The following is a 288358-nucleotide window of genomic DNA, read 5'->3' as shown; positions in this document are numbered from 1 at the left end:
TTAGGAATCAGACCCCAAATCTTTCCCCTCAGATGGCCAGAGACAGTTTCCCACCTAAGTTTTCAGGTCTCATTGTATTTTTGTTCCCTGTGGTTTTCCTTACTTTCTTGTGGGCTCAACTATGAATTCAAAGTGATGTTTCTCCAGCTTGTCAATATGTTTTATATTGGAGGGCTGTTCCTCCCCCCAAGATAACTGCTCTGTTGCATCTCTAGAAACAGCAGTTGCAATATATCTGTAAGACAAGAGAAGACAGGAGAAATGAGGACAAAGATGGGAAGATGTTGAAGTTAGTAGATTGGATGAGGTCCGGATTATAGGTTGTTTTAGAAGGAAGAAAATGATGGATGCTTAGAAAACATAAGACAAATATAAATTGAAATATTTCCTACAAAATAGCTAGCCTATACCCTTGCAAAATATTCAGGTCAAGAGATACAAAGTAAGACTGAAGAACTATACTAGAAAAAAGAAACTGAGAGACATGATGGCTAAATGGAGATCATGACATATATTGGGATTCTATACTGGAAAAAACAGCTATAAAGGACATTGTGAAAACAATTGAGGACACTTGGATATGGACATGGATTAGATAATACTGTCATATTAATATTGAATGTCTTACCTTTGATAACTATGGTGTGGTTACATAAGAGAAGGTACTTATTCTTAGAAGACACACATTGAAGTTTGTAGGAATCAAGGGGCACAATGTCTTCAACTACTAAATGGTTCAGAAAAGAATATGCACACACATAACTATATATTTTTATATATGGAGAGAGATTTATAAAGCAAATGAAGCAAAGTTAAACAATTGTGAATCTAGAAAAAGGGAGTACCGAAATTCCTTGTACTCTTCTTGCAACATTTCTCTAAGTTTGAGATTATATCAAAATTTTTAAGTGAGGAAGTGCTGAGAAACCAGTTTAGGGAATACTTACTTTTAGGAAAAGAGAGAAGGAAGATAAGCAGATGAAGGACAGCAAAGCGGAACACGTTAGTGATATAGGAGGATAACTAACTAAGCATAGAAGACCAAAGTCAAGAGGATATTTCACTTTGTTCAGGATGTCTCCTCCCTATGTTACCCACACTTGAGTTCACAGAGACATCAAAAAATATTTCAGAACAATGGGATTCTTCATGTTCTTGCAAACAAATCATGCAGTCACTTTGTGAATTACCTAAACTAAGTGGTGTTATGATTCATTGATTCATTCAGCAAATATAACACACTCACATTTTAAAATAACTTATGCTTTTGCCATATTAAATTAATATCTTTGGAGTAGCTATAGTCTGAACAGCAAGATCTGACATTTCTTCTTTCGAAAGCACTGAATAGAACTATGCTTTTCACCCAGAATAGTTTGTGATTATTGTGGAAATTTTATAATTACATTCTATTAATGAGAATTATCCTTTCCCTTATAAGATTTGGGGTTTTCAAATTTAAGACATAGTTTCCATATCAAACTTTAGGTTGAGTTTTGCTAAATTTGTGAAATATATAATTTAATTTGATGATATCATGCACCAGCTATTTTATATCACATTGTAGCTATTACTTTAGTATCCTTGTTGAAAAGGCAATGATTTTCCTGAACAATTGGGGGAGAAATGATTGTGCTTTCTTTCTTTAGTACTATAATTAAGATGTTTAAATAACCAGTGCTCCCTGCTGCTTTAGAGATGTAGAAAAAGTTGGGGGAGGAAAGACTTGATTGAATTCTGCCTTTGAAGGAAAAACGCTCACTTTGATTTTTTAAAATCTTCACAAATAGCTTTAAGAATTTAAATATATAGTTAACTATCATGGTTATATGTGCTATATGTTAATTGCAACATGTAAAATGATCATATATATTTAAAGTCAGTTAACTCTTTAGCTTGCTGCTGCTGCTGCTAAGTCGCTTCAGTCGTGTCCGACTTGGTGCAACCCCATAGATGGCAGTCCACCAGGCTCCCCCATCCCTGGGGTTCTCCAGGCAAGAACACTGGAGTGGGTTGCCATTGCCTTCTCTGACTCTTTAGCTTAGGTGTTGGCAAACTTTTTGTGTAAAGTCGTATAGTAAATATTTTTGGCTTTGCAAGCCATGAAGTATTTGTTGCAACTAGTCAGTTCTGCTTTTGTAGTTTATGCAAGTGAGTCGGAGTGGCCATATTCCAAACAACTTTATTTACAAAACAGGCAGTGGGCTAGATTTGTCCCTTGAGCCATAGTTTGCCATTCCCTGCTTTAATTTGCAGTTATTTCATGTTGGAATGTGCCAGCCTTATCTTAAGGGAAATTCAAATCATGAAAGGGAATAATTTTTCATTTTAGAGAAAATTTCACTGGTTACTCATGTTCTCCCAGCACTCTGTGTCAAGGGTAGAAGTCAGGAGAACCAACTGTCAAAGCTCAAGCAATAAAAACCAACATATCTGTGTACCTGTGATAATTAAGAAAACCAAGACAAAATAAACTCCAAAATAAAGGAAAACAAAAAATCTAGTTTCTGTTAAAAAAAAACAAAAGAAAATGGTTTTATTTTGCTGTATCTTCCAACTGCCCTCCAGTTTCCATTCCTTTCTTTTACCTGTTGTTAGGGATGAAGAATTAAGTCAGTCAGTCCTTGGACTCCAACTTATTTTGGATTCAGAAGGTTTGTTATTGAATGAAGTGCAAAGAAATAGAGGAAAACAATAGAATGGGAAAGACTAGAGATAGCTTCAAGAAAATTAGAGATACCAAGGGAACATTTCATGCAAAGATGAGCACAGTAACAGACAGAAATGGTATGGACCTAACAGAAGCAGAAGATATTAAGAAGAGGTGGCAAGAATACACAGAAGAACTATACAAAAAAGATCTTCATGACCCAGATAACCATGATGGTGTGCTCACTCACCTAAAGCCAAACATCCTGGAATGTGAAGTCAAGTGGGCCTTAAGAAGCATCACTATCAACAAGGCTAGTGGCGGTGATGGAATTCCAGTTGAGCTATTTTAAATCCTAAAAGATGGTGCTGTGAAAGTGCTATACTCAGTATGCCAGCAAATTTGAAAAACTCAGCAGTGGCTACAGGCCTGGAACAGATCAGTTTCCATTCCAATCCCAATGAAGGGCAATGCCAAAGAATGTTCAAACTACCACACAATTGCACTCATTTCATACACTAGCAAAGTAATGCTGAAAATTCTCCAAGCCAGGCTTCAACCGTATGTGAACTGAGAACTTCCAGATGTTCCAGCTGGATTTAGAAAAGGCAGAGGAACCAGAGATCAAATTGCCAACATCTGTTGGATCATCAAAAAAGCAAGAGAATTCCAGGAAAACATCTACTTCTGCTTTATTGACTACACCAAAGCCTTTGACTGTGTGGATCACAACAAACTGTGGGAAATTCTTCAAGAATGGGAATACTAGACCAACTTACCTGCCCCCTGACAAACCTGTATGCAGATCAAGAAGCAACAGTTAGAACTGGACATGGGACTGGTTCCAATTGGACTGGTTCCAACTGCTTCCAATTGGACTGGTTCCAAATTGGGAAAGGAGTACATCAAGGCTGTATATTGTCATCCTGTTTATCTAACTTGTATGCAAAGTATATCATGCAAAATGCTGGACTGGATGAAGCACAAGCTGGAATCAAGCATGCTGGGAGAAATATCAATAACCTCAGATATGCAGATGATACCACCCTTATGGCAGAAAGTGAGGAGGGACTAAACAGCCTCTGGATGAAAGTGAAAGAGGAGAGTGAAAAAGTTAACTTAAAGCTCAACATTCAAAAAATGAAGATCATGACATCCAGTCCACCCTACATGGCAAATAGATGGGGAAACAGTGGAAACGGTGACAGACTTTATTTTCTTGGGCTCCAAGATCACTGCAGATGGTGACTGCAGCCATGAAATTAAAAGACGCTTGTTCCTTGGAAGAAAAGCTATGACCAACCTCAACAGCATATTAAAAGGCAGAGATATTACTTTGCCAACAAATGTCCGTCTAGTCAAAGCTATGTTTTTTCCAGTAGTCATGTATGGATGTGAGAGTTAGACCATAAAGAAAGCTGAACGCCAAAGAATTGATGCTTTTGAACTGTGGTATTAAGGAAGACTCTTGAGAGTCCCTTGGACTGCAAAGAGATCCAACCAGTCCATCCTAAAGGAAATCAGTCCTGAATATTCATTGGAAGGACTGATGCTGAAGCTGAAGGTCCAATCCTTTGGCCACCTGATGCGAAGAACTGACTCATTTGAAAAGACCCTGATACTGGGAAAGATTGAAGGCAGAAGGAGAAGGGGACAACAGAGGATGAGATGGTTGGATGGCATCACCAACTTGATGGACATGAGTTTGAGCATTGGTGATGGATAGAGAAGCCTGGCATGCTGCAGTCATGGGGTCGCAAAGATTTGGACATGACTGAATGAATGAACTGAACTGTTATTGAATGAATGAATGAATGAATATATTTGGTAGTACGTCTTCCAACTTAAAAGTTCCTTTCACAAGAGTTTGTCATGGAGCATTATTAGCTCTCCTTGAATAAAATGCTTTCAGCCAAATTATACATAAACTTCTTCATTTGGAAAATATCTTTAAATAGCAATTAGGTCCAATTTGTTTTGTAAAGGAGGACCACTGTGTTAACATCATTCCCCACATTGTACTCTTACTAAGAGGCAGCCTTTGATGAGTATTAGGTATATTTCAATTATCCTGGCAATAGTTTGAAGTTCAAGTTAATGAAGTTATAAATGCATTCTTTTAGAGTTTAATCTAAAAGTTCACCTGAAAGTATGTTTTGTCATAAAACATTTGTTGACTTACTATTAAGATCATTTTGAAGCAAAGTATATTTATATCCTTTTATCATTCATGAAGTACTTTTCATGTACATTGTCTCAATTGATTCCAGTAACAACTTTGTTAGATATGCCACTTTAAAGTATTTTTATGTTTTTGAACAAGTGTTGGAAAAAAATAGAAGCTTACATTTCTATATACATCATGTTTAGGAAATTAAACTGTAAGCTCTGTTTAGGTGGAACAATGTCTTATTCACTGTTGTATCCACAGCAGCTAGTAGAACTACTGCCATATAATAGGCACTCTGTACATATTGTTGCATCAATAAATTAGTAGGTGAGAAGTAAGACATTTATGAAAGTTCCTACTATAAAGATGAGAAAACAAAAATTCAGAGATTTTCAATGATGTACTTAATTGTGAATGGCTGGTAAGTTGAAATAGAACTGGAGTACAGAAAATATTAATAAAATAATGCATATAAATTGCTTAGCACAATGCCTAAGGCATAACAGATGATCAATGTGTACTTATTTTACATTATATGCATGCATACCTGTGTGCTCAGTCGCTTCAGTAGGGTCTGACCCCATGGACCGAAGCCTGCCAGGCTCTTTTGTACATGGAATTTCCCAGGCAAGAATACTGGAGTGTGTTGCCATTTCCTTCTCCAGCAGATCGTCCCAACCCAGGGGTGAAACCCGTGTCTCCTGAATTGCAGGTGCATTCTTTACCCTTTGAGCCACCTGGGAAGCCCATATTCTATGCATGTATTCACTTAATTTAGTGATCTTTCCACCATACTGCACCACAGTAACAGTACATATGATAGAAAATAATCCAGTATTTCAAATAGCATCTACTAAAATGTAAATATATCCTCAAAGACTAATTAATTTCTCTTTTCTTCATTTTCACATATTATCAATGAGTTGATTTAAAACCCAAAGACAATTAAATTGAATTTTATACAAGAGCATAAAAATAAAGCTATCTTCTATTCATCATACACCAATTTGCCTGTGTCAAAGAGGAAAACTTCCATTTAGCCCCCTGAAATGTATACAAGCTGTTGTTCCCGTTTGCAAATCCAGAGCCATTTACTTTGTAAATTACCATTAATTACAAACAAAAGCCCAGAAATAGGTCTGTGCAGATTCACGCCAGTTAGGCAGCTCTGTAAATAGTGAGCTTTGCCTGAGTCCTATTTTAAATACCTTCATTACTAACAATGTCATGTCATCCTTAGAATTGAATACCATGCAGTAAACCCCTAAAATAAAATTTTGAACTTTTCAAAATAGTCAAGGCAGCCTTTACAGAAAGTATTTTGCCACATAGCTGCTAAACCAAGTCATCTATTGATACAAATGTATATTTTTCTTTCATAAGTCTGCTTTTTGGAGGGTGTCACATTTGGCAGAGAACTGTCAGTTTTTCAAATAAGGCTCATATTTATTTATTTAAACACAGATGAAATTTTCTTATTTTATCTTCCTTAAAGAAATCATAGGGGAAGTCTTTAGAAGTGTTTACTGATGATTGGTTTAGTGTTACTGATGATTGGTTTAGTAAAATACTTTTAAAGAGTGATGTCTAGGTTCACAGAATGAGCTTTTCTGACATCCTCGTTATTCTAAAGTCTTTTCTCCAGAATTTTATTTTTGCAACAAATATCAATGTCATACTTGAAAAGGCAACTCTAGTTTGTCTGCTTTAAGTAAGAGATTGATGTTTTAGAGAGTAGTTTGAGAAAGACATTTATGATGCCAAAGGTCACTTGATCCAAATTTGAATTCACGTTCCTCTGCCTCCAGTGCCTGTGCTCTATTCACTATAGCAGGCTGGGAAAGATTAACAATTTGCCTTTCCAAAAATCCAAGAAGAAAGACTAGGAGCTAATGGAGACCATTAAAAAATCCAAAAATGTGTATATTTACATCCTCAAAGAATGGGCAGCTCTAAAGTCCAGTAAACCTTCTTGAATAAAGTATGCATTATAACCAACAAATGTGAAAAATATGTGCAACTAAAAGGTAAGGAAATACCAAAAGCTACAGAAACTTACTTTTTTCTCATCTGATTTACAAAAAGATTACATATCCAAATAATTAAAGATTGTCATTTGGAGAGAGTTTTGAAAAGTAAGCTTAGCATTCTAAGTTTTCTAGGCTTCTGGAATTATCCCTCTCTTGACTATCTGAGTAAGATTTCTTCCTGAAGTCTATTTCTCTTCCAGTTGCTTCTGAGGACTTCCTAAAAGACAACAGTACTTACTGGTTGTTACTTGTCAGCTGTTTCTTAGAATACAGCTGCAACTTTGTCTTCAATCATGTGTAGACATTTTGATGACATTTCCCCAAATGTTTCTGTCTTCTTTTAACACACACAGAGAGAATTTCTTACAAGGACACTATTCTATCAGGGTCCTATCCTTATGGACTCATTTAAACTTCCTTCCTTAAAGGTCCTTTCTTCAAATACAGTTAGAGGTTAGGGGTTAGGGCTTCAGCATATGCATTCTGGGCGAAGAGAGCATTAAGTTCATAACAACATTAGACTGTGGTTTTAGATGGATGGATGGATGGAGAGAGAGAAGTATCTAAACCAGCTAGTGAAAGGCTATACAAAGAGATACACTAAAAACATAATACATAGGAACAAATGGATTTTTAAAAAAATATTCATATAATCCACAGAAGATCAACAAAAAGAAAACAGAAATTTAAAATGAGAACAAATAAACAAAAACTAAATATTATAAAATAGCAGACTTGGGCTCTAACATAGGCTTCCTTGATGGCTTATTGAGTAAAGAATCTGCCTACAATGCAGGAGACACAGGAAACACAGGTTTGATCTGTAAGTGATTCAAATATATCAATAAAAAACAGAGATTGACATGATGGTTTTTTTTAAAAAATGACCCAATAATATGTCATCTACAGGAAACTCACTTCCAATAAAATGATATAGGTAGGTTGAAAGTAAAATGATGAAAAAAATATAGAATGAAAATAATAATTAAGAAAAAGGACAACCGGCTGTTAATATCAGTTAAATCAGACTTCAGAGCAAAAAAGTGTTACTAGGGACAAAAAAGTATATTGCATAATGATAATGAGTCAATCCACCAAAACATAATAATCCTAAATATAAATATGCAAATAACAGAACATCAAAATATGTGAAGCAAATAATTAAAGAATTGAAGGGAGAAATAGACAAATTCATAATAGTAATTGAATAGTTTTAACACTGCTCTCTCAACAACTGGTAAAAACAACTAGAGAGAAAAGTCAAGGTGGTTCTAGAAGAACACAAGAACACCCTTAACCAACAGAATCTCACTGGCATTTATGGAACACTCCATCCAACTGAATGCATATTCTTTTCTAGAGCTATGAAACATACACCAAGATGTCATATATCCAGGCATAAAATAAACCTCAAAACATTTAAAATAATTTAACCATACAGAGTGCATCTTTGAACACAATAGAAGCAAACTAGAAATCAGAAAGAAGAGGAAAATCTCCAAATATCTGCAAACAAAATAGCACACTTCTAAATAAGCCAAAAATAAAAAACAAAATCTTAAAGGAAAAAAATTTTAAATATATTGAAGTAAGGGAAAATAAAAATATATATCAAAATTTGTGAAATACAACTATAGTAGCATTGACAGGAACATTTATAGTGCTAAATATTTAAATTAAAAAAGAGGAAATGTCTGAAATCAATAACTTAAGTTACCAACTCAACAAACTAGAAAAAACAAGTAGAAGGAAAGAGTTAATAAACAGTAGGAATTAATGAAATTAGAAACATAAAAATAATAAAGAAATATAATGAAACAAAAAGCTACTTATTTGAAAAGTTCAATAAAATTGACAAACCTCTAGAGAAGCTGACAAGAAGAGAAGATACAAGTTAATAATATCAGAAATACATTATGACAGGAACTGTTATGTAAAGCACTATCCATATAAATTTGACAATTTAGGTAAACTGGACCAATGCTTTGAATAATTCAAGCTATCACAATTCACCCCGTATGAAACAAATTTTTTGATTAAAACTATTGAGTAAATGAAATTCATAGTTGAAAATTCCCCAAGAAGAAATCTCCAGAGGACAATTCTAAATTTATTTTATTAATCCAGTAATAGCTAGATGCTAAAATCAGAAAAAAAGACAGTACTCTGCCCCTCACCCAAAACTACTACAAACCAATATCTCTCATGAATATAGATGCAAATATTCTTGACAAACTATTAAGATGTAGTATTTATCAACACATAAAAATAATTATCTACCATGACCAGGAAGAGTTTGTCCCAAGGAAGCAAGGCTGATTCAGTAGTCAAAAATGCATCAGTGGAATTCACCATACCAACAGGCTAGTGAAGGAAAAAAATTACATGACCATTTTAACTGTAGAAAAGGCATTTGATGAAGTTCAACACCCCTTTGAAATAAAACCTCTCAGGAAACTAGTTATAGAAGAGAATTTTCTCAACTTGATAAAGAACATCTAAAACAAAATGATAACAAATAACTTACAGCTAACATTATACTAAATTTTGAAAGGCTGAATAATTTTGTTCTAAGATGAGGAATAAGGCAAGTATGTCTTCTCTCACCACTGCTATTTAACATGGTCTTAGAAGTTCTAGCCAGAACAATAAAGCAAGAAAAGGAAAGAAATGTCATAAAGATCTGAAAGAAAGAAATAAAACTGTACCTATTTATAGATGACATGATAGTCTGCACAGAAAATCCCAAGGAATCAACAGATATGCACCCTTTTCACAGGATATAAGATCGAGACTTCTCTGGTGGCTCAGATGGTAAAGCGTCTGTCTACAATGCAGGAGACCTGGGTTCAATCCCCGGGTTGGGAAGATCTGCTGGAGAAGGAAATGGCAACCCATTCCAGTATTCTTGCCTGGGAAATCCCATGGACGGAGGAGCCTGGTAGGGTACAGTCCATGGGGTTACAAATTGTGCAAACACAGTTAACATACACTGATCTCATATCACAATGTCTGATTCTTTGCGATATAAGATCAGTGTATGTTAATTGTGTTTCTGTAGACTAGGAATGAACTGTGAAAACCAAAATAAAAACCACAACACTGTTTATAATTTCTCTAAAGGAAGGGAAATATGTGGATAATAAATCTAACAAAATATGTACAGAACTTGTATGCTGAACTATAAAATGCTGATAAAAGAAATGAGATATGTAAATAAATGGAGAAGCATATCATTTTCATGACTTGGAAGACTCATAATAGAAAGAAAAAAAAATCAGTTCATCCCAGATCTATGTACAGATGTATCACACTATCAAAATCTCAGCATGACATTTGTTGTAGATACAGACAAGAATATTCTAAAATTCATATGGAAAGATTAAGGTACAGATTAAAGGCCAATTTTTTTGAGAAAGAAGAATGGAGTGCAAGGAGTCAATCTATCCTATTCCAAGAATTATAACCTGATAACAGTCATCAAGACTCTGTTGGTGCTGGTGAAGGGATAGACACATTGAGCAATGAAACAGAATATTAAAACCAGAAATAGTGTCACACAATTACAGAAAATGGATTTTTTGCAAAATCGTAAAGAAATTCAATAAAGGAAGGATAGTCTTGTCAACGAAAGGTGCTGAAATAATTGAATATTTGTAGGCAAAAAAGGTGAACCTCAATCTAAACCTCATACCCTATACAAAAATTATCTCAAAATGTCCCATAGATTTAAATATAAAGCCTAAAGCTATAAAACCTCAAATGTAACATAGGAGAAAAATCTTTGAGACTTGAACTTTTGTGAAAAGTTTTCAGACATGACACCAAAAACATAATTCATAAAAGAATAAAATCAGTATTAGACTTAATAAGTTAAAACTTTTGTTCTGTGAAAGACCTTCTTAAGAGAGTAACAAGATGAACTACAGACTGGAAAAAAATTTGCAAACCACATGCCCTTTATCAGTAAAGGACTCATGTAGAATATATAAAGAACTCTCAAAAGTCAACAGTAAAAATCAAGCAAGTAAATTAGAAAATGGGCAAAAGACATGAGAGATAGTTTACCACTGGGGATAAAAGGACAGCAAATAAACATAAAAATATATTCAACATCACTAGCCATTGAGGAAATGCAAATTAAGACCATGATCAACTATTGCTGTAAGAATGGCAAAAATATGGCACCAATTGTTTGCAAGGATACAGAGAAACTGGATCTCTCCTAGATTGCTTGTTAGAGTGTAAAATGGTTCATCAACACTGGAAAATAGTTTTACAATTTCTTTAAAAATTTAAATACGCATTTACCACATAACCCAGGAATTGAACTCTTAGGCATTCATCCCCCCAAAAATGAAAATTTATGTCCACATAGCTTTATTTTGGACTTCCCAGGTGGCACTAGTGGTAAAGAACCTGCCTCCCAATGCAGGAGACACAAGAGATGTGGGTTTGATCCCTGGGTTGGGAAGATCCCCTGGAGGAGGGCTTGGCAACCCACTCCAGTATTCTTGCCTGGAGAATCCCATGGACAGAGGAGCCTGGTGGGCTACAGTCCAGAGGGTTGCAAAGAGTCAGACATGACTGAAGCAACTGATCATGCATGCACAGTTTTATTTTCAGTAGTCAACAACTGGTAACAACCTAACGATCCCTCAATGGTTAAGTAAAGTGTGGTACACATGTAAGATGGCATGTTACTCAGTAATAAAAAGGAGCAAACTATTGATATATGCAGGAACTTAATGGATCTCAAGGAAATTGTCCTGAATGAGAAAATAAAGCCAATCTCTAAAGGTTATACATTATATGATCCTATTTACGTAACATTCTTGAAATGTCAGAACTATAGAGATAGAAAATTAGATTAGTGGTCAGGAGTTAGAGATGAGGGGAGAAGGTAGAGAGGTAGATGTGATTATAAAGGAATAGCATGAGAGAGATCTTTGTGATGATGGAATAATTCTTTATCTTATTGTAGGTGGTTGTTACATGAAAATACATACACATTGTACCTCTAAATGGAGAAGGAAATGGCAACTCACTCCAGTAATACTTGCTTGGAAAATTCCATGGACAGAGAAGCCTGGTGGGCTATAGTCCATGGGGTCGCAAAGAGTCAGATACAACTGAGGATGCATGTACACACTTACCTTTAAGAAAGAAAAAGAACTTTAAAAGACTCTAAACTATCTGAGACTTATTTTAAAGTGACAGTAATTAAGACAGTGTGGTATTGATATAGAAGTAGACAAATTACTGAAACTACATAGGAGATTTGGAATGAAATCATGCTTATACAGTCAACTGATTTTCAACAAAAGTGTAATGGTAACTTGGGGATAGAGAGAGACATTTAAATAAATGTTCCTGGTTCAATTTAATGTCTCTATATAAAAAATGAAAATTGGCTCATATCTCACACCATATACAAATGTTAGTGTAAAATGGATCTTAGATCTAAAGCTAAAACTATGAAAGTTCTGGAAGAAAGCATAAGAGAATTTTTGTGACTTTGTTAAAGATTTCTTAGGAATGATACCAAAAACATGATCTATACAAGAAAAAAAAAAGTTGAACTCCATCAGAACTAGGAACTGCTCTTCAAAGTTCTGTTAAAAGGGTGCAAAAACAAGCAACTGACTGGAAGAAAACATTTGCAATTCACCTATCTGATGAATTTGTATCCACAATGTATAAAGTACTCTCAATACTCAATAGTAAGAAATTACGCATTCCACTAAAAATAGAATATATACTTGAAAATATTTCACAAACAAAGGTACATACATGGCTAATAACCACATGAAAAGATGTCAAAAATCATAATTAGAGAAATACAAACAAAAACCACAATGAGATAACCCGGTTGTTGCTTTTGTTCAGTCACTTAAGTCATGTCCAACTCTTTGTGACCCCATGGACTGCTGCATGCCAGGCTTCTCTGTCCTCCACTATCTCCTGGAGGTTGCTGAGATTCATGTCCAATTGAGTTGGTGATACCATTCAACCATCTCATCCTTTGCTGCCACCTTCTCCTCCTAGTTACTGAAGAATAGCCCCAGTTTTTTAATTAAAACTATCAAAGAAATACAAACAATAATTAACTATTAAGATGCTATCATTTCAGTACAGTTCAGTCGTTCAGTCGTGTCTGACTCTTTGCGATCCCATGGACCACAGCACACCAGGCCTCCCTGTCTATCACCAACTCTTGGAGTTTACTCAAACTCATCTGCATTGAGTCACTGATGCCATCCAACCATCTCATCCCCTGTCGTTCCCTTCTCCTCCTGCCCTCAATCTTTCCCAGCATCAGGGTCTTTTCCAATGAGTCAGTTCTTCATATCAGCTGGCCAAAGTATTGGGGTTTCAGCTTCAACATCAGTCCTTCCAATGAACACCCAGGACTGATCTCATTTAGGATGGACTGGTTGGATCTCTTTGCAATCCAAGGGACTCTCAAGAGTCTTCTCCAACACAACAGTTCAAAAGCATCAATTCTTCGGCACTCAGCTTTCTATATAGTCCAACTCTCACATCCATACATGACCACTGGAAAAACCATAGCCTTGATGAGACAGACCTTTGTTGACAAAGTAATGTCTCTGCTTTTTAATATGCTGTCTAGTTTGGTCATGACTTTCCTTCCAAGGAGCAAGCATCTTTTAATTTCATGCCTGCAGTCACCATCTGCAGTGATTTTGGAGCCCAGAAAAATAGTCAGCCACTGTTTCCCCATCTATTTGCCATGAAGTGATGGGACCATATGCCATGATCTTAGTTTTCTGAATGTTAAGCTTTAAGCCATCTTTTTCACTCTCCTCTTTCACTTTCATCAAGAGGCTCTTTAGTTCTTCACTTTCTGCCATAAGGGTGGTGTCATATGCATATTTGAGGTTATTGATATTTCTCCTGTCAATCTTGATTCCAGCTTGTGCTTCCTCCAGCCCAGCGTTTCTCATGATGTACTCTGCATATAAGTTAAATCAGCAGGGTGACAATATACAACCTTGATGTACTCCTTTTCCTATTTGGAACCAGTCTGTTGTTCCATGTCCAGTTCTAACTGTTGCTTCCTGACCTACATACAGGTTTCTCAAGAGGCAGGTCAAGTGGCTGGTATTCCCATCTCTTTCAGAATTTCCCACAGTTTATTGTAATCCACACAGTCAAAGGCTTTAGCATAGTCAATAGAGCAGAAATAGATGTTTTTCTGGAACTCTCTTGCTTTTTCAATGATCCAGCGGATGTTGGCAACTTGATCTCTGGTTCCTCTGCCTTTTCTAAAACCAGGTTGAACATCTGGAAGTTCATGGTTCATGTATTACTGAAGCCTGGCTTGGAGAATTTTGAGCATTACTTTACTAGTGTGTGAGATGAGTGCAATTGTGTGGTAGTTTGAGCATTCTTTGGCATTGCCTTTCTTTGGGATTGGAATGAAAACTGACATTTTCCAGTCCTGTGGCCACTGCTGAGTTTTCCAAATTTGCTGGCATATTGAGTGCAGCACTCTCTGAGCATCATCTTTTAGGATTTCAAATAACCCAACTGGAATTCCATCACCTCCACTAGCTTTGTTCATAGTGATGCTTCCTAAAGCCCACTTGACTTCACATTCCAGAATGTCTGGCTCTAGGTGAGTGATCATGATTATCTGGGTCATGAAGATCTTTTTTGTATAGTTCTTCTGTGTGTTCTTGCCACCTCCTCTTAATGTTTTCTGCTTCTGTTAGATCCATACCATTTCTGTCCTTTATTGAGCCCATCTTTGCATGAAATATTCCCTTGGTATCTCTAATTTTCTTGAAGAGATCTCTAGTCTTTCCCATTCTATTGTTTTCCTCTATTTCTTTCCACTGATCACTAAGGAAGGCTTTTTTATAGAAAATATTTATAGTTCCCAAAACAACTTCAAAAGTCATATATATATATATATATGTAAATACATGAAGCATTATATATTTGGGGGAAAGGAAAAATGCTTCTGAAGTAATTGAGCACCACTTCATCTTCCATGTGTTTAGCATTCTATATTTTATCTTTTAAAGTTCTCTCATTTTACACATCAGAAAATTTTACATGAGTATGATTGTCTTGTAGACCAATCTTGGCATTTGCATTTAACACTAATGTTTCTTGGCTTAACAAATGCAGGCTTTATTTTCAGAGCTGGCTTCTTAGGCCATCAAGGAGATGCTTTGACTAGCATATGGTGTTTCTTGCAAGGAATTTAAACATTAATTTACAAGGTGATTGAAAAAAATGTGTCTTCATAAACAACTGCTTTTAATGTGAATACATGTCTGTGAGCATCTCTTTACCAGAAATTTTGACTGTTCTTCCTTCAATGGATGCTTGGGCTCATGTTTCCTGTTTATAACTGTTTCACTCAAGGGAAAGCTCCTGGAAATAAGACTTGGTTTATCTCTTTACTATAATATGAAAGGCAGAATAGTATTTATTTTCTTGTTTTATTGAAATGTACTTGATTTAAAATGTCATGTTGGTTTCAGGTGTACAGCACAGTGTTTCAGATATATATATTTGTGTATGTGTGTATAATTGCACACACACATATATATAATTTTCAGATTCTTTTCCCTTATAGTTTATTACAAAATAATGAGCATAGTTCCTTTTGATATACAGTGAGTCCTTGATAATCTATTTTATATGTAGTGGTGTGTATATATTAATCCCCTTGTCTTCATTTATCCCTCTCCCCATTCCCCTTTGGTAACCATAAATTTGTTTTCTATGTCTGTGGGTCTATTTCTATGTCTGTGGGTCTATTTGTGTTTTGTAAATAAATTCATTTGTATCATTTTTTTCAAATTCCACATGTAAAAGCAGTATCATATGGTATTTGTCTTTCTCTGTCTGGCTTATTTCACTTGGTATGATAATCTCTAGGTCCTCCCGTGTTGCTGCAAATGACATAATTTTATTCTTTCTTTGGCTGAGTAATATTCCATTGTGTGTGTGTGTGTGTGTGTGTGTGTGTGTATCTTCTTTATCCAATCATCTGTTGATGGACATTTAAGTTGCTTCCATGTCTTGGCTATTGTAAATAGTGCTGCAATGAACATTGGGGTGCATGTATCTTTTCAAATTTGTTTTCGTCTTTTCTGGATGAAACCCAGGAGCACAATTGCAGAATCATATTGTAGCCCTATTTTTAATTTTTTAAGGAACGTCTATATTGTTTTCCATAGTCAGTGTACCAATTTACATTCCCACCAACAGTGTAAGAGAGTTCCTTTTTCTCCACACCCTCTCCAGCATTTGTTATTTGTCGACTTTTTGATGATGACCATTCTGACTGGTATGAGTTAATACCTCATTACAGCTTTGATTTGCATTTGCCTGATAATTAGTGATGACCCTAAAAACTTATGCTTGTCTGTGCTAGAAGAGTGAACACTATCTCAATTAGCTTTGCATGGTTTATTCTTGGAAATTAAGGGACAACATTAATTGATTTGAAGACAAAAGTCTCAGAGCTCTTCTTAATGAATATTGCCCAAATCTGGAAATACAGATTTAATAATGCAGTTCTAAAAAGTAGCTTCATTTAGACAGAAAATAACACTTCATATCCTCAATGTGGAGCCAGGCCACTAAAACTCAGATATAGTCCAAACCAAAAGCATTAAAATATTAGGCCCTCTGAGAAGATGGATTGCAGATATGCCTTTGAGAATGCAATCTAATACTCCTTATTTTCCCTCAAAGAAATGTAGTCAAAATGTTTTCCCTTTCCATGTGCTATGCCAGGCGCATGCTGTGTAGATGCTGTCAAAAGTGGATGTTACTGTAGCTAAACTCATTTCCTGCCTAAATCAGTCCTAAGTTCCTAGTACCTTTCTTCCTAATGTTTACCTTTCCTGCCAATGCTTTGTAGTGACCTCACCCTTCATCTTTCAGAGAAAAGAAAACACTCCATCCCATTTATCAATTATTAAGTAGTAACCAATACTGCCAGCCATTGTTTGCCCTCCTGTGACCATCCATTCACTATTTTGGTGACATAGTCATACCTCATTTGCCTCGGACTGCACATCAGGGGCCTTCAGAAGGTGATTAATCATTACTCTGAAGCAACAGACTGTGTACAGCAGCCTGAAGAAGTGAAGACAGAAGGATTCAAGATGAAATTCAGTTTCACAAGGCCAGCTCCACATAACTAAATTGATGACTGAGTTCTCCCTCCTTCTCCTTTGTCTGCAAGTTGTCTCAGATTTTAAAGTTAAAGTCTATTGAGACCTAAGTGAATAATAGCTACTGCAGATAGCCCAGAACTTTGGGGGAAAGTGCTGATCGGAGCACTCTGATTTAGAGATATAAACTACTAGAATATGTCAAAACACACAAATACTCATAGTGGATCATCAACAGTGGAATATCAACAACTGTTAACATCCTTGGGAAAATACGTTGAATTTCTATAGATAATCAATTTGTATTTACTCCTGGTTGTTTATGCAGTCAGTTGGCAAGGATTTATTGATTGTCTATGTGTCCAGTATGTCAGCAGTTTCAGCAAGAGGGAAAGCAAAAGTAACTCTAGTATTATAGCAAGTCAACAAGCTACATGAAAATCCAAAGTTTCTTTTGAAGGGGGTTTCAAATAGAACTCTAAGCCAAAGAGCAATTTTTTCTTAAGTTATAGTTTATATAGGTAATAATGATAATAATAACTAACACAACTGACAAAAATTAAAGCATTTTGAGGTTTAATAAGTTTCTTAAAGTCACAAAAAGAGCATAACAAAGAAAAAAACAGTTTAGGGGTTTTAAAGGACTAGAATATTTGTTTTCTCTGAAATCTGGATAAAAAGTTTCCAGGAAATTGAATTTCCTACCTTTGTTTCTTCATATGTGAAACAGAACTAAATGAGAAAATGTATAAGTAGTGCTTATAGCATAAATACCACACAGTAAGCTCAGATGGTAAAGAATCTACCTGCAATGCAGGAGACCCAGGTTCATTCCCTGGGTCAGGAAGATCCTCTGGAGAAGGGAATAGCTACCCACTCCATTATTGTTGCCTGGAGAATTCCATAGACAGAGAAGCCTGGCAGGCTACAGTCCATAGGGTCACAAAGAGTCAGACACTACTGAGCAACTAACACACTTCACATATATAAGCCTGCGTAAGTAGATGGTCTCTACCCCAGATGAACAGTTTGCTACAAACATAGAATAGCTCCTGTACTCTTAGTAAGAGAGAATGATCACACATTACAGGTTAAATTGAGCAAATCAAAGCTTCCACCTTTAAAAATGTAAAACTGTGCCAAGGAATAGCCTGATTGGTATAGATAAGTCAGTAGTTATCAGTTAGGGGCAATATTTCCCCCCAAGGCATTTGGAGACATTTTTGGTTGCCACAACTTGGGGGAGATCATGCTGGCATCTAATGGGTAGAGGCCTAAGATGCTGCTGAACATTCTATGAGGCATAGGTCAGCCCTCACAGCAAAGTATTATTTGACTTAAAAAGTCACTGAGGCTGAGAAAGCCTAGTCTAAGCTGATGAACATAAATTAGGACATCAATTTTGTGTATGCTATAATAGAAGCATTGAGGGTGTTAGATGTAGAAGTGGATTTTCCCTAACATAGATTTGTTTGATAGAAAAAAAATGGAGCGGAATAACATAACATGTTTCTATGATGCAGTATCTCCTTAGAAATTTAAAGAAACATCAAAAGCTAGGAATGATTTTAGAGCAACAGCTTAAAGGGGGATAAAAATGGAAGGATTTTATCAAACAGAGAATGAGGACTCCATAATGTAACACTAAAATTTTTCCTAAGCCTGAATGCAAGACTATGGAGTCATACTGGGATTGGCACTTTTAAGAGGACTAAATTTAAAATATGTTTCCACAGAGGTATCTCTTGGTCATTTAAAATTTAAGAGACAAGAAAATATTGACTTAAAAATCAATACATTTGACTGGAGTGAGATTTTAATTAAAAGACAAAAGCAACAAAAAATGGCTTTAATTAGGGAATGGTGGCTCTTTTGCATTGTGAAGCTTTTGCTTATTTATAGACGTGCACCCATACAAAGAGACTAAATACAAGACAGAAGTGTTGTGACCCAAAGAGTAAATATGACAACTTCAGTGTTTTAATTAAAGATGACATTTAGGGACATCACACTGGTGGTGAAAACTAGAGTTAGCTAATAGTCATGTATGAACAAAGAGTTTGTTAATTTTACCATTCTGAACAGCAACAATAAAAGATAAAAAATAAAAAGAGAGTTGTAACATGCTTTTGTAAAGTGTTTTATGATGTACAAAGTACTCTGACATTATCTCATTTATTTATACAGTAATATGGGGAAAATTGCACTCTTGCACTCATCTCACACTCTAGTAATGCTCAAAATTCTCCAAGCCAGGCTTCAGCAATACATGAACTATGAACTTCCAGATATTCAAGCTGGTTTTAGAAAAGGCAGAGGAACCAGAGATCAAGTTGCCAACATAACACTGGATCATTGAAAAAGCAAGAGAGTTCCAGAAAAACATCTATTATTTCTGCTTTATTGACTATGCTAAAGCTTTTGACTGTGTGAATCACAATTAACTGTGGAAAATTCTGAAGGAGATGGAATACCAGACCACTTGACCTGCCTCTTGAGAAACCTGTATGTAGGTCAGGAAGCAACAGTTAGAACTGGACATGGAACAACAGACTGGTTCCAAATAGGAAAAGGAGTACATCAAGGCTATATATTGTCACCCTGCTGATTTAACTTAAATGCAGAGTGCATCATAAGAAACACTGGGCTGGAGGAAGCACAAGCTGGAATCAAGATTGACAGGAGAAATATCAATAACCTCAGATATGCAGATGACACCACCCTTATGGCAGAAAGTGAAGAAGAACTAAAGAACTTCTTTGATGAAAGTGAAAGAGGAGAGTGAAAAAGATGGCTTAAAGCTTAACATTCAGAAAATTAAGATCATGGCATCTGGTCCCATCACCTCAAGGCAAATAGATGGGGAAACAGTGGAAACAGTGACTGACTTTATTTTTCTGGGCTCCAAAATCACTGCAGATGGTGACTGCTGCCATGAAATTAAAAGACGCTTACTCCTTGGAAGGAACGTTATGACCAACCTAGGCAGCATATTAAAAAGCAGAAACATTACTTTGCCAACAAAGGTCCATCTGGTCAAGGCTATGGTTTTTCCAGTGGTCATGTATGGATGTGAGAGTTGGACTGTATAGAAAGCTGAGCACCGAAGAATTGATGCTTTTGAACTGTGGTGTTGGAGAAGACTCTTGAGAGTCCCTTGGACTGCAAGGAGAGCCAACCAGTCCATCCTAAAGGAGATCAGTCCTGGGTGTTCATTGGAAGGACTGATGCTGAAGCTGAAACTCCAATACTTAGGCCACCCAATGCAAAGAGCTGACTCATTGGAAAAGACCCTGATGCTGGGAAAGATTGAGGGCAGGAGGAGAAGGGAATGACAGGGGATGAGATGGTCGGATGGCATCACTGACTCAATGGACATGGATTTGGGTGGATTCCGGGAGTTGGTGATGGACAGGGAGGCCTGGTGTGCTGTGGTTCATGGGGTCACAAAGAGTTGGACATGACTGAGTGACTGAACTGATGGGAAAAATTATTGTTTTTAATAATGACTCTTTACTCCCAGGTGTCCAAAACACTTGGCTTCCAGTAACAGAGTTCCAGTGAACTACTGAGTGAATGTGTGGATTCCAAGAGCTCAAATGGCAATGATGATAATCTAAGAACACCTAACTCACTAAGGGTAGTAAGAAGTAAATGGAAGACATAGTCTACGTCTGAAGACAGTCTATCATACCACCAACTTAATGCACTGGAAAATAATAAGTGGATAACTGTAGATGCTGAAATTCACAAGGAGCCATATAAACCTGATAAATCACTGATAGAGGCTGTAAACTTGCCAGCAAATCTTTGCAATCCCTTTCTATATGTGGGTAAAATAACAACACAAGGGATTTGAAAAATAAGCCATCATTGTTTGCTTAAAATCAGGTCTTGAGGTGGTAAAAGCCACCCCAGTCACAATTCATTAACAAGGCCTTTATTATATCATTTGTTAAATGGGAGAAAGGATTCTTTATATGTAAATATGATGATGCTAATCCATTATCAGTGTTTTGAGCTGTCTTTCTAGTAGTTAAGATAAGTTTATATTAAGTAAGGTATATACTCTTGTCTAACTTCAAGATACAATAGGACTGAAGACATTATTTATGGTACACATTATCTTTTGATCACACATAAAATTAATACATACAGGGATAAAACTCTGCCAAATCACTTGATTTCCTTTTAGCAACTATGATGTATTTAGGACAAATTAGGAAGGACTCCAGTTGTCAGGTATGTAATAATTTTTAGGGTGATAGAATCTTAGAGCTAGGCAAAAATCTTAAGAATATCTAGTACCAGTCTATATTTGCAAATGAGGAAGCTAAGATTCAGGGAGGTTAAGAGACTCACCTAAGTATATGTAGCTAACATTGTGGCTTATCAGGGTCTAGAATTCAGAGTTCCAAGCTACCAGTTCAGTGATCTTTCTATCATATCACACAGTCCTGAGGTCACACTTGGTTCTACCACTACCTTTGTAACACGAAAATATTTCATGCCAAGCCACCAAAAGCATTAATACAGAGGTGCTCTGTGAACTTCTTTCAATCAGCCTGCAAGAGGTAAGACTTCAGGTTCATGTCAACTGCTTACACCATCTCAAAATTATCAGTTCTTTCATCACCACTCAATAAAAGAATGCATAGGGAGCCCCATCATTTAAATTTGTACATCCCCTACAGTGTCCTGGGCTTGTTCACATTCTCAAACCCGATTCAGAGGTGCAGGCTTGGGCAAGAAGACCATCTACCGATCAAATAGCACTTAAGTAATTTTTAAAATTCAGATCTAGAATATCTTTTAAAAATCACTTATCTTTAATGATTATATTTCTACAAGCTGCTTTCTAGTTCTAAAACAACTTTATGTGATTAAGAAAAAGCTTTGACTGTATTTTGGCATTTAGCTATATAGGACAAGGATGTGAAGATGACTGTGAGGTGAACAAACTGAATTTGAGCAGCCTAAATGCAAATAGAGAGAAAAGTTACTCAGATCAGATCAGTCACTCAGTTGTGTTCAACTCTTTGAGACCCCATGGACTGCAGCACACCAGGCTTCCCTGTCCATCACTAACTCCCAGAGCTTGCTCAGACTCATGTCCATCAAGTTGGTGATGCCTTCCAACCATCTCATCTTCTGTCATTCCCTTCTCCTCCTGCCCCCAATCCCTCCCAGCATCGGGGTCTTTCCCAGTCAGTTCTTCGCATCAGGTGGCCAAAGGATTAGACATTCAGCTTCAGCATCAGTCCTTCCAAATGAATATTCAGGACTGATTTCTTTTAGGATTGATTGGTTTGATCTCCTTGTAGTCCAAGGGACTCTCAAGGGTCTTCTCCAACAGCACAGTTCAAAAGCATCAATTCTTTGGTGCTCAGCTTTCTTTATGGTCCAACTCTCACATCCGTACATGACTACTGGAAAAACCATAGCTTTGACTCGATGGACTTTTGTCGGCAAATAATGTCCCTGCTTTCTAATATGTTGTCTAGATTGGTCATAGCTTTTCTTCCAAGGAGCAAGCGTCTTTTAATTTCATGGCTGTAGGCACCATCTGCAGTGATTTTGGAGCCCCAAAAAATAAAGTTTCTCACTGTTTCCATTGTTTCCCCATCTTTTTGCCATGAAGTGATGGGACTGGGTGCCATGATCTTAGTTTTTTGAATGTTGAGATTCAAGCCAGCTTTTTCACTCTTCTCTTTCACTTTTATCAAGAGGCTCTTCAGTTCCTCTTTGCTTTCTGCCAAAAGGGTGCTGTCATCTGCATATCTGAGGTTATTGAAGTCATCTTTAACAACGTCCAAAAGCTATGGCAGATAATGTGGATGCAGTCTAAGAGAAATAAGACAGCAGAAATGGTGAGGTGGGGGAGATGAGAAGTGCAGAAGATTGTATCAGTGACCCCAGTTCTCCATTTCTACTTGTATCCACATCTTCTGTCATATACCTTTGCAGTCCTTTCCAACAGAGCTGGGACATGATTCCTTACCCCAGCTTTAGTTACAGCGACATGCTTTGACCAATGGGATTAGCAAATACGATAGAGTTGTGAAAAATACTTGCCGGATTTCTCTTCCTTGTTCTTGTGCTTATGTCTTCCCCGTGGGAAGGACACACCTAACTTTGAGGCTCCCGGGGTAGGATGAAAGACATGTGAATCAGAACTGCTGCAGCCAAGATATTCTAGATTGTCCTGCCTAGACCAAAGCTCATCCAACACAAGGATGTTTTTGTGTGACTAAGTGAAAGAATGAATCAGTGTAGGAAACTGAAGTCTAAAGCAAGATCAGACTAATGGCTAGGCTAAAGAAAAATCTGGAGCCGAAACTGTGAAAGCCAGGATATGAGTGTATGTGCAGTGAGGGTAGAGGGCATGAAATTCGGGCAGCCTCTAGCAAGAGTAGGCACAAACCAGATGAAGGGTACATATCTGTGAGGAAACACTGTAGGTGAGGCTTGTATGGTAGAGTGGCATGAGGGAACGTTTGAAAACTTTTTCTTCTATAGAGATTGTAGAATAAAGTAGACATAGCTGAGATCAAGCCTTATTTAGAACAAAGACAAATTTTCCTGGTTTGGATTTGGAGATGTCTTAATTTTTGGCTCAAAGATTCCATGCCACCTGCATTTTCCATAAAGAGAAAACCAGGGTTACTGAGAAGAAAGATAGCAGTTCTCTTGGAGGTATGCCTAGGGTCCATCTGCCCTTGGAAATATGATTACAAACTGTGGGCACTGTTCATGTATTCCTGTGTTCCTCCTGTATTCCTACCGGGAGATTATCCCTTCACTTCACCTTCCTGAGGAAAACAGGGGAGGGAGTCACTCTTGGTTACTCCTTCATTATTGAGAAAACTAATCAATATTTGGGTAGGTCTATAAGGAGGAGCTTTATCTTTATCATTTGTCACATTGTTCTGCTTCCTAAAGGTACTGAGCAGAGGTGAGACATGTAAGAGACAATGTCTCTTTAAAAATGTCTGGCCATTCAAGTTCCCAGTTTTCACTTTCTGAAGCATATGGAAAGATGGATCCCTTCTATGCCAACAGGTCTCAGAGAAAGTCTGTTGAAGGGCTAGGATACTGCTCACTTGGAGCAGAGGTGCTCACAGGAAAGTGGTAAATGCGGATGTGATGTAAGATTTCAGCTGTGAGTCAGATAGGAGCTGTGCTAAGTCTCCAAGGAGAGCTGGCTCCTTGGAGGTGATTCCTTCATCAACAGGGCTGTTGGGATCACCACATGTCCACATCAAGTCTTTTGACAGTAGGATGAGTGCTCAGGAACACCTACATGATGAGCTCAACCAACTTGCCTTTGATAGACATGTAAAGGAATGACCTTTCTCTTTCACTGCTCCTTGTCTCAATACTGGAGGAGGTGTAATATGCTGAGAATACAAAAGTTGGCTCAAACAGACCATAGACCTTGCCCCTTCTTCAAGCCTGCAAAACAGTGGCTCTCAACCCTTCTACCCAGGTTTGTGTTTGTGTGTGTGTGTGTGTGTGTCTGTGTGTGGTATAGCACACTTTACAAAAAATGTACTATTTCAACCATTTTTAAGCACAGAGTTCAGTAATGTTAGCATTCACGTTGTTGTGCAGCCTATCTCCAGGATTCTGGCAAAACTGAAACTCTATACCCACTAATAACTCCCCATTCCTCCTCTTCCAAAATCCTAGCAACCATCATTTTACCTTCCATCACCCTAAAAGATATACTATACACATTAGCAATCATTCCCTATATCTCCCTAATCTCCCCTCTTCCCATGCCCCTGGAAGCGACCGATTTACTTTTGGTCTGTAGATTGGCCTGTTCTAGACATTTCATATAAATCAGTATCCGTCAGTATCAGTTCAGTCGCTCGGTTGTGTCCAGTTCTTTGTGACTCCATGGACTGCAGCACACCAGGCCTCCCTGTCCATCATTAAATCCCGGAGCTTGCTCAAACTCATGTCCATTGAGTCGGTGATGACATCCAACCATCTCATCCTCTGTTGTCTTCTTCTCCTCTTGCCTTCAATCTTTCCCAACATCAGGGTCTTTTCCAATGAGTCAGTTCTTCACATCAGGTGGCCAAAAGATTGGACCTTCAGCTTCAACATCAGTCCTTCCAAATGAATATTCAGGACTGATTTCCTTTAGGATTGATTGGTTTGATCTCCTTGCAGTCCAAGGGACTCTCCAACACCACAGCCTTCCCCAACACCACAGTTCAAAAGCATCAATTCTTTGGCGCTCAGCTTTCTTTATAGTCCAATTCTCACATCTTTACATGACTACTGGAAAAGCCATAGCTTTGAGTAGATGGGCCTTTGTTGGCAAAGTAATGTCTCTGCTTTTTAATATGTCGTCTAGATTGGTCATAGCTTTTCTTCCAAGGAGCAAGCGTCTTTTAATTTCATGGCTGCAGTCACCATCTGCAGTGATTTTGGAGCCCAGAAAAATAAAGTCTCTCACTATTTCCATTGTTTCCCCATCTATTTGCCATGAAGTGATGGGACTGGATGCCATGATCTTAGTTTTCTGAATGTTGAGCTTTAAGCCAACTTTTTCACTCTCCTCTCTCAATTTCATCAACAGGCTCTTCAATTCCTCTTCTCTTTCTGCCATAAGGGTGCTGTCATCTGAATATCTGAGGTTATTGATATTTCTCCCTGCAAGCTTGATTCCAGTTTGTGCTTCATCCAGCCCAGCATTTCTCATGATGTACTCTGCATATAAGTTAAATAAGTATGGTGACAATATACAGGCTTGACATACTCCTTTCCCAATTTAGAACCAGTCTGTTGTTCCATGTCTGGTTCTAAGTGTTGCGTCTTGACCTGCATAGAGATTTCTCAGGAGGCAGGTCATGTGGTCTGGTACTCCCATCTCTTGAAGAATTTTCCAATTTGTTGTGACTGCACAAAGGCTTTGGCATAGTCAATAAATCTGAAGTAGATTTTTTTTCTGGAATTCTCTTGTTTTTTTCTATGATCCAATGCATGTTGGCAATTTGATTTCTGGTTCCTCTACCTTTTCTAAATCCAGCTTGAACATCTGGAATTTCTTGTAGGTTTTTCTTGTAGAATTTCTTGTAGGTTTTTCTTGTAGGATTTCTTGTTGGTTTTTCTCTTTCATCACTTAAGTATGTCCTGCCATTCCCTTATGGCCTGAAGAGTTTCTGTGGAAAGATCAGCTGTTATCCTTATGGGAATACACTTGTGTGTTATTTGTTGTTTTTCCTTTGCTGCTTTTAATATTTGTTCTTTGTGTTTGACCTTTGTTAATTTGATTAATATGTGTCTTGGGGTGTTTCACCTTGGGTTTATCCTATTTGGTACTCTCTGGATTTCTTGGGCTTGGGTGGCTATTTCCTTCCCCATTTTAGTGAAGTTTTCAACTGTTATCTTCTCAAGTATTTTTTCATGGCCTTTCTTTTTGTCTTCTTCTTTTGGGACTCCTCGAATGTTGGGGTTTTGACATTGTCCCAGAGGTCTCTGAGGTTGTCCTCATTTCTTTTAATTCTTGTTTCTTTTTTCCTCTCTGCTTCATTTATTTCTACATTCTATCTTCTGCCTTACTTATCCTATCTTCTGACTCAGTTATTCTACTGTTGGTTCCCTCCAGAGTGCTTTTGATCTCAGTTATTGCATTATTCATTATTGGTTGACTCTTTTTTTTTTTTCCTGTGTCCTTGATAAACTTTTCTTGCATCTTCTCAATCCTTGTCTCCAGACTATTTATCTGTAACTCCATTTTGTTTTCATGATTTTGGATCATTTTTACTATCATTATTCTGAATTCTTTTTTGGTTAGACTCCCTATCTCCTCCTCTTTTGTTTGGTTTGGTGGGCATTTATCACGTTCCTTTACCTGCTGGATATTTCTCTGCCTTTTCATCCTGTTTAGACTGCTATGCTTGGGGTGACCTTTCTTTATGCTGGAAGTTTGTGGTTCCTCTTTGTTGTGGAGGTTCCTCCCTGTAGGTGGAGTTGGATGAGTAGTTTGTCAAGGTTTCCTGGTTAGGGAAGTTTGTGTCGGTGTTCTGGTGGGTGGAGCTGGATATCCTCTCTCTGGAATGCAATGGAGTGTCCAGTAGTGAGTTTTGAGGTGTGTGTGGGTTTGGTATGACTTTTGGCCACCTGTAATTTAATGCTCAGGTTTATGTCCCTGGGTTGTTGGGGAATTAGCTTGGTATGTCTTGCTCTGAAACTTGTTGGCTCTTGGATGGAACTTGGTTTCAGTGTAAGTATGGAGGCTTTTGGATAAGTTCTTGTCGAATAATGTTCCCTGGAGTCAGGAGTTCTCTGGTGTTGTCAAGTTTTGGATTTAAGTCTCCTGCCTTGGCTTTCAGTGTTATTTCACAGTAGCCTCAAGACTTCTCCATCCATACAGCACCAATGATAAAACATCCACGTTAATGGTGAAAAGATGATCCATAGTGAGGACACCCAGTGAGGTTCACTGAGTTACATGGAGAAGAGGAATGAGGGAGATAGAGGTGACCAGGAGGAGAAGAGGGGGAATCAAAAGGGGCGAGTGTAATCTAGCCAGTAATCAATTCCCTTTGTGCTCTCCACAGTCTGGAACACTCAGAGGTTCACGGAGTTACAAAGAAAAGAGAAGAGGAAGGAAGGAGATAGAGGTGACCAGGAGGAAAAGAGGGGGAGTCAAAGGGAGAGAGACAGATCTAACCAGTAATCAGTTCTCTAAGTGTTCTCCACAGCCCAGAACACATAAATAGATTCACAGATTTGGGTAGAGAAGAGAAGGGGGAGAGAGGAGATAGAGGTGACCTGGGCGAGAAAAAGGAGAGTCAAAAGGGGGATAGGGCAATCAAACCAGTAATCAGACTCTTAAGTAAAAATGGGTACTGAAGATTGGATTCTTAAAGGTATAAAATTGATAGCACAAACCAAAAAGTGAAGATTAAAAATATAGAGTAGAGGCTAAACTCTCAAAAATACTATATTAAAGGAACAAAACAAAATCACAAAAATTATTACAAATATATATATGAAATTTGCTTTAAAAATAGGGTCTTTTTTGCCAGGTAATTGTAGGTTATAAAAATGAAAATTAAAGGAGTAATAACGAACTTAAAGATAAAAAATTTTTTAAATGATAATAGTAAAATATATCTAGGAATTTCTCTGGAGCTGTTGAGGGCAGTGTGGGGTCAGTTCAGTTTCAGATAGTTCCTTGTCCCAGCTTATCCTTCTTCTCAAGGTCTATAGGCCCCTTCCAATGTAATCAGTGCTAACTACAGGGTTTTAATCTGTTGCACCTGTCACTTCCAAAGCCGTTCCCTCTTCTTTGTTTATTTTGGCTTCCTCTGTTTGCAAGTCTCTTCAGTGTCTAATTTCTGCCCTGACACATGGGGGCGAAGGTGGTCACTTATTTAGGCTCACTTGTTCAGTCGTGCTGTGGGAGGGAGGAACACTGCAAACGAATATCACTGGCCTGTGTGGGGAGCGCTCGCAGGGTCTGGGCCACGCTGGGTTTGCCCCCGCTCATGGCGTGTGTGCTTTCCCGGTCTGCACTGCTCAGGCTCCAGGTTGCTCTGTAGGGCAGCTGTCTAAAGCAGGCCCTGGGTTGTGTGCACTTCCCAGGTCTAAGCTGCTCAGGTTCAGGTTCTTGGGTACTCCACAAAGGCACAGGCTCTGTTGGGCCTGCGTTTTGTGCCCTTCCCAGATTTGAGCAGCTTGGGCAACCAGGGGTTTGGCAAGCACACTCTCCCAGCTGGGTGGTGCATATTATCACCTCCCTGGTCCCAGCCGCTCAGCTTCCTGGGTTCACAGTGAGAGCGCTGTCTCAGGTGTGCCATGTGTCTTCTCTGGGGAGCTGATCTCTGACTGTGACCCTCCTGGTGGATGTCAACCATCCAGAATCCCAGGAAGACTTGGTCAGTAACTGGGAGCCTGCTCACAGTTTGGTGGAGGATGCCACCTTTGTGGCCGAGATTGCCCCTTGCCTTCCAGCTCTGGCTGTCACATGCCTGCCTCTCTGCCTCCAGCCGGGGGAGGGGCCCGTCCACAGCCGGCTAGCTCTCCTCTGGTGTTCGCTCAGTCCTTTGTTCTGTGAGTAGACCAGGCTGCAGGAAAGTTCTCTCTCTCTCTTTTTTTCCCCCTCTCTGGTTATCCCACAGTTTGGGTTGCTATCTCACTTTAGCTCCCTCAGATTGTCCTCAGGGCATTCAGGCCGGGTCCTTACTCTAAGCATGCAGTCCACGCCTCCCTGTTGATCCCCCACTCGCTGCTGGCGGACACAAGCATCTGGGTTACTTCTCCATTGGGAGCTGCATTTAGGCGCATAATTTGTGTTTTTGTTTTTGTTTTCTTCCCAGTTTTGTTGCCCTCTCAGATTCCAAAACTCCCCATAGCCCTACCGGTGAGAGGGTTTCCTGGTGTTTGGAAACTTCTCCTCCATCACGACTCCCTCCCTGGGTTGGCTCTCCATCCCTAACTCTTCTGTCTCTTTTTTTATCTTTTATATTTTGTCCTACCTCCTTTCGAAGAGAATAGGCTGCCCTTCTGGGTGCCTGGTGTCCTCTGCCAGTGTTCAGAAGTTGTTTTGTGGAATTTTCTCAGCATTCAAATGATCTTTTGATGAATTTGTGGGAGAGAAAGTGATCTCCCCATCCTATTCCTCCACCATCTTAGGATCACCCCTTGCCACCTTTTCTTAATATCTTCTGCTTCTGTTAGCTCCATGTCATTTCTGTCCTTTATTGTACCCATCTTTGCATGAAGTGTTTGCTTGGTATCTCTAATTTTCTTGAAGACATCTCTATTCTTTCCCATTGTATTGTTTTCCTCTATTTCTTTGTATTGCTCACTGAGGAAGACTTTCTTATCTCTCCTTGCTATTCTTTGGAACTTTGTGTTCAGATGGATATATCTTTTGTTTTCTCCTTTGCCTTTAGCTTCTCTTCTTTTTCTCAGCTATTTGTAAGGCCTCCTCAGACAACCATTTTGCCTTTCTGCATTTCTTTTGCTTGAGGATGGTTTTGATCACAGCCTCCTGTACAATGTTAAGAAACTCCATCCGTAGTTCTTCAGGTCCTGTCTATCAGATCTAATACCCTGAATCTATTTGTCACTTCCATTGTATAATCCTAAGTGTTTTGATTTAGGTCATACCTGAATATAACTGAAAGTTTTTCTCTTTTGACCAGCATTTCATTTCTTCCAACCCTGTCAACTGCCACTCTAATCTGGGTCTTTGAGATCAACTTTTTTAGATTCTATATCAGATTGTATACCTTAACAAAAAACACATTCTACAACCTAAACATATGCAGTTTTTATTTATCAATCATATCTCAATAAAGCTGGGAAATGTTTTAAATAAAATGGAAAACTTAAAAAAGGAGGAGAAATATTTTATATCATCCTCTGTGCTCCACTGAGATGAAGTTCAAGGGTAATATAACCTAACTTCTTAGTAATTTTTTAAAAATCTATATAATATCCTAAGATCTAAAGGAGAAATAAAAGGAAGGTAATTTATAATATAAAATACATTTAAAGTAAATGTTTGGGCACAATCATACTGCAGTGAGTCAGATGCTTACTTCTACTTATAATAAATGAATTTGGATTTAAAAAAATAAGAAGTTTTAAATGCATATTGCTGAGTGAAACAAGCCTATTTGAAATGGCTATGTTCAGTATGTGTTAAGGGTTCTAGTTCCAACTGTGTGACATTCTGAAAAAGGCAAAACCATGGAGACTGTAAAAAGATCAGTGATTGCTAGAGGTTACAAGGGAGAGAGGGATGAATAGTGGAAAGAAGGATTTTTAGGGCAGTGAAACTTTTCTGTATGATACTGTAATGGTGGATACATGTCATTATACATTTGTCAAAATCCCTAGAACAATGTGCATCACCATGAATCTTAATATAAGTCAAGCATTTAGGGTGATAATGATGTGTCAATTTAGGTTCATCAATTATAGCAAATGTTCCATTCTAATGTTGGGTTTTGATAGTAGGGAGAAGGAGGTATATGAGAATTCTCTGCATTTTCTGCTCAGCTTTACTGTGAACCTGAAACTGGTCTAAAAAATAATGTTGATAGTTAGCAACAATAATATCCAAGAGCCCAAACCAGATAATTTTCAATTAAAATAAAGAAATTAGACAATGTGCAATTGAATGTTGCTGAAACTTTAAAATTTTTTGATATTTTAAAATAAAGGCAAAACAGTTATGTTTGTGTATATAACTGGGGTCTCAATAGTGGGGACAGGTTCATAATGCAGACTGATTTAGATGTGTTGTGTTGGTCACTCAAATATGAGTGACATTGTCATTGATGGCATGATTTTCCAGATTGGTAAACACTTTATGATAGAATTTAAAAAAAAAGAGTAAGTTCACTCTTTCTTCAGTGTTTATGGTAGAAACATTTACATTCCTAGAAAACACAGTTATTATTAAAGTTGTATAAATTATCTTTAAATTAAAAAATAGAATTATGCTCTACATTTAATAATTATCAACAGGTTTCTGCCACGATGACTGTCCAGTGGGACATTTAAAATAGTGCAGGAAGAAAGACAATTTTTCATGAGTTAGGTGTATCCCACACAACTGTATCAATTCTGATCTCCTCCTACTACATGTCAATAATGCTCCCCCCAAAACACTGGGACCATACACCCACAAATTTCCTTAAAAATAGCAGCTGTCTGAAGTGATGTCATTTACAAATAATCAAACTAAAAGTTCCTTTAAAACATGATGCTTAGATAAAACATTTCCATTATTAATGTTCCTCAAAATGGGACACATTGAATTAAGCTAAAGAACCAAACCAAAACTTCCCACACAACAATAGTAAGAAATATTTGCAGTATCCACCGAATAAGTATGTAAGCTTTATCTCTGAAACTGACACCAATGAATTGTATTTCAAATCCAACAGATTTTAGATAAATTTTGCATAATTTAAAACAGGTAATAATTTTTTGCCGTTCTTTGACACTGCTAAGAATTTTTGTTAATGGTAAAAATTTCATTGCATATGAGATGAAAGCAAGAGGAGACAAGACTTTTGAGACTACTGATCCTTAATGCCGAGTATAGAGAATATCTTTTTAAAGCTCTTAAAAATATCTTTTTAAAAAACTTTCTATTTGGAAATAACTTCAGCTTACATAAGAGGTTGCAACCTTTCAACCTTGCATAAATAGTATGAAAAAGTCCCATGTACTCTTTATCTAGATATATTAGTTGTTACTATTCTTCTCCATTTATTTTATCATTTTCTCTGCCTCTGGATGGATTGATGGAAGGATAGATAGATGTTAATATATTTTTTCTGAATTATTTCAGTCAGTTGCAGAAATAATGCCCCTTTACTCCTACATATATAAATCTATATTCCCCAAGAGCAAGAATATTATCTTACATAATCACATTACCAAAATCAGAAAATTTTACATGGATACAGTACTACTATTTAATCTCTAATCCACAATTCAATCTTGCCAATTGAATGATGCCCTTTATAGCAATTCTTTTAAAATTTAGGATTCTGTCCAAGGTCTCACATTACATTTAATTGTCTTATTGCTTTAGTCTCCTTTAATCCAAAACAGTTCTGTTGCCTTTCTTTGTCTTTTATAACATTGACATTTTCAAAGAATTATTGAATGACCCTTTGTTTGGATTTGTCTGATGTTTTCTAATGATCATGTTCAGATTATGTGTTTTTGACAGTAATACCCAAAAGGTAGTGTTGTATTCTTCTCAGAACACCCCATCAGAAAGTGTATGTTGTTGTTTTGTCTAATTTTAAAGTGATTAGAGAGTATCTTCACTAGAGAAAAGATGTAGTAAAAGAAAGTTTATTTAACAATAAAATATGCTGCTCAATTTGGTGCTTTTTCATGTAAGCAAAAAAGTAAGATGATCTAACCTAAATGCAGTATTTTCTTTGAAAAACAAAAGTCAGTCCCTAATCAACATAACTTATTTAACACCACCTTTATTGACATGAGCTGAGAGTTTTGAATTCAGATTTAAATTCTGGTGACAGTTAATATGCTGCTTCCCTGATAGCTCAGTTGGTAAAGAATCCACCTGCAATTCAGGAGATCCCAGTTTGATTCCTGGGTCAGATCCTTTGAACAAACTAAAGAAGAAGAAGAAAAGACTAGAAAAAGGAAACTAGTAATTATCTAAATCCTTTTCCTGTCACAATAAAAAAAGGACAAGTTAGTAAGAAAAGTCACTAGGTCAATGGAATCTAAACATGTACTATAGATGGGCTAATGTAGATCAAAATGCCATTATTGTGACTGTAAAAATGATAGATGGTGTTTAAATGAACACAACATGATAAATATGAGTGATAGTTAGCAATTAAAAAAAATCTTTTGGGAGGCTTCCCTGATAGCTCCACTGGTAAAGAATCTGCCTGTAATGCAGGAGACCCCGGTTGGATTCCTGGGTGGGGAAGATCCACTGGAGAAGGGTTAGGCTACCTACTCCAGTATTCTTGGGCTTTCCTGGTGGCTCAGCTGGTAAAGAATCCACCTGCAAATGAATTCTTTATTCATTTGTACATATATGTACATATACATATGTACATATATATGGTGTATATGTACCATGGAATGTTACTCAGCCGTTAAAAAGAATTCATTTGAATCAGTTCTAATGAGGTGGATGAAACTGGAGCCCATTATACAGAGTGAAGTAAGCCAGAAAGATAAAGACCAATACAGTATACTAACGCATATATATGGAATTTAGAAAGATGGTAATGATAACTCTATATGCAAAACAGAAAAAGAGACACAGAAGTACAGAACAGACTTTTGAACTCTGTGGGAGAAGGTGAGGGTGGGATGTTTCGAAAGAACAGCATGTATATTATCTATGGTGAAACAGATCACCAGCCCAGGTGGGATGCATGAGACAAGTGCTCGGGCCTGGTGCACTGGGAAGGCCCAGAGGAGTCGGGTGGAGAGGGAGGGGGGAGGGAGGATCGAGATGGGAAATACGTGTAACTCTATGGCTGATTCATGTCAATGTATGACAAAACCCACTGAAATGTTGTGAAGTAATTAGCCTCCAACTAATAAAATAAAATTTAAAAAAAAAGAATCCACCTACAGTGTGGGAGATCTGGGTTCGATCCCTGGGTTGGGAAGATCCCCGGGAGAAGGGAAAGGCTACCCACTCCAGTATTCTGGCCTGGAGAATCCCATGGACTGTATAGTCCATGGGGTCACAAAGAGTTGGACACAACTGAGTGACTTTCACTTTCACTAATATGCATGATGATATGTCCTGTCAAAAGCCTAGATGGAACTTGGTTGTTTGTCAAAGGATACTGCTTTACAGGATATTACGTGCATCAGAGGGAAAGGAGACCACTTCAGGAGACTACGTATTGGGTCTTTGTGAAGGCTTAGCTGCAAAGTGCTTTCTGCAGCTCAATGAAATGAAAAGGATGAGAATCATTTTTCTCTTATTTTGCTTCCATCTGATTCTGTTCTGCTAGCAAAGTACTTGAAGGAAAGCATCTATTAATCTTGGAACAACCACTGAATTTAATTACCATGTCTAATGTTAGCTTGTACAAAGTGTTATAGGGATATGTTTTCTTCCATAAGAAGTACAGTACAATATGTTCTTCTATTTCAAATCCATTTCACTTAATTCCAGTGTTCTGACAGGAAAAAGCAACACTGCTGCCGACCTTCATATTCAGGCTGTGCTCGCTCACTGAACTACACACCTGAGAAAAATCACATCCCATTTGCCTTCATCTCAACATGCTGCTATATAGCACTATTTCCATTTGTTCTCCTCCTTCCCAAAAAAAAATCAGAATGAGGAGCGCATGAATAATCATTGAATTGCAAGAGACCATGATGAATTTTATTAGTGTACACAGCATATTGCATGAATTTACCAGGGGTCTTTATTCTGAGCTCACATATGTTCTACAAAGCTGTTATTTTAAACTGCTCATAGAGTGGTGCTGAGTGGTTCATTCCACTTCCTTGTATGGCTATTTGCTTTTGCGGCTGGGGTGGTGGGTGGGTATTAAACTCTACATGCTGTGATGAGAATCTATACAAAGTTTATACTTTTCTGCACATTTTTAGGAGATGCAAGTGGAAATGAAAACAGAAAGCCATATTGATTCTCTCTGGGAGTCTCTCAAATTAAGAAGCTATTTAAAACTGGAAGGTTATTTGATGGTATATTTGGTATTTGGGTACAGGGTCAACATGTACATTGAAAACAAGAATATTAACAGTTGTGAAATGGTGCCCTCTCATCTTCCAGAGGAGTGAAGGAAAGAAAGTTAACTATAATCACAATCACATCTTCAGAACTTATTCTTCTTCTAATTTCATGTTTGTACCCTTTGACCAACATCTTTGTACCCACTCGCCTGAGCCAACTCCACCTCATGCTGGCCCACCAAAAGCACCCAGCACACAGTCTATAGAGGGGACATTCCTACACAAGGACACTCCTTCAAGACTGGGAAAGGTAGCTATTTCACATAATTCATAAAAACTAACACAGAAAGTCAAAAAATGAGGAGACAGAGGAATATGCTCCAAATGAAGAAACAAGATAAAACCCAGAAAAAATCCTAAATAAGTTGTTTACCAGTTAAAATTTCAAAGTAATGACAATAAAGATGTTTACTAAACTTAGGAGAAGAATGGAGGGACACAGTGAAAACTTCAACGAACAGTTAGAAAATATAAGAAAGAACCAATCAAAGCTGAGGAATATAATAACTGAAATGAAAAATACACTAAAGGGAATCAATAGTAGATAGGATGATATGGAAGACTGGATTAGCCATCTGTGGTGGTTTAGTCGCTAAGTCATGTCCAACTTTTGTGATCCCAATGGACTGTAGCCCGTCATGCTCCACTGTTGATGGAATTCACCAGGCAAGAATACTGGAATGGGTTGCCATTTCCTCCTGCAGGGAATCTTCCCAACCCAGGGATTGAACCTGGATCTCCTGTATTGCAGGTGGATTCTTTACCTACTGAGCCACTAGGGAAGGCTCGGATTAGCCATCTGGAAGACAGAATAATGGAAATATACAAAAAGAAGTCATACAACAAATGAACAAATATAACAGAATTGTCACCTACTCATAGACATATAGAAAAAGCTGATGGTTGCCACAGAGGAGGGAGGGGATAAGTGATATACGTGAAGGATTTTTAGAGGTACCAATTGCCAGTTATAAAATATAGTTGTCTTTTAGTCTCCATAGGAAATTGGTTCTGAGAACCCCCGCAGATACCAAAATTGGTGGAAAGTTCAAGTCCTGTATATAAAATAATGTAGTGCAGTTGTCTCTCCATAGTCACAGGCCCATCATCCAAGGGTTGAACCAATGGCAGATTTCAGTTTGTGGTTGGTTGGGTCATTGGTTGTGGGATCCACAGATCACAGCCTACAGATCTGGAGGGCTAACTGTAAAGAAGTCACAGGGATGTAATGTACAACATAAGGAATATAGTTGATAATATTATAACTTTATGATTACAGATGGTAACTAGACTTACGCTGATCATTTCATAATGTAAAAAATATCTAATTACCATGTCATATACCTGAAACTAATATAGTATTGTAAGTCAATTATATGCCAATAAAAATAGTGCCTACTTCATAGGGTTGAATGGATAAATTATAATCCTCATAAACAGATACCACCTCTACCCAAAGTGATCTACAGATTTAGTGCAATCCCAATCAAAATCCAATAATGTTTTTTGCAAAAATAGAAAAGCCCATTCTAAAATTCATATGAAATTTCAAAGAAACAAAAAAACCAAACCAATTTTGAAAAAGAACAACAAAGTTGGAAGTCTCACACTTTTTGGTTTCCAAACTTACTATAAAAGCTACAATAATCATAATAGTGTGGTACTGGCATAATGACAAACATATAGTCTAATGTAATAAAATAGAAAGCTCAAGAATAAACTCTCATATGCAAATTCAAGTTATTTTTGACAAGAGTGTCCAAGATCATTCAATGGAGAAAGAATACTCTTTTCAAGAAATGAAGCTGAGAAAATGAAATCTACAGGTAAAAAAATATAAAGTCCAATCCATTATCTTACACCACATAGAAAAATTAACTTAAGATGGATCAATGACCTAAACATGAGAGTTAAAACTATAGAATACTTAAATAATAATATAGGAACAGTAAAGCAATTAATGTCCAGCTGAAAATTTTTTTTAAAACTTTTAAATGATAATTTAGGGGAAATCTTTATAGTGTTAGATTTGGCAGTGGTCTTTTAGATATGACAATGAAAGTAAAAAATAGATAAATAGGAATACATCAAAATTAAAAACTTTTGTGTATCACAGGGTACAATCAACAGAATAAAATGGCAACACACAGAATTGGAAAGTTATATATCTGATAAGAGGCTAATATTCAAAATATGCAAAGAACTCCTACAACTTAGGAAAAAACAAACAACTAAATTTTAAAATGGGTAAAAGACTAAAATAGACATTTCTCCAAAGAAGATACACAATCGCAAATAAATTGCACATTAAAGGATGTGCAACATCATTAATTGTTTGTGAAATGCAAATCAAAATCATAATGCTATACCAAGCAACACCAAAATAAAAAAGAAAACCCTGCAGCTTTTTTCAATCAAAATTGAGTACTTTGCCTTCTGGGTCAATTTCATAGCATAGATATGATCTTTATTTGGATTGTTAGTTTCCTTTCAGTCTGAAGAAGTTTAATTTGGTTTTAATATACAGTAATATGACATGGTTTTAATATTGAAAGGTACTTTGTCATAATATCTTTGTATGATCAAGAAGAAAAATTGTTAATATGTTACATATTATTAAGATACTCTATGTTTTTTTGAGAGAAAAAGCAAAAAACAAAAACATTATCGATCATTTATTTCTAAAATTTTCTATTTAATATTTTCAGATTGTGTTGAATGTGGGTAAGTGAAAAGCCTAGAAAGTGAAACCATGAATGAGGGGTGAATACCATAATTTAGTAGTATATGATAGCTCTTTTGCTACTAGAATAGTAAACAGTAAATGTCCTGTGAGCATGTATAGTGTCTTACTCTTCTATCTCCTGAATCATTCGATGTAATAATACCTTTTACTTAGTATGTACTCAGCATGTCCTTAGTGTATAAGTGCATGAGTGAATGAAGAATGGATGAATAAGTAAACAAAGGAATAAAGAAATTAGTTGGAGAGATTAAAGAACAGGATATCAGTGACACAGTCAACCTGGAAATTGTAACTCAAGGAATTATGCCATTCCACTATTTCATTAGAAGAAGATTTTGCTATTTGGTCAGCATGACTAATATTGTTATAATTAATTAAGCTCAGACTTGTCAGTGATCCAAAAATAAAAACTGATGACTTTTTTGGTAAAGTCTTTCTTTCCCTACACATACAGGGAAAGAGATTATGACTATTTAAGAAAAGATAAGAAACAGAAACAAGCAAAACCTCTAACACACACCAAGGACTTCCAAGAGATTTTATCTGATGTCATACTTGAAATGTATAACTGTAGAACCAAAATAAATTATATAATTACCATTTCCCCAAACAAAGGTTGAATATGTAAGTTTTCTTTTATTAGCTGCAAATGATAGTGGGAAATGTGGAGGGAAGGAGGCATGAAGATTTTCCTGTGGAGAAAGTACTTCTTCCTCCCTAACAAATTTGTCTGTGTTCAAAGTCACGTTACCAGTCTTCCTACCCTTCATGGTTGCCCAGTCATTTGAAGACCTATGAGCAACCTTGCCCTACTTCACTGTTAAAATCAAGTGTCCCAAGATATTTATTAACTACAAAGGGAATGATGGCACCTTTAAAGTGGATAAATCTAACAGACCTCATTTTAGCTAAGCGGTCAAAATTAACATCACCAGTAATGGGACGTACTGACACCATGAACCCTTTGATATAAAACAAAGAAGAACACAACATCACTCTGTGGCATTTTTGCCAAAAATGCTAACCTCAATCTCATCAGGAGAAAACACCAGACAAACACAAATTGAGAGACATTCTAGAAAATTACTTATCAATCCTCTTCAAAAGTGTCAAGATCATGAAAGGGAAGGAAAGACTGAGGACTGTCACAGATTAAAGGAGACCAAGGAGACATAACAATTTAATGGTATTTGTGATCTTGGATTAAATCCTAGACCATAAAAAGGACTTTAATGGAAAATTTGGTGAAATCTGAATGAAGTCTGCAGTTTAAAGTATTGTACCAGTGTTAATTTCCTGGTTTTGATAATTGTACCATGGTTATGTAAGATGTTAACACTAAGAAAAGCTGGGTAAGGGTTATGTGAAAACACACTGTATTAGTTTTGCTAGTAAATCCAAAATTAGCTTTTCTGAAAGTCTAAAATTAGCTCAAAATAAGCTAAAAAAAATCAGATGCCACCTCAATATTAATGGATATCTTTCAGAGATAAGTAAGTAGAGACACATTGTAAAGTGGACAAAATAGAAGTCAAGACAATGTGACTTTCATTGGAATCACCTCTAATTTCCCTTTATCCACTCTTAACTAATGGAATCTATCATTAGTATTACTTCTTTTATCTATCCAATCAGTCTGCTAGGTGCTATAGTGCTCACTGTCATTATACCATTTGATTTTAGTTATTTTAATTGGTTACATTGCACAAGTTTGAAAAAGGCAAAGAAAAAGCTCAAAAAGTTTTGAAAGCACTGCCATCTGCTCCTAAGAGTGCTATATTTCCCTTTTATCCCTGATTTTCACTGTCTACCAGACCAAAAATATGTTTGCCATCATCATGTCATTCTAACTTCAGTGGTAAGGAAGCTTACCACTTATTTTTAAAATGCTCCAATATTTTTGGTATTTTAAGTGTGAGATATCAGTTGGTCTGACTCCATATACAAACAAACAAAAAATATACCTCCTAAGCACGCTTCCCCCAATTTTTCTCATCTCCATTCTCTGGCAATAGAATTTTTGGAAACAGTCTTCACCACAATATGGAAAATACTTCTGGTTTCCAATTATCAGTTGCCAGAGAGTTGAGGACTTATTCTGTATGAACTGTCTCAGTTTTTACAAAAGCAATTAGGACTTTTCCAGCTTGAGAATAACCCTCTTCAGAGTGATTCAGATGCCAAAGCTGAAGTGAAATTCACCCTAGACAAGAAGTTATTTTTATCTGGAATACTGCTAAATGGAGTTAAATAATAAAACGTATATGAAAATTCACAACTGTTTAAAACTAAAATTAGGTTTTAGTTTTATACATATTTATATACTACATATACAACCAACTATTGTGTGTATATATATGTATATATACAACAGTGTATAGAGAGTGTATACTATATACATAAATAGCATACACTGAATATAATGTAGAACATATATAATATATACAATATATGTTATATACCATACATATAAATAGTATATAGATAATATCATTGTTCTTGTTTAGTCACTCAGTCATGTCCAACTCTTTGTGACCCGATGGACTGTAGCCCGCCAGGCTCCTCTGCCCATGGGATTCTCCAGGCAAGAATACTGGAGTGGGTATATATATCCTCACTGTATATACTATCTATAAGCATATTTATATACTATGTATGCAATCAACTATTTTGTATATATGTATATATGCAATAGTATATATAAAGTATATACAATATATATTGTATATACTAAATATATTATAATGTATATAATATATATTATATACCACATATATAAATAGTATACAGATAATATATTATATATATCTATACACTGTATATAATATATACACACACACACAATAATTGCAGTTATAAGGAGCCAAACATCACCTTATCTTGGGCAATGTGAGGCTCTATTTTTTTAGTAGGGAATTATACAGCCTTAGTTATGAATCTGTTCTCTTTGGTTGGCTTTGGTATGTCAGAATTCCTTGAGCCATAGCCTAATATATAAGTTGGGAAGTGAGCAATAGGGAGGAAATAAAGTTATGAGATATAGAATAGCTTTCAAGAGACTTACTAAATAGACATGGCAGAGAGAAAGACCAACAGTTCTGGAATGAGGAACTAGCTGATGAATAAGGAGGAGTCTTGAGGGGAGATAAGAGGGATACACATGGAAAGTAAGCCTTCACTCCCTTAGCAAAGAGGCACAAACCTTCTGTCTCCAAAGTGGAAGGGAGCGAAGAAGTTGAAGGAGGCTAATGATGCAGAGAAAATGTGGGATGGAATGGAGGGAAGCTGAAGAAGCTGGCAATGTATGATTTCTGTTCTTTCCTAACAAAGTCAGATAACAGTGAATGTGTTGGGGAGACAGGGGAAGCAAAGAAGGAGGTCAGGACTTTAGGAGAATGAACTCAGCACCATGGAGACGGCACCGATACCAGTGAAAGTCTTGCTGGAAAACAAACCCAAAAAATTGCAGCCCACATTAATTTGCAACAGAATCATTATCTAAACTTTGAAATTCTCTCTAGCCACTCTGCTATTATTTATGGCTTTCCTACAGTTCACTTATTTCTTTTCAAATGAATTTTAAGCAAGTTTAGGTTACTCTAAGAAATAACCCTTGGCATTTCCTCAGCAAAATCTAAATGCATTTGTTCCAGTCCAGTTTGCAACCTTCCCTGTCTTTGTGCTTACTCTAGTTTCACAGCTGTTGGCTATACCTCTCAATCTCTTCCCTGCCAAGAATTGCATTAATGCACTTTTCAACCTTGTTCTATTCATTCATGAAAACAGCAAAGTTTTCTTCTTCCCTATAAATAGCATATAGACTATCCTATAATTTTAAAGGCTGTGTTTAAATGTGAATTTTGTTCATTGAAGGCCTAGAAATGTAACCTGGAAATGAGTGTTGAAGGTGGAGTAGGCTAGAGCAAAGGGATAGATGAACAGTCAGATATGAAGAAATTCAATTTGATTTGGTCTTTCATTTCACTTCACTGTATTTCTTCTCTGGTCCTTTGCTTTATACTCTCCTCATTGAGGTCACCGTCCTTGTTGATGATTCTCCTCTTAGACTGTCCTCTGTCATACTGATTTCCTAAAGCCCAACGACCTCCAGTTCCATTGCATTTTAGTCACTCATTATGCTTCTAAAATTTTCATTTCTCTCAAATTCCTCCTCTGGCTCTACAATCCCCTCTCCAATATCCCCACACATAATTAGCCAGAGCTTTAATCTTCTCATGACTACTTCCTGGTCTTCTATGCTTTCTAATTCTTTTACTTTGTCACCTTAATTTTTAGTTAACAACTTAATTGAGTATGTCTTATGAGCCACTTCCCTAGTGGCTCAGATGGTAAAGCGTCTGCCTACAATGTGGGAGACCCGGGTTCGATCCCTGGGTCGGGAAGATCCCCTGGAGAAGGAAATGGCAACCCACTCCAGTACTCTTGCCTGGAGAATCCCATGGACGGAGGATCCTGTTGGGCTACAATCCATGGGGTCGCAAAGAGTCGGACACGACTGAGCGACTTCACTTCACTTCACTTCACTATGTGCAAAAACCCCAGATGTATAATGCCTTTCCTCTTTAATAACTGTATTTTCTAATTTTCCCACTCCCTTGACTGTATTGCTAAAAGCTCAACACTTTCTCAGTTGGGCTCACCACAATTCGTGACATCTAGTCTAAGATAAACCTTAACTGCTGTCTACAAGCTCTTTTATTTTCTGTTCATATGAGAGGTTCTAAAGTGCCTCTACAAAGCTCCTGTCCTACCCTACTTCCACTCACACTAGGAATCATACTGGGAGACTACAAAGGCCAATGCCTTTGAGCACAGCATACCAACTTCACCTCTCCCCACTTCAAGCTTTCTCAACTTCTCTTTTTTCTTTTTTCTGAAGAAGAAATATCTCGGCTTGCTACCACTCTCACCATGCTCCAGTCCATCATGGAAAAAGATAATCTGCCTACAGGACCACTAATCCACTGACTTTGAAGTAGGGTCCAAACACATCAACCTGCCACTGAAGGTCTTCTACAAGATGATCCAAGTTTACCATTCCATAATAGTGTCCTATCAGCTCCTTACATAATGTTTCCTAAACTGCCTTCAAACTGAACTAATTGTTCTTCCCCAAAGGTGCCTTGCATTCCATGCCTACATGCCAGGTAGAGTCAAGGTATGATCTTCCATTTATGTAATCTGAGTTTAAATTCTAACTTAGCCTCTTGCCAGCTGGTTGACCTTAGTCAGGGATGTAGAATCAGTGATCCTCGGTTTCTTCCCTAGCTATTATACTTGTGAGAATCAAATAAAACAGTGATTATTGCAGTGCTTGAAAAACTGCATAATGCTATTAAAATGGAAAGTGTTCTTTCATTCAATAAATATTCATTTAGCACCCACTACTTGCCAGGCATTAGCACTGCTGCCACTCACTCCCCAAATGAACATTATATACTTAAGGACACGGAACCAATCTGCATCCACTGATCAGCATAAATAAAAACAGCCAGCAGAATCAAGACATAAAGAAAATTCACATAAACTTGAGGTTTGGCTAATACTGTTTTGGAGAAATATTATTTGTGGACAGGTTGACGGCCAGTTTAATTTTCCTTTAGATTTTACATCTTTGTTGCTGCTTTTCTGGACACCAAAATCAATTCAGATCAATAACCTAAATAAAGGAATTGTGAAAGCTTAATAGAAGCAGGAGTAGAATCTATTCCTTTTATTTCTCAGAATGTGAATCTCTGATTTTAAAAACTATATATTGCTTTAAGTAAGCCCATGTCTTGAATCTCTTCCTTCCATGCCAGATGGAATGTTCATGAGCAGATTGTACAAGCAAGCTTGCAAGGGAACATGGTCTTGTAAATATAGCTTTTCTTGGTGATGGCTGTGACTCTACTTGGTAAAGAGAAGACCTTACTGAAAGGGTTTTTTCACTAAAGTCACCAATACAAAAAGCACACACCAAAAAGTACACACCAAAAAGTACATTCTCTCCAGTACTGACAGACTTGTTGTACTAGTGCCAGTAAAATGATTGCTGATTTCTAGAGTGGGGGGTTGGGGAAGCGGGTGGACAGAAAGCTATCCAGTGAACAAGCTGTTTCTCTTTCTCACTCCTCACCCCTCCTTTTTAAAAAATCCAAAATAGAAATTTCAAAGCTTGAAAAACTTCAAGGCAATTTAATTTAAGTTGCTTCCATGACTTTAAACACTGAATGTTCACACCTACGTCAGTACTACATTGAGAACCTCCCACTCAGAGACTGTATTTAGGAAAGAAAGGATGCTGTGGTCTGAGATGAGGCCTAGATTTGAGTGATCTTGAGTTCTTAGATGAGTTCTTCAGCAAGACTCCAGAGTTCAGCAGATTCAATTCTTATTCCTCAGTGAGGTTGGGTCAGTTTTCAGGAAGTTTTCCTTTAGTGGTAATTACTAGAGATAAAAATATTTATTATAAGGCAAATAAAATCCTTATATGACCTGCTTCATCATTCACAATATATCGTGCTTCACACAATAAGCTTTTTTCCCAAGAATCTGGATACATATTGAGTTTTAGCCTTCAGGACTCTCCTGATATGAACCTGAATGGGCAGGCATTGCTACTTCTCCCCACACTTAGGTAGTGACAACAACCCATGCTCCACTTTCTTTAACATGTTTGCACATTTATTAGTTTTCAATATATAGTATGGATTTACTGATCATCCCTTTTTTGGGGAAGTAAAATTTGGCTTTAGTGTTTAAGCCAAGTTGCATATCTGGCACATTATTTTACACCCCACCATTTTCATGTTTTTTTAGCTTAAGCCAAGCCAGGTGAGTAGGCGTCATCCAAGATAAAATCTTGCTGACTTTTTTTTTCCCTAAAGAAAAGCTAGCGAACAGGAGGTGATAAACGCTATGCTTCCTACTCAGACTCTGTCACATAAGATGTCATTTTTTATTTTAATTATATTCTTTGCCAACTCAAAGAAGCAAGTAATTTTACTGCATATTATCCTACCTTTGTTAGAGTTCCTCGCAAGCATCAGTGGAAGGTCTTTCATTTGTTGTGCCAGAGCTGGTTTTAATAGCCAATTCCAAACCAATCTCTTGGCATCTTGGAAAAAGAAACAGATTATTTGTTGTCAAAAAAGCAGAGCAGACAATTGCTAAAATGTAAGCCAAGTATGAAAAATGAAACACTTTTCTGAAACAATATAGCAATTGGAGAGAGTTTTTATTTTCTTTTTAAGAACAAAAGTCATATACTTCATTCTTCTCAAGTAGTAGCATTGACCAAAAGGGCTGACGTATACAGACATTATCATAAAAATGCTGAAAACAAAGGATAAATCAAAAGCTCATATCTTAGTTGGATTTCCAAGAATCAGAGCCTCCCATGAGGATTCTATTGCCAGTTGTGTATTTGGGAGTCAAAGGACCAGTGATAGAGTGAAAGGAATATGGGAAAAGAAAGGCAGCCCTTTCAAGGAGAAAGTCTATTTATTATTAAGTCAGCTACCACAGTGGGCATCCTGAGAGAAGACTCAAGAAATGCTATAAAATGTATGCTTCAGAATTATCATACCCAGGGACCAGGGGGCTGGGGCCTTTATGCCCCAACGACTGGCAGTCATTGGTTGAAGCCTACTGAGGTGGTCGAGAGGCAGTAACTATTTCAACAGTGTCTCTGATTTGCCTTGCCAGTTTCAGAAAAAGTCCCCAGGCCTAGAGATGCAGATATTGGTAGCTGGAAGTGGGCTGGAGCATGCTAGCTAGTTAGGTCCAAAGGAGAGAGCAGCAGATCGACAGCATCTGCAATAGTTCCCCCCAATCATGACAGAGCAGACAGAGCATGTTGTATAGGTCTCTGTCATGGGACCTCCAGCTAGGGTCCCCAGATTGAGCCAATAAAAATACAGGATGCCTAGTTTAATTTAACTTCAGATAAACAACAAATCATTCGCTAGTATACGTTTTGTATTCTTTTATGAGATGGTCGGTCAGGTGTGGCTACAAGAGAGGACAGGAGGCATTTATTATATTCACAGATTCTAGAGACAGGAGACATGGTACACTGGTCAAGGCCGCATAGGAAAGCTATCAGAGTGGTCAGGAGCAAAGGAAAGGTTTGGGACACAGCCTTTATTGGGGTTTCCGCAGGAAAGGCAAAGCGGGGCAGAGTGAACAGTTTAGGATTGGCTAGATTGAAAAATTTTGTTGGGCTTTGAGCTATAGAAATAGTATCTAGTTGCCTGGCATCTGGCCTGGGCTGATTAAGGCAGAGGAAATATGGTCCTGTGGTGTGTACAGGGAAGATACGGGAGTGGTGGCTCTGGATTGCTTAGTTTATACATCAAAAACATGCTCTGCCTAGGTCCTTTGCAGTCTCTAAGAAATGGCTAGCCCAGAAACGGGCAACCTCTTCCCAGCCAGAAAGGTTTTTTATTAGGATGTCGAAACATCATAATATAGATCAAATTAAAAATATTTGCCATACAGTATAAGTATGTCCATGACAACAAATGATTTGTTATTTATTAAAATTCAAATTGAACTCATCTTACTGTATTTTATCTGGCAACTCCATCTACAGAAAGACATGACAGAGGCAACAGACTCAGCATGTCTAGGAGGAGCAGTGGTCCACTTGCACTCCCCTCTCCCCTCCTTTCCTGTATTTCCCCCTTGTCATTGACTCAGGTGAAACATCTTTGCCTTCTATGTGAAAAATGGAGGTGGTAGGAATCTGTTGAGTTTAATAGTGGAGGGATGAGGGACAGATATTTGGTCCTAGAGGCAAACAGATGTCTCTTTCATGATGACGAAGACATCTACATCCAAAGCTTATGCTGCTGCTGCTGCTTAGTTGCTCAGTCGTGTCCGATTCTGTGACTCTATGGACGGTAGCCCACCAGGCTCCTCTGTCCATGGGATTCTCTAGGCTAGAGTACTCGAGTGGGTTGCCATGCCCTCCTCCAGGGGGTCTTCCCAACCCAGGGATCAAACCCAGTTCTCCTGCATTGCAGGTGAATTCTTTACCACTGAGCCACCAGATAAGCCCGTAAAGGCTATGGGCACCAGTAAATAATAAAAGATGCTCACACTTATTGAAACTTCTTTTTCATGTGAGGCACTATTCTACATGATTTGCACATATTGTTCAATTAATTTCACAACATTATGAGGTAGGTACTGTTAAATTATCCTCGATTTTCAGATAAGAACATAAGACAGAAAAATTAAGTAGCTTGCCTAAAGCTATATAGCTAGATAATATATCTCCAGAAACCCATCTTTTTCTTTCTTTCTTTTTTTTTTTTTTGATATGGCCTTAGACCAGAAACCATACTCTTAACCACCATGTTAGAGAGAGAAAGAAGAGATAGTTGATGGGAAACAGGATAAGAGATTCACCAAGGAAATGAATGTGAGAAATATTATAAGAAAAATGGAAGGGAAGTCTGAGCAGTGGATTCAACCTGAGGATTCCAGATCCTTTGAACAAACTAAAGAAGAAGAAGAAGAAAAAAAGACTAGAAAAAGAAAACTAGTAATTATCTAAATCATTTTTCTGTAACAATAGAAAAAGGATAAGTTAGTAAGAAAAGTCACTAGGCCGATGGAATCTAAACATGTACTATAGATGAGCTAATGTAGATCAAATTGCCATTATTGCTACTATAAAAATGATAGACGGTGTTTAAATAAACACAACATGATAAATATGAGTGATAGTTAGCAATTGAAAAAAACCTTTTGGGGGGCTTCCCTGATAGCTCCACTGGTAAAGAATCTGCCTGTAATGCAGGAGACCCCGGTTGGATTCCTGGGTGGGGGAGATTCACTGGAGAAGGAATAGGCTACCCACTCCAGTATTCTTGGGCTTCCCTGGTGGCTCAGCTGGTAAAGAATCTGCCTGCAATGCGGGAGACCTGGGTTTGATCGCTGGGTTGGGAAGATCTCCTGGAGAAGGGAAAGGCTACCAACTCCAGTATTCTGGTCTGGAGAATTCCATGGACTGTATAGTCCATGGGGTCACAAAGAGTGGGACACGACTGAGTGACTTTCACTCTCACTCTCACCTTTTTTGGGTAATGAATTTTCAAATGCACACAAGATGTCTACAAAAAACAAAAACAAAAGCAAGGTAAGGTGAAGCTGGAAAAGATGTAGTTTTATAAGAGAACCCTTGAGAACAATAAAGTTGTATCTTGCCTGTGAACAGAAAACAATTCTGGCTAGAAGGTAATGAAAGTCCCACATCTTTCAAATAGCCAAACTGTCCTTAAAGCATGATGTTCTCTTAGCAACTAGGGATACGGAACAGTGAGATGGCACAGGGTGTTATTTGGTATCCAGCCCTAGCCTGGATGTGAAATGAGGGCAAATAATAGCATCTGCAAAAGTCAGCCTGGAAACAGTCATTTAAGTCTTCTCTGGAATCAAAGGTGGGTGTCAGAAAATCTGGAAGAGATAGAGGTTAGATTGCAGATAGCAGCATCTTCCAATGGCCAACAGAGAGGAGAGCTCACAAAGGACACAGAATGGGAGGCACAGCTATAAATTCAATGCTTTTGACTCTCCATCAGAGTAATGAAAATGGAAATATCAAAATCAGTTCATTATTTAAAAAAAAAACAACTATTTTCTGGCTCTGTCTAGTGAAGGAGTCTGGAGATAATGACACCACACAGAGTGGCATTGAACTTATCTGATATTCAAATTTGGTATCTAAATGTCATTTTTCTCTGAGAGGAAACAGGGTTCTTTAGAGAAAAGACTGGTTATAGGTCTGTAGCAAGAAGAGTATGGGAGTGAACCTGAACTATTTTGCTGTGCCAGAAAGCAAGAAAACACTCAAAGAGTACTGTAAGGACATAAGAGGGAATTTGAAGGAGCTCCTACTGGGTAAATCTGAGACAATTTGAGCATCAAAAAGAATAATGGCCATAAATTATTATAATGCTAAATAAATAAAAATCAATGTGCCTAAGTGATGCTCAGGGAAAAGAAAGAGGGAAGGAAATGCTCTTTTCTGCTGAAAAATGTAAGCTAATAAATATAGAACGATTGACGAAAAGAGAAAAATCACCCTTATGCAGCCATAATGTGATAACTGGTTTATATAAGAATTATGAAGTCATTGGATAAAGGATTATTGGGGAACAGGAGGTTTGCATGGTGTAAAAATATGATCTTTGGATTATTCAGTAATTGCAGAGAAAGATTTTCTTTTTTTATTGGAGTATAATTGCTTCACAATGTTGTGCTCGTTTCTGCTGTACATAGCTTTCCTTTCTATTGGAGAGATCTGGTGGACCCAAGGAAGCACTCGTCTATAAAATGGACATGATAATAGTAACTACTTCAGAGAGTGGTTGTAAAGATTAAATAAACCAATCCATGCAAAACACATAGTACTGAACCACAGAGTTAGGGCACAGAAGCTAACACTATTATAACAGAAATAATTCTTAATCATATTATTTTATCTAAGTGAAGTGAAAGTTGCTCAGATGTGTCCGACTTTTTGCGACCCCATGGTACACAGTTCTTGGAATTCTCCAGGCAAGAATACTGGAGTGGGTAGCCTTTCCGTTCTCCAGGGAATCTTCCTAACCCAAGGATCGAACCCAGGTCTCCCGCATTACAGGTGGATTCTTTACCAGCTGAGCCACAAGGGAAGCCCAATTTATCTAAGCTAAAGGCCAACCCAAGGCCTAGAGTCAAAGCTAGTCAAATGGTTTACTTTTCTTTATTTTCCACAAAGACACTAGCCAAATCACAAACCTTAGTAACTGGATAGCTAGTATCAAAAAGTGGTGAACTCAAAAGCATAGATCCAGAAGCAGAGTGCCCCAAAGTGTCTAGAGAAATATGTATAGACAGTTTACTTCAGACCTTTCCAGAGTGGGGATACTCTTCAGCATTTTCTAGAGAGAGATACAAACTTTTCACCCTCCTCTCTTGCCCACAGCAGGAAAGAGTAAAGAGGTTCAAAGAGAGAAAAAGATGGCTGAGACTTTCCCCAAGAGGCAGCATCCTTAGTACCCATGACCACTCTTCCTCTAAGGAAGAAAATGCTTTTGAAGAGCTGATACAGGTACCCAAAAAAGAATATGATGGTTGAGATTCCCCCTAAAAGAAATACAGCCCCAATTCACTTGTGCTGAGATACCTGTAAGATGTTTATTTTAAAACATGATGGACATATTATTCCAAAGCCAGTTAATTTATTTCCCATCTTCTAAGGCTTCACCCCCTAGAAAAATGTGTCTGGCTGAGAAATTATGCCTCTTGAAGTTCATCAGTCCTCAGCACACTCCTTTACTTTGAGGAAAGGTGAGGTGATAGTGATGGAAACAGTAGGAATTTCCTGTGAGCTTCTCTTGGCTAAAGCCTCTCTAGATTAGCAGGTATCATTGGGCCTTACACTTTTAGTGCAGTCCTCCCTGAATGAATTCTATTACCAGCATCTGCATCTCTTTGCCAGAGAGCTTTCTCTAGCAACTTTGGCCAGCTCTGCCTACTGCCCAGCAGGTCAGAAGTGCTAGAGAATTAATACCCTTGAAACAGTCCTCAGTCCATGACAAACAGGACTTGGAGGATTTAGTCCCCAGATCTCTAAACCCTTGTGTGAGATAACTCTAAGGTATGCATTCTGCACTGGTTTCCAGAGTTCTCCAATGGGATGATGCACTAGTTTTCCACAATGGTGTCCTACTTAATAAAACACACCTTACTGGTTACCTTTCCTTCCTTGTCTCTCCTCCCTACTCCTCTACTGTTGTCCTCTTGTACCACCTCCCTAATAAAGTATTTGTGCCAGAATCCTTGTTCTTCTGGAGGAACACCAGTTATGATGCCTGACTAAGCCAAAATTATCACTTTTAGAGTCACAAATGCACTATGTGATCAAATCAATAATGGAGACTAATATAAAAAGCTACATCAAAAGTGATCATCTGTAATCTGAGAGCATTGGGATGGGGAAACTTGTGAGACATCTCCTGGAGCTTCTTATTGCTATATATGTTTGCCTGAGTGGCTAAGGGTGGTTCATAATCTATCTTAAGCAATGTTAATATCCTAATATGGGACAATACTCAAAATGTGTGCAAACTATAATCACATAAACCCTGGAGTAGTGTCCTAAAAGATGTCAGAAATGGTGGGACCAAAGGAGTTGTAGAAGGAGCAACTGCCCAGAGTTGGTTTCTGAGCCATGGTCATTTGCTAACCAGCAGTAGTAATATTTCACTATTTTAGCAATCAGCACAGCTGTACTAGTGAATACTGATTGAATATCAATCATATGCTAAGGTACTGACTTTTTATGACATTGGTTAAATGGTAGATTCCCAAGGCTAAAAAAAATAAGATCCTTATTATCAGATCCTCAAGAATAACTGGAGAAGGCAATGGCAACCCACTCCAGTACTCTTGCCTGGAAAATCCCATGGACGGAAGAGCCTGGTGGGCTGCAGTCCATGGGGTCGCTAAGAGTTGGACACAACTGAGTGACTTCACTTTCACTTTTCACTTGCATGCACTGGAGAAGGAAATGCAACCCACTCCAGTGTTCTTGCCTGGAAAATCCCAGGGATGGCAGAGTCTGGTGGGCTGCAGTCTATGGGGTCGCACAGAGTCGGACACAACTGAAGCAACTTAGCAGCAGCAGCAAGAATAACTACAAATGATAATGCCATACAATCCCTGGCTAGAGTGTGATTTGAGACTTCCCAGATGGTGCAGTGGATGAGAATCTGCCTGCCAGTGCAGGGGGCACGGGTTTGATCCCTGGTCAGAGATGAGCACCTAAGTCTGTGCACCACCACTACTGAGCCCCACGCTCTAACCACACGAGCTGAAACTCCTGAAGCCCACATGCCTAGAGCCTGTGGCAACAAGAGAAGCCACTGCAACGAGAAGCCTGCATACTGCAACAAAGTGTAGCTCTGCTAACTGCAACTAGAGTAAGCCTGCGCAAAGCCACGACAAAGACCCAGCACAACCAGAAAAAAAAAAAATTGTTAATTGAAAAACAAAAGGAGTTTTGGCATAATAATCACTTCATGGGGCAATAAATTCTAAAAAAAAAAATCAAAACATGTTATTTATAACATGTTTTGATTTTTTTTTTCTTCAAAATGACCTCAGGGTCACTATTACAAACACCAATTTTCACTGTTTTGTAGATATGTTGGATAAAGAACTGTAGAACACATGACAACATACTATAACCCAAGTTTTTGCAAACTAATTATAATGAAACACTCGTATAACTTACAAAGGCATTTTTTAATACATTTCCTTTCCTTAGAATAGTTGCAACAGTAAGGGAATTCTTTTTTCAAATTTGAAAAAGATATTTTAAAGACATCTCTTACAGGGTTACCAATAAATATATAAATTCAATTAGAGATGCTATTTCTGTTATAGGGAAATGTCAGAGTGCAGGATATAGGATAAACCTGGTCTAGACTATATGAGAGATTATTTTATGAATGCTTACTCTATATGGAAGAAGCCTCAAAAAGCATACCTACAGCTTCAGGTAACAATTAGGTCCTAACGAATCCTTTTAAAGTAAACCAGCTTTCAAAAAAAAAAAAATAATAAGGTTAAAATGTAAAGGTTTATCTTCCAGTCCTTTCCTTTCAAATTGAATATGATGGGTATTCAGGGCAAAAAATACCAATAAACATCAAATAACTATGAGAAGGAAGATCAATAACCTCAGATATGCAGATGACACCACCCTTATGACAGAAAGTGAAGAGGAACTAAAAAGCCTCTCGATGAAAGTGAAAGAGGAGAGTGAAAAAGTTGGCTTAAAGCTCAACATTCAGAAAACTAAGACCATGGCATCTGGTCCCATCACTTCATGGCAAATAGATGGGGAGACCGTGGAAACAATGTCATACTTTATTTTTGGGGGCTCCAAAATCACTGTAGATGGTGATTGCAGCCATGAAATTAAAAGACCCTTACTCCTTGGAAGGAAAGTTATGACCAACCTAGACAGCATATTAAAAAGCAGAGACATTACTTTGCCAGCAAAGGTTCGTCTAATCAAGGCTATGGTTTTTCCAGTGGTCATGTATGGATGTGAGAGTTGGACTGTGAAGAAAGCTGAGCACTGAAAAATTGATGCATTTGAACTATGGTGTTGGAGAAGACTCTTGAACGTCCCTTGGACTGCAAGGAAATCCAACCAGTCCATCCTAAAGGTGATCAGTCCTGGGTGTTCATTGAAAGGACTGATGCTGAAGCTGAAACTCCAGTACTTTGGCCACTTGATGCAAAGAGTTGATTCATTAGAAAAAACCCTGATGCTGGGAGGGATTGGGGGCAGGAGAAGGGGACGACAGAGGATGAGATGGCTGGATGGCATCACTGACTCAATGGACATGAGTTTGAGTAAACTCCAGGAGTTGGTGATGGACAGGGAGGCCTGGAGTGCTGCGATTCATGGAGTCTCAAAGAGTCAGACATGACTGAGCGACTGAACTGAACTGAATAAGGAAGTAAAGTTATGATCAACCTAGACATCTTATTAAAAAGCAGAGACATTACTTTGCCAATAAAGGTCCATCTAGTCAAAGCTATGGTTTTTCCAGTAGTCATGTATGGATGTAAGAGTTGGATTATAAAGAAAACTGAGCGCCGAAGAATTGATGCTTTTAAATTGTGCTGTTGGAAAAGACTCTTCAAAGTCCCCTGCACTGCAAGGAGATCCAACCAATCCATCCTAAAGGAAATCAGTCCTGAATATTCACTGGAAGGACTGATGCTGAAGCTGAAACTCCAATATTTTGGCCACCTGATGCAAAGAGCTGACTCATTTGAAAAGACCCTGATGCTGGGAAAGATTGAAGGTGGGAGGAGAAGGGGACAACAGAGGATGAGATGGTTGAATGGCATCACCGACTCGATGGACATGAGTTTGAGCAAGCTCCGGGAGTTGGTGTTGGACAGGGAGGCCTGGTATTCTGCAGTCCATGGGGTCGCAAAGAGTTGGACATGACTGAGTGACTGAACTGAACTGAATAATTATATAACTATACAAACATTCTAGAGATACTGTGAGATTAACAAATATTTTTTCAAAAGAATAAAGTTGCATCAGAGATTTTCACCAAAAGCAAGCTCTGCTTCCAGAAAAGATGGTGACATGAACCTTAATGTCTAATCCTTTTTGTTTCCTATATATTCCATGTATCTTATGTTTTTCTCTCCTTCTTGCCTTCTTTCATATTGAGTATTTTTATTTTTTCTTTTATTGTTCTTCAGCAGCATTAGCCTTATTCTCATACTCTATTATTGTTTATCCTAGAATTTACAGCATACATCCTTGACTTATTACAGTCTAATGAAAAGTGGTACCACTGCCCAGAAAATAAGACCATGAAATTGTTTTATTCCATTTACCCCTTTCCCAGCTTTTGTGTTGTTATATATTTTAATTCGAATTATATTTTGAATCACATCAAACATCATGTTTTCATAGACTTTGGTTTTCAGCAGGTTTACTATTATATGCCTCAGAATGATTTCTTTGTACTTTTCCAGCTTTGGACTTCTAGAGTTTCTTGAATATACAATCTGATGCCTTTTATCCATTTTCAGAAATTGTCTTCTCTAATGTCACTTCTGCTCTGTCTTCTCTCTCATCTCCTTCTAGAACTTCAATCATATTTATTGATTGAAAATGAAATCAATGAAAAGTCCGATTATTTCATTGTGTTCCATATATCTCTTATGCTCTTGTCTATTTTCCATCCTTCTGTTCTATGTGCTTCAGTTTAGATATTTTCTTTTCTATCTTCCAGTTTATTATTCTGTTTTCAGCTGTGTCTAACACGCTACTAAATCCATATCTTAGTTTCAGATATTTCATTTTCAATTTCTTAAATTTCCATTGATTATATTTTATATTTTCCAGTACCCTGTTAAAATTCATGTTGCCATTTCAATCCTTGAAAATATTAATCACAACTATTTTAATGTCCATGCTTGGTAACTACTTTTTTTCAATTTTAATATATATTTATGTTTCTACTATTCTTTGGTCAATTTATGTTGGGTGCATAACTGGTTATTTTTTCATTGAATGCTAGGCATTATGTATGAAACATTTAGAGATAATTTGAGACTTTAGATGATGTTATATTTATCCAGAGAGAATTTAGTCTTGCTTCTGGTAATCTAAAAAGACCACTATAATCCAATCGAAGATTTATTCAGTATCCCATTCATAGTTGGACTTTTGACTTTGTAAGAGCTGCTCTATTTCTAACATACCCTAACTCTTAGGTAGTCACTTGTGGTCAGAACATAAGGTCAAACTGTTTGCCTGGGCTATACCTCCACTGGATTTCTAAAACTCTATTTTTTTGTCCACCAAACTACCACAACCTCTATTTTCCCTCTCTGAGCCTATTTTCTCTCTGGTATATTAGCTCTGTATGTTCTTTCTGTCTTGGTGACTCAGATGCCTTAAAAAAATGTTTCTCTCATGTTTCATCCAGTTTTGCTAGATCTTCTCTTCAGGTTGATTGCTCAGAAACAAACTAGCAAATTATTTCTAGAAACAAAACTCCGCCCAACTGGCTTTTTGGTTTCCCCTCTGGAAAATGAATTGACAATAAAAAATATAGCCAATTCTGAAAAGAATTTTAATTTGAAAATAAAAATATCAAGTTGTACATCTTAAATAAATAAAATTTAAATTTATCAATAATACTTCAATAAAGCTAGAAAGATGTGCTAAGGAAGTTTAATATCCACATGGAAAAATAATGAAATTGGATCTCCTGTTCATAGTCCTTTCCAGATAGCTTAAGAATTTAAAACTGAAAGACCAAACTTTTACAGGAAAAAATAAAAGAATATTTAGGAAAAAAATTAGAATTTAAATATGGAAGAGAGAGACCAAAACCAAACAGAAAAAATGCAACCCCCAAAACCATACACTATGCAAATAGAATTTCAACAAACTGTCATAATATCCTAGAAAAATAAGAGAAGATTGCATACCCATGAAATAAGAAAAAATGATACATGAAATAAGAAAGAATTATACAAAAATTATTTATAAAAGAGTCAATTAAAAATATCATTTATAAAAATAATTATAATTATATATAAAGTGTCAATTTGTAGAATGAGAAGATTTTAAAAGGAAGTAAAATGAAGTAAAGGAAGTAAATTCACTTGCAGTATTTTTCAAATCAAGATTTTGGAAACCTTCAAAAATGCTTTTGTCATGTACAGATGTGAGAGTTGGACCATAAAGAAGGCTGAATGCTGAAGAATTGATACTTTCAAACTGTGGTGCTGGAGAAGACTCTTGAGAGTCCCTTGGATCGCAAGGAGACCAAACCAGTCAGTCCTAAAGGAAATCAACTCTGTACATTCATTGAAAGAACTGATGCTGAAGCTGAAGTTCCAATAATTTGGCCACCTGATGTGAAGAACTGACTTATTGGAAAAGACCTTGATGCTGGAAAAGATTGAGGGCATGAGAAAAAGGGAGTGGCAGAGGATTAGATGATTAGATGGCATCACCAACTCAATGGACATGAGTTTGAGCAAACTCCAGGAGACAGTGAAGGACAGGGAAACCTGTGTGATGCAGTCCATGGGTCGCAAAGAGTCAGACATGACTTAGTGACTGAACAACAACAAAAAAAAGCAGAGTCAAATGCATGTATACGTCTGGAAATCATCTAACTCAATGAAAATGTTCACCTTGTATTGATTTTTACAGCCTTTCCCAGGAGAGTTAGGATAAAAACTAAGCAATAGATTTTAGGGACTAATGATTAATGATTAAGATATCAAAGCTTGTTCAGATATAAATTTATGATAATCGAGTACTTTATTAAATATTAACTCTTGCTATTTGGATTTTAGAAACTATATTTTTATAAAAGGCACAAATCAGTAATAAAGTATATGATCTAATATAGCAATCTAGTTATCAAGGTGACTGAAAATCTGACCCTTTGAATATATACTAGAGGGACATTACTTCTTATAATAATTTATCCAAATTTTGGTCATTCTGGTGTCTAAAAAGATATTACAGCAGCATAAATAGTAACCTTTAGAGCCCTATCCTATAAAATAAAGACAAATTCCAGAAACTGTACTAATGATTTGTATTCAGTCAGATAGTTTTTAATCTAATACTGTTTTGATCACAGGCAAACAAAATGTAAGCTGCCATTCTCAAAATCTCTTAAGAGACTTTAAGACCAATATTTTCCTTTTTCACTTCAGCTTTGACTATTAATCACAGAACCTGTAAGTGCTAAAAAACAATGCAAGGAAACCACTATCTGAAACATATCCTTAACATATAACATTGTGAAACCATGACATAATACGATAATTAGTAAATGTATATTCTGAGCTCTTTGGCAAGTCTATGCTCAGGAATTACATTATTTCAAATAATGCCATATCATATCATAATATGTTCCTTTTCTTACAAATGCAAAAAGGAAGAGGAATTTTGTTATCATCTTCATGTACTGCCACCCTCGACAGCCTGTAATCAGCTTCGAGACCCTCCTCCTCCTTCACTACATAACAATGACTCACCTAGAGCTAATATAACACTCACTTCCTAGGGATCTCTTATTTTCTCCTTAATCTCAAAAGTGCTTATTGCTTAAAGCAAAAAAGTTTTAAGGAAATATTCAAGACACAGCAAAAAGAAGAGGGAATTCAGTTGTTCAAAGGAACAAATGAGTTCTCTATATACTAATGTGAAATGATCTCTAAGAACAGTGTTTTTAGTATACTCCAATTTATGATTTTTTTAAAAAATGATAAAGACTTTTACTAATTTTTTTGCATAAAATATCTCTAGAATGAAACATACAAAAAAAATCTGGTGATAGCTGTTGCTTCTTGAGAAGGGAACTAAGCAGGAAAACATGGACTTAGAGAGACTTCCTTTTCATTTTACCCTTTTGAACATTAAAAAAAAATTTTTTTGACTCCACTATGTGGCATGTGGGATTAGTTCCCCAACCAAGGATCAAACCTGTGTACCTTGAATTGGAAACATAGAGTCTTAACTACTGGACCACCAGGGAAGTCTCCTGTTTTGAACTTTGAAAATATCATTCATATGTGTGTATTACCTATTCAAAATTACAAAAACAAATAAAATGAATGCTTTTCATGGTAATTAGCAAAAAGAAGATGGCAAATAACCTAATACTGGCTGCTTCAGAGACATGGTAGGCGTAGTAACCATTTTGTAATGGACTAAAGAGTAACACTGAAGTGAACAGAGACATCCTAGTGAGAGTAACTTTGAAAACTCTTTGGTCCTGAATGACAGAGGAGTAATAGAACAGTAGCCATAGGTGGACTTACGGTGATGAAATGAGGGGCTAAATATCCACGTGGATATTAAGGTCATTCAACAGAGTAGAATACAGTGGGTAACATGCAAACAGTCTCTAGCTTTTATGCGTCTCCATTTAAATAAGGGCTAATGGCATAACCAGTGCTTTGTAGGATCCAGGAATCATTGTTATAGATTCTTTACTGGAATCTGACAAATTGTCTTCTGTCTCTACTAAGCTGTGTAAGCTTAGGAAATTATTTCATTTCCTTGTACCTCATTTCCTCGTGTGCCCATTTCAAACAGATCCTGTGAGGATTAAATGAGCTCAGTTCAGTCCAGTCGGTCAGTCATGTCCGACTCTTTGTTACCCCATGGACTACAGCATGCCAGGCCGCCCTGTCCATCACTAACTCCCAGAGCTTACTCAAACTCATATCCATCAAGTGGATGATGCCATCCAACCATCTCATCCTCTGTCATCCCCTCCTGCTCCTGCCTTCTATCTTGCCCAGCATCGGGGTCTTTTCCAATGAGTCAGTTCTTCGCATCAGGTGGTCAAAGTATTGGAGTTTCAGCTTCAGCATCAGTCCTTCTAATGAATATTCAAGACTGATCTCCTTTAGGACTGACTGGTTGGATCTCCTTGATGTCCAAGGGACTCTCAAGAGTCTTCTCCAACACCACAGTTCAAAAGCATCGATTCTTTGGCGCTCAGCTTTCTTTATAGTCCAACTCTTAATAGAGGCAAATCACTTGGAACCATGCCTGGTACACAGTAAATACTGTGTGTACAAACACCAAACACTGTGTGGCTTGTATGACAGAATATATTTTCTCACAGTCCTGGAAGCTACAAATCTGAAATCAAGGGGTAAGCAGGATGGGTTCTGCTGAGCTTTTACTCCTTAGCTTGTAAATAGCTGTCTTCTCCCTGTGTCTTCACATGATTTTCTATGTGTGTCTATGTCCTAATCTCATCTTCCTATAAAGATACCATATTGCTTTAGGACCCACCATAATGATCTCATTTCATCTTAATTACCTCTTTAAAGACCTTGTTTTCACATACAGTCACATTGTGAGGTACTGGGGTTAAGACTTTAACATGAATTTTGGGTGAAGACAATTCAGCCTGTAACACCTCTTGTTTGTGGCTGAGGTACTATTCAGGATAATGGCAGATACTTGGGTACATAGGAAATCAGTCATAATTGTATTAATACTGTAAAGGATTAAAAGGAGGACCAAGGGTTTGGTAGATTATAGCAATGAGGAAAGGAAAAGAGTGGTTTAGTCTTTGGAAATTTAAAAGAGTAATTATTACATTAACTTGATTCAGCCTGTATAATAAAATTATACATGGGCTTAAAGTTCTTAATGGAGAACTTTAAGTAAAAAAACTGTGGACCCAAGTAGTGTGGGCAGACGATGCACTAGGTTAGCCATTAGTTTTTATTTAGACAAAAGTTTGGGGAAGAGTTACATACCAACTAGCATAAGTAAAGTGAAAGTCACTCAGTCGTGTCCAACTCTGTGACCTCATAGACTATACAGTCCATGGAATTCTCCAGGCCAGAATACTGGAGTGGGTAGCCTTTCCCTCCTCCAGGGGATCTTCCCAACCCAGGGATTAAACCCAGGTCTCCCACACTGCAGGTGGCTTCTTTACCAGTGGAGTCACAAGGGAAGCTAGCATAAAATTTGAGTCAAATTAATATTTATGCAATATATTCTCATCACGAAGTTAAATTTCTGTCTAGTTCTAATTACTAAAAATGACAAGAGAAGTTTCCTATACCACTGAGAGATTTTTAAAAAGTAGTTATCAAACTACTACACAATTGCACTCATCTCACACGCTAGTAAAGTAATGCTTATCTAAGCCAGGCTTCAGCAATATGTGAACTGTAAACTTCCAGATGTTCAAGCTGGTTTTAGAAAAGGCAGAAGAACCAGAGATCAAATTACCAACATCCACTGGATCATCAAAAAAGCAAAAGAGTTCCAGAAAAGCATCTATTTCTGCTTTATTGACTATGCTAAAGCCTTTGACTGTTTGGATCACAATAAACTGTGGAAAATTCTGAAAGAGATGGGAATACCAGACCACCTGACCTGCCTCGTGAGAAACCTGTATGCAGGCCAGGGAGCAACAGTTCGAACTGGACATGGAACAACAGACTGGTTCCAAATAGGAAAAGGAGTATGTTAAGGCTGTATATTGTCACCCTGCTTATTTAACTTATATGCAGAGTACATCATGAGAAACGCTGGGCTGGTGGAAGCACAAGCTGGAATCAAGATTGCCAGGAGAAATATCAATAACCTCAGACATGCAGATGATACCACCCTTATGGCAGAGAGTGAAGAAGAACTAAAGAGCCTCTTGATGAAAGTGAAAGAGGAGAGTGAAAAAGTTGACTTAAAGCTCAACATTCAGAAAACTAAGATCATGGCATCTGGTTCCATCACTTCATGGCAAATAGATAGGAAAACAGTGGTAACAGTTGCTGACTAATTTTCTGGGCTCCAAAATCACTGCAGATGGTGACTGCAGCCATGAAATTAAAAGACGCTTACTCCTTGGAAGGAAAGTTATGACTAACCTAGACAGCATATTAAAAAGCAGAGACATTACTTTGCCAATAAAGGTCCATCTAGTCAAGGCTATGGTTTTTCCAGTGGTCATGTATGGATGTGAGAGTTGGACTATAAAGAAAGCTGAGTGCCGAAGAATTGATGCTTTTGAACTGTGGTGTTGGAGAAGACTCTTGAGAGTCCCTTGGGCTGCAAGGAGATTCAGCCAGTCCATCCTAAAGGAGATCAGTCCTGGGTGTTCACTGGAAGGACTGATGTTGAGGCTGAAACTCCAGTACTTAGGCTACCTGATGCAAAGAGCTGACTCATTTGAAAAGACCCTGATACTGGGAAAGATTGAGGGCAGGAGGAGAAGGGGACGATAGAGGATGAGATGGTTGGATGGCATCACCAACTCGATGGACATGGGTTTGGGTGAACTCCCAGAGTTGGTGATGGACAGGGAAGCCTGACATGCTGCAGTCATGGGGTCGCAAAGAGTCAGACATGACTGAGCGACTGAGCTGAACTGAACTGAACTGAAGAACTGTTAACTTTTAACCTTGAGACAATCAATGTTTATTATCAAAAACTACATTTGTTAAGATGTTTGCATAGAAAGCAGGATTTGTTCACTCAAAGTTGTGAACTCTGGAGGTTGAATTGCTGTGAACTATGGAGGCTGCTTTAACATTGAATAACCACTGGAAGCTGAATTTACTCATCATTCTTGGAATAATTAACATGTTTACTATCACTGTACTGATCTAACTTTACTTACTTAGCCAGTATAAAAGTCTATGCAGATTCTCTTAAGTTAGGGACATGTCGAAAGTGTCCTTGTGTAAAAGTTAGTTTCTATGTAAAATTGATGACTATACAGAATAACTGAAAACAAGGCCGAATTTCCTTCAATATTGCATAACAAGCTAATGGCATAAACATCAGTGGGATTTTTTCTCCAAGAAGATGGAAAAACAATGTCCTGAAAGCAGCAGAGGAGACTGAAGAGGTGCAAGGAAAAGAGTAACCCTCACTTAAGAGGGTTTTTGGTGAAGCTGAGCTTTGTGGGGGATCTCTTGCTTTCAGTTTCAAAAAGGAGACGAAGGGAATCTCCAAGAAGAGGAGGTGAATATGGAAAGGTTGTAACTGAGAAATAAAATATTACCTGCCTTATCAGCAAACAAAGGATGTCACAGTCCATAGCAGTGAGCCCCAAGGGAATGCAGGAAGGAAATAAAGAATCCATGCAATCTAGCAGCCATCAGCCTGTCACATCCTATGGTGAACCCTGAGGGAACTCAGGATGAGAAAATGTTAGATACTGGCCCCAGATAGCTGAAAGGAAAAAGGAAAGTAAACTCGCTCAGTCGTGTCCAACTCTTTGCAGCTCCATGAACTGTACCCGCCAGGCTCCTCTGTCCATTGAATTTTCCAGGCAAGAATACTGGAGTGGGTTGCCATTTCCTTCTCCAGGAGATCTTCCCTACCCAGGGATTGAACTTGGGTCTCCCACATTGTAGGCAGATGCTTTACCATCTGAGCCACCAGGAAAGTCCAAGATAGCTGAGTCCAGATAGCTGAGATGCATATCAAAGGAATGATTTCAGTGAGCCCAGACTCTCCCATCTTCCCATACAAAGAAAAGCATCAAATTCCTTAACTTGAGATATCTAGTTTTCTTTTATTAACAGTAATTTTTTCTTCCTATTACCTGCCATTTGTTGCAAAACTCCTCTCACCTCCTCAGAGCAGTTTTTCTCTGGGTTACTTGAAATGCCACTCCCCAGGCTTGAAGTCCTTACAATGTCCACTAACTAAAACATAACTGTCAACTTTTAGGTTGTGCATATTTTTTTAGTTGACATAACCATAGAAAAGGGAGTTCTTGAAAGCTAAGGGGAAAGTTTTTGGAAGGTGCGAATCAGTTTGGAATGGGAGTGAGAAGACAGAAAATTCTGGAAATGTGAATGTGGCAGAAGATGGGCAGAAAACTTAAGGCTTCATATATTGGGAAGGTGACCAAGGATAATAGGGGTAAAGAGATATGTGGATGCAGCTGTCCATAATTCTGTCAAGTTAATCATTTCACTGGGGGATGGGATGAACATCCAAGCCTCAATCAAGATGCAGAGACAATTCAAGTCAATGGGGGAAGATTCCAGCTTCTGGAGGGTTAAGCTGAGGTCTGCATTGATTATGAAGAGTACAGGAGAGGATCTAGGTTCTAGGTTGTTGGCTTCTTGGGAATGGGTAGAAGTCAAGCCAATGAATCAGAGGACCTATGAGTTGTGAATGCTTATTATCAAACTCAAGTTCAGTATCTACTCATTAACCTTGAATACTGCTGGTATACTATATGGATGCAGGGCCTTATTTACCAGTGTAGCAGAAAGGTTAGATGAAATATGAAAAGCATGAGAGAAAATAAGTTTTGGAAGGAAGAAACTGTTGATTTCTGAGTGTGTTGAGTTTGAGAGTGAATGTGGATCACTCGTGTGTAACTGAGCAGCACACTCTTGTAAGTGTAGCCTAGAGAGAAAAAGGGAGGTTAGGGAAATTCAAAAGCTTGCTAAGAAAAATAGCTTCCACATGTCTTGGTCCATAATGTGCCTGGAATGTTGGTGGCAGGTTGTATGTTGGCTCTCCTATTCTTTCTTCTGCTTCCTGACTCACTCATTTCTATTTATCCTTTATCGTCTCTTCAGTTTCTGCCTTCTTTTCCGCTTGACCCTTGCTTTATCTATCAAAGTTGCTTACGTTTTTACTTCCTAAACAAATCTTTCCAAGTTCAGGTTCTTATGCAAGCTACTGCCCCACCCACCCACGCATTCTTATTTCAAAGTAAGAGGTGTATTTAATGCCTACACTTTATATCTATCCTTCTACTTCTCAGCTTCCTGCAGTCTGGCTTTCATAACTCTGTGGGAAATGGTCCTTAATTCTCTCTAAGGATATCCTCACTTCCAACTCTAGTAGTCACGTCCAAGTGTTTATCCTGCTGACCTCTTGGCAGCAGTATTCAGAGTTGTTCTTCCTAGCCCTTGGCTTTTCTTCTTTCCTCATTTCTCATTTTTCTCCCATCTCTTCTCTTTAGGCTTCGCTGGAGCCTCTCCTCTGGTTTTATCTTTTTTTTTTTTTTTTTTTTTTATTTTTTTAAATTTTATTTTATTAGTTGGAGGCCAATTACTTCACAACATTTCAGTGGGTTTTGTCATACATTGACACGAATCAGCCATTGAGTTACACGTATTCCCCATCCCGATCCCCCCTCCCACCTCCCTCTCCACCCGACTCCTCTGGGTCCTCCCAGTGCACCAGGCCCGAGCACTCGTCTCATGCATCCCACCTGGGCTAGTGATCTGATTCACCATAGATAATATACATGCTGTTCTTTTGAAACATCCCACCCTCACCTTCTCCCACGGAGTTCAAAAGTCTGTTCTGTACTTCTGTGTTTCTTTTTCTGTTTTGCATATAGGGTTATCGTTACCATCTTTCTAAATTCCGAATATATGTGTTAGTATGCTGTAATGTTCTTTATCTTTCTGACTTACTTCACTCTGTATAATGGGCTCCAGTTTCGTCCATCTCATTAGAACTGATTCAAATGAATTCTTTTTAACGGCTGAGTAATATTCCATGGTGTATATGTACCACAGCTTCCTTATCCATTCATCTGCGGATGGGCATCTAGGCTGCTTCCATGTCCTGGCTATTGTAAACAGTGCTGCGACGAACATTGGGGTGCACGTGTCTCTTTCAGATCTGGTTTCCTCGGTGTGTATGCCCAGAAGTGGTATTGCTGGGTCATATGGCAGTTCTATTTCCAGTTTTTTAAGAAATCTCCACACTGTTTTCCATAGTGGCTGTACTAGTTTGCATTCCCACCAACAGTGTAAGAGGGTTCCCTTTTCTCCACACCCTCTCCAGCATTTATTGCTTGTAGACTTTTGGATAGCAGCCATCCTGACTGGCGTGTAATGGTATCTCATTGTGGTTTTGATTTGCATTTCTCTAATAATGAGTGATGTTGAGCATCTTTTTGTGTGTTTGTTAGCCATCTGTATGTCTTCTTTGGAGAAATGTCTGTTTAGTTCTTTGGCCCATTTTTTGATTGGGTCATTTATTTTTCTGGAATTGAGCTTCAGGAGTTGCTTGTATATTTTTGAGATTAATCATTTGTCTGTTTCTTCATTTGCTATTATTTTCTCCCAATCTGAGGGCTGTCTTTTCACCTTACTTATAGTTTCCTTTGTAGTGCAGAAGCTTTTAAGTTTCATTAGGTCCCATTTGTTTAGTTTTGCTTTTATTTCCAATATTCTGGGAGGTGGGTCATAGAGGATCCTGCTGAGATTTATGTCAGAGAGTGTTTTGCCTATGTTCTCCTCTAGGAGTTTTATAGTTTCTGGTCTTACATTTAGATCTTTAATCCATTTTGAGTTTATTTTTGTGTATGGTGTTAGAAAGTGTTCTAGTTTCATTCTTTTACAAGTGGTTGACCAGTTTTCCCAGCACCACTTGTTAAAGAGGTTGTCTTTTTTCCATTGTATATCCTTGCCTCCTTTGTCAAAGATAAGGTGTCCATAGGTTCGTGGATTTATCTCTGGGCTTTCTATTCTGTTCCATTGATCTATATTTCTGTCTTTGTGCCAGTACCATACTGTCTTGATGACTGTGGCTTTGTAGTAGAGTCTGAAGTCAGGGAGGGTGATTCCTCCAGTTCCATTCTTCTTTCTCAAGATTACTTTGGCTATTCGTGGTTTTCTGTATTTCCATACAAATTGTGAAATTATTTGTTCTAGTTCTGTGAAAAATACCGTTGGTAGCTTGATAGGGATTGTATTGAATCTATAGATTGCTTTGGGTAGAATAGCCATTTTGACAATATTGATTCTTCCAATCCATGAACACGGTATGTTTCTCCATCTGTTTGTGTCCTCTTTGATTTCTTTCATCAGTGTTTTATAGTTTTCTATGTACAGGTCTTTTGTTTCTTTAGGTAGATATACTCCTAAGTATTTTATTCTTTTTGTTGCAATGGTGAATGGTATTGTTTCCTTAATTTCTCTTTCTGTTTTCTCATTGTTAGTGTATAGAAATGCAAGGGATTTCTGTGTATTAATTTTATATCCTGCAACTTTACTATATTCGTTGATTAGCTCTAGCAATTTTCTGGTAGAGTCTTTAGGGTTTGCTATGTAGAGGATCATGTCATCTGCAAACAGCGAGAGTTTCACTTCTTCTTTTCCTATCTGGATTCCTTTTACTTCTTTTTCTGCTCCGATTGCTGTGGCCAAAACTTCCAAGACTATGTTGAATAGTAGTGGTGAGAGTGGGCACCCCTGTCTTGTTCCTGATTTCAGGGGAAATGCTTTCAATTTTTCACCATTGAGGGTGATGCTTGCTGTGGGTTTGTCATATATAGCTTTTATTATGTTGAGGTATGTTCCCTCTATTCCTGCTTTCTGGAGAGTTTTAATCATAAATGGGTGTTGAATTTTGTCAAAGGCTTTCTCTGCATCTATTGAGATAATCATATGGTTTTTATCTTTCAATTTGTTAATGTGGTGTATTACATTGATTGACTTGCGGATATTAAAGAATCCTTGCATTCCTGGGATAAAGCCCACTTGGTCATGGTGTATGATTTTTTTAATATGTTGTTGGATTCTGTTTGCTAGAATTTTGTTAAGGATTTTTGCATCTATGTTCATCAGTGATATTGGCCTGTAGTTTTCTTTTTTTGTGGCATCTTTGTCTGGTTTTGGAATTAGGGTGATGGTGGCCTCATAGAATGAGTTTGGAAGCTTACCTTCTTCTGCAATTTTCTGGAAGAGTTTGAGTAAGATAGGTGTTAGCTCTTCTCTAAATTTTTGGTAGAATTCAGCTGTGAAGCCATCTGGTCCTGGGCTTTTGTTTCCTGGAAGATTTTTGATTACAGTTTCGATTTCCTTGCTTGTGACGGTTCTGTTAAGATCTTCTATTTCTTCCTGGTTCAGTTTTGGAAAGTTATACTTTTCTAAGAATTTGTCCATTTCATCCAAGTTGTCCATTTTATTGGCATAGAGCTGCTGGTAGTAGTCTCTTATGATCCTTTGTATTTCAGTGTTGTCTGTTGTGATCTCACCCTTTTCATTTCTTATTTTGTTAATTTGGTTCTTCTCTCTTTGTTTCTTAATGAGTCTTGCTAATGGTTTGTCAATTTTGTTTATTTTTTCAAAAAACCAGCTTTTAGCTTTGTTGATTTTTGCTATGGTCTCTTTAGTTTCTTTTGCATTTATTTCTGCCCTAATTTTTAAGATTTCTTTCCTTCTGCTGACCCTGGGGTTCTTCATTTCTTCCTTCTCTAACTGCTTTAGGTGTAGAGTTAGGTTATTTATTTGGCTTTTTTCTTGTTTCTTGATGTAAGCCTGTAATGCTATGAACCTTCCCCTTAGCACTGCTTTTACAGTGTCCCATAGGTTTTGGGTTGTTGTGTTTTCATTTTCATTCATTTCTATACATATTTTGATTTCTTTTTTGATTTCTTCTATAATTTGTTGGTTATTCAGAAGCGTGTTATTTAGCCTCCATATGTTTGAATTTTTAATAATTTTTTTCCTGGAATTGAGATCTAATCTTACTGCACTGTGATCAGAAAAGATGACTGGAATGATTTCAATTTTTCTGAATTTTCCAAGACCAGATTTATGGCCCAGGATGTGATCTATTCTGGAGAAGGTTCCGTGTGCACTTGAGAAAAAGGTGAAATTGATTGTTTTGGGGTGAAATGTCCTATAGATATCAATTAGGTCTAGCTGGTCCATTGTATCATTTAAAGTTTGTGTTTCCTTGTTGATTTTCTGTTTAGTTGATCTATCCATAGTTGTGAGTGGGGTATTAAAGTCTCCCACTATTATTGTGTTGCTATTAATTTCCTCTTTCATACTCATTAGCGTTTGCCGTACATATTGCGGTGCTCCTATGTTGGGTGCATATATGTTTATAATTGTTATATCTTCTTCTTGGATTGATCCTTTGATCATTACTCCTCCGCCATCTTGGCTCCTCCCCTGGTTTTATCTTAAAGTTAGTTGTTCTGTATGTTCTGTCTGTTGGATGCTGCTTCAACCCAGAGTTCTGGGGAGAGGGGCTACCTGAAAGCCTTGGGAAGCTCAGGAACACATTCAGCCATTGCCACCATGAATGCCACTTTAAGGACTCGCTACCATCACCTGCTGCCACAACTGTCCATTGAAAGAGAAGCAGGAAGGTTTTTATGTGGGTTTTTAATCTGATAATCAAATGACTAATAATATATTACTAAAATACAAGAATGGCAGGAATGCTACCTGCTGCTGAACATTCTGCAACTCAGTTTCAAGCTCCCAAGGTTGGTTAAATACGCCACTTTTACTGCCCTGTGTTGTGATCTCTACGACATTCCTTCAAGCCAAAGGTGGCTCCTGACAGGGTGTTGAAAATTGGCACCAATTAGTTAATCATCAAACCTACCCTCCTTTGTCCCTCTTGTATGTTATCAGTTATAAGTAGCATGTAAGTCTGCAGGACTAAGACAGGAGGGCACTTTGGGGTTTATGAAAGTGAGCAGGTCATATTTTTAGCATTTAGAAGCTTTACACATTTTTTCTGAACGCTCAAGCTTGGTACAAGCTATCAGCTCTGAGTTCCCAGGTGTTGCACTACCTTTAGCACTTTTTTTTCACTCCTACTCTGCTTATTTTCTCAGGCCACCTAATCTTCATCTCTAGCTCTGAGTCCAGTGCTGATCACTCTCCTGTGTTCCAAATCCATACCTCCAAGTGCTGGTTTAAAACTCAGTATAGATTCCCTGCAGGCAGCTTCACCTCATCTGTAACTGAACCAGTTTATTGGCCCCTTGACTCTTCATTCACTTTGCCCAATAAAAAACCCTCATGGTCTTTACCTTGGCAAATGGCAACCATCTTCAACTCTTCCTTGTCTCTCTCCAATCCCACCACACATTTCCACTTCTCCAATCTGTCTTCTACATAGTTGTGAAAAATATGTTCCTTAAAAAAATAAATACATTCAGTCCCTGGTTAAAAATCTCTATTGAACGCCTGTTGCATGCAAAATAAAGTCTAAAGTCATTAACCTGGCTTGCAAGATTGATCATTATCTGGCCCTAAAATAATTTTCCCTTAGAGATTTTTTTTTAATTGGGGTAAAATTTACACACAGTGAGATGCACAGATTTTAAAGGTACAATTTAGTTTTGACAAAGGTACACACCCATGTAACTAATGCCTCAATCAAAATACAAAACGTTTCCACCACTTTAGAAACTTCCCTGATGCCCCCTTTCAATCAATTTCTACATTCCCATAGACAAGCACTGTTCTAATTTTGATCATTCTTGATTAATTTTGTGTTATCAACATAAAGAATGTATTCTTTTCTCACTCAACATAATGATTTTCATATTCATTCACACTGTTTTATGTTCACGATTTCTTATTGCTGAGGAATATTGTATGATGATGCCACCAATTGAAAGTGTTTCCAGTTTGAGGCCATGATAAATAAAGCATCTATAAACATTCTTGTACAAATGGTTTTTGTGGAGTTATATTTTCATTTCTGTCAGTTATGAGTGGGAGTGGGATTGCTGGATCACATAGCAGATGTATAGTATGAAAGATTATATCATTTTCCACTTTATCAGCAATATATGAATTGCTCCATATCCTCAACAAAATTTGGTGTTGGCAGTCATTTTAATTTTAGTCATTCTAGTGGTTGAATTGTGATCTTAATTGCTCATTGTGATTTTAGTTTCTATTTCCATGAGAATTAATACATTTGAGCCCTTTCCTCTGTGCTTATTGGGCATTTATATGTCTTCCTTTCTTAGGTGTCTCCTCAAGTATTTTCACCATTTTTAATTGAGTTGATTGCCTTTATATTGTTGCATTGAATGCATTCTTTGTATACCTTTCCTGTAAACCCTTTATCAGATATCTATATTGTGAATACTTTCTGCTGGTCTCTGGCTTGCCTTTGCATTTTCTTACCTGTCTACTTTAATAAGCAAAAGTTTTAAATTTTGATGAAGTTATAAATTTTTTTATGCTTATTGATTTCTATGCTCTATTTTAAAAATCTCTGCCTGCTGTTAGATAACAAAGATATTCTCTAGGAGCAGTTTTCTAGACATTTTATTGTTTTAGCTTTTATGTTCACATCTGTGACACAATTTGAGTTACTGTTTGCATATGGCCTAATTATTGATGAGACTTGGATGAGCCTACCATCTTGCTGGTTTTTTTTTTAATTGTTCAGTCTGTTTTTTGTTTCTCTATTCCTCCCTTCCTGACTTCTTTTGGATTAACAAATATCTTTTATAATTCCATTTTAATTCCTGTATAATACCTCTTTGTATCTTTCTTAGTGCTTGTCTTAGAGCAGGATTTCTGAGCCTCAGCACTACTGACATTTTGGGTCAAATAATTTTCTGTTGTGGAGGCTATCCTGTGCATTATAAGATGTTTAGCAGCATCCCTGGCCTGTACTTGCTGTATGTCTGAGGAGGTTTTGTTTGTGGGGGTGGAGATGGAGATTGTATGCTATTAATAAATATTGTAAATGATAAATTATAGAGTCTAGATTACATCATCTTATTTTAAAGAACAACGTGGAGTGTTGTTCCAGAAAATCCTTTGAATTACTAGTGAAATCTCTAGGTCCTGTTGGACTTAGTTTTATTCTGTTAGAGTGGGTTTTAACTTCCTGTCCCTTATCTAGGACATGGTCCTTTCTCCTGAGGTGTGGGCTTCTCAACTGAATGCCTGAGGTCCTCGGTGGGATCTCTCCTCTGCAGCCAGAATGCCAATATCTTTTACAGTACATAACCTCTGGTGTCTCCATTTAGCAATCAACCCAATAATATACAATCGCTGATAAGCCTAGTAGAGACATTCCCTGCCTATGTGCAACCAGCTCTGAACCTCCAACCATGTAAACTTCTTCAAAACTCCATTTTCTCTGGTATTCAGTTCCACACATTTCAGTCTCTTCAACAGCCCAGAACCCCAAAATCTGGCTTTTTAAGAAAGATGTTCTACTTGGGCTCCATCTCCCAGTATGAGGCAAAGAAGTACTCTTAGGCAAAAAGCTGGCATGATTGTGGGGTTCATTTTGTATATTTTCATTTCCTCAAGGATTATTACAGTACTACACAGCCTATTACTTATTGCTTGAGAATAGTAGCCACATAATATTTTGTCTAATTTTTACTTGTTACTGACAGGAGACTAAGTCAAGGGTCAGTTACTTTGTAATGGCTTGAAGTGGAAGGGTTTTTTTTCTTTTTCTTTACTGTTTAATTAAAATTGAAAACATATCATTTCTCTCGTGACATTAGCAACTGAACTAAAGTCATTATATTGGGGGAAATGGAGAGGGTGGTATGATTTTGAAATTATGTTAAGACATTTAATAGATAAAATTCTAAACCTGAAGATTCTAGCTCCAAATTTGTAGTTATTTAGAATTTAATAGATAAGACACAGCAATTATCAGAGTGGGATCTCCTTGTCTATCTCATGCCTCTGATCTCTTCTTACCTATTATCACTTGCACCTTAAAACAGCAAATGGTTCTTTGAGGTTCTTTGAACAAATGTAAACATCAGGTAGTTGCATCCAGCCTGCCCCCATGGAATTGCCTCATTAGCTGGCTGCTCTTTGCTGCAATAGTCTTCTTTCTTCCTGCTCCTGGCCTCTGGTTCTCCCCTTTCCTTGAACTTCTGCACAAGATGTCAGTATATGAAGCAGGATTTTTCTTTTGTGTCTGCCATGTTATATTTGAGGGCTCAGATTGTCCAGAAATTTTTTCCTGAACAGTTTCCCAAGAAGCCTATTTATGTCTTCTTAGCCTCAGCTGCTGAAAAGTCTAACACGCAAATAATAAAGGCTTTTGTTTCATTCTATTCCCCCTCTTAGATTACAGGGACCCCAATCTATCAGGCTTACCTATTTGACCCTCTTTACAAGTCGCACACACCTCCTCCATAGCTGTTTCTTCCGGGATGACTGTTTTAGGATGCACTCCAGGCCACTTCCCCTGGAGTCTATTACTGGTCTTTAAAAAAACATCCCCAAGTTTAAGTCACAGTTTGATTTTTGCAGTGTCTTCTTTTGAGGAAATTAAAGAATGCGTGGTTCAATGTTGAGGAAGCTTTCAGTAATGGCATGCACGCTCAGTCGCTTCAGTCATGTCTGACTCTTTGCGAACCCTATGGATTGTAGCCTGCCAGGCCCTCTGTCCATGAGATTCTCCACACAAGAATATTGGGAGTAGGTAGCTGTGCCCTCCTCCAGGGTATCTTCCCGACCCAGGGATCGAACCCACGTCTCTTTACGTCTTCTGCTTTGGTAGGTGGGCTCATTACCACTAGTGCTGGCCCTACTTAGGAAGAAACCAGAGTTAAGTCCCTAAGCAGCAAATGCCTGAGCACGTTTCTTAGATAATCCCGAGTCTCTCTGCAGGAACACCATGTCAATTATTGCCTCCTGGGAAATTTCTTGATCTAAATATATGCTGGGTGTGTGTAAAGATATGGCTAACAAAACCCCTTTGTGACTTTAATGCTCATGTAAATTGTGCCCCTACCTTATATCTCAAGAAGCCCTGGATTCTGCAAAATAAAGATATAAACTGGACTTAAAAATGATCCTAGATTATGTGTTTAAATCTGTATTTCTGTGCTTTTATGTATGTACTTTGAAAATAAGCTTCTGTCTACTATCTTACAATTTCCTTGAGGACAGTGATGAAATTTACTCTTTAACAGATTTCTGTCCTCTCTGTCACCCTACTAGGTCCCTGATGTAAAGTTATACACCTGAGGCAATGTAACTTGCTCAGCTCTGAACTGAATGATTTCTCTATGATTACTGTAAACCATTAGAAAAGCAACACAGTCATTCAAATTAGCTTTCTAGACCAAAAATGGTTTTTAAAATGAAAACATGGCCTACAGAACTATATTCTTTAGGATTGCATCCATCATTATAAAAGGAAACCTAAAGTTCCTCTAAGAAATACAAATGCCAGGAGGAAAAATGTTTCCAGTGATTAACTGACTGTGGAGTAGAAATGGGCATTCAAGCATAAGGGTAGGGTTTAACTATTCCCATGTAGGTTTGAATCCCAGGTTTATGTCTTATTAGCTAGGTGTCATTGGGAATGATAAGAATGTCTAGAACATCTCCATTTCCCCACTCTCAAAATGAGGATAATAATACTTAATTTTCAGGTTTGTTTTGAGGATTAATAAGATGTGCCTCAAATATTGTACATAATCTTCAATCAGATTATAAGCCTCTAATAGAGTATGTCACCTACAATCAACAGATTCAGGTAGTTGACATTTGAAAATGTGAACTAGAGGCAGAAAAGTGGAGAGGATGGTATGATTTTGATATTATGTCTACAAGACTGGTTTAATAGGTAAAATAAATTCTAAACCTGAAGATTCTAGGTATTGGACATACCTTTGATTTAAAAATCATTCATGAGTTCTAGTTTTTAAATTAGGAAAAAAAGATTAATAGAATAATTGAATGAATTTAAAAGGCAATTTTGGAAAACTGTGCTTCACCAAGGTTTGTAAAGGTAAATTCCTTTTTTCAAAAAATTCTGATTTCAAGGTTCAGAGCTCACACTTACCTTCCTTATCAATTAGTGTTAGCAAGAGCAACTCTCTTCTTGCCAAAGCTAATGGAAATGAATCCAGCAATCATGAAGAGTTAGCATTGCAATGGCATTGTGTGAAGTAATTCAAATTTCTAGGCTGAAACCAACTGTAAAACATCAGACAGAGAAGATAAACCTCTGAAGTCTTGATAAAGAACATAGTAATTTGTAAATGTGTTTATGACTATACATTTTATTATTCCACTCAAGGAAAGCTGCATTAACACAATTACCTCCAATGTTCAAAAGATGGAAAATTAACACTCAGAGGTTTCACTCTAAAATAGGATTCTCTCAGTTGAACTAAAACAATAGAAGTTATTTTATCCTCCATGTATATTAGCATTTCTGAGCTGGAAGGAATATACAAAATTTAACAAATTCTAAACCTATTGTGTAAATCCCATCTACTGAGTTCTTAATTTCAGTGTTTATATTTTTCAGTTTTAAAATTTCTGATTGATTCTTACAGCTTCCAGTTTTCTGCTGAAATTTCTCTTCTTGTCTCGTAATTTATCAAATGTATTAATCAGTTATTTTAAACCTATGGCTAATAACTCAATATCTGGGTCTCTAGTATGTCTGTTTCTATTTCCTGATTTTTTTTCCCTTTTTAAGTATTAATAAATTGTTGTCTTTTGTCATACTTATTGGGGGCTTTCCCAATGGCTCTAGCAGTAAAGAATCCACCTGCAATGCAGGAGACGCAAGTTTGATTCCTGGGCCATGAAGATCCCTTGGAGGAGGAATTGGTAACTGCTTCCAAAATCCTTGCCTGGAAAATCCCATGGACAGAACAGCCTGGTGTGCTACAGTCCATAGGGTCACAAGGGTTGAACACGACTGAGCATGGGATGAATGGATGGATGGTCATACTTAGTTGCAGTTTTACTAATTGAACACTGAGTATTATATTTTTAAAATGGTAGAAGATACTTTGAGGCTTTAAAATGTTATCTTCCTCCAGAAATGATCTCCTTTTGCTTCTGACAAGAAGTTAGGATAGGGGCAGATTGTCTTACTTTTGTCTGGGATTAAGCTGATTTGAAGCTTGGTTTAAACTGTAGTGAAAGCCGGTGCATTAACAGTTTACCATTTTTTTTTTTTTATTGTGGCAAAAGACATGTAATATAAAACTCACTATATTAACTTTTTTAAAATATATGACGGGGGTTCAGGATGGGGAACACATGTACACCAGTGGCTGATTCATGTCAATGTATGACAAAAACCACTACAATACTGTAAAGTAATTAGCCTCCAACTAATAAAAATAAATGGAAAAAAAATGGAAAAAAGAACAAAAGCTAAAATAAAATAAAATATATGGTTCAGTGGTATTACATGAATTCATACTGTCATGCAACCATCCTCACCAGCCATCACTAGTAAGTATTCTTTGCATCTTTCAAAAATGAAACTCTATACCAACTAAGTAATAACTCCCCATGATACCTTCTCTCCAGCTCCTGGCAATCACCATTTTACTTCTACTTTCTTTTTTCTTTTTAAAAAATCTCCTTTTTTCCCACATGCGCCATCCTCTGGTAACCACTATTCTACTGTCCATACTATGAGTTTTTTTAAATTCCATGCAACATTTGTCTTTCTATGTCTGCCTTATTTCACATATCATAATATCCTACATGCATATCATGCATATCATGTGTATTATGTTGTGTATCATGCATATTATCACAAATGGCAGGATGGATGTGTGTATATGTGTATGCATGTGTGTATCACATTTCCTTTATCCATTCATTTGTTGACAAACAATTAAGTTGTTTCCATGTCTTGCCTATTTGTGAATAATACTATAATGAGCGTAGGAGTTCAAGTATCTCTTCAAGATAGGGATTTTATTTCCTTTGAACACATTCTCACCAGCACTTGTTATCTTTTGATTTTTTGAGAATAGGCAACTTAGCAGGAATGGGGTGATATCTCTTTGTGGTTTGGATTTTCATATCCCTGATGATTAGTGATGTTTAGCAACTTTTCATGTACCTATTGGCCATTTATATGTCTTTGCAAAAATGTCAATTCAAGTCTGCTGTCCATTTTTTATTTAGATTGAGTTGTATGAGTATTTTGTACGTTATTGATATTAAGCCCCTTATCAGATAGATGGTTTGCAAATATTTTTTCCTATTCTGCATGTTGCTTTTTCATCTTTAAAATTCTATCTTTTGTTGTACAGAAGCTTTATAGTTTGATGTGCTCCTACTTATGTATTTCTGCTTTGCTTTTGTCATTTGCGCTTTTGGTATGATGGTCAAAAAATAATTGCCAAGATCAATGTCAAGGAAATTACCTTTTTTTCTAAAAGTTTTACAGTTTCAGGTCTTACATTTAAGTCTTTATTTTATTTCAAGTTAATTTTTTGAGTGGTACAAGACAGGAATCTAGTTTCACTCTTCTACATGTGATTACCAGTTTCCCCAGAATCATTTATTGAAAAAAATTATCTTTTCCACATTGAGGATTATTGGTTCTGTTGTGAAATATTAGTTGACTGTGTATTCATGGGTTCATTTCTGGGCTCCTGATTCTATTCGATTGGTCTTATATCTGTTTTATGCCAATACCATATTGTTTTGATTACCATAGCTTTGCAATATAATTTGAAACAAGAAAGTCTGATGCCTCCAGCTCTACTCTTCTTGTTAATGATTGCTTTAGCTATTTGGGGACTTTTGTGGTTCCATATGAATTTTAGGATTTTTTTTCTATTTCTGTGAAAAATGACATTGGAATTTTGGTAAGAATCACATTGAATCTAGAGATCACTTTGGGTAGTATGACCATTTTAATATTAATTCCTCCAATTCATGAACTCAGGATATCTTTCCATTTATTTATATCTTCTTTAATTTCTTTCATCAACATTTTATAGTTTTCAATGTCCAGATCTTTCACCTCCTTGGTTAAATTTAATCCGAACTATTTTATTCTTTTTGACACTATTGAAAATGAGGTTCTTTTTCTTAATTTTTTGTATAATTTATCATTAGTGTTTACAAACACAACTGATTTATGTATGTTGATTTTATATCCTGTAACTTACTGAATTCATTTATCAGTTCTTACAATATCTTAGTAGAATCTTTAGTGTCTCTTTATGTAAGATTATGTCATCTGCAAAAAGAGAGAATTTTAGTTCTTCCTTTTAGTTGTGCCTTTCATTTCTTTCTCTTGTCTAATTGTACTGTCTAGAAATTCCAGTACTCTGTTGAATAATAGCGGTAAGAATGTTCATCCTTGTCTTATTCCTGATCTTAGATGAAAAGTTTTCTGCTTTCCACCACTGAATATTATGTTTGCTGTGGGCTTGTCATATTGATATACATCCCTTCTGTATCTAATTTGTTGAAAGTTTTTATAATGAAAGGATGGTGAATTTTGTCAAATGCTTTTTCTGTATCTATATAATCATATAATTTTTATTCTTCATTTTATTAATGTGTATATCATATTGATTGATTTTTGTATGTTGAATTATCCATGCTTTCCAGGGATTAATCCCACTTGATCATGGTGTGCAGTTTAATGTGATGTTGAATTTGATTTGTTAACATTTTGTTGAGGAGTGTTGTATCTATGTTCATCAGTAATATTAGCCTGTAGTTTTCTTTTTTTTTTTCTTTTTCCTTTACTCAGTTTTTATTAACATTTATTTTATGACAATTTTGTATCAATTTCTTTCACACAGCAGTGGGTCTACACCCAATTCAGATTCACATTTTGAAAGCCTTAGAAGAATTAAAAATATACTATGTGCCTAACCATTTGAATACAATAGAACTGAATTATATACTTTCTTATGTTGCTTAAGTTAACTGACTGACTTCACTTTCACTTTTTCATGAGCCTGTAGTTTTCTTATAGAGTCCTTGTTTGGCTTTGACACCAAAGTAATGCTGACCTAATAAAATGAGTTTGGAAAAATTCCTTTCTCTTCCATTCTTTGGGAGAGTTTGAAAAAGATTGAATTAGATCTTCTTCAAATGTTTGGTTTATTTTACCAGTGAAGCCATCTAATCCTGAACTTCTGTTTGTTGGGAAATTTTTAAACTACCGATTCAATAATACTCATAATTGGTGTGTTTAGATTTTGTATTTCTTCAGGATTCAGCTTTGGTCTGTTGTATGTTTCTAAAAACTTATCCATTTCTTCTAAGTTGTCCAACATATTGGCATATAATTGTTCATGGTATTCTTTTATGATCCCTCATATGTCTGTGGTATCAGTTGTTTTTCTAGTTCCTTGAGGTGTAAAGTTAGATTGTTTATTTGACATCATTCTTTTTTCATAATGTAGGCTTTTATCACCATAAAATTCTCTTTTAGCACTGCTTTTGGTGTATCCCATAAGTTTTGGTATGCTGTGGTTTCATTTTCATTTGTCTCAAGATATTTTTTATTTCCCTTTTGCTTTCTTCTTTCATTCATTGGTTGTTCAGGAGTTTGTAGTTTAATTTCCACACATTCTTCAATTTTCCAGCTTTTCTCCTTTTGTTGACTTCTAGTTTCATACTATTGTGTGGTCAGAAAAGATTATTGACATGATTTCAATGTTAAATTTGTTAAGACTTGATTTTTGATCTAATATATGATTTATCCTGGAGAATGTTTTGTGTGCACTTGAGAAGAACATGTATTCTGCTGCCACTGGATGGAATTTTTCATATATGCTTGTTAGGGTCATTTGATTTAAAGTGTAGTTCATATCCTACACTTTCTTACTGATTTCTCTGTCTGGATGATCTATCCATTGTTGAAAATGGAGTCCTGAAGTTCCTTATTGTTGTTTTGTTGTCTATTTCTCCTTTCAGATGTATTTTATTTGTTTTATGTATTTAAGTGCACTAATGTTGGGTGCATAAATGGTTACAATTGCTATATCCTCTTGAATAGATCCCTGTTTCATTTTATAGTGACCTCCTTTGTCTCTTGTAATAGTTTTTGACTTAAAGTTTATTTTGTCAGATATATGTATAGCTACCCTTGCTCTCTATTGGTTTGCATTTGCATGAAATATCTTTTTCATGTCTTTATTTTCAACCTATATGTGTCCTTAAAGCTAAAGTGAGTCTCTTTTAGGCAGCATATAGTTGTGTTTTACTTTTTGTTTTTAATTCCTTGACTTTCTATATTGGTTTCTGTACAGTAGATAAAATAGTCACCTGTCCCAGTCTTAGCAGACTGGTCTTGTGTAGGAGATGAACTTTGCCAATCAACACAGCCCAAAATTCTGAGTGCCTGTCAAACCCTTCTGATTGTCAAACCTATACCACCATCTTTGTTCTTAGTGCTTCCATGAGATTAGGGGGTGCTAGGTCTCATCCAGTCCCATCACTTCATAGCAAATAGATGGGGAAATGATGGAAACAGTGACAGACTTTATTTTCTTGGGCTCCAAAATCACTGCAGATGGTGACTGCAGCCATGAAATTACAAGATGCTTGTTCCTTGGAAGAAAAGCTATGACCAACCTAGACAACATATTAAAAAGCAGAGACATTGCTGACAAAGGTCCGTCTACTCAAAGCTATGGTTTTTCCAGTAGTCACGTATGGATGTGAGAGTTGGACTATAACAAAAGCTGAGCACTGAAGAATTGATGCTTTTGAACTGTGGTGTTGGAGAAGACTGTTGAGAGTCCCTCGGACTGCAAGGAGATCCAACCAGTCCATCCTAAAGGAAATCAGTCCTGGGTGTTCATTGGAACGACAGATGCTGAAGCTGAAGCTCCAATACTTTGACCACCTGATGAGAAGAACTGACTCATTTGAAAAGACCCTGATGCTGGGAATGATTGAAGGCAGGAGGAGAAGGGGATGACAAAGGATGAGATGGTTGGATGGCATCACCGACTCAATGGACATGAGTTTGAGCAAGCTCCAGGAGTTGGTGACGGACAAGGATGCCTGGCGTGCTGCAGTCCATGGGGTCACAAAGAGTCAGACACAACTGAGCGACTGAACTGAAGTCTAACCAGTTCCCTCAAAGTGAGGTCAGTGCCCACATGCCTGTTCAGGCTCCTGAAGAACAGTTAATTGCTTGCCTAATCAGCTCCCAGATGCAAGCTAATTGAAAGCTGGATCCTCAGGAAGCTGCTGAGAAGGGATATTAGGAATGCAGTCTTACCTGTACCGAGGAGATAAGGGGAGAGAAGGAGCAGAGTGGTCTTACCTACTCAGTCTGTACTGATCCAAGGGAAATAGCTGCTGGAAGTACTTGTTGTTGTTGTTTAGTCATTAACTCATGTCCAATTCTTTGCGACCCCATGGACTGTAGCCCACCAGGTTCTCCTGTCCATGGGATTTCCCACTGGAGTGGGTTGCCACTTCCTCCTCCAGGGGATCTTCCCGACCCAGAGATTGAACCCTCATCTCCACATTGGCAGGCAGATTCTTTACCACTGAGCCACCTGGGAAACTATATAAAACTTGTTCTCCGTGGTCCCAGGGGAATCACAATTGCTGAGCCCTGTCAGCTCCCAGAGCTAGGTAATTTAGGAGACAGTCTTCAGGTAAAATTTGTAAAAGTTGGGGTGCTAGATGTACAGACAAGTTCCTTCCAGGGAAAAACTAGAGACTTGGTTTTATTGTTAGAGTGATGAGGGCAAGGTAGAAGATGTATCCCTTCCAGACTCCAAGTGGAGTCTAGCCAGCTCCCACATGCAGGCTGTTTAGAGACCTGACTCTCAGCCAGCAGATGGGGAAAATACACAGTCAAACCCTTTCCAGGGAGAAACTGAAGCTGGGCATTTTTGGCTGCTCCCTTTGCACTGAGCCCAGGGGAATAGCTGCCGAAAGTGCCTGTGCACCCATTTAAAAACTGCTTCTTTCTTTTCTGTGGTCCTGGGGGACATGTGAATGGCAAGCCCTTTCGGATCTCTGAGTTAGGTGTTTTAGGAGCCTGTCCCTTGGGTTGAAGCTGTAAAAGAGCATTAGATATGTAGAGAAGTTCCTCCCAGGCAGAAGCTGGAAAGGTGCTTTTATTGTTGTGGCAAGCTAGGGAGAGAAGACAAGGGAAGTGCCCACAAGCCCTTTCAAGCTCCAGAAAGAGTACAGTCAGCTCTCAGATGCAAGCTAATTAGAAGTCTGAATCTTGGACAGCAGCTGGAAAAATGTGCAGTCAAATCCCTTCTAGGGAAAAACAGAGCTAGGCTTTTTCGCCTGTTCCCTTTGTGCTGACTTCCCTGTAGCTCAAATGATAAAGAATCTGCCTGCAATGCCAGAGACCAGGGTTTGATCCCGGGGTCAGGAAGATCCTCTGAAGGGGTCCACTCCAGTATTCTTGCCTGGGGGATCCCACGGACAGAGAATCCTGGTGAGCTACAGTCCATGGGGTCGCAGAGTCAGACACGACTGAGCAACACACTCACACATAGACTCTGTGCTGAGCCCAGGGGGATACCTGTGAGAAATGCCCATGCACCCACTGAGAAACCACTTGTTTGCTTTCTGTCGTGATGGGGGACTTGTGAATGCCAAGTCCTTTCGGCTCTTCAAGCTAGGTTATTTGGGAGCCAGTCCCTCCAGTGGCAACTATAAATGTTGGAATGCCAGGTGTATAGTCAAAACCTTTCTCTCCTCAGGGAGAATCTGGGAGTTGGGGCTTCCCTCCCAATTGTAAGGCACTGTCTCAAGAGTGGGGTTTATGGCGTCAGTGTCTCAGTTCTTCCTACTTGTTTTGCTGTGAGTATTTTTTCAGTCCTCTGATGGGGAGGAGTTATTTAGTTTTTGGATTTCTCTCAGAGAGAACTGATCCATCTGTAGCTATATATTCAGTGCATCCATGGGAGGACGGAAACAGGAGCCTCCTCTTCCACCATCGTGCAGATATACCAGCTCACTCTTTTCCCTAAGGTACAATATTTCAAGAGTTTCAACTGAAACTCATCAGTATCTACAAGGACTCCTCCTCCTTGTAGAGCTCTGAACTCAAGTTTTTAACCTCCAAATGCATGAGATTCCTAAAACCTCTGTTCAGTTTCTCAGCCTCTCAACTCTTGCCTTCAAATTGGCAAATGCTTTAGGGGCTCTTGATGAACCACAGTTCCTTACCTATAAAGTGGGACTAATACCATAGACCTTGCAATGTTGTTGGAACACTTGCATGAAACAACTTTTGTAAAACAAATAACGCAATGCTTTGTACTTAAGAACTGCTCAATCCATGTCATTTTTCTCTCTTTTTTTTTGTGGATCTAAACCTTCCTTGCAAAATGTTCAAGGAAAAACTACAATGACAGCCATATGGCAGTTTTTCTAGACAGGATTTGAAGGGAGGGAAAGCACTGTTTCAACTGTCTTTTCACAGCATCTGAAGCACAAGTACCTTATGCCTATCTTGTATGTGGAATCCAGCATCACTGCTCATCTTTTTTTTTAAAATAAGCCATAAAAAAGCACAAGTTATTTAGAGTGAAGTACCTAATTCAGAATGCAATATTTATGAGCTAATTTGAATTTCATATGAGGAAGAATTCTAACATTTTGCTTACCCTTGGAAAAATAAAAATTTGTAGCATATGCATAAATATTTTTAGAGGTCAAAGGACACACATGGGCTTAGTGACACTTGTAATCAGTTCCTCTCCCCCATGAGAGCAGGAAAAGGTATAAAAATGCAAACATTTGGCACTACTTTTTACAACTGTGGATCACATCACACAGAAAATGCCTTTTTTGTTTTCTTGTTTACTTTGAGAGATAAACCTTCCTGCCCCTTCAGAAACTGGAGACTTCTTTGCAGCAGGTATCTGAAAAGAAATGCCATAATGCAAAGAACTTCCCTTCTTAACTCAGTAAAATTGGCAACCTCAGCCTGCATGAGGGTAGCAGTGGCCCTGCCACAGTTTACCATCATCATGGATTGGGATATGAGATCAATGCTAGGCTCTTGGAGATACTTCTTTAAAAACAGCTCTATTGAGTTATTATACGCATGCAATAAACCACACCCATTTAAAGTGTACATTTCCATGAAGTTTTATATATGTGTGAAGGTACCACCATAATGAAGATATAGAACATTTCCACTTCCCCACCCAGAGATTCTTGTGACCATCTGTAGTCCATCTCTCCTTCTACCCTCAGTCCTAGGTACCCACTGATATGCTGTCTCAATAGATCAATTTGCATTCCTATATTAGTTTGTATTTTCTAGAATTTTATACAAATGTAATTATACAGTGTAAGTCTTTTTTTGTCTAGCTTCTCTCACTCACCGTAATGTATTTGCTGTTCATCATACTATTGCATATATCAGTAATTCATTCCTATGTATTACTGAGTAGTAATCCATTGTATAAGTACACTACAATTTGTTTTGTTTTCACTTATTGATGGACATTTGTACTGTTTCCAGCTTTCACTATTACAAGCAAAAGTGCTGTTGACATTCGCATATGAGTCATTTTGTGGATATGTGTTTTCATTTCTCTTGAGTAAATACCTGGAGTGGAATGTCTAGATCATATGGCAGGTTTATGTTTAACTTTATTAGAAATTGAAAAATCATTTTCCAGAGTGATTGCACTACCTTATATCCCCACCAGCAATGTGTGAGAGTTCTAGTTTTGGGGATACTACTTAACATGCATTATATTTATTTAAAGAAATTAACTCAGAACAACTAGCCTATAGTAGGTATATAGTAAGGTTGGGCATTGAGTTCTTCATTTATCCTCTATGAGTCTCCTTCTGCATCTGAAAAAATAAAATAATAATAGAATCTACCTACCAGATTGTTTTGATGTTCACATGAGATATAAAGATCTTAACACATGGTGAAAGAAAGAAAGTGAAGTTGTTCAGTCGTGTCCGACTCTTTGCGAGCCCATGAACTATAGCCTACCAGGCTCCTCTGTCCATGGGATTTTCCAGGCAAGAATACTGGAGTGGGCTACCATTGCCTTTTCCAGGGGATCCTCCCTACCCAGGGATCGAACCCAGGTCTCCTGCATTGCAGGCAGACGCTTTACCCTCTGAGCCACTAGGGAAGCCCTAACACATGGTAAGTTATCAATAAATGCTGTCTATTACTATTATCATCAGCTATGTGTTATTAAGGCTATATGCCAAGGACTTAATAAGATTTACATATTTATCATCTTATTTACTCTTCCCAAGACTTTGAAATATAGATATTCATTATATATACTTTACAGAGAAAGAAACTGTAATTCAGAAAAGTTAAATGACTTGCTCAAAAATCTCATGACAAATGAGTGACTATCTGAAATTCAAACCCAGACAATGTAATTAGAAAGCTCAAGTATTTAAGCATTATGTTGGCTGGGCTTGCATTCTAACAGGATTAAGAATGAACATGGGTGCATTGCTTTCATCCTTCCATGCAGGTTGTCATAATTTATATGTTATTACCTGCTCTTTCCAGTGGTCATGTATGAATGTGAGAGTTGGACTGTGAAGAAAGCTGAGCGCCAAAAAATTGATGCTTTTGAACTGTGGTGTTGGAGAAGACTCTTGAGCGTCCCTTGGACTGCAAGGAGATCCAACCAGTCCATCCTAAAGGAGATCAGTCCTGGGTGTTCATTGGAAGGATTGATGCTGAAGCTGAAACTCCAATACTTTGGCCACCTCATGCGAAGAGTTGACTCATTGGAAAAGACCCTGATGCTGGGAGGGATTGGGGGCAGGAGGAGAAGGGGACAACAGAGGATGAGATGGTTGGATGGCATCACCGACTTGATGGACATGAGTTTGAGTAAACTCCGGGAGTTGGTGATGGACAGGGAGGCCTAATGTGCTGCGATTCATGGGGTCACAAAGGGTCAGACACAACTGAGCAACTGAACTAAACTGATACAAAAAATAATTCACAGCAATGAAAATCAATACATTATAACTATATGCAAAAGTACATGCCACATATGTGTAAAAATACACATAACCATAACACTGAGTGAAAGAAACCAGACCTAGAAGAATACATACAATATGATTCCATTTATATAATGTTTTAAAATAGGCAAAAATACTCTATGGTATTTAAAGTCAGATAAATGGTTATCCTTCTTGGTGAGCATAGCGGGGGTGTGGTCTGACATAAGTGACTAGAAGGGAACATAAGGAAGGCCTCTGAGAGTACTGGTAATGTTCTGTTTATATGGATGTTTGTTAAATTATTAGTGTTTAATTTGTGAAAATTCATTAAGCTGCATACTTTTTTGTACTTTCATATGTCATATTTCAATTCAAAATTCAAAAGCAATTAACCCCTTACTCTGTCTCACCGCCCCCCACCTCCAAATCCAAAACCATTTGCAAGGCTGTTTATCAGCACCATTTTCTTTCATTAACTGTGCTCTCAAGCATCTACTTAAAGATTACTTCAAGAAAAACTGGGATAAAACCAGTTTTTTCAACAATAAAACTTTAACAAAATTCCCTCTCCCACAACCAAATGTGTATCTCCCTGTTCCTCCATATGAAGACAGAAAAACAAAAATTGAAAATATAAATGAGAGATTTGAACTCAATAAAGTCTTTAGGTAGAAATGAGTATGTCCAGCAAATTAATCCTAAGGGACAGTCTTGGAGAATGAACCACTCAAAGAGTCATGGAGTCAGCAAAAAACAAAGAAGCAAGCAATGAGGATATTAAAAGAATTTTTGTTTTATACTTCAGTTTGCTAAGGAAAAAAAATCATTGATCTTGGCCTGCCTCCACTAGGAAGTAGGGCTCTCCATATTGAACTACAGCTTTCAAAAACCAGCAGCCACCACAGCTATCAGAACTGCCTGTAAATTTAGACGCAATGAAACTAGAGACCAGCTGCTTAAAATAGTTTGAAATGTGTTGGCCTTTGAATACATGTTCATACTTATTAATTAAGCATCTTCAAGCATAAGAGAGGAGAAGAGCCAGCTGAAGTTTTCCTCTTTGGATGCTTTCTGCCATTGATTCCTGTGCTTTACATGGAAAAGTTGTTCCTTGTAGGATTGTAATCCACCCATCATTTTTTAATCATTCAGTTTTATTATTGGTTGAATTTCGTTTGTATGGCAAAAGCTACAAAAATCTGTGAAATTCCTTTGGTTATGCTTATCAGAAGAAATACATCTATTGTTTTTGTCTTCCTTAGATATTTTTGAATTCTGCCTCTAAAGTGAGCTATCTATTCTCAGAGCAGAGAGTAATTGGCTATTAACAGAGGAAATACTTCTTCTTGTTTTGTAGCTTAGTTGTGTCTGACTCTTTTGCAACCGCTTGAACTGTAGTCCTCCAGGCTCCTCTGTCCATGGGATTTCCCAGGCAAGAATACTGGAGTGGGTAGCCATTCCGTTCTCCAGGGGATCTTCCCAACCCAGGGATTGAACCCACGTCTCCTGCATTGCAGGCAGATTCTTTACTGCTGAGCCACCAGGGAAGTACTTAGCCACCTGGGGAAATTCTTAGTGCCTGACTCATGAAAGTATGATTCTTGGATAGCAAGGTTGACATTGCCCAAGAGATTGTTAGAAATACAGACTCTCAGGCCCCAGAATCTGCATTTTAATCAAGTTCCCTCATGATGCCTATACATGTTCATGTTTGATAAGCCCTGCTGCAGTGTATATAGAAAACACTGAGTAGTAGATATATTTTTTCTCATTTTGTATTAAACATAACATGTTTTTTTTCTTATAGCATGTAAATTAGGTACCAATTTTGAGGTTGTGGCCCAACTCTCATAATATAAGTAGAAAAAGCCTATTAAAATTCCCTATGATGCTGGGAGCCTTATCTGTTTAAATCTGTGTTTATGTCAAAAGGACAAAATGAATTGCTTAGAGGGAAACCAGCAGTGCTGGGACTTGTGGATACAGATGGTCAGTATAGACAACCCATAAGCCCAGGGCAGAAGATGATGCCTGAAGTGCACGTCATTCTGAGCACCTGTCTGTCTGTCTGTGGAAGACTGGTACTTTGTGAGCAGGGGAAGCACTGTAATGCTGCAGGGAATCACACTATTCCTCCTCATGGCAAAGACTACTTATCATCCTCCAGGATCCATTATCCCTTTTATCCTTTTCACAGTAACCTCCCTCCACACACATGAAGTTTTATCAGGGCATATCTAGCTAGAGACTACATTTATCATCCCGCCTTGCAGGTAAGTGTGGCCACAATACTAAATTACCCGATAGAATGTGAGCAAGAAGATGTATATACCTCTCATCCTTAAAAGGAAACTATTTGACCCACCCTCCTTTTTCTCTCTTTCCCAGCAAATGTGGTGCTGGGAAAACAGCTTTGACCATTAAGGGCAATACCCAAGTGCAGAAAGATGCAACTAAATATATATATAGAGAGAGATGTCAACAAAAAACAACCTAATTTGCCCTATATGACCCCAGAAAGGCTGAGAAATAGCAGGCACAAATACCTCAGAAGGTAGAGTGAAATATAGGAAAACTGACTGAGAGTGTATTAAGGAAAGTTAGACCCCCAGTTCCTCTCTGTAACCAATCCCAGCCAGCCACCACCACTTCACAACCCAGCATAGCCAGGAGAGCTCATCCCTGGGACAATTCAGCCTGAGAGGCTCCAGAGTCTGGCACAGTAAAAGAAAGGTATGGGAGAGAAGCAGGCAAAATTTTAAAACTTCATTTCCTTTTTTTTACTTCTAGAACCTGTAGTCAGGCTTCTAATCCTCCGGGTAGAATTTTGGAAGAGTCTTTTCTGAAGAAATAATCCCAAGTGAAAAAGCCTTAACAATGCTCAAATTTGAGGAGTCCCTAGCAAAATGGCTGGGCCACACTCAATCATACAGAGCTTTTTGTTAGCTTTCCATTGTTTTATATTGTACTTGGCATTTGGTGAGTTCTTGCACTCTAACTCATTTCCTTAATTTCTGGGAAATGTTCTGTCATTACCTCTTTTATAATTTCTTAACCTCCTTTGAGGAGAAGGCAATGGCACCCCACTCCAGGACTCTTGCCTGGAAAATCCCATGGACGGAGGAGCCTGGTAGGCTGCAGTCCATGGGGCCACCAAGAGTCGGGCATGACTGAGCGACTTCACTTTCACTTCTCACTTTCATGCATTGGAGAAGGAAATGGCAACCCACTCCAGTGTTCTTGCCTGGAGAATCCCAGGGAAGGGGGAGCCTGGTGGTCTGCCGTCTATGGGGTCGCACAGAATTGGACACGACTGAAGCGACTTCGCAGCAGCAGCGGCAGCAACCTCCTTTCAACTTTTTTTGAAAACAAGAGCTACACATCAATAAAACACATCTTTTTAAGTGCCAGAATAACAGGAATAAACAGGAAACCCCTAAAAACTCCCAAAGGAGAAATAAAGTTTACTCACAAAGAATTAAGAATCAATTTGTAATTATATTTCCCAGTAGTAATACTGAAAGTTGGAGCAGCGCTCACAACATTCTGACTAAAGATTATTTTCATTCTGGAATTCTATATCCAGACAAACTAACATTTAAGAGTGAACGGGAAAGAACATTTTCAGGCATGAAAAAATTCTGAAATGTGTTTCCAGAGAGCTACTCCAGGATGTGCTTCACCATCACAAAGGAATAAACCTACAAAGTGGAAGACTTAGGATACAGGGATCAGGGAATTCAACACAGAGAAGAGAAAGGAGAATTCCTTTGTTAACAGAAGAGATTGTGACAGAACAGCTATGCAGCTGATCTAAAAAACAACCAGTACAGATTGAATCAGAACAACAAGAGGCTCTAGGACAGATGTCTTATGGGGGAGAGAAGAGGAGATGAAACTGATAGATTACTAGAGGTGTTTGATAGTATTGAGAACCACCTGTAACTCTATGGAGGAGTTGGAAAAGAATTAGCAGATAATATATATAAAACTAAGCAAAGAAAGAAAAGGCAATTATTATCTACAAAAATGTACAGTAAACAAATGGAATTATTGTATGCTATATGCCTCAACTGTGAACAATTTTACATAATCATCATCATTTTAACACATGGTATTCATTTAACCAAAAGCTATGATATGACTTATTGGAAAGATGAGAAGGACAATATGCAGTGTGTAAGGGTACTAAATTCTGATCTTTTATTATAGGAAGTAAATAGACAATATACAAAACGGATAAATAAGAAATCATACAATAAATATGAAACTTTGTGTATGTAGATAAATAGAAGAAATAGCTAAAACAGTAGACAGTAGTTTTCTCTGAAGAGTGATTCTCAGGCCTAGGGAGGAGTTGAGCAGTAGCTATATTTTCTTACAAGCTTTTTAGTGCTAATTGTGTTTTTAAAAATTAAGTACATCTATTAATTTGGTAAAAATAAAACTACAGGTAAGTCAATAACAAACTGCTTCTCTGGAAAATATTCTGTGGTAATTTGAATTTTCTGTCTCTCTCTCTCTCTAATGGTAGCATGAAATGATTTATTTCTTGTTAAGAAGTGTCAGGTGTCAGGAAGCAAGTGAGCACTATATATTTGTGGTGATCCCAGAATCCCTGAGATCACATCATAGCATTCTGCTCATATGAGGACTGACCCTAGTGGACCATTAGTATATGCATCTGGTAATATTGCAACAGTAATTTTTAAATAAGGTCAGCATTCTTGAGCAAACAGATATGACAGCATGATTAAATGATGAAAATCAAACCCAAGGGCATTTTAACAGGAGTCATAGTCCTGAAAATAAAATGAGGATCAGAAGGCCTGGACAAAGGAGTGTTAGATATGAACTTAGGCCTCAATGTCCTGAGCATTCAGGAATCTTGCTTTCTTAGCCAAGAATCATCATCAGTTTCATCTGACACGAGAGTCAGTCTTCCTACTGGCAATGCCAGATAGATGACGCAGAATGGCACAGATCCAGAGCAGAGCCACGCAGGGCCAACAACCGCCTGGGCATAAGGGAAGTCAGGCCTAAAAGAGACCTTCAGTTTTTATTACTCATTATTCTGACTTAGTGCCTCTTCAGCCATCTTTGTGACAGCCAGGAGCAGTGACCAGTGGAGCATTCAGTCAACAAATGTTATCATCACTGCAATAATAATCATGTCATCACCCATCATAATGGTGTTTGTTCTGAGAGAAGACACAGAGGCTTAGGGTTTCCATTTGGGAAAAGCCAAGAAGGAAAAAGGTGATATAAGCAGGACAGGTTTGCCAACAGGGGCGGAATAGAAGAGGGCATGTGGAATTGAGAATGAAATAAAGGGATAAGAGACAAGTGGCAGTGAGGAAAGTGGCATCATAAGAGCCACACGATAACAGCTAGAAATAAACTGGATTCACAGTAGTGTTGAGAGCAAGATACAGAGAATTTTCTGCCACAGTCACATTATATCCACCGTGCAGTGTGCTCACTAGTCAGATATACCATTGGTAATATTTTCAGTTTCGTAGGAGATGCTGTTAGTGCTCCTCCCACATCCTCTCTGATCTCCTACCATGCCCATCTTACCAGCCTGACCTCCAGTGGCTGGTGCATACATCTTTGTGAGAAGGCTGACTTGGGACTGCTGGAACCAACTTCTCCCCCACACACAACAGTGCCTGGGAACCAACTTTGAACAGATGTCTGATGAGTATGGAGGTAAACATACCTCAGATATCTGGCTCCTTCCGTGGATTATGCTGAGATGTCTGTTTTCCATTTCCAAGGTTTCCCAATGGAAATAAACTTCAGTTGCTCACTGTGGTAGCTGGTCTTTTTAAAGCACCTTTTATTGACTGTCTCCTCTTCCCCATATCCCTTCCACATTCCCAACCAGTGTTCCTATACCTCCCTAAAACACTTTGTACGTTCTTTTTTTTTCATTGACTATGCCCTGCAGCTTGCTGGATCTTAGTTCCCCCACTGTGGATTGAACCTGTGTCCCTAGCAGTGATAGCACAGTGGTCCTAACCACTGAACCACCAGGTACTTCTGTACATTCAATTCTTACCTAACATTCTGCCTCTGAAGAAAACCCAACCAGGACAAACATGGGCAGCATTGAAGGTAGATCTATAGAGAGTTATGCCTGCTACTGCAGTATGATCAAGGGCATCCCAGAGAACAAAGGATGACTAGTAACTACAGCTCCTTCCCCGGCTGCACCTCTGCCATGAAAAGAATCCTTTTTCTATCTAATGGGGACAATCAGCCTAGGGTAAACAATGGAAAGAATTCAGTCCAAAGAAGAGGATTTTTAAATATAATATCTCCAAGGCAGACTGTGTATTTATAAGAGTCTTAGGCTGGTAGAAAGAAAGTGAAAGTGAAAGTTTCTCAGTCATGTCCAACTCTTTGGAACCCCATGGACTATAGCCTGCCAGGTTCCTCTGTCCATGGAATTCTGCAGGCCAGAATACTGGAGTGGGTACCCGGTCCCTTCTCCAAGGGATCTTCCCAACCCAGGAATCAAACCCAGGTCTCTCACATTGCAGGCAGATTCTTTACTGTCTGAGCCACCATGGAAGCCCAAGTATACTGGAGTGGATAGCCTGTCCCTTCTCCAGGGTATCTTCCCCACCCAGGAATCAAACCTGGGTCTCCTGCATTACAGGCGGATTCTTTACCAGCTGAGCTACCAGGGAAGCTCTAGGTAGACTGGCAGGGGCAATGTCATTCGTTTTAAATTCTAAGATTATATTCCTCTCACACAGTTCAGAGCAATGTACTGCCTGCCAATCAGGATATGGTTTGGTCACATTACATGCAAGAACGATCATAGGAATAACACTGGCCCTACTCTATAGAAGATAAACATTATAATTTGTATTAAGAAGACCTATAATACAGATTTGTCTGTGATACATAGTCAATATCATAGTTCTGTGACATATAATCACTCTCATGTAGGTAGTTGCATTAAATGTCTCAAGTTGTAGCAGAGAGGGCTACTTGCAAGTAAGCTCCTGAAGATCTTGACGGCAGGGCAATGGTTGGAAAGTAGAAACTGGTAGACAGTTCTCCCACCCCACCCCCGCAAGGGTGCCAGAGATCAGGAACAATCCTGAAGCCTCCAGATTGCAGGTTTTCCAGAAGGAAAATGATCTCACCTTGATGAAAGAGAGTTCAGGTATATCTTTGGCCTAGGAACAGTGGTTGTAGCCAAATGGAAAGACAGGTTGGGCATCCCCTAGCCAACTAAGCCTCAGAATACCTTCTAGACTGGCTCTGCCACTGGGGACCAGACCAGGAGTCCATGCAAATGACACTTCAAACAGTAGTGAATAAAACAGGACAGTTGATTCTCTGATGTGATTCTAAAACTCTCAGAGAACAATGCAGAGCTCTCTTAAGATATAATAACAATATAGCCTAGGTGAGGGAGAGTACTTGTTCCCACTTCAGGTTAATGAGTGAGTAAATGCAAAAGGGACTGTAGTCACACCAGACACACAGCAGGGAATTTAGTCCCTCAAATAATTCAATAAATATTTATTGAACGTGTGTATATGACAGCATGATATTGTGCTAAATATCAAAGAGGCAGTATTTCTTTTAAAGATATAGTGTTCAATAATAAAAAAGATGACTTATCATGGTGCTTACAATGTGCCAGGCACTATTCTACTTTGTAAGGTTCATAAGACATAGCTGTAAGATCCTTTCATCCCCCACTTTTACACATGGGGACAGAGATTAAGTGACTTGCTCATAGTCATGCACATGGTTAGTGCTAGAGCTGGGATTAGAGTGTGCTGACCCCCAGCTAGTCCTAGCCTCTATTGCTCCATTGCCTTGGAATTTACATGCTGGTGAACAAAAAGATGTTATATAAGATATTAATCATATTTGCAATCATTTAATTTCAATCTTAATCTAGACCTTGTAGGAGGTGTTATGTACAGAGTGCCCCGAGCATGTTCACCAGCTTATTCACTCCATAAATACATACTGATTGTCTACTCTGTGCCAGGTTCTGTGGGAGATACTGGGAATTTAATGAGAGCAAAACAGATACCTCCTCTGCTGTCTTGTGCAGGGAGGAGGGTGTGAGACATTATTTGAATAATGACACACATTCATATGTGATTGCAAAGGTGGTTAATGCTTTGAAGGAAACTACTGAGATGATTAAGAACATATAATATGAGGACTTGACATTTAGAATGAGATCAAGTGAGATCTGAAGAATGAGTAACAGTTACCGTGGTAAGGAAAAGAGGAACATACATTTCAGGGAAGTGTGTACCAAAGCTCCGAGGTAAGAAAATCTAAGGCACTGAGAGAAAACCAATGAGGTTGTATTCTCATGAGTGAGAGGGAGAGTAGAATGCAAGGAGGTAGGGCTGGTGGGGATGGGTCACATGATTTATCAGTCAATTAGGTTACTTTTGAAAGCAGAAGGCCCTCTTTTTTTTTTTTTTTTTTTTTCCACTGCTCTGCCCTGGCCTGTGGGATCTTAGTTCCCTGACCAGAGATGGAACCTGCGCCCCCTGTATTTGAAGCCGAGTCTTAACCACTGGACCGCCAGGGAAGTTCCCTTGAAAGTGAAAGGGATGCTGATAATAATTAAACCAGGACAACAGGCATGAACAGGTTTCGAATTGGGTAAATTGGGACAGATGGTGACTCTAATTTAGGCCTCGTAAAGGTTTTATTCTCTATCCTAAGAATAATAAGAAGCCATTGCATGATTTTAAATGAGAGGTGGGGGACATGTATAATCATATTTTATTATGGTTATTTGGTAATGTGGTATGGTAATGTGTAGAATAGATAACAGAGTGATCACAAATGCAGAAAGACAAATAAGGACATTATACAAGAATCCAAGTGAGAAATGATGATGTTTTGGACCAGAGTGAAAGTAACGGAGATGGAGAGGAGATGGAACCTAGTGACCATGACTAGTAAAATCAGTACAACTTGAAGACCGATTGGGCTTGAGGAATAGAGGGGGTGACACAGGAGAAACCTGGAAGCTGATTAATGAGGTCAGGAGAAGTGAGAAAGAAATGGCCAAATAAAGAATGAAGAATGAAAGAAATGATCAAACAAAAGTCTGAGTGGCCAATTATTCACCATGAGGAATCTGAAGAGTCTAAGAAAGCTGGCATCCCGGCGTTAGGGACTACTTCTCATAGCCCCATTTTTTCCCACCTTGGCTTTTGGATACAAACCATTTCTTGTGGTCTAAACACATATGCACAATTAAAGAATGCAGGTTTATCTGAGGGACCTAGAACTAAGCCAGTGGCAGAAGCAGAAGATGGTGTTCAAGGATGGCAACGTGATTTCAGAAAGGAAATGCATGTCGAAAAAGATTTGGAAGAGAAGGAAGGACTTGACTTGTAAAAGAAATAGGTAGTCCAGATAGAAGGAAAGGCATACGAACAAATCCTACTAGGTTGTATGTTAAGAGTATGTTAGTGACTTTCCAGGGCTTCCTTGGTAGTTCAGTTGGTAAAGAATCCACCTGCAATGCAGGAGACCCCAGTTTGATTCCTGGGTCAGGAAGATCTGTGGAGAAGGGATAGGCTACCACTTCAGTATTCATGGGCTTCCCTGGTGGCTCAGATGGTAAAGAATCCACCTGCAATGCGGGAGACCTGGATTAGATCCCTGGATTGGGAAGATCCCCTGGAGGAGGGCATGGCAACCCCCTCCAATATTCTGGCCTGGAGAATCCCCATGGACAGAGGAGCCTGGCAGGCTACAGTCCATGGGGTCACAGAGTCAGACACGACTGAGCACCGCCCAGAACAGTGACTTGCCAAAGGTATCATTTAATGTTTAAGGGGGTCTTTCTTTCTTTTTAAAATTAAAGTAGAAAATAAGGAACAAGCCCAAAATAGTTTCCCTTCCAAAGGAATCACTTTCCCTTTTCTGGACCACTGTCAGATGTCATCTGATTCTGTCCCAATTGAAACAACCAAATTAGGAGGAAAAATCCCTTCAAGGGAATTGTTGTACAAAGTACACTGATTTTCCTCATGCATAAATGAGGGTAGAATAGAAGTTCTCTTAGCTAGTATAACTTTTGAATTGTTGTTGTTTTTAATTTACTTATGTCTGAGGCTGATCAAAATAAACTATGTTTAAAAAAGCTCTCAACCAAAGTTCCTCTTACATTACTACTTTTAATCAAAATGGAAATAATGTGTAATTTGTTGTCCTTTCCACTGTTATAATCCTCATTCTCATTTGATTTGAACATAAGAGTACAAGCATAACTAGAAATTATGATTATTATTGATATCTCTATAATGGGGCTTCCCAGGTAAAGTGTCTGCCTGCAGTGTAGAAAACCAGGGTTCAATCCATGGGTTGTAACGATCCCCTAGAGAAGGAAATGGCAACCCACTCCAGTATTCTTGCCTGGAGAATCCTCATGGACAGAGGAGCCTGGCAGGCTACAGTCTATGGATGGCAAAGAGTCAGACACGACTGAGCAACTACCACACACACATAATGTTTCTATTTGTATATTCAATTGCATTGTATCAGTTCAGTTCAGTAGCTCAGTCATATCTGACTCTTTGCGACCCCATGAACCGCAGCATGCCAGGCCTCCCTGTCCATCACCAACTGCCAGAGCTTACCCAAACTCATGTCCATTGAGTCAGTGATGCCATCCAACCATCTCATTCTCTGTCGTCCCCTTCTCCTCCTGCCCTCAATCTTTCCCAGCATTAGGGTCTTTACAAATGAGTCAGCTCTTTGCATCAGGGGGCTAATGTATTGGAGTTTCAGCTTCAACATCAGTCCTTCCAATGAACATCCAGGACTGATCTCCTTTAGGATGGACTGACTGGATCTCCTTGAAGTCCAAGGGACTCTCAAGAGTTTTCTCCAACACCACAGTTCAAAAGCATCAATTCTTCGGCACTCAGCTTTCTTTATAGTCCAACTCTCACATCCATACATGACCACTGGATAAAACAGCCTTGACGAGATGAACCTTTGTTGACAAAGTAATGTCTCTGCTTTTTAATATGCTGTCTAGGTTGGTCATAACTTTCCTTCCAAGGAGTAAGCGTCTTTTAATTTCATGGCTGCAGTCACCATCTGCAGTGATTTTGGAGCCCCCTAAAATAAAGTCCTGTCACTGTTCCCACTGTTTCCCCATCTATTTGCCATGAAGTGATGGGACCAGATGCCATGATCTTAGTTTTCTGAGTGTTGAGCTTTAAGCCAACTTTTTCACTCTCCTCTTTCACTTTTATCAAGAGGTTCTTTAGTTCTTCTTCACTTTCTGCCATAAGGGTGGTGTCATCTGCATATCTGAGGTAATTGATATTTCTCCTGGCAACCTTGATTCCAGCTTGTGCTTCATCCAGCCCAGCGTTTCTCATGATGTACTCTGCATATAAGTTAAATAAGCAGGGTAACAATATACAGCCTTGACATACTCTTTTTCCTATTTGGAACCAGTCTGTTGTTCCATGTCCAGTTTTAACTATTGTTTCCTGAACTACATACAGATTTTTAAGAGGCAGGTCAGGTCATCTGGTATTCCCATCTCTTTAAGAATTTCCCACAGTTTCTTGTGATCTGCATAGTCAAAGGCTTTGACATAGTCAATAAACAGAAATAGATGCTTTTCTGGAGCTCTCTTGCTTTTTCCATGATCCAGCAGATGTTGGCAATTTGATCTGTGGTTCCTCTGCCTTTTCTAAAACCAGCTTGAAAATCTGGGAGTTCACGGTTCACGTATTGTTGAAGCCTGACTTGGAGAATTTTGCGCATTACTTTACTAGCGTGTGAGATGAGTACAATTGTGCAGTAGTTTGAGCATTCTTTGGCACTGCCTTTCCTTGGGATTGGAATGAAAACTGACCTTTTCCAGTCCTGTGGCCACTGCTGAGTTTTCCATATTTGCTGGCATATTGAGTGCAGCACTTTCACAGCATCATCTTTCAGGATTTGAAATAGCTCAACTGGAATTCCATCACCTCCACTAGTTTTGTTCGTAGTGATGCTTCCTAAGGCCCACTTGACTTCACATTCCAGGATGTCTGACTGATGTCCTGGTCCTACTCTTTCTACCATATTCCATAATCCTAAAGCTTTGTAGGGCTTCACGCCTCATGGAGTTTCTGACAAGCTCATAGTGTAAGAAGAAATAATGATTTATTTAATTAGAATCTTCCATACAGAAAATGTTCATCTCTTTTAATATCAGTATTCAGTTTCTTTAAAATGAATGTTCAATCAGTGTTCTCTCTTAACATGAAGCCAACTATAACTTCTTTTGGCAATTATATTGTACTGAAAAAGACTTTTCTGTGGCAGAATAGAGCTAATTTGATGAAAACCTCACAAATTCAATCTTGGGTTGCATTCTCATTTAACCTTCACTCAGATTTAAAACAGAGGAATCATGTTTCCCTGAAGCAGTATAAAATAATAAACTGTTTATTTGAGGCTTTTTTCAAGTATAAAGACAACTGAAGAAATGGAAAGATTAATTTGTACTTGATTTTGCTTAAAGCTTTTGAAGGGGAATTACATTTGTTGTGTTTGTCAAATAAATATCTTTCTGGCACCTTGGTCCTTCATTGCTGAAAAACAGATACAGAGTTCTGTGAAAGTTAGTAGACGGAAATGTTCTAATTCAAGACTTATTTCATGTAGGAAATAAACAATAACTACATATGATTTAAATTGTTCTGATACTTGTGTTTTAAAAGAAACAATACACAAATTATTAGAAATACAAATTATTTCATCTTGAGACATCATCAGTTCCCCTTATCCTTTGGTTATCAGATAAGTTTAAGTTTTCAGTTATATAATTGGCTAATATTTACAAAACATGATTTTAAGTGTCCTAAAAACTTTCAGCTATCTTATTACAACCTTGAGCTACCATCCTGTCTCATTTATTTTTGAACTTCAGACATCTCAGAAGAGTATCCTCTTCTCTTGGCTTCCACCTCTTTACCAGTCAATATTTAACCCTAACCTCCATTGAAATTGCAGTCTTAAAGGTCACTCGTGAATGGCTGGCCTTCCTCTGCTGGTAACAAAATCTTTTGGTCTTTTTTTAGTCATCATTCTTACTGGCATTTACCCTCAACATTTGACATTGCTGAAGCTGATACGGTCCCTTATCAGCTATTAAAATGCTAAACTATCCTGGTTTCTTCATCCTATTGCATCAGGGTGTGGAGTCATGGCAACCTCTCATTTGAGAGGAGAAAGCATCATTGTTAAAGAGAAAATGAGATAAAACAATACATTTAGGGGGGAAAGTATTTTGGTGAGTGAGTTGTTGAGGACAGACAGACAAACCAAAGAAAACAAAAACAATGGGAGTTTAACCAAGTAGAGCTAAGGTCCCAGTGGAAGCTGAAACAGTATATGCACCAACCCCAGATGCCCTGGCATTAGAACCACCTCCCCTTTTAGTGGTGCCGTTGTGTTGATTTTTTTAAATGCAAGTAACAAAAACTAGGGATAAATCCATCAGTGGTCTAGAAGGAGTTTGGCAAGGGTTTGTGCCTCAGACACAAAAGATGAAATCACAAGGGGAAAAAATGTGGGTTAAGTGCTTAAAAATTTCCTTGGATTTGCACATTTGATACCTTCTGGGGCCAATGTATACCTGCTGTTTCTCCCTTTATATTGATAAAGTCAGTGTTGGTGAAGTATCACCTGGTTGCATATTCATCTGTTCTGCTCATTGGCCTAGCTACCTGTAAGGAATCTCAATCTGGACAAAAATACAGAAGAGCCCTTTCCCAGTTAGAGATTAGAGCATCTGAAAGACCTGCTCCTCAGATTGCTTCCTCTGCCCTGCAAACCACCCCCTGGACTGGCTCAGTCAGAGTTGGCAGTGGAGGAAGAAGAGGCATTCAACACCTTCTTTCCTTCCTCTTCTCTTTCTCCTGCCTTCCTTCCATTCTTCAATAAACACGTGCTGAGAACCTAACAAATGCCAATTACTGTTAGATGCCAAGCTCACAAAAATTAATAAGACTGGCCCCCAAACTAAAGTAGCTTATGGTCTTAAGGGAAAATGTTTAGCCTACAAGCACCTTAAAGTCAACATTTCAAAAAAAATCATGGATTCTAATCCTAACAGTGCTCCCAACTCCATCCGCATCCTAACCCTTCTTCTTAATTTCTCTATTTCATCCGCATCCTAACCCTTCTTCTTAATTTCTCTATTTCTATTACAGGTAATCAAAGGTTAAAGTGAAGTGAACTTGCTCAGTCGTGTCCGACTCTGCGACCCCATGGACTGTAGCCTACCAGGCTTCTATGTCCATGGGATTTTCCAGGCAAGAGTACTGGAGTGGGTTGCCATTTCCTTCTCCAGGGGCTCTTCCCGACCCAGGGATCGAACCCAGGTCTCCCACATTGCAAGCAGACACTTTACCCTCTGAGCCACCAGGGTTAGTCAAGCTTAAAACTCTAGATGTATCACTCAGATTCTAAAATAAGTACCCCTCCTTTCCTTTTCTTACTGCTATGCCCTTGGTTCTGGTGCTTATTAATTTTCTACTGAACTAATGTGCTTCTTAAACTTCTTGCTTCTAGTTTCTCCCCAGTTCAATTCATCCTACTCAAGGCCACCAAATTAATTTTCTTCAAACATGACACTCAGTATATCAATAGCCTAAATAAAGTTATCATGGACTCTACAAAATATGTATTCAAAGTACAAAATATGTATTCAAAGTACCTAGCAGCTGACTTCAACTTATCTTTCCAGCATATTTTCCACCATTACAAATGCATACTTTATTCTCCAATCATATTAGTGTGGTAGGCTGAATAGTGGCTCCCAAAGATGTCTACAACCTAATCCCCAGAGCCTGTGACTATATTACCTTACATAGTAAAAGGGACGTTGCTGATATGACTAAGTTAAGAATTTTGACATGGGAAGATTATCATAAATTATCCACATGGGTCCAGTGTAATCACAAGGGTTCTTATAAGAGCAAAACAGGAGGTCAGGGACAAGAGAAGGCAATGTGGCAATGAGAGATTGGAGAGATACAGTTATGAATTAAGGAATGTCAGCAGTCTCTAGGAGCTAGAAGAGACAAGTGACAGATTTTTTTCCTAGAGCCTCCAGAAGGAACCGGCCCTGCTGAAACTTGATGTTAGCTTCATGAGCTAACACTGTGGCATTTATTATAGCAATAATAGGAATCTAACACAAATCATTAGCTATTACTCTGTACATGACAGCTATAGAATCTCAGTTGCATGGGAATTTACTTCTGACTCACAGGTCTATAGGTCAGCTATAGGCTTTACTGATATTGGATGGGTTTTGTTGGCTTCCCACTCTTGCTTCAATTCATCTCTACTCTGTATATTTCTCGTTTTTTTTGAAAACAGCAAGTTGCATAGGAAATACTCTTCTCTAACTCGGCAAGTACATTTCAAGCATTTGCTCATATCACATCTGCTGACATTCCCTTGATTGAAGGAGCTTGCTTGGACGAACCCAAGATCAATGGGACAGTAAAATATCTTCTTGTGTCTAGTTGGAGGAACTTCAAGGCCTTGGGGGAAAGGGCATATATTTAGAGAGGGTTGGAGAAATAGAAGGGCTTCCCAGGTAGCTCAATGGTGAAAGAATTCACCTGTCAATGTAGGAGACACAGTTCAATCCCTGGGTCAGGAAGATTCCCCCAGAGGAGGGCATGGCAACCCACTCCAGTATTCTTGCCTGGGAAATACCATGGAGAGAGGAGCCTGGCGGGCTACAGTCCATGGGGTTGCAAAGAGTCGGACATGACTGAACACAAAGGCAGAGTCAAAAGTAGTAGGAATAATAGTGCAATATGTCCAGTGGTGTACTGGTAGACCAGTTTTCAGAAACAAACAAAAAAGCAAACAAAAAGATTTATAGAATTTGTAAATATTCCCACTATGGCTGATTTCAAACTACCAACATGATGTCACTGAATAGAAAGTGGGAAGAGATGCACACAATGGGCTCTCATTCCAGCGTAGCAATGGATCTACAAATCAACCTAACCAGCCTCATGCCATTCTCTCCTAACTCAAATCCCTCCACCTTTCAAATGCCACCTTTTACACAAAGTTTCTCTGTTTTCCTAACTAGAAGTGAATACTCCCTCCTTGGCATTTTCAAAACACTTTCTTGTGGATATTTTTCATTCATTTTTCTGGAATACTTATTGTGCATATAGACATATGTGCACTGGTTTTCAAGGTACTAGAAGATAGGAACTGCATCTAATCTCTCTTGAGATCCTGCAGCACTTTACACACAGTAGGTGTTTATAACTATCTGTTAGATGAATAAATGGATGAATGAGACACATAAAAGGATAAAAATGTTAATTAATTATATTATTTGGACAAGAGTTGTTCTGGCAGAACAAAGTCATCCACAAGAAATAAGGCAACTAAGAATTCAAAGGAACCAGTAACCTAATCCCAGAGAACACAAGAGTTCTGACCATGTGCAGTGGATGAGAAGTTTTGTCTTCCTAAACTATTCAAAGCTGAGAATTTGAAAACCCCCACAAAAGTTAATTCTATTAAAACAAAACATTCTATTCTCCACTACTAGAAAACAGAAGCTCTAACACCCACAGAGAATTTGGAAGCCCTCAATGACTAAAGCAGTGGATAATGAGTCTGCTTCATAATCCACAGCAGTTTTGCAGAAATCCTCCATTTTTACTGTCGGGGGAAGCCAGAGCTCTTACCACCTGTCAGCTGTCGAGACCTGGGATTCAAATTGGTCGAACCAGACTGGTTTCCTATGGAAATACCTTTTTCAACCCTATCATCAAACTCATACCTGTGAATGAGGTGTTCTTCCAAACTCAGTGCAAAGCACGGAAATGGAGTCTGTTTGGAATTGAGATTGTTACTGAGGCAATTTTTAGGGTTTTTGACTCAAGCACATCCATTGGTAGAGTAAGAAAGTGTATAGACATTGTGGCTATTCCCTGTTGCATTCATGAAATGAAAAATAAGACTTTCTTTCATTTATATTACTTTTGGTCTTTTCAAAACCCTTGCATACTTAGGAGAAAGGGGTTTTTAAACATTGAAATGCAGATAGAGTTCTTTTCTTTTCAAACAAAGCATCTTTGGTAAAGATAGCAAAGCCTTGGTGCGTAAAATACGCACAAGGGCCATCTTGTCTTCATTACAAATCAGGGATAACTTTATATGTTTAAGGAAAAAACTTACAGATCTAGACAATTCTTTCTGAAGTGAGACAAATATATCTTATGGAAAAATCTACCCCTCCTTTGGTCTGCCATGTCAACAATCTTCCTTCCTGCATAAAAGAGTCCCTTCCTGCATAAGATATCCACAGTTACAGTGACCTTTTCTGGGTTAAATAATAAGCTAAACATTGATTCAAATAGCTCCAATTAAAACATAGTCATTTGTTCAATTAACCATTTACTGTATATCTAGTATGTCCTGACACAGAGTTTGACATTAAGGATTCCAAGATTAATTGTTAAAAATGAAACAAGAAAAAAAGAAAATCCCTAGCCTTAAGGAGGTAAGAGTCAAATAGGGAGAACAGACACAAATAGTTGGAGCTTAGGTGTCCTCATGTCTAATAAGACACATAGATTGAAAATCTGTTATTAAAGAATGAAGCCAGTGTTCAAAGAGAGCCATATTAACAGTGGCACAGATTGCATTAGATCTTACTCCCACATACTCTTTGAAAACCTCAGACTTCTTTAAGGTATGCCTTGAAGATCTCTGTTAGTTGCCATGGACTACTTCACATATACTCATAAAGACATGCACTCTGACCAAGAACCTTTGTGTCCTGGCCCAATGGACTGCAGTTCTCACAGGAGGTGATCAGTAGTACATCCCTTCAGGAGAGCATTCAGTTGGGTAGGGGCTTGGGTCCTCCAATACCTTACAAATACTTAGGGATTCTATTGTTTATTATACTTTAACTGGAATGTAGTTGCTTTACAATGTGTGTCGGTTTCTGCTGTGTGGTGAAGCGAATAAGCTATGCACTTAGTCGCTTCAGCCATGTCCGACTCTTTGTGACCCTATGGACTGTAGCCCGCCAACTCCTCTGTCAGTGGGATTCTCCAGACAAGGATATTGGAGTGGGTTTCCATGGCCCTCCTCCAGGGGATCTTCCCTATAATGAAATAACACTTTTACTTAGAAAAGATTTTCTATTTAAAACGAAGACATCCAGTTGATACAGAATTGAGAGGAGATACAGAAACTGATACTATGACAAGAACAGGAAAGAAACAAATAGGGATAAAGTATGCGACAGACTTCACAGTGAATGGCAATTGCAATTTGCTATAGCATAACAAAACAAATAAGCGATTTGTGTGTAAACCATTTTAGAAGAAAATAAAGTTGAAAATATTAAGAAAATATTAAAAATAAATACAATTTACTTCAGTCAATAAATAGTGAAGTTGACAAGAAGTTTTACATATCGATATTTTTAAAAAGAATCAATGAAATGGGTCACATGGAATCAAAATGAAATGTCCAACAAGACATTTTAAATTAATAAATAAATTTGGCCTGCTATATAATGGCTTAGATTCTTGGAGAAAAAGAAAACCATATTTAGTTAGAGAAACAGTGAAAGATTTTTCATTTCTGTGATGGAAATTGTGTTAGAAAATTATAAAATAAAGATTCAAAATATTTTATGAAAAAATTATTCTCAATTATGCCACCAAACAATTGCCTGTGGAATACAAGAGCTAACAAATTCAAAGATCAATTGACTCAAAATTTGAAAAATTGCATGTACTTTTCTCTAGCTTTAGATGAGTCATACAATGTAAGCGACATTGCCCAATAATACTCTGGGTACATTTTGTCTCAAAAGACTTACAAATTTATAAAGAAATGATGTCAATTAAGGGCCTAAAAATCAAATCCATGGTGTAGATATTTTTTTGATCTTTTAAATCTGTCAAAGAAGAATTTCAGCTAGATATGAAAAAATTCATTTCTTTATTAACATGATGCTTCAGCTATATTAGTTTCAAAAATATGAATTTATTGAATTAAAAAAAAAGACTGATGTTTCTCTTATTGCTTTGTTCCACTGCATAATGCATATTGAAAATATTTGTGCTCAGTTTTCTGAAGCAAACTTAAGAAAAATGTCATGGATACAGTTATTAAAATTGTTCAGTACACATGCAAATGCTATGAATCATTGCCAGTTTATGGAACTGTTGACAGAAATAGAAGACAATGATAGTCTGTTCTTTGCCAATGCTTATTGGCTGACTTGTAGAAGAGCTTTGCAAAGATTTAGTGTACAGTACTTTTAAATAAAATTCAAGATTTGTTTAAAGCAAAAGGAATACCTGCCAAGTAGTCAATAACCAAAGACAAAAATGGCAGTGGGATTTACATTTTTCACTGATATCAGATTGCACACGAATAAACTAAACATTTATACCAGCTTTATTGAAATATGATTCACATACTATACAATCCAATGAGTTTTTAGCATATTCACATAACTGTGTAGTCATCACCACAATCTAATTTTAGAACATTTTCCATCACCCTAAAAGATATACCATACTCATTAGCAATCATTTCCTGTTTCCCCCTAGTTTCCCCTCTTCCCATGCCTCTGGAAGTCACCATTTTATTTTCTGTCTATAGATTTACCTATTCTAGACATTTCATTTATAGCAGTATCAGTCAGTATCAGTTCATTGGTCAGTCATGTCTGACTCTTTGCAACCCCATGGACTGTAGCACGCCAGGCTTCCCTGTCCATCACCAATTCCCGCAGCTTGCTCAAACTCATGTCCATCTAGTCGGTGATGCCATCCCACTGTCTCATCCTCTGTCGTCCCCTTCTCCTCCTGCCTTCAATCTTTCCCTGCATCAGGGTCTTTTCTAATGAGTCAGTCAGCATCACGTGGCCAAAGAATTGGAGCTTCAGCTTCAGCATCAGTCCTTCCAATGAATATTCAGGACTGATCTCCTGTAGTATGGACTGGTTGGATCTCTTTGCTGTCCAAGAGACTCTCAAGAGTCTTCTCCAACACCACAGTTCAAAAGGATCCTTTTGCAGTTCAAAAGGATCAACTCTTTGGTGCTCAGCTTTCTTTATAGTCCAACTCCATATCCATACATGACTACTGGGAAAACCATAGCTTTGACTAGATGGACCTTTGTTGGCAAAGTAACATCTCTGGTTTTTAATATGCTATCTAGGTTGGTCATAACTTTTCTTCCAAGGAGGAAAAGTCTTTTAATTTCATGGCTGCAGTCACCATCTACAGTGATTTTGGAGCCCCAAAAAATAAGGTCTGTCACTGTTTCCATTGTTTCCCCATCTATTTGCCATGACATGATGGGACCAGATGCCATGATCTTAGTTTTTTGAATGTTGAGTTTTAAGCCACATTTTTCACTCTCCTCTTGCACTTTCATCAAGAGGCTCTTTAGTTCCTCTTTGCTTTCTGCCATAAGGGTGGTGTCATCTGCATATCTGAGGTTACTGATATTTCTCCTGGCAATCTTGATTCCAGCTTGTGCTTCATCCAGCCAGGCATTTCACATGATGTACTCTGCATAGAAGCTAAATAAGCAGGGTGACATTATACAGTCTTGACATACTCCTTTCCCAGTTTGGAACCAGTCTGTTATTCTGTATATGGTTCTGAGTTTTACTTCTTGACCTGCATACAGGTTTCTCATGAGGCAGGTCAGGTGGTCTGGTATTCCCATCTCTTTAAGAATTTTCTATAGTTTGTTGTGATCCACACAATCAAAGCCTTTAGCATAGTCAATAAAGCAGAAATAGATGTTTTTCTGGAACTCTCCTGCTTTTTCGATTATCCAGTGGATGTTGACAATTTGATCTCCAGTTCCTCTGCCTTTTCTAAATCCAGTTTGAACATCTGGAAGTTCACAGTTCACATACCGTTGAAGCCTGGGTTGGAGAATTTTGAGAACTACTTTGCTAGCATGTGAAATGAGTGCAATTGTGCAGTAGTTTGAACATTCTTTGACGTTGCCCTTCTTTGGGATTGGAATGAAAACTGACCTTTTCCAGTCCTGTGTCCACTGCTGAGTTTTCCATATTTGCTGGCATATTGAGTGCAGCACTTTCACAGCATCATCTTTTAGGATTTCTAATAACTCAACTGGAATTCTATCACCTCAGCTAGCTTTGATCGTAGTGATGCTTCCTAAGGTCCACTTGACTTTGCATTCCAGGCTGTCTGGCTCTAGGTGAGTGATCACACCATCGTGGTTATCTGGGTCATTAAGATCTTTTTTTGAATAGTTCTTCTGTGCGTTCTAGCCGGCTTTTCTTAATATCTTCTGCTTCTGTTAGGTCTGCACTGTTTCTGTGCCTGTCTTTGCATGAAGTGTTCCCTTGGTATTTCTAATTTTCTTGAAGAAATCTGTAGTCTTTCCCATTCTATTGTTTTTCTCTATTTCTTTGCATTGATCACTGAGGAAGGCTTTCTTAACTCTCCCTGCTATTCTTCGAAATTCTGCATTCAGATGAGTTTAGCTTTCCTTTTCTCCTTTGCCTTTAGCTTCTCTTCTTTTCTCAGCTATTTGTAAGGCCTCCTCAGACAACCATTGTGCCTTTCTGCATTTTTTTTTCTTGGGAATGGTCTTGATCACTACCTCCTATACCATGTCAGGAACTTCTGTCCGTAGTTCTTCTGGCATGTGGTCCTTCATGACAGGCTTCTTTCAACTATCACAGTGATTTCAAGGTTCATTCATGTTGTACCAGGTGTCAATACTTCATTTCTTTTTATTGCTGAATAATATTTCATTGTATGCATATATAACATTTTATTTATCCATTCATCAGTTGATGACATTTATATTTTCTCCATATTTTGACTATTATAAATAACACTGCTGTAGACATTTGTGTACCAGTTTTTGTGTGGATGTATGCTTTCATTTCCTTTACAAATATATCTAGTAGAATTGCTAGGTTCATATGGTAACTTTATGTTTAACTTTGTGAGGAACTGCAAAACTGCCTTCCAATGTGGCTGCACCATTTTAAATTCTCTCTAGCAGAATATGAGGGGGTCTAATTTTTCTACATCCTTGCCAGCACTGCTATTATCTGTCTTTTTGATTATAGCCATCCTAGTGAGTGTGAAGTGGTATCTCATTGTGGTTTTGATTTGCATTTCCCTTATGCTTAATGATGCTGAGGAATGAGCTCATTTTGAAAGTCCAAGGAAAGGAAAAACTTATTTGTGAACTAGACATGTATGTTGATATTGAAAATTTTCATAATATAAATCACTAATAATGATTTTCACATTTTTCTAACATGAAGCAGTATGCAGAGGATTTAAATTATAATTGACAGCATTATGTAAATTGGCTGCAAAAAACTACAGGAAAAATTCAAGAATTGTTTTTTTCAATAAATTGAGTTGTTTTTCATTTACACAGTATCCCTTTGAATTTATTCACTATTCTGAGTTGACACAAGGTTTAGTGAACTTAACTTGGACAGATGTAAATTGAAACTGATATGGTTTTTATTCAAATTCAAATCATTATTCTAAAACCATAAACCAGTTTGCCAATGTGGATACAAATAATACAGGAAGACGATTTTTTGTCACTTGCTTGATTTCAGCTATTGGGAAACTTTTAAATATGCTTGGAAAAATTTAGGTATGTGAATCTACTTGTTTAACTGAAAGTTATATGAAATCTGAATTCAGTTCAAGTATTCCCAATGAAAATTCAACATGCAAATTGAGATGTACCATAAGTATAAAACACATGCCAATTTTCAAAGACTCAATATGAAACAAATCTCAATAATTTATTTTTCATTTTGATTATATTGGAAATTATATTTGCATATATTGGGTTTCCCTGGTGGCTCAGACGGCAAAGCATCTGCCTGCAATGCAGGAGACCCAGGTTCGATCGCTGGGTCAGGCAGATCCCCTGGAGAAGGAAATGGCAACCCACTCCAGCACTCTTGCTTGGAGAATTCCATGGATGGAGGAGCCCGGTGAACTGCAGTCCGTGGGGTCACAAAGAGTTGGACATGACGGAACAACTTCACTTATATTGGGTTTAGTAATTAATTTGGTTGTGTCATTTACCTTAATATCATCTGTTTCCTTTTCCTCTTTGTAATAATTAATTTCAAATTTTGATCTATATTGTTAAGGGGGATACTGGGAGTAAAATTCTGTGTATAAAGAGCAACAGTGAGCTGAAAGAAGAAGGCTGGCATGTTATCATGAAGATAAGTTGCCATAGTTGGAACTTACCTACCAAATCACTATTTGCATAGGCCCAGTGCACCCCCCAATTGAGAAATCTTCATGAAGATTAGAAGAAGGTCAAATCTTGAACAGTGGGGGAGGATTTAAGACCAACTGAAGTTATGATGCTTTGGTACATTTGAAAATTCTCATCTCTGTACATATTTCTTGATTCTCTGTGATAGCAGATCATGGCTGGGATATATAGACAATTATTGATGCAAATCTATATAAGCAGCTAAGGAATACATATGAACAGTATGTGGGATTATTTTCACTTTGCAGCCAGTTAGATGTAACCAGGAGAGCTAAATAGGAATAACACTTACTACAGACAACGATTTAGAAATTTCAGTACAGAAGTGAGCAAACTATTAAATAGAATATTAGAAAAGAAGCAGCATAAACTTATTTTTATAGTATACACATGCTACATTTAAGTTTGTGTATATATATATACATTATATATATTTACATATATATTAAATATTTATTTGTTTGGCTGCACCAGGTTTTAGCTGTGGCTTGTTCAGATCTTTTAGTTGTGACACACGAACTCTTAGCTATGGCATGTGGGATCTATTTTCCTGACCAGGGATTGAACCTGAGTCCCATGCATTGGGAACATGCAGTCTTAGCCACTGGGACACCAGGAAATCTCTAAATTATATATTTTAAAGCATGTGTATATATGTAAAAACATACATATATATGCATATGGAATGATATATAACACAAGATTCACAATATTAGCATTGCTTGTCTCTGGGAAGCAGAATTATAAGTGATTTTTGTTTCTTTCTTTTTGCTTGACTGTGTTTTATAAATTATCTACAATGAACATGTATCCCTTTATACTAGGAAAAAAGTCTCTAAAAAAGGAATCTGAAAACATCCTACCTATGTAATTGAAAGCTGCAGTCTTCTGAGCAAAGCATAACCAGAAATGGAAGAAATTACAAAGACTAAACAATCATCGCCTCCCCTCAACACACAGCATGAAGATGAAAAGGCCTTCCAACAAATTAAGTCTCAATGAAATCCTCCAACAGCCACTTTTGGCTCAGCAGAACAGCACACAGTTTTTCTTTGTTGCTTAGCTTAACATGCCTGGTCAGAAGCTCACTGGAGCAAGCTGATACCCAGCAGACTCTCCCAGCTCACCCAGGCGAAGTTATCTTCGCAATGCAGTGTGCGGGTAAAGCTAAGCTTTGTGAGACAGCCCACAGCGACTCTGCCCCCCAGCACACATGCAAACCCCATGGACAAAGTCTTAGTTTCCTACTGGGTGCTGTTTTGCACCTTGCTCTCATTCTCTTGAAACACAAATATGATGGATTTCTTTGGGGGAACAAAGTGAACAGAAAATGCTTTAAGGTCATGGGGTAAGAGATGGGATTCAGTATGAGCTTCTGGTAAGTTTAGATTTCCATGGTCAACTGCACACTAGAGAATTTTCGCAAGTGATTCTCTTGGTTATAGTGCTTTTCCTTCTCAGTTCCAAACCTACCTTGTCCTACTTTGTTTTTTCCTCTGAGGCGGGGGCTGGGACTCTGCCAGCTACTTTTCCCCTCAGCCACCTGCTTCGTGTTGGACTCTGCCAACAGAGGGCACGTGAGGGAGTGTGTGAGAATGGCGGAGGCAGAAGGGACTTGCTCATCCCCATTTGCTCACTATTTCTGTCAGCATTACCCCAGTAAGACTTCTTTATCCAGGCAGTGACATTTGCTCCCTCAGAGATATCAACACCAGCTGAGCAACAACCCCTCCTCTGAGTTTCTAAGTTTTTTTATATTTATTTATTTGACTGTGCCTGGTCTTAGTTGTGACATGCAGGATCTTATATCTTTGTTGGGGCATGTGGGATCTTCAGTTGTGGCATGCAAACTCTTAGGTTGTGGCGTATGGCGTCTAGTTCCCTGACCAGGGATCAAACCCGGCCCCCTGCATTGAGAGCACGGAGTCTACAATACCTGGTTAACAATTTGTTATATTAAATTCTTTCTGTTAAAACAGCTAATGTGGTTTCTATTACCTAATTATACCTGTCAGATACAATCAGAGAATTCAGTCTCATAAAAGGTGAAAGGCATATTACTAACAGAACATATTAGGCAACTGTTCTAACAGTTGAGCTTGTAATTGATAAACAAATAAATGAAAATGCGTGTATTTATAATACATTCCTATTACAAATGGCAGCTACACATTTTAATAATTAGGACCAGTTATTACCGGAATAATCCAAACCATGTAGTTGGTTCAACAAAACTTCAAGAAGGAAATGAATTTTAGGGATGAGTGATACAATCTCTCAGAGAAGAGAAGGAAGGTCATTCTGGTGTGGGCAATGGCATGTGCATAGGCTCAAATGGGAAAACAAATAAGTCACATGTACAAGGAAGCTAGGACAGTTCTTCATCATCAACCTCCTTCCCAGCAATTAGCAAGGAGCCTGAAACATTGGAGATGATTGATAAATATTTGCATAATTATTGAATGCAATGATTGAGTTGGTTTGTTTTGCTGATATGGATAGATTGGGTCAGCTTGTCCTCAGAAGTCACTTGTGCATGGCAATTCAGAATCATAGCAGGTTTATAAGAATAGAACCCAGGATTCTGGAAGAAGATATCTTAGAAGTACAGTAGGAGAATGGGAAGTTTGGAGACAGACAGAAATTATTGCCTGACTGCAGAAACAACTCTTGGACTTCAGCACTGATGACAGAAATGGTAAGGAAATGGAAGAAGGGGAAACAAGAAGGAAGAATCTTCAGTACCTGGAGATCAATTTAAAGATAAAGGAGAAGAGAAAGAGTCATTGCAGTGTTATGAATCTGAGAAAATCAGAAGACCTGCATAGGATCTGGGGAACTAATATAACTGTCTGAGCTAAGTGTCTAAATTAACATGTTCATGGACTGTCCAATGGAGATTGGCTGTGGGCAGAAGGAGAAAATGATACTAAAAGAAAGGAGAAATTTTCAGACCTGGAAACAAAGAGGTACAACCCATATATGGGCTTCCCAGGTGGTTCAGTGGTAAAGAATTCACTGGCCAATGTGGAGACGAAAGAGCCGTGGATTCTATCCCTGGGTCATGAGGATCCCCTGGAGAAGGAAATGGCAACCCACTTCAGTATTCTTGCTTGGAAAATCCCATGAACAGAGGAACTTGGAGGGCTATAGTTCATGGGATCGCAAAGAGTTGGACAAGTGGATTGTGACTGAGCAGTTATTTAGTAGTGTAAAATGAGAAGGGGCTCCTAAAGCAGAAGAAACAAATTATGTACCTGGAGGATTTTTATGCAATTTATAATGACCAGTTTTTCTGCTTGTAGACTAGGAACAGCAAACAAAAAAAACCTGGGTTTAAACTAGAGCTTGAAGGATTTAGATCAAATTCAGTATTTCCTGATAGTGAAAGAGGTTACAATATTATATTCTCTAGATATTAAAAAAATAAAATTGATTATTATTTGTCTGGCATGGTATGACTGCAGACCTGCATAAACTTAGAAGAATAAAATTTATTGCTTGATTTCCCTTCCATTCTTATGATTTCCTAGAAGGACTTTAAGTGGTTGGTTAATTCACTCAAGGTCATGTACAGTGAAAACCAAATATAAATCAATTTGCAAGTCAAAAGTAGGATTTCATCTCAGTTGGTTGTGTCATATCTATCCTCTTCAAAGAAATAATGAATGGAAAGAGTGCTGGTCATTATTTCAGAATATTTAAGTCAAATCATTATGTTTTACACCTTAAGCTGATAAAGTTCTGTGTCAATTATATCTCAGTAAAACTGGGAGAAAGAAATACAGGCATCAGTGTTTCTTTTAAGCATAATGCCTGTTACGGTAGCTTCAACTGGAATTGGGGGGTTGTGGTAGATTACGTTAACAACCCTATTCTTCACCCTTTTCCGTCTTTTGCCCTGCACATTTCCTGCTTCTCCCATGTAAGAGTCAATTTCCCCACAATTTGAATTTGACCTCAGCCATTTAACTTGCTTTGGCTAATATGATAAGATAGGAGTGATTTTACCCCAATTCTGAGCCGAGGCCTCAGGAGGCTTTGTGTGTTTCTGGTAGCTCTCTTGCAGCTCTGCCATCACTGTGAGAAAGACGTACTCACAGGCCATCTCATACTATCAGGAGGAGGATGAGAGACATGTAGAGCAAGCTACTCACTAAGATGCTCAACATAGTGCAGCATATCACAAAGCTCCCAGATGACCTCTAGACACCCAAACCAAGCCACCAACTTGCAGATGTAGATTCATGCACAAGTCAAGGATAGATAACCCTGGGATACCCATTATCATGTGAGCTGTAACAATAAATATTATTGTAAGCCACTCGGTTGATTCAATCTAACAGGTTTTTTGGGTGGAGTCTTTAGGGTTTTCTTTCCCAGGTGGCTTAGACAGTAAAGAATCTGCCTGCAATGCAGGAGACCCTGGTCTGATCCCTGGGTTCAGGATGATCCACTGGAGAAGGGACTGGCAACCTACTCCAGTACTCATGCCTGGAGAATTCCATGGATGAAAGAGCCTGGCAGGCTACAGTTCATGGGTCGTAGAGCTGGACATGACTGAGTGACTAGTACTTAGGGTTTTCTATGTATAAAATCATATCATCTACAAATAGAATCAGTTTTACTTCTTTCTTTCCAGTTCTGATGCCTTTTATTTCTTTTTCTGGTCTGATTGTTCTGGCTAGAACTTCCAGCACTATGTTGAATACAAGTGGTGAGAGTGGGCACCCTTGTCTGTTCCAAATCTTAGAGAAATAACTTTCAAACTTTCATCACTGAGTATGAGGTTGGCTGTAAGCTTGTCATATAAGGCCTTTATTATGTTGAGGTACATCCCTTCACTACCTGATTTTTAAGAGCTTTATCACAAATGGATGTTAACTTTTGTTAAAGACTTTTTCTGCATCTATTGAGATGATTATATGATTTTTCTCTTTCATTTTAATACAACATGTCACATTTATTGATTTGCAGATGTTGAACCATCCTTGCATCCCAGGGATAAATCCCTCTTGATCATGATGAATGATACTTTTAATGTACTGCTGAAATCAGTTTGTTAGTTTTCATTGAAAATTTTTGCATCTTGATTCATCAGGATTGTTGGCCTATAGCTTTCTTTTCTTGTAGTGTCCATTTCTGGTTTTGTTATCTGGGTAATGCTGACCTCATAAAATGAGTTTGGGAGTGTTCCCTCCTCTTTGAGTTTTTGGAAGAGTCTGAGAAGGATAGGTATTAATTCTTCTCCCAATGTTTAGTAAAATTCACTAGTAAACCTGGTCAAGGCTGTGGTTTTTCCAGTAGTCACGTATGGATGTGAGAGTTGGACTATAAGCAAAGCTGAGCACTGAAGAATTGATCCTTTTGAACTGTGGTGTTGGAGAAGACTCTTGAGAGTCCCTTGGACTGCAAGGAGATCCAGCCAGTCCATCCTAAAGGAGATCAGTCCTGTGTGTTCATTGGAAGGACTGATGTTGAAGCTGAAACGCCAATACTTTGGCCACCTGATGCAAAGAGCTGACTCGCTGGAAAATACCCTGATGCTAGGAAAGATTGAAGGCAGGAGGAGAAGGGGATGACAGAGGATGAGATGGTTGGATGGCATCAGTGACTCAATGGACATGAGTCTGAGCAAGCTCTGGGAGTTAGTGATGGACAGGGAGGCCTGGTGTGCTGCAGTCCATGGGGTCACAAAGGGTCAGACACGACTGACCAATGAACTGAACTGAACTAGTAAAGCCATCTGGTCCTGGTCATTTCCTTGTTGAGAGATTGTTGATTATTCATTCACTCTCCTTACTAGTAATTGCCCTGTTCAAATTTTTGTATTTCCTCCTAATTCAGTCTTTATAGGTTATATGTTTCTAAGAATTTTTCCATTTCTTCTAGGTTGTCCAGTTTGTTGGTGTCTAGTTTTTCATAGTAGCCTCTTATGATCCTTAGTACTTCTGTGGTATCAGTTGTAATGTCTACTTTTTGATTTATAGTTTTGTTGATTTGTATCCTCTCTCTTTTTACTTTGGTTAGTCTAACTAAAGTTTTGTCAATTAGATTTATCTTTTTAAAGTACCAACTCTAGTTTTGTCCATCTTTTCTATTGTTTTTCTGTCCTCTATTTCATTTGTTTCTGCTCTGATCTTTTTAATTTCATTCCTTCTGCTAACTTTGGGCTCAGATGGTTCTTCTTTTTCTATTTCCTTAAAGCATAGAACTAGGTTCTTTATTTGAGACCTCTCTTGCTTTCTTAATGTAGGCATTTGTTAAATTCCCTCTTAGAATTGCATTTGCTGTATCCCATCACTCTTGGTATATTGTATTTCCATTTTCATCTGTAAAACTAATTTTGTATTTCTGTTTAATTTCTTCTTTGATCATTGGTTTTTCAGGAGAGTGTTATTTAATTTCCATGTATTTGTGAATCCTGCAGTTTTCCTCCTATTATTGATTTCTAGCTTCATACCATTGTAGTCAGATACTTGGTATTATTTCAACCTTCTTGAATTTACTTAGACTCATTTTGTGTTCTAACACGTGGTTTATCCTACAAAATGTTCTATGTGCCCTTGAGAAGAGTGTGTATCCTCCTGTTATTGGGCAGAATGTCATGTATGTGCCTGTTAGATCCATTTGACATATAGTGTTGTTTCAATCCACTGTTTTCTCATTGATTCTCTGTCTGGATGTCTTATCCATTGTTGAGAGTGGAGTATTAAAATTCCCAACTATTATTGTATTGCATTTATTTATATTTTTAGCTCTGTAAGTTTTTGCTTTAAGTGCTCTGATGTTGGATGCACAAATATTTACAATAGCTATATTTCCTTGATGGATTTACCCCTTTATTACTATATAATCACCTTGGCTTCTTTTTACCATTTTTAGTTTAAAGGTTATTCTGTCTGATATAAGTATAGTTACCCCTATTTTGTTATTATTCTCATTGGCTTGAAATATATTTTTGATAGTTAGATTTATGATGAGAATGAATAAATTGACTTCTAGTCACTCCCAATTTGCAGCCTCCACAGTAGACATGCAAACAGAAAAACAACATTGACTGCTAGGGAGTCAAAGCTGCCTGTCTATTGGCAAGCATTAGTCATTTCTGCTAATATAAAAGATTGTGCAAATGATGCTGCTGGCTCAGTTCAAATTAGAAAAGAACATTTGAGATGTTGTCTTACTTTTAAGCCATTCACAACTTAATTGTGAAACTGTTAGTCACTCAGTCATGTCCAACTCTTTGTGACCCCATGGACTTAAGGCAACGTCATTTTCCCGTGGGACCAAAGTTTCCATAAGCAAATATCATTATTGGGAAGTAGGGGTGGGACAGTGTGATGGTTAATTTTATGTGTCAATTTGACTGGGCCATGAGGTACGCCCAGACATTTGATCTAACATTCTGAGTGTGTTTGTGAGGGTGTTTCTTGGTGAGATTAGCACTCGAAACAGTCAATTTAGTAATTACAGATCGTCCTCCCTAAAGTGGGTAGGCCTCATCCAATTGATTGAGGACCTGAATAGAACAAAAAGGTAGAGTAAGAGGGAATTCCACCTGCTTGTTTACTGGAGCTGGAACATTGTTTTATTTTCTTGCCTTTGATCTCAAACTGAAAAATCAGCTTTTCTTGGGTCTTGAGCCTGCCAAATTTTGGACTGGAATTTAACATCAACAGCTTTCCTGGATCTCCTGCTTGCCAACAGCAGATCTTGGAACTTCTCAGCCTCCATAATCATGCAAGCCAATTTATATATATATATATATATATATATATATATATATATATATATATATATATATATATAAAATATCTATAGGTATATAGATAAAGATATACTGTTGGTTCTAAAAAAAACCCTGACCGATAGAGGCAGCAAGGGGTAAGGTTCAGTTGGAACTTTAGCAGCCTCTGAAAGGCACTCGGGAAATCTAAAAATGCCTATGAAAAGTAAAGCTCCAGTTTGTTTTTCCCACTTGTCTAGTTCCAAAATGCCAGTGGCTATTAACATTGATCTGTCCAGACTGCATTTATAAAGATCTGTAAGCTGATCAGAGGGGAAATTAAATTAGACTGTAATTCTGCAGCACTCTGAAGAACATTAGCTTGCAAGAACACTCAGGAGGGCCAATTAGAACCATCATGGTCTATCTGGCCATAGAATACAAACATGTTCTCTCTCCTTCCACAAGACCTGAAGTGTTACTTCAGTAGTTCCTGTCTCACTTGGAGCGTTAGCGCTGCTTGTGTCTAGAGGTACTGATCACACATCAAGATTAGGAAATGCCTAAAGTAATCCTGTTAGCAGAACTGGACCAAGGAATAAAGCCAGTTCAGTGATGCAGCTAAGATTAATGTCAGAGAACTAGTAATATGAGCTCCAGTGGGGGAAAAGAGCTAAGCTCTGCCAATGGCCACTGGGAGAAGGAAAATAAACAAGACCCAAACAGCTGGGCCAATAACTCTCAAAGAAAGGAGATCTCCCCCATCTTAGTAGATTAAATTCAGGGCTTGATTCTAAAACCCCAGATAGAAAAGGAAAGGGACATTAACCTATCTTGTGTCTAACCTACGCCAAATTCTTGCACACATGGTTTTATTTCATCTTTGCAACATCTCTCCATAGTTTACAGATAAGTAAACTGATGCTGAGAGAGATGAGGGTAATTGCTTAAGATCACATCAGTAGAAAGTGAGACTCCTGGGATTCTTATCCAGGTCTATCTGAATCCAAAGTCCATGTTCTTTCCAGTACATCCACAATCTATGTAAATGAATAAGGTAAAAGGAAAGCAGAAAATGCTTAGGGCTAGCAAGGAGGTGAGATCCTTGCACTGCATCAAGGAAAAACATCCTTAATTAAAGGTAAGGGTGGTTGTCCTCAACACCTAAAGTATGTGAAAGAGAAAAGGAGCCTGCACATGGTATTAAAAAAAGAAGCTCAGAAAGCACTGGCAAATGCCACATCTGAGCCACATTCTGGGAAGCAAAGGGTCAGAAACAGGCATCAATCAGGCAAATGAAGAAACACCTTGAATTTGGAGGAACTCACAAAGAGTAGTGGTCCTGTGCCTACTTCCCACCCTGGCAGAGAGAGCTATAGAATGTGATATGGTGAGCTCGGTGTTGACATGATGGGGCTGATGGTACGGGCTGGCCTCCAGAAAGACTTAACTTTTACTCCAGTATCCCAAGAACAACTTGCCACAAATGTGCTCAGTATCTAGAGCCAGATTCTGAGTTTTCAAGAATTATCTCTGTCTTTTGGGAATGTGATCAAAACTCTTTTACCTCATGTTTTAGTCAGATAGGACTATCTATTGTTGCTCAAAATATCAAGCACTCTCTGTCTTTCAGGCCTTTAGACATATTGCCCTCTCTACCACAAATCCTATTCTCCTTTCTTCACTCCCAGCTATAGCTCCAACACTGACTTAAAACACAGCCCAACTTATTTCCTGGGGTGAACTCTATGATATACCACCCAGAGCCCCCTTCAAAGAAGCACTTGTTGCTCCAGTTTCTGGGAGTGCTGTCGCACCAGATTTTGGGTTTGAGTTTGCTAAGAAGGGATACTTCTATGAAATCTGAAAGGTGGAAATGAAAGCTATACCTCTTGGGATGTTGTGTTACATATAGCAGTTTTGTGGAATGCAGTGGATTTTGTTGATTTGACAGCTTCACAGATCTTCCCACGAGCTCCCATTTTGATGACCAGAATGGTGGCTTCTTGGATTTCCTCACTTCCTTTTCCTCAGCCCACTTCACCTACTTCAATGTTTTAAATGAAGTCCCTAGACCAATGGTTCCCAACCTTTTTGACACCAGAAACTGGTTTCGTGGAATACAATTTTTCCATAGACCAGGAGGTGGGAGATGGTTTTGGGATGATTCAAGTGCATTACATTTATTGCCCACTTTATTTCTATAATTATTACATCAGCTCCACCTCAGAACATCAGGCACTATATCCCAGAGTTTGGGGACCCCCTAGGTCTTCCATCCTTCGTCTACAGCCCCATTCACATCTTTACTCCCTCAACTCCTCTCATGTTCGTATGTCTTGATTTCCGTGTTAAATCCCCTATTCTTGTAATAAATGTAGTGCCTCTGTTTTCCTGACTAAACCCAGACTGTCACAGGAGTTCTTGAGTTTATTGGATTTCTATTGGATTAAAGAGATATTTAAATGCTTTGATGAGCCTCATTGGTGGTGAGTGCTTAGTATCTTTCATCTTTTCCCCCACTTTATTACTTCTTCCCTCTTCTATTGGGCTGGAAGTGTCCCAGATCGGGTTCCTGAAGAAGCAGACCCTGAGACTGAGTTTAATGTGAAAAAAAGTCTATTAAATCATTCCCATGGGATAAACGCTTATAGAAAGGAGACAATGGAAGCAGAAGTGAGGAAAGGAGAAGTCATCTTCAATGCAGCCCAAGGGGAGGTGTATCCAGCTCCATCAAGAGGTCTGGAGAATATAGGACCCTTCATTTTGTCCCTGTTTGGGCAAAGATGGCCAGAACCTTAATATTCTGGCACTGTTCAACTACGGGATATAGCCCGCTGCACGAACTTGGGCAGGGAAGCTCTTTTGGGGTGAAGTGTTCCCTGAAGGGACTGAAGAATATTCTGAGCACAGTTACCTGCCTTAGAAAGGAGTGCTGGTAGAGCCAGTTGACACAGACAATCCAGAACTCCCCAACAGAATAATTAAGCTCATCTGCCCAATTCATGAGTCATAGTTTGTTCTCGTTAATCTTCCCCCACTTCAGTTGGCTTCAATGCCCTTCTGTTCTGTACATGTCATTGTTTCTGAGTAGGGCTTCTGGGAAAAAATAAGCACGCTTGTCCTCTCCATGTACAATGAATGTGGCTCAAGCCACTGTGATGAATGTTTATGGAAAAGAGAAAAAAACCAGCCAGTGGGCTTAGAAGTGGAAAAACTTAGAAAAATTTATAATAATATGTACCATATGGGCAGTTTTCCTCCCTTTAGTCTTAATTACCCAGAGTAATGAATACCTATTAATCCAGACACAGCTTACAAAAGCCACAGCCATGATGGAGACTTTAGTATCAAAGTCAGAAAGCAAAGTGGCTTTTATGAAGTAGGAGTCTTTATCCACATAAACCTTGACCCACTTGGAAGAAGCCAAAGTCTGAGCCTTTTCTCTCTCTCTCTCTCTCTCTCTCTCTTTTTTTTTTTTTTTTTTTTTTTTGCCTCGTTCCCATTTCTGAGGCTTTGCAGATGGGTAATATGGAGACTACAAAACACAATTTGCTAAATTATAATCTTAATAACTCAGTTTTCTCATTCCAGCTGGGGACATATTAGCAGATGGTCCACTGAGTGGCTTTTAACTTCATATATTAATAGTTTCCTGAGAACATCTTAAAGTCTCTCTCCTGGGAAACAAGAAGATCAGCAGTCCCTGGGATATTAAATAAAGTGGTAGCAGCCGGCTTTGGATTTCTTTCTTTCTAAACCTCAAATCCAATATTTAGGTTCTTTTTGTGTTTGTTTTCATTGTGTTGTGTTTCCATTTTTATTTGTTTATTTATTTTTAATTGGAATATAATTGCTTTACAATGGTGTGTTAGTTTCTGCTGCACAACAACATGAATCAGTTATATGTACACATATATCCCCTCCCTCTAAAATGTGCCCCCAGGACCGCAACTACTCCAACTGTGCTTTTGGGCCAGCAATATCAGTGTCACCTAGGAGCATGTAGATATGCAGAATCTCAAGTCCCAGGTGAGAACTGCTGGATCAGAATCTGCATTTAACATGATGACCAGGTGATTCATATACCCTTTAAAGCGAAATTAACTGCAGTAAGTGAAGGTGCTAGATTTTCATATACCTGATTGCTTTCTAATGCAGGCTATTGTACATGGTCTCCTTGTTCTAAGCCAGGGGCTTTAACTCCACAGGAGAACAGGTGAATCCTTTGCTTTAAAAGTTAAGCTTAATTATCTTGGGCACTCTTGTAATCCCATGGACCCAGTTGATGGGACCCTGTTTCATAACTAAGAGAAACATGACAACTTTCCCATATTCAGAATGCCTTCATTCTGGCTCCATCCCTTCTACTTTCTGCTCAGGTCGAGTCTGAGCTGTTTGGTTTTGCAGGAGTGGTCTAGGAGTGCTCCCTGGAAGATCCAAATGATCGCATCGTGGAGAAAAGTTCCATGTCTAGATTTAGACAATAATCATTATAGCACATGTTGACGGTGCTATGCCTATACCATTTGCATGCACACCTGCTCCTGGTGGGTGTGAGTTCCCTCCCAACAACCAGAACCTGTGCGTCTTCATTGGCTGCCTGCCCTCCGGCTGTCAGAACTTGCTTTGCCTGTATGCAAGGAAAGCCTAAAGTGCGTGAGGATTTATGTCTTGCTTCCACAGTCCCTATCCTATGCCTGATTGGTGGAGAGGACAAATACTCTGGCTTCTTTGGAATTGGAGTTGATTGGACAACAGTGGAATGTGACTGTGTACTACTTTCAGAACTTTCCCTGTTTCATTTTCCAGTGTTTCTATACACTTGCTTGACCTCCTTCTCCTCCTACTCCCACTTCCCTAGTGATGTTTCCTAGAAACAGTTCCTGCTTAATCACTGTCACCAAATTCTTGTCTCAGGCTCTGTGTCTGCGGAACTCAACCTAAGCCTCCCCCTCTTGTATGCTAATGTTTGTAATTTGATTAGGAACTTATTACTTCTGCATATTTATTGAACAGCCTCTCTGTACCAGGCACTGAACTAGGGGTGGAAATAGAGTAGTGATCAGAGGGGTATAGTCCCTGACTTCAGGGAGTTTATACCTTAGCAGAGAAATAGACTTTAAGGTCCAATGAAGGTTATAAATAGCTTCCCAGGTAGCTCAAATGATAAAGAATCTGCCTGTGAGGCAGGATGCCCGGGTTCAATCCCTAGGTCGGGAACATACTCTGGAGAAGGGAGTGGCTACCACTCCAGTATTCTTGCCTGGAAAATTCCATGGACAGAGGAGCCTGGCAGGCTACACAGTCCATCATGTCGCAAAGAGTTGGACACAACTAAGTGAGTAATGCTTTCACTTTTTTTTCCATTACCAATAAACTAAGACAAATCTATTTCACAGAAGTAGCTCACCTTAACCTTCTATTAAGATCTGAATTAAATGGCTTCCCAGGGGCCGCAAAGAGGATACAAGGTATACATACAGTTTAAAAATTAGATCCATACTTTTAGTCATTAATCCAACAAAAGTTTCTTGAGTACCTACCTTAAGGCACTGTGGAAATAAAATGAATAAGACATAATCCTTTGCATTAAGGAGCTTACTCACTAACAGAGGAAAGTCAACTCTGTAAAGAAATCAGTATGAAACAATGTGTTGAATATAATTGTCAAAATCTGTTCAGTGTGTTCAAGGAATGTAGAGAATTGGTTACTTCTCTGAGGGTGTCAGAGAGGGATAGTAATGCTTCGGTGAATCTGCAAAAGTAGGAGTTTGCTAGGCAAAGGCACTGCAGACATAAAGGACAAAGAAAACCAATTGAGTTTAAACTGCCAATTGAGTTAAACTGCCCTGAGATCCGAGCGTGGAGTGGGAAGAAGTGAGGGTACAGATGTAGAAAAAGGGAGAAAATAATACAAGACCTTGAGTGCCTTGTTAAAATTTATGGCCGTCATCGGGGGTGATCTGTTAAAGGGTTACTTTTAAGCACAGACTGGAAAAACAATACAGATTTTCACTTCAGTCTAACCACTCTCCCAATAGTATACATGACTGGATGTAAGAGACTGGTAATAATCTAGATTTGAGAACACCAGGAGGAAGGGATGAATTCAAAACTGCTAAGAGTTAGATATTCTCACCACACAAAAAGAAATGATAATTATGTGACATGATAGACACATTACCTAAAGCTATAGTGATAGGCATATTGCAGTATATAAATGTATGAAACCAACATGTTGTACACCTTAAACCTACACATGTTATGTTAATTATACCTCAGTTTAAAAAGAAATATTTAGAAAGAAAATAAATACATATGAAAACTAGTATGGTGTGCCTCAAAACACGTGATATACAGAAAACATAAGCCCTTTTTGTACTTGAATTCTCATCCTGAATGATAAAAGGCACATATGGAATTTTTCAAGACTTAGGAGATTTGCAAGATGTGTGTTGGCAGATGAACCTAAAAGCACAGAACTTAGAAGGCAGGTCTTAGAAAATAAGAGACATTCAGGACTGGATTTGTGAGCAGACTTCTACTTCCCTAACAAAAGAAAAGAAGCCTGGAATGAGCCACATCAAACAAGAAGTAAGGTCAAGGCTGCTGAAATAATACGAAGTGAACAAGCATTGAGAAAATTGGAAAATGACCTGTTGAAGTGAAAGATAACTTTCCCCCCAAATTATTGCTGATTCATTAGCACTATGAATGACCTTATTTAAAATGAAGATTTTTTAAAGCTGTTAGAGTGCCCTCTAACTAGAAGGCATCATCAAGAGACATCATCACCTACCCCTCTGTCCTTAGAAGGTGGTAGGTACCTAGCAATACTTCTGCAGGGGATTGAAAATTGAATTTTTTCCCACCTTTAGTCATTAGTGCTAACACTTTCCCATTGCATCTTAATGTCAAACTACATTTGACAGGACCAGAGGAGTTAGAGCAGTGATTTTCAACCTTCACTATGTAGCAGAATCACCTGAGTGCTACAAAAAATACTGATGCTGATAGTACAATCCCAGAGACCCAGATTTAATTGATCTGGGGCTTTGGACATCAGGGCTATTTTTTTAAACTCCTGGGTGATTCTGATATGTGGGTAGGGTTGAGAATCACTGCATGAGACACTGGCCCCAAAATGACCCTCGGTGGACAAAAGCAATAAATACCCTCCTTTCCATTCCCCAGGAGCAATAAATACTCTGAGTGGAGGGTGTGTGTCGTCACTCAGTCGTGTCCAACTCTTTGTGACCCCATGGACTGTAGCTGACCAGGCTCCTCCATCCATGGGATTTTCCAGGCAAGAGTACTTGGAAGGTTGCCATTTCCTTCTCCAGGGGATCTTCCTGACCCAGGGATCGAACTCTGGTCTCCCTCATTGCAGGCAGACACTTTACCCTCTTTTTGCATAGGCAAGCAACAAGAAGACTGGAAATATCACTTCAGCTGCCCCCACCCCCGGCCAGCACCTTGAGTGTCCTAGGTGTAAATTAAAGAGACAGACACATTTCATGTGTAATTTTGTCTGATAAGGAAGGAGTCTGTCAGTGAAATGAACACATTTCCAAACACCAGAAGGGATCTCAGTGCCTTTCTTACTGCACACAAAAAAAGTCTAATGGAGTGAGTTGCTTTATCATGAGTAAATTACCTGATTGACCTATGGAAGGAAAAAAAGACACTGGAGATAAAACGTAATAATAACACCACAAAGAAATGTAAAATACCTAGGATTAAATAAGGAAATATTAAACACATTCTGGCAGAGTGAGAAAGTTGCAGCTAAATATGGCCGGTATCAGGGCTTCCCTGGTGGCTCAGATGGTAAAGAATCTGCTTGCAATACAGGAGACCCAGGTTCAATCCCTGGGTTGGGAAGATTCCCTGGAGAAGGGAATGGCAAACCACTCCAGTATTGTTGCCTGGAGAATTCCATGAACAGAGGAACCTGGCAGGCTACAGTTCATGGGGTCACAAAGAGTCAGACACAACTGAACAACTAACACTAACTAATAGCCTGTATCAGCGAGGATGGCAAAATTGAGGGACGATGTTTATGATCATGTGATACTAACGAAAATGCCTTCAAATGATTGTATACTCAGGTTTCAATGAGAAGAATCTCTTTCAAGACAAAGGGAATAAAAGAGCCTAGGAATTCTAAGTCTAGAGTAACTGCAAGCCAAAATATAATGGCTAAATTTTGTGGAGGGCTATGTGTGAAAAGTGCTGTGCAAAACATTTTATTCCCACAGTGAATTAGGAAGTTGATATTACTAATTCCATGTTGAAAATAAGGAAAGTGGGATCCAGTGACTTTAAGTAAAGGGATCAAAACTTAAGGCTTTTTGACAATAAGAGATAGTACAGCATGGTGGTTATAAGCAGGAACCACCATTGGGAGCTCAAATGCCCAAGTTCACGGTGTGTTTTTCAGTTATGTGCTTTCTCCTTCCCTATCTCAGTTTACTTATCTATAAAATAGGGATAATAATCATTTCACCCTTAGAGTTTTTTGAGGATCAAATTGGTTAATATGTGTAAAGCACTTAGAAAGCAAAACATGCTAAGGCTTAGAAAGGTGAGCAGCATATTATGTGTTAGGTTCAATTACTGTAGCCCATTATTCTAAAGATAATAGGAAAAGGAATATTTCTCAAGGAGGAAGGCATAGCTATGCTCCAAGCAAGAAAAGAAACAAGAACCAACCAGAATCGTTGAGGAAATGTTAGAAAATTGAAATGAGTGAACCCAAACCAACAGAGAAAACTGTGCAGGAGGAGCCATAGCCCAAAGCATCAGAAATAGGAGCAACCGTTTTCAAGAGCGGTCCAGAGGAACTCAACGCCAGAGGGGGCACGCACAAAGATCAGGTGTGGAGTTGGAAGGATAAACATAGCTTATCAGTGACAGTAACACAGGAGAAAGACATCAGTAACTTCTAGTGCCCAGCCAACACAGAGAACTGAATGTTAAAGGAATCCTAATCTCTGTCCTGGGCCCCTTATTACAGGGGACTAAGAGAAAAGTAAAATAGAATGTGAGGAAAATCTAGATTCCACAGACAAGGAGACAATAAAACCAACCAAGGTATTTGCTCCCAGAACTAACTAAATCCCTCCACTGCCCAAGTAAATCCTCCCTCATTTGGCAAGTAGAACTCCCCACAGTCCAGGCTACCTGACCAATGCCCCCAAGTGCATGTGAGAACTGGATGTAAGAAATGGTTTTCAAAAATAATATAATTTACCCCAAAATGACACCAGAAGTTATAGAGAAATCTAAGTAGAAGAAATGGAAAATTTTGTCAACTAAGCACTAGGCTTAGTTGATTTTACAAAGGAATAAAGATCTAAAGAACAGATGATTCGAGTGCAATCTAAACATCCCATTGCATAGAAAAACAAGGAAATTTCCCATTTTCTTTTTATAAACCAAGCCAAACGATATAAAAACCCAACAAAGATTACACAAAAAGTAAACTAGAGACTAATCTCAATTATTATTTAGTAATGAAAAATCCTAAATAAAATATTAGTTTATGGACTCCAGCAGGGCAATTTCCCGTCGCTAATTGGGGTTTTATACCTCGTGTGTGGAAAATCTATTCAAATAATCCACCATATTAACTCATGTGAACAGAGGAGCCTGGCCAGCTACAGTTCACAGGGTTGCAAAGAGTCGCACATGACTAAGTGACTGAGCATGTGCTGTAATATTATTATTTATAGGTGGCTTCAGAATATATTTGTTAAAAATAAAATAATCAACTGAAAAACATTTATAAATAATAATACACTACAATAAATTGGCTGGGTATTAAAGTAATTTACACAAATAATCATCCCATTTACAAACCACAGCAGTTGGATGAAATAGAGGGAAATATCTTAATTTACAGTATTTATACACACATGCAAAAGACCTAGGGAAAATCATATCTAGAGATCTAACTGAAAACTTTCAAGTGCCAGTGGAAAATGTAAAAGGGTGAAGAGTGGAATGACAGACCATATTCTATGATTAATAGAATATGGTTTGTTGTAATAAAATGTAAATTCTCCCTAAGTAATGTGATTTCATTAAGAATAATAACAAATTTAATTTGCAACTCTAAACTTCTTTAGAAAAAATAAGGATTGTATATGAAAACTCAAAAAATAGACACAAATAGAAGGAGCTAGCATTATCAGACTTTAAAATATAAAGATAAAACATTTTAAAAGATCAGTGGAGCACAATAGAAGTAGATGAACTACATATGGAAATTTCTTTCTGATACAAGTGATAGCTTATATCCATGGGGAAGAAGTGTCTTATTCTGAATTTTATTTATAAAATTGGGTAACCATCTAAAAACTAAAATAAAACTTGATCCATATGCAATATCTTACATCAAAGTAAATTCATGTTGAAAAGATATTTTTATTTTAAAATTAAATAAAACTGAAAATAGATGGGAGAATACTTTCATAATCTTGGGGGAGGTTGCCTTTTTAAAGTTTAAAAGTCCTGCAGCTATAAAAGAAAATACTGAGAAAAATCTATAACCTAAACCCAAAAGAGATGCAACAACTTAGAAAAATATTTGCAATTCATGCTATAGAGTACTAATTTCCCTAATATGTAAGAAGTTCCTGCTAATCAAGAAATGAAATTACCAATTCAATTAGAAAAGGAGGAAAGACTTTGTACATGTAGTTCACAGAAAAGAAAATACAAATTGTTCTGAAACATATTTTAAAGGCTCAGTTTCACTCATAATTAAAGTAATGCAGAATTCTGCTGATAGATAATAATTCTCCTATCAGATCGGTGATATTGAAAAGTTTGATAACATGCTCTGTTGTGTTGATGAGAGCTGAGAAGCTCTCTCATATGTTGCTGCTGAGAGTATGAATCTTCATGGTGGTAACCTAGCAATATTCATCAAAATTACAAATTTTCATATCTATTAAACCAACAGCACGACTTTGGGGAATTTATCTACAGACATTTGTATATACTTATTTATTGTGGCATTGTTTATGATTAGGCTTCCCAGGTAATGCCAGTGGTAAAGAACCTGCCTACCAATCCTGGAGACATAAGGGATGTGAGTTTGATACCTGGATCGGGGTCCCTGGAGGAGGGCATGGCGACCCACTCCAATAATATTCTTGCCTGGAGAATCCCATGGACAGAGGAGCCAAACAGGCTGTGGTCCATGGGGTCACAAAGACTGAAGCAACTTAGCATAACATGTTTATGATTACAGAGATTGGAAACAAGCATAACATGTTTATGATTACAGAGATTGGAAACACTTGATATGTTCAAAGAGGCACTGGTTAAATAAGGCACATGCAAACAAAAACTATTATACAGCTGTTCAAAAAAATATAAAAGACTTTCAGGTAATGATCTGGACAGATGGTCAAGATATAATGTAAATGAGAAAATAGTACAGTACCATTTATATAAAAAGAAGGATAAAAAAGGTATTATTTGCTAATGTATGTGTATTTAGTAGTATATTCAAAAACTAGCTCTGAGAGGATGATGCAGGAGAAGGGCAACAATTACCTGTGGAGAGAAATTGGGTAGCAGGAATTCTGGTGTGAGAGGTGAGTTATCATAATTTCAGAACTCCAAGGGTAAAAAAAGAAATTAAAATAACTTTGAGAAAAAGTGGAATGATGCTTTTAGAACTCTGAGGGAAAATGATTAGCAACATATAATTTATGCCTAGCTATACTACAAATGTAAGAATAAAATACATTTTCAGACATGCAAAAATGCAGATAATTTGCCACCTACACATCTGTATGAAAAATGCCTTACAAAAGTTATTCTAGCAAAAAAAAAAAAAAAAAAAGCACTATTATACATGAGCACGAGATAGAAGAAACAAATGTAGTTGACTAAGATCTAAAAAATGTGCTGGAATTTGATGCTTTTAAAATCCTCTCTCAAGTTTGGTGACATGAATGTATCCATAGGAGGAGTCTCCTGTAGTGAATAATGTTTACATCAATCTAATACTGCACATACTATTTTATTTGCTTTAATATTTTCAAATTAATCTGAAGCCAAAGGCCAAGACAATTGCAGTTACAAAATAAAATTGTATAAACCTAGATTATGTGAAAATAATAATATAACAAAATCAGGTAATATCCGGTGGTATAAGTGAGCCAAACTTCCCTTTTTTCAAAGTGGGACATTAAGAGATTATAGATAAGGTTAATAAAGCAAGGAATATCAGTATATGCTTATTATCTAAAATAATATGATTAAATAGCAGAAAAATATGCTATAAAAAGGAATTGGTTCAAAGTATCTACCTCTGGGATGAAGTGCTGAGGAAAGGGAGGCTTTTATTTTTCATTTTATGACCTTTTATATAATTTAATTTTTAACTATGCACTGCTAACTTTTAAAACAACATGCAAAGGAAGTGGGGAGAGGGAGTAACTTGCTCAAGATCACGCATATGAAGTGATTATCCTAACCCAGATTCATCTAAGTGTAAATCTGGTTCTCAAATTTGAATGTGCATCAGAATCCCCTAGAGGGCTGGTTAAAAGACAACTTGTTGGACCCCATCCCCGGAGTTTCTGACTCAGTAAATCCAGGGAGAGGCCTGAGAACTTGCCTTTCTAATCAATTCCCAGGTAATGGTAATGCTGCTGATCCAGGAATTACACTGTGAGAACCACACACTACATCATAATCCCCATTTTTGAGGTCAACAATTTGGGGAAATAATTATTTTTTAATAATGTCACGAGTTTTGACCACAGTGCTTTGGCTCCTGTCTTTTGGCGGGGGTTTGGGCGGGAAGATGACTGAAAGAGGAGTGTGGATTTGGCCTTTCCACTTTTGCCTCCACAGTCACTAAAGAATAGGAAATCCTTTGAGTCAACCTATTATTTAAGTGATTTTGCCACCAGGAAAGCTGGCTCTGTCTCCAACTATCTTCAGTTTCTGTATTGCCACTTATGAAGCCCATGTAATAGCCAGACTCAGAAGTGAGACCTGACCCTACAGACTGAGAGAAAAAAAAAGAAAGGAATTATTTCAGGATTAACATGTGTTCACATAAATTCAGTGACTGGCAAGTAGTGTTTACCATGTCACTATGGAAATCTCTGGGCAATCTTAACAGCACACAGAAGAGTTCAGAGTCTAAGGTGTTGTGTTGACAATTTAATTTAAATGATGTAAAACCTCAGTGTTATCATCTCAGCTCTGCACAAAGCAGATGCTAGGAAACATCATGATCTTACAAATATAGTATCCATCTTAGCCCTTATCCTCTCTATCATGTCCCCTCGTTTCTCTTTAAATAATGAGACATTTGGTCACTGACTTTTTGTTATGTATGTCATCACTTTCTTGTGGAAAATACTACCCTTCACGAAAAGTGAATGTTTTCATCTATTGTAAAACATGCTGTAAATTACTGAATTTAGAGGCCTTATATCTAAAAGGAGAGCATATAAAATGTCATTGGCAGTTTAGTAAAGATTAGTTCAGCACATTTACTCTGATTAGCACCAAGGGCTTCACAAACATTCAGACATGAAATGCCAATAAAACAATTTCTTTATAGAAGCAAATCACTTTAGAAGGTGCATTAACTTCCTTGAACCACTAGGCTGCCAATTAGTAATGGATTGCCTCTTTGTGCTTACTGGCGACAAACTGCAGATAATGCCACCCCAAAGTGTTGAATAAATTCCCAGGGCAGGATTCAATAAATCATCATCATTGTTATTTGTTAGATTTATAAAGTTGCCCATTTCCTAGCCTTCTACATCAGAGAACCAGTACAAAACTCAAAGCGTTTGCAAATAAATAAATTGGAATCACAAAAAGTTATCGGTGAATTTTTTGGTAGTTAAGGTAATACTATATGCTGGTAACAAGAGAAAGTATAATGTAATAGCTCAAATACTATAGAAGTTATTTCTCCAAAACCTATGTTCTAAAAGAATTATCCCTGACCAGCAGGTGATTGTTCTCTGTAGAGGTTAATTTTTTTTTTCAATTGAAGTATAGTTGATTTACAATATTATAATATATTAGTTTCCAGTGTACAACATAGTATTTCAATGTTTCTACAGATTATACTCCATTTAAAGTTATTATAAAATATTAGCTGTATTCCCTGTGCTGTTCAATATATCCTTGTAGCTTATTCATTTTATATATAGTAGTTTGTGCCTGGCACTTCCCTACCCCTATCTTGCCCCTATCCTCTTCCCTCTCCCCACTGGTAACCATAATTTGTTCTCTATACCTGTAAGTCTGTTTCTGTTTTGTTCTATACATTCATTTGTTTGTTTTTTAGATTCCACACATATGTGAAAACAAACAGTATTTATCTTTATCTGCATGACTTATTTCACTAAGCATAATACCCCCAGGTCAATCCATGTTTTTGCAAATGGCAGAATTCCATTCTTTTTTTTTGGCTGAGTAATATTCCATTGTATACACACACACACACACACAGACAACATGTTTAACCATTCATCTGTTGATCAATCCTTAGGTTGCTTCCATATCTTGTCCATTGTAAATAATGCTGCTAGGAACATTGAGGTGCATGCATCTTTTCAAATTAGTGTTTTTGTTTTCTTCAGATATATACTCAGGAGTGGAATTATTGAATCATATTTTAGTTCTATTTTTAGCTTTTTGAGGAATTTCCATACTGTTTTCCATAGTGGCTGCACCAACTTACATTCCTACCAGCAATTTAGGAGGGTTCCCATATCCTCGACAGTATTTGTTACGTGTGTTCTTTTTGATGACAGCTGTTCTGACAGGTGTGAGGTGATATTGTGATTTTGACTTGCATTTCTCTGATGATTAGTGATGCAGAGCATCTTTTCATGTGCCCATTGACCATATGTATATCTTCTTTGGAAAAATGTCTATTCAGGCATTTTTCCCATTTTTAATTGATTTCTTTTTTATATTGAGTTGTATGTTATATTTATATCTTTTGGATATTAACCCCTTATTGGTCATATCCTTTGCAAATATTTTCTCCCTTTCAATAGGTTGCCTTTTCATTTTATTGATGGTTTCCTTTGCTATGCAAAAGCTTTTAAGTTTAATTAGGTCCCATTTGTTTATTTTTGCTTTTGTTTCCTTTGCCTTAGGAGACAGATCCAAAAAAAATATATTGCTACAATTTATGTCAAAAGAGTGTTTTGCCTGTATCTTCTTCTAGGAGTTTTATGGTTTCCAGTCTCATATATAGGTCTTTAATCTATTTTGAGCTTATTTTTCATATGGTGTGAGAAAATGTTCTAATTTCATTCTTTTACATGTAACTGTGCAGTTTTCTGAACACTACTTATTGAAGAGACTCTCTTTTCTCCATTGTATATCCTTGCCTCCTTTGTCATACATTAATTGACCGTAAATGTGTAGGTTTATTTCTGGGTTCCCTATTCCCTTCCATTGATCTATATGTATGGCTTTGTGCCAGTGCCATATCATTTTGATTATTGTAGCCTTGTAGGGCTTCCCTGGTGGCTCAGTGGTAAAGAATCTGCCTGCCAATGCAGGAGATGCAGGTTTGATCCCTGGGTCAGGAAGATACCCTGGAAAGGAAATGGCAATCCACTCCAGTATTCTTGCCTGGGAAATCCCATGCACTGAAGAGCCTGGCGGGCTAGAGTCCAGAGGATTGCAAAAGAGTCAGACATGACTTAGTGACTAAACAACAATAACAAAGCCTTGTAGTACAGTCTGGAGATAAGGAACATGATACCTCCAGCTTTGTTCTTTTTTCTCAAGATTGCTTTGGCAATTCAGGGTCTTTTGTGGTTTCATATAAATTTTAGGATTATTTATTCTAGTTCTGTGAAAAATGTCATTGGTATTTTGATAGGGGTTGCATTAAATCTGTAGATTGCTTTGGGTAGTATGGACACTAACAATAGTAATTCTTCCATTCCATGAACATGGTGTATCTTTCCATTTACTTGTATCCTCTTCAATTTCTTTCACCAATGTCTTACAGTTTTCAGAGTATCAGTCTTTCACCTCCTTTGTTAAATTTATTCCCAGGTATTTTTCTGTGAAGATTAATTTTACATCAACTTAACTGGGCCACAATACTCATATATTTAGTCAAACACTAGTCTGGAAACTGCTGTAAAAAGTATTCCTTAGAAGTGTTTAACATTTAGATCAGTAGACTTGGAATAAATCAGATAACCCTTCATAATGAAGGATATATTAAATTTTCAAGGGAATACCTGAGACATCCATTGTACACCATATGAACTACCAGCTTGAGATGGTTCAGTTTCATCATTAGATCACTCCATTCCTTTTAATGACAACATATTTCGCTAAGCTAAGATTTTTAATAGTTGCTATAAAAAATGAATGTACTTCATGAAAATCAATGTGAAATAAAAATCAAGGATTGCAATGTTCAATGTGACTCTAAAGGTTGAGAAGCTATTTAGTGCCCAACAGGTACTAAGTTGTTAGAATATAATTACTTATTAAGTTATTTGGACCTAACTCCTTAATAAATGGAAGTGTTAGATATTTGTGTTGGTCTACGTGTCCTGTGAAAAAATTACTGAGATTCTAAGGGTGGTGTGAACTGAGAAAGTTAGGGGACCTTTGTGGACATCATTATTTCTGAGAAAAGGCAATAAAGTGTGGGTGTCCTGGCATGAGCTGCCTCCTGCTGCATCTTCTGATAATTGCTTTAGCCCAGAAGCAGCAGTCCTGTGGACCCAACCTACATATGCTCAGAAACTAAAGCAGTGGCCTGCTGTATGGGCTCTGTGCTTTCCTAACATCCACTTATATCAGAAGGATTTCCAAAGACTACCTGAGCTGATGTCTATTTGCTGCAAATAAATACAAATAACAAAATTAATGAACTTCCCAGCAGTCCCAAAGATGTTATTTCTGATCAAAACTGACCATCTGCTTTCCTGTTACCTTTCCAACAATGTTCAAGCAGAGGTATGCTCAGTGACTTTATTAATTGGCCTTCATTCCCTTTATGCAGAGTGTTTTTCTCCCAGGAGTTACACTCCATGCCTGAGAGCACTGAAGCCCATGCTTTCTGATTCTTCCAGCTTTCATAGTTGAAATATATTAGACCAAGTATCTAAACCAATACTTGGGTCAAACTTAAAACCAGTCATCATAGAAACAACTTTTGGAGCCCAAGAATTAAATTTTAAATGTTTCTAATAAAATATAATTATGATAGTAAAGATGAAGTCCTTCCAGCAGGTAAATATCCGTATTTGTTTTCTTGTGGCTACTTTTGTTAGGAGAATTGTTGAAGTTTTGGGATAGGACAGAATTGGGAAAAGACTGGATAAAATCTTAACAAATAAAATTTTCCTGTAACATTCACTCTCTGGGACAGTTGAAGACCTGGAAGTAATTGACTCCAATGGCTATGATTTGACCTGGAAAATCTTCCAAGTTTTACTCAACTCAAATGGCTTTTTAATTGCTTGCAATTCCTCTGGCACTCTGAGACCTAGCTACTGGGGAAATGGGTCCTAATACTAGCAATGTCATCCACTCATCAAATGTTTACAAACTTATTTGCATACGATTGACTGTATACACTGAAAATTTTAACTTTTATATATTAACTCATTCAACGATAATGTTTTCCATACCTGCACTTCTAACCATTTCTCTTTTCTAATTTTCTTCATTCTTGTTTTCTTTCATTTTTTTCCTCAATTATATTTACCAAGGATTTGTCTGAGTTTTGTTACATTTTTGTTCAATACTTTTGTTGTTTTATGATTTATTGTTGTTGTGTGTACTTTCTATCTCTGAAAAGAGTATAATTAAAAATCTTATAAATTTAAATAAGTATTGTTAGTTGCTCAGTCGTGTCAACTTTGTGACACCATGAACTGTAACCCACCAGACTCCTCTATCCATGAGATTTTCCAGGCAAGAATACTGGAGTGGGTTGCCATTTCTGTTTTAATTATTTTCTAATAGCCTATAACATTATTTTGAGGTCACTTTTGTTCCAAAACTGTTTAGCAGAGGTCATTAATCTCTCTTTGGTCTTGTCTTTCCTTTATACTTTTATTAATTTAAAGAAAATTTTTATGGGACCATGATCAGAGAATGTCACCTATGCAGTTTTTAATATGTGCGATTTTTATAAAAATTTATTTTGTTGACAAGCATTTAGTCAGTTTTTGTAAATGCCCTATGGATATTTAATGAGGAGGAGAACATCTTTACAGATGATGTCTGTTATCATTGTAGGGTACAACATTAAAAACTCTAAAAATTCCTTTTTAAAATTATATTATTCAAATTTATACCCTTATTTATTAGACTATTTTGCCAAATATTGATAATAGTGTCAATTGAGGCATTCCTGTCTGTCAAATTATCTTGGCATTTACAAGTTTTTTTTATTTCTATATATTAATGCCACATTATTCACTACGTAAAGGTTCATGACTTCATTATGGATTATACCCTTTATCAAAATTTTGTCATCCTATTTCTTTCACTTAAAGTATCAGGACTGTTCTCTGTCTCTATAAATAATTAGTCTCTCTTTCTCTCTCTCTCTCTCTCTCACACACACACACATGCACATAACACACACACACACACCTGTCCTGCTATAGTACCCTGATTGTTGTTTTAGTCACTAAGTCGTGTCAGATTCTTTGCGACCCCATAGACTGTAGCCTGCCAGGATCCTCTGTTCATGGGATTTTCCAGGCCAGAATACTGGAGTGGTTTGCCATTTTCTTCTCCAGGGGATCTTCCTGACCCAAGAGTTGAACCCATGTCTTCTGCTTTGGCAGGCAGATTCTTTACTTCTGAGCCACCATGGAAGCCCAGTACTCTGTTTACTCTTAAAAAAAATTCAGATCAATTACAAAAAATGTGGTTATTGAGGAGAAGGCACAAGAAGAGATCTGAAGCAGGCCTGCTTATTTTGATAAGACTAGAACTTCAAGGGCTGTAGGAGCTGATCCTGTGGGGAGTCACATAATCAAAGAAACGTCCAAAAAGGCCATTCAGGCAAGTTAAAGTTTAGAATTTAGGAACATGCAGTCTTAAGTGTTGAATTACCTGGAAGAAGTACTACATGAAGAAAACCAGGCTGTGAGCAATGCAGGGACTAATGCAGACATCTGGGGAGCAGAATGACTGGTTCATAGGAGGCATCAAACAAATGCTTGTAAAATAGATAAATGAATGAATGGTATATGAACCTGTTCATAGCTGGCAGGAATTCAGCAGTTGAATCAGGGTGAGACTGAGGACTTCAATAACGCCATGTTCTCCAGAGTTTAGGGCGTGGATCAAGAAAGGGTGCTTGGCCCTAGAGCAGAGTACTTTTTAGTGAACAGTAATTAGGACACATATTCTTGGCTTAATTTCAAAGAGTCTAGGATAGGGGTACAAGAATCATCATTTTTAGTATACATCCCAGGTGCTGCTGATTTAGGATGTTACAAATTTCACATTTGGTGAACACTAGCCTAAAAGTAGGATAGACCTCTAAACAGGTTGTTGGGTTAGGACCAGAGAGGCAACGACTGATGTACCATAAGACCAATCAGGCAGGTGAACAGATGCAACCCTCTGATAGTGCTGCATTCCACATGGTTAAAGATGCCAACCAAGAGACTTAGAGAGGAAAGGAAAACAAGCCACAGTGCAGATATTATTCTTTTACTTAAACTTTCACTGCCTGCTACACATCATGTGACTTATCACTCTATAGTGGCAAGAAAAATGAGCTTTTATCCAAGTCACTGCCTCGCTCTGGGGTGCTATACAGGTCACTAGTCCAGGTCTCAGCTGTTTCATGTATTTTTTTTAAAAAAGGAGCTAAGATTGTGATTTTCGTGTTTTTCTGGGACAGCAAGAAGCCTGCGAATTTCAAAATCTGAAACACCTGAGTTAAAATTCCAGTTCAGCCCTTTACTGACACTATAACCTTGTGCAAGTTACTAAATTTCTCTGAAGTCCTCTTTTCTGAGGAAGAGATAATTTTTCTGGAGAAGATAGTAACTATCTTACTAATGTTGTTGTTCAGTCACTTGTGTCCAACTCTGTGTGACCCCATGGACTAAAGCACACCAGGTTTCCCTGTCCTTCACTATCTCCCTGAGTTCACTCAAACTCATGTCCATTGAGTCAATAATACATCTAACCATCTCATCCTCTGTTGCCCCCTTCTCCTCCTGCCCTCAATCTTTCCCAGCATCAGAGATTTTTACAGTGAGTTGGCTGTCCACACAGGTGACCAAAGTGTTTGAGCTTCAATTCAGCATCAGTCCTTCCAATGAATATTCAGGATTGATTTACTTTAGAATTGACTAACCTTACTACATGATAGGTACTCAGTTCTTGAATTGCCTCTCCAAGATTCAATATTATGAAAAACTGTATAACTTATTTTATATAACAATGATTTGAACTAAATTTGACAGTCTACTGTTATCAGTACTATTGTTTAATTAGTACTTTGTTTCTGAAATTTTCAGTGCACATACATCATCTCTTCTAGTAGGTAATTTTACTTGAGAGTAGGATTTTATGGTGCATTTTTACTTTATTTAGTGTAACAAACCATCTCAGTTTGCTTGGGGAAGAGGAGAGTCCTGGATATGGGACTAAAACCAGGAAATTTCCCAGGTAAACTGATGAGTTGTTAACCTTCATATTTAGTTAAATACCTAGTAAACATATATTTCCCTACCACAATTTTAATCAGTGCTTTCATTTTAGTCTGTGTGTGTGTCAAGTTGCTTCAATCATGTCCGACTCTGCCACCCTATGGACTGTAGCCTGCCAGGCTCCTCTGTCCATAGGATTCTCCAGGCAAGAATACTGGAGTGGGTTGTCATGCCCTCCCCCAGGGGATCTTCCCCACCCAGGGATCAGTCTCAGAGATCAAACCTGCATCTCTTGCATCTCCTGCATTGGCAGGTGATCTTTACCACTAGCGCCACCTGGGAAGCTCAATCATTACTTAAATAGGATGACAAATCATAGAGAAGTGTAATTAATTACAATAATAAGTTATATTTTCTAATAAAAAAGATTCAGTTTTTGTTTATATTTACTTTACCTTACTAAATGGGTTTGTAACAAAAGATTGTTAATAAAAAGTGGTATTCTCAATGATACAGCCCAAATGGTAGTTTGCTCCTAAAATTCAGGGACTTTGTTGCTTGCCAACTATATAAAACATTCTCTAAAAATAAAGCCCCAAAGCAACATAAGAATGAATTTTTAAAAAGAAGTTAGAATTATTATGATTTTTTGCATTAAATAATGTAGACTTCTGAATACCTCCTCTCTTAAGTACTTTTTTCCTCTAAGAATGCAGTTCTTAAAATTTTAAAACTGGTTAGGCAATTTGGGATTCTTCTGGGATTTTGATGCCAAAGCCTCCACTGACATTTTTAGGACTTAATGGTTATAATTACTTTGCCTGTAGCAATATCACTGCCTTTAAAATAAAAGCCTCAGGACTTTTTTCTAATGTATTAGATTACATTCTATTCAAAAGGGCAGAATTTATTATACAGGAAAACATACTGAGTACCCTGATCTTTCCTCCAAAACTCTATTTTTCTAAGAAGAATCCTAAAACTATTAGCATATATTTATGGAAAAAATTATTCCTCTAATCCTCAATTTTTAAAAGTCAAAGATTCTCTGGTATGTGAACCTTTAATTTTTATTTTCCTTTTTAAATGTATCACTATTTGTGGCACAAAATCTTTACTCCTTTGTCAGGTTTGGGGTAGAAATGCCCAAATCCTACTGAAATAAGACTTGTAACACTGAGGGGATTCCCATAAGGATAACAACTGATCTTTCAATAGAAACTCTTCAGACCAGAAGGGAATGGCAGAACATACTTAAAGTGATGAAAGAGAAAAACCTACAACCCAGATTACTGTACCCAGTAAGAATCTCATTCAAATATGAAGGAGAAATCAAAAGCTTTACAGACAAGCCAAAGCTCAGAGAATTCAGCACCCCCAAACCAGCTCTTCAACAAATGCAAAAGGATCTTCTCTAGACAGGAAACACAGAAAGGTGTATACTCTTGAATCCAAAACAACAAAGTAAATGGCAATGGAATCATACTTATCAATAATTACCTTAAATGTAAATGGGTTGAATGCCCCAACCAAAAGACAAAGACTGGCTAAATGGATACAAAAACAAGACCCCTGTATATGCTGTCTACAAGAGACCCACCTCAAAACAAGGGACACATACAGACTGAAAGTAGAGGGCTGGAAAAAAGATATTTCATGCAAAGGAGACCAAAAGAAAGCAGGAGTAGCAATACTCATAAGATAAAATAGACTTTGAAATAAAGGCCATGATAAGAGACAAAGAAGGACACTACATAATGATCAAAGGATCAATCCAAGAAGAAGATATAACAATTATAAATATATATGCACCCAACACAGGAGCATTGCAATATGTAAGGCAAATGCCAACAAGTATGAAAGGGGAAATTAACAGTAACACAATAATAGTGGGAGACTTAATACCCCACTCACACCTATGGATAAATCAATTAAACAGAAAATTAGCAAGGAAACACAAACTTTAAATGACACAATGGACCAATTAGACCTAATTGATATCTATAGGACATTTCATCCCAAAACAATGAATTTCACCATTTTCCCAAGTGCACATGGAAACTTCTCCAGGATAGATCACATCCTGGGCCATAAATCTAGCCTTGGCAAATTAAAAAAAAATTGAAATCATTCCAGTCATCTTTTCTGATCACAATGCAGTAAGATTAGATGTCAACTACAGGGAAAAAACTATTAAAAATTCCAATATATGGAGGCTAAACAACATGCTTCTGAATAACCAACAAATCACAGAAGAAATAAAAAAAGAAATCAAAATATGCATAGAGATGGATGAAAATGAAAACACAACAACCCAAAACCTATGGGACTCAATAAAAGGAGTGCCAAGGGGAAGATTCATAACAATACAAGCTTACCAAAAAAAAAACAAGAAAAAAGTCAAATAAATAACCTAACTCTACACCTAAAGCAACTAGAAAAAGAAGAAATGAAGAACCCCAGGATTAGTAGAAGGAAAGAAATCATAAAAATTAGGGCAGAAATAAATGCAAAAGAAACAAAAGAGACCATGGCCAAACTCAACAAAGCCAAAAACTGGTTCTTTGAGAAGATAAATAAAATAGACAAACCATTAGCCAGGCTCATCAAGAAACAAAGGGAGAAAAATCAAATCAACAAAATTAGAATTGAAAATGGAGAAATCACACATACAACACAGAAATACAAAGGATCATAAAAGACTACTATCAGCAACTATATGCCAATAAAATGGACAACTTGGAAGAAATGGACTAATTCTTAGAAAAGCATAACTTTCCAAAACTGAACCAGGAAGAAATAGAAAATATTAACAGACCCATCACAAGCACATAAATAGAAATTGTAATCAGAAATCTTCCAGTAAACAAAAGCCCAGGACCAGACAGCTTCACAGCTGAATTCTACCAAAAATTTAGAGAAGAGCTAATACCTATCCTACTCAAACTCTTCCAGAAAATTGAAGAGGAAGATAAACTTCCAAACTCATTCTATGAGACCACCATCACCCTAATACCAAAACCAGACAAAGATGCCACAAAAAAAGAAAACTACAGGCCAATATCACTGATGAACATAGATGCAAAAATCCTTAACAAAATCCTAGTAAACAGAATCCAACAACATATTAAAAAGATCATACACCATGACCAAGTGGGCTTTATCACAGGGATGCAAGGACTCTTTAATATCTGCAAATCAATCAATGTAATACACCATACTAACAAATTGAAAGATAAAAACCATATGACTATCTCAATAGATGCAGAGAAAGCCTTTGACAAAATTCAGTATCCATTTATGATAAAAAACCTTCCAGAAAACAGGAATAGAAGGAACATACCTTAACATAATAAAAGCTGTATATGACAAACCCACTGCAAACATTATCCTTAATGGTGAAAAATTGAAAGCATTTCCCCTAAAGTCAGGAACAAGACAAGGGTGCCCACTCTCACCACTACCATTCAACATAGTTTTGGAAGTTTTAGTCACAGCAATCAGAGAAGAAATGGGGGGGGGGGGTGGAAATCCAGATTGGAAAAGTAGAAGTAAAACTCTCATTGTCTGCAGATAACATGATCCTCTACATAGAAAACCCTAAAAACTCCACCAGAAAATTACTAGAGCTAATCAATGAATATAGTAAAGTTGCAGGATATAAAATTAACACACAGAAATCCCTTGCATTCCTATACACTAACAATGAGAAAATAGAAAGAGAAATTAAGGAAACAATTCCATTCACATTGCAATGAAAAGAATAAAATACTTAGGAGTAAAGCCACCTAAAGAAACAAAAGATCTATATATAGAAAACTATAAAACGCTGATGGAAGAAATCAAAGATGACACAAATAGATGGAGAAATATGCCATGTACATGGATCAGAAGAATCAATATAGTGAAAATGAGTATACTACCCAAAACAATCTATAGATTCAAAGCAATCCCTTTCAAGTTACCAACTGTATTTTTCAGAGAACTAGAACAAATAATTTCACAATCTGTATGGAAATACAAAAAACTTCAAATAGCAAAGCAATCCTGAGAAAGAAGAATGGAACCAGAGGAATCACCCTGCCTGACTTCAGGCTATACTACAAAGCTACAGTAATCAAGACAGTATGGTATTGGCACAAAGACAGAAATGTAGATCAGTGGAACAAAATAGAAAGCCCATATATAAGTCCATGCACCTATGGACACCTTATCTTTGACAAAGGAGGCAAGGATATACAATGGAAAAAAGACAAGCTCTTTAACAAGTGGTGCTGGGAAAACTGGTCAACCACTTGTAAAAGAATGAAACTAGAACACTTTCTAACACCATACACAAAAATAAACTCAAAATGGATCAAAGATCTAAATGTAAGACCAGAAACTATAAAACTCCTAGAGGAAAACATAGGCAAAACACTCCCTGACATAAATCACAGCAAGATCCTCTATGACCCACCTCCCAGAGTAATGGAAATAAAAGCAAAAATAAACAAATGAGACCTAATTAAACTTAAAAGCTTTTGCACAATGAAGGAAGCTATAAGCAAGGTGAAAGACAGCCTTCAGAATGGGAGAAAATAATAGCAAATGAAACAACTGACAAAGAATTAATCTCAAAAATATACAAGCAACACCTGCAACTCAATTCCAGAAAAATAAACGACCCAATCAAAAAGTGAGCCAAAGAATTAAACAGACATTTTTCCAAAGAAGACATACAGATGGCTAGCAAACACATGAAAAGATGATCAACATCACTCATTATCAGAGAAATGCAAATCAAAACCACAATGAGGTACCATTTCATGCTGGTCAGAATGGCTGCTATCTAAAAGTCTAGAAGCAACAAATGCTGGAGAGGGTGTGGAGAAAAGGGAACCCTCTTACACTGTGGGTGGGAATGCAAACTAGTACAGCCGCTATGGAGAACAGTGTGGAGATTTCTTAAAAACTGGAAATAGAACTGTCATATGACCCAGCAATCCCACTGCTGGGCATACACACCAAGGAACAGAATTGAAAGAGACACCTGTACCCCAATGTTCATCAAAGCACTGTTTATAATAGCCACGACATGGAAGCAAGTTAGATGTCCATCGGCAGATGAATGGATAAGAAAGCTGTGGTATATATACACAATGGAATATTACTCAGCCATTAAAAAGAATACATTTGAATCCATTCTAATGAGGTGGATAGAAGGCTCTAACTGGAGCCTTTTATACAGAGTGAAGTAAATCAGAAAGAAAAACACCAATACAGTATACTAATGTATATATATAGAATTTAGAAAGATGGTAGTGAGGATCCTATATGTGAGACAGCATAAAAGACACAGATGTATAGAACAGACTTTTGGACTCTGTGGGAGAAGGCGAGTGTGTGATGATTTAAGAGAATAGCATTGAAACATGTATATTTTCATATGTGAAACAGATCGCCAGTCCAGGTTCGATGCATGAGACAGAGTGCTCAGAGCTGGTGCACTGGGATGACCCTGAGGGATGGGATGGGGGGGGGAGGTAGGAGGGGGGGTTCAGGATGGGGGACACATGTACACCCATGGCTGATTCATGTCAATGTATGGCAGAACCCACTACAATATTGTAAAATAATTAGCCTCCAATTAAAATAAATAATTTTTTTTAAGTTGGACATGAAAAAAAAAGACTTGTAGCACTGAGTCACAGCTGATGACTAATAGCAGAAAGACCAAGTGCTCCCTCACACTGGCCCGCAGGCTTGTAGAATGGCCACCATGGCTGTCTCTCAGGAGAGAGATCAAAGATTGTGGTAACTGGGGCACTTAGGATCAAGCTGCCCACACAGAAGGAAGAAGAACATGGTGCCTGGAAAGGAGAAATCTTGAATAAAAATGGCACATCCTGAGAGTATTTAGGTACTTAAACAGAGTTGGTGTTGGGAATGGGTTGAATAAGTGGCTGACATATAGGATGATGTGAAATGCTCCAGAAGGAACAGAGACAGGACATAAGTGAAGGGAAAAGAGCTTTTGTAAGCTATAAATCATGATGTGAAAGGAAAATATTAAAGAAAAATGAGGGAAACAACTCAGATATCCACCAGAATGGTACATGGATAAACAAGTTGTGGTACATCTATACAATGAGATGCTGTTGTTAAGCAATAAAAAGGAACAAACTGCTAAAACATGCAACACAGATGAATCACAAACTCATGAAAGAATCCTAAGTGAAAGAATCCAGACTCAAGAGGTGAGATCTTGTAGGATATCATTTATATGACATTCTGGAAAAAGCAAAACTGTCAAGACAGAAAACAGATCATGGTTGCCAGAGACAGGAGAAAGAGAAAGGGACTGACTACAAGGGGCTTGAGGAAACTTTCTGGAGTAACAGAAATATTCTTTATCTTGATTATGGTCGTCTTACGTTCATCAAAATACAGGATTATACACAAGAAAAAGAGTCAATTTTGCCTCAATAATTCTGAATTTTTTTAAAAAAAAAAGTAAAAGGGAATTACCAGATACTTAATTCTAACTAGTTATAAAATTCTCATTTGATTACTTGGGGAGTCATTTGAATTGCAATAAATAAGATGCTTTTGTTCCTTCAGAACAAATATTTGCTCTGAGTTAGAGAGCATCCCCGTGGTCATGAATGATTAATATGGCCTCCTGCTCCAAGATCTCTGCAGATCCTTTGCTTAGAGCCTGATTCCCAGTCAGCTTCTTTTTAAAGCAATCTCCATTTGGCATGGGTTGTACCTTTACTTGACGCTATGAAAGTGTTCCAAGCTGAACCACTTTCAAAATGCAGGATGTAGCCAGCCAGTCAGCTCCTCCTGGCATCTTGTAATATGGGGAGACCCGACCTTGTTATCTCCCAAAGAGAATATCCAAGAGCTCAGCCATAATTACCCGACTCTGGAGTCTGGCTTGCCCTTTCTTAATGCTAAGCAGGCTGCTGCTGAATCAGAGAAAGCCTATTGAGGCTTTTCTATTTGAAATGGCAAAATTTTCCAGGATAAGCATTCAACTGACATTAGCAGGGTTTCTCATCTCAAAATCAATTTGCAACATTTCAGTTTTGAAAGGTAAAGGCCAAAGGGATAAGAGCTTGGTTTTTTGACAACAGAACTACATTACCTCTTTGATCTAAAGTAGATTTTTCAAAAATAACACACAGACCTTCTGATTGAAAATTTCCATTTTTTGTTTTAACTTGGGGAAAACTATTTCAATTCTTTTCTACAAAGCTTTCAAATGTTCATTTTTGAAAGCCTTGATAATGGCTATAATTGAAGTTATATATTTGAAATCCCTAACCATCAAACCTTCTTAAATGAAACAGTTGGCATTTTACTTAGATGTCTAACCTGTACCCTTTTTAAGTGCAGCAAATAAATGAGGCAGTTAGATTGTAAAATATTTATAAGAAAAGCCCCAATCTCACACAAACCTTTTGAGACATCTGATTAGCAAACTGTGACAATCTTGAAATTGAAGACGATAAAATTCCTTTTATTTTCGTAATCCTTTTAAAATTCTTAAAAATTCACAAGATCTGCATTTGACCAGTTTGTTGAAGGAGTACCATTCTTTTCAATAGAGAGAATTCCCTTTCATTCCTGTGGTTTTTGTTAATTCTCCAAGCCACATTCCACGCAATTGGCAATCTCAAAATGTAAAGCTTCCCTTGGAGTTCTTTGCCAGGCACACAGATAGCTTTAAGACTCAACCAAGCATTGAGACAGTCTTCCCACTCTGGAGAAATGACTGATTGGATGGAATAAATCTGCTTCTGAAGTGATTTCCAAATGGCTATAAAAAACGGAGGCTAATTAAATATAGTCATTGAAGAGCGGTACTTAGCTCAACGAGCTCCTGTATTATACATTCTTCTCAAAGAAACCATGTGCTTTAGAATTTTCTACAAAGGGGAAAAATGAAAAAGAGCATAAATGTCCAGAGAAAAAGCAAAGGTTTAGCAAACTATGGAACATGAGCCAAAAAGAATAACAGTGTAGTCATTTAAAATAATCATTAGGAAGACTTTGTAACTCTATGGGGACCTTCTTATAACACATTAAAGGAAAAAGCAGACTGTTAGGTGGTACGCACATTGCAATTATAATCAAAAAATGTATGCTTGTGCATAATTGCAAATATACAGAAATTTTAATCCCTCTATTTAAATGAGCAGTATATGAGTCCTGTTTTTTTTCAATTTTCTTTAATGCTGTGATTATACCTTTTTTAAAATTTAAAGAATGGTTTTTATCTTTAGTCTTCTTACTGGAGATAGGAATATGAATTGTGAATTTATGTGACGCAGTCTGATCACCATGAATTCAATTCAAGCTGCAGTGTTGCCTAGCAACAGGATAACTTTTCTGCAGTGAAATTCCCCAGTAGCAGCAACCTATGAAGTATCCCACGAGGAATTCCCTACCTTAAGTGCACCTCATACCCTTATTATTCTGTTCTCGTATTCCACTACTCTGGGGGAATTTCATAATCTGATCATGTCAAGACATTAAAATTTGGAGGGCTGCATTAAAAAATCTGGGGCTTCCCAGATGGTGCTAGTGGTAAAGAACCTACCTGCCAGTACAGGAAACACAAGAGTCACAGGTTCGGTTCGATCCCTGGATCTGGAAGATCCCCTGGAGGAGTGCAGGTGACCCACGCCAGTATTCTTGCAGGGAGAACCCCATGGACAGAGGAGCCTGGTGGGCTACAGCCCGAGGGTCAAAAAGAGTCGAAAACAATTGAAGTGACTTAGCATGCATGCTTACATTTTAAAATCCACATCCCTGGATGTTTTGTCTCTCTGCCTGGAAGAGGAGAATGGAGTAAGGGACTTTTCTAGATTTCTTCCAGTCTCTTATATTCCCCAGGTAAGAAGAACAAGGAAGGAAAATGATGAGAGTTTGATTTTTAATCTTTATGGATGGTGGTTTGGCATGGGCCCAATCAGATAGTAATGTTTCTTTTTCTATTAGGTAAGAGATTTTTGAGATATAATGATATAATTTACTATAAAACTCATCCTTTCACAGTGGTTTTTGTATATCCACAGAGATGAACATTTTCATCACCTCAAAAAGAAACCCTATAACCATTGGCAATCTTTTCGCATTTCTCTCCAACCCTTCTCCCCAACCCCAGGCAACCACCAATCTACTTTCTGACTGTATGGAATTGCCTAGTCTGGACATTTTATATAAATGGAATCATACAATATGTGGTCTTTTGTGTCTGGCTTCTTTCATTTAGCCTAATATTTTCAAGAGTCATCCATGGTGTAGCCTGTATCATGATTTCATTCCTTTTTATTGTCAAATAATATTCTTTTGTGCAGATAAACCACTTATCTGTTTATTCATTCATCCATTTATGGGCATTTGGTCTAGCTCCACTTTTGACTATTATAAATATTGCTATGAACATTTGTGCACAAGTTTTTATGTGGACATGTTTCCTCATTCTTGGAAATATACCAAGGAGTGAAATTTCTGGGTCATGGTAATTTTATGTTCAACTTTTTGAGGAAATGTCAAACTGTTTTCCAAAGTGGCTGCACATTTTACGTTTCTTCCAGCAGTGGATCAGGATTTCAGTTTCTTCACATCCTCCCCAACATTTATCATTGTATGTCTTCTGATTATATCCATTCTAGTGGGTATGAGCTGGTATCTCATTTTGGCTTTAATTTGCATTTCCTTGATGACTAATAATGTTGAGTATCTTGTCTAATGTTCATTGGCCATTTGTTTATTTTCTTTGGATAAACATCTATTCAAATTCTTTGCCTATTTTTAATTGTTATTTATCTTTGTTATTGTTGAGTTTCTTTTTCTTTTTTTTCCTTTTACTACTTAGATTCTTTGTGAAGATGTGTTGATGTCAAGACCTTTGCAAACCTCCAAATATTCAGACCAAAACAGTTACCACCAGTTAAGGAGGAGAACAGAGGGCAGTCACCATACATCAGTGTCAGTGAATAGAGACACAGCAGGCCCCAGGGAATGAGCCCAGTGAACATGCTCTTATCTGTCTGGTGTCCTTACATCACCCCTGAAATCAAAATCTTGCTGTCAGCCTCTACAGAGCACAATCCCTGCTCTTGCTCTCAAACAGCCCTGGGGGAGGGGGGATTTCCTGCTGTGAAAAGAAAAGAATGGCCATAGTCACCACCCTTTGAGGTCAGGGTCTATGCCTTCTATATTCCCTGTTATTTACCTAGATCCTGGCACACAGTTAACAAATAAATGAATGTGAAAACCTCCTTTTAGAATTTAAGTAACAGTGAGTTGTTGCTCATGCTTGCAAATTTCCTATGTGCACCAATTTTGTGTTTAACAAATGTTTAACACTTGTTGCTCTAAGCATTTTGCAAATAATTTTAAATAATTACTTACAAATATTTTTAGCACTTAACAAATAATTTGAAACCAATTTAATCTTCATAACAATTCTGTGAATTTGGTGTACTATTATCTCCATTTTATGGATGAGGAAACTAGGCTGTGAGGTAATACATTTCTTCTTTATTTAAGTGAAGTATAGTTGATTTACAGTGTTGTGTTAGTTTCTGGGGTACTGCAAAGTGATTCATCTATATATACATATATATATATTCTTTTTTTCAGATTCTTTTCCCTTATAGGTTATTACAAAGTATTGAGTATAATTCACTGTGCTGGGACTTCCCTAGTGGTCCAGTGGCTAAGACTCTGTGGTCCCAATGCAGGGGAGCTGGAGGTTCTATCCCTGGCGGGGAACTAGATCCCACATGCAGCAACTAAGATCCAGTGCAGTCAAATAAAATAAATAAATATTTTTAAAAAATAAAAAAAATAATTCACTGTGCTATACAATAGGTCTTCATTTGTTATCTATTTTATATATAGTAATATATATACATTAATCCCAAACTCCTAATTTATCCCTCCCCACACCTTTACCCGTTGGTAAACACAAGTGCATTCTCTAAGTCTGTGAGTCTGTTTCTGTTTTGTAAACAAGTTCATTCATATCATTGTTTTTAGATTCCACCTATAACTGATATCATATGATATTTAGCTTTCTCTGTTTGGCTTATTTTCCTTAGTGTAATAATCTCTAGGTTCATGCTTTTGTCAATGATATTATTTCAGTATTTTTTATTGCTGAGTAATATTCCATTGTATGTATATACCACATTTTCTTTATCCATTTATCTGTTGATAGACATTTAGGTTGCTTCCAGTAGATTTCTTCTTATATGAGAATGCATTTCCTTTCATATGAGACAATAAACTTCTTTTTCTTTACCCAGATTAGAGAATTTTCTGTATTTACATCCAATACATTCTAAAAAGGTAGTGAGTTTGAAAAGAGGAAAAATCAGGGTGGTAGTCAAAGGAGTGAGGACTGATTAGAACAAGGTTCAAAACTAAGGAATGTGGTGCAATAATCCCTTATTGTGTGATAGCTTAAAGGAATTGCAGGCTATTGACCTTGAGTGTTATATGCAGCCGCCTCAGCTTTTCCTTTAACAACTATTTAGATTAATTAGTGCGCTTGACCTTCCATTGCATCTACTTTATACAATCTTAACTTTAGATAAATCCCCCCAATTACTTCTCCATCCCAGCTCCTAGGCTGCCAAGCACAGCTAGAGGGGAAAATGTGTCCTTGTACTACAAATTTCTACTACAAAGCCAGACTTCCCAAACTTTAAAAGGATATGTTCCTTGTAGAACCATAAATTTTGTATACCTCTATGGAGACCCCTAGTGGCTCAGATGGTAAGGCGTCTGCTGGGTCGGGAGGATCCCCTGGAGAAGGAAATGGCAACCCACTCCAGTACTCTTGCCTGGGAAATCCCATGGACAGAGGATCCTGGTAGGCTACAGTCCATGGGGTCGCAAAGAGTCAGACACGGCCAAGTGACTTCACTTTCACTTTCATGGAGACCTCATTGTCTAAAAATATTTTGTGTTGTAATTATTATTTTAAATTGAAAAATTAATATTTGCTTCTTATAAAATAAAAAAGTCAACAAAAATGAAAGGTTAAAATAAAACGTGAAGATTAGTGAGTTTCTGCCAATGGCATTATTTGGCATGGTTCTGCCAGTGGCATTATTTCTTTTGTTTTTATAGCTAAGTAATATTCCATTGTATTAAAATATATATACCACATCTTCTTTATCCATTCCTCTATCAATGGACATTTAGATTGCTTCCATTTCCTGGCTATTGTAAATAGTGCTGCAGTAAACTTTGGGGTGCATGCATCTTTTCAAATTGTGGTTTTCTCTGGATATATACTCAGCAGTAGGATAGCTGGATCATATGATAGTTCCATTTTTAGGTTTATAAGGAACCTCCACACTGGTCTCCATAATGTTTCTATCAATTTACATTCCCACCAACAGTGCAAGAGGGTTCCCTTTCCTCCACACCCTCTCCAGCATTTATTGTTCATAGATTTTTCAATGATGGCCATTCTGACCAGTGTGAGATGATACCTTATTGTTGTTTTGATTTATATTTTCTGATGATTAGTGATGTTGAGCAACTTTTCATGTGCTTTTTGACCATCTTCCTCAAGACTTTTTTGTGATACATTATGTATGCATGTGCAAATACACACACAAACACATACACATCTATTCACACCCAGAGGTTTTGGTTTGGTTTGGTTTTGATGGAAGACATAAAGATACTCTCTCCTGGAAGAAAATCATTAGTATATTTTCAGATATATCTTACACATATAGAAATCTTTAACATTGCAAATGTGTATATATAAGTATACTTAGTTTTGTTATGTGATATTTTTAAGATCTCATTGTGGGGATGTATTGTAAGTTTTCCAACCAATTGCCTATTGAATAGATATTTTTTTATTTCTGATTTAGTGTCTATTTAAGTAAATTCTTCAATGAACATTCTCACACATTAATTTCTGTGGAATAATTCTGTGAAATTATTTCTGCATGACAAATTCCAAACTTTTAATAGTTTCCTTAAGTCTCCAACCAGTCCTCTTACTCTCAACACACAGCCTTTTACTTCTCTGAGGAATCCGGGCTCACCCAACAAGCTCTGTTTTATAAATTCATTTCTCTTCATCTCCATCCATCTTCTGCTTGTCACACCAGTTATAAATGGAGCCACATCTTGTCCTTTGCCAAGACTAATGCTTTCACCAGGGCTGGCAAACCTCTCAGTCTTCTCTTCTGGATCATTACAAGTGCCTCTGAACTGGGTTCTCTTACCCCATTCTATCCCATCTAATCCAGCCGTCATATGGTCAGACCTGACGAAACGATATTTATCTCCTGCTCAGAATACTTTCTTGGCTTCCTAATGCCTATAAAAAGCATACAAACAACCGTCTTTTTCTCTCTGTGTCTTTGGTCATTTTGTTTCCTTTATCTGTAAGGTACTTCTTCCTGCTTCACCAGTCGAAACTTTCTCAGGTTTCAAGGCCTAGTTCAAAAGCCTGTCCTCCCTGAAGATTCCCGAAAACACCCAGGTGAAACTGGCCTGTTCTTAAGTTCTCAGATCCACACATTTCTGCTTTATTTTGGCCCTTGTCCCATTTTATTGCTAATAATAGTTATCTGTGCACATACATCTTTATCTCCATGGCTCTAAAATATATTCCTTTTAGATCAGAACTGTTAAGTTCTGTATACCATAGCACTTAGCACAGTGAGAATACATAAAAAGCCTTCAAAAATTGTTTAATATGTTTATTAGTACCACAAAAATAAAAAGAACACTGACATTTGTTCAATATCAGATAACCAGATGGTGTATTATATAAATAAAACCTATTTGATAAAATCACAAAGAAACATTTAAATAAGGAATTATCTTTGTAAAAATTTATAAAACAAAGTGAAGGTGAAAGTTTTTGTTGCTCAGTCATGTCTGACTCTTTCTGACCCCATGAACTGTAGGCCACCAGGCTCCTCTGTCCATGGGATTTTCCAGGCAAGAATACCGGAGTGGTTTGCCATTCCCTTCTCCAAGGGATCTTCCCGATCCAGGGATTGAACCCGGGTCTCCCGTGCTGCAGGCAGATTCTTTACCATCTGAGCCACCAGAGAAGCACCCCCAAACCCCCGCCAAATGATCTCATATGATTTTAACACTACAAATTATAAAACTTGACCTATCTCCTCTCAACTCACCGTGACACCCTATTTGCCTCCCAATCTCAAGAATGGGATACTCATATACACATTACTATATATAAAATAGGTAACTAATGGAGGTGGTGGTTTAGTTGCTAAGTCATGTCCGACTCTTGTGAACCTCATAGTCTGTAGCCTGCCAGGCTCCTCTGTCCATGGGATTTGCCAGGCAAGAATACTGGAGTGGGTTGCTATTTCCTTCTCTAGGGGATCTTCCCAACCCAGGGATTGAACTCACATCTCCTGCATTGCAGGTGGATTCTTTACTGCTGAGCCACCAGGGAAGCCCAGGTAACTAATAAAAAACCTACTGTAGAGCATAGAGAACTCTACGCAACACTCTGTAATGGCTTATGTGGGAAAAGAATCTAATAAAGAGTGGATATATATATATATATATATATATATGTATAACTGATTCACTTTGCTGTATAGCATAACCTAACACAACATTGTAAATTAACTACACTCCAATAAAAATTAATTTCAAAAACCCCACATACATTCACACATAATGGTTTAGCCTTATGAACAAGAACTAGAATCTTGATAACACAGTACACCCTCTTTCTCTTTCTGTACCTTGTTCTCATTGCACCTCCAATTAGGATTAAAGAAGAGATAATTGAGATGATTTTGAGTTTTTTCTTTTACTCAGAAACCAAAAATATTCTCCTGGTCAGGTCCTCTATGAGTAGGAAAAAGTATGAGCCCTCACCTCATTTCTTTGAAAGTAAAGATAATTACTATATCTAAACCTATTAATTGTTGAACCCACTAATCCAAATCTGAAATGGCTAATACATATAAAATTATAAAGGATATATTCATAATGACAAAGGTAATGAAAAGCAGTAAACAGTAATATTTACCATTTTTTGAGGCCAGACACATTGTGCCAATGCTTTACACAATAATCTTTCATTTAATCCTCAACAAGTGCAGTAGATACAATCATACCCATATAGCATATTAGTAAAGTCAGGGTTGGAAAGACTAAGTTACTTGCTCAAGAACCCATAAGCACTACATGTCAGGATGAAAACACAGATATGTCTCAGACCCCAGCCCATGCTCTTCACCACCATTCTATACCACCAGCCACCATGAAGGAAACACACCTTTCTGTAAAACACTCTACAAAGAAATTTCCAAAAGTACATATAGGTCTCCCTTTTTAAAATTTATTTGTATTTATTTATTTGGCTGTGCTGGTGTGGGATCTAGTTCTCTGACCAGAGATCGAACCTGGGCCCCCTGCATTGGGAGCGTAGAGTCCTAGCCACTGGACTACCAGGGAAGTCCCAGATCTCCCTTTTTTGACCAAGGAATTCTAACAAATTAGAAATTCGTTCTAAGGAAGTAGTCTTTCTTCCCTCTACAACACCCCTGCTGTTGAAGACTTTGTTCAATTCAGTTCAGTTCAGTCCCTCACTCGTGTCCAACTGTTTGTGACCCCATAGATTTGCAGCATGCCATCTGCTTCCCTGTCCATCACCACCTCCCGGAGCTTGCTCAAACTCATGTCCATCAAGTCGCTGATGCCATCCAACCATCTCATCCTCTGTCATCTCCTTCTTCTCCTGCCTTCAATCTTTCCCAGCATCAGGGTCTTTTCTAATGAAGACTGTAATATTCTCCAAATGCTCCATTTTCTCCATTCTATTTCTCAGTCCCTTTGCAGACTAGTTCTGGTCAACAAGTTGTGAGCAGAGGGATGTGTGTCCTTTCCAGGCAGAGGCAGTGAAGGATTTATTCAGAATTTTCCAATATCTCTTCCTTTGCCATGATAATTGAGCTAGATGCATGTTTCAGAAGACAGCTACAATAGTGTCAAATCTCCATCAAACTGGGCCCCTGAAAACTGTGTGCTCCTCCTCCCATTCACATGTGATGAACACATAACATGAGTGAGAAATAAGTCATTATTGTATTAATAATGGTACTTCTGGTATTTGGGGGTCAATTTGTTACTGAAACATCCTAATAACTAATAATATCCTAAGCCTATCCTGACTAATACAGCTGCCAAATAACAAATAATATAGAATATGAAAAAGTTATACACTAGAGTTTTTATTGCAATATTGAAAATGTTTAAGATCAATATCTAACAAATAGTCAAATAAGCCATCATACAAGTTACCAGGTAGACTGCCTTTTGTATTTGTGACACTTAAGTTATAGTAGTACACAGAGAAAGCCGATCACCAACTGTATCTTCTTTGACCCAAATTCTAAAACAAAGTGTCTCTATATATACATGAGTATAAAGAGACCTGAAAAAAATAAAACCAGCTTGTTGATAAATAATTAAATGAGAAGGTCAGAGAGAATATTATTTTTGATGCTTATAAAAGAATTTATTAAACTGATCATTCCCCCCTACATATCAAATCTAATACTTTCCTTTAAAGGATACATTTCTGAGCTTTCCTGATGGCTCAGACGGTAAAGAATCTGCCTGCAGTGTGGGAGACTTGGGTTTGATCCCAGAGTCGGGAAGATCCCCTGGAGAAGGAAATGGCAATCCACTCCAGTATTCTTGCCTGGAGAATTCCATGGACAGAGGAGCCTGGTGGGCTACAGTCCACGGGTTGCAAAGAGTCAGTCATGACCAAGCAACTAACACACACATAAAAGAGTTTATTAAATTGATCATTTCCCCCTACATATCACATCTAATACTTTTCTTTAAGGGATACATTTCTTAAGGCAAAACATTAGAAAACCAAGATAGAACAATTGAAGTAAAAGAGAGTTTTAAGTTAATATTTGCTTTATATATTTATAATTAATGCAAAGAAAATCAGACCCTGACAAATTAAATATTTATTTCTCTTCATATTGGCCAGTTGACTTATTTCTCCAGGTCAGCTCCCTCCTTAGTGTCATGACCCTGCTGAGAGATCCCTCAATCCTTTACTATTCTATTCTTTACACTTCTCCTCAATGCAATAATCACCTGGTCTAGTCAGGAAGGATCAACCATAAATGACACAATAAATATCCTGAGAAGAAATTTAAATAAATGCAGAAAATTTTCTAGCTCTTATTGCTGAAAAAATTCCCCACCTACCTTGTGATTATAGAAATATGATTTTAGGATAGAAGCATTGTCTGTGTTCCCCTCTCTAAAATGCTGTCTAACTAGTTTTTGGCTTTTGAAACAAGATTTTAATTCTCACTTGTTAGAATCTTCTTTGTTAATCCACCAAAATAGAATGACAAATCCAAGAGGTGCCATAGAAGAGATGCTAAGCACAAGACTTGTTTCTCGTGTGTTTCAATAGAACCCATGAGGCATGACTCACTTGCAAGTAAAATTACTAGAGAGAGTGTCACCTGTTTAATTATAAGCAGCTGCTAATTCCAAGCTTCACCGTAAGACAAATTCCTTAACAGTGAATCTTATCCCAAATAAAATGTATGACAGCATAGCATTGGCTTCTTCTACCTAATATCCCAGTTCTGCTTGAGCCATTTGAAATCAGAGGCAAGCTTTGCTTTGATCAAACTGTTCACTGTGGAATTCAGAGGTAGTTTTGGAGTATAGCTCTAGATTTGGCTTTACTGAGTCAATAAGAAAAATAATCAAAGAAAAACAAAGTCTACATAGACTAGGCCATGGGGAAACTTAAGTGTCATTGGGATTTAGTTACCCATAAATGAACTTGTGAAAAGAAAGAAGAAATCTCTTTTTAGAAATAAATGTCAAGGGTCATCTTCAAAGAAACAAATCACAACTGGAAAACACCCTTTGGAGAAAATCAAGAAAATGCATCCTATTGTCCTAATCATTTAATCAGTGACACCGTTTTACTTTCAAAGAAGCTGAGTAAAGAAATTTATCTGTCCATCTAAATATAGAACCTTGATTGAAATGTCAATAAAAATTACTCTTGGAGACCCTGAAGTACCACCTAAAATATACAGATGGTCCCTGACTTATGATGACTCGACATGATTTTTTGACTTTGTGATGCAAAGGTGATATACAGTCAGTAGAAGCTGTACTGCAGATTTTTAATTTTGATCTTTTCCCAGGCTAGCAATATGTGATACAATACTCTCTCATGATGCTAAGCAGTGGCAGCAGCCCCAGCTCCTTGTCAGTAACACAGTTGTGAGGATAAACAACTGATGCACTGACAACCATTCTGTACCCATGCAGCCATTCTGCTTTTCACTCTCAGTACAGTAGTCAATAAATCATGAGCTATTCAATACTGCATTATAAAACATGCCTTGTTTTAGATGATTTTGCCCAACAGTAGGCTAATGTAAGTGTTCTGAACATGTTTAAAGTAGGCTAAGCTAAGCTATTATGTTTGGTAAATTCGATGTATTAAAAACATTTTCAACTTACGATGGGTTTATTGGGACATAACCCCACTGTAAATGAAGGAAGATCTGTATTTTAATAATACTAAAAATATAATACTAACAGTTTGAGAAGGTTTGATATTGTTGTCCATGTTTAAGATCATATCCTATAAAAAATATTTATGCTACCTGATGATATTTAGTCATTTGAAATTAGAGGTTTGTGGCAAACACTATTAATTGCCTACCCAACAAACATTTCCTCTTTCACTTTTGCTAAGAAAACCTTGGTTGGATTCCTTTACCTCTATGCTGTTAAAAATTATTATCCAAAACTTGGAAATAAGGTAAAACAATGACCACGTGACTTTCAACATCTAATAGACTAAACCAAAGAGAATCTTTATTCTCTAGGGAAATGTACATTTATTTGGCATACAACTTGCTCTTGACTCTGTAAAGATATATATTAATTTGTAGAACATTAACAATGTGTGAGGAATTTCTGTCTGGTAAAAAAGATATTCATAACTAATTTAGCAATTGTGTTTTAGCATTCTTTATTTCCTTGAACCTATCTATCACTTTCTCCTAGTCAACTTTGACAGGTTTTACTATTTTGATGACTCCATCATTAAGGAGTTATCTTTGACATGTGTTGACTCTATGCTTATATGTCATGTTTTTAACCATTTGAGATTTAGAATTTGACAGTATCTGGCCCAAGGGAATGAAGTGTGATTAATATCAGACAATTGTGGCATTCCCACACCCCTGTTTCAGTAATAATTCTAGGACTGTTTGTATGGACCCATTCTGATTAATGACACATAAAGAGAAGTCTGCTGGGCCTTCTAGGAAAGAAAAATTGTTTTCTCTGACAGAGAGATGATGAAGAGAAAGTCTCTTTTTCTACCATTTTCATTTTTCTTGCATAAGATAGTGTCATACAAAAGTGAGGCAGCCATCCTGCAAGTATGAGAGGAGACATCCCTAAGTACACTGAAGATGAAGAGTAGATGAATCCAGGGATGACCTCAATCCTCGACAACATCACTGAGTTGCATGTTTGATCTTGGACCACCTAGTTCTGGGCTTCTAGTTGAATAAACAGAAGTCTTCATGATATTAGATACTATTAGATGAATATTCTGTCACTTGCATATAAAAGCATGCATAACTGATATAGAAAGTAGTAGGAAAACATGAAATATAAGAAACACGAAATATTATTTGAGTTCTTAGTTGCTACAGTGAAAATAATTTCTAGAATTACTTGTTTTTAACTTTATGCTGCCCCAGAGCACAATCAGAAAACCCAGAGGCATGCCTCAATCTATGGCACTATGGCAGGGGGGCTGGGAGCTGGGAAATTTTCTTGGCCCATTTCAGGAAGGAGATTTCTGAACTATGTCTTGAAATATGAATATTTACTTGGTTGGCTACTTTTCCATCCTCAGTTGTCTAGCTCACACTGTCAGTAACAGCTCTACAACTCTCTGCTCTCACACACAGACCTTACAGACCCTCATTTATATCACTGTTGTTTCAACAAAAGTGCTTTTGCTGGTATTTTATGAACATTGACATCCCATTACTTTAGTTAGTTCTGAGTTTGCAGATGTAAATTATATTGTACTCTCTGTAATAAACTTAATTGCAGAAGCTTCTGATGACTGTGATTTACTTCTCAAGGGTGACAGAATTCTTTGAATTTCCCAGCAACGGACACACATTCTGATTAAACAATGAATATACTCTATATTTTTGAACATTGTGAATCTACAAGTATCATTCTAAAAATATCAAATAATTTTGATTTATGCTCAAGTGAGAAATATATACAGAGATAGATATAGCGTCTTTGAGAGATAGTCCACTCCTACACTCGGTTTCCAGATAAGGAAACTGAGGCCCAGGGGTATTTTACCATGGATCATTAAAAAATGCAAGTGCTTCTATGTTTTCTGAACCAATAGAGAAAGAGAGTAACTTTAAGAGATGGTATTCCTTATCCCAAGCCTCCAACACCCTCTTCCCAGGGGGAGAGAGGTGTGTTGCAGAGGAGTTGGGTAATAATATGAGCTTTAGTATATGCTGTTGGTACCCCTATGATGTCTTCTGCCACATGAGCCCTTGGTACCTAAAGTGTGATTCCTGGACCAGCAGCACTGTCATCACCTGGGAGTTTTTCATTAAAATGTATAATTTCAGGTTGCCCCAGACCTGCTAAATCAATCTTTAACAAGATCCCCCAGGTGACATACATTAAAGATTGAGGCACACTTGTGCAGTCGACTTCCTTTATTTTTACACATGAGGTCATTGCGATCCAAAAAGAGGAAATGATTTGTTCACCTCTTAGACTTCATACATTTTCCAAAGAACTCCAGAAAGAAAAGTGACCCCATTAAGGTAAAGAAGAAGTGATACATAGCAGGAAGTTTCCACAAAATGAAATATTAATGAAAGTAGCAGAAAAATAAAAGGGCTCTAATTTTAAATTATTTTAAAATATCAACCATGTCGTTCTTTGTTCATTGGACTGCTCTTTATTTTCAGTTGTTATTTTGAATCATGATCAATTGTAACGAGGGTTTGTCGTAAAATACAGCCTTTTCTCCTTAGTTCTATAGTGCACACATTGTGCAGATGTAGCAAGTTTGAGAATCTCTGACCAGAAATTCAAGCATGCAAGAAATGGAACTTTATTCTTCCATATAATTCAACTTAATTTCCATCTTGACACCCCCCCCCCCCCAATCACCAAGCACTTAACCTTAGATAATTTGGTATCCTTTTTCTCCTAGGTCATGTCAAAGTTTTGACAGCATATCCAGCATGCCAGTGAGTCTGGGGCAGAGGGACTGGCAATCTGGTTGTCAAAGTCATCTGTCCACAGGGGATCCTCAGAGACATCCATCATGCCACCTGGCTCTTGGTTACAATCCATATGGGTCATATCTAAGTGTCAAGGTAAGACCGTATTACAACCTGTCTACCCTCTTTCTCCATCAACTTGGGCACTGCCTGTGGGTGCCAGATTAATTGTGATGCTTGTGTGTCCTTTCAGGCTGTCTAAGATCTTGTCCTACAAGAGTAGAGGTCACACAGTCAAATATCCCCAAGCTCCAGGAAGGCACATGATGATTGAAGTAGACTGCTGCAAAATAGAGAATTCAGATGCCATATAAAGAGGGAGGTTGCTCCTTACTGTTCCACCTGCCTGCTGGTTTCTGTCCCAGTATGTCAACATTTAGGATTATTACTAACCAACAGGTCTCCCTTTCTGGTTTGTGTATTTCCTTAATGCAGGAAAGCCTGCTTCAGTCAGCTTCATACCCTGGTGTAGTACCTCATGTTCATTCATTTGTAATCATTAATTCAACAAATATGGACTGAGGACCCACCATAGACTAGGCATGTGTTAGTCATTACAAATATATTTACAAAGTCTCTGCCATCATAGAGCTTGTATTCCCAAGTAGAGAAAACTGACATTAACAAAGTAACAAATTAATGAATAAGGTACTTACATCTATTGAGTAAAATGGAGAGCCACATCTTTGCAGGTTTGATGAAAAGTTTGGGGTAAACCTATGTAGCCAGACTGCCAGGAGTTCCAGGAGTTCAGCTGTGTGATCTAAATCTGTCCTGATTCAGGCCATGTTTTGGCATCTCTTAATTTCACTGTCCACTAAATAGCTCATGAGAGTGAGTCTGGTCCTTTTGAGTATGTAGAACGGCAGCACAGACTAGCATTTTGTCAGACCAATGTGAAGAAACAGGCCAAGAGAATACAGGAAACTCAGGCACCTACACTCCACACCAGGGCAGCCTGCCAGCTGTCACCAGTCCTCGCCCTTGGCTCCATACAAATCCACCTACCCACATTCTAAAGAGAAAAAGAAGTTGAGGTCATCACTAGGTGAGAAACAGACTGGAAGGAGGAGGAGTGCCAGTCATTAATTCAAATTCAAGTAATTCTAGATCTAGGTGTCATTACTGTATTTTGTTCCCAGTAATTTTCAGTAGTTCTTAGAAGTCCTATGGCTTGCCCTTTGCCCATTTAATCATTGTCAGTCATGCCCCAAAAGTATGGTAGGACCAACTTAGAACAAATAGTCACTATTCAACTTTAATTATGAATTCGAAACTTTAAAGTCCTTAGCAGAGAAAATGGCCTAAAAGCCAAAGTGCTTTTGATTTGCAAGAGCTAGTCTCTGGAGGAAAAGAACTTGGCTTTCAGTGTCAGGATCCAAAGCCTAACAGGGGAAGACTAGAGTTTCTATCTTAATCATAAGTTGAACACTGTGTAATGACAGGAGGATTTTCCAGCCACATAAAGAATAAGACCTTAGAGAATGAACTTCAGTAAGTTTAGGGGGAAAGGGCAAGAAAGTTTAGAGCCAAGGTGAGATTTTTTTCTCCAGTTTCTTCCTACACTCCTCTGCTTCCCTCCTCCCACCACAAAAAAAAAAATCTATAGGAAAAGGATGATAAAAATCCCCAGATCAGTTTGGAGAAATGAGTGAAGAAAAAGGTTTATGTCTCACTTCACCTCTTGTTGAGATATCCTTTTTGTAAAGCTCCCTGAACCAGCATGCAGCAGACCCAGAAGAGTTGAAATGATGGTTCATTGTGTCTAAGCAGAGACAGCCAACAGGGCTACATACACCTTGTTCCCTTGCTCCTTTTCCCACTGCCAGAAAACTTTAGTCTCCCTTTCTTTCCAGCCAAGGAGTATGAAAGGAGATCCGTAAATGTTACACTGTCACTAGAGCTATCTGAGAAGAGCCATCCAAGTCTTACAGGGTGTCACTGTGGTATGAATTGAGAAAAATTCAAAAAAGTGGGGAGAGAGGTTATCTAGGGGATGGCTTAAGCTAGAGATAGGATGGAGGTGGCAAATGAGCCTGTAAGAGGCATAGGACCACCTCTAGCCAATAAAAAAGGAACAGAAATTGGGTGGGTCACTTCTGGACTGAGGCACTGAAAATGCCCATGCTCAATTCCCTCATCTTTGCTTTTATGGCATCGACCAAAATGTCCATACATTCCAGATGGTACAACTGAAAGAAGATGGTATATATATATATATATATATATATATATATATATACATATATATATGTCTGTGTAGGTTCTTAGTTGGGGCACAAGGGATCTTTAGTTGCAGCATGCTAACTCTTAGTTGCTGCATTTGAATTTTTAGCTGTGGCATGTGGTATCTAGTTTCCCAATACCCGCTGCAATGGGAGTGTGGAGTCTTAGCCACTGGACCACCAGGCAAGTCCCAAGAAGGTGGTACTTCTATCAGCCTGGATACCTGAGTGACTGAGTGAAACAAAGCCCCCTGACAACCTGTATTGGAACATGTAGCATGAGCAAGAAATATATTTTTATTTTATTAAGCCATTGAGATTTGGGGAGAATATTTTTTGCTACAGCATAACCTTATCTAGGTGATGTTGGGAAAGGTTGAAGGCAGGAGGAGAAGGGGACCACAGAGGATGAGATGGTTGGATGGCATCACCGACTCAATGGATATGAGATTGAGCAAGCTCTGGGAGATGGTGAAGGACAGGGAGGCCTGGCGCGCTGCAGTCCATGGGTCACAAAGAGTTGGACATGACTGAGCGACTAAAGAACAACAACTTAATCTATCCTTATGAATACAAGCTAATTTTCCTAGTTAGAAATAAAGAGAGTTATAGCTTTATCTCTGACTTTTATAATCTCTAAATTTTAATTACTGCCACAAATATTAGAGTGAATTTATGAAATTTCCATTTTACTAGCTCAAAGTGAGTTGAATATCAGCAATAGTTCAACCATCGTATTCCTAGGAATGAACTTTCAGAATCGAGATATATGCTTTCACTATGACTTGATATTTAAGTTTATTTTGTTTGATGATAATCTAGGGCATGACTTTCATTGCTAAAGCAAAAACAAAAACCAAATTCTTCCATTTTGTTTTCAGACAACTTGAAAAATGTTGGAATTGGCTTCTCTTCAATAATTGACATTACATTTATGTTATTCAGGCAGAAGATAAGTAAATTTAGGAAAGAGAGGCAGAGGAAAAGAGCTTTACTCACATATAAAATTCCGGTTTGAGCAAGTGTCCAGGGATGGCTCTAGACAAAATAATAAATTGAGTTAAGATTTTTCTTTGAGATGTTCCCATATCACCTATCAGGTTCTCTTTCCCTGCTTTTTTTCTCTTCTCTCTTTCCCCCAAAGACTTGGAGTCAAGCCATGTATCTCAGTTCTGGGAATCTCAGCTAAGATTTACATGAATTACCAAGAAGGGGATGAGTTGGCCACAATTAGAGGCACTAAGCATTCCAAAGAGAGCCTCACAAAAGATCCAAAATCCCACAAAACTCAATATCATGGATAATAATAACAATAATGCTCATTGTGTCAACAAATACTTATTGTACAGCTAAATTATGCCAAGTACTGAACCATAGTGAACAAAGTTCCTGCTTTCATGAAACTTACATTTTAATAGAAAAGGCTGTGAACAAATAACATAATGTTAGGTATCCATAAGTTTTGTGTGTAAAATCAGGTAAAGGGGTTAGAGACTAATGGATAGAAGGTAGGAGCCATTCTGCCTACAGTGGCCAAGGAAGGCCTTTTTTAGGAGAAGATGTTTGAGGGGAATCCTGTATAAACTGTAGGAATAAGTCATGGGCAATGTGAATATGTAGGATGAGGAGCATTCCACTGAAGGAGATCAGCATATAAAAAGTCCCTGGGCCAAAACATACTTGCATGGCTGAGAAAGAAAATCAGGACTAGATGGGAGAAAAGGATAAAGGAAATAATTAAGAGAGGAGATCAGAGAAGTAGGTCAAGGCCAAATCACATGGAGCCCTGAAGGCCTTAGTGAGGACTTTGGACTTTGTTCAAAGTGTGATGGGAAGCCAACTTAGGGCTTTGAGTAAGGGAGTGGACAAGACTTGATTTATGTTTAGAAAATTCTTCAGGCTGCTGTGTAGTGAATAGACTGTAGGCAAGAGTGCAAGCAGGAACACCAGTTGGGAGGCCGTGGCAGTCGTTCTGGGAATAGGTGATGGTGGCTTGGACTAGAAAGGCTGACATTGTTTGGTTTGTGATATAATCATAGTTGGCATTTATTGACCATTCATTAGCCAAGGGCTTTTTAAACATTATTCTCTTAACACTCTGTGGAGTGAGTATCACTTGCTCCTATGGAGAAAACTGACCCAGTCTAAAGAGGATAACTTGCCCCATTTCTGTCAGCTAGCCCTGGTTTACCAAGGAGGACTCTGAAATTTAAAGAGGTGAAGTAACATAGCCAAGGTCACATAAGTAACATGTGCACTGAGCTCATACAAATTTGTCTAACTCAAGACCAAGCCATTTTTGCCTCTGAAGAAACAGTATGGGCCACAATTACTGGTGTTGGGCTAATGATATTTGGTGCAAATCATTATATTCAGGGTAAGGAACAAACCCTATCATATGTTATCATGGACAAGGGAACACTGGAAAGGACTTGGACTAATGTTAAAATTAGGGCTAGGCAATTTTATTTTTGGAATGGGCTACTTAATAGAGATTCTTGGATTCACACAAAATAAGACTTTTGAAGGCCTTTGGAGGTCAAGAAATGCATTAAAATTAATAGAACTGTTAGACTGTACTCCCTTTTGTACACAAAGAATGTTTGTGTGATTTGAGTCATCTGATTTTGAAAAGATTGTTCTGTGAACCATCTAAGTCCTTATGAGAAGAGAAGAAGGTGGGACACATTGAAACATACCTCCTTGATGGGTTGGCTTGAGGCCGAATTGACTCTGGGAAAACCAGCATCTGACAGGGCTGTTCCCCACCAAGTGAGAGCTTAATAAACAAAATCACAACTCACCCCACCTTGGCTTCAGCATTTTTGAAAATGACATCCAAGATGGCATCATCACTGAGGAGAAAATCACAGCCTGGTTTGCAGTTGGAAATTGCTAGCTTGGTGGCAGCTGCTATTCACTCTGGGTTGAACTGCTCTGTCATTAGATCTCAGAATAGGGTAGCATAAAGGGAAGTGATGAGGTCATTGTCTTCCTAGGCTAGTGAGCAGATAAGGGCTTAGGAAAATCTTATTTACATTCAACCAAGTTCTCTGTACATGTGGTCAGCACTGTGTTAAATGCCATATAAACTGTGGCAGGGAGCAGGCAAGGGGGGAGAAGTATGACATTACCCTTGCCCTCAAGGGACTTACAATACTGCTAACATCCAAGAGAAATTATAAACACTAAGGTGTACCGATTGTTAATGTATTGCACCTCAACTCCAAATCCACCCTTCTTTTCTCTGCTATGTGATACTGGAGCTTGACCTTATAAACATTTCTCCTTTGCCAGATGGTATATTGTTAGGATTTGTTAATAGAAGGTGCTAGACACACGTGGCAGGGTGAAGGGATGCCTCTTCCTAATGCGCTTGTTGTTTCTTGCTTGCTTCTGCAGCACACAGTGGTCAGTGGCAGGCAAGCACCCAGAGGTGCTCGGTCTTCAGTGAGTTTCCGAGCACTCCCACAGGTGGCTTCCTAGTCAGTTTCAGTGGCATTCTCACAGGCAGCTGCCCAGCAGATTCCACTAGTAACTTAGAAGGTCGCTTCTCAGAGTGTTTTTGTAGCACCCCCTGGGTAATCACCTATGAGTCTCATCAGCACCCCATCATGTAGATTCCTAGTGAGCTTAGCTGGCATCCAGCCAGCGATTTCCTGTTTGCCAGCCTGTCTGAACTTCGGCCTCAGGGAAGTTCTCCACTATCCACCGTGCCATGCCAACACCCTCCCACTGAGGTCCGAATCGCTCGGCCTTAGTGGGGGCCTAGGGAGCTTTTCCAGTATGTCACTTATGTACTCTGCCTCAGTCCTAGAGATAGTGGCTGCCTCCTCTATCTGCCTTGCCTGTATTCTTTAGAATTATCTTTTACCCCTCAGTAGTTATTCTCTTTTTATTAGTTAACAATTCTTTATGTTAAACTCCCCATGTTCTAATTACTGTGCATTTTTCTGCTTCTTGAAGGAAAACTGGCTGATACAAAAAAATAAGAACACATAAGTGCAAAACTGGGGGATAACATGAGATGCTTAAGCAGTTCTGAAAATGTAGAGTTCAGTGTGAACTGTTGAGTCAAGGGAGGACTTCATGGAAAGCTATAACTTGAAACTGGACCCAGTCTGATAGAGGGAGAGAATTCTAAATCCAGAGCGGGTGTGTATCAGGGGTATGTGTGTGTCTGTGTCTGTGTCTATGTGTCTGTGTGTCTGTATATGTGTGTGTTTGAGAGGGAGGGAGGGAGGGAGAAAGGGATGGAGGAAAGACAGGATCAGGGGCCAGATTGGACGATTTATTTTAAATGGTAGGAAGTAATTTCAGAGGGTAAAAATAGATTGAGGATTAACTAACCAATTAATTCAGCAAAATCAGGATCTAAGTGTACATTTATAGCAGTGACCAAAATAGATGAAGATATTTGCCCTCGTAGGGTTTACAGCATAGAGACAGAGGGTAAGGCAGGAGAGAGAATAATAAACAATAGACAAGATAAACACATCGTCCAGTACAATAGAGGTTGATATGTGATATGAAAAGAGAAAAAAAAAAAAAGAGACTGGAGGTATGTTAGTTTCCTCTTACTGCTGTAACAAAATACCACAAATAATGGTTTAAAACTACATAAATTTGTTATCTTATGGCTTAGAGGCCAGTGGTTCTGAATGAAGGTATTAGCAGGACTGCATTTCTTCTGGAAGCTCTAAGGGAGATTCATTTCCTTGCCTTTTCCAGCCTCTTGGGGATACCTGCAGTTCCCTGACTCATGATCTCTTTCCCCATCTTTGAACCTATCAGGGTATCATCTTCAAATCTCTCTCCTTTATTACTTCTGTTTCTGTGTCCCATCTTCTCTGACTCTGACTCTCCTGTCTCCCACCCAAATAATCCAGGACAATGTTCTCATCTCAAGATCTTTAACTTAATCACACTGCAAAGTCCCCTTTGCCATGTCAGGTAACATATTCACAGATTCTGGGAATTAGGATGTGAACATCTTTGGGGAGCTTTTATTTGCCTACCACAAGGGAGTCACAGCTTTAAATTGGTGGTTATGCTAGGCCTCATTAGAAAGGTAAGATCTGAGCACAAACTTAAAATGACGGAGTTACCTATGAAGTTACACATGTAGAAAATGTGATACAAAGAGATAACAGCCAGTGCAAAGGGCCTGAGGCTAGAGGGTTCCTAATGTTGAAGAAACAGAGTCTAGCATAGTTGGCAGAGAATGAGGCAGGGAAAGTACCAAGAGATAAAGTCAGACAGAGTGAGAGAGACAGACTATTTGGGGTGAATTATTGGGATGAGGACATTGATCACAAAAGGGCAGTGTATGAAAGCTGAAGAATGCTGATACCAAATTCACTGCAGGCATGCAAGGAACAAAAATATAACTGGGGTCTTGGGTCCAATATTTTCCACTCCTGTGGTAGATATGGGGTTCTTGGAATGTTAGACAAAGGAAGCATGTTTCATGTATTTTATAGAGAATTATAAAAAATATTTTAGGCAGAACAGAGATATGTTAATATGTGTCTAAAAATTTTCATTGAGGCAGCAAGAAGAAAAGCTGTCTCACTGAACTAAAATGCAAATGTGCACATTTCTCATATTCTTGATACCTCTTGTGATGTATTTGGTAGAACCAGAAATGTCTAACATGTGCAGGACTTGTGATAATGGCTTCTTGGCTGTGCAATTTTATTTTTAATTGCAAACACCTTTCAGTTCAGATGGTCCCTTTCCTCAATCAACCTGATACTATTTAAATCTACAGATATGATAATTGTGGTAAAGTGAGAAGCTTTCATCTGGTCTCAAGCTGATCCTTATAAGAGAGCTGCCTCTTATTGGGGAAGGGGGAGGTCCCTAAGGCTCGATTTCTCCTCTGCAGCTCTGCAAACCTGAGAAACCATCTTTAGCAAACACTCAAGATGATCAGTCCTGCAGACCCAAGACAGGAATGGTACACCCAAGTGCTAATTAACTGACTTGAAGTGTGAGGTTTAAGATGGTCAGTTTTCTGCAGAGAAAACTTACTCCTGATAGTAACCACTTGAAAGGCTAAATTACAGATCACATAAAATCATATTTTAAAAAGTTTAAATTTGTATATTTCTTCATGCCAGGCATTGTTTAAGCACATTTTCTTCATTTACTTAACAATTAGTTTTTGAGTACCTGCTTTATGACAGCCATTGTCTTGGGCACTTGGAAAACATCAGTTTTTTTAAAGGTCCATGCTTCATATATTTTCAAGGTAAAAACCAACAGGATTTCCTGATGGATCGCATATAAAGAATGACATAAAGAGATGTCAAGGATGAAGCCAAGTTTTAGGGAAGGAAAGATGATCAAAAGGAATTCTTCATGAAGAGGGAGCTCCTGTTCTAAGCAATACCCTGGGCTCTCTTGGTTGTCTCCAAATCTTCAACCACTGTCTACTGTACCCAACAGTCTTACGTTAGTGATTCATGGAGGGAACAAAGGTGAAACAGAGGTACCAGTGCAAGGGACAAGTTGCAGGAAGCAAGATCATGGCCCAGGAAATCTGAATCAAACATTTGGATACAGTAGGAATTCAGAAAGAAAAATGCCCAGAAATTGTAAGTCTCCCCACCTCCAACAATCCTTAAAAATGCTGCAACAGACCCTGGGCATCTCACAACATAGAGATGAGAGTTTGAGAAACTTGAGAAAGTTTACATGAGTAAAGGCTTTATAAAGAAGGGCTTGAGAAAGGTTGAAAACTTGAACGTATTGGGACATTCAGAATGCATTACCTTTTATTAAATAATCATGTATCTAATTATTATGAGGTAGTAACTAAGATCAACATATTAACCCTCATTACAACTTTAGAATATAGGTACTTAAATTATTCTCTTTCCACAAAAGAGAAAATTGGGACCTTGAGAGGGAGGGAAAGCAAATTACTTGCCCATTCATATCCAGTAATAGAGAGGGACTTTAACCCTCAAAGGTGGGTCTTTTCAACCTCACGAAATGTACTCTCCTTGGACTGACAGTTAACAAGGAATATGCCTCTGTATGTGGAGAATGAAATGGCAATCCACTTCAATATTCTTGCCTGGGAAATTCCATGTACAGAAGAGTCTGGCGGGCTATGGTATCCTTTTTATGCATATACGTGTGTAGGTTAACCATTGGACACACTTGTGGATATTTTAGCCATTGTAATATTTTGATGATTCTCAGCAGAGTGTTTTCTTGCTTATAAAACTAAATTAAATAAGCCCTTTAACTGTGGTATATTAGTCATCATCAACATGGTATAAGCGTCAAAGGGCAGAGATTTTCTCTGTTCCATTCATTGTCTTCTCAACACCTGACCAGGTCCTGGCACATTGTAGGTGCTCAGTGAGTGTTTGTTGAGTGGAAAAGTTGGCAGATCAATTTAGCCATCTGGCTTAGTACAAAGGACCACAAAAATCTGATCCCTGACTGGGATGGCGAATCAAATGGTAGCAAGAAGGGGGAGGTTCTTGAAAGGATGCCAAGATAAACAAGAAGGAGTTTCAGAGGACATACTATTTGGGAGACTAATGTTTTCTGGGTAGTTGACAATTCCACCTTCTAAATGAGTATTTGGTCCCATCCAAGAGCCTGGGTAGGATCTCTGACACTTTTTGAATCAGAAAGAAGAAATCCACCCATCCTTGCTCATCTGCTCAGATTTATGTTAATTCCTGCTGAAATCCTCTTAGCAGTGTCCTGTGATCCAGTTATGCTCCATTCTTGTTTCAACTGGCTTCCTGTTTCAACTGGCTTTGAGTTCTAGCATCCTGATTCACTATTCCCCTCTCCACTATTAGTTATCATCCTCATCTCACCTCGAGCCTCTCAAACTTTCCTCTAGAAACTCTGGCTCTTGGCCTCATTAGGCCATTGAAATGTCTCCTCTCTCCGTTTCCAGTGACATTATCCTACCCTGGCCCTCACCAAGGCTTTGCCATCACGACACCAGGTAGTTGGACTACCTTCACAAACTACATGTTTGATTTTTTGATTGTTACTTTTTGTTGAAACACACATCAAGAAAAGGTACTGATAACATGTACGTAACACGATAAATTTTTACAAACCAAACATGCCCAGGAAAAAAACCCACAGCAAATAGGTAATTGAAACCCTATGAATAGTTGACATGCCAAAACTTGAGCATATTCAGCCCAGACTTCTGTTATTTCAGAAAAGTTTCAATAAGTTTTAGCCACACCCCCATTCTATCTGAAGATGAGCATGGATCTTGCTTGCAACCATTCAAAAGCAACAAATATAATTTCTCTCTTAACCAGATTTCATGCTGGTTTTATGACAGATGTCTGCAGACATCTCTGTCTCCTCACCCACAACTCCCTCAAAGTTTGAGTTTGCATATTGAAAGATAAATGACATTTAAGACATATATATCTCTAGAGGTTTCTGAGATTACCTTTGAGGGAATTTTATTTGGCTACTAGAGCTTAGAGCTTCTGAGAACTTTTATGCCAGGAAGAGTTAATTAAATACAATGCATCCTGGGACTTGAGTGCTGAAAGCCTAATGAGATCCAATGTTTCATGAGAGACTACTTAAATTGAAACAGTGGCAGAATTATCTAGAAGCTTCCGATGAACTTTCAAGCTTGATATGTTCCTCATTTCATTTTTTGGTCTGATACAACACACAACCCATTGCAATGTCCATTTCTGCATTTATGGATGCCAGAATCTCCTCAGTTCACTTCAGGAAGGCAATTTGAGATGAGATTTATTTTGATGGCATTTTAGATGTTGTTGTGTCTAATAATGATAATGATGGTATATGAAAGTTGGCACAATAGATATGCATGAGCTACTGGGAAGAGAGGGCCAAAATTTCATAAGAAAACGCTCATTATCTTTCACCAGTAAGAGATAAAGTTCAAATTTATTTCTCCTGGTGGCTTGCAGCCCAAAACACTCAACCATTTCCAAGGCACACAGAATACAGTACTTTGGAAATCACCCAATATGGAAGGGCAAAGGAATGTCTTTGTTTTCTGGCTAGAAAGGCAGAGTTCTCTATCTGCCTCAGGTTTTACAGCTATAGCAAGCTCTCTGGGGTCTACTGTAGTTTCAGAAGCTAGCATGAGTAAAAGGCAAGGGAAACTTATCGGGAGCTATAGGGGAGAAAATGATGGTAATGGTAGATTTGGCCATCGATTATGAATATGCAGCTCATAGAGCTTTGTATCATTTGCACACCCCATCCTTTAGCCCCCTTGCCGTAGAATGAGATAACCATTCTTTTCTCCTTTCCTGGAATTGGGACAGGGTTACAAATAAAGGCAATGAAAATCAGAAGCAGGCATCTGGTGATGGCGCAAATGGCCCCTAGACCTGTAAAGGCGGTGCCCATTCTGTTGCTCACACTGGGGTTTTTGATGGACCCACAGTTTTCAGTCTCCTGGTCTACAAGTTCCATTTATGTAGTAAAGAAGTGTGCCTAATTGAAGCGATGTGTCCTTTTCTTCAATTTGTTTGTAACTTCTCTTTCATTTTCAGCCTCTGACAGTCAACTAAGTGTGTAGGAGATTAGTTATCATATCTAGATGTATGCAAATAAATACACATTGTAGAGATCAGAAACAGAGAATGCCATAACTGGATTGCAAATGTGGTTCTCCTGTCTGCAAGCTATAATACAACTTTGTTACCTTTTCAGAGGGTCGATACTCTTCATTCATAACTTTTAAATTGCAAATATGACACAAATCATTAACCATAACATCAGTTTAATGAAAAGATCATATCTTATAAAATCAGATCATTTGAGAATCTATAAATAAGCTCAATGGTATGTAAATTACTTAATGGAAGGTGAAATCACTTTCTCATTGATTAAAAACGCTTCACCCTATCACCTTTAGCCTATTAATAGGCCCAATACTAAACTAAAAGCTGAACTGCATACCATATGTGCCGGGGATAGACAGAACATTCCAGCACTTCTCAGATTTTCATGTCCATATATTGAGTTGGCCCAAAAGTTCATTCAGTGTTTTCATACAATGTTGGGGGAAAACGTGAACAAACCCAAACGAACCTTTTTGCCAACCCAGTATATTACCCAGAGATTTTGTTAAAATCCAGATTCTGACTTAGCAGGTCCAGAGTGGGGCCAAGGTTTCACCTTTCTAACAAGCTCTGGGTGATGTTGTTAGCCTGTGTACCACACTTTGAGCATGGAGGACATAGGGAACCCTCTGCCCTCTAAGGAAACTTCATTTAGTATCAAAATACTTCCAGAAATGTGCCCAGCCTTTTGAAACACATAAAAGTTTTTGGTTGCTGTTATGATTGACGCTCATGACTTTTTTTCGCAATTGCATGTAACAGAGTAAACATATTTGAAATATCAACTGATGGAGTTTTTGTCCATTAGTTCACCTTTTCCTTCCACCACCTCCCACCATTCAAACAATAACTAACCCTGTGCCATTTTGTATGTAAGAGGGTGGGGGAAGGAAAGAAAGTAAGCAAGTGGTTTCTTTCTAGACTTGAATGCTTCAGGGATCCAAGGCCAGCTCTCTGACACCCTGTCACCTTATCACTCTCTATTTTCTCTCAGTCACTGAAGCCAGTTGTTGGTTTGCAATTGTTACTGTACTTGCTCTGTTGCACTTGTAATAGAGGAAGGATCAGTAACTAATTCTCGTATCCACTTTAAGATAAATGAGAGAGTATGTATTTCACTGTTATTTTGCAAAGAAAGTATGCCTATGTTAACAGTATGCAACTGATGACACCATTATGAAACAGACCATAGTAAGAACTGTCAATAGTATACAACAGGGTTTCTTAACCTTGGCATTGATGATGACATTTGTGGTCAAATAATTCTTCACTGTGGGACTGTCCTGTGCATCTTAGAATGTTTAGCAGCATCCCTGACCTCTGCCCATTAGGTTCCAGTGGCACCCCTGCATGCCTACACACACACACACAAGCAAAACTATCTGAAAGCATTGTGAAATGTCCCTGAAGGGCAAACTCACCTCTATTGAGAATCTCTGGCATATGACAATAATAGCACATAGTTACAGAGTGCATATCATGCAACTGGCAGGATTTTAGGTATTTACATACATTCACACATTTAATACTGAATACAACTTTATGAGATAGATACTAGTACTGATGAGGAAGCTGGAACACAGGTTGACTAACATCCAAAGTCACAGAGCCAGTAGGTAGAAGAACTGGGGTTTTCATCTAACCTTTCTAGTTTAAGACCTGTACTCTGAACCAATATACTTTGTGGTGAAACATTGAATAGACTAGAAAAGGAGTGCAATTTCAGTAGGATTTATCTTGAATGTGAATAAAGTCAGCAATGCTGCTACGAAATACAGTTACATGTTAATTTAATTGCCTGACACCAAACCATTTACATTTGGGGATTTTTTTTTTAATGTTTTAAATATAAGAGGCTCTGGGCCTTAGGACTGCCTTACTGGGAATTTTCTAAATTCCCCTCACACTGGTACTGGCCCACACAGCAGGGCTTCGCAGGCAATATGCACTTTGCACAATCACCGATGGTCATTTGTCCCTTCCAGTTGCTTTTTGACTCACTATCCTACCCCTTTGCATGAGGTCAACAAGATGCTCCAAACAGCTCTGGAAATCAAATCTGTGGACTGGTCTTGAGGTCCCAGTTCCAGGAGAGCAGCCTGGTAAGGGGAGTGCTCCCATAGACAGGCAGCATAGTATTTCTACCATGAAAGGGCACAAGATTGGTGCTGATTCCCCAATTTGGCGTGGCTCTCACTCATATCACACAAATATCTCTAATCTACCAAGGATCCACCACCAACCCTTTGGCAATGCTGCTTCCAGTCTGTAGCACCTGAAGGTGAGTGGGTTGACAGCAGGCACCCCTTACCATGTGGCACACAAGGGGATCCCCTACCTCTGTAGCCTCCAAAGATGTTGGTGGCCCTCAAAGGAAGGCCATGGCTGTGGCCTCAAGGGCTTCTGAGACCTTCAGTCCACAATGCCAACACTACATCTGTGTCCTCTCTTCCCTCTGATCAATATGGTAGCTCTGTGTTCCCTCCTAGTTTGGAGCACCTGGGTCTAGGGACAGACATTCCTTGTGCAAATGGAAATTCTCTTGTCACTTGGCCCTCGATTATCGTGCACTCTCCTTCCAGCTGTTGGCTGTGATTGCACTGCAGGGGTATCCTCAACTTGAGAGAGGTTGAATTCTAGGAGTGCAGTGGATATGGCTTGCAGGGATCAAGAGAAGACATGGTTAGTTGATATGCTATTCTACCTTTGCACTATAAAATTCTGGGTAGTAAATTTAACAGGCTAGGAAATGACTTGTTCACCTTTTCCTGTGCTCTCTGAGTATGACTTGCATTTGTAATCGTCATCAACAGAGCACAATTACAGCATCTGAAAGAGTCATGGACAGCAGGACGGATAATGCATCATTAGTATGTAATAATGTCACCAACACCACATCATGTGAATGTTATTAGGGGACTGTGGGGGCAAGAAGTTTAGTATTGCTTCAATAGTTTCCTAGTTTCCTGAGATTTTTGAAAAATCATAAAAGGGTGTTGAATTATTTGTTTAAATGATGATATCACGTTACCCAAGGAAAAATGCCTATCTCAACTTAGCAGCAAAAGCTGGATCAAAGACTTGACATTATGACCCTTCTAAATATTTTGAATATTTCTGATCAAGAACATTATCAAATGGAGTAATTTGTTTTGTTCATTAACCCCCAAAAATGAATATTTAGGCGTTTCATTTGTCAGAGAAAAATCTCACCTACTTGCCTTTATTAAAAGAAATGACAGCCATAGACAGAGTAACAGTCCCAAAAGCGTGAAATTAAATCCCAAATTCCAAATATATTTTCTTAAACTGAAACTTTATGAAAATAAGGTAGCTTTGTTCAGTTCATCTTCCCCAGCTAGCATTGATAGTGTGAACTGGGAGCTCCAAATAGAAATTATTGAACTGCAGAGCAATATAATACTAAAAGTGAAGTAATGACATTTATTTATCCTAAATATAAAAACACTGTGCAAGGATTCTACCCACGTTCAAACTATCACTTTATGAAGAGCTTCTTTCTGTTATGAGACTGAATTTAATTAAGAATCAAAATTAGTTAGAGGATTTAAGGCTTAATTTTACCCTGCACCTCACAATGTGAAATATAAGACCTGACACTTCATGTTTTCATGGAAGTTAAGGTGCCTGCTTTCCAGTTCCAAATCAAAAGAGTAATGAAACATGAAAGAAAACAATTAATAGTTATCTATCTCTATTTTCAATTTGCATTCCCCCTGTATATAATAAAATATGATAACCATTAGCATATCTGTGTTTATTATGTTATCTCTTTATACTATATTTCAGTAAAAACAAAGAAAGCTTGATTATATTTCTGGTAATTGATTTTCCATACACCTGGCTTGCTTTGCTAATTTATCTGCTTGGTCTGTAGACACACTTGAGTTCATGACTCATTCAGCAAGTATCTGACAAATGATTGTTGAACTGAATGCATTGCAAACACTCCTGACATCATGGTTTGTTCATTGAATTTTCTTTTGCTTTCTATGTTACCTCAATCCATAAATAGAGCAATAACAAAAAATTAGGCCCAAAGCTAGCACTCAGTAGAGACATACAACAGAATTGCCAATGTTAGTGCAGAACAATAAAATAATACCAAATCCAGAGGTGATAGTCAGAATATTTAGAATGCTAACTTTCAGAAGGCTAATAAAAATATTATCAATTAATCTAAATAAAATAAGTAAAAATATCTAAAAAACCATGGAAAATCCAAATATTTCTCAAGCAATTAAAAAACTAGTCTACTCAAATCATGGCTTAATCTGTAAAAGCAAAAATAAATTCATTTCCATCATTGTCATTCTGCAATTGAAACACTCATGGCATTTTTTCAGTTCCAAAAACACTTCCTATTGCAACTTTCTCTTCTTTCACATTTTAATGTAATGACTGGTGGCAAATATTTACTTCACTTTTTAGAACCTTATTTTTGCCTTACCCCAATTTACTCATTTTCTCTGTTAGTATACTCTATCACAGATCTTTTTCTAGAATGAAGTAGGATGTAAATATACACATTCTTTCCTAAGATTCTTTAGGTAAGAGAAAGCTTATGCTCTAATAGGGGCTGAGGTAACTTGACTAACACTAGTACAGTCTTATGCAAGCAATTTCTATAAAGTTTTATTTTTGTAAATACATTTCTAGTGGAGACTTTAAATATAATTTTAATTTGGCATGTAGAAAACACAAAGCTATTGTCTCACCTCGGATTAATGAAGAAGCACAGATCAAACCATGTAAAAGAGAAACTAAAACAAAAATCAAAGACCAGCGAGATTCTGCAGCTCAAATGTAGTATTTGTCCAAAAGTTTAATGCATACATCCAAAGTCTTTCAAAATCAATGCCTGCCAATGGATAAAGAGCCATCAGTTGTAGAAAACTTCCCCCAAAGACAGGAGACTGGAAATGCATTTTCTCCTTAGAATGAAATGAAAAAGATGGATTGTGAGACTGGAAAACAAGCAGATGAATTCAATCACTCGTTTAATAAGTATGGAGCAGCTTCCTGGGTCAGTCTCTGATCAAGGAGCCAGAGACACAGTGAACTCATTGGTCTGAGTCCTTGTCCTCATAGGACATTTATGCCCGTGAATGAGACACTGATAGAGAACCAGAAATACATACATACATATGATACAGGGTTGGATGTGTCTGTGAAGAAAGCAAGAGAGGGTAAGGAGATAGTGCTATTGAGAGGGTACTCTTTCAGACAGGGTAGTCAGGGAAGGCTCTATGAGAGGAGAGACCTGAATGAAGAAGTAAGGTATGCAAATGTTCATCAACAGATGAATGGATAAGTAAAATGTGATATAAATAAAATATATAAATATATATCTATATAAAATATTGTTTGACCATGAAAAGAATGAAATTCTGATACATGCTACAACATGGGTGAACTGTTTGGAAAGTTTTTCTGTAAAGAGTAGTAGAGAAGTGGTGCAGAAGAGGGATGATAGAATTAGGGAGGGCTTTTTGGTAGCAAGCCTGTTTGCCATTGGGAAGTAAATGTCAGTTGAACAAGATGTGACTTAATGTCAGATAAAGACCTAATTTCCATAACAAAAGGCTGAGCAATGCACACTAGAAAGCAACAAAACATTGAAATTATGACTGGTAAGAACTGTGAATTAATCCTTCCAATTAACCACAAGATTTAACCCCTTTCCAGAAGAGGGGTTCCATTGCCACGCTTCATAGTTAAACAAACACATGGAAAATTTGGAAATGACCCAGGGAAGATCACGAATCTGAGAACTTTCAATAAACAAGAAATAGAGAAGGGAAAGGAGAGAAAAGAAAATAAAGAAATGATATACTAATTCTTGTCATGTGACTATAGAGCTTTTTTACAAAGAATCTGTGAATATTCTTTACCACACACTCCGAGGAATAATTTAAAAAAGAAACAAACAGTAGTAAATGACATAGTCAACCTTGGGATTGGCAAAACAGATGTAATACACACTACATACATATTACATATTATAGCACAAAATTTGAAACATTGGAATGAGTTTCTGGTTATGAAACCTCTTTGCTATTGCTTGCAAAACCAGACCAGTTCTATCTAATATTGTTTTGGAATCTCTGGCCAATACAATAAGATGTTTAAATTACAAAAAGACTTGGCAGGTAGAAGAAAGAATTTTTATTATTTTTTATTATTTGCAGACATTAAAATTGCATACCAGTTAAGGCAAGAGAAACAATAGGAAAACTATTAGAATTAATACAAACATTCAAAAATGGCTGGATACAGGATAATTATAAAGAAATCAATACTTTATGTAATAAGCAGAAATATAATGAAATGCAATAACACAGCCTGAAAACATACCCTAGAAGTAATAAGAAATGTTTGGTATACACACACACACACACACACACACACACACATATAAATATTCTCTTACTAAGAGAAAAAAGACTTGGATACCATGTCCCTGATTGGGTAAACTTAATCTTATAAAAATCACCATTCTTCCCAAAGGAGGGGTAATGCAGTCCTGATCATAAGCTCAGGAAGATAGATTTAAATTTGACAGTATATTTATGAAATTTATCTGGAAGAATAAACAGGTGAAAAATACCAAGAAAACTTTTGAAGAGAAATGACAGTTGGCTTGCTCTTCTAGATATTAAAGCTATTTATACATCTCAAATAGTTGAAATAATGAGTTACTGGGAAAATATTTATAGAGAGAGTTATAAAACAGAAATACAGCAAATAAACAGAACAAAATTCTAGAATCCATGAGTATTTACTATAGGGCTGAGTAGATATTACAAATCAGTTGGGAAAGGATGAATTTTTCCATAAGAAGTATAGAGTAGAAATTGACAGCTATAAAAGTAAATCATATTAAACTATTACCATATTATGCACCAAAATGAACTTTAATAGATTAAACAATTAAACATGATCAGTGTAACTCTATGGCTGATTCGTGTCAATGTATGACAAAACCCACTGAAATGTTGTGAAGTAATTGGCCTCCAACTAATAAAATAAAATTTAAAAATAAATAAATAAATAAATAAACATGATCAAACTGCATAAAAGCTAGAAAAATAGGTATCTGATTTTTTAGTGGTTTCTTAAATTTAAAAGTATTTTTTAAATGGCAAAGAAAAATATATACACAACATAAGAAGTAAATCAACAAATTGAGAAATATATCTGCAAACATGATAAACTAAAATTAATATCCATATGTGAGTTCTTGAAAATTGGTAAGAAAATCCTAAAACATGATATAACAATGGCCAAAAGGTGATGTAAAAAAGAAATGCAAGTAGCTAGAGAATAACCTCGTTCACAATTGAAAATAATCAAATTTAATAACATGATAAAGAGTGATAGTAATGGCCCCCCAGTGAATCACACCTCTCTGAGTCTATGCTCCTTTGTAGTGTGACTTTGATACTCCTTTCATAAAGAAATGCAGTCTATTGCCCTACCCCTTGAAGCTGGGATAGCAATATGACCTACTTTGACCAAAAGAATAGGGTAGAAATTACTTTGTTCTAGTTCTGGAGCTTAGGCCTTCTGGGGCATCCCTTTTCAATCTTGCCACCATAATGGGACCCTGAGACTGTGAAGAAGCTTGATCTAACATATATTTCAAAATAAGAGACCATGATTGGAAGAAAAAAAGGTAACAGCAAACAGCTGGAAATCACTTCCAGACATTTGAGTGAGGCCATCTTAGCCCCTTCAGCTCCAGCAAGCTGTCACAGGACTGCAGATGCATAAATGACCTAAGACCAGGAGAAGAACCACATAGCCCTGACTTGGCAGCCCATATTATCTTAAGAAATACCAAGTCATTGTTTAAGCTTACTAAACTTTGGGGTTGTTTGTTACATACCAATAGGTAACTGATACTGCAAGTTTACACTTGTATCTACCAAATTAGCAAAGAATTAAAAGAAAAAAAAAAAGAGGAAACTATAAGCAAGGTGAAAAGACAGCCCTCAGATTGGGAGAAAATAATAGCAAATGAAGAAACAGACAAAGGATTAATCTCAAAAATATACAAACAACTCCTGAAGCTCAATTCCAGAAAAATAAATGACCCAATCAAAAAATGGGCCAAAGATCTAAACAGACATTTCTCCAAAGAAGACATACAGATGGCTAACAAACACATGAAAAGATGCTCAACATCACTCATTATCAGAGAAATGCGAATCAAAACCTCAATGAGGTACCATTACATGCCACTTAGGATGGCTGCTATCCAAAAGTCTACAAGCAATAAATGCTGGAGAGGGTGTGGAGGAAGGGAACCCTCTTACACTACTGGTGGGAATGCAAACTAGTACAGCTGCTACGGAGAACAGTGTGGAGATTTCTTAAAAAACTGGAAATAGGACTGCCATATGACCCAGCAATCCCTCTCCTGGGCATACACACCGAGGAAACCAGATCTGAAAGAGACACGTGTACCCCAATGTTCATTGCAGCACTGTTTATAATAGCCAGGACATGGAAGCAACCTAGATGCCCATCAGCAGACAAATGGATAAGGAAGCTGTGGTACATATACACCATGGAATATTACTCAGCCATTAAAAAGAATTCATTTGAATCCATTCTAATGAGATGGATGAAACTGGAGCCCATTATACTGAGTGAAGTAAGCCAGAAAGATAAAGACCAATACAATATACTAACGCATATATATGGAATTTTAAAAGATGGTAACGATAACCCTATATGCAAGACAGCAAAAGAGACACAGATGTACAGAACAGACTTTTGGACTCTGTGGGAGAAGGCGAGGGTGGGATGTTCTGAGAGAATAGCATTGAAACAAGTATACTATCAAGGGTGAAACAGATCACCAACCCAGGTTGGATGCATGAGACAAGTGCTCAGGGCTGGTGCACTGGGAAGACCCAGAGGGATGGGATGGAGAGGGAGGCGGGAGGGGGGATCGGGATGGGGAACACATGTAAATCCATGGCTGATTCATGTCAATGTATGGCAAAAACCACTACAATATTGTAAAGTAATTAGCCTCCAACTAATAAAAATAAATGGAAAAAATAAATAAATAAAAAATAAAAAAAGAAAAGAAAAAAAGACACTAATTGCTAATGAAGGAACAGTCAGCCAAATACCATAATTCTCAGAGTGTAAATAGATACAAACTAGGAAATGATGTTGCAATATTCATCAAGTTCTTAAATCCTTTGACCAAGTAATTCTCCTTATAGAGTTTTATCTTACAGAAATGATTAAAATGTGAACAAGATGTATGCCCAAAGATGTTTGTCACCCATAATTTTTAAATCAAGGCAAATTCCTATTTAACAATAAAATAATACATTTTAAAAAATGTTAAGTGTATCTATGTGATGGAGTATTATTTCATGGAACCCAGTCCCTAATGTCAAAAAATTGTGGATATAGACCTAAATACATAGTATGAACTGTCTCAGTTTGTGTTTGGGAGAGGCAGATAACAAAGACTAAAATGAAGTATATCCCTAAAACTTAATAGCCATTATTTCTGAGAGTGTTGATGAGTTATTAGGGTTTCCCTGGTAGCTCAAATGGTAAAGAATCTGCCTGCAATGTAGGAGACCCAGGTTCAATCCCTGGGTCTGGAAGATCCCCTGGAGAAGGAAATGGCAACCCACTTCAGTATTCTTGCCTGAAGAATCCCATGGACAGAGGAATCTGGTGGGTTACAGTCCATGGGGTCACAAACAGACATGACTGAGCAACTAAGCATGCAAGATATGAGTTACTATTATTTTCTCCTATAGTTTTCCATTTATTTCCCAAACTTTCAACAATAGCAATGCATTCTTTTTATAATAAGAAAAATATATATCTTATTTTGAAAGCAAGGTGAGTTCTGGTTGTCTGAGAAGATTCGAGTATGGTCCTAAGACAACTAACAAACAATTACTGATCACTTATTATACACAGCTTTCCAGGTGGCGCTAGTGGTGAAGAGCCCTCCTGCCAATACAGGAGACATAAGAGATGTGGGTTTGATCCCTGGGTCGGGAAGATCCCCTGGAGAAGAAAATGGCAACCCACTCTAATACTATTGCCTGAGAAATCCTATGGACAGAGGAGCCTGGCAGGCTACAGTCCATAGGGTTGCAAAGAGTCAGACACAACAGAAACGACTTAGCACATATATTATACACCAACTACTGTGTCAAATATTGAAGTGGGCTTATTGAAGGGGTGTTGAACCACAAGCCTGTAACAGACAAGCCTCCAAAACATGACCAACTATTCCTACCATTAGTTTACAGATTCTATTACATCCATCAAAGCAACCAGGAAAATCTTTGACAGCAAGTATAGTCAGAAGGTAACTTACAGACAAGTTTCACCCATCTGAGAAGATTCAACACCCCAGTTGAAAAACTGCCTATGGTCTAGGGAGATTGGCATGTTGTAATGACCCTGAGGTAGCCTTTGACCCACAAGTTACTTTTTTCTGCCTAGTCCTCTGCTGGAATTTCCCAGTACTGGAATTGAAGCATGTTTTCTCTTAAATGTCTTCAGCCATCAGCCAGAGTTCAAGCTAGATTCAGAAGGACCAATCCAACTGGAGTATTGAAGGAGCTAGATCTAAGAATTGACTGAAGGCTAGGAATTGGAAGAGGACCCCATACATTCTAACATGATGATTCAATCTCTGTTCATCAAAAGTTGAAGACTCTAGATTATACATATTGGGAACAGTTCCAGTGAGCTGTCATTTGTCTCAGTCCTGGATACATCATAATCAATTAGCCACCACCAAAGATCCACATAGTCAAGTCATTCTGACAAACATTTGGGTTTGTCACCCATTGTGGTAACCACATCCATTGGTGTCTGGTGACTAAGGGCTATTATTACTCAGCCTCTGCCTCAATCACTCTATTTCAATCATTTATTTCCTGTCTTTGTCCCCTATCACCAATATAGTGCTTTTCAAAGATGCCGATTTATCTTCATCAATTTATTCTTTATTGCCATCATGAAGGTAATATTTTCTAGGCCCTCTCAGAGGACATGGATGTGCGTGGGACAAGCCAGTTGCACGTGATGAATCTATATCAACATTCTCATTTCTTTAATGTCAGATGTCAGAGAGAAAAACATATTGGTCATAATAATGAGGTAGAGGCCAAATTGACACCCACAGGAAATACTCTTTATGTAAAACATAAGACTTCCTTGACATAAATATCGTTTTAAAAATTAGATCAGTTAGACTTGAAAAAAATCTTACCTCAAAAAGCATCAGAAAAAAAATTCAATATTAGGTATATAAGAATTTAATAATTTAAACATACAACTTAAAATTTACTTTTTAAAATATTGCTCTATTATTCAAGTTCTACAACATCAATATAAATTAAATAGGTAATATAGATAAGCAAAAAGAAAACTTTTTTTAAAAATCACAGAGTAACATCATCCAGAGAGAATACTGTTATTATTTTATATTATTTTTTTCTATGCAGGTATGTACATGCAAGCACATGATGTTATATTCCACAGTATCTGGAGATCTGTGAGTTGTATCTTCTTTTTCATTTATACATATATATAATATATTCTTTTTTATATATATTTTTCCTCTATGGTTTATGACAGGATATTGAATATAGTTCCCTGTGCTATACAGTAGGATCTTCTTGTTTATCCATCCTACATATGTTTGCCTCTGCTGTTTCCAAATTCCCAGTCCTTCCTTGCCCTACCCCAACCTTGGCAACTACAAGTCTGTTCTCTATATCCATGAGTCTATTTTTGTTTAACTGATAAATTTATTTGTGTCATATTTTAGATTCCACATATAAGTGATATCATATGGTATTTGTCTTTCTCTTTCTGAATTATGTCACTTAGTTTGATAAGCTCTAGGTCCATCCACGTTGCTGCAAATGGTACTACTTTGTTCTTTTTGATGGCTTAGTAGTATTCCATTGTATATATGTACCACATCTTCTTTATCCATTAATCTGTTGATGTATATTTAGGTTGCTTCCATGTCTTGGCTATTGTCAGTAGTGCTGCTATGAACATAGGTGTGTTAGTCGCTCAGTTGGGTCTGACTCTTTGCGACCTCATGGACAATAGCCCACCAGGCTCCTCTGTCCATGGGATTCTCCAGGCAAGAATACTAGAGTGGGTTATCATTCCCTTCTCCAAGGGATCTTCCCCACCCAGGAATTGAACCCAGGTCTCCTGCATTGTAGGCAGATTCTTTACCATACGAGCCACCAAGGAAGCCCATGAATGTAGGGATGCATGTATATTTTTGAATTATAGTTTTTTCTGGGTATACGCACAGGAGTGCAATTGCTGGATCATATGGCAACTTTATTTTTAGTTTTTTGAGAAACCTTCATATTGTTCTTCACAGTGGCTGCAGCAATTTACATTCCCACCAACAGTGCAGAAAGTTTCCCTTTTCTCTACACCCTCTCCAACATTTGTTATCTGTAGACATTTCAATAATGCTCATTCTAGAAAGCTGGTGTGAGGTGGTATCTTATTGTAGTTTTCATTTGCATTTCTCTAATAATTAGCAATGTTGAGCAGCTTTTCATATACCTATTGGTCATCTGTATGTCTTCTTTGGAGAAATGTTTATTTAGGTCTTCTGTCCATTTTTTTATTGGGTTGTTTGATTACTTGTTATTGAGTTGTATGAGCTATTTGTATACTTTGGAAATTAAGCCCTTATCAGTTGCATCATTGGCAAATATTTTCCCCTAGTCTAGGCTATCTTTTCATTTTGTGAGTTGTATCTTTGACACACAATTTATAGAGACTTTTTTCACATTGATATGCAGCTTTATTGTTATTATTAATTGCTGCATATGATTCCATATTAGGCACACTTTTCTTTAAGCCATCTCTTATTATTAGATATTAGATTATTCCCTATTTTTTTCATAAACAGCATAAAAAGAAACATTCTTGTCTACCCATCTTTACATGTACATGGAGTAATTGTCTTGAGTTAAATGATTAGAAGTGGACTTTTTGAGCTAAATAATATATACATTGATATGGTGTATATTGCCAAATTTCTCAGCAGAATAAGTCTGTCAGTAACAACCAGCAATATTTTAAAAAGTTACTGCTTTCCAACATCTTAGCCAAGACTATGTGTCTGCAGTCTTTTTATCCTTGCTAATCTGACAAAGGATATCTCATTATTATTTTAATTTGCATTGATTTTTCACATTTTTAATGTTTCATGTGTCTCTTCATTAGTAAGTTTACTATTCACAAACTTAATCCAGTTTTTATTTGTTTTTATTATTTAATAGATTTATAACTTTTTAAATGCTAAGAGTATTAATCTTTACTCTGTCATGAATATTACAAATATATTTTTCCAGTTTTACATCTGTCTCTATGGTGCTTGTTCCACATAGAAACTCTAGACCTCTTTATGGTCAAAATTTTCAGTCTTTTTCTTTCTGATTTCTCCTACCAAAGTATGCTTAGAAAGTCCTTCCCAACCTTAGACATGTACCTATGGTTTCTCCAACAATATTTTTTTATTTCAAATGCTCAAATATTTAATCTATCTAGATTTCAATAGAGCTCCAAATAAATTTTTTCCACTTCATTAATCAAGTGTCTTAGCATCATTTGTTGAATTATTTCTTCTTTCACCACAAATTTGAGATGCTGCTTTTCTCATATAGCACTCCAATTCCTGCATACAAAGCAGTCTGTTTCTTGACTGTTCTTTCTTTTTCCCCTGCTCTGTCCAATTCTTTCTGCAACAAGACCCTTGTGTTTTTCTGGGCTGGCCATCTGCCAGCACTGAGTCTCTCCTTACTGAGCAGTCTCAGCATTGGCTGCAGTCCCCGGTGACACTTCCAGTCTTCCCTGGGGTGAGGCAAGGGATGGCTTCTCTCCCTATGATTTTTGCTCTGTTACATGGCAGCCACAGACAGGTTGGGTCTTTCCACGTGGCACAGTGGTAAAGAATCCACCTACCAATACAGGAGACGCCAGAGATGTAGGTTTGATCCCTGGATTGGGAAGATTGCCTGGAAGAGGACATGGCTACCCACTCCAATATTCTTGCCTGGGAATCCCATGGACAGAGGAGCCTGGCGGACGATAGTCCATAGGGTCGCAAAGAGTTGGACACAACTGAATACACCCACACAGGTTACTTGAGCCCAACAAATTATATAGGCTAGTGACTGCATTTGTTTTGGCTAATAATCATAGTGCCTTGTTCTTCCTAGAGTAGTCTTCATTCATTCATTCATTCAACAGAAGGCGACAAGTATACCTAGATCAGGACCACCATGCCATCTGTGTGTGAAATCACTGCTCCTCATCCAGACTTTAGCCCTTCTTGCTGAGTGTGGCTCTCCATGTCTTCCACTGTGGAAGGCAGCATTTGTACAATGCCCTAAAAGGCCCTTTGTGATCTGACCCACCTTTCTTTTCTGTCTTCAGTCTCATATCCCACAACTCCCTTGACAACCTCCACTTCAGCTGCACTGACATCCTCACTATTTCTTGAACATTCCTATCAGGGCAGGCAGGTTCACTTCAGGACATTTGTACTCACTGTTTCTTCTTCCTGGAATATCCTTCCCTCAGATAGCCACATGGATAACTTGCTCACTTCCTGCACAGTTTTGCATCTTGTAAAAGATGCCTACCCAAAACACCTGTTATGGACAGAATTATACCCCCTAAATTCATATGTTGAAGCCCTAACCAATCCCAAAGTGACTCTATTTGGAAGTAGGACCTATAAGGAGGCAATAAAGGTTTAATGAGGCCATAATCTTGGGCCTTTAATGTGGTAGGGCCATTGTTCTCATAAGAAGGGGAAGAGACATCAGAATTCGCTCCCTCACAGAGGAAGCACAGAGGAAAGGTCATATGAGGTCATAGCCAGAAACAGCCATCGACAAGTTAGGACGAGAGCTTTCACCAGAAACCAAATTTTCCAGCAGCTTGATCATGGACTTTTGGCTTCCAGAACTGTGAGAAAATTACTGTCTGTTGCTTAAGCCACCCAGTCTGTGGTATTTTGTTATGGCAGCCCAGGCAGACTAAGACACCATCCCACTCATGTTAACTCCAAGGCCCTTTTCCCTCTCCTGCCAATTTCCCTTACTTACTCTACCCTAGCCATTAACTTCTTCAAAATTAATCTGAAATTTATTTCTTTGTATTTTAATTGTTTATTCTCTATCTTCTTTCACTAGAATATAAACTCATGAGTACAAGTATTTCTCATGCTTTCATTGGTAGATGGATCCCTAACATATACAACTGTACCTGGAACATGCATGCTTCATGCTGAGTCACTTCAGTCATGTCCAACTCTTTGCGACCCCATGCACTGTAGCTCTCCAGGCTCCTCTGTCTATGGAATTCTCCAGGCAAGAATACTGGAATGGGCTGCCATCCCTCCTCCAGGAGATCTTCCCAATCCAGTGACTGAACCTGCATCTCTTAGGTCTCCTGCATTGGCAGGAGGGTTCTTTACCACTAGCATTACCTGGGAAGCCCATACCTGGAACATAGTAGACCCTCAATATCTGTCTTTTGAACAAATGAATGAATTGCAACAGACTCTTTTTCCCTTTAAGGTGATTTCTCTCTCAGAAGCCCTAATCCTTACCTTAGTCCATCAGGAAGTGTCTTTGTAAGTCTGTACCACCTTGAGGACACTATTCAGGGGGGTCTTCAGCTCCCATGACAATTAGTACAAGCAATAGATACTAGAGTTGGAATTGGGGGACTCCTTCCCCGGGGCATATCTGAATTTCAGGCCCAACTCAGCCAGGACTCTTGAGGTTTTAATTTGGGCTTCCCTTAAAGCAGAGTATGAAACAAAGATGTGGATGCAGGTGACTCACTTGGAAGGTGATCTCAGAGATCAGGAAGGAAGGAGCAGGGAGGGTAAGGCAGAGAAGGAAGGAAGCCAGGGAAGGGTATGTTAATGACCTGATTACTGCTATGGGCACCTGGGGCTCATTCCTGCCCGCACCCCACTGGGGAACAGTGTAGAATGTGCCTTGGAATTCTTCCTTCATCACACAGGAAACATTTCTTGCCCACGCCTGTCCCCCTCTGTTTCAAAGTAGTATCCAGTGATGTTCTTTCCCATGCACCCCTCTGTGCCGTACTCTCAGGCTGCCATATGTACCAGCTAAGTAAGATGCAGCAGTAACTCACAAGAACACTCTAGAACCCATAGGAAATGGCACCACAACTACCACTGAAATCACAGAGGAGAAAAGGGAATGGGGTTTGGGGCATAAGAGCACCAACTGCCGTTGGTTATAATACATTACATTTTCATTTCAGTTCAGTTCAGCCCCTCGGTCTTGGCCAACTCTGTGATCCCATGGACTGCAGCACACCAGGCTTCCCTGTCCATCACCAACTCTCAGAACCTATTCAAACTCATGTCCATCGAGTCAGTGATGCCATCCAACCATCTCATCCTCTGTCGTCCCCTTCTCCTCCTGCCCTCAATATTTCCCAGCATCAGGGTCTTTTCAGATGAGTCAGTTCTTCCCATCAGGTGGCCAAAGTATTGGAGTTTCAGCTTCAGCTTCAGCCCTTCCAATGAATATTCAGGACTGATCTCCTTTAGGGTGGACTGGTTGGATCTCTTTGCTGTCCAAGGGACTCTCAAGAGTCTTCACCAACACTGCAATTCAAATGGATCAATTCTTTGGTGCTCAGCTTTCGTTATAGTCCAACTCCACTATCATACATGACTACCGGGAAAACCATAGCCTTGACTAGACGGACCTTTGTTGGCAAAGTAATATCTCTGCTTTTTAATACGCTGTCTGGGTTGGTCATAACTTTTCTTCCAAGGAGTAAGCGTCTTTTAATTTCATGGCTGCAGTTTCCATCTGCAGTGATTTTGGAGCCCCAAAAAATAAAGTCAGCCACTGTTTCCACTATTTCCCCATCTATTTGCCATGAAGTGATGGGACCAGATGCCATGATCTTAGTTTTTTGAATGTTGAGTTTTAAGCCAACTTTTTCACTCTCCTCTTTCACTTTCATCAAGAGACTTTTTAGTTCCTCTTCACTTTCTGCCATAAGGGTGGTGTCATCTGTGTATTTGAGGTTATTGATATTTCTCCTGGCAATCTTGATTCCAGTTTGTGCTTCATCTAACCCAGCATTTCACATGATGTACTCTGCATATAAGTTAAATAAGCAGGGTGACAATATACAGCCTTGATTTACACCTTTCCCAATTTGGAACCAGTCTGTTGTTCCATGTCCAGTTCTGACTGTTGCTTCTTGACCTGCATACAGATTTCTCAGGAGGCAGGTCAGGTGGTCTGGTATTCCCATCTCTTTAAGAATTTTCCACAGTTTGTTCTGATCCACACAGTCAAAGACTTTGGCATAGTCAATAAAGCAGAAGTAGATGTTTCTCTGGAACTCTCTTGCTTTTTCCATGATCTAACAGATGCTGGCAATTTGATGTCTGGTTCCTCTGCCTTTTCTAAATCCAGCTTGAACATTTGAAAGTTCACAGTTCACGTACTGTTGAAGTCTGACTTGGAGAATTTTGAGCATTACTTTACTAGTGTGTGAGATGAATGCAATTGTGTGGTAATTTGAGCATCCTTTGGCATTGCCTTTCTTTGGGATTGGAATGAAAACTGACCTTTTCCAGTCCTGTGGCCACTGCTGAGTTATCTAAGAACTACTTTAGTATCTCATGATCAAAATATTCTATTTCTATACGTTCTGTTACTAAGTTTTCTTTTTTCGTGTATGTAAATGAACTTTGCTAGAAGGATGTGATCTACAGTATGGCACATTGAGCCCATAGACTGAAAATAACACAACCACCCCATGGGCAGAAAGCTGGCCTGAAATTTTCCACCTTTATTGGTTTCAGCAATGTTGCTTGTTGAATCCTGAGATTTTTCCTTCATCCACTGTAGCTCTTCCTCCCAGTAACCTTTAGTATAGAAGTCGAGATATTACCCATGATCTGTGCTCCTCCCAGAACAAAGAGTGTGTGGTATTGCAGCACAAACTGCTATCTGTCATATCAGACTCTCCTGACAGCCTCCTCAGAGGGCTCATCCATTTCATTGGTTAACTGAAACTGTTCCACCATGTCACCGGAATGATACAGCCTCCAGGAACCACTGTTCTTTGCTCAGAGATAAACGTCTTCAAGAGAGGACTTCATCTAAGCATAGTCAGTTTCTCATTTTTCCAGAGAATTACAACTTAATCAATCGGATGTTTTAAGGATGCAAGAAGCTTAATAGATGCAAAAATGGAAAAATAAAATACCTGGAAAAACTACAGAAAGAACAGTTCAAGTATGCCAAAAAATTTTCTAAAGTTCACTTCTGGACAGTATTTATGGTTGGAGGAAGGAGAAGATGCTCAGAAAATATCTGTGTCCATAACTGCCTGAAATATCATGTCTCGTATTTCTGGATGCAAGTCTAACCCTTGTATGAGGAATGTTCCTGGCCAGGAGGACATGCCTAGAATGTAGTAGGTATTTAATAGGCGTGCATTTGTCAAAAGCACAATACATCTTTCAGCCTAATCTCTGATTCCACACCTGAGAAAAATAGCCCTGACTTTAGGCATGGTATTCCCTGAGCATTCTTCAGATTTAGGCTCAAGCAATAGTGATTGCATTTTGTTCTAGAGATTTCTTTATCTCATTTAGTCCCTACCCAAACTGATAAGATGGCACCTATTGTTTGGGAGATGAGAAAAGCAGAGGTCAGAGCAGTTGAGGCTTTTGTCCAAGGTGACATAGCTAGAAAATGTATAGCCAAGATTTCAACTGCAAGTTCAGGGAGTGGGCACTCTGTGTTTTTTTGTTTAAAGGCTTCAAATTCTTTGCCACTACTCCCATCAAGAAAGGACTGCTCGAAAACTCCTTACCTTGAGTCTAGGCAGGCTTAAAGCTGCTTTGATCACAAGACAGAGGTGAAAATGATGCTCTGTGACTTCTGAGGGTAGGTCATAAAAGGCCATGCAACTTGCCTTGGCTCTCCAGGAACACTTGCATCATCCAGGGGACTTGGGACTTTCTCTCTCAGAATCCAGCCATCACACTGTGAGGAGCCCAAGTCACACGGAGAGGCCACATGTAGGTCCTCTGGTCCGCAGTTCTGCTGTGCCCAGTCACTGAGTCACTCCAGCGCAGACCCCGGGCATGTGAGGGAAGAAGACTCCAGATGATTCCAGCCCCCAGTCACTCGAGTCTCCTCAAAACCAGCTGTGGATCCACACAACATGGGCCAGAGATGAGCCATCCCCACTGTACCTTGTCTGAATTCTTGACCCCAGAAGCTGTGAGCATAGTAAAACACTGGCTGTGATTTACACAACCAATTTGGGATGGTTTGTTAGGCTGTGAGACAACTGTAACAGGGACCTTTCCCCAAGCTTTTAATAGTCTGTGCACTTATGATGACATGTAATCCTGCAGGCTCTTGGAGACCCCATGAGTACCACCTAGATCCCTCAGAGTTACAGGGGAGCAGGAAGTAGGGACTGTGGCCCAAACTCTGACCTGGGCTTGGTTTCTAGAACTCTGGCCTCAACAGTTCCTTACTCTTTCCATTTAGACCTTTCTAGTAACTTTTTCTGCCTGGTACCTTATTTTGATCACACAAAGCATCCTTGGCCTCTCTGACACTGCCAAGCCCCTCTGACCTTTCCTGGCACTAAGATTCCTATCTTCATTCTTCAAAACTCTCCCTCTGGTTCTCAAAAGCAGGGGGAAAGTCTCCTTTCCCTTGCTCTCAGTCTCAAGACCTGATCACCAAACCTATTTCAGTGGAAGTCATTATTTTCCATAGCTATGCAAGCCCACTCACCCCAGAAGCCTGCCTCCCATTCTCTTTCACACTCAACGTTAGAAGCAGAAGGCATCCATTCCTCTCTCTTCTAGACTGCTTTCCCCTAGAGAGAGTGTAAATGCCAGATCAAGGGCCTGTCTAGACAGAAAAAGCAGAACATCCTCAATAGTCATCAAGGTCTAGTAAGAATTTGATTTTATTAAGCCCTTATCTTAAACATATGTCATTTTAAAAATAAAGCATGTATAGATTGCATTACAATCTCACTCAGATCAAAACGATTAACTGATCATATAAAACACATTTCAAGATAACTGTTCTAACACCTTCACACAATAAAAGCAGGAATTTGGGAAGATCTTTCTGTTTTAGGGACTGGTTAGGAACATCACTCCCCAAAGCACAGCTGAGGCTGAGCCAGGTGGACCTAAGTCTCACACTGGAGTCTGTAGTTTCTTCTCTAAGCACGCTCCAATTTACACTCAGAGCAGGCATGTCTTCTGCAGAGGAAGAGCTGAAAGGCATCCCTAGACACAAAGTCTAAGTACACGGTAGCAAAAAAAGAAAAAAGAAAAATTAAGTACACAGTAGCTAATGCTTGAAATTCTACGATTCAAGGTTTATTCCTTTGGCTGAAGGCTTTATTCCCCTTTAAAATCCAAATATCTTTGAATGCCTTATTACCTTAGTGACAGTGGCTGGTCTTGCTGACTATCTACCTAATATCCATTCCTCTTCCCTTGTTTTCTGGTTACAGAACTCCAATTTGGGAACTGGGTTAGCAATGTGTCCAGATTCTATTTCAGCTAGGGGTGGTCATGCCACCCAGCTCTGGCTTCTGAGATACAAGTGGAAACCATTGAAAGGGATTGCCTGAAAATCTTGTTTACAAAGGTATACTTCCCTTTTCCATTCTTTCTTCATCAAAGACAACACGTGGAGGCACAGCAGCCATATCGCAAGCCTGAGGACATGAGTTACACATCACAAATGGCACAGCTTAATTCGTTGATGGCATCATGGAGTCACCGCACTAACGCCACAGTCAGCTTCACCCACCGCAGGCTGAGGGGCACTGTGCTGTGTTGAGGATGGAGAGAGAGGTTTCCGTCTCTAATGGATACAGTGTTACAGAGATTTGGGAAATCATCCAGGAAGTGAGTTTTGAAACAAGCAAGCAGGTGCAGAAATGTTAAAGGCTTTAAGAACTCCTGAAGGAGAAAACTGTGGAAGTGGGGCCCGGAAAGTCAGCTTATCACAAACAACTTGACTTTGGTTTTACTTTGCATTCTAACCTAACTAAATGGAAGAATAATTCTACGAATTTCCATAAGTGGGAGAAAAGAAAGCATTTCTTTACCGCGTCTTTATGAAACAATAACTTGAATGTTCAACATGCAACTGCTTAAGGATGACTTTTCTGGGACAAATCTAGGTGAATCACAATTCTGCTCAAGAGGTTTTCATAAGTAATGTAGAAGGCCAAAGGTTTCCCTGAGTGATGGCTCCACAGGAACTGGCCAAAGGGTATGAGCTCACTGATTAAAATGAACACCGAATTGCTGTTTTTGTTCTCTTGAAATAGAGTTGTTACTGGCTGGACTCAGCAGTGCATAAGTTGGTACAAACATTACCTAGGACCATTTGAATATTTTACCAAGAACTTTGTTATTTAAGAGCTGAGATGTCAAATCACTCTAAAGAGAAAAATATGGTCCAATTTTAACCTTCAATTTAAAATATTCATGCAAACCTTGATTTCTTTCATGAGGACTTCATGCATAAAATCAAAGACAAGCTAAGGTTCAAACTGGTGGAGAGATTCCTTTAACTTGGAATTAGCTGTACTAGTTACCACTTCTCATTTAGGAAAATGTCACCATAAGTTGTAGGTACATTTTGTGAAATCCCACTAACAGTTCAGTAGGTGGGAATCAAGTAAGTTACAATGTTTTTAGTCTAACCCCACAAAAAAGAATTTTGCCATTCTATAGCACTGGGCTGGAACAGTGCCTCTTGAACTGTAAAGTGCAGGACCACTCATCCAGGGATCTTGTTAAAATACAGGCTCTGATTCAGTAGGTCTAGGGCGAGGCCTGAAACTCTGCATTTCTCAGACGCTCCCAAGTGATACTGATGCTGGTCCATGAACCACACTTTGAATAGCCAGAGAGTAGAGCATGGGCTAAACTGGCTGCTCTCCAGGATCATTTAAGGATCTTGTCTTTTAAAACAAAACAAAAGACAACCAAGTCTTGGGCCATATCCCAGCTCTACAGCAACAGAATCTCCGGGAATGAAGTGCAAGAGTTTGTATTATTAAGCATCTCCCCAGGTGATTCCTATTCATCCGTGAGCTGCACCTGGTCTGCAATGAGGCGAGCAGCAGGTCTCCAAGAGTAGCCGTGTGCCTCTAGATCAGAATCGCTGGAGGAGCTTGCGGACTGTGCAGATCTCTCTCTGCAGATACCTCCCTTCTGCTGCCTGGGAAGTAGGCAAAGGGTGGAGGGAGCAGAGAAAATCAGGAGGCACTATAAAAAGAGAGATTGACGTCACTTCAACTCCCACCTGGCAGGAGTGGAGAGGGCCAATTCTCCTGGAAGTGACAGCATGCGACGTGCCTCCCGCAGCCTGACCACCTGCACCTCCTTCCTTCTCTTCCTCTCCCTGGCACATGCTGCAGCCAAGACTGCCCCTCAGGGACTGCTGGGGGGCCTGGTTAGACAGGAGGGAAAGGAAAGAAGGGGAGGGCTAGCAAAGTAAGGCAAAGGTATAAGGACTATAAATAGCCTTAGGCTTCTGTTCATACGGCAGTTCAATCCAGTGCAAAGAAATAAACACCTATTTCAATATCTGTACTTGCTGAAATGGTAACAGTATATTATTTGGCCAAAAGAGTGTATTCCAGTTGCATAAAATTGTGTCTGTGTGTAGAAAAGGGTCCAGAAGATCATGAACCATATTAATCTCCAAGTGGTAAAATGTAAGGTATTATTTTCCTGGCTTCAGTATACTTATCTGTATCGTTTGAATGTTTGACACTAAGCATGCATTATTTTTATAATGAGAAATAAATGAAAAAGCCATTTTCATTTGGGGAAACAAAAACAAGGGTCACAGTGCTAACGTACTGTAGGACACAGATTAATGAAGAGGATCCAGGCCCTGCAAGAAGCTCACAAACTCAGCAGTCAGAATCATGGATGCTGAGTTGAAGAGATAGGCAGTTAGGTGGCCCCACAACAAATGCCAGGGTTGGACTGTCCTACAGGGAATGGCATTTGGCCCAAAAGTCCAATATGGAATCCAAATGTATGTTATTGAACGCAGATCTGAATAGGAGTTTAGTGTATTAAAGGAGAGAAGGTTATCAAGGTTAATTAGCATGAATAAAGCAGCTCAGGAGGAAAATGGATGGGTCAAAGGATCTAGAAAAAGCCACTGTGATGCTTCAGAAAGATGACATTCTTGTGACTGTAACATGAGATGAGCTAAGAGCTCAGCTAGAGATTAAGCAAAACTGAGACCTCATCAAAGATAGAACCGCTCCTGCTTGCCCTGGAAGTTACTCCCCATGGTACTGGTATAATAGAATTGCCACATATGAATGAATTAAATAGCAACTATGTGTGGAACAATGATCTCAGTAGAAATTTTGGAAGGCTTTGTACATCAGACAAAAGATGAACTCATGAGGGAAGGAAACTGGACTAAATGAGGTCTGCTTACTTGAAAATCTCTTGGGTACTCAGACCTGTGGTATCTCCTACTGACGTTAACTCTGGTCATGGAAAATCAAAAACTAAATGTTTTTAGGTCCATGTTGCCTCAATCTCCTGCTTATATCATGAGGGAAAAAAAAAAAACCAGATAAAGCACCCTGGAAGAAGGGGAGAAGGTCAACGAATGAAATCACCCGTAGGATTTTGATAGCTGGATCAGCCAAACTCCCTGAAACTCCTAATTTTTGAACTTCTATTGCCATACACAAGTTGAAGAGATTTTTCTCTTTTAATTTCCTATATATATTGCTTTCTATTAGCTTAAGCTTCAGGAGGGAGGACTAGGTCCTTAAAAGGTAAATACGAACCTTAAATACAGAGACACAAATATTTAAGGGATATGACGCACCTTCTAACAGTGATAGATGAGCCAAGAAAGAGGGCTGTGTGAGTCATTTTGCCTCAGACAATCTCAGGCACCTTCATCATCACAATTCAGCCTGGCTTCATCAGCACACATTCAGTGAGTTAGTTTCCAGCCACTGCACTATCTGCAAGGGTTAAGAAGATAAAACAGAAATGTTTCTGGGAGATAGGGATGGGATGAAGAAAGGGGGAGGAGGGAGAAGGACATAGAGACAACTGATCACACTGTCACGACCAGTGGGCCATGCGGCCAGCTCTGGCTCCTAGCCTGCCTTCGCCAAGTACTTCCATTGCCTTCACCTGGATATGGCATCCAACAGAGTTGCAAGGGCAGTTATCATGCCAAAGGCTAATTTAACTGCTAGGAAAAGGTAGGATTTAAGTTCTCCGCAGTGACTAAAAGTATCTGTGATCCAGCATCAATAGCCAAAATCAAAAGAAGTATCTCAAAGGGGGAAATGAGTGATCAAAAATAGGAGATGAGAAACAGTCACTGACTTGTTTGCCACCAATGTTAATTACACATGAATGTGTTCACAGTTTGAAAGCATGCTGCATTCAGAAAGGTTTGACTGGTGCTGATCATTTCTGTGCCTTGCAGGGTCTCAGATCTACAACACCTGAACACACCCCCTGAGGAAGCTGTTCAGTTCTAACTCTTCAGGACACATCAACCTAAAATGTCCCTGCACACAGAGATGGTTCTAGAGCAACATTCCAGTCTTCATTTCTCTTTTCCAGACCCATCAGAGGAGATCACTGGGAAGATACACGAGGAAAGTTGCCAGTCGTCCATTATCTGCCTGCGGCAGGTCCAGAGTTCTACCAGATTTCTTTCACACATGCTTGTGGAAAATGCTGGATCTTAAATGCAACCTCCATTAACCCAATTATTGTTTATTAATCGTAGCTCAGAAGTCTGGAATCAAGAGAAACATAAAGCTTTGCACTGAGGCAGTATGGTAGCCAAAGAGGATTATCTGAGGGGGTGATTATTGCAAGTTGAACTGAGATTATTGCCAATGAGATCCTGGATCCTCAAAATGGGGTTCCTGGACCAATGGCAGCAGCAGAGGGCAGGTTGGAAATGCAGAATTTCAGGGCCCACCCCAGGCTGTGGAACCAAAATCAGTATCTTAACAAGACCCCCAGGTGATCTGTGTGGGTTTTCAAGTTTGAAAAGCCCTGCTGGAGATTCTCTTGAGGTGGTCATTTTCATTCATCCAGTTCTATTCTTAAAAGGAAACCATGTGAGAAGTAAAATGCTCAGTAGGGCTGCAAATGTTAAGCCAGAAAATGCGAAGTTGTTAGTCAATATTGAAAAGTGAAGTTGCTCAGTCGTGTCTGACTCTGAAACCTCATGGACTGTAGCCTACCAGGCTTCTCCATCCATGAGATTTTCCAGGCAAGGGTACTGGAGTGGGTTGCCATTTAAATGAGCCAGCAAAAGACAGATTGTAAAAGCAAGTATACCCTGTTCTGAGATCAAAAGGTAGGTGCTACAAGAAGAATGGCTCTAATTATGAAGATGGGTATTTCAACACAGCCAACCACTGAATCCTACAACCTTTCACTTAATCCTCTCAGTCTTACATGAAAATGCCATGTGGCTCTTTTGGCAGAGTTAGCTCCCAGATTTTGCAGTGGGAATTAGACAAGAACATCTTCTCCTTCCTTTCCTCTGAAATGTGGAGAAGGGGGCTAGAGCAGTCACTTTTGAGGCCAAGAGTGAGTGAAAAGGAAATGGGGTACTAAGATCAAAGTGCCAGAGTAAGCACAAGACACAAAACCACAAGAGGGGAGAGGAGAGTGATGTCTTGCCAGGCAGCTGGGACCAGTTGGCAGGACGAGGTGGAGGCTTGATAAGGTAGTAAGGATGGGAGTAGGAGATTGCCTTGGGGTGGGGTGGGTGGCTGCTCTAGATTAAAGCCACTATTTTAATTTTTATTAACCAGTGCCTGCCATGGACATAGGAGCCTGGCGGGCTACAGTCTGTAGGGTCACAAAGAGTCGGACACAACTGAGCACATATGACTTACACTGGCCAGTGAAATGTGAGCTCTGAGAGCCACCGCATGATTTGCATGTTTTCAGAGGATGGCCGCCCTCAGTCTGAGTCCCAGAATGTGGATGTTGACAGTGTGGAGCAGAATCCCCAGTCAACCATGAAGACTGAGTGATAAATACACCTCTGTTATTTGAAGTCACTACGTCTCAAGTGTTGCTGGTTTCCAGAGTATTGCCTGCCTATCCTGAGCGATACCAGCTCTCGCACAGTCCAGGATATTCTGACAGGACCCTGTAGTCTTGGCTGATGCTTCTTACCCAGCCCTGAAAGTGACTCTAAAATCTATACCTAAACTCTCAAGTTCATGTCTCTTCCTTGATGGGTGTTCCCAGCTAAAGAACCAGGGGAGGATCAGATAGATTTGACAGGGCAGTGCAATGATGAAAGAGGTTGAAAAAAAAATATGGAGATAAATTAGTCCAACGACTCTGGGCAGGTCAGTGGATTTGAAAATGTAGAGGGATGTGATCTTTAAGAGCATAAGCCAGGATGGATATGAACACATAGAACCAGACCTCATCAAAAGAGTGAAATCGATATTTTGCTGCCAGCATCCTCGATCTTGCTCTTGCCTTTCTTCACGTTTTCCTGATCCCTCCTCCAACCCACACTGAAACTCTTGGTTTAATGTGTCCACCAATTCCTTTAAGCCTGTGGATGTCAACTAAAAGATTTGTCCCCCTTTTAAAGGAAAGTTGAATTTGTATACTCTTTAAAGACCCAACCATTTTTCAGACCTTCAACAATGATGACCCCTGAAATCCCTCAAATCCATGCCAACAGGCTCCATCTATCCCAAACCCAGACTTGTGTATGTGACATTCTGAAGGGATAAAAGAGAGGAATTCTATATCTAGTTAGTGTGGCTAAAAGAGACAGATGACTCAAAATTTCAACCCTGAGTTCTTCGGCCATAGATACGGCTGCTAATTAGACTGGGAGCAAGAGAGAGAATGGATTTAACTAAATGAAAGGTTGTTATTTTAACAAAATTCTTTATCAATATTATAATTTATTTTAGATCTAATCTCAGATTTCTCTTTCATACTTCTTAGCCTTTTCTTGTCAAGATATTTATAATTTTTCCCAGATAATTATCAAAACTCCTTTTGTTCTCGAATTTCATACCACTCAAATGCCCACCAATTTTCCCGGTTGGTTCAGATGCCTTAAATTCCAAGAGAATAGACTTGGCAAAAAAACAAACATCCCAATGTTTGAGAGCAGAGCGTGAATGATTTTTTAAACAATGCTAATGTGAATTCAGTCGTCCTCAAGGATCATGCAGTTTAAGCAATTACACTGAAGTATTAATTTTAGGGGGGAGGCCAAAGAAATACTACTCTCATTATTTTCCTAATATCTGTCATTTTCATAAGGTATTCTTCAGCACACACAGATGACCCTGGGGCAGATCAAAACTGAACTCTGCAGCATATATTGGCCAAATGGTGCAGTTTCCATTTCATGTGTGCCTTCTACATTACTTGTCAAATTAGACATGCTAGCGATATCTGTAATTACATGTTGCAAGCAGCCTCACTGCAGTTTGAAGCACACCTAGATGCTTATCAGGCTTCAGGGAATCCCTGTGAACAATGCCTTCAAACCTCTTCTAATCTTGGGCTTGGAAGCTTGGGGTGGGTTCTTTTATAATGCTAACATAATTTCTAATTGTCTCTGATCATTTGCAATGCTTTTTCAAAAGGAAAAATTGTGGAAAGCTAATCCCCAGGGGCCTGGGAGAACCAATTTCCAGTTTTACCAAGTTTCTTTTGTGCTGATGGTATCTTCACAAGCTCTACCAAGCATGGGGCCAGTGGGGGTTAAACAAAGCTTTAGATCTAGGCTTTCTAGGCTGTTGTCAGAGTCTTGTGCCTCAGCTTCCCTTCCAGCCTTTCTGAGACTATTCTGCGCCCATGCTCCTTCCCCAACCCCAAATACTTCCACTGTGTTGCCTCAGTCTCCTTCCCTGTGCTTTGAATCTATATGCATTTATTGAACACCTATTATGTGTCTGGACTGTACTGCAAAGACAAAAGATACCCAAGGTGGTCACAGTAAAATGAGGAACACCGATACATGAAGACATGATTCTAAAACCTGGGGTGACTTCATTGATGGTGATAGAGCCAGTGTACTATAGAAGTACTGATGAAGGAACCCAAACCAGCCTGATGGGGTTGTGTGTGAGTCCACAGAGATACCAGTGTGTTTTGAAGACCAGGGGACTCGACAGGTACTGTCAGCACCCCACCCTTAACTCCTGGAGCCCCTTTGCCATTCCCTCAGCTTCAGGCTGCTTTCACGCCCAGCAGCCAATGCTGTCTCTTTGTTGGAGGACAGCTTTCCGGCTGCAGGAGCCCACTTTATGCGCATGTACAGAGAACTGGAGTCTGGGAATTTTCTTCCCCAGAGGCAGCCCTATGACTAACAGCTGTGGGGGTCCAGGTGCCTCAGCCCCTTTGCCCCTGATCAAGAGGAATCCGATGTGTCTCCTCCTCTGCCTCCTAAATTCCCTAGGGAGATGGAGCCCAAGTGGCTGCCATGGCAGTAATGCATCCTTGCTTGTTCTCCTTCACTTCCCCATCCCTCCGCCACACTTCCCTGTTCCTTTTTCCTGGGAACACCTACTAATAAATGCACATGAACTGCATCTCAGGGCCTGCTCCCAAGCTACTCAAATGAAGACACGGAGAGTGGAAAAGAGACATCTCCCTTGAGGATCCATCTAAGCCAGGTTCTGAAGGAATAGAATTATTTCTCAAGATGAAGAAGATGAGAGTTTCATGCCAAGAGAGGATAAAAAGGGAGTGCTGTGGAAAGCAATTCAGACGGCATGAATGAAAAACAGCCTGGAACACACAGAAGGCTAAGACCACATCCTAGAGCAGAAAGTCTGAGGACAGGATTGGCCAGGAATCAGCTGGCAGGCACCACATCACCAAGAGCTTGATGCATTTGGTGTGCTCCCACTTGCTACATATTCAAAAATGGTGAGATCTGGCTGTTAAACTGCTGTAGCTTGAAATGGGCCATGGTAGGAAGAGTTACACTATGGAAATTTGCAAACACTACAAGCTAAGGCCTTATTTTCATACAACTGGGTTACCAGCATGCTACTTTGCCCTGCAGGGGAGCTTGCTTTTTTCTTTATAGGCAGCAATGGAGGAGGACACTGACTTTTTAGCAGCGGAGTGATAGAGTCAGATTTGTATATTTTATCTAACAATTGGATACTCATGTAGAGTTTAGAGAAAGAAAGGGGCCTAAACCAAGGCAGCAGTAGCAGACATGGAGGATGGGGGATAGATAGAATGAAGAATGTCTGATTGAATGTGACAATTGGACAGGCTGACTGGGCAAATGGTTGAACTAGTCACCAGCAGAAATGGAGAGTACAGGAAGAAAAGTGAATTTGAATGACAAGTTTATTTGTGGAAATGTTGAATTTCAGAATTATAGTTCTCTCTCTCAGGCACTTAAGGTAAGACTCCTAAGGTGTCACATAGACTGTTTTTTATGTGACCCCATCTTGTATCCCAATGGGCTTCCGAGGTGGTGCTAGTGGTAAAGAACCCACCTGCCAGTGCAGGAGATGTAAGAGATGTGAGTTTAATCCCTGGATCAGGAAGATCCCCTGGAGAAGGAAATGGCAACCCACTCCAGTATTCTTACCTGGGAAATCCTGGGGACAGAGGAGCCTGGGGGGCTACAGTCCATGGGGTCACAAAGAGTCAGACACAACTGAAGTAATGGCCCTCCTTCCCCACCTGTGACCTTGGATCACAAAGTCACACGCTTATGCATTAACTCTTCCTTCCCTCAGGTGACTTCCAAGCTTTCCAGAAAGCTGGTCTGACAGACAGAAGACAATCTTAGCTTCCCTTCCTTGAATGAGGTAGGTGATAATGCCAAGACCTGGAGAATTGACTTCCACCTCCAAAATACTCATTCTGTTTCCTATCAATGACCTAGGGAATGTAAGAAACATGGTATTCTTAGAGGCCAACTATGGCCTTTGTTTCCTGAGGAAGCTTTGACCTTCACTACACCCCATTTCACAATATAGATTATGAACCTTTGCTTGCAGATGCAGATTTCACCCAAATTCCATAGCTATTTCTAAGTAATTTTTAAATGAAATGATGTAATAGACGTGCTTAATTCCCATCAGCTCTGTCACCTCCAGGCCGCTACCTCAACAGAACTGGAAATGACAAACCAAACAGAGGCATTTTGAGAGTGAACTCTAAATGCAAACTTCAGTGCCTGCCTACTGTAAATATATTCATCAAAGGAACTCTGGAACTTGCCATAAATTTATGCCATTATACCTACGTATGAAACAGATCAATTTCCCTAAACTAATACAGCCCAGTCATATTATCATTTGTTAGACACAATAAAAAATGTGAGCTTGCAAAGTACATAGCTGACCAAACAGATAACTTCAGTAATGGCTTCATTGTAAAGTTTGAATTTTATCCTTAATGCTCCTTTTCAACATAGTGCTGACATTTAGTCACCCTAAGAAAAGCACTGAGGGAAAAATACTCTAAGAAATGCTTTGTAATCTAGAAGGCCTTCATTTTAAAATCCAAAATCACTGCACTAAGCAAATTTATAGAGAGAATTTTTCCATTTGAATTTCTGCATTGTTTTTAAACATCTTGGGAAAATATTTAGGAAAAAATCAACACCTAGCTAGCTTTCAAAATGTAAATACTAGTTACTTTCAATACTTAGCTCAAAAATAACTGAATTATCTTTTGCCAGCATTCCTCAATACTCTTACATGGGAGCTAAGATAAATCATGGCACATTTATTATCAAAGAGTTCTTTTGGTGTTTAGCAGTAGAGAAGAGATTTATTTATGAAACATTAGCAACATAAATGGAGATTGCTCTTAGGACATAATCATCTACTTTATATAAATAAGATGTGGCGACATGGCAACAAAAACACAGGATTCATTTAGATAAACATGAATATTTTGACATATTTGAGTCTTTCTATTTATTTCCAGACTTTTTAACATAAGAAGGCAACTTGGATTGGAATGATTCTGAAAAATATAAGCATTGAATATTTGAATTTGGATTAAGGGAATTTACTGATCACCTACAAACTGCTTTTGGCTTTAGCTTAATGTTTATAATAAATAAAAAACAAATTGTTATTTCATAGTCACATTATATGCATATGTGTGTGTGTATCAACTTAATGAAGACATATGCTTTCTCTTATTTCAAAGTAAAATGAAAAGGCACAGACCAATCTAATACCTAGAAGGAATCATTGCACATTGGGCAAACTGTATCCCAATTCTCCCATTTGTAGAGAATTTCAAGAAAAGAGGTCATCGTGAAAAGACCACTGGCTTCAGAGTCAACACAGCTAGGCTTGAGGGCTGGCACAATTCACTTTCTGAATAAACAGAAAATTAATATTAAATATTAAAAATCATGAAAATAATGCTGTGAATATTAATATTGATGCTATATATTTAAAGTCCTGGGGATTATGCCTAATACATAGTAAATCCTGAGTGAATAGTACCTACTCTACTTTTAAAAACCAATGACAGGCTTCCCTGGTGGCTCAGTGGTAAAGAACCCACCTGCCAATGCAGGAGACACATGTTCAATCTCTGACCCAGGAAAATCCCAGAAGCCGTGGAGCAGCTAAACCCATATGCCACAACTATTGAGTCTATTCTCTAGAGCCTGGGAGCTGCAAATACTGAGTTCACTTTCCTAGAGCCCATGCTCCTCAACAAGAGAAGCCATGCGCTGCAACTAGAAAGTAGCTTCTGTTTATACAACTAGAGAAAAGGCCATGCAGCAATGAAGACCCAATACAGTCATAAATAAATAAAATTATCTTAAAAATGGCTTCCCATTGCACTCACATTAATTAGTATGGTTCCAAACATCCTTCATGATCTGGTGCTCCTGACTTCTGATGGCCTCATCTTATGTCCCTCTTATCGTCTCCACTGATGGTCTCCAAAGTGATGTATGTGTAGACCAGAAGTATAGCAGACCGTTTCTGTGCCCTGGCTCTATCCTGCAGGCCTTACAACTTCAGCATACATCCACCAATTCTAAATGGCAATGTTTACATCTCTTTGTCTCCGAGCTTTCTCCAAAGTTGAAGAAAGTCACTCAGCCTGTTCATGCAGAAAGTTGAAAGTGTTAGAGGTTTGACATCTCGTGGGAACAGCCTTCAGCTAAGGACTGAGGACTGTTAAATACCCCAGTTTCATCATCCCTCAGGAGGGATCAGTCTGAGACATCTTTCATGGATTGTAAAGAGTCTGAGATTTTCCGCTGCCTGTAAGCCAGAGCAGGTCAGCCTACCACCATTTCATGGATGCTGGCAGAAGATATGAGGCCCCTGGGTCAGAGACAAAGATCTTTACTACTCAGCCCAGCAGGAAGCATGAGCTTCGTGTGCCCATTGGTTTCCCTTAACACTCAGTCCCGTGGGGGTGCTGTGGAGTAGTCCTAGTGGATGCTGTGCACACAGTGGGTCTGTGTCATAGCTGAAGGGCCCCAAGCTTAGAAATCCCAATCTTACAAGGGGCTGTTAGCAAACTTGCCCAACTTTTCTCCCAGAGAAAAGCACCTTTATTACATGATCGGGAAACAAATCTGCCCTCTCCCCTGGATGGAGACAGTATCTTCCAAAGATGCTTTCATAGCAAACACAGAACACTACAAAAGCTGTCACCGATGGATCAGTTACTCAGCTGTGTACGACTCTTTGTGGACCCATGGACTGCAGCACGCCAGGCTTCCCTGTCCTTAACCATCTCCCACAGTTTGTTCAAACTCATGTCCACTGAGTTGGTGATGCCATCCCACCATCTCATCCTCTGTCTTTCCCTTCTCCTCCTACCCTCAATCTTTCCCAGCATCAGGGTCTTTTCCAGTGAGTCGGTTCTTCGCATCAGAAGGCCAAAGTATTGGAGCTTCAACTTCAGCATCAGTCCTTTCAGTGAATATTCAGGGTTGATTTCCTTTAGGATTGACTGGTTTGATCTCCTTGTAGTCCAAGGGACTCTCAAGAGTCTTCTCCAGCACCACAGCTTGAAAGCTTCAATTTTTGGCACTCAGCCTTCTTTCTGATCCAACTTTCACATCCGTACATGATTACTGGAAAAAACCATAGCTTTGACTATATGGATCTTTGTCGGCAAAGTAATGTCTGCTTTTTAACATGCTGTCTAGGTTTGTCATTGCTTTTCTTCCAAGAAGCAAGTGTCTTTTAATTTCATGGCTGCAGTCACCATCTGCAATGATTTTGGAGCCCAATAAAATAGTCTGTCACTGTTTCCATTATTTCCCCATCTATTTGCCATGAAAGTGATGGGACTGGATGCCATGATCTTTGTTTTTTTAATGTTGAGTCACAGATGGATAGAAAGCCTACTGAGAATTGTCCGCCAGCAATGTGCCCTATGCCATCATCACAGTGCCCCAGGAGCACTGAGCACCATAGTGGTAACTCACTTTATAACGTCCCTTCCCTTCTCTGTCTCTTTCTCTACTCTCTAACAGTGTTTCCTGAGATCACCTCCCAAATAAATGACTTGGAGATACCTGAACAAAATTACAGTGTTATTAGGAAGGAAGAAAAGAGAAAATCAATGGTGGATCAGTCACTAACAAAGTCTACTACACTTTAAATGTCTCCTGCAGGAGTTAGAAACATTTGCTTTAAGCATTGTGGTTAAGCTAACCTAAGAAAGTAAACAGAACTTACGTTAATTCAAAATACATAGTTTTCATTGAAATGCTTCTGGCAGTGTTACCTGAGCAACTGATTGAATTACCTTAAGGGCACAGTTCAACTGCTAAGAAATTCACTGGTCCCAATCATTATCCAACAAGATAACTCTGTCAGGGAACAAAATGGACTTTATGACATAGTCTGATTTATATGTTCTGAATAGAATTTAGAGACCCTGTTATTACTCATAAGAAAACAAGATTTATTTCCTTATTTCAAAAAGTGGGATGTTCTTTATTTTTAAGCCACATGTTTTTAAGTGGTAATATTCACTTTAATTGTTCGCATATGAAGTCTAGAAATACCATATTTTTAGTGTATGGCTATAATTCTACCCACAAACAAAAATAAAGATGTTTTCTGTTTGTTTAACCTGATGGCATCTAGCTTTCTTGACTTCCAATTTTCATCCCTTTTACATCCTTCGGTTTTAGTCATGATGTGCTAAATGGCAAGATCTGTTCTCAGAAGAGCTGTGCTATGTTGCCTATGAAACTACTTGAGGAGAATGTTTTTCTAGTCCATTCTTTCTCAAAATGTGGTCTCTGGACCAGCAGCATCATCACCTGGAGTGGAAAGTCTTAGGCCCCGTCCCAGACCTACTGATTCAGGAGCTTTGGGGGTGAGGCTCAGCCTCTCCTTAATGGATGTTCCAGATAATTCTAACAGTTATTTGTATGTGAGGATCACTGCTGTTACAGTCTACCCCCAAAGTCCTAATTCCAGTAAGGAATTCCTCGTGGCTTCTAAGTCAAGGAAACCAGTTACCAGCAGCCTGCTCATACAGATCGAGGTAGTTTCCAAACCAAACTTTGATTGTACTAAGGGCGAATTACCTCAGAGACTATATCCCAATGTTTATGAACTAGAACATGAACATTGAATCATCCAGTTTTGACCTCCTCCGTTTAATGAGCACTTTGAGTTGTTTTGGTTTTAGTTTTGGTGTTCGGGGCTTTTCTGTTTGTTTTAGAAAGGTGACATTCTCCTCATTTCAGAAAGTGACATTCACATCTTCAAAAAGGTCTTTCCTGATTAACTCCATGTTCCTTTGATGTGGCATTTCACTCTGTGACTCGATGCCCTATTACCATTTGCATATTCACTTTCCATGTTGTTGATCTGCATTCAAACCATTGGCTTTGCAAATGCTCCTGAGTAGGTTACATCCATCTGTCAGACTGGAGCTCATCATGGGCACAGACCAGGATTTTTTTCTCATCTCCTCAGAATCCATTTGGCCTCCAAGCCTATGGTGGTCAAATGCTATGCCAACCAAACAGTGATGTGTGTGTGTGTGTGTGTGTGTGTGTGTGTGTGTGGCATGTGTGTGTGTGTTGGCACAAGTCTTTTTTAAAAAAAGAAAAAGAGGAAGAAGGAAGATAAAGTATTCAAATTATCCTTATGCTAGGCATTCAGGATCAGATTTTTCTAAATTCCCCACTATCTTGACAATGCCTGGCTCTCACCATCAATGTGAATGACATACACATAAGGACTCAACAAGGCTGATATTCTTTCAACTGACTGGCCAGAAGGAAAAGCCCATTCCTCTGTGGTAGCCACAGCTCCGAGTCCCCACCACAGAGGTGAGGCCAGGGTGGCCAAACAGTCCCAGTTTGCCATGGACTAGGAAGTTTCCCAGGGTGCATGACTTTCAGTGCTAAAACCAGGACAGTTCTGGGAGAACTGGGATGGCTGGTCACCCTCACTGAGGCATCTAATTCAGAGAACAATTAAAAACCATTAGCAGGCTCAGCTTTCAGCCCACTACTCAGGCCAACTAGCCAACAAGATAGTACAATGGTCAGAACCTCCCAAGTGTTTCAATGCTGGCACTCTTCAAGATAGTCCTCAGCAAACTCAATATATAAAATATTCAGCTCCCCTGCCTTTGCCATTTTACAGCTTTCTTCACATCCCTGTCCTTGGCGTGGCCCCCAGTTTTCTGGGTCTTCCACCTTTTGCCTCTCCTCCCTGCCCCAACCCAATCTTGCCCACAGGAGGTTTCATCCACAAAGGCTACTTAGAGCGGTGATGCTCAAACCTCAACACCTGTTAAAAAAACATTCAGGTTGCTTTTGCAAAGCACTAATGCCTAAACCCCACAAACTAAGATTTAGATTTACTTGATTTGGGGCAAATATAGGCATTGGTATTTTTTTAAAAGCTCCCTTGATGGTTCTAATCAGCAGCTAGGGTGGAGAACCACTGGTTTGAAGCATTTCTTCTCAAATGTGGCTGCAAGTGGTAATCAACTGTGAAGCTTTACTGATCTCTGGGGCCCACCCCAGAGAGTCTCAATTAATTGGTCAGGGGCACAGTCTGGACTTCTGGATTGGTGACTACTCCTCAGGAGAATCTAATGTGTGGCCACATTTGAGAACCACTGGTCAGACTTTGCCACTCAAAGTGTGGTCCACCCACCAGCAACTTCAGACTCACCAGGAAGCTTATTAGAATATAGACTCATGGACCCCACCCTACACCTACTGAAACCAAATCTACAGTCTAAAAAGATCCCCCAAGTGATTCTTATGCATGTTCAGGTTTGAGAAGCTCTGGTTTAGAATGTTACCCACCTCCCAGAGCATTTAACAAGAACTAGAACCTTAACCAAAAGATGAGAGCTCTCCTGCAAGAATTTTAGGCGTCAGACAGAAGGGAGGAAAGCAGTTTGGTAAAAGGAGGGTTTCCCCAGTCCTCTGAGTCATGTCCCCAGAAGCAGTCACCTACTCCTCCTACTCATAAGAACATTCTGGTGTTATTAAATGTCAGCTGCAGATATACATCTGGCTATGAATCAGACAAGGGGAAAATAGACACTGTGGAGGGTTGGAGTTCGTGTATGGGCTTCCTGGAAATGGCTAGCAGAGTTCAGGAACTGGAACTGGTATCAGAGTTATCCACAGCATTGTTATTTTAAAAAGAAAGAAAAAAAAGAAAGATAGGTTTGAGCAAAGTGGTCTTTGTCCCACATTGAAAATGAAGAGTATATGTTGGGGGGTGGCGGGATGACAAAAGAATAGCATTATAGAGACTGAAATTAACCCAAGTTAAAATTGTGCATATAAAGCAATTTTCCTCCAATTAAAAAAAAGAAATTATATGTATATCAGCAGGCAAGTTAGCAAATTTGTCCGTGTCTAATATATTGAATCCACAAAAGATGCTAAAGTGAGAACCTAGGCAGAAAATGGTAATGATCTTTACTTACTTTAACAATGATTAAATGCTATTTATTTTAATTCCTTTGTTTTACTCTCAGCAGTCAGAGTTGAAGGGCTCCTGAATGTCTGAGCTGCACCTCCGTTATAAGGAGTCCTATTCATTCCTTCTCTGTTTAGACTTATTCAAAATTACACTTTATTTCCCAAATAGACTGGTGAGGGATGAAAATGAAAAACACTGTTGTGAATCACCCCCCAATGGCTTTATTCTAAAAGACCCCACCAAGGAGCAAGTATAATTGTAACCAAAGTTCTCTGTGGAACCAGGAACAGGGAAAGAGATGTCTACTGAAGTGAAATGGCCCCCAGTTTGGTTTTGGGGAGCAGCCCCCTGCTGGGTTATATATGCTAACCCTTGTACCATAGATTCCAACCCCAGGATAGTTATCATAGTGCCTTCCAGGATCTTTAGTAGCTCAGTGGTATCCAAGAGGAAAAGACTGACCCTGAGACAATTAGTCAAATGGGAGGCTAGCATGCTGAACCCCAGGGGTGCGTGCAGTCCCACATGGATTTTGCAGGGAGCAAAAGCACAATCAGTTCCACGTATACAAGAACCCAAGGAATCATGCACACCACACTGGAGCTACCAGTGATAAGTTGAAGGCAGAAAGCTTTAAAAATTCGGTTTAGGGGCTACAAGGGAGGGAGTTTGAATTCATCAGTTTGAATATATCTAAGAAACCAGTGCTTTTGACTACACCCATCACCTAGGCACTCAGCAATTACTATGAATTCAGAAAACGTTGACAGTAATGCAATAATACAATTGTTTTCTATCAGCATGAACATCTCTAGAGAGCTTATTGGCAATGCAGACTCGAGGTCCCACCCTAGAATTTGCATTTTGCCAAAGTTCTCAGGTGATCCATATGCTCATGGATATTTAAGAAACACTGACATAGAACAGTGATTGTTCAGTTGCCCAGCCATGTCCAACTCTTTATGACCCCATGGACTGCAGTACGCCAGGCCTCCCTGTCCCTCACCATCTCCTGGAGTTTGCCCAAGTTCATGTCCATTGCATCAGTGATGCCATCCAGCCATCTCATCCTCTGACGCCCTCTTGTCCTTCTATGAACAGTGATTACCAATCCTAGATGTGCATTTGAATGACTTAGGGAGGCTCTCAAACTCGTGTCTATCCAGACCCCAGCTTAAATTAATGAAAGCAGTCTTTGGGAGGGGGACTTAATCACCCCTGTGTTTTAAAAGCTCCCCAGGTGTCTCTGATGAGCAGTTAGTTTTGAAAGCTGCTGCCAAGATATGTAAAATAAAGAGCAGGGCTGTTTTTCAGGGTACCATTCTCTCTCTCTCAGTCTCTCTCTCTCTCCATGAAATATTGGCATCACAAGTATGTTAATTAAACTCACAATTAAAATTTAAAGTCCTGGGGCAGGGCAGCTGGAAAAAAAAAATTTAAAGTCCTTTTCCATAGGCAGCCACATGGGCATGACACAGACCCATGTCCCTCTCCATCACCTCTTCAGGCCTCTTCAATAGATAGAGCCAAAAAAAACTATTGACTGTTCCCAGAATGCTCTGTGTGACCTTGAATGAATCACCCTGTCTGAGCCTTGGCTTAGTTTTCTTTCAAGTGAATATATTCTGATAGAGTCTTTTTGCCTCTCAAGATGACTATATGATAAAAGGGAATAAGATGAGCAACTGGCCTGGTTTCAGCACTCACATCCCAGAATACCTCTCAGTCATGGATGAAAGAGGGTGGTTGGCCACCGAGGAGGAACCAACGTGAGTCACTAAGACAGACCCAGAGAGCATTGCCAGTGTAAGATTGAACCTGGCTATCAAGACAGGACTTGCTAAGGAAAAATTAAAATTGTCAAGCTGATCTGAGATGCAATGAGTGCAAATAGGGAACCTAGCAATTGCTCCTGAACCAGGAGAACCCCTAAGAAAGAGGAAACTATATTTGCGAGTCTTGTTAAAATCTGATAAACCATATCAGTTGTTATAGACTCAAATCCAGCCTACACAGCAAAGACCAGGAATTAAAGGGTATAAGATCCTGGATGGTAGGAATGTTAATGATAGAAAGCATTCCCTGTAGTCTGAAGCACCATTAGTAGGAAACTGTAATGCATTTAGAAAAACCAGACTTTCCTGGTGATCCAGTGGTTAAGACTCTGCACTCCCAATTCAGAGGGTACTGGTTTGACCCCTGGTCAGGTAACTAAGATCCTGCATGCAGCGAGGCACAGCCAGAAAAAAGAAAAGCATTAAGAAAAACCCATAGAAAAAATTTTCCAGTCTTGCAGAAAAAGAAGTCATAAGCTTTACATTTGTTTCAAGCATGCCTTCAAGGATCATGATCTGAAAACTACAGCTTACTCTCTGAGCTCCTAGGGGTGGTGGTGGTAAAGGAGTGTGTGCCTGCAAGAGGCAGTGGATCCTCACAACTCCAAAGAAAAGATGCTTTAGGTGAATCATTATCACAATGAACCACTTTATGGATTTCCACCAAGACCTATCGAAGAAATCTCTCACAACCAGCCCTACGAAGAATTCTCATGACCCAATGGCACTGCTAGGAGCATAGTTTTTCATTGTATCCCTGAGAATAAACCAGGCCTTGACTTGTAAAGCAGAAATCCTGGCCTTGCTATGACGATTGCAGTAGCCTCCCAGCTCGTCTCCTGAGTTTACTCCTACCTCCCTTTACTCTATTCTCCGATCTTTGAGTCACCTGGACTCTGTTGCCAGAAACTCTTCAGTGGCCACACATTGCCCTCAAGACAAAGACCAAACTCTGAACAAGGCCCACAGGGCTCCGTGTGAACTCATCTTTACCTTCCTCTCCAACCACGTCTCTTACCTTCCTCTCCGACGCACTTGCCGTGGTTGCTCAGACACAGAAATCAGTCAGCTCCCTCTTCAACTGTCCAGGGAAGCTCTCCCTGCCCGCCTGACCCCGCCAAGCCTGGATCTCTAATACATATTATTACAACTCTGTTCCTTCCCTTCTGGGAATGTCACAGTTGATAATTACACATCTGTATGTGAAGATTTGATTAATGTTTCTCTTTCCATGGACTATGGGCTATAGTAGCACAGAACTGGTGTTTTCTCTCCCTCTTGTGTATGCCAGATCTGTAGCAGCATAATGGCACATAGTAGGCACTCCAGAAATATTTGTTAAAGTAAGGGAGGAAAATAAGAAAGGGGAGAAGGAGGAGCAGAGGGAGAAAGTTAGGGGTGTTGATATTTTTATCTTTTGTAGGGGAAAAATGTACTTTAATGGAAAACTATGCATTGTCTAGAGCAGGGATGGGCAAACTATTCCCATAAAGGCCAAATAGTAAATATCTTCAGCTTTGCTGGCCATGGAGTCTCTGTGGCAACTACTTAACTCTGCCATTGAAGTATGAAGGCAGCCATGGGCAATCCATAAATGAATGTGCTATATACTAATAAAACTTTGTGGATGCTGAGCTGTCAATTATCTAGAAATAGACACAGAGGAGAAATACAGTCAGTTCAAATGTTCTGCCCATTTTTGTTGGATTATCTTATTTTTGAGTTTTAGGCTTCTTTATATGTCCTGGCGTAGAAGACAATGGCACCCCACTCCAGTACTCTTGCCTGGAAAATCCCACGGAAGGAGGAGCCTGGTAGGCTGCAGTCCATGGGGTCGCGAAGAGTCAGACACGACTGAGCGAATTCACTTTCACTTTTCACTTTCATGCATTGGAGAAGGAAATGGCAACCCACTCCAGTGTTCTTACCTGGAGAATCTCAGGGACAGGGGAGCCTGGTGGGCTGACGTCTGTGGGGTCGCAGAGTCGGACACGGCTGAGGCGACTTAGCAGCAGCAGCAGCATATGTTCTGGATACAAGTCCCTCATTAGATATATGACTTGCAAATATTTTTCCCATTCTGTGGCTTGTCTTTTCATTCTCTAGTAGTGTCTTTCAAAGAACAGAAGTTTTTAATTCTGATTAAGTGCAAGACTTATTATAAAGACACAGTAATCAAGATACTGGTATTGGTATCAGCATAAATAGATTAACAGAACAAAGTAGAGTCCATAAATAGACTCACATGTGTATGGACAACTGATTTTGACAAAGGTGCCAAGGGTATTCTTCTGCTAGAATAACCATATATCCATATGCAAACAGTGAATTTCAACCCATAATATGCTTCATATGCAAAAATTAACTGAAAATAGATCAGAGACCTAAATGTAAAACCTGAAATTCTAAAACTTTAAAAAAAAAACACAAGAAAATCTTTGTGTCCTTAGGTTAGGCAGACAATACCAAAAGTACAAGTCACAAAAAAAGAAAAGATAAATTAGTTTCCCAATCTTTAATATTACAAAAAAAAAAAAAAACACTGCAGTGCACAACCTTGAATATATGCCACTCTACATATGTGCAATAATATCTAAGGGATAAATTGCGAGAATTCCGACCAGGCTGCAGTCAAGTATTGAATGACAGCAAACTAGAGATTCTTCTTCCAGATGAGCTCTTGATGTTGGGGTATCCTACGTGTTGGTTGAATGTAAAACAATATGCTTTAACAATCAGCCAATCGATCATAGGGATTCATAATATTTTATGAATGTTAATTAATGTGACTAGAAGGCCAAGGGACCCCCCAAAAGCAGGGCCAACATTCTTCTTGAGGAATAAAATTGGGTCACCACTGACTCACAGAGAGTAGACAGAAAGGTCCCAAATTCTGGACTATGATAAATTAATCCTGAAAAAGCTTAAAGCATGTAACCAAACACTTCCTTGGCTTTAACAAAATTTCTGAACTATTTAATATGAATTTTTAAGATTGAGCAGCATCATTTCCTACAATAGCTTTCGAAATAAATTGGTTTTGAAATGTATGCCCAGAGATCTGAGTAAGCTGATATGCAACATAGGCTTGCTACCTACAAATTATTAAAATATTGATTAAAATGCTACCATAAATGATCATTTTGTTTTCCAAGAGTCACTGGTAGCTCTTTGGCTTATCAATAATTAGACAGTATGGCTAAGAATTTATCAAAGCCACTTAATGATACTAAATCTAGGGGAATACTTCTCTTTTTTTTTTTTCCTGTCATGGTCCATGATAGTTAAGAATAAGAAAAAGAGATGTGTCTTTTATTTTTTAAGTTTATTGGTTAGTGGATTTTTGTGTAAGATTTTCATGTGAATTGTAGAAGATTTTCTAAATAAGAATAAGAAAAAATTCAAAAGGAAAAGGAAAATGAAAAGAAAGCTGGGGTAGTGATATTCATATTCAACAAAATAGACTTTCAAAGACTAACAAAAGACAAGGGCATTTCATAATAATAAATGGGTCAATCCAAGAAGAGGCTATAACATTCATAAATATTTATGTACCCAACATAGGAGCACCTAAATACATAAAGCAAATAGGAGCAGACATAAAAAATTCACTGTAATACAATAATAATACAAGACTCTTAATACCTTACTTACATCAATGGACAAATCATCCAGACAGAAAATCAATAAGGAAAAATTGGCCCTTAATAGCACATTAGGCCAAATGGACTTAATAATATAAAGAACAATTTACAATAAGCATGAGTGAGTGAGTGAGTGAAGTCTCTCAGTCATGTCCGACTCTTTGCGACCCCATGGACTGTAGCCTACCAGGCTCCTCAATCCATGGGACTTTCCAGGCAAGAACACTGGAGTGGGTTGCCATTTCCTTCTCCAACAATAAGCATGTGTTACTTTAATAATCAGAAATCTCATTTCAAAAGTTAAGGTTATCTTTTCACGAAGGACAGAGAGGCAAAGATGGAAGGCAAAAAGAGAAACAGATACAAAACTACCCCAGAAGTGATAATAGCAACTATTAGCTAGACCTAAACTGTCATCTTTCTCTTCTTAAAATTAAAATGTTCATAAATATCCAAAGGACTTGTACCAACAACTCATATTTTTAGTTGAATTAACATTGAATAAAAGTTCATTCCCACTTCCCAAAATAGTTTAAAAAAGCATTAAATCATTGATTGTTTTCACAATTCCAAAACATAAAATCTTTATACAGAGTTGTTTAAAAGTATAATAGAAGCACCATAGGCCATGTTTTAGGAACTTCTCCTCAGTTCTGCCTGTGTGACTTCTCTGTCCTGTGCTGCAATCACCAGGAAGACTCTTGTGTCAACTCAGGACCCAGGACCTATTAGATTTTTAATTTTAAAACACCTGTATGGAAAAAAAATTAAAAATAAAATAAAATTCAAGCACCTTAATTAAGATTACATTTTCAAAACTCCCTTTTTGGTTTTTCATTTAAGGACTTTGTGAAATTATTTTGAGTCATGTACAAAATGAAAAGAACTAGGAGGCTAATTAACATAAAATTTCACTTTCTCTCTAGGTTGAATACAAGGTGACTTGTTTTAAAGTAACTCTAAAGAAGGTCATCCAGTGTTAAACTGCCTATCTTTATGAGACCCTTTTATTTCAGAAAGATGTTTTATAAAATAATCATAAAAGGATGGCACCTAGGGAAACGATATTGCATTTATGTTTTTTTTTTAATTTGAAAATGAGCAAACTCATTTCAATTACTTTGAAGTAGAAATGCATTGAAATTATATTCATGTAAGTTTGACTTAAAACCATGCAAATATTCTGTAAAGAAAAATTAAATCTAAAAGCAATTCCTAAAATATTCAAAAGTAAAATTACACAAGTGAACGTAACCATATATCTAGCTTGTGTCATAATGAGGCAAAGAGAAACTATTCCAAGTGATTTTAAAACAATAGTTTGACTCCCTCATCCTTGGTGAGATATGGCCTAATGACCAAAAAAAAGTTAAATTTGAATTTCAGATAAGCAACGAAGCATTTTCTTAGTAGAAGTAAATCCCAAATATTGGAAGGTACATACTCAAACTATGAGCACTTATTTTTAAAAAGTATTCATTATTCCTTTAGTTTCTGATTTAACTGGATAGTGGTGGTGTTGGTGTTTTCAAACTGGGAACCCTCTATTGGGGAAAACTAGATAAAAATTAAAAGAAACTTCACTCTTTCATTTTTTCAACCTTCTATGAATCTATAATGATTTCAAAATGATTTCTTTAATTGAGAGAATAGTTTGAAGAGTAGTTGGTTCATGAAATGGGACTCTCAATCATCTCAAACTACCTATAGCTGAAGAAGAAAAATGATACCTAGAATATTTTTGTAATAGTAAATGCAAAGAGTCAGTAGTCCTGAGATAAGACCTGACATGAAATGATTTAATATAAGGGCAAGATGAACTTAACAAACTGTTCTTTACAAATGAAATGCTAGAAGGTGGGAAGAGAAATGGATGGGAAGACATTTCTCTGTCCATGGTACCGGACTGACAATGAAGAGATTCTATTTCAATCCAATACAGATGTATCTTAATTTAAATCACAGCTTGGATCATTGCAAAAAGCATGACTTGATCATTTTTTCCTTTATAAAATCCTTCTGCAGACCTGGAGTTGCATAAAAGGCAATAACAGCAGAAAGAATTTTAAAATGAGAGTTGGGAATGTAAGAAAATCTCTTCCAGAAAAACAAACATTGTTTCTTATCATTGATATAATTTTTTTCTTCAATTGATGAATTGTTTTTACAGAATATCAAGCTGTTTACTCTGAGTCATTTCAACACCAATCTGAAGTGGGGAAATAAAAATAGCAGTGCCCTCCTTCCTAATCTCAGCCACATTTTCAATTGGGGGGAAAAATTGAAGAATCAACTTTCTTTTTCCTGGCTTTGGGGGAGGGAAGTAAGGTAAGGAGAGAGTACTATGAGAGTGGACAAAAATATCACAGCCTCAGAACACATGGTGAGTGGGTAGAGTGGGAGAACACTACAGAAATGGATATGCATGACCTCACCATGAGCATCCCTAAAATATCCTGTAAAGACGGAAGGATTAACAGCTTATTCAACACTGTGTGTACAGATGCACAGAGCAGACCAAGAGCTCAATAATCATTCCTTGCCTGACAGATTTTTCATTGAAAACTGGTGCTTAAAACTCAAAATAGTTTTGCTCAGATAATTAAATGTTTTAAAAGTATATTTTCCACTTAGCAACATGCTTTAAGGAAGTTTCTCCTCTTAAAACCAGTGTAACTAAATCCCCTACCCAATATATGGGTACTACTTTTCAGAAAATCACCAGAAAGAAAGTCAAAGGTTTTCATGGTTAATATTGTACAAAAATTTCAACCATAAATGATTATCTAGTGCCTGCTTTCTGCTTAGCACTGAGATAGATAGTAGGAATTTATAAAGATGAAATAATACACAACCTCACCTACAACAAGCTTATATCCAATTTGGAAAGAAGACAAAAATCATGCAAAAGTGAAAACTTCATTTAAGAACTTTAAGGATTTGAAAGTTGACATCTTCATAAACATGTGCTTCACACTTTCTAGTTTACAGAGTACTTCCACATATTCTACTATCTGATACGAACAATAGCCTTGTGAGGTAAGGGGTTTTGTTAAGCCCCTGAAATCTACAGGAATTCAGCTTTGGAGAAGAAACCAAAATATTCCTAAATAATTCTTCAAGTGGTATTAATTGATTTGATCTAGGGACTCACAGAGACATGGAAAGTAATTGACCTCCTTGGAGACATATTCATATCTCCAACAATACACTGCCCAATCTCTGGTACCAAGTTGATGCTCAACAAATACCATTGAAGATAAGCTGCATTAATAATAAATGTTACATTTGAGAAAATTATGAGAACACCATTTTCCTCAGTGTGGTATCTATCTGTGCTTGACTCAGTGAGCAGTTTATATCGAATTAAGTTAAACTGGTAGGAGACTGACCCTAATAATAGAGTGCTCACCACATGCCAGGTACTGTTCTAAGTCCTCTGTACATATCACCTCATCTTAACCTCATGACAATTTTTTGAGTTATAAGCTGCTATTATGCCTATTTTTCAGAAAAAGTAAAGTGACTCAGGCAAGTTAAGTAACCTATCCAAGGTAATACAGGTATTAAGAGCTTGGGATCATTTAATTATTCACCTAGTAGACCATAAAGCTAATAATCACTTTAGAAATTTGGTGAGAGAGATTGCCTCAGGATGAGATGGTCAGAATACATACTATGCCAGAAAAAAAAAGAATAGAAAACAGGTCATCAAATTAGCTGTCAAATTTGATAAAGTGAGAAACAGGCCCTCCAAGAGAGTAAAGAAGAATGACCAAATTCACAGATAGAAAAACCAAGCAAGGGAAGTGTATTTGTCAAGGTCAGTAACATCAGCAACTGTTAACAACCAGACCCCAAAACTGCAATGGCTTACTAAGTTTATTTCTTGTTCATGTGAAGCCCAAAGAGTATATTCCTAGGTATAAAATTGCCTTCCATATGGTCTTCTGATACCCAGACTCCTTCCATCTTGTGGCTTTAGCAGCTTCAAAATCTTAATGTTTACTGTGGGGTCCTTTGCACCTTGCTGGGAGGCAAGGGAAGAAAAAGCATGAAGAGGCATTCTAGAAATTTTTATAGAGAAAGCCCGGAAATTGCTCACTTCACTTCTACATTTATTCCACTGGCCTGAACTCAATGATATGGCCACACATAACTGCAAATGAAGCTTAGAAATGTAATCTAGCAGTGTACCTGGAAAGAAGAGAAGGCATCATAATCTAAAGGATGCAAAATGGGCCTTCTTCCACATTCCATAGAAAGCTCTTATTCTTCTCTTACTATTCTGGTCTAGTCTTAGGTGTCACATATCACTGACCATAATGGTAAGAGTTGACTCAAAGGGTAGTAATCAAACATAATATCTACCCTACAGTTAGCAACCACCTACAGTCTGTTCCCTGAATATCTACTTTCCTCCAAAATTGTGTTCTCATTTGGGAAAATGTGACTTCTTTCTGCAACATAATGGACACACAAACGTTACCTAACCAAGGAAACTGCCCAAAACCCAAGAGGAAAAAAGCTGGAAGAGGAAAGGTTATGAGCACATGGAAACTGACCACATGAAAGAGAATCTCATTTAAATTAATGAAGTGAAAGTGTTAGTCCCTCAGTCATGTCCAACTCTTTCCAATCCCACGGACTGTAGCCTGCCAGGCTCTTCTGTCCATGGAATTTTCCAGGCAAGAGTACTGGAGTGGGTTGCCATTTCCTTCTCCAGGGGATCTTCCTGACCCAGGGATCGAACCCATGTCTCCTACATTGTAGGCAGATTCTTTACTGTCTGAGCCACCAGAGAAGCCCAAAATTAACTGAAGAACTAAACGACAATCAAGAATGTTTGTAATAGGTATAGTGTGGGTGCGTGCTGAGTCACTTAAGTCATGTCTGACTCTTTGCAACCCTATGGACTGTAGCCCACCAGGCTCCTCTGTCCATGGGATTCTCCAGGCAAGAATACTGGAGGGGGTTGCCATGCCCTCCTCCAGGTGTTCTTCCCAACCCAGGGATCAAACCCGCATCTCTTAGTCTCCTTCTGTGGACACAGGTTCTTCACTGTTAGCGCCACCTGGGAAACCCCAGAGTCTATGCCAAATGTGTACATAGCACAGACAGTGCTGTTCACATACAGAGAACATACCAAAATATTTTATTCAAGGAATAAGTGGGAAAAATTTGCAAAGAGAGAGAGGACAGAGAGTTAAAGATTCACCTGTCACCCTAAGAATAAGGTAATGTGAGATTCTAATACAAATACGGTTGACCAAGACACTGGAATTGGTATTATATGACAACTATAGCTCAAGTGGGGAATATACATTCTTCCTCTTTACCATATCATCACCCATTCCCAAGGGTTGCTCAAGGCATCACAACAAACTTTGAAAAGATAACAACACTAAGTCTGGGAGAGCCAAAACTGGTATCTTAATTTGTTTACCTCATTTCTTCCCATCTCATTCACTCTTTCACAATGTGGCTTCTCTCCCCACTGCATCATGGAAGCCAGTTCATTCAGGTTCACAAGTGAGCTCCATCTTGCCAGATCCAGTGGTTACCTCTGTGTCCTCACGCTTAGTATCCTCTGAGTGACACAACACAACTGATCACTTTCTTCTTGAACTAACTTCCTTTTTCGGTTTCAGGGACATCACACTTTCCCTGATTGGTTCCTCCTTTGCCAACTGATCTCCAAATCTTTATAAGCCCCAGATACCTCTTCTCTGTCTTTCCTTGATGGACTCATGCAGTCTCGTAGCTTTAAATACCATTGATATTCAATATGCCCAAACTGTATCTTCTGCTGCTATGACATCTTCCCTGGGAAGTCAGGCAGACTGCTCTAGAAATTCCTCTGAATTAGTGACTTAGACCAAAGACTCATAGACCCCTCCCTCCACAAAATCCAGTTCTGTATCTGACTTTCTCATTTTTTTCCCCTGGTTCATGCCACCAGCACCCTCACCACCAACCTCTCCTAGCAGATATCTCTGCTCTTGCCCTTTTCTAACTTCCACTCAGAAGTCAGAGTGATCTTTAAACCATAAATCAGATAATGTTATTACCCCCATTTAAAAGCCCCTCATGACTTCCCATTGTTCTTAAAATCCAAGCTCCTAAGCATCACTGAAAAGAGCATCTACCTTCCTAAACTCATCTCATGAAACTTTTCCCCACCTCACCATGTTCCAACCACACTAGCCTTCCTTATATTCCTCAGCCACATCAATTCTCTAAACTAGCCACCTTTTCCAAACTAGCTCCTATTGCATTCTATCTCGTTACCCTGCTTATTTCAGTACTTCAACAACCTGAACTGTCTAATGTACATGTTGGTTTCCTCATTTATTATTTGTCTCTTTCACTATAAGAGCAGAAGCTATAGAGTTACTGCTGTAACTTTAGTATCCAGCCCTGATAGCTTATTGAAGTGATTCTCAGTAAGAAACTGTTAAATGAATGATTCAAAATAAGTAGCACTTTGAACACAATAAGATTGGAAGAAATGTGTCTCCTTGGCCACCTGAATCTTACACCAATACTGTCTTTTGACTAAGATTTGAAATCTGCTGAAATCTCATGAGGGAGAGAACTCTGAACTGCTGTCAGGCAGTGGTGATCCAAATAAAAGTTTAAATAGAACTATTCTGGTGTGGAGGAGGGTCATCAGAGAAAAGAGTATAGAGTCAGGAAATTGTTGATATGTGCCACTGGGGCTCAGAGAAGCCAGAGCGGGTGAGGCATGGAAATCACAAAGTAAAAGTTTTAGAACCACCACTCTTGGCTTTCACTTCCCAGCCCACAATAACCACCAAAGTGCAGTCTTTCTATTTCCAGGGTTCTATTTCTAGGCTGTAAGAATGGAGCAAATTTTAGAGTATTACAGACTTTCACAGGAAAAAGAAAAGATTACCTAAAAATATTTTCACCTTTGCCAAGAACTGCTTCCAAACACAAACCTTAGCTTGTCACACCTGCCCCATTTCCCCCCTTTTCCCTTCTTCACTACTACCTCTTCCCTCATTGCACCAGACACATCTGGTACCACAAGAATTAGCTAACATGTCCCAAGTAATTTGAGCTCTTCAAGCGGAAACGGTTCCAGAAATAAAAATAAAGTGCTAAACAGTTACAAGTCGTTTCTACCAGAATTATTGTTGAGATTTTCTATTTTTCTATTTTTAAGTTTTCACCCTTATGTTTTATGGAAGAGAATGCCAAAGCATGTGATATTTCACCATATGACTCGTTCTCAAATAAGGGACACAAAGCTAGTATTACCTGGAGCCACATTTTCTATTTTCTCTTGAAAATATGCACCGACCTAAAAGAAGAACAAAAACTTCTTCTCTGTCCAAAGAGTCTTACAAGTTAGATTCAAACTCTCTTTGGCATACAGGTTTTAGGCATTACATTTCCATTTCCATTCAGCTAACGTGTACTAAGGACCTACTGTGTGCCGGGTTTAGTGTTAAATGCCTTTATACTCACTTTATTAAATCTTTATAACCATCCTCTGAGGGATATTATCACCCTATTTCAGAGGTAGAAAATTAATGACCATGTTTATAAAGGCCATGGAAGATAAGTAGATAGATAGATAGACAAATAAAGACTATGGCAATTGTGTGCTTACAATATGTAGTGGGCAGAATAATTGCCCCCCCCAAATGTCCTTATATTAATCCCCCAAATTCTGAAAGTGTTGCCTCAGTAGTAAAAGAGATTTTGCATGCTTGACTAATAAAAGATATCCTGTATCGTGCAGGTGATCCCAATGTATTCATAATAGTCCTCATATAAAAGTGAGGTGGGTGAGTTTATCAAGAAGGAGTTGTGATGATAGAAGCAGAGATGGTGGTGATACAATTGCTGAAGGGAGCCACAAACCAAGGGATGCAGAAAGCCTCTAGAAGCTGGAAAAGGCATGAAACAGATTAAACCTCCAGAAGGAATGCAGCCATGTGAACACCTAGATTTTATCACTTGAGACTCATTCTAGACTTCTGACATCCAGAAATCTAAGTGAATAATTATGTGTTTGAAGCCACCAAGTTTTAGGTTATTTGTTGCAGCAGCAATAAGAAAAGGATACACTGTACATTCTTTCAATATCTAACACATGTTCCTAGATGTTTAACTATGGGACTGTAGGGTCCACGTGTCCTGATCATTTCCACATCTTCAGTATCTGTCACAGTACCATCTGCCATTCTTTGTGCTGGTGGTGGTTCCTAATGATAATTCAGATCCTACAGAAAACCCAACAGCAATCCAAACCATACCTGGCATCATTCATTTTCACAGCAACGGAAGGAAATTATGATTTAAATCAAATTAGTTGTTTTCTTTAATCACCTGTGTAAATATTTCTACTCCTTTTTCCAAAATGGATTTCCAAAATAGCTTTCTTTTTTTAAAAATATCAGATTATTTAACTGGAATTAGAAACTGATAGAGAGATGTCAGCAGGCCTTCCTCAAGGTTTGTCCAGATCCCTCTTCAGGTTAAGCTACATCATGAGAAGGCTATTTGCTTGGCCTACCTTCCCCTAACTCTACAACTGTCTTTATAGAATATTTTAACAGTAAACACAGGCTTTCAGTGAGGGCTAAGGAAGAGATAATTTTTTAATACTATTTTTTTGTTTTTTTATTTATTTTTTTCCATTTATTTTTATTAGTTGGAGGCTAATTAGTTTACAATATTGTAGTGGTTTTTGCCATACATTGACATGAATCAGCCATGTGTTTAAACATATCTTCTAATGATACTAAAAACACTTTAACACAAAGAACCCAGTGATGAATTTCTCTCAGGTGTCCTCATAAAGATACTGGTAGTTTCTCTGGAGAAGCTGAATTAGTTCTAACTAGAGAAAATGCAAGTTTGAAAGTCTATTGGGTTTCTCTCTCTTTTTTTTTCTCCCCTAGCCACCAGGAGACACAGAGCTAAATTTGGTATACAGAATCTATAGGTTCTTACAGCAAGGAGTTCTTGTTAGAGTTTTTCTCCTTTTCTTATTTCAAAAATTCTCTTTTTATCCTGTCATCATTTTATAATATTACCTAGCCTGTCTCAAACCAGTTTTTGAAGGTTGGAAGAATATAAATGAGTCAATATAAATATATTACACCACATTCTAACATTAATATTTATTACTGTTTTTTTTTAATATTATTTTATTAGTTGGAGGCCAATCACTTCACAACATTTCAGTGGGTTTTGTCATACATTGACATGAATCAGCCATACTGTTTTTAATGAACATGCGAGTTATTTTAAAGCCATGCTGCTCACATGCCATGAAAGAATGAACTAACAAATGCTCAGACACATCCAGGCTGGAGAGATATGGAGGGGACACATTTAGCAAGATCCTAGGGATAAGCACAGAGTAAATGACCTCTACACAGTAGGAAAGGCTTTGTGAGGTAACACTCAACATAGAATATGTCCATTTTCTAATGAAAACCCGGATGGGCTAAAAGTATTTGTGGAGAACTGTGGAGATCTAATAAAAACAAATGGCTTGAAGCAGAAATTAAGTACTCTTTAAGCTGTGAACTTTGAACAATTCCAACAGGGGCTGAGAGGTCACTAGAGTTTAATACCAGGCCTAGTATAAGGTATTGACCAGTCTGTGATGTCATTAGACACAATAGACAAGAAAAAGAGTAATTAACCAGTTCTGTAAGAGAAGACCAGCAACCAGGCAGGAAGAAGTCTGAGACATAGAATTGGTCATCCCTATGTAAAGCCTTTACCAACCCCTCAGACAGGACAAACTGGGAGGTAACCTCAGAACCAAATCAAACTTAGATTTGAATTTGGTACCCAATTCATTTCAGTCCAAGAAATATTCATTTCATACCTCTTTAGTGCTAAATACTGTACTAGACACTTAGAAATAAAATGATGAATCATATGTGGCCTGGGCCAAAAGAAAACAAAACTCACATTCTAGTGAGGAAGACAGACATATGAACAAATGGAAGGCTGCATGAGAGTTACAGCTAGAATATGTGTGTGTGCATGCTCAGCCACTCAATCATGTCTGATTCTTTGAGACCCCATGGAGTGTATCCCAGCAGTCTCCTCTGTCCGTGGGATTTTCCCAACAAGAATACTGGAGCAGGTTGCCAGTTCCTCCTCCAGGGATCTTCCCAACCCAGGGATTGAACCCATGTCTCTTGCACCTCCTACATTAGTAGGCAGGTTCTTTACTACTGAGCTACCTGGGAAGCCCCTATAGCATGAGTAGTATGTATGAAATAAGAGGCCAAACAGAGAAGGGAGTCTGAGGAAGGATATAAAATAGAATATAGGTTGTGAAAAAAGAGGCCATTTTTCAGGCAGTGAAGGGACAGAAGAGAATGCCAGGGAGAGGACAAAATATCAGAAAAGCCATAGAAGTGTAAAATAGTATGTCTGCTTTAGGGAAAAAATGCAAAAATAAAGGTGGGAATGGGTAGAAATTAGGACATATTAAAGAAAGGAAATGGCAACCCACTCCAGTACTCTTGCCTGGAAAATTCCATGGACGGAGGAACCTGGTAGGCTACAGTCCATGGGGTCGCAGAGTCGGACACAACTGAGTGACTTCACTTCACTTCAAAGGTTTCTGAGGAGAGAAGGCATGATCAGATTTTTATTCTTAAAAGTTTCCTCTGGAGCAATAGCTGCCTAGTTGTTTCAAACCAACAACCCTGCTGACAACAATTAGAAAAGCTTGAACAAATGATTAAAAAAAAGAAACCTTAGCTTGAATGAATCAAAGAACTACCAAGGCAGTGAGAATTTTCAGAATCAAATTTCAGAAGAAGACAGAAGCCAAGACTCTCCAGACAGACATTTCAGAATACTTTTCCCATCGAGATGATTGCCAACTACAAAAGTGAAAGCAGCAGCTGAGAGGCTGAAAAGCTAAGCATAACAGAGCATAAAGGGACACAAACTGGAGTTCAGACTGCTTAAGAGAAGACACCCTGTAAATATCTCAAGCCATCAAGACCACAAAGGGCTATGTTCTAGGAGGAAAGGTGAACTTGAAATAAAACAGTACTCAGAACGATTAAAGCACAGCTTTAAGTCATCTCAGTTTCAGACTGGTAAAAGGTGATCATCCCCAAACCTAGCTACCTAACAAATGAAAAAATAAATCCACTCTGGAGAAAGTTTGTATTATAGAGCATCGAAACAGCTATCAAAGTTTGAGTGCAAATATCTGGCACCCAGTCAAAAATAATCAGACATTTAAGGAGATGAGATGTAACCAAAATCCAGAATTTTAAAAAGACAATAGAAAAGGACCCACAGGAAATCCATAGAATGGAATTATAAAACCTAGATTTTAAAATGGCCCTGATAATATATTCAAAAAATTAAATTACAAGTGGAGAATTTTATCAAAGAACTGGAAACTAGAGATAAGACACTGTACTACACTATTCATAAATTGGACTGACTACGTTAAAGTTAAGAGCTTCTACATCATTAAAAGAGTGAAAAGAAATCCACATACCAGGAAAAAATACTGTTCAACACATAGAAATGGTAAAGGATTTATACCCACAGCATATGCTTTAAAGAAGAAGAAACAAGGAAGAAAAAGGGTGGGGGGGGGGACAAGGGTGTTGGAGAAAGAGGGAGAGAAAGAAAGATTACCTCTTTTTAAATTTAATTATTTATTTTAATTGGAGGATAATTACTTTACAATATCGTGATGGTTTTTGCCATACATCACCATGAATCGGCCATAGGTATGCACGTGTCCCCACCATCCTGTACCCTCCTCCCACCTCCCTCCCCACTGTGTCCCTCTAGGTTGTCCCAGAGCACCTGCTTTGGGTTTCCTGCGTCATACATCAGATTCCTGCTGGCTATCTATTTTACATATGGTAATGTATATGTTTCTCCTGGCATATCAATAACCGCAGATATGCAGATAACACCACCCTTATGGCAGAAAGTGAAGAAGAACTAAAGAGCCTCTTGATGAAAGTGAAAGAGGACAGTGGAAAAAGTTGGCTTAAGACTCAACATTCAGAAAACTAAGATCATGGCATCCAGTCCCATCACTTTGGCAAATAGATGGGGAAACAGTGACTTTATTGTTTTGGGTTTCAAAATCACTGCAGATGGTGACTGCAGCCATGAAATTTTTAAAAGACGCTTGCTCCTTGGAAGAAAAGCTATGACCAACCTAGACAGCATATTAAAAAGCAGAGATATTACTTTGCCAACAAAGGTCCAAGCTATGGTTTTTTCAGTAGTCATGTATGGATATGAGAGTTGGACTATAACGAAAGCTGAGTGCCAAAGAATTGATACTTTTGAACTGTGGTGTTGGAGAAGACTCTAGAGAGTTCCTTGGATTGCAAGGAGATCCAACCAGTCCATCTTAAAGGAGATCAGTCCTGAATATTCATTGGAAGGCCTGATGCTGAAGTTGAAACTCCAATACTTTGGCCACCTGATGTGAAGAACTGACTCATTTGAAAAGACCCTGATGCTGGGCAAGTTTGAAGGCAGGAGGAGAAGGGGATGACAAAGGATGAGATGGTTGGATGGCATCACCAACTCGATGGACATGAGTTTGAGCAAGCTCCAGGAGTTGGTGATGGACAGGGAGGCCTGGCATGCTGCAGTCCATGGGGTTGCAAAGAGTTGGACATGATTGAACGACTGAACTGAATGTATATGTTTCAATGCTGTTTTCTCTTAAATCATCCCACCCTCTCCTCCCACTGAGTCCAAAATTCTGTTCTTTATGCCTGTGTCTCATTTGCTGCCCTGCCTGTAGGATCATTGGTATTGTCTTTCTAAATTCCATATATATGCGTTAATATATGGTATTTGTCTTTCTCTTTCTGACTTACTTCACTCTGTATAATAGGTTCTAGTTTCATCCACCTCATTAGAACTGACTCAAGTGAGTTCCTTTCTATAGCTGAATAATATTCCATTGTGTATATGTACCACAACTTACTTATCCATTCATCTACTGATGTACATCTAGGTTGCTTCCATGTCCTAGCTATTGTAAATAGTGCTGTAATGAACATTGGGCTACACATGTCTCTTTCAATTCTAGTTTCCTCAGGGTATATGCCCAGCAGTGGGATTGCTGAGTCATATCGCAGTTCTATTCCCAGTTTTTTAAGGAGTTTCCACACTGTTCTCCATAGTGGCTGTACCAGTTTGCATTCCCACCAACAGTGTAAGAGAGTTCCTTTTTCTCCACACCCTCTCCAGCTTTTATTGTTTGTAGACATTTTGATGATGGCTATTCTGACCAGTGTGAGATGATACCTTATTGTGGTTTAATTTGCATTTCTCTAGTAATGAGTGATATTGAGCATCTTTTCTTGTGTTTGTTAGCCATCTGTATGTCTTCTTTGGAGAAATGTCTGTTTAGTTCTTTTGCCCACTTTTTGATTGGGTTGTTCATTTTTCTAGTATTGAACTATGTGAGCTGCTTGTATAGTTTGGAGAAAAAGACTACTACAAATCCATTTTAAAAAGACAATCCAATGGAAAATGGGCCATAAAATTTTAAATGCACATTTCCAAGAAAGTGAAAAGTGAAGTCACTCTATTGTGTCTGACTCTTTGTGACCCCATGGCCTATAGTCTACCAGGCTTCTCTGTCCATGGGATTTTTCCAAGCAAGAGTACTGGAGCGGGTTACCATTTCCTTCTCCAGGAGATCTTCCCGACCCAGGGATTGAACCCAGGTCTCCTGCATTAATAGGCAGATGCTTTATCATCTGAGCCACCAGTGGATATCCAAATAATCAGGAGACATAAAAATGTACTGAATCATATTGATCACCATGAAAATGCAAATTAAAATCACAATGGGATATGACTCCATGCCTCATCAAAGGGCTAAAATTTGACAGATTAATATTATCAAGTATTGGTAAGGATGTGAGTAACTGAAACTCTCATGCAATGCTGGTGAGAGTATAAACTGGTACAAGCACTATGGGAAAGTGGTACCTGCAGTTGCTGAACATAAGTATCCCCTACAACCCAGAACTTTCACTTTTAGGTACATAACCCAAAAAAGTGAGCATATAGGTGCATGAAAAAACATCTCAAGAACATTACAGCAGCAATGTTTTTAATAATCCCAAACTGAAAACAATCCAAGTATTCAATGTGAAAAGGATAAGTGAATTGTGGTTCACTCATACAGTAGAATGCTATATAGCAATAGAAGATTAATCATCTATATCTTACATTTACACACACTGACATGGATGAATCTCACATACATATGTTGAGTGAAAGAAACCAAACAAAATATGCATTCTTCAGTTCCATTTTCTTAAAGTTCAAAAACAGGTAAAGCAAATATATGGTTTTAAAAGTTAGGATGTGAGCTACCTTGACTGGCAATTTGCATGAAGGGCCCTTTTAGGCTGTGGATAAAGTCTATTTCTGGATATAGTTGGTGATTACACATGGGTCTGTTTACTCTGAAAATTCATCAAGCTGTGTACTTATGATTTGTGCACTTTTTAAAATGTTATATTTTAATTTTAAAAGTTAATTTCAAGAATTACATTTCCAAGCACAGTAGCAATAAGATTAAAATAATCAACAAGTTTAGGACATTCTTGGAATTTAAAGAAGTATAAGAGGTGTCAATATTAGCATTTAATGCATAAATAAATCACTGCTTTTATGCATTTTTGCTTTCTTTTCTTTATTGATTTATGAATTTAATTTCACCTCAAGTGCTAAAGCAATTTTAAGATAGCTCCATGTTCTCAAATTTGCACCCAGGATGTTGAGCGTGACGGCATATTAAAAACCCACAAATAGTGGATCTGTCTAAACTTGTTGGAGTTCTGAGTTTAAAGCAATTTTCTCAGAAGCCAAGCTTAAAATATTTAAGAAAGCTATTTCAACAACCCTAGGTTTGAAATTTAGATTAGGAGTGTTGAAGCACAAAATTAAAAAGTAAATAATAAATCTTTTAGACTTCTGATTTGAGATAATTGAGTGAACACAGATATTTTACCTCTCCTTCTTACAAAAACCATTGAAGAAGAAATATAAAAATAATCATTCCACAGTCTATTGGGAGTCTGTGATGGGTGTCAGCAATAGATCAGAAAAGAAAGAAATACCTGGCAGTTATAAATTCGATTGGATCAGACTGACAGTCATACCCAAAAAGCTAGGAAGCAGAGGAAATCCTAACCTTTTACAGTACAGGCAAAAGGGAAGATTTCTCAAGGAGACTTTTCCCAGTAAAAGTTCAGTATAACCACAAAGTTAGAGGCAGTGGGCCCAAGAGCAGTTGGCAGTGGGCATTCAGCTAAGGATAATGGCTGGGGGGAGATTGAGTTCATTTTATTCCTCTGTTCGTCTGTCATTGTTGGTCCATGAAAGGTCCAGCTCTAGTATATTTTTTTATTTTATTCATTTGCTTATTTATTTGGCCACAATGTACAGCTTGTGGAATCTTAGTTCCCCAACCAGGGATTGAACTCTGGGCCCATGGCAGTGAAAGCATGGAGTCTTAACAACTGGACCGTCAAGGAATTTTCTATTGTATTTTATTTATTTAGCTTCATTCCTCACTCTCATTTACATACCCTGCTTAATTTTTACCCATTCAGCACTATGTTCTAAAGATATCCATGTGACTGTGTACAAGTGGTCAGATGCTTCCAATTATGACACAGAATTCCATGAGTTGCACCCTTGACATTTTCTTAACTCATTTCTTCAGTGGTCAGTCAGTTCAGTCGCTCAGTCATGTGCGACTCTTTGCAACCCCATGAACTGCAGTATGCCAGGTCTTCCTGTCCATCACCAACTCCCAGAGCTTGCTCAAACTCTTGTCCATTGAGTCGGTGATGCCATCCAACCATCTCATCCTCTGTCATCCCCTTCTCCTCCTGCCTTCAGTCTTGCCCAGCATCAGGGTCTTTTCAAATGAGTCAGTTTTTCGTGTCAGGGGGCCAAAGTATTGGAGTTTCAGCTTCAGCATCAGGCCTTCCAATGAATATTCAGGACTGATCTCCTTTTGGATGGACTGGCTGGATCTCCTTGCAATCCAAGGGACTCTCCAGAGTCTTCTCCAATACCACAGTTCAAAAGCATCTATGTTTTGGCACTCAGCTTTCTTTATAGTCCAACTCTCATATCCATACATGACTACTGGAAAAACCATAGCTTTGACAAGATGGATCTTTGTTGGCAAAGTTATGTCTCTTCTTTTTAATATGCTGTCTAGGTTGGCTTTTCTTCCAAGGAGCAAGTGTCTTTTAATTTCATGGCTGCAGTCACCATCTGCAGTGATTTTGAAACCCAAAACAATAAAGTCTCTCACTGTTTCCCCATTTATTTGCCATGAAGTGATGGGACCAGATGCCATGATCTTAGTTTTCTGAATGTTGAGTTTTAAGCCAACTTTTTCCATTTCTTCTTTCACTTTCATCAAGAGGTTCTTTAGTTCTTCTTTGCTTTCTGCCATAAGGGTGGTGTCATCTGCATATCTGAGGTTATTGATATTTCTCCTGGCAATCTTGATTCCAGCTTGTACTTCATCCAGCCCAGCATTTCTCATGATGTACTCTGCATATAAGTTAAATAAGCAGGGTGACAACATACAGCCTTAATGTACTCCTTTCCCAATTTGAAACCAGTCTGTTGTTCCATCTCCAGTTCTAACGGTTGCTTCCTGACCTGCATACAGGTTTCTCAGGCAGCAGGTCAGGTGGTCTGGTATTCCCATCTCTTTAAGAATTTTCCACAGTTTATTGTGATCCACACAGTCAAAGGCTTTGGTGTAGTCAATAAAGCAAAAGTAGATGTTTTTCTGGAACTCTCTTGTTTTTTCAATGATCCAGGGGATGTTGGCAATTTGATGTCTGGTTCCTCTGCATTTTCTAAATCCAGGTTGAACATCTGAAAGTTCACAGTTCACGTACTATTGAAACCTGGCTTGGAGAAATTTGAGCATTACTTTGCTAGTATGTGAAATGAGTGTAATTGTGCATAGTTTGAAGATTCTTTGGCATTGCCTTCCTTTGGGATTGGAATGAAAACTGACCTTTTCCAGTCCTGTGGCCACTGCTGAGTTTTCCAGCTTTGCTGGCATATTGAGTGCCAGAGGTACACATCTGTATTGCCCCTAGTCCCCACTACTACACATAACTTGTGATGTGTGTGTGTGCTCAGTTGCTCAGTCGTGTCTGACTCTTTGTGACCCCGTGGACTGCAGCCCACCAGACTCCTCTATCCATGGGATTTCCCAGGCAAGAATACTGCAGTAGGTTTGCCATTTCCTCCTCCAGGGCATCTTCCCCACCCAGGGATCATACCCACATCTGCATTGGCAGGTGGTTTCTTTGCCACTGAGCCACCTGGGAAGCCATAATATGTGATGAGCATCTTTGAATATGGCCACCTTACAGACCTCTAGGAGAATTCTCTGAGATATATAACCAAAAGTGAAATTTCTGGGTTATAATGTATACAGATGTTTTTAATTTGGCTAAAACATGCCGTATTGCTCTCTAGAATGGTTGCAATAGCCTCCACCCCCACAATCCCTCCAGCAATGTATGATGATTCCTGTTTCCCCACAGGCTTAGTTAGTGTTCCCACCCTTCAGATGTTTGCCAACCTGATAAGAGCAAAATGATATCCCTTGTTTTATTTTGCATCTCTCTGATTACTAAAGATTTAGAGCATATTTTCATATACTTGATGTAGTCATTTGCTTTCTTCTTCTATGAATTGCTACTTCTTTTTCTTTTGTTCATTTTTCTACTAGATTATCATTTTCTTATTTATTTGATGGAGTTTCTTGTTAGTTTGATTCTCCCAGTTTATCATCTGACTGCTTACTTTGTCCATATTTTCTTTATTGGAGAGGAATTATGCAGCTTCCCAAATGGCTCAGTTGGTAAAGAATCTGCCTGCAATGCAGGAGACCCAAGTTCAATCCCTGGATTGGGAAAATCCCCTGAAGAAGAAAATGGCAACCCACTCCAGCCTGAGAAATCCTATAGACACACGAGTCTGGTGGTCTCTAGTCCAGGGAACCATAAGAGTTGGACATGACTTAGCAACTAAATTACCACCACCCTTAATTTTTACATAGTCAAGTTCCTCTTTTTCTTTTTTCTTTTTCTTTGCTTTGGAGCTTTATTTAAGAGTGTCATTCCCTTTGGTCACAAACAAATATCCAGCATTATCTTCTATTAATTTTATAACTTCATCTTTCACATTTAATTCTTTCATGCCACTTTTGAACACAGTTATTAAGTAGAATCCCAGTTTTCTTTTTCTCCATAAAGTGAGTTAGTTTACTCAATACCATCTGCTAAACAATCCATTCGTTCCCATTGATTTCTAGTGCTACTTTGATCACATATTAAATTCTCATATATACAAGGTCTGTCTCTGAGTTCTCTGTTCCATTCCATTGATCTGTTTGTTCTTACACCAGTACCAGATATGTTTTTCTTGTTGTGGCTTTGTGCTGTATCTTAATATCTGAATAGATAAATCCCCTCTTAGTTCTTCCTTTTAAAAATTGATTTAGGTATTAGCAGAAGGTTATTCTTCCATAGTAAATTTAAAATAAAGTTTTTGAGTGCCTCAAAAATCCAGATTAATTCTGGATTTGAGTTACATCTAGTAATAATGAACACAAACAATTATTTCACATCAATTAAAAAATTGATTTCAATTAACTTGGAGGTGACAGAATATTTTAATAAAATCTAGTCATTCAATCTAAGATCATGGAATGTCTCCTCATTTATTCTGATCTCTTTTCTATCCTTTAATAGAACTTTAAAACTTTTTCCCACATAGGTGTTGTATATTTGAGGTTATGTTCGTTCCTGTATGCATTAGAGCAGAAATCAGAAAATTTTTTTTTCTGTAAAGGGACAGATAGTAAATATGTTAGGCTTTGCAGGTCATACAGTCTCTGTTCAAACTCAGTTCTGTCATTGTTGCATGAAAGCAGACATAGACTGTTGTATCTGTGCTTCAAAAAAATTTATACAAAAACAGGTTGTTGGCTGGATTATCCCAAAAGTCATAATTTGTCAACAGCAACTTTGTAGGTATTTATTTTTTGGTTGGTTGGTTGCATATTTTTTGTATTTTAGTTTTAAGTTTTGTTTTTGCTTTTTTGCTTTTTTCTTTCTTCTTCCTTTGTTGTTATAGCGCTTCCCTGGTGGCTCAGATGATAAAGAATCTCCCTGCAATGAGGGAGAGAGACCTGGGTTCAATCCCTGGGTTGGGAAGATCCCCCTGGAGAAGGGGATGGCAACCCATTCCAGTATTCTGGCCTGGAGAATTCCATGGACTGTATATAGTCCATGGAGTCACAAAGAGTCAGACACAACTGAGTGACTTTCACTTTCACTTTGCTATTATAAGTGGTATCTTTTTTAAAACCATCATTTCTAGGCCCTTGTTGCTACTGTACACAAATGCTATTAATTTCATAAGTTGATCTTGTGTTTGCCCAGCTTGTTTCTTGATTTTATTAGCTTTTCTAGGTAGATTTGATATCATCTACAGATAACGAGTTTGTGATGGACAGGGAGGCCTGGCGTGCTGCGATTCATGGGGTCGCAAAGAGTCGGACACAACTGAGCGACTGAACTGAACTGAACTGAACAGATAATGATAGCTTTATTGCTTGCCTTCCAATTTTTATAAACTTAGTTTGTTTTTCTTTCTTATAACTTTGTACGTCCCAGTACTATATTCAACAGCAGTCATGATAGAGGTATTCTTGCCTCATTCCTGAAAATAAAAGTTTCTCCAAGATTTCTCAATTAAATATAATATTTGCTCTAGAAATTTGATGTATAATCTTTCCCATAATAAAGAAATTTTTTTATTCCTAGTTTGTGAAGACTTAATCATAAAAAGGTCTTGATTCATTAAATGCATTTTCTACATCAATTGAGAGAATAATATTTTTTTCCTCCATTACAATTTTGGCATCTATATTCATACCTGAGAGATCTATAAATAATATTTCTTTTTCTATATTGTCCATGTCCAGTTTTGGAAACCAGAGTTCATTAGTCTAACAACATAAAATAGACTTATTTTCTATCTTCCAGAATAGCTTATCTAAGGTAAAAACTATTCATTTAAGATTACCTGTAAAAACATATGGTCCTGGAAAGTAAAAAGGAGTTTTTAACTGTCATGAATTTTTTTTGATGCTTCATCAGCTTTTTAGGTATATTTTAGCATTTAGATTTTTTTTTCCAGAAAAGAATCTAGTCATCAAGGTTTTCAAATTTAATTACTTAAAGTTATTCATTATGCTCATTTATTATTTTTAGTCCCTATTTTATTCATAGTTTTAAAACTCCTTGACTTGAAAGGAGCTCATTTCAACATTTCTTGTTTCTTGGTAAATGTGTTAAAAGTTATAAATTTACCTCTATGTGAGGACGTTACTCTGTGTCCCACAAAATTTGACAAGTAATGTTTTAATTGTAATTCACTTGAATTTCATTTTAATATTTTACTTCTTAATCAAAGGGGGTTTTAGTAGACTATTCAGTTTCTAATCTCACAGGAATTTTTAGCAATTCTTTAATTTTATGTTCTCATTTTATTATATTAATGTAGGAGATCATAGCTTTTTAATATTGATACTTTGGAATTTATTGAGACTTCCTTTATGGCCTATTGCATCATCAATTTTTGAAAATATACTCAAAAAGAAAGTGTTGATTTGCATTTAATTAATATCTAATGACTAAAAATTATTAATTCGTACGTTTAGACCTCCCATGTCTCAGTTTGTTTTTGATTTCTTGATCTGTCAGTCTTAGAAAGAGGTGGATTTAAACATCTAAATAAGTTATTGTTGAAGAATTCATTTTCCCCATATTATGAATAATTGCTTTGTATATTTTGAAGTTACATTGTTAGATACATACATATTCATGATTCCTTTTTCCTTCTGATTCTATTATAACTTTTGCTTGTATACAAATACCTGTTTATCCCTTATATTTTTGGTTTAATTCTATTTTATCAGATATTAAGATGCTATCCCAGATTCTGTTGGCTTGTATCTGTTTGTTACATTTTTTCATTCTTTTTACTTTCCATCTTTCTGTATTCTTTTATTTGTTGTAGGTAGATTTTATATTGTTTAATCTTATTTTTAAACTCAATTTAATGTTCTCTGGCTTTTAACAGTGAGTTTAGAACATTTAAATTTATTAGTTACTCATCTTAATACTTCTGCTCATATTTTATGTTAGCCATTTATTGTCTTTCTTTTCTTTTTTCCTGTTTCTCCTTTCCTGCTTACCGATATAAGTCAGTGTAACTGTCACACGACCCTTAATTATTTGGCCAAGAAAGTCTTAAGATGAATATAAAAGATAGCTTCGTGGAGTTTTTGATTCTTGACAAGGTGGAGAACTAACAGAGGTTGCTAGCTCCCCTCTCTCAAAATCAACCATGGAGAAACTTCACAAGTGAGAGGAAAAGAGGGAACCAAGAAATTAACAACAATGAATAAAAAACTCTTCAGACTTTTGGGAAGCCATAGGAAGTCATGAATTTGTGCCTCTAGGGATGGTGGCAGTCTGGGGCAGTGGACAGACAAATACAGCAGGAATTGATAGATGAAGGGAGAGCCTTTCAGTTCTCCTCTTACCCTTTCCCCACATTCTCTCAACATGATCATGTCCCTTCACATAGAAAAGGGAGAGAGAGTGTAGAATGCCAGTGTTAGCAAGGTTCTCTCAAGGTAGCACGAAGCATCCTTGCAGAAGGAGTTGATAAGAGATATAGTTTGTCCTGGGCCACACAGGCAGTCACTTCTCCCCTGCTACTGTCTGAATTCCCAGAGTTGATAGATTACAATTTAAGGAGACCACCACCTCACAATGTGCCTTCTTCAAGTGTTTATAGAAATGATTTAGAAGGATTAGAAGAGTTGCCTGTGGCATAGCAGCAAATGAAGGTGGTTCTGTGGTTTCTGAGGTATTCCAGACTTGGATTAATCTACTTGTCTCTCCTTAAAAATCATCATGCAGGATATAAACAACTACAGCCTGAAATTCATCCATTCCAAAATTACATTACTAGAGAGAGTAGCTGGTACCCAAGGAACAGGACCATGCTAGCCAAAAGAATTTTATCTCTGAGTAATACAACATCTACCAAAAAAGCAAATTAAATAATGCATACCACATGAAACAGAGTTACTGGAACAGATGGCATATTAAATACCCTCAAAGAGATAAGGAAGGTTATTTGAATCATGAAGCAGTAAAAGGATGATTTTAAAAGAATCAAGTGAAAATGTTAAGTATCAAAAATATAATCATAGCAATAAAGATCTTAATAGCTAGGATACGTATGTAGCAGAATGGACCCTGCCAAACACCACATTACTATGCTAGAAATCTGATTGGAGTGCTTTGCCATAAAACAATAGGAAAGGATAAGAAAAAACAAATTGTAAAATAAAAGCCAAGTGATATAGAGGTTTAAAGTGGCAAATTCTTGATAATAGGAGTCTCACAATGAAAGGGATAATGTATGTGGAAGCAGCAACTACAGCCTGCAGGACGAATCCAGCCAGTACTTTATAAAGTTTTACTGGAATACAACCACACCCATTAAAATTTTCTATGGCTGCTTTCATGCTACCATGGACAATTGAGTTGTTGCTGCAGAGAACATGAGGCCCACAAAACCTGACACATTCACTATCTGGCCCTTTATGGAAAAGTTGGCTGATCCCTGCTATAACATGTGTAGAAATAGGTGGGATGAGACAGGGTAACCATAATAGGCATTCCCATTCAGAATGAGGTAGAATAAAAAATATGTGACATTCACTGGTCCATAATCAAGGAAACTAGATGGTCAAATTATCTAAGTGGTTCTGAAGCTGCTACATGCTTGAATACTCAATGAGGAGGATGGGTGTGAGGCAGATAAGCTTGCAAAGAGACAAGGACTAAGAGAAAGAGAGGGGGCTCTAGAAGAAAAATATGGTAGGAAACAAAAACAGAGGCAGAATATGCAAGGGAACTGGAGGTGAATAGTTTCCTTCTGATGATACGGGGGAGGAAGTTGAAAGCAGACTTGGTACCAGTAGATTCTGGACTGTTCCATACAGGCTTTCATGAAACGTGCAATAGATATCTTGTGGCTCTCAGTCCCTTACCCTGATAATTACAGAAGCCCTCTGTCCCACACCCCACCTCAAAAGCTCTTGTACATAAAGAAAAACCTGCCACCACCTCCACCTTAAAATGTATGCTCTCATCTGTTTTTCACCTACATTGTTATTGTTGTTCAGTGGCTAAGTCATGTCCAACTCTTCGCAACCCCAAGGACTGCAGCACATCAGGCTTCCTTGTCGTTCACTATCTCCCGGAGTTTGCTCAAACTCATGTCCATTGAGTTGGTGATGCCACCCAATCATCTCAACCTCTGTCGTCACCTTCTCCTCCTGCCCTCAATCTTTCCCAGAATCAGGGTCTTTTCAAATGAGTTGGCTCTTTGCATCAGGTGGTCAAAGTATTGGAGCTTCAGTTTCAGCATCAGTCCTTTCAATGAATATTCAGAGTTGATTGACTGGTTTGATCTCCTTGCAGTCCAAGGGACTCTCAAACATCTTCTACAGAACCACAATTCTAAAGCATCAATTCTTTGGTGCTCAGCCTTCTTTATGGTCCAACTCTCACATCTGTACATGAGATCACCTGCATTGAGATCCACAAAACCAGAAATTAATTACTAACTCCCGATTATTCAGAGTCCTAGTTGTCTAAACTGGTGAATTTGTCTTGTTTTTGCTTTATCTATACAATGCTCTTTAAATAACTTTTCATCATTGAATTATTTATTCAACTATTCAGAACACACAATCACCCCATTCATAAGCATTTGGGACTACAGAGATGACAATAAGCCATCTTGAAAGATGGCTTTCAACATTCTAGCTCTTTAAATATGTGATTCAGACTAACAATAAAATAAAAGCTCTACATTTAGACACAAGTCTGGTAAGCTTTGGAAGTTTCAGGAAAGAGTCAAGAAACAGTGGAAAACTCTCATACTTTCCCTAAAAAGAATAAATCAATGTAAGATCAGAAACATTTCCAAATCAGCTGAAATTTCCCTTTTTTCTGATTGAAGGACCAGTTACCTTCAATCAACTTTGATGCCTTGGCACTTTCTGGGTGTGAAAGAAGAGAAAGGAAATGAAAAGACAAATGTCAATTAACTGCTCACACTTGCATATGAGCTCTCACTACACTTGTAGGGCTTCTCTGTTTTCTTTTAATGGCTTCCAGAATTATCCAGACTCCTGTTCAAGACTTTGGCTCTCTACAAATTCCTCTCAGATCCCAAATAAAGGAAGTCCACCTTTCACAGAATTCTTGCTGAGATTAATTCTGCCTTCAAGGGGGTGCATGTGTGTGCTTTCAAGAAAAGGAAAGGGAATAGTAAATTGTGAGGGAAGTACCAAACCCCCAAAAGCAATGTACATGAAACTAAGAAATCAATGTAGCATCCTACAGAAACACTGGGGATACCATTCTTTTTCTTCCTGCTGCTCTTATAAGCCGACTACAAAAGCAACCAGAATTAACTCTTGAGTTCCCAAGTGGAAAAATATTATACCAGAGAATCACAATAGCATCCCAAATTGGAATCAGTTAAATTATTGGTTTCAGAAAAATATGTTTTTGTCTGCATTTTTTTTCAGTGTAAGTGTTTAGTAACCTAGGGTCTGAAAGGATTCTTCCACATGTCACTTTAAAAAGAATCAACCATTTTATTTTCAGAGCCAAGTCAAAAAAAAACAAAAAAGATTTCAAACAATTCTTACCTATAGGTCCCCACAGTTTTGAAGTATTATAATGTGCATTATTTATGATGTAAAATTTTTCACCAAGGGCTGTTTTTACTTTAAGGAGGAAGAGGAGTGCTTGCTTGCTCTCAGGTTAGGATGGATTTTCGCTGCAGTTATAGCTAACTTGTGGAGATTTTGTCCTCTGGCTGAGCTGACATGCTGACTCATTTCACTAACAGTGTCTTAAGCCAGCACCATTTCCCGCTGTGACTGAGGCCCTGGAGTTGCTGTGTGTTCTATGTGCTTCTTCCTCTATCTCTCCAGACCCTGAAGAGCCAGAGAGAATCCACCCATGGCACAGTAAGTTAACGAGATAGTCAAGCAAAGTTCAAAGCAAGTTTTCCCACCCACAGCTGGCAGCCAGCCACTCCATTTTCTGCCAGCACTCAAAGTTGGCTTCTCAGAAAATCTATTCCAAAGCTGGCACTTTATCTCAGGAGATTTTAGTCAAAGCATTTGGCACATCATATTGTCTAAAACACAAGGTTAAGAGCTCAAAATAGCCACTCTATTCTAAGACTGTCTTAAATTAGTGAACATAATTATTAAAAGATTCTGCTACAATTGGACATGAAAACCATACCCTTCCACGAGGTAGCTAGGCAAGACTGCTTTTCCTCCTGATAAATGAACAAGTATTTAATGAGCATGCACACTGTTTGTCCGCTGCGGGAATACAAAGAAAAACAAGACACAGGCATCCCCATCAAAGAGCTTAAAATTTAATTAGAGAAACAAGACATAAATACATGAAAACAAAAACAGTTTATAAAATTAGAACACAAGGTTTAGATTGCAACAGCATTAATATCTCCAGATGCTCAGTGCCCAGTTTGCAGAATGTGAAAACATTACCTTTCTTTAAGACATTTGTTGAAATGTAATATATACACAGAAAAGTGCTCCAAGAATTTGTATAAATTGAACACACCAGGTAACCAACCCAGATCAAGAGTACGAGCATTACCAGCATCCTGGAAGACCCTCCTTGGCCCCTTTTCCAGTCAGTCAGTATTCTTCTCCAAGGGTAATCTTATCTTGACTCAAATAACCATAGATTGTTTTGCCTGTCTTGATATAAATGGAATTATGTGCTTTGTATTCTTTTGTGCCTGGCTTTTTTCACTCAACATTGTTTGAAAGAGTTACACATATGTTGTGCAGAGTTGCAGTTCATTCTCATTGCTGTAGAGTATTCCCTTTGGTATATATTACAAAGTGTATTTATTCATTTCCCAGTTGATGGGCATCTGGATATGATGAGTGGTATTATGCACATTTAAGTTCATGACTTTTGGTGAACATGTGTATATCTTTCTGTTGGGACTATACCCATGTGTGGGGTTGCTGGCTTATAGGGTGGGCATATGCTCAGCTTTAGCAGATATAGCCCAACTGATTTCCAAAGCAGTTGTGCCATATGACCCTACCTCCAACAGTTTATGACTGTTTGGCCACCGCACATCCTTGCCAACATATTTTCCACAGGACAGCTATTGACAACACACCAGTAGGATAGAGCATGGCTTTGAGCAGAAGCTAACAGGGATTTAAGATACAGTCTCCAGATGTGAAAGTCGCTCAGTTGTGTCCAACTCATTGTGACCCCAAGAACTATACAGTCCATGGAATTCTCCAGGCCAGAATACTGGAGTGGGTAGCCTTTCCCTTCTCCAGGGGATCTTCCCAACCCAGGGACTGAACCCAGGTCTCCTGCATTGCAAGCAGATTCTTTACCAGCTGAGCCAAGGTAGCACAAAGATCTAGCTCAAGATAGCTGAAAGATCTCTTCCTTCAAAGAGAATACCCTAGAGCTGTGAGGACTCAAGTCTGACCCCAGAAGCACAATTCCCCCCCTTACCCCCATACCGAATCTTGTATTGTATGAGACACAAGCACATACTCAACCTTCTCCATTTCAAAATAAGTTGTCTTAGTTTTTCCTAAAGCAAATGAACAAATGTACATATCCTTTAACATAGAGATCAGATTGAAGTATAAATTCTATCTGGAAACACATCTCAATCAGTCTAATGTTTTCCTTCTTGTTTTCCCCTTAATATATCAGAGAGAAAATTCTGCTCCCCACCAAAATTGGAGCCAGTATAAATAATAAACTGGTAGAGCCATAGATTAAGTAGTCAAATGTCTACTTATAATATTGTACTTTTTAATCAATATTTTTATTGATTAAATAAAATAAGTTAGTGTTGCATTAATTTCTGCTGTATAGCAAAATGATTCAGTTATATATATAATATACACATATATTATATGTATATGTACCTTCTTTTTTTAAAGGGGCTTCCCTCATAGCTCAGTTGGTAAAGAATCCTTGTCTTTCCTTGTCTTTCTTTTCCTGACTTACTGTTTTTAGGTCCATCCATGTTGCTGCAAATGGCATTATTTTGCTCTTCTCTGTGATTGAGTAGTATTCCATTGTAGATGTGTGCCACATCTTCTTTATCTATTCACCCATCAGTGGACATTTAAATTGTTTCCATAGCTTGGCTGTTGTGAATAGTGTTACTATGAACATAGGGGTGCATGCATATTTTCAAATTACACTTTTGTCTGGGTATATGCCCAGAAGTAGGATTGCCGGATCATATGGTAACTGTGTTTGTAGTTTCCTGAGGAACCTCCATACTGTTTTCAACTGTGGCTGCACTAACTTACTATAATATTGTACTTTTAAATTTTCACACATATGTATAATATCACAAATTAAATAAAGTCATGTATTGTTAAAATAGTGCTTTTTACCAAAGTCATGGGTCAGGAAATATTTTATTCATCTTGGACAGGTTTCTATAGCTATGACTCAGTATCTTCATGATCACTATAGTTATTTTTAACAGTATCAGCTTCAATTCATTCTGAGCTGTTGACATACAGCATCTTTTGATTTCATATATGATGAAAGTGTTGGGAACTCTATCTGAAAGTAAAGCATTCCTTTGCACACTTTTAAAAAAATTTGTTTATGTTATGGGTATTATAATCACCATCTCTTCAATGGAGCATCTTAATATATTACTCTATAAAGCAATGACTAAAAGATTTGTTTACAATATCAAATGATACAGTGGAGTCAGGATCCCAGTTATAATTACTAAATCTGTTATATTTCCTTTCTTTCATTTTAACTAACCTATAAAGAGACCTGTATAAACTTCCCAAATTAATATTGATTCAGGTTGTTTTAATGTTCCTCCCCAAATGGAACTTTTCATTCAAACAAAATTAATCAGACTTTATAAAGACTCGAATGGGTGGCAATTTCTACTTTCCTGGAGAGAACTTCACCTCTGAGTTTGCTCTCCCTGGCTAAATCGGAATCCACAATGTTACTGAACCACACTTTTTTAAAAAATTAACTTTTCACTTAAATTTGTCTTTACCCTCTCTACTTCCCCAAACTCTCCCCCATCTCTAGAACTAACATCTGTATATTTGGCTCTTTGCATAGACACCCTTCTCAACCTTAAAGTCATTAGCTAGATACGAAAGAAATAACAAAAATAATAGTAGAGAATAAAACTTACACCCACGTGTTAGGGACCAAGCCATACCCTGTAATCCTTGCAAAAGTAATGCACTAAATTACTACCTCCATTTTATTTAACTTCAGAAAAATAAAGTAATTTGTCCAAGGCCATAGACCTATTACATTGTATGTATTAACTAGATCTTTCTGATTCCAAAGCTTATACTCTAAACCCTATCATCTTCTGCAGTTGCATTTTTAGACAAGATACTGTGATGATAACATATTAAGTTCATTCTATAAGCCAAAATGTGCAGAATACATCACAGATTGAAGTGCAGATTATGGGAGATAGTTTTCCACAAGGGAAGTACTCTATGTCTTGCTAATTCTGTCCTCAGTGAGATACAGACAGATTTCCAGAGCCTGGACACTGTGAGCGGGCCAAACTTATGCTTCTCATGAGCAGTGAGCCTATCGTGGCCCCAGGATAATTTTGGAAAATCCACATCTAAAGTGTGAGCTGTGTGTGCACAATGGCTAAGCACTTATACAGAACTTCTGGAGACTTCTGTTCAAAGAGTCAGAGTTCCTAATGAAATAGCATTTGAAGAACTTACAAATTATGAAAAGCAGTAAAGTTAGAAAAAGGATACCCTTCTAAATCTGTTGCATCTCATCAGAACTCCTAAAATCTAGAAAGGAAAGGCTAAGAGGCATATGGGGTTGAAGTGAAGAGCAAAACCTTTAGAGTTAGAAACCTGACCCTGCCACTGACTGCCCAGCACTGCACAGAACACTTATCTTCTTCTTCAAGTCTGTAAGATGTACAACAACAACTATAATATAATAATACATTCATGTAGGAGTCACGAGGGGCAAATTCACCTATGCCTGTAAAATGCAGGAATTTTATTTTTATGTGCATGTGGGAAATCATTTAAAAAATGATGAGATGATGATTATTTCAATTCTTTTTTATAAACATCTTCAACCCAAGCTTAAGTGACTGGAGTACCCCTTCTCACTGCATTTAAAGTATCTAATGTTCACCCAGGAAAATGGGGGGAGGGAGGAAGAAACTTAGGGAATGTGAGGGCAGAGCATCCCCATTTTTTCCCCATACTCCTTGTTTCTGAGTTTGTTTTGCCACACAGTAACACTCCTCTCAGCCCACTCAATGCCAAGACTCACATCACCATCTGAAGTAACATCTTCAAGATGAAAGGAAAAACAGATAAAAGCATGCCAGGGATGTCTCAATTCAAGCCATGGGAAATGCAGCTAAATTTGTTGTTCTTCCCATCCCAAGTGAACAAAACTGCCTTGTACCTGCCACACAGTAGCTCTATAACTAGTACATAGGTTGGGAAAAAAGAACATCTGATTTAAATTCTTAATCATCTTGAATGATGCTAGACCTATTTTTGCCAGCTTTTTAGAACTTTCTATCATGGAAATTTTAAAATAAACAAAGTTAAAAGGGACTCCCCTTGTACCCATAACCCAGTTGAAAAAGTTATCAACTCATGGCCAAGTGCATTTCTTACATGCTCCTCTCCACTTTCCCCCTCCTTTTAGTTTATTTTGAAACAAATCCTAGATTTCAAATCATTTTAACCTTAGGTATTTCAGCAGGTGACTCTAAATAGTGATTCTTGTTCTAAGGCATAACCATATTATTATCATTCCCACCAAAAAGTTAATAATTACTCCTTAATTACATTAAATATCCAATAAGTGTTCAAATTCCCTTAATCTCATACTCTTTACACTTTGTGTTAGAATCAAAATAAGGTCCAAATTTTGCAGTTAGTAAATTAGTAGATGTCTCTTAAGATTGTCTCAATCTTTACATTTGAAAGCGCCCTCTCTCTCACTCTCTCATTTTCCAATGCAGTTTGGCCACTGAGAAAAGCTTGTTCCTTGCCCTTAAAGCCTGAGAGTCTGGATTTTGCTAATTGCATCCCTATGGTATCATTTAATATGATCCTCTGTTCCCTATAAATTGATAGCTTAGTCTAGAAGCTTGATCAGATTCTAGTTTGATATTTTAACAAGAAAAACTTTATATACGGTATTTTGCACTTTTACAAGGAGGCATATAGTATCTAGTTGCATCTCTTGATGTATCCATTGATGATCAGTGTCCAGATTCAGTTTCTTTTTAATATAAGCTTTAACTATAGTTTATTCCAATATTTTTTATAAACTAGATTTGACTTGATTAGCTGCTAGTCATCTTGGGCAGAGATCTAGCCATTTTAGAATAGAGATTTATCTCATTCTTCTTCATGCTCTCAGTGGAGAGAGCATGGTGCCTGTGACATCACAGGCACTCCAAAACTGTGAACCAAATTAAATTGGAAAACCAATATTTCCTCTAAAATGTAATTTATGCAAAGAGGTGCATGCTTTTTTCCTCTCATCATTAGTTCTTACAGAGTCAAGGACTTCACCACTACCCTAACACCTAGGCTGCCTATTCCTTCTAATTTAGTCATCAAATTCTCCTCACACGCATAAAGAAGAAATTGCTATGCCTGGAACTGAGTGGCTGCAAAGGCTAACATTAGTTTTAATTCTTCCATCACATCTGCTTAAATTTCCTCATTAAGACTTCAGGTACAATTTTCTCTATAGCATTACCTGGGCTGTGTATGCAAATTATATCCCTGCTTACACAATTGAGCATTTAGAGCATGAATATATTTTCTTCCCTGCTGTGATAAGGAACAAAAGGAAATTTGGTTCACACAAAGTAGGAGACACCTTTCCATCGTCTCATTCTACTTTTTAAACAGTTCATTGTAACAGTATCTGGTAGGACTCGTGGCCCTGGGGGTTAATGATCCACCTTTGCCACACCCCAGCCTCTCTCTTGATCTTTTGGCAGAGTTAGAAAATAGGACCAAATCAGCATTTAGCAGAGGTCTCCATAGAAGCTGGTTCAACATATAGAAATGATCTTGATGCATAGTTTCTAGTTTTGGTTCAGCTGTGACCCTTCACTGTCAGAAGTCTTTGGGGAAGCTGTTTACCTCCACTCTGTCCCCTTCTCCCATCTCACAGCCTCTTCAGCCTCCTGCAATCCCATTTTTATACCTACCTCTCTCTAGCAACTGTTTTTGGTTGCCAACATATCAAACCAAATCAACTTTCCTCAGTTCTCATCTCACATGATGGTTTTGCAGGTTTCACGTTGTTGAGCAGCCCTTCCTTTTGAAACACCTCTCAACATCTGTCTACACACCGATTCCCCTTCTGTTTCTCACATTTCATTCTCACTTACTGTTTTCTCTTCCCTTATTAACCTTTAAAATACTGGATTTTCCTATTGCTTTTACTGAAGACAGCTTTTTTCTTACCCTTTTCCAATATTTCATTAGCTAGTCTTTTTCCAAAACTTCATCTGTCCTTGTCTGGGAGTTCACGTTAGCACAAGTCTGTGTCCCCGATGCACAATGAGGCCAAACAAATTGAAACATCAGAGTTTGGAGCAGAGAAAGTTTATAGCAGGGCCATGCAAAAGAGACAGGTGGTTCATGCTCTAAGACACTCTGAGCTCCCTGAAGGGTTTTGTCAAAATATTTTTATTTTTTAAAAAATGTCATTTATAGTTGCTTTCCAATGTTGCATTAGTTTCTGCTGTATAGCGAAGTGAATCACTTATACATATACATATGCCCCCTCTCTTCTGGGTTTCCTCCCCAGTTAGGTCACCACAGAGCATTGAACAGCGTCCCCTGTTCTCACTGGTAGTGTATGTATATCAACCCCAACCTCCCAATTCATCCTACCCTTACTTCCCCCCTCATTATCCAGAAGTTTGTTCTTGATACCTGTATCTCTATTTCTGCTTTGCAAATAAGTTAATCTGTACCATTTTTCTAGATTCCACATATAAGCAATATTATATGATAATTTGTTTTTTCTCTTTCTGACTTACTTCACTCTAACAGTCTCTAGGTCTATCCATGTCTCTGCAAACAGCACTATTTCATTCCCTTTTATGGCAGAATAATATTCCATCGTGTATGTGCACCACATCTTCTTTATTCCTCTGTTAAGGGACATCTAGGTTGCTTCCATGTCTTGGCTACTATAAATAATGCTGCAATGAACATTGGGGTACATGCATCTTTTTGAATTTACAGTTTTCTCCAGGTATATCCCCAGGAATGGAAGTGATGGGTCGTATGGTAGCTCTTTTTTTAGTTTTTTGAGGAACCTTCATACTGTTCTCCTTAGTGTCTGCACCAACTTACATTCCCACCAACAGTGTAGGAGGGTTCCCTTTTTTCCATATCCTTTCCAGCATTTATTGTTTGTAGATTCCTTGATGACGGCCATTCTGAAAGGTGTGAGGTGATACCTCATTGTAGTTTTGATTTGCATTTCTCTAATAATGAGTGATGTTGAGCATCTTTTCATGTGTTTGTTGGCCATCTGTCTGTCTTCTTTGCAGAAATGTCAGCAAAGTATTTTTAAAACCCAGGTGACAGAGCGGGGCTGCAGGGTACATGATCAACTTGTGCACAATTCTCTGACTGGTTGATGGTGAGGTAGGAGGGTGATGTCTCAGGGGTTAACATTATCAATCCTTAGGCTCCAGGAGGCCTGAGGCTATGTGCTCATGCTCATCAAGTAGTTAACATCTTCCATTTGATGGGGGATTTTCACATTTGCAAAACAACTCAGAAAATTTGCATCAAATACTGTCATCATACTTCCAAAAGGAGCTGAAGCAGAGGAAGGGCCTGTTCCCGGAAGGCCCACAGGGACCTGCTGGGTTACATTCAAACTCACATCTCTGGTTGCACACTGGCAGAGCTGCAATGGAATGTGCAGTCTGCACATATTCAAATAAAGTTCTTAGCTCTTCCACATCTATTCCTTGCCCTCTATCACTGCCTTTCACAAATCTGTGGAAACTTCAACCCCTCCATAAGTAATCTTTACTCTGTCTTCTTCCCATTCTCCATATCTAACAGGTCAGCAGATTTTTTTTAAATTAGTACACCAGAGGTCTACTACAAAAGCGTCATCCCTTCTTGCCCTTTGGCTCTACTTGGCCTAGTTTATATCACAACCTCCTTACACCTACGCCTTCACAGTAGCCTTCCAGACTTGGGCCAGTCTGCTCCTCTCTGCACCTGTCATTCACACCACTGCCACATTATTCATACCTTCCTAAGAGGCACATTGGCTTCCACCGGCTTCCAACGCCCTTAATGACGTGGACCCAATTTCTCTTTCTAGCCCTGTAAGTCAAAGCAAAGAGTCTCTGGGGCTTCCAGAAGCAGAGGAAATTTGAAGAAAGCTAGAACTCCTATCAGAGGAAAGTAAGCAGAAGGGCATGCTTGAGTGGGGAAGCAACACAAACCAAAGCTCTGAAGTTGAAAACATTGTTTTATTTAAGGGAAGCCAAAGAAGAGATAAGCTAATCTGCAAGGAAGACTGGTGGCATGAAGAGAGAGATATGGTTCAATCAATAGGATGGAGAAAAATCATTAGCAAGAGTCTTATAATCAAACATGAATTTAATAACAAAGTTACGTTCATTGCCATGTATATTACCTATCACTGCATACAACTAACTGCTCCAAACCTAATATTCTACAGCAGACCAAATAAAATACTCACAAGTTTGTTAAATGTTCTTATTTCTATTTTAAGCTGTCAATCCCAATTGTTAACAACTCCATTAAATATAAAACTTCCTTTCCGAGCTACTTGCAAACATGTTACATAAATGCTGCATGTTTCCCCCTTACTTCTTTCCAGCTTCTCCAGCTTCTAAAAATAACACCTCAGATGCTGCTTTGTTCACTGTTCTAGCTCCCACTTGCACACCTATCATGTTCAGAGCCCAACTGGGACACATTGCTTTCACTGGCATTTCTTTTTTGTGTCTCCATTCTTCCTGCTCATATAGCTTTTTTTTTTTTTTAAATGAAGCTTAATGCTACTGAGGAAATTATGTTCTGCCACGGGAATGAAAAAGCTACAAGTCATTTTTCTCTTCTGATTGCCCTAGTAGCCCCAGAAGATATCCTTTGCGGCCAATATAAGAGGTCTCCTATGTACATTAGGAGGGTAATAAGGACAATAATAGTCAATGACTGACAATACTTATTTAAAAGCTTAGACTATGAGCCAGGCACTGTGCCAGGTACTTCATATGTATAATCATTCAATCATCACATCACTCCAATAACTAGGTATTATTACACCTTTTTTAGATAAGCAAATCAAAACTGGGAGGGTTTAAAAAACTTGACCCAAGGTCACAAATCTATGTGGCAGGACCCACCTTCAGACCTAAATTCACATGGTACCATAAGTCATGTTCTGTATGCAGATAATCACACAGAAGTTTTGAAGTAGAAGCCTGTGTCCAGTATTTTAGGTTGGGTTCTCCCAAAGCAGACCCAGAAACAAGGTTAGAGTTCGAGTCCTCTATACACACCACAAGAGGAGGGAAGAAGTGGTACAGGGGAGGGAAGAAAGCCAGTAAAGAACGTGCATCCTCTGAGGAACTCTGGAAGCCAGCCTACAGCACTAGAGCATACGTCAGAGTCCGTCCAACCAGTAGGTAAGGACACTGAGAAAGTTCTCCAGCAACTCCTACATCTGTTATCAGTTGAGAGCTACGTTGGAGGCAGTAGAAGCTTGCTCTGAGCACAGACTGAGCACACTCCCCAATCAGAAAAAGACCTGAGACACAGAGTCACAGACATCCAACAGAAAGCAGCCTGCAGCAAGTCGAGCTGAGCGCTGAGAGGTGCAGCCAGGGCACCAGGAGTGTCTGCTATACACACAGCTGGCCCCGGGAACTCAGAGAGGAAAGACAGGAAGCCCCAGTCCCCGGGCACGCACACACCGCTTCACACACCAGCCTCGGGACTCAGCTTAGCAACTGGGACTTCTCAGCACTGCCTCTCACCATCTTTCTTTAATAATGCTCTCTTTGCTATCTCTAGCTGAGCAATAGGAACTGTCAAGGAGTCACAGGAATGACTGTAAGGCTGCTACCACAGGAAACAGCGGGACCCCAAGCGACCCTTCCACCACTGCACACCAGGACTGTCTTCTCGCCAGCACTATCCTCCATTGTGGAAATCAGTACCTTCCACAATCAAAGATCTCTCACATGTCTCCTTAGGCTGCAAAGACTGGATACTCTAATAGCCCCCAAATTCCAACTTTTGGAGACCAAGATGAGGTCATTTTGAAAGACAGAATCCCATTTCTGAAAAAAACACCTGCCTTAAATTTATTTTTTTTAATGTATCTTACTGGAGTATAGCTGATTTTCAATGTGTTAGGTTCTGGCGTACAGCAAAGTGATTCACTCATACATATATAAAATAGTTTGCATTTGCTAAATCTCAAATTCCCAATCCAGCCCTTCCTTGCTCCCCCTTGTGAAAGTCGCTCAGTCATGTCCAACTCTTTACAACCCCACAGACTGTAGCCCGCCAGGCTCCTCTATCCATGGGGATTCTCCAGGCAAGAATACTGGAGTGGGTTGCCATGCCCTCCTCCAGGGGATCTTCCCAACCCAGGGATGGAACCCAGATCTCTCACATTGCAGGCGAATTCTTTACCATCCGAGCCACCAGGGAAGCTTGTTGGCCTTCCTTAAATTTCTTCATTCAAGATTTTATAATTCCAAAGTTTATAAGTTTAAACCTAACCAAGAGAGCTATGTATTGCATAGTTCTTCGGGGTTAAATAACACTCTAAATAATTTTATCAGTTGGGCATTTTAGTAGTAATGACAAATATTATTACAGTTGATGGCTCTTTATGTGCCCGGCCATCTGGTTAACCCACTATTTCCAATTATAACCATAAGAGATTCTTGCAGCTTAAAAACCAAAAACCTGTGGGTATGTTCACTGGCACTTCCAGAGCACCCATTCCTATGTGCCCCAAGCTTTATAGGCTTTAGATACCGAACACACAGAGGAATGAAAAGTGGTTCAGTTAGATTATAATAGTGAGGTCTGGGAGAGAGGGCTCTAGGCTGGCCCAAGCAGGTGGGGGAGATTAAAATCCATCTTATTCTCTTTCTTGTGTGTTCCAAATTAGTGTTACATCCACTTGCATAATTTTCCTCAAACTTTTCTTCCAACATTTTTCATCCTCTCATCACTTTGCCCCCTTCCCAGAAAAAGAAGAAAAGGATCAGAGTCCAGTCGGTTAAACAACTTGTTTAAGGGTACATAACAAAGGCAGATTCAGGGTCCAAACCAAAGTTTTTTTTTTTTTTCCTTGCCATATCACAGTGCTTTTCTAGCATTCCCTGGACCTAAATGCCCCAGGGTTGATTGCCGTTAAAACACCAAAGAAATGATCGCTAAGTAATGAGCTATTTTCATAAATAAGAAATATAGAGTACTTCAGAAAGTTTGCAATATTATAATATCCTGCAAAATGCTTGATTTATTCATGAAATCTGCTATATTCTCCAGGAGGAGTCAAATAAACAACGTTATCTACGTTTGTTCTTGGAAGAAAAAAAACTTGTTAGAATGGAAAGAATTCTGAGATCATCTAATCATGGCCTCCCAGACCTGAGGCCCAGAGAAGTTAAGTAATTAACTAAAAGAGGTTCAGCTAGCTAGTGAGCCCTCTGCTCTGATTAGATCCAGGGTTTCCCAACTTCAGGTCTGTAGCTTTGCCATCCACCCCACCAAACTGCTTCTTTTCACTCAAACTGCCCCCTTGGACAACTGTAGATGGTCACAGTTTTTAGCACTGATGCAAATTCTGATCAATTCCACTGCCTCACATTTCTAACCATTCTCAGAAACGTTTATCCCACAGGCATTTAAGATAGTGCTGTAATAACAGGATTTTTTAAAATGTCTTTTCTCAGAAAGAAATAACCAGCCAGAGCTCCAGGCTTCTGCTTCATCGTTATATAATACTTGTCTGGGATTGCAAATCACTTGCAAAAGGACAAGGCCTGGGGGAGGCGAGGGTGGGTGTGAATCTTTTGTGGTTTCTTGAGTAACGTGAGACGATCTGTCATTTGAGAGAGGCCGGAGCCTGCGCTCTCACATCCCTACGCGATCAGGCTCTTTTCTATCATCTTTGGAAACAGTTTCTGAGGCTGTCACTGAATTGGGGTGGAATACAACAGTTGCAGACAGAGCTGTTTTTCTCTCTTCCCTTCCACCCAAGTAAGAGAACAGGCTAATAATAAACCAAAGTTCTAGAACTTGCTTATGAACTGAAAATGCCTCCGAAGAAAACCTGTTTCTTCCATCCTGCAAATGGGAGGAGACGCGATCAGCCAGAGCAGGGAACTGGCGTATTTCCTGTGAAAGTCCGCCCTCTAGTGATGCATTTCGGTAACGACTGGCTCTCGGGAGAAGTAAACAAAATTACCATATCAAAAAGAATTTTTTATGGGGGAGGGAGATCTATAGCGAACTCATTAATGTTCAACTTTACAGTCCTAAGTTAGCGGTTATGGAGGATCCACTGAGAGATTTGCACAAGAGAAATTCAAAACACTTCTGTTACTCGGGGAGCTCTCCAAATACCTTGTTGCCGGGCGTGTTTATAGAGAAGTGAAAATACAGCAACTCCGAAGGGGCAACGGTGGAAATATTTTGGTTATTTGCATTAAACCCTCAGCAAAATAGTCGGAAGCAGCGTGAGGTCGCTTCAGGTGGACAGATGGACACGAATACCAGAGCAAGTAGAAATACTTTTTACAAAATGTTTTGACTACAAACGAATGAAGAATTTTTTAAAAACACAATACAATAAGCTGTGCCTTCAGTGGCAAATCCTCCACTGATGACTCTTGTCTTTCCACTCTTTTGCCTCCTTGTAAAAGCCCTGCAAGCTGCTGCTTATCTTTACTTCACTATTTAGATTGAAAGGGCAGTGAGAGAAAGCCTTTATTAAGCATTCCACTCAGCCATATTCCATTCCGTGGTTCCTGCTTACATTTGATAAGGAGCGAATTCCAGTGATCTATGGTTAGCTGCTAGTAGCTAGAGAATTTTTCCCTCATAACTCCCTTCCCCGCTTCTCCTTTTTCACTCTCCTCACCCTCCCACACCTAATTCAGACCCCCTAAACTGCCTCCATTATTCATCCCAATTATTCCTCACCAAGCCATGCACAGGCACCCACGTTTATTTCCTTAAAGATTTTCAGTTTAACCACTTGGTGCCTGAGTCTAGCACTCACTGGGACTGAGCACAAGTTTTCCAGTACCCACTCTTGAGCCGATCGAACAGGAGCCCATCAACAAACAGACTATATTACATAAGCCGAGATCCAGGCTAGCTATGATCACACTGCCACAGCTTCACCCACGTGCTTGGAGAATCTCCACCAGCCCCTGATGAGAAGTAAACGCAGACGTCTGTAACTGTGTGTGCATTTTGTGCCAGGCAGCAAGCACAGGGGTATAGAATAGACTCTCTACATTTGTGTATTCTGAAATGGAAATACTTAGCAGAATTCATGTTGCCCCAAGGGAATACAGAAACATGCTTTCCTCCTTTGAAATTCCTTCAGCTCTTTATTAAGAATAGCAGTGTGCTGGGGCTGGCTTTAGCTCATTTGCTTTACTACCTGGTCAGCATGGGTTTGGTGACTAGGGTGAGCAGAGCAGCCGTGATTCCTTCTTCCTGCTCCTTGCCTGAGCTTTCTCAGTTGGCTGCTCTGTAAGAAGAAAAGAGGGCATCGCGAGAAATTGAATTCCCTCTGTGATAACCTGAATCACAGCTGCTCAGGTTCCAAACCCCATTTAAAGAAGTCTAAATCTCAGATGGAGATTCGCTTTGAGAAACGAGCAGGCAAGTAAAACCTCTCTCCACTTGGACAGATTTTGTCATTAGAAAAAGGAGCCTGGAATTGTAGTCATTTTTCACCTACGTGATTTCAGTTGATCCTAAGTAGGTCATTACACTTTGCCTCTGCTCCTCTGTTCAGCTGATGCTCACTCAGATATGGGCAGATGACAGCAATGATTGAGCATTGCTTTCAAGTAGAAATAATATTTTCCTACGAAGATCCCATACACACATTTAGTATGCAAGAAAACCCCCTTCTAACGTTTTTGAGATCAAATTTATATTATATGGATATTCTCTCATTATTATAGTTTTAACATTACATTGTAGAAGGGAGATCGTTAGAATTCTAAAAGGGAGAGCAAAGGAGGAAGAGATGGAGAATAGAAAATGGGAAGGGGGAGAAAAGAAAAGAGAGGAAAAAAGAAAAGTAGAAAGTGAAAGGGTCCGGGAATATTTAAAGGTATGAAAGAGAGCAAGGCCCACTCTAAGAGTGAGGGTCAGTTCATTGTTGCTAATTCGAGAAAACTAATGGCTTCTGAAAACTCCTCAGACTCTAAGGTTAGAGGTATCCCAACTATACACAGCCCCTTCCCCACTGAGAATCATTACTGACAATAATGTAATAATAATACTGAGAGTGATATAGTGGGAAATGTCACTGATATGAGAAGTTATACATGAGAATCACATGGAGAAAGAAATAGGCTGAGGACCCTGGAAATAAGCAAGGGAGAAAGAAATGAACTCCTTCACTGCAAATGAAAGACACGAAAAACACAATTGAAGATAAGCTATAGAAACTCTCAAAGAGGAAAGTAAACCCGGTAATTAAGTCATTGAATACCTACAATACCTCCATTCCAAACAGTACAGGAAAACAACTCCTTGTTAATAAGTGAAGAGGAATGTGTCATTCTCAGGGACAGGTGGTCACTATGCGGCAGTCATTCTGCAGAGAGCTGGGGTCCTCATTTTCCCCAGGACTGTCAGAGATTCTTATTACGTAAATGTGGGTGGGTGGCAACTAGCTTTGAGTTCATTGAGGATATTTTCAGCATTTGGGGGTTAATAATTTCTAAATTCTTCAGCAAAGGCTTTCCAAAATTTAAGTCTGAATTGTCTTCAATTACAAAGTTCTGAACTTCTTTATGAGTTGCCTTTCTTCTAGCTTTTGTTGTTGTTGATGATGATGGTGGTGGTGCAGGTGGTATTTTGTTGCGACAACGATGAGGTTGTACAAATAAGACGATGAGGTTGTACAAATAAAGGAGACAAAAGGGATAGGTCTTTTACACTGCAGCAGTTTCTGGCAAGAATTGATTCTTATGAAGGGTTTTGCTGCCATCTAGTGGTTATTATGTAGAACTGCTCCATTCTGACGTAAAATTCATTGAACCAGATTTTTGTAATGCACCTACACTCTGCCGAAAGTTAGTCATTTAAAACACTAATACTACACGGGAAAATTATTTGAAAAAGAATGAATATATGTACTTGTATAGTTGAACCACTTTGCTGTACACACGAAACTAAGACAACATTGTAAATCAACTGTACCTCAATATAAAATAGAAATTAATAAAAAACAAAAGCAGTTTTAATAAAAGTTGATTTAAAAAAAAAATACTCATACTACTGTGTTTAAAATACTGCTCGTGATGATTTACCCTACCACTGATATGTTCCAAGTATACTAGAAGAATCAGCTACTTTGATGTAAACTAAACCAAGAATAATAAAGAGTCGGACACAACTGGGCGCGCGCGCACACACACACACACACGCGCGCGCGATGCTGACCACGTGTCAGACAGTCGTCTAAGTGTTTCACACGTTTTAACTCACCCAATAGTCGCAGTAACCCTTTAAGGTACTATTTTTAGCCTCATTTTAGTAAAGAGGGAGCTAAGGTGCAGAAGAATTATATAATTCCCCTAGAGTCACACAGAGTAAACGCTAGAGCCAGGCTGTGAACCAGGCCAGCTGGCTGGAGCCTGTTCTACATGGTATAGTCGTATGACAAGTACCATCAAAGGAACATATAGTAACTTTAGGAAATGAGTCATGGCAAGAATTTGGAATAGGGCAGAGATCTAAAATATACTTAGGGGGTAGATTTACTAGGACTTGGTGGACGATTGGAGGAGGAGGAAAGGAGGAAGGAAGCTGTTAGTTTCTGGGTAAGCAAAATGGGAGATGGTAATTAATCAAGAAAGTGCATTTTGAAGTAAGCATAAATGGGAGGAAAATGGGTGAAGGTCAGACTCTCATTTCTTGTGTAAGGGCTTAGAAGTGATGAGAAGTAAACATATTTCAATGAAAAACTTTAACATTAGGAAAAGATCTCTGCATGATTAGGCAAACTCTCCCTTAATATTGTGAATCATTGACTTGAGGAAGGCATATAAGATTATACTAATCTAATAGGACTTTGTAACACCTTTGATATTTCTGAAATGGAAAATGTTTATCATGAGCTATACCTATAGCTAAGTGTTCAAATGTTTACTATAGAGTATACCAAAAGTGTGTAATATGGGGTCCCCTATGATATGTTCTTATGGAAGTTTTCACAGTTTTATTAAAGCTGGAGAGACCTTGGAGTTCATGTATTCCAACCTCCTCATTTTGCAAATATAGAAAGTTATGTCAAGGGAAATTAATATTTCTGAGCACCTACATTATAATAAGGAACTGAAGGAGTCATTCCGTGGGATTAAAAGAAGTGCAATACAGAGATCTTATTCTCAAGTTTATGTGTTAGTTGGAGAGATGACAATATAGTGTACAGGACAGTTGTTCTTCTGATCTGCTCAGAATCCATTCCCTTCTTTTGGTCACAGCACCATATATTTCTTTGGGGAAACCATTCCTTCTCCACTCTCAATGATTTATCTGGAGCTGACATCACCCCTGGTTCCAGGTGATACAACCTAGCCAATAAAACTAGTAGCCTGTTTCCATGGTGATTAGTTGATTCAGGAATGGGCTCATTGCATAGCCCAGTCAATAAAAGAAAATTATTTTTAACACTTTTTAGATAAAATGCCCTCTTTCCACTCACTGAGGTTGCCAAGCTGATAGGAAGTCAGTCTAGAGCTGCTGGAGGCAACCATGTGAAGAGTGTCCTGAGAACAAGGCTGCCAGTGGAAAGAAGACCAAGAGAAAAAAAGACTTTGAAAGTGGCTGGCCATGTCTCACTCTAAATCAAATTACCCTAGAACTTTCCAGATTCAGCATCCTCTTTACCATGAGTTCTCCATTCCTGAGGTCTTTATTTTAATCATCCACATGGTTAACAGAATTTCCTTGCTGAGAAGTTACATTCCTTGATTCTCTCATGTCTCCCTGTTGCCTTTCTAATTGAATGATTGGTTAGCAGGGTATAATACTCGTGAGTCCCATTTTCTTTCCCACCTGAATTTGCAGATATTATTCCATTGCTTTCTGACATTAAATGTGGCTTAGGACTGCCAGATAAAATACAGGATGCCCAGTGAAATTTAAATTTCAGATGAACGATGAAAGTTTTTAGCATAGGGCTGTTCCAAATGTTGCATCTAAATTTTAAAATTTAACTGGGGAGCCTATATTTTTATTTGCTGCACTGGGCAACCTTAATAATGCTTTGGAAAAGTTACAGGAAAGTTTGATTATTCTTCCACCTCCTTACCTTGTAGATGACTTGCTTTTCTATTTTCTTTTTTTTTTTTTTTCTTTTTTTTTCTTTCTTTTTTTTTTAAATTTTTATTTATTTTTATTTTCTAATTACCTGCACGCCAAAATTTCTTTTTTTAAAGTTGAAGGTCAATAATGAATATCATTTGTTTATCATTTGATAAACATCATTTGAATATCATGGTACAAAGGATACCTTTTTGATATTAATATTTCCTTTTACCTTCATTCCAGTAACACAGTTGTCTACTATGTTGGATTACCTATTTTCCATTTCATCTTTCCTATTTACCTTTTTGCCTCCACATATATGTACTAAGACTATCTCAAGTATTTTCCTATGCCTATTTTCAACCTTAAAGCATTCTTCTCCTTGCTGTCTCAAATGAATTTTTATAAGTGTAATGGTAAACAAATTTCTTAGCCTCTGCAGTCTCCCTTTTCTCACTTTGTTGTTTTATCATCTATCTACTACTACTTGTTTTATTGAATTTATTTTCTTACAAAGTCTTTTGTAATTTGTAGTACACAAATTATGTGTATAAGGAAAAATCTTCTTCTTCCGATTCTAGAAAGAGGCCTTCTGTCTTTTGTTTATTTATTCATTCATTTATTACTGTTCATTTGCTTAAACCTACCTTTCTATTATTGATTTATCTTCTATTATTCTTCTATTATTGATTTATCTGTCTGTCTGTCTCTCTAGCCATTATTTACCTGTAATACAGTTCCATTCCCTGACATTTTATTTCATCTTGCTAATGCTGAATGTGAGTAGCTTTGTGCAAATCTGTCTGCTCAGAAATTGTATGGGTAAATTTTAATTGATACTTTTCATACTTTATACAGGGTGAGTCTGTCCTTCTCCCTGTTGGAGGGCTGGATATTACATTCTTTTGTGTAGGTGGAAGCCATGTAAAGAAGGCAAGGGAGATAATTCCCTGGGAACTGAGATCACCCCTTGCTAGGGAATCTGAAATCCGCTTTTTCCTCTGAGGTCTTATTAAATTTCCAAGCTGGAATCCATTTTACCATCATGTTTGAAAGGAATTTAGAGGTAACAAAGCCTTCTATACTTTGGGGAATTAATTTAAGGAGATAACATAAAGCCTTTTTTTTTGCAAAAAAAAAAGTGTTATAAACTGCTTAGTACCAGTCTAATCCTGGCACAACTACAAGTTTTGGGGAATTTGTTTCTCTTTCATTCAGATTTCAACCTGAAATCTTTTGAAATACACCTCTGTGTGGATGGAGGGAAGACAAGGGGCAGAGTGACTTCAAGACCCCTCCATTTTAAGTAGGTGCGTGCTCATTGGAAGGAGGCTGGTCAAGCTGGAGTGTTGTGGGTCAAAAGGACCATAATATCAGTATAACAGGCATTATGTGTCTGCTTTGTTTTAAAAACACATCTATTTTACATGATTGTTATTGCATTTCATATGTGGCTTTAGGGATAGGCCCTAACATTCATAATCAGCCTTTATCTCTCTACTTCTCTACACAAGCTCTCCATTTCAGCCAAAGTGACCAGCTCATTATGACCTAAACTAGTTTTTAATTTAGTCTCTGAAATTTAGCTTCTGTAATGCTACTCTTCTGAAATACCTTCTTTCACCCATTCTTACACAACTTTTAAGATTCAGGTAAAAGTCCACCTCCTTCACAATGCTTCCTCTGATTGTGCCAGTCTAAAGTGATTGCCCCCACACCCCCAAATGTGTTACTCTCTGAGTAAATTCTTCAGCTCTATCTTCCATTTCAGTAGTTCACTCTTCAGCTCTGTCTAATCTGTGGTTTATCTACTGAGTTTGTGTTTTAATGACTATTTTTTTTTTTTCATTTCAAAGAAAATCAGTTGGTTCTTTGTCAAGCCTGCTTGGTCTTTTTGGTGGTACTTTGATATTTATCATATTTTTTTCTAAAAAATATGTCTAGTCAGACTTCATGTGTGTGTGTTTAGCCTCTCAGTTGTGTCAGTCATACTTCATAGCACAAGCACATATTTAACAATCTCATCATCTAAAGGACTTGAGGGCCCGATCTAACTGTTGGTTGTGTTGGCTACCAGTGTATCTTAAAAAGAATGGTTTTTGCAGATGGTAAGCTCCTGTTTAGTGAGGCTTTATCTGCAGGAACCTTTTGTGGTCTGGGTTGAGGGTGTGACTAACACTCCAGACAAGATTGGTGTTTACTTCTACCGGGGGAATCACTGGATGGGGACTACTTTTTCTGTTCATTTCATGGGTTGGGGTATACTGGATCATAAAGGGAGTAGATATTTGAACAGAAATACAACCAAGTGCAAGATTTAGGTTCTAACTTTTTGAGTGAAGGACCTAGGGAACAGGGTGGTTGTCTTGCTGGCAGTAGGTAGATTTTGCTTCTGTTCCACCATTTCACTGTGGCAGAGCTTATGACCTAATCCCCTTGGTCACAGAAGTGAGCAAAACCCACCATTCCCAAACCCTGAGCAACAAGAGCTCGAACTTCCCCCTCTTACAACTCTTCTCTTCCAGTTTTCCTCTCCATTTTTGGTTTTTGAGGGGAATTCCTTTAGTTTCCTTTTATCTCAGCTTTGTATAAAGAGGATGTTTATTATGTTTCATTAATTATTTCTTGATGTTTTGTGTTGGAATGATTAATATTACCTAATATACTACTTTAGAAGAAATAGAAGGTTACAGTTGGTTCAATAATTAATCACAGAGAGCCTTGTGACAGATCCCCTATTGTTGTCTTGATCTATTATTTAAATCTTAAGGAATTTCTCACACATTTTCTGCTCAAATAAATTACCCCCGCCCCCAAAAAATGAAACCAGAAATTGTATCTCACAGCCCTTTTGGTTTATGATAAAGTTTTGCCTAGCATGGATCCAGGTTGATTTATAGAAAAGAAATTGGCTGAAAATCGTTAAAAAGAATTCATCTGAATCAGTTCTAATGAGATGGATGAAACTGGAGCCCATTATACAGAGTGAAGTAAGCCAGAAAGATAAAGAACATTACAGCATACTAACACATATATACGGAATTTAGAAAGATGGTAACGATGGCCCTATATGCAGGGCAGAAGAAGAGACGCAGAAGTACAGAACAGACTTTTGAACACTGTGGGAGAAGGTGAGGGTGGGATGTTTCAAAAGAACACCATGTATATTATCTGTGGTGAAACAGACCACCAGCCCAGGTGGGATGCATGAGTCAAGTGCTCGGGCCTGGTGCACTGGGAGGACCCTGAGGAATCGGGTGGAGAGGGAGGTGGGATGGGGGACCGGGATGGGGAATACGTGTAACTCTATGGCTGATTCATATCAATGTATGACAAAACCCACTGAAAAATAAAAAATAAAAAAAAAGGAAAAAAAAAAAAAGAAAAGAAATTGGCTGAAAATGTTTGGTTGAACACAACTAGTCAGAGAAACAAATTGAAAATTAAACTGAATATTCCAAGTTTTTTTTCAAATATTGATAATTTGATACACCATTAATAGAGAAATATTTATAGAAAATGGAGGTAGAATGTTGAGCAAGCAGATGTGGTATCTTCCCTTATAGAGATTCCAGCACAGGGTAGATTTATGGTCCTTTAAATGTTTTAAAGCTTATGTATCCATTTCTTCTCCAGAAGTTTGTGTCTTCTCACACACACACCAGTTTTTTTGTTTTTTATTTATAATTCATTCTCGTCCACTTATTCCAGCTATGCCAGTTTGCAAATGCTTTAATAAATTGTTACATCTGCCTCTAGCTCTAAATGAATCGTCTATAAGCAAATTAGTATAAGAATTAACATTTACAATATTCAGTTCATGTATTTATAATTTCTGTGCAACCTAGAGTAATTGCACAAATTTTAAACACAGTCATAAAAGTTAATTTTGTCTACCTTCTCATTAACCTTTTCATCCTTTTAATTTTCAACCATCACCATTAACCTAATTTATTTAACATGTTTACTCTCTTTGCATAAACATTTATTTTTTAAAGTATTCTTGGCTGAATTTGATATTTTGTGGCCAGCATTCATACAGTGTTTGCCATCAGGATTGAAGCTGTAATGCAAAGCATGTGCAACCACAATGTGAATGCAAGGACAAGCTTAAGGTTGCTTACACTGCTGGCCTGAAGGCAGATCGATCTGATGTTTGCCTTGCTGCTAGACAGGAGACAGAAATCTCTTTCTGGATTTTAAGAAAGAAAAACTGTATCTAAACATTGATCTTTATATGGTTTTCATGGGCTTTGGGCCATCATTAATCAATGTAGCTAGTTATAGTTTGAGGTCAATGACAAATAAACCTCAATTTTCTTTGATGGAAGGCTACTTTTCCAGCTGACAGCTGATACCTCTACACACAGGCTCTCAAAGCATTAGAAATTTAAAAACTGAATAGAGTGAAAATTACCCTAATTCTAAAAAAAATGAGCAAAACATTTTAAAGGCACAGAAAAGGTTGCAAAAATCATCCCAGATTACTCAAAAATGTTCAGTAAGTGAAAATCAATTATTGGGAATAATTATTTCAACAATTTGCATTCAACAAAATGGTCTGGGACTCCTTAATAAAGTTAGCATTTATGAGCTATCCATCCCACACACTCTTTTTATGACAGGCCTTTGACACTTCTCTCATAGAGAGGCAGGGAATCCATGTCCCCTTGCTTTGAATCTGGGCAGGCTTAGTACTGTGGCAGAAGTGATGCTGTGTGACCACTGAGGGTGAGTAATGAACAGTGATGCAGCTTCTCCCTGATCCTTTTGAGTTGCTCGTGTTGTGAGGAGACCCAGACTAGCTTACTCAGAGAGACCATCTACAGAAGCCAAGTGTAGATGTTCTAGCTGATCACCTGGATGAGGTCCCACCAAAGCCAGTAGGAACCACCACACATAAAGGAAGATCCCCCAAAGTGATTCCAGATCCTAGTTGTGGAATCAGTCCCAGTCTTTGAGTGTTCCAGCTGAGGTTCCAAATATTGCGGTACCATCTCTCCTGTGACCCATCTGAATTCCCAACCACTGAATCCATGAACATCATAAAATAGTTGTTTTAGACCACTATGTTTGAGGTGGTTTGTTATGTGTTGGTAGATAACCAGAACATAGCCTCCCTCAATATGGTCCAAAAGGATGATGAAGAGAAATCCTCTCACAAGAGAATATCAAGCAGTTCATCTCTCTACCTACTTCGTGTGGAAAGGGAGATGGCCTGAGGTCAGCATCTATACAAATGCCTTGGCACTGAGTAAAGATCTGAATAATAACTGCACATGACTTAAGTGTTAAGTCATTCAGTCGTGTCCAACTCTTTGCGACCCCATGGACTGTAGCCTACCAGGCTCTTCTGTGCATGGAATTCTCCAGGCAAGAATACTGGAGTGGGTTGCCATTCCCTTCTCCAGGGGATCCTCCTGACCCAGGGATTGAACCGGGGTCTCCCACATTGCAGGCAGATTCTTTACCATCTGAGCCACCAGGGAAGTCCTAAAGAACCTAAAAGACATGACCCAAAAGAAACAAAATTGGAAGACTGGTGACAAGGATTGGGAAAAGGCTGTGTGGGTGAATTTCTATGAACGGACTAGGAGATTGAGAATATTTCTATCCAGCGTGAATGACCACCAGAAAGCCCCATAGCCTTGTTTATCCAATGTTGTCAGCTAGACTTTATTCGCAGCCCAGAGCTTGCTCAGAGGACTCAGGTTGGTCAGGATGAAGCCTATGCATGGGGACGAGAACAAGCCTGTTCCCGCTTTAACAAGGCTAAATGCTCTATTTTCCAGAAATCTTCTTGTTTTGAAGCCCACAAGTCTTGCTTCTTTTTTAAGGAATTGATTGTTCCCTGAAGAGAAGAAACTCTGCTAATTATATTTAGTTTGAACCAACTGAAATTTCTATTTTTCTAAGTCAAAATGGTTGAATGTTAGCAATGTCATGTGGCTCAACCTACTATTCAAGAGATTATTTTGTTGAGGGTGGATAAGTAGACAATCCAATTTTTTTTTTAAAAAAGGCAATTTATTGGTCTTTATGCATACTGCCCAAGATCAGTTCAAGAGCTGTATCAGTGGAGAATTTATCTTATGTCTTTATTCTGTGATATAATCTTCTTAGTTATATAAAAATGCTGACTGTAATGTCAGTCAAACAATGCTTCGTGAAAGCTTAGTAATGTAGGAGGATTGAGAAAAATGAAGGGAGAAGGAGGGTGAAATGACTGGTAGAATTAAAAGGGAATCAGCTTCTGCCATCATAAAAGACACAGCTGACTGCTTTACTAAATTTGAAGACGATGAAGTACAGAAGCAGCGCTTACCTGTCTGAGTCATGGTTAAGACGGAAGACAGTAATTGCACTGCTCTTTACTTCTTTCCTGAAATTTGTCTCTGAAGATAATGGGAAGTTTATTAGAAGCAGATAGCATTTCTTCCAGAAGAAGTCATCTGAAAATAAAGGAAAACATGAAATGTCTCAAGTACAACATGCTTTGCTATGTCTTGCCCAAGAAAAGCCTTAGGAATGTGCCAAGCAGTATCTCACTTCATTATGCCAGGCACCCAGCAAAATGCACTTGGAGAAAATACACTCAGTGGAGGACGCACAGTCACATCACATCATCTTTATTTCTCTTTCTCATTCACCCACAACATTCAAATTCAAATAGTATTTGTTGGCAGCTGTCCTAGACTCTTGGGGAACATCAGTGAACACAACACACAAAGTGGAAGCTCCTCGGGAACGGGCATTGCAGAATTGGAGGTGGGGAGAGTGAGCTAGAGAACAAAATCATGACTAGAATACACAAGTAAATTTATAACATGGGTTGAAAGGTCATACGAGCTATGCAGAAAAAAAAAAAAGAAGAAGAAGAACAGAAGAGCAAGAGAGGGTTCAGGAACACAAAGACCTGAGCACAGAGGGCAGGTTGAAATTTTAAATCAGGTGGTCACAGTGGAGCTCATTGAAAAGGTGAGATGTGAGCAAAGATGTGAAAAAAGTGAGCGTTAGCCAAGTGGATCGGGGGCAAGGGTGTTCCAGGGAAAGGGGATAGCTGGTGCAGAGGCCCTGAGACAAGAGGACATTTCTTCTGTGGTCTGTGAATAGTAGGGAGTCCCGTAGGGCTGGAGTGGAGAGAGCAAGGAGAACAGGACCGGCAATCAGAGAGGAAATGCGAAGCCTTACTACTCAGAGCAGGGACCCAAGGACCAGCAGCACCCGGCTTCACCTGGGGGTTGGTTAGAAATGCAGAGACTCAGGCCCCTCCCCAGACCTACTGTGTTAGAGTCTGCATTTTAATAAGATCCTTGGGTAACTCGTGTCACACAAAAACTTGAGAAGCGGCGACGCCAAGTCTGAAAGGCCCTTGCTAGCACTTGGATTTTGACTGTGAGGGAGATGGGAGTCATTGCAGAGTTCTGAGCACAGGAGCCCCAGGCTCTACCTTCTGTTTCAAAGGATCACTGTGGCCCGTCCTGTTGGGAAGAGCTTCTAGGATCAAAGCAGAGGGAACAGTCAGGAGGACATCACCATGATCCAGGGGGAAGATGTGGAGTGGGGTCCAGAGCCCCTAGCAAATTGCCTGATCCTGCTCCCTCTCCAACCCATCTCCTCTCCAGCTCCCCTTCCTCAGCTTTGATTCAGACACACAGGTCAGTTAGACATGGAAGGGTTAGAAGATGCTTTGGAAGAAAGTGACCTTTCCAATCAACTCCCTTGAAGAGAGCCCTGGGTGCTCTGGGAGCAAACATGGGCGGCCTAACCAAGTCCCATCATAGCCAGAAGAGTCTTCAGAAGTAAATGCTTGAGCTGAGCTTAGAAGTGAGAATTAAACTAGAAGGTCAGGGGAGAGGAGGGAAACAACATCCCGGGAAGAATCAGCAACATATGTGAAGACACAGATGTGAGGAACTGTCTGACATAACTTGCCTGAACAGAGTAGGGGGCTGGGGGAACTGGTGGGAAATAAGACTAGAGGGCTAATCAGATATGTGCCTCGTGTACTGCAGTGAGGAGTTTGAAATATCTAGAAAGCTCTGAAGACATAATGTCAGATTTCAAGGCGGGAGTAAGTTGTACATTTTAGAAAGAGCATTTAGGAAACAATGCGGAGGATAGATAAACCGGGATGAGCCTGGAAACAGGAAGAATAGTGCTCAGTCGATAAAGGATGAGCATCATTCATCCCAGGACGCAAAGCCCAGGATTAGGGATCTGAAATGCCTGAGCCAGACCCAGCTGCCATCTCCAAACTTTATAATCTAGGCAAGTTCCTGAACTTCTCAAATTTCAGTTTTTCTTCCATGAGATTAGGTATCCCTCATTTCCATGATGATATCTCAGGCTACTGTTGGATCAAATCAGATACTATATATAAAGCCCTTGGCATGCAGTAAATATTAAACAAGTTGCCTTATAAAAGCATTCCAAGAGATCCTAATTTGCAGCCAAGGATAAAGCACCAATGGAGTCCAACTGCTTCATTTCTGTGTGAAAACGCAAAGGCACACAGAAGAGAAATTATCTGTTCAAGGACACACTTCTAGCCAGGAAAATGTCAGGAGTTGAGTCCAGCATATTCTGACATTGTGGTGTCGTCTCTCTCAGCCACATCTCTTAGATGTGGATAATGACAACAGGGTCTACCTCATAGGGTTGTTGAAAGGATGAAACTGATTAAGGCACACAGAACATTCAGCACAGTTCCAGGCACCACCTGAAGCATTAATGAAGTGCTGGCTATTGTTATTAGCTATGTTCCAACTTATGGACCAGCACATTCTTTTCGAATCTCTGCCACTTTGTATAAGCCTCTCATGAATTTTAATTGTTGTTTGTCTCATCCCTCATGGCTGCACTCACGGGAATAGATTTTTAGATATTGAACTGAAAGAAAAAATTAACAAGCTGACTAGTTCTAATTCTTCCTGCCGGCTGCTGATACCCAGAGTTTTAATCAAATGAACCAAATGTAACAGTGTACCAAGCATCCATGCTCATGCACAGGCCTGGCCAGGTGCTGTTTATGCTGTCACTGGGCTTTTTATGTCACCATTTCCTGTGTGTAATCAGTAATCGACACCAAAGCTCTGACAAAATGACCGGTTTTAGAGTGCCATTAGCTGTCTCTCTGGGTTTGGCTGTAAGTGTAACACAAGTAGGATCTTTAATACATCAATTTCTTATTGCAAGCATGTGTATCTTCCTGAAGTAAAGAGCTCTGGGAGGAGCTGAGTGGGTGAGTATTTTGGCTTGTTTTTCAGCTACAAGATGACTTTGATGTTCTTCTACTATTACCTGAAATGTGTGTGCTGTTGCAGAAAGCATCCTTCTCAAGGGAAGGACATGGGTATTGCTGGAGCTCAAGGACTGTTTTTGTTATGTGTACAAATGAGGCAAGAGGTTTGTAAACGTGCTTCTCACAGAAAATCTGCCCGGTAATTTGTTTGGTAGTAAGTCTAAATATCCTAACCCCTAATTAACCACTATAGGCCATCTTTTGCTTGTTTCGTGTGGAGTACAGAGCTTTCAAATTTGAGCAATTAGAGAAAATGTTTTCTTTGGCTTATATAAAAGTTATAATTGCCACTAGAAGCAAGGTAGCTCTATAATTGTCAGAGCCAAGACAACAAGATGTTTCCAAAGGTGATTTAATTAGAGTTTTTTCCATGTTCCATCTTATCATGAAACTGAAAATACCGACCATGAAAACTCTGTGAATAAGCTTACTTTTTATTTTGTTACATCCTCTGTAAAGATTCTTGTTTCTTAGAATTGTAGATTCAAGAAACATAAACTTGTTAGTTTGGATGACCATGAGGCAAAGTGACTTAATTAAGGAACAAATCAATAAAAACATTTCAAGGGTTATCATAGGTTTCTGATTAAACAAATTTTGAAGTCTATTAAAAAAAGTCACTATAGATAATTTATCAGTTGGAACTTGTACAAGGTTTGGGGTTTCAAGCTTCACTCATCTCTCTGGACAAGTAAGCTAATTTTGCATTTCCTAGAACATGGGGTGAGATGGGAGGGAATGCAGTGCAAAACCAGGTACCTCGTTGCTCTTTTACAAGACACATTTACTTGAACACAGCAATTTTTAGTTTCAACCATTGTGACCCTCCTGGAAGTAGGAAGAACTTAGAATAAGCATCTGGAAGAAATGGGTACCTTGCAACTGATGTCATCCAAAACTCATTCTTAATTTTAATATCATGAAAGGATGCCTTACAGTCAAATTTCCCGTGTTCTCAGAAATTGTAATTGTGATAAAGTGCCTTGTTGGCTCTAATTTTTCATCCCTGCCTGCATCATACCTTTTGTCTTGTAACTTTGGAGATCCTTCTTAAAGGTAGAGTTTTTATTGCCACCCTTTGTCTTTGAGCTAGGCCATGTGATATCCTTTGGTCAAAGGAATGTGGGTACAAGTGTAAAATGACCATCAAAGTCTTGGCCTTAGAGGTTTGCATGTTTCTGCTTACTCTTGTGGCTCTGCCATCGTATTAGAAGATCATGCCTGAGGATGAGAGACATGTGAACTTGAGCCTCCCACCCAGAGCCCAGTCTAGACCAGCCAATCCTAGGCAACCACGGACTTGTGAGCAATTAGAAATAATTGCTGTTTACACTACCAACATTTGGGGTGGCTTGTGATGCAGGAGTATTTAACTCACATGATCCCATAACCAGTGACTGGCTTGAGCTTCTCTAGGTTGTGACCTATAAATACATATACTGTAGAGCTGGTTGAGTTTCTATAATAGAGAAGTTATTATCCAACTCTAATCTCCAGGAAAGATTATTTCTCTGTGATATGAATACATCAAAAAATAAGTTGTCATCCATCAGTTCTGGGCTCTGCTGGGTTCTGATACACAGGATCAGTTCAGTTCAGACACTCAGTTGTGTTCAACTCTTTGTGACCCCATGGACTGCAGCACACCAGGCTTCCCTGTCCATCACCAATTCCCAGAGCTTGCTCAAACTCATGATATACAAAAGTGGTTCCCAAACTCTCAGACATAGGTATATGCTTTCTAGTAACTGAAAAACTGGAACCATAACTGCAAAGGTCATTCAAACTGGAGGCTGTAAAACCTTTTTTCAGGGTTCCATTTCCTATAGCCAGATATTGTAATATGTTGGCCTATGTTTGAACACTGAAACCAGTGTGGCTAGCACTGTCTCTTGCCTGATTCAGTAAAGGTTCAGGAGTACCTCTTGTCCTGATTTTCTGGATTTTCCCAGGCAAGAATACTGGAGCGAGTTGCCATTTCCTCCTCCAGGGGATCTTGCCCACCCAGCCATCATGCTCATCTCTCTTGCATCTCCTGCACTGGCAGGAGGATTATTTACCAACTGCGCCACCTGGAAAGTCTGATTTTCTGTAGTGATGACTAGTTAAGTTAGGTGTGTGACCCATGGAGGAATGGGAAATTCTCATAGGCCACAAGCCTTTCAGTATAAACAAATGTGTAAGAGAGGCTGGCCTACTGTGTGGTCAGATGGTGGGCAGGAAGTAGAACTTGGAATTACTCACCATTAGAATAGACAGAAAGATGATCCCTGAGAACAGGGCCACTGGGCCGAGATTGGAGGGCTGGACTGTGATAAAGAGGAGAGCAAGAGGAAAGGAAGAAGGTGGGTAGAACACCAAGCTAGAATCTGAGACAACTAAACTCTTCCCCAGAGGACCTTTATGTTAGCTATTTTTACTTGTTTGGATGTGTTTTAGCACCACATGGGATACAGAACCTTGGGGGACTTTCAGTTTTGCTGTCTTGGGTGTTCTTTGTTCTGCACTTCCTTTTCTCTGACATCAAGAACGAGGACCACTTGGGGACAAGATTGGTCCTCTAATTTGGAAGTGATATCTTTCTCTGCCCATGAAGCCTCCACATTTGTCAAAGGACTCATGCATCCTTTGGGCATGTGGAAGCAATTGTCTCATTCAGGAGACGATTAGAAGCTGAGTTCTCTGAGAGCAAGGACGTTGCTTGTTGAGTCCTTCTCTTGGATCTTGGCCCCTAGGTTCTGCTGTGCCACACCAAAGGAAGCTCTTAAGTCTCTCTGCCTCCTCCCTCTCAACCCACGCAGGGCATTCTGACCCATCTAGATATCAGCAGGGGATGACTCATCAGTGGGCTGCCTCTGAATCATGGCTTGGGCCTGATGTGGAAAGGCAGAGTGAATGCAGCACTTGAAAATTAATGTGAATTGGTATTCATTTGGGGTTTGTACTTAATATTAATGTAAATTGACTCAATGTTAGTCTTCCTTTTAGTTTAATAAGAATAATGATGGCAAGATATTCAAAGTCATTCTTATGACTTCATTCCTGATTCAGAATCAGGCTGAATATCCATCATTTTTGATATTGAGCCCTAATATCAAAGTAACTGCTGATATCAAGTAATGACTGAGTTGATGAGACTCCATAATTATTTTTTATTAAAGTAGAGTTGATTTACAGTGCTGTTAGTTTCAGGTGTACAACAAAGTGATTCAGTTTTATACATATATTCTTTTCAGCTTCTTTTCCATTATATATTTTCACAAGATATTGAATATAGTTCCCTGTACTATACAGTAGGTCCTTGCTGTTTATCTATTTTATATATAGTAGTGTGTATATGTTAAACCCTAACTCCTATTAATAATTTAGCCTTCCCCCCTTTGCCCCTTTGCTAACCATGAGTTTGTTTTCTATATCTATGAATCTATTTCTGTTTTATAAATAAGTTGATTTGTATCATTATTTTTAGATTCCACATATAGGTGATATCATATGGTATTTGTCTTTCTCTTTCTGACTTACTTCACTTAGTATTATCATCTCAATTCCACCTGTGTTCCTGCAAATGACATTATTTCATTCTTTTGATGGCTGAGTAATATTCCATTGTGTATATATACCACATCTTCTTTATACATTCATCTGTTGATAGATATTTAGGTTGCTTCTATGTCCTGGCTATTGTCAATAATGCTGTTATGAACAATGGGATGCATATATCATTTCTTTTTTTTCCATTTATTTTTATTCATTGGAGGCTCATTACTTTACAACATTGTAGTGGTTTTTGTCATACATTGACATGAATCAGCCATGGATCTACATGTGTTCCCCATCCCGATCCCCCTCCCGCCTCCCTCTCCATCCCATCCCTCTGGGTCTTCCCAGTGCACCAGCCCTGAGCACCCATCTCATGCATCCAACCTGGGCTGGTGGTCTGTTTCACCCTTGATAGTGGGAGAAGGTGAGGGTGGGATGTTCAGAGAGAACAGCATTGAAACAAGCATATATCATTTCAAATTAGTGTTTCCTCTGAATATATACCCAGGAAGGTGATTGCTGTATCATATGGCAACTCTATTTTTCGTTTTTAGAGGAACCTCTATACTTTTCTCCATAGGTGAGTCCATAATTCTTGATACAAAATAACTTCAAAATCAGTGCAATTGACCATTTTCCTTTGGAGAGAGGAGCAGATTTTCCCATGGGATCAGCCTCTTGAACAGTTGTTGTTGTGCAGTCACTCAGTCGTGCCCAACTCTTTGGGACCCCATGGACTGCAGCACGCCAGGCTTCCCTGGCCTTCACCATCTCCCAGAGCCTTCTCAAACTCATGTCCATTGAGTTGGTAAAGGCATTCAACCATCTCATCCTCTGTCATCCCCTTCTCCTCCTGCTTTCAATCTTTCTCAGCATCAGGGTCTCTTCTAATAAGTTGGGTCTTCGCATCAGGTGGCCAAAGTATTGGGGCTTCAGCCTCACAGTCCTTCCAATGAATATTCAGGATTTATTTTCTTTAGGATTGACTGGTTTGACCTCCTTGCAGTCCAAGGAACTCTCAAGAGTCTTCTCCAACATCACAACTCAAAAGCATCAATTTTTCAGCATTTAACCTTCTTTATGGTCCAACTCTCACATCCATACACGACTACTGGAAAAACCATAGCTTTGACTACACATGGTGTGATCACTCACCTAGAGCCAGATATCTTAAAGTGCAAAGTCAAGTGGACATTAGGAAGCATCACCATGAACAAAGCTGGTGGAGGTAATGGAATTCCAGCTGAGCCATTTCAAATCCTAAAAGATGATGCTGTTAAAGTGCTGTGCTCAAAACTGTTGCTAGTTTTGTTGTATTGATAATTCTGATTAATCTCTCTCATTCTGCTTGTTTGTAAGCTACTCTCCTATTCCCCAACATGGACCATAAATTATTTAAGATGACAAAATAATAATTTTATCCTATGAACAACTAAGTAGCCAACTCTTTAAATTGTTGTAGTTCTTTCCTTTCTGGATTATGTCCCTTCTTGAGGCTCTGAAGTCACTTTATCTAAGTTATTAATTTTCTTTAATTCTCTCAACAACCCCCTCTTCCCATCCCTCTTTCTCACACGAGGAATTTGAGTTAACCTTTCAGAGAGATCCAGAAAGTGGACAGCAGTGATACAGTTATAAAGTTATGGAGCCAGACTTTGAACCCAGGCAGAGTGACTCAGAAGTCCTTCCTCTTAACCTCTTAACTCACCAGATGCCTGAGTCCAAATTATCTATTCCCATATCCTAGCCAACATTTGCAAATGACACTTAATAGAGATTTAGTTTAGAGACACAGATTTTCTTTCAGATACATTCTAGGAGACTATTTTTAAAACACCCTTGAATCATCTTGGTTCCCCCAATATTGATCCTTAATGTCAACGTTTAATACAACTTACATTGTATTTGTAGTAACTACAACTTTCATCCTAGTGACTTGAGGTTCTTGTGTTAATACTACATTTATTTGGTAAACTGAGGTTCCTATATTAATACTACAGTTTAAAAAGCAGCATTTTCCTATTTTTTATAAACAAACTTCGACTGTTCTTTCCTCATCTGTCTGCCTTGTGGCTATATCTAGTAACCATCAATTAACAGTAATGTCAATAAAACAAGCTTAGCAAAGAGGGGCTAGGAAAAACAGAGTAAAGAGCATTATGCCAGGAAATACTTTAATGCAGGTGGACCTCTGCCAACTTATTATTATAAGAAAACAAAGCAATTTTATTAACCCAACAGACATTATACTTTGGCTTTTGTTTTTATTTTGTTTTATGGTTGAGCATGCAGTAGAATTCTTTGTGTTCAGATTTTCCTTATTGTCTGCTACTTGCTTCAGATAAAAGGAAGCTTATTTTAGTGCAAAATACGTATGTCTTTCAATTTGTATTCATTCATTCATCCTCAAATATCTACAAAATTCTCTTATCTGTGGTGTTTGAGAAGCAAAACTGCTACTGAAGCAGAACCAATCCTGCACCTTGCTTCCTTTGGCTAGAGCAGAATTTGTTGCGGAAGAAATTATGTTTGCTTCTGAGCTGCCCCAGAAGCAACTAAATCCCCTGAAAGGATTATAAATAATGACAATTTTATGCATAAATTTGCTCCATTACTAGTATCTATTACCAGGAAAATCCAAAACAAAATAAAAAGGATGCTCCAAGCAGTAACAGACTTTGTCATTGAGATTGCAGACAATAGGAACTCAGGCCTACTGGGGCCCCTCCACTCCCTCCAAGCCCTCTTCATCCCCTCCCTTTGCAGATGCTCACAGGTAGATTGACAGAATTTGATAGCTATCTGAATATCTAAAGAGAAAAAAAATACAGCCAGTAAATATATGCAGCTTTCTCATCAATTTTTCTCTGCAGGAAAGAACAAAATGTAAAAACATAAATCTTCATATTTCCATGCTTTAAACATACCCTTAAAACCTTCATTTGCCATGTTGTCATATGGCAGAAACCAACACAACATTATAAAGCAATTATCCTCCAATTTAAAATTTTTTTTAAATTTTTTTTTAAAGCCTTCATTTGCTGTAAATTCAGATTTTGTGTGCCTCTCTCTTTAATGAAAAATCACAAACCAGGTCTCATCTAAGAAAAAATAAAAGATTGGTTGCTCTGTTTTAACATTTTATTATAGAAATTTTCCATTGTTCACACAATCAAGAGAACAGTACATTTAGGCACCCCCTCACATATCTGTGACCCTGCTTCAATTATCAAAATTTTGATCATCTTGTTTCATCTATTCCCCCTGTACTTTTTTCTCATCTTCCACCCTACTGCCCAGGTCTCCAATGCAGTCTGTTTAAAATAATTCCTAGACATATCATTTCATCAAGAAATAGTGTGTATCTGTAACTAGTAATTGTTTGTTTACATAAGTGCTGTGGCACTATCACACCTCATAAAATTAGCAATAATCCCTTAATGGTTTTTAATGTTTACTTCATATTGGGAATTTCTCCTTTCTCTTGAAGGAGAATTGATTTGGTCCAGTAAGGATCTGTATCCATCCCGTCCCAAAAGAGCACTCTCAGGTCAGGATTGTTCAAGGAGGGCTTAGTTACAGAAGCACTGTGAGGTGTGGAGGAATCACAGAGGCTGGTGGAAGGGAATAAATCCCCTGACTGCCCTCTCTTACCCTTCTGATCTCCTGCTGGGTCACAGAGTCTGACAAAACTGAAGCGACTTAGCACACATGCACACAAGTGGAAATTTAAATAGTCACAATGCCAAGGCCACACCCAGAGTCATTTAAGTCAGAATCATTGATGGTGTGACATGGGTATTTGCATTTTTTAACCCCCTAAGTTATTCCAACACACATGTAAAGTTGATAACCTCAGGCCTAATGATTTTAGTATCCACTGATTATCGTGCAAGGAGATCCAACCAGTCCATCCTAAAGGAGATCAGTCCTGGGTGTTCATTGGTAGCACTGATCTTGAAGCTGAAACTCCAATACTTTGGCCACCTGGTGCAAAGAGTTGACTCATTTGAAAAGACCCTGATGCTGGGAAAGATTGAGGGCAGGAGGAGAAGTGGACGACAGAGGATGAGATGGTTGGATGGCATCACCAACTCAATGGACATGGGTTTGGGTGGACTCCAGGAGTTGGTGATGGACAGGGAGGCCTGGAGTGCTGTGGTTCATGGAGTCGCAAAGAGTCAGACATGACTGAACAACTGAACTGAACTGATTATCATGTTTTCTAGATCTGTTATTTCACTTGAATTAGAAAACTGGTAATTGTCTATTCTATTCTGTTGATAACTTCTAATTCTATCATTCTTTCTGTATTTATTAGCTGTCAAATAGTACCAAGCATAGGCTTGCACTCAGTAAAGAAGTATCTGTTGATCTGATCTGTAGTTCATGTTTAGTGACTATTTTTCATCAAGTTTTATGGAATTTCTCTATTAAAGAGATTTTGGTGTGTGCTAAGTCACTTCAGTCATGTCTGACTCTTTGTGACTCTATGAACCGTAGCCCACCAGGCTCTTCTGTCCATGGGATTCTCCAGGCAAGAATACTGGAGTGGGTTGCCATGCCCTCCTCCAGGGGATCTTTCCAACCCAGAGTCTCCTGCATTGGCAAGTGGATTCTTTATCACTAGTGCCACCTGGGAAGCCCATTGAAAAGATTTAAGCATTTATAAGTGGATTTAAGTAGGATTTTATTTGTATCAGATTGATATTTATTTTTACAGATGAAAGCTCTCTGGATCATGTCTAAAATTAAAATTTCCCTCAAAAAATTCTCCCTCTAAAATTTCAGCTATATGTGTCAGTTATTTGTTATTTGCAATATGTTAGATTTTTTAGTCCCACACACACTAGGATCACATCATGTAAATACATAAGTTTTTTTCTTTTTTTTAAGAAAAACTTACGCCAGAGAAGTAGAGAATGCATACATCCCCAAAACTCTCATTATCCCATACAGAGGTGTACTTAGGCTGACCAGGCTAGGCTGGACAGACAGAGTTCCAAAATAGAGATTCCATCTCCCATTGTACCCTACATATTTATTTTTTAAATGGGGAGTAGGGCATCTTCAGGAGCCATATAACAATATAAGGTTGATGTTTGAAGAAGTGGCCTAGTTAGAAAAGGGGGGCCTCTGGAACTTAGCGATGGGCATTTGTTGAGCTAACTTAGACCTGCTGGGCTACCTCTTTGCCAAACTACCAAAGGAGTGCACTGCCTTCCAGATTTGTCTCTTTTCAATATCATGCATGTATAAAATAAATTTCATAAATATAAAAGATTGTGATATATAAATATATAGGATTACACCCATTGAACATTTACTAGGTGCCAGTTGATTCAATCAGTGATGTTATTTTCCCCAAACACACTTGTAAACCCTCTATCCTTCTTTGATTTCTTTGTCCTCCAAGAGCTATTTGGTGGTTCATCTCTCATAATGCTTATGCATTTGATGTGTACTCATCTATTCATTTTATTCACGGGTTACTTCATTTACCCAATTATTCAGGAACATTTATGTAATAGACCTTTATTTGAGGCATGATATAGGTTCCAGTTATGACCAAGGCATAGTCCAAGTAGCTTATAATCTAGAAGATGAAATAAGGCAAACCTAATAGAGGGTGGCAGAGGATGAGATGGTTGGATAGCATCACCAATTCAGTGGACGTGAACTTGGGTGAATTCTGGGAGATGGTAAGGGACAGGGAGGCATGATGTGCTGCAGTGCATGGGGTGGCAAAGAATTGGACACAACTGAGCGACTGAACAATAACAATATCCAAAATATAAAAGGTCCCTTCTCTGTCCTTTCCCTCCACCCTATCCATCCTAGTCCAAGCTTGATTCTCCTCCTCATTTGGCTAGCCCTCCTGCTTTTGTTTTATTTTCCAAACCAAGTTGCACACCTTTTTCAAGTTACTTTCTCCAAAATACTAATTTCACTCTGTTCACAAACTAAATGACTCATTTTTTGCCTACTAAATGAAATACAAGCTTTTCAATTTAGTTTAGCATTCAAACCCCTTCCGGACCTGTTTATTACCAACTTCTACCTTTCTCTTAAATTTCTCTCTTTGAACCCTCCTCCCCAATGAGCTTTTCTGCCAAGTCATCTAGACACCCCAAATCTATGAAGCCTTCCCTACCTGACCTATCCTCCTTTGAATAGCTAAAGTAATTATTCATTGTACCTCTCATCATCGTGTCCTAGCTTATATTTTTAATAACCTTTTCATACATTGATGTCTCACTCCCCTTACTAGAGTATAATCTCTTTGAGATCAGAAATTGTGTCTTACAGTTCTTTTCATCTCAGGACTGAGCACTGCTTTGCAGACAGTAGGTGCTCAATAAAAAGGTGTTGATGAAGATGGGAATATTCGGAAACTCTTGGGATATGGCGGTATCCCCATTATAGCATTATATAAAGCATATATATTATAAAGCATTATATCAAGAATGATATGGTTTTTCAGCCATGTTTCAATGGATTCTTTTTCTCTTATCATTAGAGTATATCCAAGTCTCTCCATCTTAAAGATGGAGATTAAAGATTTCCTATGTGCAGGTAGGTAATTGCCTCTCTCTTTCTCTCCCTTCCTCCCTTCTTCCCTCCCTCTCTCTCTTTCCCTTCACAGCCAGACTTCCTAAATGAATAGCCTACACTTGCTGCCTCTGCTTTTTCACCTCCCATTCACTTCCTCAACCCACTACCATCTGTCTTCCTCCACCACTATACCAAAAATCTCCTGGCAGAGGTCACCTAGCACCTCAAGATGCCAACTCAGATGGACAGTTTCCAGTTCTTTTTGCATCTCATCTCCATAGCATTTGATGCTGTTTCCTCCTACCTCATTTGGGAAACTCTCCTTTACTTTGGGTTTTCAGACCACACTACACAACATAGTTTTCTGGTACCTCTCTCTATTTCTTCTCTAGTTCCCTCATGGGCTTCTTTTTCCCCAGTCATCCCTTGAATGTTATTGTAAACCAAGTTCCATCCTTGCCTGTCTTAATTTTGGTTCTCCTAGAAGCAGACCCTGAGACAAGGATTTACTTGTACATGATTTATTGGGGAGATGATCCCAGGAGAGGAGTGGGAAAGCGAGGCAGGTAAGGGAAGGAAGCCAATAAAGCATGTGATATCAAGCCAGTTACCACTGTGCGCAACTGGAGCATAATCCCACTGTAGAACACATGTCTCCAAATTATCCTGCTTGTGGAGCCACCAATTCTATGAGTTGTTGGTTGAGAGCAACGTTAATTCCCTACACTTCTCACCTTCCCTCAGGCAAAGAGTTGTAGGTGCCCTGGTTGGGAGTCAGATCGCTGTATGCAGAATGTTAAAGGCTGAGGGATATGGTTGGGGCACCAACAACATTAGTCACCTTCTTTCCTCACCTTAAACATTAGTCTCATCAGTGATAGTAAAACTAACAATGATAATAGCTAACATTTAGGTACTAGGTTGAATGTTTTACCTATGTTAGCTCATTTAATCCTTACAGCAGTTCTATGAGGTTCCTTTATCATTCTCATTTTATTGAGGAGGAAACTGAAAACTAAATGGGCTACATTGTCCAAGGTTCTGATGTCTCTACACTTATTTACAATCCATGTTGCTGCAAGCTCTAGTTATTATTTCCATTTGCCAACTGGATATCCTCACCAGGTTTCTACTGACATCCCAAATGCAACACATTCCAAGTGAGCCTATCAGAAAGTCTGAAGAAACCACGGTACATTATGATCCTTCTTATCTTTTCCCTTTTGACAGCTTTTTGTCACTTTACTTAAGAACAATTTTTATATTAAAATATTTTTTTCTGAAAATAAGACATACACATACTAATTATAAGGATTCGGGAAAATATGGGGAAATATAAAGATTGCAATACCATTCTCTACAGAGGCACCACACAATTGACAGTGTGGCCATCTCCTTTTATCCAATTGTCTATGTATTTTTTAATTAAATTTATTTATTTTTAATTGGAGGATAGTTGCTTTACAAAGTTGTGTTGGTCTCTGCCATACATCAACATGAATTAGCCATAGGTGTGCACATGTCCCATCCCTCTTAAGCCTCCCTCCCACCTCCCACCCCATCCCACCCCTCTAGGTTGCCACAGAGCACTGGATTTGAGATCCCTGCATTATATAGCGAATTCCCACTATCTATTTTGCATATGGTAATGTATATGTTTCCATGCCACTCCCTCAATTCATCCCACCCTCTCCTTCCCCTGCTGTGTCCACAAGTCTGTTCCCTATGTCTGCATCTCCATTGCTGCCTGCAAATAGGTTCATCATACCATTTTCTAGATCCCATATATGTGTGTTAATATAGAATGTTTGTTTTTCCCTTTCTGACTTATTTCACTCTGTATAACAGGCTCTAGATTCATCCACTTCACTAGAGCTGACTCAAATTTGTTCCTTTGAAAGGCTGAGTAATATTCCATTGTATATATATATGTACCACAACTTCTTTATCCATTCATCTGTTGATGGACACCTAGGTGTCTCTTTATTTTTGATATCTGAGAATATTCTTGATGTGTATAAATTTGCTTATTGCTTTTTACATTATTAGCATTTCCTCATGACATTTTAAAAAAATCCTGATAAACACATTTTAAAGGCTATATTACGCTCCTGACATAGAGGTGTATGAAATTTGCTTTAGTCTTTGCTTGTTATTAAACATTTGTATTGCTTCTTTTCTTCACTCCTATTACAGATACTGAAATTAATAATTCTATACTTAAGTTTTTAGTTGCATTTTGGATTATTTCCAGAAGAGGAGTCATTTTTAAGGGCAATAGCATTTTTAGGCTTTTAATGTATCCTGCTTTTCAAAAAGGCTGTCCCAATTCACACCAATACCAAGAGAATGCAAGAGTATCTTCCACCACACCCTTGCTGGTAATGAGTATTTTCATCCCTTTATAAACATGTTAAGTCCATAAGACAAAACTGGACTTATTGGTTCCATGTTTATGATCTGTTTCTGATGAGGTTAGATTTATTTTTTCACCTGTTTCCCTTTTGTAAACATTATTGTCCAATTTTTCTAGCAGTTACTGTGGTATTTATCACTTCTACAATTTAGTGATAAGTCTTTATTATATTTATGGAAAATTTTCCATCTCACCATTTGTCCTTTCAATTTTTTACATAAAAAATTTAAATGACATAGCAGAGTAGCTCACTTGCTGTGATCTTTTGAAAATCAGTCTTCAACAGGAGGGTTTCTTAAAAAGACACATACAAAAAAGATTTTAACTGTTTTCTGAAATCAAATATAACCTTTCTCTTTGAGATTATTCCTATTATATTTGAACTTTGACAGTCTTTTGACAGTCTTTTCTCATTAGAGATTAGGTAAATATTTACCTATATTTTCTTCTAGTGTCTTATGGTTTGTATTTCTGCATTACATTTCTTTTAAATCTAATGAACTATTACATAAAACTGATTTCCCCACTCCCCCAAATGCCATACCTGCTAGCCAACTTTTTGTTTATTAAATTCTTATCTTCGTTGTTATATGATATCTCCTTTCCAATGTATGACAATGTTTTGATTATTAAAGCTTTGCAATAGGTTTTAATATCTGTCATAGAAGTACTATAATCCTTGCCCCTCCAATATTTTCTCAGCTATTCTCATCTATTTATTATTCCATTTGAAATTAAGAATCATTCTATTACATTACAAAAATTCCAATATGTATTTACACCAAATTTAAATATTAGAGAAGAACAGATCTATTAATATTTAAAATATTTAGTGTTTCCATCCATTAAGATGATGAATGGTCTCTCAGTTCTTTAATATCTTCTCTTACATGTCACACAAGCTCCTAAACTTTTCTTATTAAATTTATCCTAGTGTTTATGTTCTTTTTTCTATTTCAAGTGATTTCTTTTGTTTTATACTCTCTTCTGACTGGTTATGTTTGTTATAGGGTAGATCTATTTATTTCTGTAATTTGTTTATCCAACCAGTATGATGAAATCTCATTAATTATAATATTTTTTAGTTGATTCTTTTGGGTTTCTTCCTTTGTTTCATATCTACTTTTACTACTTTTCTTTTTGTTTGGGGTTTTTGCTTTTGTTTTGGTTTTCCAGAATTTCTAAAACAATGTTAAATAATAATTCCCTTCAGTTCAGTTCAGTTGCTCAGTCATGTCCAACTCTTTGTGACCCCATGGACTGCTGCACACCAGACTTCCCTGTCCATCACAAACTCCCAGAGCTTACTCAAGCTCATGTCCATTGAGTTGGTGATGCCATCCAACCATCTCATCCTCTGTCGTCCCCTTCTCCTCCCGCCTTCACTCTTTCCCAGCATCAAGGTCTTTTCCAATGAGTCAGTTCTTCACATCAGGTGGCCAAAGTATTGGAGTTTCAACTTCAGCATCAATCCTTCCAATGAACAGCCAGGACTGATTTCCTTTAGGATTGACTGGTTTGATCTCCTTGCAGCCCAAGGGACTCTCAACAGTCTTCTCCAACACCACAGTTCAAAAGCATCAATTCTTCGGCCCTCAGCTTTCTTTATAGTCCAACTCTCACATTCATACATGACTACTGGAAAAACCATAGCCTTGACTAGATGGACCTTTGTTGGCAAAGTAATGTCTCTGCTTTTTAATAAGCTGTCTAGGTTGGTCATAGCTTTTCTTCCAAGGAACAAGCACCTTTTAATTTCATGGCTGCAGTCACCATCTGCAGTGATTTTGGAGCCCAAGAAAATAAAGTCTGTCACTGTTTCCATTGTTTCCCCATCTATTTGCCATGAAGTGATGGGACCAGATGCCATGATCTTAATTTTCTGAATGTTGAGTTTTAAGCCAGCTTTTTCACTCTCCTCTTTCACTTTCATCAAGAGGCTCTTTAGTTCTTCTTCACTTTCTGCCATAAGGGTGGTGTCATCTGCGTATCTGAGGTTATTGATATTTCTCCCAGCAATCTTGATTCCAGCTTGTGCTTCATCCAGCCAGGCATTTTGCATAATGTACTCTGCATATAAGTTAAATAAGCAGAGTGACAATATACAGCCTTGACTGTATACTCCTTTCCTGATTTGGAACCAGTCTGTTGTTCCATGTCCAGATCTAACTGTTTCTTCTTGACCTGCATACAGATATCTCAAGAAGCACGTCAGGTGGTCTGGTATTCCCATCTCTTGAAGAATTTTCCACAGTTTGTTGTGACCCACACAGTCAAAGGCTTTGGCGTAGTCAATAAAGCAGAAGTAGATGTTTTTCTGGACCTTTCTTGCTTTTTCGATGATCCAGCGGACGTTGGCAATTTGATCTCTGGTTTCTCTGCTTTTTCTAAATCCAGCTTGAACAGCTGGAATTTCACAGTTCATGTACTGTTGAAGACTGGCTTGAAGAATTTTGAGTAATTTTGAATAATTCCCTTAGTGTATCACAATTAATTAGATATTTACGGCCTTACTGGGATTAATATTATTACTAATGCTATGCTAGTTATTTTTTCTTTCTATTCTATTTTTTTCTTTTTTTTATTCTATTTTTTTAAATTGGAGGTAACTATTGAATTATCAACACCCTTTTCAACATTTGTTACAGTAATCGTGAGATTTTTCTTGTTTGTCATCCTGATATGATGCATTATATTAATATATTTGGTAATATTATATTATTCTTACATCCTTAGGATAGTATTACTTGGTGAGTTATTCTTTTAATATGCTTTAGACTTGATTTGCTGCTATATTATTTTATTGCATTACATTCATACTGAGATTAGACTACAATTTTTGTTTTTTGAATTTTTTGGTCAAGTTTTAGTTTTAGTTTAATGCTAATGTCATAAAATATGTTTGATAATAAAAATAGATGGGAAAGGTTTTTGTCCTTTTGTTTTGTTCATGAACAGTTTATATAATATAAAAAGTATGTTTCTTGCTGAGTAGAAAGAACTTACCAGTAAAGCCATATGGCAAGGATAAATTTTTGTTATAATTATGAATATAGATAACCTGTGTTGACAGGCAAAGTGGGAAGAAATTAATTATTAATCATTAATAGTACAGCATTGATGTTGTGCTTTATCCATTTCTAAATTGCTCTTACATCTGCTACCTCATTAATTCACCCATTCAAAAAAACCTGTATCAAATGCCTTCATGTGCTAGATACATTAGTTGATGCTACAGATAAAAGATGAATTGGCTGTGGTCCTTGATTTGGGGAATTCTTCAGCTAATTGAGATAGACCTGTAAACCAGTAAGTCTAATACAATATGACAACTATTTTAATAGATGTATGTTTACACACATTATCCCTGATCCACTTATACTATCATTATGCCCTTTATACAGGTGAGGCAACATTCCAGGTATTTGAATACCTCCAGTGACCAATAATTCAATATCTCTTGAGGAAAACACATTTATCTTTGGACCAGCCTAGTAGCTGGAGTGTCTTCTAGTAGCTTCCCCTAAACCATGATTTTGGCTCTCAGAGCCACATGATGAATCCGATTCCTTTAACACAGGATAGTTCTTCAGATTTTTAAACACTGTTATAACCATAGCCTCCTCCATCATAAGTCTTTATAACTAAGACAATTCTTTCGACCTGTCTTTATATAACACAGTCCTGACTAATCACCATCTTGGCCCCTTTCCTCTGAATGTACCTCAATTTGTGTTGTTTCAGAATTCTACCCAATAATCTACGTGTGCTCTGACAAAAAGAGGGTACAGAAGAAATACTACATTTTCCATTCAGATTTTACATTTATGAATGTAGTCCCAAATCAGCTTGGTTTCTTTGGTGGTAAGACTGTCAGCTGATGTTAGCCACTGAAAACTTGAAGTTTTTTATCCATATTCTCCTAAGTCATATTTCCTTCATCCCGAACTTGGACAGTTGTTTCTTGGTACTCATACCTGATACCTCTCATTTTTCCCTGTCAAATTTGATTTAGGTTGTTTAAAATCATTGCTTAATCATTAGAAGATTTTTTCTGGACCCAGAATCTGCTACTGATTAGCTAATTTTTCTAGCTTCACAGATATATAAATATTATGGTCCTAATTCCACAAGTCAAGATAAAAATACCAGATACAAGAACACTAAGGACAGAGTCAGTCCTGTAACATGGCATAAACCTCTTGTCATGTTGGTGTTGATCTATTAATTAATACCTACTAAGTATAGTCATTGACAGTTACTTTACTATGTGATGCGTATCATGTGTGTGTGTATACACACACACACACACACACATTTCTTATACTTGGCTCACACATCTTCATCTTGTTCACAGTTGCATATAACATCTGTCAAATGTCTCTGGCATTGAGATCATTGCTTACTAGGAGAAATTAAAGCATACATCCATACAAAATTTGTACATGACTGTTCATAGTAGTTTTATTAATACCTCAAAATGCAAAACAACCCCAAATGTCTATCAATTTGTTTGTGAATAAGCAAAATGTGGTATGACTACATAATGAAATATGACTGTCAATAAAAGGAACATCCAACAGCATGGATAAATTTCAAAAACAACACAGTGAATGCTAGAAGCCTGACACAAAAATTTACATACTATATGTTTATATGCATATGAAATTCTAGAAAACTGAAACATCTACAGAAGCAAAGAACAAGCAGATTAAGTATTTGCCTGGCTCCAGGAATTAGAAGGGGCTTGACTGCAAAGGAACACAAAAGAAACTTTGGGAGTCATGGAATGTTCTGTGTCTTGACTATTGTGATGGCTGCATGGGTGCACACATTTGTAATGGGCAGTTTATTTTATGTAAATCACACCTCAGTAAACATGATCCCAGAAATTCCCTAGTAGTCCAGTGGTTAGGATTCCATGCTCTCACTGCCAAAGGCCTGCATTCAATCCCTGATTGGGGAACTAAGATCCCACAAGCCATGCAGCATGGCCAAAAGGGAAAAAAAAAAGATGATCCTTTGAAAAATAATACTGTTTATTGCATTCCCTGGATTATTATAATCATCTAATAATTTGATTAAAGAAAAAATTAAATTGGTCTCATTTGTCATGAACCCCTGCTGAGTGCTAGAGACTGCTATATCATTTTCTAAGTACATGTAAATTATTCTCTTAATAATATATTCTAGAACATTTCTGAAAATCGATATCAAATTCACCCAGCCATATTATGTGAGAGCTATCTTCTCCCACCCTTTGGAAATGGGAATTCTACTTCCCTGTCTCAGTTTTCTGTGACTTTTTATATTGCCAATTCCCATAAAGAAGTAATGATTCTGTCACCTCATTTGCATGCTCTCTTAGTTCCCTGGGATGTAATTCACCCAAATCAGGCGATTTAAAATTTGTTTGGAAATATTTAGTGCTCTTTCATCTCAGGCTTCCTTTACAAGGGGCCTTTTGAGTTGGAGATATTGTGGGAGAATTTAGGCTGCAATTTAAGGAGCCGCTCGCCGCTTATGACCCATTATGTTAGCCTCTGTCAGGATGTCTGGCTCCAAGTCTGGTGCGGGTGATGTCTGAGGAGCTTTCTGTGTGAGAGCACCACAATTTCCTTCCTGAGAGTTCAGTATTGATCTGACTCAAACCACTAAAGGATTTTTACTCTCCTCCACTTCTTTGGTGGCAGGAGACAATGTTACTTATGCCTTTTGTACGGTGCTGATTTCATATATTCACATGCCATAAATGCATGTGTCATACATGTTGTGCTTGGCATTCTATATTACTGCTACTGAGAATATGCTTCCTCTCTGTTTCTGCAAAAACATTTAGAGCCTGGAGGAGAAGAAAGAGTGAGGCAACAGTCTGCACTCTGAGCTGACAGCTTCTAGCCTCTATTTCATCCAGCCCGTTGTAGGTCAAGTTGTAAATCTGAAGACAATGCCAGTATATCTGTGACAGGGAGCTATAAGCCAAGGGGTAGGACATGGAAACTCTAGTGGGTGAGGTGCCCCCTGCCCTCTCTCTTCAGAGCACAGGATAGCCAATAGAAAACTGGACATAGGAAAATGAACAGTGGAGGGAAGAAATCCTCTGTCCTTGGATCAGCATGCCTTTGGAACTGTGGCTTTGACCTTGATGCCAAAGGATAAAGAGAAGTACTTACCAAAAACTCATCAAAACAGAATAGCCCTTCTTAAGGGGATCTGGGTACTTCTGTAAGAGACCTTATTTATACCACTAGAATACAATAACCCTAACAATAATCCCACTAAAATGCTCAAAGTCTAAAGGACACTAAAAACAAAGGACGATCACTGTGTCTCCTATGTCAGATTTGGAGATATTTTCTTTCTGAATTTGGAAAGTTGGAATCACCAAGCACTGTGAGTGTTAGAATTAACTCAGGGTTGAGAGATGTTTAGGTTACTCTAGTCTATCCTCCCACCTAATGCAATATCCCTGACAGATGATCACCATGCCCCTGGTTAGATATTTGATGCACAGGAACTCAATTCTTACTAAGTCGCTCATTTCCTTGCCGAAACAGTTGTTTCTCACTCTGAACTGAATGCTGTCCTTGAGTAACTTGTATTCAGCACTCTTATTTCTGACCTTTGAAGCTGTATAGAATAAGACCGTATTCTTTAAAATCTGAGAATCATTTAAATATCTGAAGACAGAGATCATGTTTCACATTAGTTTCTGCTCCCGTAGCTTAAACATCCCTAGTTCCTTCAATCGTTGATCCTTAATACAGTTTTCAGCTCCTGCCCTGGATGCATTCAAAATAAGCAATACAACCCTTAGAGTACAATCCAACCCTTAAATAGAGTGTGATTTATTGGTGTGACAGAATACACAGAGAACGTACACTGTACGACACTTCCATTAAAGCAGCTTAACAGTGTTTAGCTTATAGCTGACAGCAAATAGCTGCTCTGGCATAACTGTTCTTTACTGTGGAAGGGTTGTGGAGTTCATGACCCAGAAACCCAACTCCTTAGGCATGGGAGCTCTTGCCAAGACTATACAAAATTATAAATCTGTTTAAATCTTTTAACAACAATATCATCAAAGATTGTTTGATCCTTAAAATGTATAATAAACTATCTCCTGAGTGGAGATGTAGAATAAGATTACTCTAATTGAAATATAAAAATGTAAGGAACTTAGTGAAATTATATCTACCTAAGCAGAGCCTGGCAGGCTACAGTCCAAGGGGTTGCAAAAAGTCGGACACAACTTAGTGACTAAAACAGCAAAACTAAGTAAAGTTTCCCATATTTGAGTAGGGAACCTTTTACTGAGGATCAAAGCCATGGGGGCCATTTCAGATTTCATGCTAACTTTCTTGTTTCCGTGAACAATGTTCCTCTGTCCATTCACTGTGATTCTCAAAAACTACACGGAAGCTGATGGGAGGTGTTTGTTCTGTTAAGTGGAGCACAATATGATGTCATAATGTTTGTTGGGGGTAGTTTTGTTAGAAATGAAGATCTGTATTATTTGCTGAAAGTTCTGAACTTTGGAGTAGCTGAGCACATTTGGAGTTCAGCACATTTCTCATCTTTAGCTAAACGTGTACTGTGTGGCATCACAACACACGGAGCCCATGTGCTGTGGGGTAGGTACCGTGGTCCTTTCATTATGTTTCATTATGTAATTGACATCACACTACTTGAGAACGTGACCTAAGGGGTGAGTTACTTTGCTTTATCTAAATCTTCTCTTGTTCATGGGCTGCAGATCATTTTCTTCTCCTCTTTGAAATCATGAGAGTGCCTGCTGGGGTCTGTGTGCTGGGATTTCTAATGTAAGGGAATGGAAGAAAGGGCTCTTTGAAAACATGATTTTATTTAATCCTCAAGTAGCTCTCTCATGTAGACATGAGACAAGTAGTCATGACAAACAAAAGCAAAATGATCTATTCAAAGTCCTAATTGATAACAGGTAAAGCTAACTTTCAAATAAATACACATGTTCCAGGGCATTCCCCGACAGGCCAGTGGTTAGGTTTCTGGGTTTTCACTGCCAGGGGCCAAGGTTCGATCCCTGGTCAGAGAACTAAGATCCCACCGGCTGCATGCCCTGTGCAGCAAAATAAATACATAAATAAATTGTTCCAGAATCTAAAGCCTTAATTCTAGATGCTATGCATTATGCTGCTCTGCGTGTAGAGGTTGAGTCCAAGTGCTCTTTTGACCCTCTACATCTGTGTTCATAAAGACAGATATGTCTTAACTTTTTCACAGGATAATGATGGCTGTCCATCCATTCTCCCTGCTTATTCTAGTGATACTGATAGCTACCAACCCATATTCATGATTTCTACTGATAGGAGCCTGATATCTTTCAAAGCTGCACTGTTTCCCTGGACACTCTTACAGCTTGTGTCCATGTGATCCATTTTTATCCTTTGAAATGTGAGCAGGTGTCAAATGGATGAGGCTTCCCCAAGAGCAATTGCTCTCATGATAGAAAGGGGCACACTAGAAAGGGGGCAAACTCGGTGTCTTTCCCTTAACTCTTTGCCTTCTTCCTCTCTGGGATGTGGACATGATGTACTGGGGGAGCAGCTCTCTTGCAGTCTTTGAGTTGATAACCACAGGATGGCAGAATAGAAAGATGAAGGTGTGATTTTTGGTACATTAGAAAAAGTTACTATTACATACAGTCCAATGCCATCCTAACTGATATAATGGTTTTCTCCTTCTCTTCCATTTGTCACATGCTCCAGACCATAGTTAAGAAGAAAGCATTTGAAGCCTTAATTTGGGAATTCATATCAGAGTTGTTCATGTTCGTGTTAGTCACTTAGTCATGTCCGACACTTTGCAAACCCTTGGACTGTATCCTACCAGGCTCCTCTGTCCATGGAATTCTCCAGACAAGAATACTGGAGTGGGTAGCCATTCCCTTCTCTAGGGATCTTCCCCACCCAGGGATCGAACCCGGGACTCCTACACTGCAGGCAGATTCTTTACCACCTGAGCCACGAGAGAAGCCCAGATTTGTTAATAGGATACTATAAATTAAGATGCTTCTCTTCTACTCCTCAAACCAAAATCTGATTGTATCTCCCACCACCCTAGTGCTGTGGGTGACCAGGTGTCTGAACTGGGGAAAAGCAAAATGGGATGAGGGGAGAAGAGAGAGAGATAGCTTCCTGTACTCCAAATTATCAAGCAAGGGTGGTGTTTCCAGAGTCCAGGGTTGAATGCCAATCTTCCATACTTCACCAGTACTGAATTTAGAAGAAAAAGGTATGTAACATGATTTGCTTCAAAATTTCGTTTCTATGGTGCTATCCCTGGATATCTTAGTGCATTTTTTTTTTCAGGTGGAACTATTTAAGTCAAATTTATTTTAGTGTCCCTCAAATCTAGGAAGAATAAGCATATCCTATTTTAAAGCACAGGGGAATTGTCACATTAAAATGAATGTAGAATATGCAGAATAAACCCACAAAAATAGATCAGAATAAAGATTTCTGAGTACCTCTTATCCAGTATGACCCTCCAGTGAGAGGGAATATTTATTCAGTGTATTTGTATACCCAGAGGGAATATTTACGTGCCTTGTAAACAAGAAAATGCTATAAAGGATGAGTAATTGCTACAGTAGCATCTGAAAGTAAAGAGTTATTCATTGTGATCTTTTAAAATATTTTCTCACAGTAGGGCTAAAGGTGAGCAAATGAAACACAGAAGCATGTCTTCTTTGCAAATTAAGATCAAAATTACCACATTATGCTTGGTTGCCTTTTTACACAAATGATAAAGGAAGTTAATGAAATATTCTGAGTGAAGATGGAGAAAAGGAAATTACAGAAAGTGGGCCTGTTTTGTGTGGGCTTTTTATTTGTTTTTTGAGTTACAGTTTAGAAGACAATGGGGATAATGAACAGCTCAGAGGCAAAAAGTTGGTCTGCCACGTATCATTTGCACATGATGTGGATAAATGAACTCACCCATGAGCCTGAATGTCAAGGAAGAGGGACAAAGGAGAGAGATGGTGAGGATACATACCATAAGTATTAGCCATCCATGCTTCAGTCCATTTGGAGAATCCATTTGCAGGGCCCCAATCAGGAAGGCTCTCTTTTCTCCAACAGGAATGAAATAAAATACCCCCTCTCTTCTCTGCCATTTGAGCAGAGCGTATGCTGAATACACAGTAGCAGGAAACTCTGGGAGACTGCAGCAAGGTGGCCTAGGGGATTCGGTCTCCTCTCTGGTCTCCCATTACTTCCTGTCATCATTTTAACTTGCTCAACTCTCTCCCACCCTTAAATTAATAAACAGATCCATTCCCATGACTTTGTGTTAATCCCCAGCTGCCCCTTGTCTCTTTCCTCCCCTTAGCAATAAAACAATTTTTCATTTATTATAGAAGTTAATACAAAAAGAAGGAAATCCTCCCATTTGCAGCAACATGGTTGGAACTTGAGGGTATTATGCTAAGTGAAATAAGCCAGAAAGAGAAAGACAGATACTGCATAGCATCACTTATATGTGGGAATCTTAAAAAAAAAAAAAAAAAAAAAAGGTCAAACTCATGGAAACAGAGAGTAGAAAAGTGGTTGCCAGGGGCTAGAGGGTGGGAGAAATAGGGAGAGGTTGGTAAAAAGGTACAAACTTTCAGCTGTAAGATGAATAAGGTCTAAGGATCTAACTAAAATATGGTGACTGTAGTTGATAACACTATTTTCTAATTGAAATTCACTAAGAGAATAGAACTTAAATATTTTCACTAAAAAAAGAAAAAAGATAAATAGGTGAGGTGATGGATATGTTAATTAACTAGACATAGGGAGCCCTTCCAAAATGTACACATACATAAAATCACCACAATGTACACTTAAATATCTCACAAAGTTCTATGTCAATTATACCCCAAGGAAGCTGATTTTTTTAAAGACAGCTTTTAAAAACAGCAAAAACAACCATACTATAGTTTTGTAAGATGGTACCACTGGGGGAACTTAGTAAAGGGTATAGGGAAAATCTCTATCATTTCTTACAGTGCATGTGAATTTACATTTCTCTCAAAATAATGTTTAATTTTTACAGGGGAGCTTAAGCCTTTTTTTTCATTTATTTTTATGTTGTTTAATTTTTTAAAAGAAGGTACATGCTTGATGTAAAAAAATTTAAACACTATCTAGTTCTAGAGTGTGTACAGTCCCACCACCACTGGCATGGTTTACCTACACTGAAGGATAACTCAGAAATATTTAATCCTTTTGTATGCAAGTTATTTCCTTATAAGTGAGGGAACCCATTGGTGGTCTGAATTAAAAAGTCAAAAACAGGATTTCTAACAGGCTAGAAACAGGGGAAGGGAAACCTCCAGAAACCTTTGCACATTTAAGGGTGAAACTGATTGGCTGACAGCTAACACAGTAGTCACTCTGGGC

Source organism: Muntiacus reevesi, chromosome X (assembly GCF_963930625.1).
Source record: "Muntiacus reevesi chromosome X, mMunRee1.1, whole genome shotgun sequence".
NCBI classification, from domain to species: domain Eukaryota; kingdom Metazoa; phylum Chordata; class Mammalia; order Artiodactyla; family Cervidae; genus Muntiacus; species Muntiacus reevesi.
Note: the sequence above shows the minus strand (reverse complement) of the source record.